The sequence below is a fragment of the Mustela lutreola genome, chromosome 13 (genome assembly GCF_030435805.1).
Source record: "Mustela lutreola isolate mMusLut2 chromosome 13, mMusLut2.pri, whole genome shotgun sequence".
Taxonomy (NCBI): Eukaryota; Metazoa; Chordata; class Mammalia; order Carnivora; family Mustelidae; genus Mustela; species Mustela lutreola.
In genome coordinates this window covers 86,702,371-86,990,728 of record NC_081302.1, presented here as the reverse complement: position 1 = coordinate 86,990,728, position 288,358 = coordinate 86,702,371, and the positions used below count along the sequence as shown (strand labels likewise).

Here is a 288,358-nt window from a genome sequence, read left to right as displayed (position 1 = left end):
GGCTTGGGCATGACGTAGACTGTGCGGAACCAGGATTCCAAACCAGTTCAGAGGGTCCCGGGGGGCTGGGGATGACTCTGGCTCTGGGGTTCTGGAGAGACCCTTGCGCCTGCGTAAAGCTGGAGAAAGACAGACTGGAGGTTGGGGGTCTCATTACCTGTCCTTTTTCTTCTCTGTGACAATGTTGAACTCGATCTAAGCTCATAATCCTGACAAACATTGAAGGCTGTAAAATCCCTCCAACCATTTATGTTCCAGAAAACATACCACAAAGAACAACCTTTCTGTTTGTGATTCAGATGAGATGCCCTGACCACTCTCTCATGACTCTCATAAGATCAGCAAATGACCCCCTTGTTTACCTGTGACAGATCCACACACTGAGTTTTCCCATTTTGTCTGAACATGCTGAAAGGCCCGACAGACCCTCCTACTCCCCGTTTGTCTCATAAATGACTGAGATTAGAAGTTCGTCCCTCTGAAACCAGTTAGACATATAAACATTTTTTGTTCAACTGACTGAAACTTCCCCCAATTGCAAAACTATTCCAACCGTAAAGGACTTCAACTATAACTTATCTATTTCTCCCTGTAGAAGTCTAAAGCAAAAACAAACAAAACAAACCAGCCTGCTGAGACACTGTAATCCTCTGATCTGGGCCACTCTCCATCGCAACACCCTTAATAAAATAATCTCTTCAATTATCCTGTACATTTTGTTTTTGACATCGGGAGGGATCCGTGACGCGAAGAAAGGGGAACTCACCTGCCTCACAGGGCCCCACTTCTTCTGGAGTCTGGGCGCTGGCTCTCACCACCCAGACCTTCTGGAGTCCGTCCTGGGCCTCGCTGAAGAAAGAGAAGGCAGGATCGACATTTGGAGGCCCCAGCCTGGACCCTGTCCGCCCACCCGTTCCAACATACACGCCTCCTCACCTGGTGTAGACGCAGACCTGAGGCTCCATGCGGGAGGCATATTGCAGAGGACCTACAGACTTGGCACCCATGGCATAGCGAGCTTTGGAGAGTGAGAACCAACCCTGGGATAAGAGGAGAGCGGTTAAACTCAGTTTACCTCCGCATGCCCGCCCATCCCTCCCTCCGCAAGATTCCACATCCCACCTCCTCCACCCGGGCGTTCAGTGCTGCCCTCTTCGCCTCCAGTTCTTCCAGGTCCCGGAGCAGCTGCAGAAGGAGCGAGTCCATCTGCGCGCGTAAGCCAGGCGCAGCCATGGGCCCACGGTACTGAGGTCTGGAACCAGACTCCTCACAGGTTGCCCAATCGTCGCTCACCATGGCCGGCATGACAACCAATAGGCTCACCTTCCACGGGCGTTCCCAGCCGTGGGCCGAGTTGCCCAGCCTTTCTAAAGGCAAACGCTTAGAGCCGCGCTGCAGTATTGACTAGCTGGGTTTTCCGAGGCGTGTGAGCCTACGAAACAGTCGGCTAGTGCTGTGGGTGGTTCCGAGTCGCTTTGGGAAGAGGCCGTATTTTACACTTGATCTTAGTCAAAAGGCCGAGAAGCGATAAGAGGCCGCTTTTTAACAGTAGGGTGAGAGCTGTGGTGTTGGAAGAGGCAAAGCTGTATGGCAGCTATTTTAAGGGAGAAGAGGCTTTAATTCCAGCAGCCGGTAGGCGAGCCTCCAGTCAGCCACTGTGCTGCTTTTACAGTTGCTGGATCATTTTGAACCGCCAATTATGATTACTCTAGCGGTTTATCATCTTAAAATTGGGCATCCTGCGCAGTGGTAAGTAATGAAGCCACGCACTAACATCTTTAGTAAGGGCGAGCCTTACCAACGTGACAACGTCTCGACGCCCGCCTATTGGTGTTCCAGTAAGCTTGCGTGTCCAGATTGACCAATCGTCTTGCAACTCCTAACCCTCCGCCATCTTAACATTTGGCACTTCCCACAGTACTAGAGCGCAACAAAGCCTCTAGCGACCTTCTTGATTGAGGGCAGAATTGTTGGTGACGTTGTGACGCTGCGCCCGGCGTTCTCCTAGACCCACGTGGAATCCGTGCTCAGAATGGTAAGAGTGGTGTTTGAGCTCCTGTTTTTTATAGTGGGGGCTCGCGCAGGGCTGAGGATGATTTATGGGCTTGGGGCTGGTGGGGCTGGTGGCCCCCCGACCCGGCTGTGCGTGGCGAGGAGGCTGAGCTAACCCGCTTTTTCCGTAGCTGCGTCGTGAGGCCCGTCTTCGCCGGGAGTACCTGTACCGCAAGGCCCGAGAGGAGTCGCAGCGAGCTGCCCAGGACCGGAAGGAGAAGGTTCGGCGCGCCCTGGAAGGTAGGCACGTCTCCGCCCCGCCTCGGGGATGGGGAGTGCTCTAAACCTGTCGTTATAGAGACCATTGGTTTGCATTTAAAATCCAACGGAATAAAAGACCAAATGGTATAAAACGCGTTTAATTAGCATCTCTTAGTATTTGTATGGCTGAGCATCCTTTCAAGTATTTACTGGCCGTTTTCCTTGGCTTTTGGGTTTTTAAATTCTTTCCGTGATGCTATAAATTTCATATCTTGTCATATATCCTGCAGTACCCAGATTTCCAGTTTGCCTGTTAATTTTGTTTACAGTGTGCTTAGTTCTTTCCAAATTTTAAATTTTTACATTGTCCTCCCGCGCCTACCCCCGTTGTTTTTCGTTTTGCTACCTTCAGTTCAAGATGACAAGAGTATCTTTTAGTTGTTACTATGATTACGTTGCATTTAAAAAGTGATAAACCGTAGAGAATTTATTTTTATTCGAGTTGTGAATTGGGATCTAACTTTGCAGTATTTTCTCCGCTTTTTGTTTGTCATAGGAATGAAGAGTGTTAACTTGTTTGAATGAAAATGTTATATTTATCCCTGTTTTCTTGGTTCTTGTGTAAATAGAACTTTCCTGTCTGGATGGTACATCAGCTTACTATCTATGATTATTATATTTTTAAGATTTTATTTATTTATTTGAGAGGGAGAGAATGAGGGAGAGCATGAGAGAAGAGAGGTCTGGGGGAGAAGCAGACCCCCTGCTGAGCCGGGAGCCCAGTGTGAGTCTTGATGTGGATCTCAATTCCAGTCGCAATCTGGGAACTCTAGGATCATGACCTGAGCCAAAGGCAGTCGCTTAACCAACTGAGCCGCCCAGGCCCCCTCTCTGATTATTTTAAATTCACTTTGATTTTCTGTGTTTTAGACATATAAAGTGCATGAGTCTATATGTTTACATTAAACGTTATGTTAAATATCTGTGATCTGTCTGCCCACATTAGAAATAAAAAATGCTCAATATATAGAAATTCAGGAATATTTTCCCCCAATTCAGATAGCCACAATACAGGATACTTTTTAAAAATAAGCCATTTCCTTACTCTTCTTTGTGCTTATGTCATACTTGTTTGTATCCTTAAATCACATGGGTTGATTTTTAGTTTTAAACGTAGTTACTAGGTTGTATGTATTCTTCCCCAGCTTTATGTTTTGTAAGATCTATTGAGTGTAGTGGGGGCTCCCATTTCCCTGTGCTTGGTGTTGACCTTATTTTTTTAGTCTGGCGCAGTTAGGAACAGCATTGCTGCTATGAACCTTCTCTTCCAGGTGCAAGAATTTCTCCAGGGCATATTGGAAAGACATGCTGGTTCCAAGGGCATGTTCATATTGAGCTCTGTACTCCAAAGTGGGCATGCCCACAGCCCAGCCCTTTTTTTTTTTTTTTAAACCAAGTCTAGCTTTAGTTCACAGAGGAAATCTGACCCAAAGCATAAAGTTTAGCACTTTCGTTGTCAGAGGGTTTCAGGGTTTTCAGGGTTTCTGGGCCACATTCATATAGAAAGAACACTCTGTATTTGTTCTTTTAAAAATCGGTGTTAATTTTTTTCTAAGTACAAAAACAATATATACTTGCAACTAAATATTTTAGAAAGCCATCAAACCATAAAACTAGAAGCCATAGAAAATGAAATCTCCTGTAACCATTGTTAACAGCTTGGCATGTAGACAAAAATAGTTTTGTCTCTCTCTTCCCCCTGCCAAAGAAGTCATGTACACATTTCTGCACAGAAAGGAGTGAAAGGGGTACTTTTTAATCAAGTCTGTACAGTTTTTGTAAGCCACAGTGTTGTATAAACTGAGGGCCCCATGCATGGGTCTTACTCAGCTACTCTGTGTTCCCCCTGCAGAGAACCGCCTGATTCCCACCGAATTACGCAGGGAGGCTCTGACCTTACAGGGTTCCTTGGAGTTTGATGACGCCGGTGGTGAAGGTAAACTTTCCTGACACTGGGCCAGCTTCTTCCTCTGCACTTGAGCCTGCTGGTTTCCTTGTCATTCCGCGGACAGCTTGAAGAAAGGCTGTGTAGCCCCTCTTTGCGAAACTTTCTCCCAGATGCCCTCCTGACTGTGCACAGATGGCACTTTAGGAGAGCTCTTTCTTAGTGCTCCCAATTTCGTTTATTTAGCACATAAGGGTTATCCCACTTACTCTGTTTTGTCTGTTAATTATCCCCCTTATCAGAATATGAACTCTTGCTGAGGCAAATCCATTTTGTTTACTGCCATGTCTCCAGCTCCCAGCACTTCATTAACACCTAAACAGACATTATGAATTTTTTTTATGAGGAAAAGGAGTCTGTTACCTTTGGCCTTAACAGAATCTGGGTTTGTACTTGGTAGTCATTAACCCCATGTGATAAATGTAGTTAAAATGAAGTAAAATCAAATTTGAACATTTAGTTCCTCAGTCATAGTTGTTTTTATAACCAGTGTGGCTGGAGGGCTACCCTCCTGCTCAGTGCAGGTGTGGAACATCTTATTTTCATCATCAAAAGTGTTGTCAGACAGTGCTGCTCTAGACAGATTGAGCTACCCTCAAGTTAGCATTTTATTTCCCAAGACAGTCACATTCCCCTCATGCTGTGACCAGGTGTGACCAACCATGTGGATGATGAATATCGATGGGCAGGGGTTGAAGATCCTAAGGTCATGATCACTACCTCCCGAGACCCCAGTTCCCGCCTCAAGATGTTTGCAAAGGTACCAGTAGTGGGAAGCGAATGGGAGGTCCTAAAGCACTAGTGGCCCTAGTCCTAATTGAAATGCGTTCACATACAAGGAGCTGAAGTTGGTGTTCCCAGGTGCTCAACGCATGAACCGTGGCCGGCATGAGGTAGGGGCACTGGTGCGAGCCTGCAAAGCCAATGGTGTCACTGACCTGCTGGTTGTCCATGAGCATCGAGGCACACCTGGTGAGACTATGGTGGGAACAGGGTGTCTGCTGGGGTGGTTGTCTGAGAGCAGATAAGGTTTCTGACAGCCCGCCTGGCCCCACCAGTGGGGCTCATTGTCAGCCACCTGCCCTTCGGCCCCACTGCTTACTTCACACTGTGCAATGTGGTCATGCGCCATGACATTCCTGACCTGGGCACCGTGTCTGAAGCCAAGCCTCACCTCATCATGCATGGCTTCTCCTCCCGACTAGGCAAGCGGGTGAGTCTGAGTCCATGGGGTGAGGGCTGGGGGCAGGGGGTTTCAGGCTGGGCATTTGCCACTTGCCTTCCCTCTGACCCAGGTCTCTGACATACTCCGTTACCTGTTCCCCGTGCCCAAGGATGACAGCCACCGTGTCATCACCTTCGCAAACAAAGATGACTATATCTCCTTCCGGTAGGTCCATGGGCTGGCCTCAGAATGGCATCCTGACCTTTGTGTTCCACTGCTGTTTGTTATTGGCTCACATCTGCTCACTGTCTTCTCTCACCCCTACCTTATCTCCCCTTGCCTCCAGGCACCACGTATATAGGAAGACCAACCACCGCAGTGTGGAACTGACAGAGGTTGGACCTCGCTTTGAACTGAAGTGTGAGTTTGGGGCTTAATTCCACTTCTTATGGTGGTGGTGTGCTGGCGATGTAGGTGACAATGTACCCATCTACACCTCCCAGTGTACATGATCCGCCTGGGCACGCTGGAACACGAGGCCACAGCAGATGTGGAGTGGCGCTGGCACCCATACACCAACACCGCACGCAAGAAGGTCTTTCTGAGTGCTGAGTGAACCCACTTGCTGGTCAGGACGTGGACCTGGACCCAGGACTTGGGGAGGGGTCAGAATAAAGTCTGTGTGCCACACCACCCCATTTGCTTCTGTGTGGTCAGGACAAGCCCACCGTTGGGCTGCATGTGAGGGACAGTTTCTACTGGGTCTTCTTACTTGGGGAGCTGACAGCTCAAGGACATTCTCAGGTCTGCTCTTGACGTTGTATCTAGGACAAGGCAGGCTCAACCTGCTGGCTTGCTCCTTAACCATAGGAAAGATTTGGGAGATTTGGTGGTGGTGTCACTTGGGAGTCAGAGGTCCTGTGAGAGCCCATCTCAGACTGGGACTGATGTGTACTTAAGGACCCTGGTTTTACACAGAACACATGTCAGGAGCCTACAGCATGCCCCCAAGTTGATGTGGAGGGGAGTATGACATTAAGAAAGAAAGCCATCATACCACTTGGGGCAGGTCTGTAAGAAAACAAGTCAGGCAGGGGGATGGAGAGTGGGGGAGACCTCTGCAGATGCCCCTAGAGCTACAGGATGGCATGAAGCAGCAGGGATCACCTGGATGATCCATGCAAAGACCCTGAGGTGGACGTACTCATAAGCGTTCCAGGAGCAACAGTGGCCTAGTGAGAGGAGTCTTGAGGGAGAACAGGCAATAGATTTCATGGGATGTCTGTGACTTCTAGCCCCACTCATGTAAATCCAGGACCTTCCAGAACCCCTCTCGCCTTGCCATAACCTCAGCTCACAAATGAAGGATATGCCACTAAAATTTTCATGCAAGTTACAGAAATTCCAAAATACATACAAAGTAGAAGTAGTATGATGTTTTTATTAGTTTTCTGGACTACCAAAACTGCCATCGACTGGGTGTCTTAAAATAGCAGAATTATTCTCTCATAATTCCAGAGGCCAGAAATCAGGTCACTCCCAACCCCTCCTCCATTATTTGCCTCTTCCAGCTTCTGGTAGCAATTGACAATCCTTAGTGTTTTTTGGCATGTAGTTGCATTGTGGTTTCAGTCTTTGTCTTCACATGGTCTTCCTCTACTGTCAAGTTTCCGCTGTGTGTCTGATAAGGACACTTGTCATTAGATTTATAGCACATCAGAAAATCAAGGATGCGGGGGCACCTGGGTGGCTCAATGGGTTAAAGCTTCTGCCTTCAGCTCAGGTCATGATCTCAGGATCCTGGGATCAAGCCCCGCATCAGGCTTTCTGCTGAGCAGGGAGCCTGCTTCCTCCTCTCTCTCTCTCTGCCTGCCTCTCTGCCTACTTGTGATCTCTGTCTTTATTTAAAAATAAAATCTTTAAAAAAGAAAATCAAGGATGACCTCTTCATTTAAAGATTCTGAACTTAATCACGTCTACAAAGACTTTTTTTCCCCCAAATAAGATCATGGGTTCCAGGAATTAAGCTGTGGACATACCTTTTGGAGCCACCATTCATCCAACTACATGTCCTCATTTCTCACCTTCAGGAGCTGTGGGCCTCTTGCCCTTCCTGTTTACTGTATCCCCCTGTACCTCTTGCAGACATCGTAGGCATGAGGCTGATGCTCCTCTGCTAACTCTGAACATCCTCCTAGGTAAGCGCCATGAGGCCTGGGGCTGCATTCACTGTTTCACCAAGCCTAGAGCAGGCCCTTAGTCACTGGCATTTTATTTTTTTAACAGCACAGAAGTCTCAGCAGGCCTTTGAGCTAGGGGCCAGCTCTTAGGGATAGGTGGAAAATAAGAGGCAAACTATTTATTATTCACTTTATTGTGGCTTCCACTGCTAAAGAGGCCTTTGAGAAGCCAGCACACTAGGGCTCACCAGTAGTGGAGGGATTTATGAAAGACAATTGGGTCCACGTTTTGCTCATCAGCTGTGTTTAGCCACTGGATGTGAGTGATATCTACTGTCAAGTGATACTGGGGGAAACGACCCTTCACACTGTGCTGGTGGAAGAACCAGTGGGTAAAGGCTTTTCAGATGGCAGTCTGGTAAGCATTTGAAAGTTCTACTTCTTGAGTCACTGGTGATGCTGCAGACAGCTTAGGGTATTTGAGCAGGGGAGTTTGGAAAGTGAGCCAATAAAATAACAGTAATTAAAACAAGAAATAGTAAGTTGTGGGAAATGTCCACTGTAGTGCCTTGTGTATTGCACAGATAATATCCTGAGGATTCACAGGGAGCCTTGGATTTGAGGCATGGTATAGGGCATAAAGGGATATTTATGCATCTTTTATTTGACTTTTTAAGGAAGAAATCAGTTCTTACATGGTTTTGAAATGTGAAGGACAAAGGAGAAGACAAGTCAGCATGGGCTTTGGTGCTTACCATTTGAGTATCTCCTCTGGCCAGAGAACAGTGGCCCAGAGAGAGTAGAGGGCCTTTGTGACCAGGTTTTCCTTTGTCATGTCTGCAACTGATTTTCATGTTCTAGTATTCTTCTCAATATTCAGAAATATTAATGTGGGGAATCTAAGTTAAGGGCATGAGGGCACAGATTGCCCTGTTTTTGCAACTTTTATATAAATATGACATTTCAAAATAAAAATTATGGGACACCTGGGTGGCTCAGTTGGTTAAGCAACTGCCTTCCGCTCAGGTCATGATCCTGGAGTCCCTGGATGGAGTTCCACATCAGCCTTCCCTGCTTAGCAGGGATCTGCTTCTCACTCTGACCTCTCGCTTCTCATGAGCTCACTCTCTATCAATCTCCTTCTCAAATAAGTAAATAAATAAATCTTTAAAAATCTAAAAACTTAGAACATTTTCTAAAGGAATGTTGGAGTTCCTTTAGAAAGTGTTCTAAGTTTTTAGACATAGTGAAGTATTTAGGGGTGGAATATCAGCCTGATACTTGCTTGAAAATGCTTCAATAGGGAGAAAAAGCTGAAGCAAAATACTAATTGTCACATTTAGATGATGCAGAGAGTTTGTTACAATATTCTTTCTACATTGATGTATGTTTTAAGTTTTTCACAGAGGATTAAAAGGAAAATAATTACAAAAGTGTATTGTTGTTTAAGCATTTTTCATATTTTTAAGTTAAAAATCTCAGTAAAAAGGTTGAGGTATGAAAATAAAAGGGGGCCTCCTTTACAATAAAGTTGGAAAGCCAGCAGGGAGCTATCTCATGCCCTACCACTCCTTAAACTCCTAAATTGCAGACCCAAACAGAAGAGAAACCTTGTAAGTCCCTGCTGTGGGTTAGCTGTTTGGTATTCCAGCAGAAGAAAGGTTTTCTACTTCTCTGGCAACAGCCCAGTCAATGAGAGACAGTTACAACTCAGCCAATGAAAAGCAACTATCCCTTGAACTCCCAGTTTACTCTAATGGACTTTTTGTTTATAACAGCCCTCCCAGCTTCTCACTTTCCTCCATAAAAGAGCATTCCTCTCTTTTGTTCTCTGTACTTGGCTATGGTTTTGCCTTACCATGCATGTCTTGGACTGTAGTTCTCTACTACTCCCAAATAAACATATTTGTTGCTGGTAAACCAACTGCTGGTTTTATTTTTAAAGTTAATAAGGAGAGACAGGCCAACCATTAGTGGTGGTGAAAGCCATTGAGAGTTAGGGCCAAGGGGTGGTGGTATGTTTTCATGTGCAGAAAAGAAGTGAAAAGCCAAGCACAATATGAGGTACATTTTGGCATTGTTCCACCAAACTGGCTGCAGTGAACATCTTGCCCACTATCCCTTATTCTTTCCTAGTGTAGACTCCTAGAAGGGGAATTTCTGATCCAAGGAGATGTGCAAGTCTAAGCCATTTGGTATTTACTACCAGAAATTTTATAGCAGGAGACCACTTTTACCAAATTGGCAAAGATGGAGAAGGTTCAGTATGGTTCATTAAGGTGTGGGGAGTTGAGTTTTGTTTAACAGATGTAAAACTTTGTGGGGAGATTTTATAATTTCTACTTTGATCCAGTAGTCAGAACTAAGGATGTGCCCAGCCTGTACACCAGGTACACAGTGCTCACATGCAAGGATCTGTACCATTGTTTGTAGCAGCAAAAGCAGGGAAACAGCCTCAATGTCCATCATAGCACTGAAGTTACATAAATTAGGGTGCATCCACAGAGTGGTGCACTGCAGCCACTGAGCACCTCAAGATAAAGTGTTGAATAAAAAGCATCATGACATCCCATAGGGGATATGCTACCAGTGTGCAGAAAGAAGGGGAAGGGCCTTGTGCTGACATATGAACTGCATTATCTCTAGGAGGATAAACATTGAGCTGGTGCCTTGCTAGAGAGAACGGTGCACTAGAGATCCAGGGAGGAGGGAGAATTTAGTGCTACTGTGGGTAGACATTTCATTTACTTATTGGCCATTTTTATGAGCTCTTTTCTGGGTTCTCTGCCCAGTTTTCTTTGGAGTGCAGGGAATGTACTTTGATTTTGTCTGATTGGCTTCAAGAGTTTGAAGATGTAAGTACTTCTCCAATACCGGTAACTTTTTTAAATTACAAAAGTAACACACCCTCATGTTTAAAAAAAAAAACAAAACAGAAATGCACAGTGAAAAAGTAGCCACCTTCCTCCTTCCTGTGCCCCCAACAATCCCACCCTACTCTCCAGAAGCTATGGACTGTTGACTTAAAAAAATATATGACCAGATGTTTTCTCTTCATGGTATTTTTTTTAACCCAAAAATGATGCTGTATACACCATTCTGAAACTTCCTGTCTTTCCCTTTAATGATCTCTTTCAGCTACCTCTAGGTTATCAAGGGTATCCAGTATGAGTGACTCCACTTCCTATTTAATGGCTGCATATTCTAGTTGTTTTCTGTTTTTACTACCAGAAACCTTGCTTCAAGAACATCATTGAACATACCTCTGTGTACACTTAAAAGAGTATATCTGATGAGTGGAATTTTGTCTTAAAAATGATCATAGAAAAAAAATGATCATAGATGGGGCACCTGGGCGGCTCAGTTGGTTTAAGCATCTGCCTTCAGCTCAGGTTATGATCCCAGGGGGCCTGGAATCAAGCCCTGCAGTGGGCTTCCTGCTCAACAGGGAGTCTGCTTCTCCCTCTCCCTCTGTCCCCACTTGTGCTCTCTCTCTCACTCTTTGTCTCAAATAAATAAAATCTTAAAATGATCATAGATACTGCTGAATATTGTCCTCCAAGAGGCTCTGCTGGCCACTGTCAATAGATCTGAGTACCTGTTTCTGTGTCCTTGTTAACACTGGGTACAATCAGACTTCATCTGGCCAAGCTCTAGGTGCAAAATGGTGTTCCCCAGCTGATTTTGTATTTCTTTAATTATGATGGAGGTTGTGCATCTTTTTAAATACTATTGGCCATTTGTATTTATGTGGTTCTCTGACCTGTTTGCTCTCTTCTATAGAAATGATTGTTCACCTCTATCCTGATTGATTTAAATATTTTAATTGTGCAAAATTTCCAACATACAAGAGCAGAAAGGACCATACAGTGAGTCCATGAGCCTACCTCAATGTTGACCATCTGGTTTCCTTCGTAGCCCCACCTACTCCATATATCCACTCACTTGTTTATTTTGAAGTAAATCCTTGACCTCATTTCATCCATTAATATTTCTGTATATATCTCCAAAAGATAAGGACTCAACAAGAATAACAATACCATTGTCATGTCTAAAGAACCAATTATTCCAAATATATATTTTATAGATTGTATAATCCAAACATTATTTCAAATATCCAGTTAATTTTGAGTTTTCCCTGATTAGTGTGTTAGTTTGAACTAGGATCCAAATGAGGTCCTTTCATTGCAAATGATTGAAAAGTAACTTGTCACTCTTTTTAAATAGCTTTATTGAGATACAATTAACATATCACACAGTTCACCCTATACCTTAAGTAAGGTATACAATTAAAAAATATATGTACAATTAAACTTTTTTATCATTTTCACAGGATTGCACAACCATCACTACAATCTAATTTTAGAATATCTTTGTACCTCCTAAAAAGAACTCCATACCCATTAGCTGTCACTCACCATTCTCCTCCAACCATCCCTCTACCCTCAGGCCCTTGCAACCACTAATCTACTCTTGTTCCATAGACTTGGCTATTCTGGACATTTCATACAAATGGAATCATACAATATGTGGTGTTTTTTGACTGCCTTTTACTTAGTGCATTTTCAAAGTTTATCCCTGTTGTAGCATGCATTATACTTCATTTCTTTTTACTGGTGAGTAATAGTCCATTGTATAGATATACTATTATACCATATTTTATTTATTTATCACTTTATGAAACTTGGGTTGTTTCTACTTTGGGGCTAATATGAATAATGCTGCAGTATTTGTGAACATCCTAAGTCTCTTTTAACCTGTAGGATTCTTTTTTTTTTTTTTCTCTTTGTAATTTATTCAATTAGGAAACTGGTTTATTTGTCTTATAGAGTTTCCACAGTCTGGATGTCTCTGATCTTGTCCCTGTCGTGTCACTTAACATTTTTCTGTGCCCTTCTGTTTCCTCTGAATTAACATTTAGATCTAAAGGCTCAATCCGGTACAGGTTTGAATTTTGATGGTGGGAATACTTGGTGGGTAGAGTGTTGTGTTCGTAAAAGAACAGGAGAATGATAATGTGTGGGTGTCTTTTTTTGTGATGGTAGCAGACATTAGTATCATTGTTTAGCTCTATTAATTCAATAAGGGTTTGGAAGCTGGTGCCTATTTTTAAGAAATTAATAGGGTTTTTTTGCATTGTAGTTTCAAATTCATTTCTGCTGTTATATAGGAAAATGATTTCTATATTTATATGTGTGATGGGTGTGTGTGTGTGTGTGTCTATTATATTTCAACTGGATACCTTATTAAATTTTCTTTTAACCCTTTATGGTCTTTCATAAGATTTTCTAACTTTCCAGCTGATTATGCCATGTGCCAGTTACACAGTGTTTTAGACAGACCCCTGCCTTTCTTTCTCCTTGCCATAGTGCATTGGCTAGGACTTGAGAACACTGAGCAGCAGCAGCATGAGATGCCCCCTGCCCTTGCTGTTGGTCTCATTACAGAAATCCTTCCAGAGATATTCATACTTACCCAGACATAGATGTGCACTTAAATTCTCTCTGGTTTTATAATTGAGTGGCAGATGCCAATGGGGAAGATCTGTACCTCTCTTTGGTTGTGATGCCAGGGGCTCTGCATTCAGCACCCATAGAAGAGCCCTTAGCTATGCAGGACTTCAGCCAGACTAAGCTTAAAAGAACATGGCTAGTTGGTCTTTTCCAAATAAGGTGCCACACACACACAGAGGTGTGTGTGGACTGGGCCAAAGTTGGGTATGAAAGCTGCAAGCCAAGGATGCATGGCCACCAGACCAGAGGCCCCAGGATGCCACTAGCATCACTGTCAGAGTTTGTTTGCCTAGAGTTTACAGCAGTCGAAGCTATTGGCACAGAGAGCCCAGGACTGAGTTCATTTACTCCAAAGGCATGGACTAGCATCTTGGGCTCACTCTAGGTGATGAAGATACCCAGGCTCTGCCCTGGAAGAAGTGGGGCTGGTTGATAGGAACATTTTAAGGATATCATTTTTTTTTTTTTATTTTTTTATTTTTTATAAACATATATTTTTTATATACATATATTTTTATCCCCAGGTCTGTGAATCACCAGGTTTACACACTTCACAGCACTCACCAAATCACATACCCTCCCCAATGTCCATAATCCCACCCCCTTCTCCCCAACCCCCTCCCCCCGGCAACCCTCAGTTTGTTTTGTGAGATTAAGAGTCACTTATGGTTTGTCTCCCTCCCAATCCCATCTTGTTTCATTTATTCTTCTACCCACTTAAGCCTCCATGTTGCATCACCACTTCCTCATATCAGGGAGATCATATGATAGTTGTCTTTCTCTGCTTGACTTATTTCGCTAAGCATGATACGCTCTAGTTCCATCCATGTTGTTGCAAATGGCAAGATTTCATTTCTTTTGATGGCTGCATAGTATTCCATTGTGTATATATACCACATCTTCTTGATCCATTCATCTGTTGATGGACATCTAGGTTCTTTCCATAGTTTGGCTATTGTGGACATTGCTGCTATAAACATTCGGGTGCATGTGTCCCTTTGGATCACTACATTTGTATCTTTAGGGTAAATACCCAATAGTGCAATTGCTGGGTCATAGGGCAGTTCTATTTTCAACATTTTGAGGAACCTCCATGCTGTTTTCCAGAGTGGCTGCACCAGCTTGCATTCCCACCAACAGTGTAGGAGGGTTCCCCTTTCTCCGCATCCTCGCCAGCATCTGTCATTTCCTGACTTGTTGATTTTAGCCATTCTGACTGGTGTGAGGTGATATCTCATTGTGGTTTTGATTTGTATTTCCCTGATGCCAAGTGATATGGAGCACTTTTTCATGTGTCTGTTGGCCATCTGGATGTCTTCTTTGCAGAAATGTCTGTTCATGTCTTCTGCCCATTTCTTGATTGGATTATTTGTTCTTTGGGTGTTGAGTTTGCTAAGTTCTTTATAGATTCTGGACACTAGTCCTTTATCTGATATGTCGTTTGCAAATATCTTCTCCCATTCTGTCAGTTGTCTTTTGATTTTGTTAACTGTTTCCTTTGCTGTGCAAAAGCTTTTGATCTTGATGAAATCCCAGTAGTTCATTTTTTCCCTTGCTTCCCTTGCCTTTTGCGTTGTTCCTAGGAAGATGTTGCTGCGGCAGAGGTCGAAGAGGTTGCTGCCCGTGTTCTCCTCAAGGATTTTGATGGATTCCTTTCGTACATTGAGGTCCTTCATCCATTTTGAGTCTATTTTTGTGTGTGGTGTAAGGAAATGGTCCAATTTCATTTTTCTGCATGTGGCTGTCCAATTTTCCCAGCACCATTTATTGAAAAGGCTGTCTTTTTTCCATTGGACATTCTTTCCTGCTTTGTCGAAGATTAGTTGACCATAGAGTTGAGGGTCTATTTCTGGGCTCTCTATTCTGTTCCATTGATCTATGTGTCTGTTTTTGTGCCAGTACCATGCTGTCTTGATGATGACAGCTTTGTAATAGAGCTTGAAGTCCGGAATTGTGATGCCACCAACGTTGGCTTTCTTTTTCAATATCCCTTTGGCTATTCGAGGTCTTTTCTGGTTCCATATAAATTTTAGAATTATTTGTTCCATTTCTTTGAAAAAGATGGATGGTACTTTGATAGGAATTGCATTAAATGTGTAGATTGCTTTAGGTAGCATAGACATTTTCACAATATTTATTCTTCCAATCCAGGAGCATGGAACATTTTTCCATTTCTTTGTGTCTTCCTCAATTTCTTTCATGAGTACTTTATAGTTTTCTGAGTATAGATTCTGTGTCTCTTTGGTTAGGTTTATTCCTAGGTATCTTATGGTTTTGGATGCAATTGTAAATGGGATTGACTCCTTAATATCTCTTTCTTCTGTCTTGCTGTTGGTGTAGAGAAATGCAACTGATTTCTGTGCATTGATTTTATATCCTGACACTTTACTGAATTCCTGTATAAGTTCTAGCAGTTTTGGAGTGGAGTCTTTTGGGTTTTCCACATATAGTATCATATCATCTGCGAAGAGTGATAATTTGACTTCTTCTTTGCCGATTTGGATGCCTTTAATTTCCTTTTGTTGTCTGATTGCTGAGGCTAGGACCTCTAGTACGATGTTGAATAGCAGTGGTGATAATGGACATCCCTGCCGTGTTCCTGACCTTAGCGGAAAAGCTTTCAGTTTTTCTCCATTGAGAATGATATTTGCGGTGGGTTTTTCATAGATGGCTTTGATGATATTGAGGTATGTGCCCTCTATCCCTACACTTTGAAGAGTTTTGATCAGGAAGGGATGTTGTACTTTGTCAAATGCTTTTTCAGCATCTATTGAGAGTATCATATGGTTCTTGTTCTTACTTTTATTGATGTGTTGTATCACATTGACTGATTTGCGGATGTTGAACCAACCTTGCAGCCCTGGAATAAATCCCACTTGGTCGTGGTGAATAATCTTTTTAATGTACTGTTGAATCCGATTGGCTAGTATTTTGTTGAGTATTTTCGCATCTGTGTTCATCAAGGATATCGGTCTATAGCTCTCTTTTTTGGTGGGATCCTTGTCTGGTTTTGGGATCAAGGTGATGCTGGCCTCATAAAATGAGTTTGGAAGTTTTCCTTCCATTTCTATTTTTTGGAACAGTTTCAGGAGAATAGGAATTAGTTCTTCTTTAAATGTTTGGTAGAATTCCCCCGGGAAGCCGTCTGGCCCTGGGCTTTTGTTTGTTTGGAGATTTTTAATGACTGTTTCAATCTCCTTACTGGTTATGGGTCTGTTCAGGCTTTCTATTTCTTCATGGTTCAGTTGTGGTAGTTTATATGTTTCTAGGAATGCATCCATTTCTTCCAGATTGTCAAATTTATTGCCGTAGAGTTGCTCATAGTATGTTCTTATAATAGTTTGTATTTCCTTGGTGTTAGTTGTGATCTCTCCTCTTTCATTCATTATTTTATTTATTTGCGTCCTTTCTCTTTTCTTTTTGATAAGTCGGGCCAGGGGTTTATCAATTTTATTAATTCTTTCAAAGAACCAGCTCCTAGTTTCGTTGATTTGTTCTATTGTTTTTTTGGTTTCTATTTCATTGATTTCTGCTCTGATCTTTATGATTTCTCTTCTCCTGCTGGGCTTAGGGTTTCTTTCTTGTTCCTTCTCCAGCTCCTTTAGGTGTAGGGTTAGGTTGTGTACCTGAGACCTTTCTTGTTTCTTGAGAAAGGCTTGTACCGCTATATATTTTCCTCTCAGGACTGCCTTTGTTGTGTCCCACAGATTTTGAACCGTTGTATTTTCATTATCATTTGTTTCCATGATTTTTTTCAATTCTTCTTTAATTTCCCGGTTGACCCATTCATTCTTTAGAAGGATACTGTTTAGTCTCCATGTATTTGGGTTCTTTCCAAACTTCCTTTTGTGGTTGAGTTCTAGCTTTAGAGCATTGTGGTCTGAAAATATGCAGGGAATGATCCCAATCTTTTGATACCGGTTGAGTCCTGATTTAGGACCGAGGATGTGATCTATTCTGGAGAATGTACCATGTGCACTAGAGAAGAATGTGTATTCTGTTGCTTTGGGATGAAATATTCTGAATATATCTGTGATGTCCATCTGGTCCAGTGTGTCATTTAAGGCCTTTATTTCCTTGCTGATCTTTTGCTTGGATGACCTGTCCATTTCAGTGAGGGGAATATTAAAGTCCCCTACTATTATTGTATTGTTGTTTATGTGTTTCTTTGATTTTGTTATTAATTGGTTTATATAGTTGGCTGCTCCCACGTTGGGGGCATAGATATTTAAAATTGTTAAATCTTCTTGTTGGACAGACCCTTTGAGTATGATATAGTGTCCTTCCTCATCTCTTATTACAGTCTTTGGCTTAAAATCTAATTGATCTGATATAAGGATTGCCACTCCTGCTTTCTTCTGATGTCCATTAGCATGGTAAATTCTTTTCCACCCCCTCACTTTAAATCTGGAGGTGTCTTCGGGCTTAAAATGTGTTTCTTGGAGGCAACATATAGATGGGTTTTGTTTTTTTATCCATTCTGATACCCTGTGTCTTTTGACAGGGGCATTTAGCCCATTCACATTCAGGGTAACTATTGAGAGATATGAATTTAGTGCCATTGTATTGCCTGTAAGGTGACTGTTACTGTATATGGTCTCTGTTCCTTTCTGATCTACCACTTGTAGGCTCTCTCTTTGCTTAGAGGACCCCTTTCAATATTTCCTGTAGAGCTGGTTTGGTATTTGCAAATTCTTTCAGTTGTTGTTTGTCCTGGAAGCTTTTAATCTCTCCTTCTATTTTCAATGATAGCCTAGCTGGATATAGTATTCTTGGCTGCATGTTTTTCTCGTTTAGTGCTCTGAAAATATCATGCCAGCTCTTTCTGGCCTGCCAGGTCTCTGTGGATAAGTCAGCTGCCAATCTAATATTTTTACCATTGTATGTTACAGACTTCTTTTCCCGGGCTGCTTTCAGGATTTTCTCTTTGTCATTGAGACTTGTAAATTTTACTATTATGTGACGGGGTGTGGGCCTATTCTTATTTATTTTGAGGGGCATTCTCTGAACCTCCTGAATTTTGATGCTTGTTCCCTTTGCCATATTGGGGAAATTCTCCCCAATAATTCTCTCCAGTATACCTTCTGCTCCCCTCTCACTTTCTTCTTCTTCTGGAATCCCAATTATTCTAATGTTGTTTCGTCTTATGGTGTCACTTATTTCTCGAATTCTCCCCTCGTGGTCCAGTAGCTGTTTGTCCCTCTTTTGATCAGCTTCTTTATTCTCTGTCATTTGGTCTTCTATATCACTAATTCTTTCTTCTGCCTCATTTATCCTAGCAGTGAGAGCCTCCATTTTTTATTGCACCTCATTAATAGCTTTTTTGATTTCAACTTGGTTAGATTTTAGTTCTTTTATTTCTCCAGAAAGGGCTTTTATATCTCTCGAGAGGGTTTCTCTAATATCTTCCATGCCTTTTTCGAGCCCGGCTAGAACCTTGAGAATTGTCATTCTGAACTCTAGATCTGACATATTACCGATGTCTGTATTGATTAGATCCCTAGCCTTCGGTACTGCCTCTTGTTCTTTTTTTTGTGGTGAATTTTTACGTCTTGTCATTTTGTCCAGATAAGAGTAAATGAAGGGGCAAGTAAAATACTAAAAGGGTGGCAACAACCCCAGGAAAATATGCTTTAGCCAAATTAGAAGAGATCCAAAATCGTGAGTGGGGAGAAAGGGGATAAAAAGAGGTTCAAAAAGGAAGAAAGAAAAAAGAAAAAAAAAAAAAAAAAAAAAAAAAAAGAAAAGAATTTTTTTTTTAAAAAAGAAAACACCTAAGAAAAATGTAAAAAAATATATATATATATTAGATAAACTAGTAAAAAATCGTTAAAAAAGAAAAAGGTAACAGTTAAAAAAAAAAAAAAAATTTTACCCGAAGGCGAGAAAAAAAAAAAAAAAAAAAAAATGAAAAAGAAAAAATTAAATTAACTGCAAGACTAAAAAAAATCACAGGAAAAAAGCCATGAGTTCCGTGCTTGGCTTTCTCCTCCTCTGGAATTCTGCTGCTCTCCTTGGTATTGAAACCGCACTCCTTGGTAGGTGAGCTTGGTCTCGGCTGGATTTCTTGTTGATCTTCTGGGGGAGGGGCCTGTTGTAGTGATTTTCAAGTGTCTTTGCCCCAGGCGGAATTACACCGCCCTTACCCGGGGCCGGGGTGAGTAATCCGCTCGGGTTTGCTTTCAGGAGCTTTTGTTCCCTGAGCGCTTTCCGTAGAGTTCCAGAGGACGGGAATACAAATGGCGGCCTCCTGGTCTCCGGCCCGGAGGAGCCGAGAGCCCAGGGCCCCACTCCTCAGTGCGCCCTCAGAGAACAGCGCCCAGTTACTCCCGTCTGCCTGACCTCCGGCCGCGCTCCGAGCTCACCGAGCCTGCGACCGGTTCAAGGTAACACGGAGCTGCGAGCTTACTGTCGGCTCTGTCTCTGTAGCCGGCTTTCCCGTTCCAATACCCGCAAGCTCTGCGACACTCAGACACCCCCGATCCTTCTGTGACCCTGCGGGACCTGAGGCCACGCTGACCCCGCGTGGGCTTCGCTCCGGTTTAGCCTCTGGAGCGATGTCCCTCCGCGGAGCAGACTTTTAAAAGACCTGATTTTGTGCGCGGTTGCTCCGCCGCTTGCCGGGAGCCGGCCCCTCCCCCCGGGGTCTATCTTCCCGTCGCTTTGGATTCACTTCTCCGCCGGTCCTACCTTTCTGAAAGTCGTTGTTTTTCTGTTTCCAGAATTGCTGTTCTTCTTCTCTTCGATCTGCCGATGGATTTTCAGGTGTTTGCAATCTTTAGATAAGCTATCTAGCTGATCTCCGGCTAGCTGAAGCAGTCTCAGCTTGCTACTTCTCCGCCATCTTGACTCCTCCCCTAAGGATATCATTTTTTAAAGATGAGGAAGAGGGCTTTTCTTCTCCCTCTGTGGAGCAGAACAACAGGGCAGTTCCCAGGGGTAAAAACCAGCCTCCACAAAGAGGTCATGTGGGTTGGCAATGGGACTGAGAAGCAGTAAGTAGGGTGGCTTTCTCCTTGCGCTGTGTTCCCCCAGCTCTAAGCTGCCTGCCTTTTTTCGCCCCCAGAAGGGGACCAGGAGGGATCCTCAATTCAGAACACTGAAATCCAGAAGCCCTGAGGAGAGTTAGAGGAGACTAACAAAAGCCCACCCAAAGGTAGTTAGCTGTAGTCACTGGTGGGCACAAGCTGCCCCTATTGGAGACAGTGTCATTTTTCGTTTGCTAAGCACCACACTTGTGGATGGACCAACAGGTCAGCCCATCAAGCCTGCAGGTTCTTAACAGGAGCAATGGGAGAATTTTTTTCCAATATCTTCTGTGCTTTTTTGGTCTATCAAAAAAAAAAAAAAGAAGCCAGAGAAGAGCTGTACAGTATTACTATCAATAGCCTCAAAGTATCTCCCAGCAAACTCCCAGGGTTAAAGTGGTATCTTTGTTTCTCCATTATAAACAATTTTTTTCTTTTGCAACATCGGTTCAGCCTGGGTTCCTTACAGCGTTAAGAAAACTTACCCAAGCACCTTCCAGCACCCAGTTCATTTGGCTCTGTTGAGTGAGCACTCCGAGCAGGCAAATAGGCAGATGGGCATGTGGCATGTGGGCACTGAGTTACTTAGTATCTCCAAGGACAGTGCCCACTGCTCCCACTTCATGGGATTGCTACCAATGGGTGAACAAAAGGGCGCCTACCAGAGGCAAATTCCATTGTAAGAACATAGCATGCAATTCTCTGGGAAAAGGGAGAGGTGGGACAGGCCAGGCTCCTGGAGGAACTCCCATGGGTCTTCCCATCCCCCACACCCAGCCTGAGCTGAGGAGATTGCAAGCCAGGAGCATTTGGATATCCAGAGAGACCTAGAGGGATAATCAGTGGAGCAGGCAAATTAAACAATGAGAGGCAGGCATGGAGTTAGGGTGACAATACAACCCAAAATACAGCCAATCCAGCTGAAAGCATGACAGGTGGGCCACAGCCTCAGTCATTCTATTCATAAGCCAAAAGATTTTGAACCACATAGAAAGATCCCCAAACAGGCAGACACACACACCCCTGGCTAGACAGACTTCTGGATGGACCAAATCCCAGGGAGACAGACAGACTCCAGAGAAACAGACAGCTAGACAGATGGACAGATTCTTGAACAAAGATAGGAATATGCCTAGCCAGACATCCAGAAAGACCTGTGGTCAGACACATGGACACCCCCTGGTGCCAGCCAATTAGAAAGTGATCCCAGCCAACCAAAAGACAAAATCCTTCAAGGACAGAGAGACCCCCCCGCCCATAGATAGATACCCCAACTAAGAGATACCCCACCTACTCAATCAATAGATAGATACCCCAACTAAGAGATACCCCACCTACCCAGCCAGAACTCAGCTTGATTACCTCCTGCCAGTAAGAAGACCCCAGCCTATGAGAAAGCCAGGTTCTCAGCAAGGTAAATGTTACCCCAAAAAGTCAGGTAGACAGATAGATACATCCCCCCACTGGACAAACTAATCACTAATTAGTGATTAATTAATCGCTGATTAGTCACTAATCAGAAGATCCCCAGCTTCTGGGTCAGCCCTCCTGCCTCCCAGTCATCACCATAGATGATATTGATGGCCCAATGACCCTTCAGTGTTGCATTTGCTCCCCTAAACCACCAGTTTCCAGTAACCTTTGACCTCCAGTGACATCCACTAACATCAGGGTCCACAAAGACCTTTCATGATCCCACAGTGACTCTTCCTCCTATGCTCTGGTATCCCCTACTCCCTAATGACTGCCATTAATATCCATGAGTACTCAGAGACTAAAGAGTGTCCACGACTCCTGCACTGAACATCCATATCTTCTTAAAGTTACCTGATACTTCTGTATCCCACCTCCCTGAGTCTCAAAAAACCCATGACCAGTCACAAAAGTTCAGTTCATTGACATACACTATAGTGCACTGAGTAGGAGCCCTCAATGACCTTCCTTCTTTTGATCCCTCAATTACTTAAACTACCACTCCAAATCCCAATAGCCCTTCAGCCATTTTCCCTGTCACTGACCCCCAGTGACTGCCATTAACATCTGATGACAGTTGCCCATGAACATCCAAAGACCTCTCTCACTGACCTCCAATGAATTCACTATAAACGTCCATTCAGTGATCATTTTTTACCATCTTTGAACTCTTAGAGATGAAACTAATAAACAGAGTCCACAGTGACCCCGCCTATAAATTAAACATCCCCACTGATCATCCACTTTGACTTCTGTCACTTAAACCTCGGTCAGCAAACCACACAGCCTCAGGCCACACACACACACACACAAAATTTTTGTGACACATGAAAATTACGTGAAATTAAAATTTCAGTGTCCACAAATAGTTTTATTGGAATATAGCACCACTCATTTCTTTACACGTGGCCTATGGCTATTTTCACACTGTCATGGTGGAGCTGAGTAGCTGGTACGGACACTGGAAACAGCAAGGCCAAAAAACCAAAGCCTTTTGAAAAAAAAAAGAGTTTGCCCATCCCTAACTCAACATTCTAATAATCCGTAATTAATTAAATCCACAACCTGAACCAATGACCTTGTTGACCCTTCATCATACACATCACCCCATTGGTTAACCTTTGACACCTCAACGACCTCAAACTGGACTCCACAGACACCCCTTCTGGTGACACCCCCTGAGATTCCTTCCATGACCCCTGGAGCCCTGCTGGGTGAGGGGTGGGCTGACCCATCTACACAGGCAGGAGCCCTAGGCTCCTCTAGGCTTTCTCCAGCCTCCCCGTGGTAACCTCGGGAACTGGATCACTATGTTGTCCTCTGGCCTTTTCCTGCCCATTTTCTGAAGGTGAGAGTGTGCAGACAGCAAAAAAGAGAAGTTTTTTGAAAGCCTTTTGACGGCCTCAATTCTGTTTCCCTGCAGGTTTATGTGGGTTGAGATTTTTAAATTCAGAAAGGATCCTGGTGCCCCCAGTTCCTCCTAGTCCGCCCCAAGAAGAGGAACCTCAGGAAACAGAGACACAGAAACATCCACTTCCCTGCGGTCTTTCTCACAGCGGGGGTGCCCGGGTGTCATTCCCCCCCCCACACACACACACATACCGCCCCGCTGCAACCTCGACAACCTCCCGTGACCTCGCTCCGGCCCCGCCGCCGTAGCGCACAGTGAAGGATGCCCCCAACCCAGGGTCCTTGAGGGAGGAGTTGCACCTCCATCTCGGCCACCATCAGAGCCCAGTCTCTCTCTCAGGGAGACGACCTGGGAGGCCAGGCGAGAATGCAAGGGCATCTACCCAACGCGGGCCCTTGGATGAAAGTTGGCCCCGGGCGCGGGTTCCGGGACCAATCAGGAGACAACGTCCAGGGGATTCTGCGGACTCAGTCAACGTGCCCGAGGCCCAAAAAAAGGGAAGCACCAGCTCTGGACTCCTCAGACCCAGAGGAAGAGGACCTAAGTCTCCGGCTGCTGCCTGGTCAGCGAGCCTGTGGGCGGTACCGGGACGAGCTCCGAATGTTATTGGCCGAGGGGCGAAACCTGCCGCCTGCTGCGCACTTCCATTGGGTCGCAAGATCGGAGACGGGGCCTCCACAGGCCGCCTCCGCCTCCAGTTTTCTCGCTACTAGCTACTCGCGCGGAGCGCCCTGCTTAAGTGGAGCTCGTCAGGCCACCACGTCATGAACCGCAACTTGGACGCTGTGCAGAGCTTCTTGGAGCAGTTGGAGGCGCGAGGCGGCCGGTAGAGGGCGGTACTGGCCGGCGAGTTCAGCGTGAGTGGGCGAGAATGGACGACCAAACCGCGCGCTCTGACTCATGATCCCGGACTGTCCGGATACCTGTACTGTGCGCCCTGCCGCGCTTTGCCCTCCGTCCCTTTTTCCCAGCGTCCAAGAGTGTCTCCTCGCCTCTAGGTCTATTTTTCTCTTCCCAGCACCTCTCTGTCGCTCTCTTCCCTGTCCCCATCCTCTGCTCACAGAGCCCCAGAGGGCGAAGTCCACGGCCGGGTTGGGCGTGCCGCCCACGCGCCCTCGGGTCCCTGTTCCCTCTCATCCAGCTCCCAGAACGGTCCCACTGCTGGGTGGAGCTGGAGAAGCCGGCTCCCCAAGGGAAGGCAGGCGCACACTTGCACTGGACACCGGTCAGCCCTGGCCTCTGTGATCATGTGGAAGAAAGGGCCAGGAGAAGAGGACCCAAGAAGCCCTACTGCGGGTGGGGAAAAGAGGGGATGGTGGTGTGGATGCCGGACTCTAATAGGAGCTGTGACCTAGGGTACTTTACCTGGGTCCTCTGGGTAAAACGCTACGGTTAATGACTGAACGGGCATGAGGAACAAGTGTGCGTTAAAAAGCGCCTTAGCAGATCTTGAGCGCTCACTTTGTAGGTCCCTTTGTAACTAGTTATAAAGATTCTAAACATTACAGTGCCGTAATACAAGCCATGTGTAAGGAATGCTAATGCAACATCGTAGGCATTGGTAGGTGTTATTTATTATAGTCTGATTTTGAATAGCTGATGATGGTAATACACTTCACGAATTATAATAATCTAACAGTAACAAAGTATCAGTGATATTTTGTTACACAAGTAATATTATACATTATAATTTATATACATTTTATAGTGTCATATATATCATACTTCATGTTTGTTATATTAAATACATATTACATTACAATTATTGTTTATAATACAATGTAACACAGATTGTGTTTGGGTGGTAGATGCAACCCTCACTGTTCTACTTCCTGGTTGGGACTTTCCGCAAGTCACTCAACCATGTCGTGCCTCAGCTTTCTTACCTACACGATGGGAACATCACAATGGAGACCTTGTAGTGATTCAATGTCGTTAGCACAGAGCGTGGCACAGAGAAGGTGCTCTGAGTTGCCATTAGTACTGTCTCACTACAATTACCCACCCAGGCACCATGTTATGTAAGAGTCTGCATTCACCTCTCACAAACCATGTGAGAGGCACGCACTTGCGCACTTGCGCACTCCCTACAAGTGCCTCTGTGCCCCAGAACTCTGACTTGGCTCCTATCTTCTCTCTTTCTTTTCCCAGGGTTGGCTAATGGTGCCTTCCACCAGGACATCCAGGCCAACTCAGCCGCATGGAAGACCATCCCTGTGTATTCCACTGAGGCTGGCCATCTGCCAGGGAACATGAGGAAGAATCACTGCAAAGATGTGCTGCCGTGGAAGTTGGGGGCTTCCTGAGGGAGTCGGTGGTGCTCTACACACATCTCCACCCCATGGCAGTCCAATCCACCCCACTATGCTCCCAGTGTACTCCCTCTCAGATCCTTGCAAGTGGCTGCATTTCTCCTGAGCAGCTCCCAATTGCACCCAGGTGGGATCCCTGCTGGGTGTGCAGGAACCCTGCTGGCTTTCATCCAGGAGTCTGTCAGGGCCAAAGCACTTTTCTCACCTCTCCCTCTGGCAGATGATCAGACAGGAGTGACCCTCTCCCTGCTCTAGGAGGAGGGACATTGCGACTACATCCAAGGCAACTTCATCCAGGTCAGGCTGGGAGTCAGGGAAGGAGCGGACACGGGGTGACAGCAAGATCCCAGTGGTGAATTTAGCCTTTACCAGGGCACAGACGGAAGCCAGGCCTACAACGCCACACAAGGACCCTTGCCTCACACCTTGTTAGACTTCTGGCACCTGGTCTGGGAGTTTGGGATCAAGGTCAGCCTTAGGGGAGAGTGAGGAGGAACTAACATTCTGAGTCCTCCCTTGGCCGTGTTTCTCCAGTTACCTAACCCAAATCACTCCCCTCTCCCCCTACCCTTCTTGTCTAGGTAATCCTGATGGCATGTCCAGAAATGGAGAATGGGCTGGTAGGTGTCCTCAGCCCTCTAGAATACATTTCTTTGTGCAGGAAGGAGGCAGGAGAAATCTTGCTAGCACCTCCCTAATCCCAGGTCCAAAAGGCCCAATTCTTGGAGTGACTCCACTATTGCTCTCTTCAATTTTTTGTTGATCTTTTCCTTTTATTCATGGTGTTCATCCCTGCAGTGTTCACAACCCGTTTACTGTTGGTCTTCCCAACCCAAGTCCACACCATAGACCATAAGGCTTATACTGATCTGTCCCTGGTACAACTCTGATCTCTGTTTTTTTAAAGTGTCTTGTAGGTGGCATATTGTAAGGACTTACTTTTTTATTTGGTCTGACAATCTCTGCCTTTAATTGGAGTATTTAGTTGTTAACATAATTATAAATAACGTTGGGTCTAAATCTACCATCCTTTTGTTTTCTATTTGTTCCATCTGTTCTTTGTCCCTTTATTCTTCTCTGTCTTTTTTCCGATTGAGAATTTTTTATTTTTTATTTATTTATTTGAGAGAGAGAAAGAGAGAATGAGCACTAGTCAGGAAGAGAGGGAGAAAAAGATTCCCCACTGAGCTGGGGCCTGACGCAGGTCTCAATCCCAGGACCCCAAGACTATGACCTGAGCCAAAGGCAGTCGCTTAACTGACTGAGCCACCCAGGTGCCACTAGATTGAGAATTTTTATAAATCCATTTCAGAGTCATTATATACTTATTAGTTATACCACTGTGTATTATGTGCATAGTGTGGCTTTAGAGTTTACCAGTTATATCTTTAACTTATCACAGTATACACTCAAATAATATTATACCATTTCATTTGAAACATAAGAACTTTATACTAGCAAATTTATTTCAAATTTCCCATTCCCTGCTTTATGTTACTGTTGCCATAGGTTTTAATTCTAAATATGAAATATACTCCACAATGCACTATTATTTTTACTTTAGATTGTCTTTTTCTTATTTTTTTAATTTTTTATTTTAATTCCAGTATAGTTCACATACAGTGTCATATTAGTTTAAGTGTATAATATAGTAATTCAGCAATTCTAAATATTACTCCATGACCATCATGATAAATGTGCTTTTTTTTTTCATTTTATTTCTATTCAGTGTTCCAGCATTCATTGTTTATGCACCACATCCAGTACTCCCTGTAATACGTGCCCTCCATAATACCCACCATGAGGCTCACCCAACCCCCAAGCCCCCTTCCCTCTAAAAGCCTCATTTTGTTTCTCAGTCCACAGTCCCTCATGGTTTGTCTCCACCTCAACTCATTTCTCTGCTCCATCTCCCAGTGTCCTCCATGTTATTCCTTATGCACCACAAGTAAGTGAAACCATATGATAATTGACTCTCTATGCTTGACTTATTTCACTCAGCATAATCTCTTCCAGTCCTGTCCATGTTGATATAAAAATTGGGTATTCATCCTTTCTGATGGAGGCATAATACTCCATTTTATATATGGACCATATCTTCTTTATCCATTGAAGGGTATCTTGGTTCTTCCCACAGTTTGGTGACTATAGCCATTGCTGCTATGAACATTGGGGTACAGATGGCCCTTCTTTTTACTACATCTGTATCTTTGGGGTAAATACCCAGTAGTGCAATTGCAGGGTCTTGGGAAGCTCTATTTTTAATTTCTTAAGGAATCTCTACATTGTTCTCCAAAGTGGTTGCACCAACTTGCATTTCCACCAACAGTGTAAGAGGGTTCCCCTTTCTCCACATCTTCTCCAACACACATTGTTTACTGTCTTGTTAATTTTGGCCATTCTAACTGGTGTAAGTTGATATCTCAAAGTAGTTTTGATTTGAATCTCCCTGATGGCTAATGATGATGAATATTTTTTCATATGTCTCTTAGCCATTTGTATGTCTTCATTGGAGAAGTGTCTATTCATGTCTTTTGCCCATTTGTTGACATGATTATCTGCTTTGTGTGTGTTGAGTTTGAGGAGTTCTTTATAGATCTTGGATATCAGCCCTTTGTCTGTAGTGTCCTTTGCGAATATCTTCTCCCATTCCGTGGGTTGCCTCTTTGTTTTGTTGATGGTTTCCATTGCTGTTCAGAAGCTTATCCTGATGAAGTCCCAAAAGTTCATTTTTACTTTTGTTTCCTTTGTTTTTGGAGACATATCTTGAAAGAAGTTGCTGTGGCCTATGTCAAAGAGATTACTGCTTATGTTCTCTTCTGGGATTTTGATAGATTCCTGCCTCACATTGAGGTCTTTTATCCATTTTGAGTTTATCTTTGTGTATGGTGTAAGAGAATGGTCGACTTTCATTCTTCTATATGTAGTTGTCCAATTTTCCCAGCACCATTTATTAAAGAGACTGTCTTTTTTCCACTGTACAATTTTTCCTCCTTTGTCAAATATTATTTGACCATAGAGTTGTGGGTCTATATCTGGGCTCTCTACTCTGCTCCACTGGTCTATGTATCTGTTTTTGTGCCAGTACTATGCTGTCTTGGTGATCACAGCTTTGTAGTAAAGCTTGAAATCAGGCAACATGATACCCCCAGTTTTGTTTTTCTTTTTCAACATTTCCTTAGCAATGCGGGGTCCCTTCTGGTTCCATACAAATTTTATGATTGTTTGTTCCAGCTCTTTGAAAAATGCTGGTGGAATTTTGATTGGGATGGCATCAAAAGTACAGATTGTTCTAGGTAGTATAGACATTTTAACAATGTTTATTCTTCCAATCCATGAGCATGGAATGGTTTTCCATGTTTTTGTGTCTTCTTCAGTTTCTTTCATAAGTGTTCTGTAGTTCCTCTAGTGCAGATCCTTTGCCTTTTTAGAATAAGTGTACTCTTAATCGCCTTCACCTATTTCACCCATTTCCCACCCCTACCTTCCCTCTGGTAACCACCTGTTTATTCTCTATAGTTAAGTCTGTTTTTTGGTTTCTCTCTTTTTTTCCCCTCATTTATTTGTTTTGTTTCTTAAGTTCCACATATGAGTGGAATCATATAGTATTTGTCTTTCCCCAACTGATTCTTTTCACTTAGTATTATACCCTCTAGATCCACCCATATTGTTGCAAATGGCAAAATTTCATTGTATATTCCGTGTGTGTGTGTGTGTGTATATATATATATATATATATATATATATATATATATATATATATCACATCTTCTTTATCCATTCATCTATTGATGGACACGTGCTTCTTCCATAATTTGGTTATTGTAAATAATGCAGCAATGAACACAGGGGTGCATATATCCTTTTTTTAAAAGATTTTATTTATTTATTTGACAGACAGAGATCACAAGTAGGCAGAGAGACAGGCAGAGGTTGGGGGGGGGGGAAGCAGGCCCCCTGCTGAGCAGAGAGCCCAATGCGGGGCTTGATCCCAGGACCCTGGGATTATGACCTGAGCCGAACACAGAGGCTTTAACCCACTGAGCCACCCAGGTGCCCCACATATATCCTTTTGAATTAGTGTTTGAGTATTCTTTGGATAAATACCAAGTAGTGCAATTACTGGATCATAAGGTAGTTCCATTTTTATTTTTTGAGGAAACACCATACTGTTTTCCAGAGTGGCTATACCAGTTTACATTATCAACAGTGCACAGTGGTTCTTTTATCTCCACATCCTTGCCAACACTTGATGTTTCTTAAATTTTTATTTTAGCGATTCTGATAGGTGTGAGGTGATATCTCATTGTGTTTTGATTTGCATTTCCCTGATGATGAGTGATGTTGAGTGAGCATCCTTTCATATATCTGTTGGCCATTTGGATATCTTCTTTGGAGAAATGTCTGCTCATGTCTTTTGTCCATTTTTTAATTGGATTATTTCCTATTTGGCTGTTGAGTTGAATCAGTTTTTTATATATTTTGTATACTAACCCTTTATCAGATATGTCATTTGCAAACATCTTCTCCCATTCAATAGGTCATTTTTTTTTTAGTTTTATTGTTTGTTTCCTTTGTATGCAAAAGCTTTTTATTTTGCCACAGCCATCAGATAAGAAAAGGAAATACCATCCAGTGGTATTTATTTTGCCACAGCACTCAGATAAAAAAAGGAAATACTATCCAAATTGATAAGCAAGAAGTAAAACTTTAACTTTTTGTGGATGGCATGATACTATATATAGAAAACCCTAAAGACTATACCAAAAAATTACTAAAGCCAATAAATGGAGTAAGGTCACAGTACACAAAATCAGTGTACAGAAATCTGTTGCATTTCTATACACTAATAATGAACCAGCAGAAAAAGAAATTAAGAAAACAATCCAATTTACAATTGTACCAAAAATAGTAAAATACCTAGAAATAAACTTAACTAAGGAAGTGAAAAACCTATACACTGAAAACTATAAAACACTGATGAAAAAAATTGAAGATGACACAAATAAATTAAAATATACTCCATGCTCATGGATTGGAAGAAGAAATATTGTTAAAAATGTCCATTCTATCCAAAGCAATCTATAGATTTAATGCAATCCCTATCAAAATAGCAACAGCACTTTTCACAGAACTAGAACAATCCTGAAATTTGGATGGAACCAGAAAAGACCCCTAAGAGCGAAAGCAATCTTGAAAAAGAAATATAAAGTTGGAGATATCACAATTCCAGATTTTAAGTTATACTACAAAACTGTAGTAATCAAAATAGTATGATACTGGCACAAAAATAGACATGTAGATTAATGGAATAGGATAGAAAGCCCGGAAATAAACCCATGATTATATGGTCAATTAATCTATTAATCTTCAGCAAAAGAGGCAAAAATATGACATGGAAAAAAGAACCTCTTCAATAAATAGTGCTGGGAAAAGTGGATATCTACGTGCAAAAAGTGAGAGAGAGAGAGAGAAAGAAAGGAAACTGGACCACTTTCTTACACCACACACAAAAATAAATTCATAATGGATTAAAGACCTAAATGTGAGACCCAATAATAAAAATCCTAGAAGAGAGTATAGGCAGTAATTTGTCTTGCATTGTTCATAGCAGTATGCTTCTCAGTATGTCTCCCGAGGCAAAGGAAACAAAAGCAAAAATAAACTATAAAATAAACTATTGGGACTAAACAGCTTTATCAAGATGCAATTTAGAGGCACCTGGTGGCTCAGTGGGTTAAGCCTCTGCCTTCAGCTCGGGTCCTGATCTCAGGGTCCTGGAATCAAGCCCCGCATGGGGTTCTCTGCTCAATGGGGAGCCTGCTTCCCCAATGCCTCTCTGCCTGCCTCTCTGCCTTCTTGTGATCTCTCTCTGTCAAATAAATAAACACAATCTTTAAGAAAAGTGTAATTTATCCATTTAAAGTGTGCAATTCAGTTGTTTTTAGTATATTTCTGAGTTATGTAACCATCGCTGCAATAAATTTTAGAACATTTTCATTATTCCACAAAGAATACTGTATCCAGTGGCAGTCACTCCCCATTTCTTCAAATAGAGTAACCCCTACTCTATTATTGGTCTCTATAGGTTTGACCACTCTGGACTTTTCATGTAAACTGAATCATATGATATGTTGTCTTTGTGACTGGGTCCTTTCACTAAGCATATTTTTAAAATTTCATGCATATTACAGTATATGTCAGTACTTGACTCCTTTTTATTGTTTAACAGTATTCCATTGAAAGGATCTACTGCATTTTATTTATTCATTTATCAGTTTATAGAATGTGAGTTACTTCCATTTTTTGGTTATTATGAATAATGCTGCTTTTGAATAATAATGCTTATGAAAATGCAAGTTTTTGCATAGAAGCATGTTTTCAGTTCTCTCAGGTACATACCTGGAAGTGGAATTGGTACATCATATGATAACTCCACTCTTAATATTTTGAGGAACTGTCAAACTGTTTTCCACAGTTACATCATTTTACCTTCCAATCAGCAATGTATGAGGATTTGAACTCACATTCTTCCCATTACTTGTCTTTTTCTTTAACGCTTATTATTATTATTATTATTTTAGCACTTATTTGTCTGTCTTTTCCCCATTGAATGGTCTTGTTATCCTTGTTGAAAGTCAATTGACTATAAATGTAAGGGTTTATTTCTGGGCTCTCAACTTTATTCCATTGATTGGTAGGTCTATCTTTGTACCAGTACTATACACTTTTTATTATTGTAACTTTATAGTAAGTTTTGATATCAAGAAAAATAAAGATGTACCTTCTCTGTCTCAGATGATCCCACCTAACTTCAGCCTCTTCAACGTGGTCCTGGAGATGAGAAAGCAGCGGCCTGCAGCTGTGCAGACAGAGGTGAGAGCCTCAGTCTCCATCCAAGAATATATCCCTCCTCCTCTTGTCTTCCATTTTTGATGATTTCTCTTCCCTACCAGGAGCAATACAGATCCTATACCACACGGTGGCTCAGATGTTCTTCTCAGCAGTCCAAAACATCAGCCCTCTTTGCCAGAATTTCAAGGAGGTACCAAGGCCCCCTTCCTACTTTCTTTGTATCTACCATCAAAGCCTCGGACGGAGACCAGGACCCAGAGAAGAAGTATTTGGCCACCATGGACTCCTTCTGGGAGCAGGGACTGACTATGATATCCACCTTTGTCCTCCTTGCTACCTTATCAGACTGTTCTTCTTAAGCTTACCCCTCTACCCCAAGAGTCCATGGTCACTTCCATGGACTTCCCAAACAGGGGTCTGGCCAGTTTCCTCCAAATCTCATACTCTTCCCCTCCTGTCTTTCCCCAGAATTGTGCCCCAGTCTACGATGAGGCCCTCTCCTTCCAGACTTCCCAGATGCTTCCCACCACACGGCGCCCACCTGGCCAGGTCCTCAGGTACCCAGCTCCATCTCTTCATTCTTCCCTTTCCAATTTCTCATGCTCAGAGGCTAACTCTTTCCTTGTTCTTGAAACACCAGCCCTTCCTTGCTGTTCAGTTTATCAAATATTCACTGGCTCTTTCTTTGAACTGAGTCCAGGAACCTGCCCCAAGATGACACTGGACCCAGGGATCCCACTGCCTCTGCCTCTAAGGTTAGCCCCTATGTTAGCCCTTTCTTTGCTTCCCAAGTCATTAATTTAGCAAATATTTCTTGATGCCACCCACTTGTTAGGCCTCATGTCAGGTGCTGGGGACAGTCAACCTTCCCTTGCAGCAAAATTTACCCCATCGTCCTCAAAACTAGCTCTCCATTTTGAGGCTATCCCTCCCTCCCACCTTTAGATGCCACTTCCTCATTCTTTTATTCAGAAGTGTACACAGAAATGACCACCCCTTACCTAGCACCAATACCCTGCCCATTTTCCTGCCAGGCTGTTCCCTTCCCTTCACTCACCTAACTTGCCAGGCGCTCGAGAGACAGAACCGAACTCCCCTCATCCAGAGACCCCATCCTCTCTCCTCTGAGACCTGCCCACCTGCTCTCTTCGACCTGACCTGCTAGCGCCTTGGGTGGGAAGGAAGCCCGCGGTTTGCAAGCTAGGCGCACTCCCCACCCCCTCCCTCCGCTCAGTCATTTCACTTCCTCCCCCGCCTTCCCCACTCGCAGAAGCCTCTCCGTGCCTGGGCCCCCGGCCCTCACCATGGCCGACACGTATGCGGTGGTGCAGAAGCGCGGGGCGCCGGCGGGCACCGGGGCCGGGGCGCGGGGGCGCGGCGCAGAGGAGGGGCCGCTCTACAGCCAGGTGACGCCGCGCGCCCGGCTGCTGCAAGCGCAGGCGGTGAACGCGCGTGGGGTGCTGCCCAGCGGCGGTGAGTCCCGAGCGGGCAGGGGCGCGAGGCGGAGGACCGGCACCCTCCTGCGCCTTCTCCAGACCCAGTCTTGCTGGGGTCGGGAAGGCCCTGGCGGCCCAGGCCTGAGTCCTGCCTGATCTGGGCCTAAGCTGACCTGTATGCTTTCCCGGTGGCCACGCTTCTGGGACTATTTCCCAACTCCCGTCGCGGCCGGAAGTGTGCCAGGCCTAGTCTTGGGCTGAAGCCTGGGTCCGTTTCTCTGGCGACGCTAGCTACTCCAGGGGGACGCGTCGGTTTCCGCTATGCCCCCTCTGGCTGCCCTCCCCGCCCTGGCCCTGTCTGCCAGCTCAGGCTCCGGGAGCATGGAGGATGCAGTTCTGCCCCGAGTGGGTTCCGGAGCTCCGTGGGCTGCCTGAGTCAATCTTTGGGGGTGGTTTTCTGCCCGCAGTTCCTGCTGATCAAAGCCCTGCTGGGCCTGACGCCTATGAGGACGTGGTGGATGGAGCTCAGAGTGGTGGGCTAGGTAAGTCAAAGCCTGGGTTTCTGGGCATCCGCAGCTTCGAATCCCAGGATTTGGGGGTTTAGGGATGGTGGCATGGGGCTCACACTCTCCGAGTCCTGTGGATGTGGCTGCAGTAAACCACCAGGGCCTGGAGGCTTGAGGATGACCTTCCACACATCTCCGTGCCTCAGCTTCTCCACAAAACCCATGGTGCCCTTCTTCCAGGCTTCAACCTACGCATTGGAAGGCCTAAGGGGCCCCGGGACCCCCCTGCTGAGTGGACCCGTGTGTGAGTGCTGGACCCTGCCTGCCTGTTGCCCCACGTGGGCACCTGGACTGCTGACGGCCATTCTTTGCTATGTGAAGTGTTGGGAATGGGAAAGCTGGTCCTGGATCAAAATAAAAGTTTCTCAGGGTGGAAATGTAGGGGGTTTGCCCCGTGATTATAGTATTCAAGATTCGAGGCTGGGGGAGGTAGTTGGGAGATAATGGCTGGTGAGATTGCAGTGAACAGATTCAAACATAAACATCAGGAATGGGCCCAACCCCAGGGGACTAGGTAGGTTCTTCCAGGTGTGAAGAAGAGGATGGACAGGTGGGTTTCTGGAGACTGCCCCATCACCATAATGGACTAGTTCATCTCAATATCTGATCCTTCCTCACTCAGACACCCAGCTGGACACAGAAATGGGTGGGACCTGGAAAACACTGATAGACACTCCCCCACCCCCCAACCACCATTCAGACAGATCCAAGCCAGATATAACAATCCAGCAGACTGATTTCAAACACGTAAAAAGATCCCCACATGGGTACACAGACAGATGAACCCCCAAACAGGACAAGTAGATAGCCATACACCTAGACTGACCTTTAGAGGGATAGTCCACAGCTGGATGGATGGACTGCCAGCCAGAGAGATAAATCAACTAACAGCCTGACAGACCACCTCTAGCAAGAGAAACCATCAAAAAGACCCATCCTAGTTAGACAGCCAGCCAGACACAGGCCAGATGGACCCCTAAGTTGACAGATTCCCAGACAGACATAAACAAATCCCCAGCTGAACAGACAGTACATTCTCTCAGCTAGACAGACCCACCCCCAAGTGGGCGGGCAGACTGACCTAGTCAAACTTCTAACTAGCCAGATGGACTCCAAGCCAGACAGAAAGAACCTTGATGATACAGACAGCCTCCCAACAAGGCAGATAGGTAAACTTCTAGACAGGTGAATAGTTCCCACCAACTCACCAACTCTAAAGACCTACATTTTAGCAGACAAATTGATGCACCACCTGCTGAGAAGACTGCAGGGTGGATCCCCAGGCAGTCAACAAGCCAGGTAAGGAGACAAACCCTCAGGTAGATAAGCATCCTAAGCCAGACAGACCACCCACCATCCAGAACATTTATCAACTTGGCATGCCTTACAAATCAGGAGATCCTTCAAATAGGCTAGATCCCTGCTCACCAGATGGACCTCAATCTCTCAGGGCCTCATTGGAATATGAACCCCTATTCAGACACATGACAGATGACCCCAGCCAGACAGTGAGGCACTATGCTCAGAGATAAATGAACCCCAAACCAACTGGCCAACTAGACACCAAGCTGGACAGACAGAACCCAAACCCGATGAACAGCTGGACCCCCATCTGGAGAGATGAATGGACCCCTGAGAAGTCAGACCCTATTTAGAAAGATCCCCAACCAGATAGACCAGAGTCAGACAGGAAGACCCCCAACCAGACTAACTCTGAGCTGTTCACATAGACTGGCCAGGCAAACCCCCAGTCCTTGAGCTGACAGCAGATGCACACAGATTGCTAATTTGGCAGAAGATCTTCAGCTGGTAAGACAGACATCTAGCCTCACAGTTGGACGGACCCTAGACCAACAGATCAGTCTGTATTTGTAGCCAGATAGGCTGATGAATCTCCCAAGTAGATAGCTGGAAAAGTGAACTCCAGACAGACTGAATGCCAGCTTGGTAAGACTCTCAGAAAGACCTCTGGCTAGACAGATACGCAGACCCCAGCCAGAAGGACCACAGCTAGACAGATCCCCTACTAGACAGGTAGACACTCCATGAGCCAAACAGATCTTCAGTTAGACAGACAGAAAAATGGGCCACCCAGCCAGAAAACAAACCATCCTCCATCAAGATGGATCTTCAAACAAGACAACCCCAAGTGGACAGTAAGACAAGAGTAATTTTATACTTGATGCTCCAAAACCCTGATCCTGCTCTATGAGCCTCTCTCCTAATGTAATCTCCTGACAGTATCTAGTTCATTCAGGTGGATTCCCTTCCATCCCTCCCTAACACAGAAAGCTGTCCTGTGTATGTGATGAACATGGACCACTGACTGAGACCAGCAAGGCCCGCATGCCTCATACAGTTACTGTGAAAATTCAGTGAAAGAGAGAATATAAAGGTTTAGTTGAGGAGCTTATGCATGATAAATGTTAGACCATAATCAGGTCTTTGCTCCTGTATTCAATATAGGTTCTGAGACAAGTCATTTGCCCTTTGTCAGTGAAAGGAAGGTGGAACTTGCCTTCCTTGACCACAATAGTGCTTGCTGGCATTGGACTTAGTCAAGTGTTGTAAGGTTTCTGCACAAGAGTCAGTTCAACCAGCCGAAACCTGGAATTTCAGAGAAACTTAGGGATTCTTTAGCTTAATGGAGAACAGGAAGCCAGTATTACCTGGCATCCAAACTCTTTGACAAAAGGTAGAGCTGACCTCAGTGTAAAGAGACACGAAGGAGGACCCAAGGCTGCTAGTAACAGAGGAGAGTTGAGGTTTCATTTAGAGTATAAAATTATCTCATAGCCAGAAATATTAAGTTCATTTGGCTCCAGAGACCAGAAAGGGAAAAGCAGTAGTATCTTTGAGGAGAGGTGGCCTATGGCAGAAGGAAGAAAGAAGCATATCTCCTTCCTCAGGGGAAGAAACTAATGTCAATTAGAGCATTGGTCTCTGGGGTCTGTCCTTAAGCCAGCACCCACTCAGCCCAATTTCCTACCAGAAGCCATAACTGTGAAGTACAGTAGGCCCATTTAGGTAAGATTTTTTAATAATTAGGTCTGAGGCTGAACTGTTTGCAATTCTTAGGTGCCCATTCCAGACTGAAGAGTTGCTCTGCTGCAAGTGAGAAGAACAGCGCCCTTGTGACTATCTAGCAACACAGAAAAACCTGTAGACTTGGCTTGCAAGGTAGAGCATTAAGGAGAATGCTGGGCTGGGCTCTTGACACATTTTATCTCATTTAATATGTAAAGCAATATTTGTAAGTTAAGTATTGCTACTGAGCCCACTTTGTAGATGCAAAGAAGACTCGGAGAAGATAGTTGTTAGAGATTCACACCCAGATTTAGGTCTCAGTGTTTAGTGTTACAGAAATATATGACTCTGAGCAAAAGAAGCCCTAAATCATTAAATGAATGTAAATAACTAGCACTGACTAGGTCCTTGGTGTAAACATGGACTGAATCATTAATTTTCAGAGCAACCCATACACAGAGGTAAGTTTGTTATCCCCACCTTACAGAAGCCAGGAATAACTGCAGTGAACACAGCATCATTTAATATTTCTTTAAAGAATCATAGTGGTTAATAGCTGGGACTCAGTCACTTACTAGTGGTTGGATCTTGAGCAAGTTTTCAGTGTCTCTCTGGTTCAGTTAGTTTCCTAGTCTATAAATAGAGGACAATAGAGTTACTTTTATCAAAGGGCCACCACATGAATGATTGATTGTTCAGAGCAAGAGTGAATCTGGATTCTTATAACACACATAGAAAAGATGTCATTTTTTCAGGGATTATTTCCAGAATAAAACAATTTACATAGTTCTAGTCTTGGTTAACAGTTACATTTTAAATCAGTGGGCAGAAAAATGTTCTCTTCAATGTATGGTATTGAGATAATTAAGTAGTCATTTAGGAAAGAAAAAAGTTCCATACGTCATACCCTACAGAAGGACAAATCCTGAATGTATTAGAGATTTAGATATAAAATAATAAACTATAGAAGCATTAGAAGAAATTATGGGAAATTTTCTATATATTCTTAGACTGCACCAGTGCTTGCTTAATATGGAAAGACAGCAGAAGCTCAGAAGAAAATAAAATTTATTACATAAGAATATTTCAACCTCACAAAAATCACCAAAGCACAGTCAGAAAATTCATGACAAACTTGAAAAAATTTACAACTGAGATCAAACAAAAGGCTAGTTTTCTGAAATATAAAAAGCTCTTAAGAATAAAGGCCAAAAACTAAAAAATGTGCAGCAAAGATGCCCTACCTTAGGTGTAATAAAAAGCATGAAAATCAGAATTTTATACTGAGATAGCCGATTTTACTTATGTTAGCAAAGATCAAAAAGTTTAGTAACACGGTGTGTCATCTAAGATATAAGGAAACAGTCTCGTATAGAGCCAGTGGGTGTTAAAATGCATACAATCTCCATGGAAAGCACTTTAACAACATCTATTTAAAAATGCATATACTCTTTGAGGCAGAAGTTTCATTTGTAGGCATTTATCTTCTGGGGATACTCACAGAACTCTAAAATGACTGTTACACTGAATTAATCACTATAATACTGTCTGTAGCAGCAGAAGACTGGAAATAAATGTTCACAGTGGGGTCCTGGTTAAACAAATGGTAAGATGGTATACTATGCAGTGTAAAAAAGGGAAGTGAAACCACATCTGTGCACTGGTGTGAACAAATTTCCAAATAACATTGTCAAATTTAAAAAAAAAGATATGTTATAAAATATGTTATAAGATATGTTCATATGTTTTATATGAACATATATAAATATGTTTTTCCTTATATACACATAAAGAGTCTTGAAAAAAGCACAAGAAATATGACAAAGAACTGAACATCTGGGGGCCCTATCCTGCAGCCCCATGCGCTTTGCTCCAGCCATCCTGCCTTCTGTTCACCTCCTCAAACCTTCCATGCTCAGGCATTTGTGTTGGTTGTCCTGTCTCCCCAGAGCCTCAAGTGACCATCTCTGACTATTGTGCACACTGAGGTCCCTGCCAGTACTGCTGGGGTGCCCTGAGGTTCCACATCCAGTACTGTCCTACCACATAAAAAGATACCAGGACTTTTACCCACAAAGAGTAGCTAGTGTTCATTAGGCTTCTTATGTGGTAGGTACTATTCAAAGTATATTAACTATATAAATTCATTTAATATTCCCAAAGAGATTAAGTAGTCTTTTTATCCCTATTTCATAGATATGAAAAACTTAGGTAGAGACGTTGAGCAATCCAAGGTTGCCCAGTTAGAAAATAGCAGAGATATATTTCAAGCCTAGGCATTCTGGTTCCCCACCCCACACCCAAAAAAAGTGTAGTCATGCCTAAAAGCCTAAAGTTGAACTTTCTCCATGCTGACCTTCTGAGTAAATAGGTCAATGTCCCCATGAGAACATGGGATCAGAAGTTCTACAGCTACCAGGAAATATTTCAAATTTGCGGTCATGTGTACAGTGGATGCTTTAAATCAACAAAAGAAATATCGACAGTGTGATACTGTAATTTGTAATAAATTCACATTTTGGCCTTCATCTACTTGTTCCTAGCTTCCAGCTCCTAAAATCTTTGGAATTTCCTAAGCGATGAGAGCATCCTTTGTAATCATATCAGGCCTTTTATCCTCTATCCCAGAAATTGTTTCAGAGCCATAAGGGTAAAATGGGTGTAATATTATTCATAATAAGGCCCTTTTTACCATGCTTGATTTTATGTTAATGAAGTGACAGCCCCACCTGTGACCTGCAGTGAGGGGGTGGTATGTGGAGATTAAATTCAATCACCATTGGTGAATGATTTAATCAACCATGATCCATAAAAGTCCCTGACTACCAGTTTGGACAGCTTCTAGGTTGTGAACCGGCATGCATCCACATTCTGGGAGGGTGACACCCCCTAAACTGTGTTTAGGACTATTCCTGACCTCACTCTATGTATATCTTCCTTTGGCTTTTCAATCATATACTTTCATATTCTTTGTAATAAATCAATCAATAATCTCTAGCAGGATCAGCTGATCAAGTTGTTATTCCTGAGTTTTAGAAAATTAATCAGACTGAAGGAGGTGATTGTGGGAACTTCCAATTTGTAGCCAGTCAGTAGCACAGATAACAACCTGGACTTGCAATTGGCATCTAAAGTGGGGTCAGTCTGTCTCCAGAGAGACATCAGAATTGAGCTGAATTTGTGGAACACTCAGTGTTCACTGAGAATTGAAGAATTGCTTGGTGGTGTTGGGAAAAAAAAAAAAAAAAAAAAACACCAGAAATAATTACTTTGAATATTTTGGTGGGCCCATTTCTCACTTTGGGTTTCTTCTAGAGGGTGTGGGAATCTCAATGATCAGAACATCCCAGCTTAGAGAAGACTCAGCCATATTTCTGTTTTCCCGAAATATGACCAATGTGTGTAAGAGAAGGGAAACCAACATGGGGGATATATTGGGGAAACCTGTATAGTGTCCATGGTACAGAGGGAGGAGGGGAGACAAAAGACAAGGAAACACTTTTTCTCAGCTGGTGTGAAAAGTACAATAAACCGTGCAGGGAAGCGTGGGTGGGTGGGTCTCAGTCCAGTAAGAAGTGAGGTAGGAGAACAATGGGTCAGGAAGGGCCTCCTAGAGGAAATGACACCTGGCTGAGCTGTATTTACTAAGTTCAGTTATTCATGGACTAAATTAACTATTAGTGAAAGTTAACTTTATGTATGCTTCTGGTCAGGTCATTGCTAGGGAACCACAGAGACCCCATAACATGTGAATTGGTGCTCTCCTATGTTGCAGTGGGAACATATATTGGGGTAGCTGTTTTGAAGAATTATTTGGCAACATCTACCTTTTAAGGAACCAGTGCACTAGGAATCTACCCTCTGGATATATTTTCAAATTTCACTTTAAAAAATGGTTGGCTAATTGAACACAATAATTAAAAAATGTTTTATGTTGACTATATGTTGAAATTATAATATTTGGCATAAATAAAATGCTTAAGTAAAATATAACAATTTAATGTATTAATGTACTTAATATATTGTATTTAATTAAAAAATTGATCTTCTCTGGAGCTGGGGAGTAGTCTGAGAATGAAGTGCTGTCACCTTCTGAGACAGTGCTATCTAATTGTTAAATGCCGCTGAACAAAACACTGCCCCAGAAGAATCATGAAAAGGCAGATGTGTTCTGTGCAATTTGGTGTCATACTGGGGAGAATTAAATGTGTACACTTAATTAACCATCTCTCCATGCCCTCCTTTTCCTCTCATATTTCAGAGAAGGTAAAATATAACTTCTGTGACTGTGCCCATGTTAGTGGGCAAAGTTGTTAATATGAAAGGGCACCAAGTAGACTGGCAAGAAGGACAAGAAAAGGAGCATTTGAAACATGGTTATATTCTGTCATTTGTTTACACTATCTGCTTTTCCATTCAGAAGCTGTGAGGCTATTTCCTGGGACACATGACTTCCCAAAAAATGTGCCCATTCTACATGTAGCATCCCCAGGGCTGACATTTGGAAAACAAGGGAGTCTCATGTGTTCCTCCCTGAATCTGCGATATGTATTTGGCAGCTTTCTCACCGAAGCAGAGCAGAGCCCACTCTATGTTTGCAATATAGAAATGCAGCCTGTGGTGCTCAGTGAGCAGTGACAGAGAACCCTGGGTGAGAAAAGTAAGCCTCTGACTACTATTTGTTCAGAGGCCTTTGTTCATTTGTTTGTGTGTTTTACAAATATGGTCTTAATCACATAAGCACACTCATTCCATCAAATCAATGTGCCTTACATACTCACCAACATATTAGCCACAGAATAAAATACTTAAGTCTCTAAGTGACTCTGATTTTCCTGCTTCTCAGATGGTTTGATGGTTGGTGGGGACCTGACCAAGAGCATTTTGAGTTGAGGGGGATTTTGACTGAACTAATATAATCAGACTTCCTGAAATTTAGAATTAACACCATGTGCTCAGCTCTCATTAACATCTGTCTTCCCACACAAGATTAATGTTGTCTTTCTTGTCCTGGGAAGACAAGTTAAATGTCTAGAGAATTTCATGTCTGAAAAGTGCTTAATTTGAGGGCCCATTACAAAGAAATTTAGATTCCCTAGGACTAAGTGTCCTAGGGAATAATGAATAATGAATACATTTCTATAGTGGCTTTACTGTTTGTTAGGAGAAAATATGCTTCACAGCCATTCCTTACAGGATTTTTTGTTTGTTTGTTTGTTTGTTTTGTTTTGTTTTTAAAGATTTTATTTATTTATTTGACAGACAGAGATCACAAGCAGATAGAGGGGCAGGCAGAGAGAGAGGAGGAAGCAGGCTCCCTGCTGAGCAGAGACCCGGATGTGGGACTCGATCCCAGGCCCCTGAGATCATGACCTGAGCCGAAGGCAGAGGCTTAATCCTCTGAGCCACCCAGGCGCCCTCCTTACAGGTTTTTGGCTCCTTTCCTCCCATGTTCACACACACACACAAACACACACCTTTTCCCAACATCAACTATTTCAGCATTTTCCCAAATCCTAAGTTTTTTGACACTTTCAGATTTTCAGTCAATGATGTTCTCTGAGTTAAGTCCTCCTGCCCCCCTCAAGGGGGTGGGCTGTGAGGAAACCAGTTTTTTCAGGCGTTTGTTCTCTGGAGGTTTTTATGTTTGTTCACTTTTTTTTTCTTTCTCGCCTTGACCGCTTTTGATGGTTTTTGTAAGTTTAGAGGAAAGCAAACTGCACCCTGACCTCCCTCTCAGAGAGAAGCCTCAGTTTGCTCTTCTGTGGGTGTTGCAGAGCTCATATAAATTCCCCCTTGGCCACTGGCAGAGCAGGTTCCGAGTCGTGGTCCCTGGGGACGCAAGATCTTCTGCTTGTACCCAAAACCATGGCAGCGGTGACTGTCTGGGCAGCTCCAGACTCCAGAGAGGTTCCAAGCAGCGATCACACACTGAGACTTTCCTGCTGGCCCCGGCTGGGAATGCCTGGTCTTTCTGGGTCTAAGAGTGCCTGGCTTGCGTGCACCTCCCTCAGGGGAGGCTGTGAGTCATGCACACATCTCAGGCTCTGAGAGTGGGATGCAGGTCCGAAAGCACCAGGCTGGGCCTTCATGCACCTCTCTCAGGGGAGAGTTTGGGGCACGTGTTTCAGACTCTGAAACAATGGCGGGGGTCTAAGAGCCCGGGCTGGGCCTTTGCACACCTCTCTCAGGGGAGGGGGAGGGGCGCACGTGTCTCAGGCTCTGTAGCAGGGCTTGGTATTCTGCCATCTGGCGTGGCTCCCAGGCCCTCACAGGAGCCAGACCCCACACAATCTCAGGTGTGCTGGCAGCTCAGGGACCAAGACCCAGTTTCTCCGCCGCACTCTCTCTGGCTCAGCTCCAGGGGAGGCTGTCCTGGGTCCCGGGACTTAAGCCCCTGTCTCTAGCTGCCCTGATTCCCAAATTGCCACCACCCCCCCCCACGATCCTTTGCTCTTTTGGAGTGCTTTCAACCAGTCTCCAAGTTAATGCTGGTCCCCAGATGCAGGGCACTCTCGTATTAGGGGTATTGCTTTCCAATCAGTCGCCTCTGGTGGCTCCCTCCCCCTTTTGTTTATTTTCTGTTATCAGTCAGATGTTCCCACTCCGCTTTACCTGCCCACTGGCGTCTTCTGCCCCTGTAGAGATCCAGACGTGTATAAATCTGATCTCAGGCTGATTTCATGGGTGACCAGAGTTCTTTGGTAGGTAATCAGCTCACTTTAGGGTACAGGTTGAAAAGGCACCTCTTCCTACTTCCCCGCCATCTTGTCTTCCCGACACTTTCAGTTTTTCAGAGAGACCCACATTAAGCAACTGAGTTCTGTATAAGGGACAGAGAAAAAAAATCACGGCCTGTTAGAACTAGAAAGCACCATATTTTTGGAAGAGAGAAAAGGGTAAGAAGGAGGCAGATAGAGGTGACATATAGGAGCCAGGCATATGTGGATGTGAATGAGGATGAAGGCAACAATGAGAAATGAAGATGCAAATGTAGACGTGTGAAAAAGATGGATGGAAAAATATGTATGACTTGCTCAGGACTGATCACCTGTTGGCAACAGGTTAAAAAGTTGAGTCCCTGACAGCTGACACTATACGAACAGAATGTATTCATTGTAGAGTATCTTTGTTCCTCGGTGCCACAAAAGTAGGAGGCATTGTAAAGTGGATCTAGGACTTCAGCAGGACTGGCTGAAAAATTATGTCTTATTCATACTCTGCAATTCCTGTGAGTTTTGAGGATGACTAGGAAAATACTCCCAGACTGTGAGAAGAAGGTAAGTCCACATTTTATGTGGCCTCTTACCAAAACCCCAGTCCGCCCGCACCTGGGTTCTAGCTGAGGAAACAAAACTGGGGCAAGGATGTTTTAAGTGTTAGAGTCACCAGCCTTATTTCTCATTCCAGAGGATATGCTCTGGTTTAAGGGACAGAATTTGCTTCAATGCCTTTGGCTATCCTAGGCCTCATTCCCATATTCACACGCACAGGGACGATGCTTCAAATGCATGAAAGGAAGAGTAAGAGGCACCAGAGGATGGTGAATGGTGGTGAGAGGCTGTCCGCCCCTTGAAACTGCAAGAGTGGAGCACTGTGCTCAGCTCCTGCCCACAGTCTAGTCTCTGGTCTTTAAGATAGGGTTGTTGACATTAAAAGACATAAGGTATCAAGCACTAGGCACACTTCAGGAGTAAGATGCTCTAGTGTCCCAGGAAGGTGTGGGAGGAGGGAGACACTGAGCAGGGACACGGGAGAGGGAGACCACACTTCAGCCCACTCCCACTGACCCCACTGGACAGATTGTAGCTGGGGCACTAGCCTGCCATCTGTATGGTCAGATCAGATTAACTTGGGTGGCCCAGTCAGGAGTTATTTGAATACCTAGACTTTAAAAACCAGCTGTGAAACTCCAGTGCTTACATGTCTAGGTCCTCTCAGAAATAAGCATGCAAAAACATAAAATACTCATTGTAGATGATGCATGGATACAGGCCCAGGGTTGTGCTACCTGAGTCACCCCGAGCCACTTGTCCCTGGAGAACCCAGCAAAACATACCTAGACTCTTGACTCAGGGAAATTGAAATAAGTTTTGTTGTCTAAGCTTTTAAGTTTGGGGATAACTTTTTTACAGAGTAGATATGAAATACAAAATGTGTTACCTGAAATGACATGCCTACTTAGAACCCCACAAAGTGGATAATCTGAGAGCTCACCCAGGGGGCTTGGTCTTTCTCCCACTAAAGTCTGGGTAGCTCTCCTCTAAGACACTCCTGACCTGGCTCCAGCTCCAGGTTCAGCCAGGTCCCTTTCAAGGCTGCATTAAGTGTTTTGGGGCCAGTAAGTTCCTGAGGTATCACTAAGGTCTCTTCTCACTGGAAAAATCTGCTCCCACTGGCATTAAAGAAAGTGTGCTTATAAAGTACACAGGCCATCTTGGTAATTATTGACTTATGAGTTTATTGTCATTATTTGGTTTTCAGAAGCCTCATCAATTTTTAGTATCTGGGAGAAAGATCTGGTTTCTGTATCTGGGAAGCTGGTAGTAACCTTGTGAAGCCTGGTCCAGTGGCTTAAGCAAGCTCTCTCTACAGCAGGGTATGCCATCTTCCTTTTACATGACTGTGAGTCACAGAAAAAATATGGGCCAGGAGTGGGTTCCTCCCCTAGTGAGTCAGTACTTAAGAAGTATTTACTAAATGAATAAATAATTTCTTTTTACATCATTGATACACTATATATATTTATGTACTTGCAGTTTTATGCCTTGCATTTCTTTTCAACATTATCTTTGAAGTATCCTGAAGCCACTGAAGTCTTTATAGACATCACTATGAGGGCAGCATCATGCTCCATCCGATGGTGGCCACTCATGGCTGAGCACCACCATCCTTGTCTGCACTTCCCTTTGCTCCTCATGGCTCATGCATATATTTGCTTTATAGAACTTTTTTTACCATCCCTGTGCTGGAGTATTTTCTCTATTAATAATAATGCTGAGATGTATATATATATATATATATATGTATGTATATATATAATATACATATACATATACATATGATTGAGCCCTTAAAGTACTCCTTAAGTTAAAAGGCAGCAATAAAAACAGCAGCCAGGACATGCAGTAGCTGGCTGGAATCACAGCTAGGCCCTTCTGTCCTCCTGTGGAACAGTAGCGATGTCACAAAACATAACTTTCAGGCAAGGCTACTTTGGGACCATGACTGAGAGGACAAGAATAAGTCCCCTCCAAGTTCGTGACTAGGCGCAGACCAAACACACACGTTGTTCAGGTTACCAAGACCAAACACATTCCTGTGCTGGCTACTCTGAGTAACCTCTGGGTCTTTTCCAGTTACAGCTTTAGCTTTAATTCTTTCCTCCTGCCTTCTGGATAAAGATGTCAGATCACAATGCCCCCAATTCTTGACAGCATCTAGAGCAAAGCCTTAGACCCTTCCTCCAACATAAGTCATCCAATGGACGTCCTAAACCTATCTTGAGTTCTTTCTAATGCTCTCTTACTGAGAGAAATAAATTTGTTTACCTACAGATATGTTCTTATGGTCTGTGGAGGAACATGACTTAGAAGACTACATGTTGTACAAAACTGCTTTCCCAAAAGGTTGTACCAATTTGCATTTCCACCAGCATTTCAAGCTGCTTTGTCTTCCCCCTAGAATTGGTGAGAACAAATGAAATGAAATGATGTGTTGCAGACCAAGAAAGGTCTTTCTCCCTCTGGATAGTTATTGCTCCACAATAGAGAACACTTTCTGAGGATTTTGCTCGTGGAGGAGGTCAGCCCTAACTACCAAGAATGGGATTAAAATGAGGTGGTGAATTTCACATCCCAGACACCAACACTTCAAATTCATTCATTCATTCTACAAATACTGAGGTGCCTTGGGGATGGATCAGAGAATAATAAAACGAAGTCTCTGCTCTTTTTTTTTTTTTTTAAGAATCTATTTATTTACTTGACAGACAGAGATCACAAGTAGGCAGAGAGGCAGGCAGAGAGAGAGAGGAGGAAACAGGCTCCCTGCTGAGCAGAGAGCCCCATGTGGGAATCAATCCCAGGACCCTGAGATCATGACCTGAATCAAAGGCAGAGGCTTAACCCACTGAGCCACCCAGGTGCCACCATCTCTGCTCTTTTTAACTGAGTTTTCATTTCAGTAAGAGGAGATAGATAATAATAAATCAAAAATACACCTAAAGAGTGTCAACATATTATTTGGTGTGATTAAGTTCTATGAAGAAAAATCAAGATAAGAAGGAGGAAGGCTCCTGGAATGAGCAGACAGAATATGCAGACAAAGTGCTTTCTCTGCCAGTGACTTGTGATGTGTTACCCTCAGGGGGAAGCCATGTGAAATCAGTGGTTGGTATGGGCAGATGGGAGGCAAGATTCTTAAAGGATAACCTCTAAATTCCTACTATAATTTTTTTTGTAAGCTTAAAAAATAGTACATAACCAAGTTTAAAATTAAACTTGACAAACTGATTATATTCATCTAAGAGAGGAAATGTACAATAATAGCTAAAAAGAATTTGAAGAATTTTGAAAACTATAGTTATTAAAATGGCAGAGATAGATGAAACAATGGACAAAAACCTTAGATCCAGAAAAAGCCCAAGTGTAGCCGGGAATATGGTAAATGTTTAAAGAGATGTCTTAATGGATGGAAGAAAAAGGAACAAAGAACTACTTATAGAACTTATTACAAATTCATAAAAAGTAATTTAGGAGCTCTCTTTTCCACCACTAACAAATATAAATTTCACAGGAATAAAAAACTGAACATTTAAAAACTATAAAAGTATATTAGAAAATACCGAGGAATATGATATACCCATGGGATAGAAAATGCCTATCTTTATATCTGTTTTATGACTATATTTGTAAGTTATGCATGTGACCAAATGAAACAAATGAAAAAGAATAGATGATTTTTTTAAAAGGTTAAAAAAATATGCAAACTGAAATTGGCTCACAATTCTAACTCTCCAATAAATTGGGAAAAAATCTCAAATCGGGCCCCTTGATTAATTCTCAGGAGTTTTCAAGAGTATTTGCCTTAAAAGGGGTCCCACTCATTGCTCATTTTGGGGATTACTATGCATACTACAGATAGTACAGGAACCCCAGAGAGAAGAACTGACTGGCAGCGTGGATCGTTCCTTTACCAACCTGTTTGTTGTTACTACAAACGTACCAGCTCAACGATAGACTGGATCATGGAGAAATTAATTCGTGCTTCATTTTGTGAAAATTCATTCCACACACATCCAGATTTAAAAACCACCATTCAGCAAGGGATGCCTTTTTTTTTTTTTTTCACCACACTCTCCAATAATGTTTTCAGTTGCATCTCTAAGTGCCAGAGAGTGTTGGTTAGGCTGATCAATTGCAAAGAAGAGAAATGGACTGCAGTTCTTACAGGCCCTGATGCTCATGCTGAGAGGCAAACGGAGATCCTTCTTGATGGCTGCACAGCCTGACTTCCTGACAACCTTGGGCACTGACCATGACCTTTCAGATACAGCCACAAATCCCAGAGGTCCCATCATTTTGACACACTTCAAAAATAGACACCTTGTCATTCCTCTTTTCTGTTTCTCCTGTTTCTTTGTTTTCTGTTCTTCCTTCTTGTATTGAACACAAAATTCCCTGAAAAGTAATTAACTTGGTCCAGCTGGTCGCAATCCTAGATGGTATGCTCAGATTTGTCAGAGTTTCAAAGCAGACTGAAAGTATTCCACTTCTAGAGCTTTGCCTGTCCAATACAGTAGCCATTAACTACGTGTGGCTATTCAAATTTGTTTATTAAAGTAGGTAAAATTAAAAATCCAGTTCTTTGTTTGCACTAGCCACATTTCAAGTGCTCAGTAAGCACTCAATAAGCATCCACTTTTCTGGCAGCCTGTGAAACACAGATCCAGTGCTGCTGGCTGGCCAGTGCTGCTCTGGAGGTCATGGGGGTAGCAGTGGGTCTCAGGGTGCAAGGCAAGCAATGTGTGCAGCCAACCTTTGTGGATTTACATCTCATCTCTACACAAAGTGAGGAGAGCTATGTGGCTAGTGTGCAGGTCAAGTTGGGTTTGGCACATAAGTCCTGTTTTCATGTAGCAAAGAGAAAAGGGTGGAGGAGCTCTGGATCCAGCAATGGCCTGCATTCTTCTGAGTTCACCCACTGCACCCTTGGGCACATTTGTAATTTTTGTGCTTCAATTTTTGTCATGCATAACTGATAAGATTTTTTATTTCCCACCCAACTCCGAGCACAGCATTGTGAAGCCAAGTGACTTATTCACTGAAAGCAGCAAAATTATAATTTTCTGACCTAAACCAACATTTTGAACTCTAGAGAACTCACTGGGAGTAAAAGAACATGTTCACTGGCAAGTTTTGATAAGTAAGAAAATACTGTGTCCCCTTCATCAATAATTTTCTGAGTGACTCCTTTCTTTTTTTAAAGATTTTATTTATTTCTTTGACAGAGATTACAAGTAGGCAGAGAGGCAGGCAGAGAGAGTGATGAGGGAAGTAGGCTCTCCGCTGAGATCATGACCTGAGCTGAAGGCAGAGGCTTAACCCACTGAGCCATCCAGGTGCTCCTGATCTTTATAATTTTATTTTTTATTTCTATTTCTTATTTATTTTTTTTTTCAATTTATTTATTTTCAGAAAAACAGTATTCATTATTTTTTCACCACACCCAGTGCTCCATGCAATCTGTGCCCTCTATAATACCCACCACCTGGTACCCCAATCTCCCAACCCCCGCCACTTCAAACCCCTCAGATTGTTTTTCAGAGTCCATAGTCTCTCATGGTTCACCTCCCTTCCAATTTCCCCCAACTCCCTTCTCCTCTCTAACTCCCCATGTCCTCCGTGCTATTTGTTATGCTCCACAAATAGGTGAAACCATATGATAATTGACTCTCTTTGCTTGACTTATTTCACTCAGCATAATCTCTTCCAGTCCCTTCCATGTTGCTACAAAAGTTGGGTATTCATCCTTTCTGATGGAGGCATAATACTCCATAGTATATATGGACCACTTCTTCCTTATCCATTCGTCCGTTGAAGGGCATCTTGGTTCTTTCCACAGTTTGGCGACCGTGGCCATTGCTGCTATAAACATTGGGGTACAAATGACCCTTCTTTTCACGACATCTGTATCTTTGGGGTAAATACCCAGGATTGCAATGGCAGGGTCATAAGGAAGTTCTATTTTTCATTTCTTGAGGAATCTCCACACTGTTCTCCAAAAAGGCTGCACTAACCTGCATTCCCACCAACAGTGGAAGAGGGTTCCCCTTTCTCCACATCCCCTCCAACACATGTTGTTTCCTGTCGTGTTAATTTTGGCCATTCCAACTGGTGTAAGGTGATGTCTCAATGTGGTTTTAATTTGAATCTCCCTGATGGCTAGTGATGATAAACATTTTTTCATGTGTCTGATAGCCATTTGTATGTCTTCATTGGAGAAGTCTCTGTTCATATCTTCTACCCATTTTTTTATATGATTGCCTGTTTTGTGTGTGTTGAGTTTGAGAAGTTCATTATAGATCCTGGATATCAACCTTTTGTCTGTACTGGCATTTGCAAATATCTTCTCCCATTCCGTGGGTTGCCTCTTTGTTTTCTTGACTGTTTCCTTTGCTGTGCAGAAGCTTTTGATTTTGATGAAGTCCCAAAAGTTTATTTTCGCTTTTGTTTCCTTTGCCTTTAGAGACATATCTTGAAAGAAGTTGCTGTGGCTGATATCGAAGAGATTACTGCCTATGATCTCCTCTAGGAGTCTGATAGATTCCTGTCTCACGTTGAGGTCTTTTATCCATTTTGAGTTTATCTTTGTGTACGGTGTAAGAGAATGGTCGAGTTTCATTCTTCTACATATAGAGCCCAATTTTCCAAGCACCATTTATTGAAGAAACTTTTTTCCACTGTATATCTTTTCCTGTTTTGTCAAAGATTATTTGACCATACAGTTGAGGGTCATATATGGGTTCTCTACTCAGTTCCACTGGTCTATGTATCTGTTTTTATGCCAGTACTATGCTGTCTTGGTGATCACAGCTTTGTAGTAAAGCTTGAAGTCAGGTAACGTGATGCCCCCCATTTTATTTTTGTTTTTCAACATTTCCTTAGTGATTCAGGGTCTCTTCTAATTTCATACAAATGTTTGGATTATTTGCTCCAGCTCTTTGAAGAATACCGGTGGAATTTTGATCGGAATGGCATTAAAAGTATAGATTGCTCTAGGCAGTACAGACATTTTAACAATGTTTATTCTTCCGATACAAGAGCATGGAATGGTCTTCCATCTTTTTGTGTCTTCTTCAATTTCTTTCATGAGTGTTCTGTAGTTCCTCGAGTACAGATCCTTTACCTCTTTTGTTAGGTTTATTCCCAGGTATCTTATGGTTCTTGGTGCTACAGTAAATCGAATAAATTCTCTAATTTCCCTTTCTGTATTTTCATTATTAGTGTATTAAAAAAGCCACTGATTTCTGTACATTGACTTTGTATCCTGCCACGTTGCTGAATTGTTGTATGAGTTATAGTAGTTTGGGGGGTGGAGTCTTTTGGTTTTTCCATATAAAGAATCATGTCATCTGCAAAGAGAGAGAGTTTGACTTCTTCATTGCCAATTTGGATACCTTTTATTTCTCTTTGTTGTATGATTGCTGTCGCTAGGACTCCTAATACTATGTTCAACAAGAGTGGTAAGAGTGGGCATCCTTGTCTTGTTCCTGATCTCAACGGGAAGGCTGCAAGCTTTTTCCCATTGAGGATGATATTTGCTGTGGGTCTTTTATAGATAGATTTGATGAAGTTCAGGTATGTTCCCTCTATCCCTATACTTTGAAGCATTTTAATCAGGAATGGATGCTAGATTTTGTCAAATGCTTTTTCTGCATCGATTGAGAGGACCATGTGGTTCCTCTCTCTTCTCTTATTAATTTGTTCTATCACATTGATTGGTTTGTGAATGTTGAACCATCCTTGTAGCCCAGGGATGAATCCCACCTGGTCATGGTGGATAATCTTTTTAATGTGCTGTTGGATCCTGTTTGCTAGGATCTTGTTGAGAATTTTAGCATCTATATTCATCAGTGATATTGGTCTGAAATTCTCCTTTTTGGTAGGATCTTTGCCTGGTTTGGGAATCCGGGTAATGCTGGCTTCATAGAAAGCATCTGGAAGTTTTCCTTATGCTTCAGTGTTTTGAAACAGCTTCAGGAGAATAGGTCTTATTTCTTCTTTGAAAGTTTTGTAGAATTCCCCAGGGAATCCACCATGTCCTGGGCTCTTGTATTTTGGGAAGTTTTTGATCACTGCTTCAATCTCGTTACTAGATATTGGTCCATTCAGGTTGTCGATTTCTTCCTGGTTCAATTTTGGGAGTTTATAGTTTTCCAGGAATGCATCCATTTCATCTAGGTTGCTTAGCTTATTGGCATATAACTATTGATAATATCTTCTGATGATTGTTTCTAATTCCTTGGTGTTTACTGTGATCTCTCCCTTTTCATTCATAATTTCATGAATTTGAGATTTCTCTCTTTTCTTTTGGATTAGTGTGGCCAATGGTTTATCAGTCTTATTGATTCTTTCAACAACCAGCTTCAAGTTTCATTGATACGTTCTACTGTATCTCCGGTTTCTACCTTATCAATCTCAGCTCTAATCTTGATTATTTCCCTTCTTACGTGTGGAGTTGGTTTGATTTGTTGTTGATTCTCCAGTTCTTTAAGGTGTAGAGACAGCTGGTGTATTCTGGATTTTTCAATTTTTTTGAGGAAGGCTTGGATGACTATGTATTTCCCCCTTAGGACCGCCTTTGCTGTATCCCATAGGTTTTGGACCGAAGTGTCTTCATTCTCATTGGTTTCCATGAATTGTTTCAGTTCTTCTTTGATCTCCTGGTGGATCCAAGCATTCTTAAGCAAGGTGGTCTTTAGCTTCCAGGTGTTTGAGTTTCTTTGGAACTTTTCCTTGTGATTGAGCTCCTTGTGATTTCCTTGTGATTGATTCCAAGCATTGGAATCTGAGAATGTGCAGGGAATAATCTCAGTCTTTTGGTATCGGTTGAGTCCTGATTTGTGACCCAGTATGTGGTCTATTCTGGAGAAGGTTCCATTTGCACTTGAGAAGAATGAGTATTCTGTTGTTTTAGGGTGGAATGTTCTGTATATATCTATGGGGTCCATCTGGTCCAATGTGTCATTCAATGCTCTTGTTTCTTTATTGATTTTGTGCTTCGATGATCTGTCTATTTCTGAGAGAGGCGTGTTAAGATCTCCAATGATTAGTGTATTCATATCAATATGACTCTTTATCTTGATTAACAGTTTTCTTATGTAATTGGCTGCTCCCATATTGGGGGCATAGATATTTACAATTGTTAGATCATCTTGGTGGATAGTCCCTTTAAGAATGATGTAGTGTCCTTCTGGATCTCTGACTACAGTCTTTAGTTTAAAATCTAATTTGTCTGATAGGAGAATCGCTACTGTGGCCTTCTTTTGAGGCCCATTGGCATGAAAGATGCTTCTCCTTCCCTTCACTTTCTGTCTGGGTGTATCTTTAGGTTCAAAATGGGTCCTTTTTAGACAACATATGGATGGGTCCTGTCGTTTTATCCAATCTGCAACCCTGTGCCGTTTTATGGGCGCATTTAGGCCATTCACATTGAGGGTGATTATTGATAGATACATTTTTATTGACATTGTGTTACCTTTGAAGTCTTTCTGTAGATTGTCTCTATATTTCTATTCAATGCTATTGTTGGGCTTTTTCCTCTTTTATAGAACCCCCCTTAATATTTCCTGCAGTGTCGGCTTGGTGCTTGCATAGTCTTTTAAGACTTGCCGGTCTTGGAAACTCTTTATCTCTCCATCCATTTTGAATGTCAGTCTTGCTGGATAAAGTATTCTTGGCTGCATGTTCTTCTCATTCAGTGCCCTGAATATATCTTGCCAGCCCTTTCTGGCTTGCCAGGTCTCTGTGGACAGGTCTGATGTTATTCTGATGGGATTTCCTCTGTACATAAGAGTCTTCTTTGTCCTAGTTGCTTTCAAGAGGTTCTGCCTACAATTATAATTCTTCATTCTTACTATTAGGTGTCTCGAGGACTTTCAGAATATGTAATCTTTCGGCCGCTAGAACATGAACGCTGGTTCCATTCACAAAAACGGAAAATTTTCATGAAGGACTTGTTCCACTATATCTTCTAGACTTCTTTCTTTCTCCTCCCCTTCAGGGATTCCAATAATTCTGACGTTGGAATGCTTCATGGCATTATTTATTTCCCTGATTCTGTTTTCGTGGCTTCTAAGCTGTTTGTTCCAGGCTTCCCCCTGATCCTTTCTCTCTATCTCTTTGTCCTCCAGATCACTAATTCTATCTTCTGCCTCAGTTACTCTAGCTTTGAGAGAATTTAGATTAGATTGGAACTCATTGAGAGCATTGTGAAGCTCATCCTTGGTAGCTTTCAGCTCTTCCCTAATATTGAAACATGACCTCTGGTCATTTTCATTTCGGCCCTAATCAATTCCGTTTGATCACCCATGGCTTTCTCCAACCTAGCTATTGCTTGGATAATTGTTAGCCTGAATTCTCTTTCCGACATATTGTCTATGTTGATAGCCATTAGCTCTGTTGCAGAAGCTCTGTATTTTTCTTCTGTTGGGCATTCCTCCTCCTAGTCATTTTGGTGAGAGATGGCTGAACGGGTGTAGCTGTATGTATCAACTGTGATGCCATTAAGGTGCACCCTGGTACGCTTCTGAGCAATCAGGGTTCCCCACCCAAATGAGAGGAAAAAGAAAAGGAAAATAAAATAGAGAGAGGGAGAGAGACAGGAACGAAAGGTGAGATAAAAGAGAAGGTTCAGCTCAAATAGGCCCCAAGGTATGATTTATGAAGTATACAAACAGACACAGACTAACAAAAAGACTGATAAAAGTATATGACAAGAGAAAAAAATATATATATATATATTTGCATATACATTCAAATAAAGGAAGAACCTCGTCAAAAAGAACCCTGAGTGTAAGATTTATATATATCAGGACAAACACAAAAACACAGAAATACTGGTGGAAGAAAAATATGGGAGAGTGGTTGTAAATTCTCAGTGTGGGTGAGGAAGGTTGTTTTGATTCTTCCTGGATGTATCTTGATATCTTTGTTAAAGGACTCAACTTTCCTAAGATAAAGGGGGATTAGGAATTGGTTTACCTATAGGGGTGGCATTGATTGGGGAAAGGGGATTACCTTGAATTTTAACTTTATATGAATATTAGAAAATAAAAATTAAAAAATGGAATAAACTAGACTAAACTAAACTAAAATTTTAAAAAAATTAAAAAAAATAGAAATTCAAAAGGAAAACACAGGTGTACGTATCAAAAAGTTCAGGTTAGAAGGTTATTATGGAATTTGATGTACTGGACATCTCACTGTTATGGTAAATAGGTTAAAAAATTATCTATTTAATAATAAAAAATTATCTATATTTTTAAAAAAGAGCCAGAATAGTGGGATCGAATTAATAATAAAAATTTTCCTATGGAGTAGCGATTGTTGTTCTCTTGTCATCTTTTTTTTTTCCCCTTTCCCTATTGGTTTTCTGGGGGAGGGGCCTGCCACGTGGGTTTTCAGTCCCTGAATTTCTCTCAGCTAAGTCCTCCTGCCCCCCTCAAGGGGGTGGGCTCTGAGGAAACTGGTTTTTTCAGTCTTTTGTTCTCTCGAGGTTTTTATATTTGTTCACTTTTGTTTTTCTCTCTCACCTTGACCGCTTTTGATGGTTTTTGTAGGTTTAGAGGAAAGCAAACTGCACCCTGACCTCCCTCTCAGACAGAAGCCTCAGTCTGCTTGCAGAGCCCAAATAAATCCCCCCTTGGCCACTGGCAGAGCAGGTTTCCAGTCACGGTCCCTGGGGACTCAGGATTTTTTGCTTGTACCCAAAACCACAGCAGTGGCAGCTTTCTGGGCAGCTTCAGACCACCAGAGAAGTTCCAAGCAGCGATCGCACACTAAGATTTTCCCGCTGGCCCGGGCTCGGAGTGCCTGCTCTTTCAGGGTCCGAGAGCACCGGGCTGGCGTTTGTGTGCACCTCTCTCAGGGGAGCGCGAGGGGCACGACTTGGACTCTGATGGCACAGCAGGGCACTTGCGTGGGGACTGCAAAAAGGCTGTGCTTCTGTTGGCTGGCGAGGCTCCCAGCCCCTCACGGGAGCAGGGCACCACACACTCTCAGGCGCGCTGGTGGTTCAGGGACCAAGACCTGGTTTCTCTGCCACATTCTCTCTGGCTCTGCACCAGGGGTGGCTGTCCTGGGTCTGGGAACTTAAGCCCCTGACCCTAAAGCCCCGATTCCCGCAATTTCTCCCCGGTGATCCTTTGCTCTTTTTGAGTGCTTTCTACCAGACTCCCAAGTTAATGCTGGTCCCCAGACGCAGGGTGCTCTCATATTGGGATATTACTTTCCAATGGGTCGCCTCTGGTGGCTCCTCCCCCTTTGTTTATCTTCCCATATCAGTCCGACTTTCCCACTCTGCTTTACCTGCCCACTGGTGTCTTCTGCTCTAGTAGAGATCTAGACGTGTATAATTCTGATCTCAGGCTGATTTCGTGGGTGATCGGAGTTCTTTGGAAGGTAATCAGCTCACTTTAGGGTACAGTGAAAGAGCGCCTCCTCCTACTTCCCCGCCATCTTGTCTCCCCCCCAAAATCCATGGAGATTTTTTTTATTAAATTTATAACATTTTAGTTATCACTGAGGGTGAGCATTTATCATATGCTTATGGCCAAGTGTATTTTTCTCTGATATAACATTCATATCCTTTGTCATTTTTCCACTGGGTTTTTCATCTGAAAAAGTTCTTTGTATATTAAGGAAAAAGGCAACCATTATTTTTTATGGGCTAAAAGGCCTCAAGCTTAGTGGCTGTGCACAGTTTAGAAGTGATAAAAGTTTATATGCTTTGACCCATTTATCCCACTTATATGAGTTTATTCTCCCCAAATAACTAAAAGTTCACTAGAAGACAAGAGCTATGTACCCAATGGTGTCCATTTTTTAAAAAATGGAATGGAAACAACAAATCCTTAAAAATTAAAATGATATGCAACATGGAAAATGCTTCTGATATAATATACTGAATGAAGTAAGGCAATTGCAAACTATCCACATAACAACAACCCTGGAAAAATATACATGCAAATGACCTCATGCAAATAGCTTCTCCCTGGTAAGAGAGAGATAATTGCAAGATGACTCTTCTAATGATAAACGTTAAACAAATCAGGAGATAAAGTGTAGAGAGCTAGAGAGGAGTAGAAGGAGCTGCACCTGTTCATTGTATGTTGTCTGTTGTACTGGCCTGTGCAAATGCTGCAAAGGACTTCCCTCCACCCAGCCCCACTTCCCAGCATCAGTCACTGGTGTACAACTTCCTGATATTTGTCATGGCTAGCTATTTTTTATTCTGTTTTTCTGTTGACTTTAATCATTCTTGTTACTTGGTTGCATCTGTTTTTTAAAGATTTATTCATTTATTTTAGAGAAAGAGAGAGAGAATGGGGTGGGGAGTGGACAAAGTGAGAGGGAAAGAGTGAATCTCTTTTTTTTTTTTTAAGATTTTATTTATTTATTTGACAGAGAGAGATCACAAGAGGCAGGCAGAGAGAGAGAGGCAGGCAGAGAGAGAGAGAGGAGGCAGGCAGAGAGAGAGAGAGGAGGAAGCAGGCTGCCTGCTGAGCAGAGAGCCCGATGCGGGACTCAATCTCAGGACCCTGAGATCATGACCTGAGCCGAAGGCAGCGGCTTAACCCACTGAGCCACCCAGGCGCCCAAGAGTGAATCTCAAGCAGACTCCATGCTCAGCACAGAGCCCCACACAGGGCTCAATCCCACTACCCTGACATGATGAACTGAGCAAAAATCAAATCAGCCACTTAACCAACTGAGTCACACATGCACTCCTTACTTGGTTGCATCTTAAATAATAGTAATATTTTGCTAGTTACATTTTCATCATGTTAAAATTAATATAAAACTATTAAAATTAAAAAAAACTTTTCATTAGTGTCTCTACAGACACTCAAGTCATCACCCTCAGAAACAGAGATACCATAGTATGGAATACAAGTGACTAAAAGAATCAGATCTTTGCTTGAAACATTTATTCTTTTTAATAAACTAAGTTTAGATGGAACTTCCAGGACACAGCCTTTTTATGGCTTTGCCTCTTATCCCTGAGCTAAGTCATCAAGACTGCCAACGGCTAGGAGCTGTGCTGATCAGGTGCTGGTCCTCGAGCTCCCACAGGGTTCACAGAAATATTCTTATAAATTCTAAAGAATTAACAGCCTGGATCAAAAGAGCAGCCCTGAGATAACTTAGCAAATTGTGTAAATGCCAAGTGACAATCATAAAATCCAAGCTTGGTTGCAGCTGCCCCAGAATACAAAGCACCTTTGCTTTATACCTAAGAAAAATTAAGAAATAATTACTGGAGGAGTTTAGATGGCAGATGGCAGAGGAGTAGAGGACCATAAGTTTGTTTGGTCCCTGGAACCCAGTTAGGTAGTTATCAGATCATTCTGAATGCCTGAGCAATCAATTGGAGTTCTGAGAAAATAAATGCAATTCCACAAGGAGAAAAGTGACCACTTTTTGGAAGGTAGGAGGTGCAGAGACTTGAATCTGGGGTGATATATCTGAAGCTATAGCACAGGAGAATGAGCTTGCTTAAGAAGGCTACTGCAGGGGCGCCTGGGTGGCTCAGTGGGTTAAAGCCTCTGCCTTCAGCTCAGGTCATGATTCCAGGGTCCCGGGATCAAGCCCCGCATTGGGCTTTCTGCTTGGCTGGGAGTCTGCTTCCCTTCCTCTCTCTCCACCTCTCTGCCTACTTGTGATCTCTGTCAAATAAATAAATAAAATCTTAAAAAAAAAAAAAAAGAAGACTACTGAGAAGTATTATAGGCAGTGGAGCACAAAAATCAGGACTTTTAGAATCCTCCTACAGTGGGGTATATCCCTGGCTTAAAGGTGTGCAGGTGGCAAAGTGGGGTGGGATCCCAGGAATGACAGAATCCCCAGGGTTGCAAGAAGAATGGATGGTGTCTGAGTAGGACAGAATTATTAGGCATGGGTGAAACATGGAAGAGAGCTGAGAACAGTAAGTCTAGGTGCAACTTACTGTTGTATGTTGCCATAAACTGTGAAGGCTGCTCCATTGTGTGACTGCTTTCCTGGGAGGGGTCCAGCAAAAGCAGAAGCCTAGGAGACCACCATCCCTCCCCTGGGAGGAACAGCAGGGGTCTGTGCCTCAGGAATGTGTAAAATCTAGAGTTTTGAAACTCAGCTCTGGGCCTAAAATAAATACACTCAGTCACAGGCCAGGTAAATGCAGAGTTCTGGGACCCAGGAGACAACAGTGACTGACTGCTTTTCTATTAGGGTTCCCTGAAGAGCAGGGCAAACTCAAGTTCTGCTCAGGAGAGCAGAGGGCCACCATATAGATCCTACCCATGAGGACTGAAAGCCTTCAGGGAGCAAAACAGCGCCACTTAGTGGAATCAGGAGCTACTGACACTGAGCCCTGCCTTTGCCAAAGGGAGGCATCTTTGCAAAAGAACAAGTACACCTGAGAATCAGGGACCCCTCTCCCAGGAGACTAATCCAAACAACTGGTTACCATCAAGTTTACTGATCACAGAGGACGGCAGAGATCAGCTACTGGAGAAAACAGTATATAGCACTCACTGTCCTTTTATTCTTTAGTCTTTCAGTATTATTTCTTCCAATTATTTTCTTATTTTCTCAATTTTTTAAAATTCTTTTCAATTTTTATTTATAAGTATGCACATTATATATATTTATTTTTGCTTTCTTTCATTGTGTGTGTGTAAATATAAGTTACATATATATGTTATATATAATATATATCATATATATGTTTTCATTTCTTTCTGATTGTGGGATCTGGTTTCTTTTAACAAGTAGACCAAAATACACCAAGGATCTAGTATTTTTTGTTTTCTTGTTGATTTTGTTTTGTTTTATTTTGTTTTACTTGTTTGTTTATTTTTGTCTTTTTTTAGCTCTTTTTTATAATTTTTTTTAATAAACATATATTTTTATCCCCAGGGGTACAGGTCTGTGAATCACCAGGTTTACACATTTCACAGCACTCACCAAAGCACATACCCTCCCCAATGTCCATAATCCCACCCCCTTCTCCCAAACCCCCTCCCCCCAGCAACCCTCAGTTTGTTTTGTGAGATTAAGAGTCACTTATGGTTTGTCTCCCTCCCAATCCCATCTTGTTTCATTTATTCTTCTTGTACCCACTTAAGCTCCCATGTTGCATCACCACTTCCTCATATCAGGGAGACCATATGATAGTTGTCTTTCTCTGCTTGACTTATTTCGCTAAGCATGATACGGTCTAGTTCCATCCATGTTGTCGCAAATGGCAAGATTTCATTTCTTTTGATGGCTGCATAGTATTCCATTGTGTATATATACCACATCTTCTTGATCCATTCATCTGTTGATGGACATCTAGGTTCTTTCCATAGTTTGGCTATTGTGGACATTGCTGCTATAAACATTCGGGTGCACGTGCCCCTTTGGATCACTACATTTGTAGCTTTAGGGTAAATACCCAATAGTACAATTGCTGGGTCATAGGGCAGTTCTATTTTCAACATTTTGAGAAACCTCCATGCTGTTTTCCAGAGTGGCTGCACCAGCTTGCATTCCCACCAACAGTGTAGGAGGGTTCCCCTTTCTCCACATCCTCGCCAGCATCTGTCATTTCCTGACTTGTTGATTTTAGCCATTCTGACTGGTGTGAGGTGATATCTCATTGTGGTTTTGATTTGTATTTCCCTGATGCCGAGTGATATGGAGCACTTTTTCATGTGTCTGTTGGCCATCTGGATGTCTTCTTTGCAGAAATGTCTGTTCATGTCCTCTGCCTATTTCTTGATTGGATTATTTGTTCTTTGGGTGTTGAGTTTGCTAAGTTCTTTATAGATTCTGGACACTAGTCCTTTATCTGATATGTCATTTGCAAATATCTTCTCCCAGTCTGTCAGTTGTCTTTTGATTTTGTTAACTGTTTCCTTTGATGTGCAAAAGCTTTTGATCTTGATGAAATCCCAATAGTTCATTTTTGCCCTTGCTTCCCTTGCCTTTGGCGTTGTTCCTAGGAAGATGTTGCTGTGGCTGAGGTCGAAGAGGTTGCTGCCTGTGTTCTCCTTAAGGATTTTGATGGATTCTTTTTGCACACTGAGGTCCTTCATCCATTTTGAGTCTATTTTTGTGCGTGGTGTAAGGAAATGGTCCAATTTCATTTTTCTGCATGTGGCTGTCCAGTTTTCCCAGCACCATTTATTGAAGAGGCTGTCTTTTTTCCATTGGACATTCTTTCCTGCTTTGTCGAAGATTAGTTGACTGTAGAGTTGAGGGTCTATTTCTGGGCTCTCTATTCTGTTCCATTGATCTATGTGTCTGTTTTTGTGCCAGTACCATGCTGTCTTGATGATGACAGCTTTGTAATAGAGCTTGAAGTCCGGAATTGTGATGCCATCAACGTTGGCTATCTTTTTCAATATTCCTTTGGCTATTCGAGGTCTTTTCTGGTTCCATATAAATTTTAGAATTATTTGTTCCATTTCTTTGAAAAAGATGGATGGTACTTTGATAGGGATTGCATTAAATGTGTAGATTGCTTTAGGTAGCATAGACATTTTCACAATATTTATTCTTCCAATCCAGGAGCATGGAACATTTTTCCATTTCTTTGTGTCTTCCTCAATTTCTTTCATGAGTACCTTATAGTTTTCTGAGTATAGATTCTGTGTCTCTTTGGTTAGGTTTATTCCTAGGTATCTTATGGTTTTGGGTGCAATTGTAAATGGGATTGACTCCTTAATTTCTCTTTCTTCTGTCTTGCTGTTGGTGTAGAGAAATGCAACTGATTTCTGTGCATTGATTTTATATCCTGACACTTTGCTGAATTCCTGTACAAGTTATATCAGTTTTGGAGTGGAGTCTTTTGGGTTTTCCACATATAGTATCATATCATCTGCGAAGAGTGATAATTTGACTTCTTCTTTGCCGACTTGGATGCCTTTAATTTCCTTTTGTTGTCTGATTGCTGAGGCTAGGACCCCTAGTACTATGTTAAATAGCAGTGGTGATAATGGACATCCCTGCCGTGTTTCTGACCTTAGTGGAAAAGCTTTCAGTTTTTCTCCATTGAGAATGATATTTGCGGTGGGTTTTTCATAGATGGTTTTGATGATATTGAGGTATGTGCCCTCTATCCCTACAGTTTGAAGAGTTTTGATCAGGAAGGGATGCTGTACTTTGTCAAATGCTTTTTCAGCATCTATTGAGAGTATCATATGGTTCTTGTTCTTTCTTTTATTGATGTGTTGTATCACATTGACTGATTTGCGGATGTTGAACCAACCTTGCAGCCCTGGAAAAAATCCCACTTGGTCGTGGTGAATAATCTTTTTAATGTACTGTTGAATCCTATTGGCTAGTATTTTGTTGAGTATTTTCGTATCTGTAATCATCAAGGATATTGGTCTATAGCTCTCTTTTTTGGTGGGATCCTTGTCTGGTTTGGGGATCAAGGTGATGCTGGCCTCATAAAATGAGTTTGGAAGTTTTCCTTCCATTTCTATTTTTTGGAACAGTTTCAGGAGAATAGGAATTAGTTCTTCTTTAAATGTTTGGTAGAGGGCGCCTGGGTGGCTCAGTGGGCTAAAGCCTCTGCCTTCGGCTCAGGTCATGGTCCCAGGATCCTGGGATCGAGTCCCACGTCGGGCTCCGTGCTCAGCAGGGAGCCTGCTTCCTCCTCCTCCTCCTCCTCCTCTCTCTCTCTCTCTCTCTCTCTCTCTCTCTGCGTGCCTCTCTGCCTACATGTGATCTCTGTCAAATAAATAAATGAAAAAAAAAAAAAATGTTTGGTAGAATTCCCCCGGGAAGCCGTCTGGCCCTGGGCTTTTGTTTGTTTGGAGATTTTTAATGACTGTTTCAATCTCCTTACTGGTTATGGGTCTGTTCAGGCTTTCTATTTCTTCCTGGTTCAGTTGTGGTAGTTTATATGTTTCTAGGAATGCATCCATTTCTTCCAGATTGTCAAATTTATTGGCGTAGAGTTGCTAATAGTATGTTCTTATAATAGTTGGTATTTCTTTGGTGTTGGTTGTGATCTCTCCTCTTTCATTCATGATTTTATTTATTTGGGTCCTTTCTCTTTTCTTTTTGATAAGTCGGGCCAGGGGTTTATCAATTTTATTAATTCTTTCAAAGAACCAGCTCCTAGTTTCGTTGATTTGTTGTATTGTTTTTTTTTTTGGTTTCTATTTCATTGATTTCTGCTCTGATCTTTATGATTTCTCTTCTCCTGCTGGGCTTAGGGTTTCTTTCTTGTTCTTTCTCCAGCTCCTTTAGGTGTAGGGTTAGGTTGTGTACCTGAGACCTTTCTTGTTTCTTGAGAAAGGCTTGTACTGCTATGTATTTTCCTCTCAGGACTGCCTTTGTTGTGTCCCACAGATTTTGAACCGTTGTATTTTCATTATCATTTGTTTCCATGATTTTTTTTCAATTCTTCTTTAATTTCCTGGTTGACCCATTCATTCTTTAGAAGGATGCTGTTTAGTCTCCATGTATTTGGGTTCTTTCCAAACTTCCTTTTGTGGTTGAGTTCTAGCTTTAGAGCATTGTGGTCTGAAAATATGCAGGGAATGATCCCAATCTTTTGATACCAGTTGAGTCCTGATTTAGGACCGAGGATGTGATCTATTCTGGAGAATGTTCCATGTGCACTAGAGAAGAATGTGTATTCTGTTGCTTTGGGATGAAATGTTCTGAATATATCTGTGATGTCCATCTGGTCCAGTGTGTCGTTTAAGGCCTTTATTTCCTTGCTGATCTTTTGCTTGGATGATCTGTCCATTTCAGTGAGGGGAGTGTTAAAGTCCCCTACTATTATTGTATTGTTGTTGATGTGTTTCTTTGATTTTGTTATTAATTGGTTTATATAGTTGGCTGCTCCCACATTGGGGGCATAGATATTTAAAATTGTTAAATCTTCTTGTTGGACAGACCCTTTGAGTCTGATATAGTGTCCTTCCTCATCTCTTAGTATAGTCTTTGGCTTAAAATCTAATTGATCTGATATAAGGATTGCCACTCCTGCTTTCTTCTGATGTCCATTAGCATGGTAAATTCTTTTCCACCCCCTCACTTTAAATCTGGAGGTGTCTTCGGGCTTAAAATGAGTTTCTTGGAGGGAACATATAGATGGGTTTTGTTTTTTTATCCATTCTGATACCCTGTGTCTTTTGACAGGGGCATTTATCCCATTAACATTCAGGGTAACTATTGAGAGATATGAATTTAGGGCCATTGTATTGCCTGTAAGGTGACTGTTACTGTATATGGTCTCTGTTCCTTTCTGATCTACCACTTGAAGGCAAGGCTCTCTCTTTGCTTAGAGGACCCCTCTCAATATTTCCTGTAGAGCTGGTTTGGTGTTTGCAAATTCTTACAGTTTTTGTTTGTCCTGGAAGCTTTTAATCTCTCCTTCTATTTTCAATGATAGCCTAGCTCTATATAGTATTCTGGGCTGCATGTTTTTCTCATTTAGTGCTCTGAAAATATCATGACAGCTCTTTCTGGCCTGCCAGGTCTCTGTGGATAAGTCAGCTGCCAATCTAATATTTTTACCATTGTATGTTACAGACCTCTTTTCCCGGGCTGCTTTCAGGATTTTCTCTTTGTCGGTGAGACTTGTAAATTTTACTATTAGGTGACGGGGTGTGGGCCTATTCTTATTGATTTTGAGGGGCGTTCTCTGAACCTCCTGAATTTTGATGCTCATTCCCTTTGCCATATTGGGGAAATTCTCCCCAATAATTCTCTCCAGTATACCTTCTGCTCCCCTCTCTCTTTCTTCTTCTTCTGGAATCCCAATTATTCTAATGTTGTTTCATCTTATGGTGTCACTTATCTCTCGAATTCTCCCCTCGTGGTCCAGTAGCTGTTTGTCCCTCTTTTGCTCAGCTTCTTTATTCTCTGTCATTTGGTCTTCTATATCACTAATTCTTTCTTCTGCCTCATTTATCCTAGCAGTGAGAGCCTCCATTTTTGATTGCACCTCACTAATAGCTTTTTTTTTTATTTCAACTTGGTTAGATTTTAGTTCTTTTATTTCTCCAGAAAGGGCTTTTATATCTCTCGAGAGGGTTTCTCTAATATCTTCCATGCCTTTTTCGAGCCCAGCTAGAACCTTGAGAATTGTCATTCTGAACTCTAGATCTGACATATTACCAATGTCTGTATTGATTAGGTCCCTAGCCTTCGGTACTGCTTCTTGTTCTTTTTTTTTTGTGTTGAATTTTTCCGTCTTGTCATTTTGTCCAGATAAGAGTATATGAAGGAGCAAGGAAAATACTAAAAGGGTGGCAACAAACCCAGGAAAATATGCTTTAACCAAATTAGAAGAGATCCCAAATCGTGAGGGGGGAGAAAGGGGATAAAAAGAGGTTCAAAAAGGAAGAAAGAAAAAAAAAGAAAAAAGAAAAAAGAATTAAAAAAAGAAAACAAATAAGAAAAATATAAAAAAGAAAAAATATATATATTAGATAAACTAGTTAAAAAACGTTAAAAAAGAAAAAGGTAAATGTTAAAAAAAAAATTTAACCAGAAGGCGAGAAAAAAAACAAAAAATGAAAAAGAAAAAAATTAAATTAACTGCAAGACTAAAAAAAATCACAGGGAGAAAGCCATGAGTTCCGTGCTTTGCTTTCTCCTCCTCTGGAATTCTGCTGCTCTCCTTGGTATTGAAACCGCACTCCTTGGTAGGTGAACTTGGTCTCGGCTGGATTTCTTGTTGATCTTCTGGGGGAGGGGCCTGGTGTAGTGATTCTCAAGTGTCTTTGCCCCAGGCGGAATTGCACCGCCCTTATCAGGGGCAGGGCTGAGTAATCCACTCGGGTTTGCTTTCAGGAGCTTTTGTTCCCTGAGCACTTTCCGTAGAGTTCCGGAGGACGGGAATACAAATGGCGGCCTCCTGGTCTCCGGCCCAGAGGAGCCGAGAGCCCAGGGCCCCACTCCTCAGTGCGCCCTCAGAGAACAGCGCCCAGTTACTCCCATCTGCCTGACCTCCGGCCGCGCTCCGAGCTCACCGAGCCTGCGACCGGTTCAAGGTAACACCGAGCTGTGAGCTTACTGTCGGCTCTGTCTCTGCAGCCGGCTTTCCCGTTCCAATACCCGCAAGCTCTGCGACACTCAGACACCCCCGATCCTTCTGTGACCCTGCGGGACCTGAGGCCACGCTGACCCCGCGTGGGCTTTGCCCCGGTTTAGCCTCTGGAGCGATGTCCCTCAGCGGAACAGACTTTTAAAAGTCCTGATTTTGTGCGCCGTTGCTCCGCCGCTTGCCGGGAGCAGGCCCCTCCCCCCGGGATCTATCTTCCCGTCGCTTTGGATTCACTTCTCCGCCGGTCCTACCTTTCTGAAAGTCGTTGTTTTTCTGTTTCCAGAATTGCTGTTCTTCTTCTCTTCGATCTGCCGATGGATTTTCAGGTGTTTGCAATCTTTAGATAAGCTATCTAGCTGATCTCCGGCTAGCTGAAGTAGTCTCAGCCTGCTACTTCTCCGCCATCTTGACTCCTCCCCCAGCCTGGAGGTTTTGATGGGAAAGCTGATTGGGTTTTCTTGTTCTCTTGGAGCCTTGCTTTTTGGTGAGCTACCCCCAACCCCCCCCCCCCACATACACATGCATGCCCCCCAGGTGTTCACACCTTGGCGGATGTGACTTGGCTTCCTTTTGCACTACGCTGACTTTTAAGCGGCAATCCTTCTCTTTAATAAAAGAAGATTACACAAGTTCCCAGGATTTTTTCACGAAGTAGAAGAAAATGGATGCACTGAGGTTCCTTTGGGAAAAGTAAACTTGGCACAGTACAGCAGACAGGGCCACACTGATCACCCAGGCAGAGATTGGGCCTTCTGGGGGGTCCTGTAACCTTCTTCTTCACATAGGATGACTTTTAGAGAACATTCCTGAAGAAGACTGGGATTGGGGCTTCTACCTGAGAACTGGGGCAGGTATGGGTACAACAGATCCAAAGGTAGCCCCAGACCAGATAGTTCATTTAAGATGAATGTGGGTTTGTGATTAAGGGCAGTAGAAAGAACCTCAGCTCAAGATCAGGTCATCAGCTTTCTTCTATGCCTGCATCTCACTGAGTGAACTTGGGCCCATTTTCTCATTTCTCTGTGCCCTTGTCCTCCAGAAAATGAGGAAGTTGAACCAGATTAGTAATTCTTAAACTGAGTTCTTTGTGCTCTTCAGTTTGTACAGGGAGCCTCAGGGGCTGCCTATGGGGCAAGCTGGAGATAAAAAGGCCCCAGGATCCCCATCACCACCACTTAGTCAACCAGAGCTGCTCCACTCTGATCCACTTTGTTTGCTGAGCATCTGTCTAAGATTGTAAAATAAACTTCTGTAGTTAACAGAGATGCTGAGTGGGGGCACCTCTCACTCCTTCACCCTTCTTATGGACTTATAAAGTACCCACCACATGTCAGGGACTGTGCTGGGCACTGGGACCACAGAGGAGGAGACCAAACAAGTCCCTGCTCTTATAGCCTTAGAGTCCACTGAAGAGAGACCAACAATCTGTGAACAACAAAATAAGATAAATACCAATGGTACTAAGTGCAAGTCAGAGAATTAAAACAGGGCAGTATGAGGGGCTCTGGAGTGGCTCAGTTGTTAAGATCCTACTCTTGATTTCAGTTCAGATCATGATCTCAGGGTCATAAGATTAAGCCCCACATCAGGCTTCATGCTGAGCATGAGATTATCTCTTGAGATTATCTCTCTCCCTCTTCCTCTGTCCCTCCCACTCATGCTCTAAATAAATAAATACTTAAAATCTTAAAAAAGAAAAAAGGACAAGAGAGTGATCAGATAGACAGGGAGGAGGTAACATTTAGGCAGAAATCTGAAATGGTCCTTAAGTATGTGAAGTACAGGAAGATGGCCTTATAACTGGGCACAGGGATAAGGGAGAGCCATACAACAGAGGTGGGAGAGGTGTCTAAGATATGGAGGGCTCTGAGTCCCTCTAAAATCTCATGGCTTTTACAATTAGCAATTATAGTCAACCTCATACCCACCAACATCACTGACTTCATAACACTTTAGACCTGAGAAGCATCCTCCAAGAGCAAAACCCCACCACCCAGCCACTGGTGTCCCAGCCCCTTGGAGAGGCCAGTTCTGGGTAAATAAAGGGTCATTATCATCCATGTCAAGATGGTCCCCTGGGGCCATGGAAACCACAAAATTTACCTGTGAAGAGGTCTGAGTTGGCATGGGCTTTGGCCCACACAGACCAGCTTCTGTCACCCAGTGGACCACCTCAAGCAAGTCACTGTTCCCACCACACACATAAAGATTCCATCTCTCTCAGAGCTCCTGAGAAAAGTAAATGAAATCTGGCCCATGTTAGGGCCATAGAGCACTAACTGGTTTATGTTGATTATGTTTAGAATTGCTACCCGTGGGCTAATCTCATAGCCTTTAAGCTAAGTCCTAAGGACATGAGCCAGGATTTTCCCTCCTCTGCCCTTTGTATGCTACCAGAAAAACTGTGAGTGCTCAATAAATGATCAGCAAATTAAAACATGAATTAAGAATAATGCTGAGCATGTGTGTGCAGGCATTGCTCTGAGGATGCCTGAAATTCCTTTAGCTCTCCCACAATCTCAGGTGGTATGTACTCCTGCCACCTCAGTTTTAAAGATGAGAGACAGAAAAAGACTAAGTTATTTGTAGGTTTCCAAGAAGGGTACCAGAGCCTGACAGACTGGCTCTTCTCAGCTGTCATCTGGAAGGACAGGAGAGCTGAACAAAGAACACATCCTGTCTGTCTTCCTCTGATGCTCTCAGAGAGGCCACATTTCCCAGGGGACTGTGGTGGGGGATGTACTGGGTCTGGTCCAAGGCATCTTCAGAGGGCCAGGTTACAGCAATGTAGGTCACATGCTCCAGCCTGGACAGGCCAAGGATCCAGCACATTCTCTGGCCCCAGGCTTTCCCTGTCACTGCTCCAGCATGCTGCACCCTGGGCTCTGGATGGCCCTGGCCCCTCTGCTAGGCACCCTCAGTGCAGGTGAGTCAATAGCAAGATCGGTGAAATAATGCCCATGACATCTGGACTCATGCTATGTGTTGGGACCTGGGCTCCTACCTATATTCTCTGTTAGACCTCTTGTCAACTCTGTATATATACGACTAACACTAACTTTTTGGATGAGGATACTGGGGTTCAGGGAGAGTAAACCACTTGGCCAAGGGCACACTGTAGGTAAGTGTCAGGCCCAAGTATGAACCCAGCCCATGGCCTTCATCATCGCTGGTTCAGTGTCTTAAAGGAAGGGTGGAAGGCATACACCACTGGCCTTCCTTCTCTGGGTTTCTCCAGCCTACACTCATGTGTGTGTGTGTGTGCATGTGTGTGTGTATCCCCTCCCTCCATCTCCATGCTTTCAATCTCTCCCTTACCCAAGTAAGGTTGCCTTCTACACACAGCCTTTCCCTCCCTAGGTTCTCAGGGATCACCCCTCTCTGGTCCCCTCATCCTATTCTGTCCCTTCTCTTGAACCCTGGAATTACATGCAGCCTGAGTAGTTTTATAAACTTGGTATTAATTTTTCCTTGTGAGATGTCTGCCTCTCTGGCCTCATGTGAAGCAAAGTACTTGTAGTTGGCAATATATATGCAATATTTATATACATATTATACAATCTTATAACATATACAAATATATATAGATATTTAATATATAAATCATATATCAAATATATATGTCATATATATTAAATGTATACATAATATTTTCATTTATTGTTCACAATTCTCTGAGGTAGGTTTCATGTCTCAGTATAACATGATAAAATCGAGGTGGACAGAAGTTGCTAACAAGTAGTGGGTGGAAGAGCTGGGGTCAGAGCCAGGTCTGTCTGTCCCCAAAGCCTGTGGCTTCCCTTCAAGAATGTGGAGCTTCCTAAGGTTTCCCACAAGAATTTGCTGAACAATCCTGAGGCAAAGCTCAGGCAGCTCTTCCTTGCTCTTCAGGGCAGCAGTTTTCAGGTGTGGGGTGTGGCCATAAGAGCACAAAGAAGGTCCACACATCAGGGCTCATGAACTGCAAGGGAGGTCCAGACAGGAGCCTTGTCATATCATCCCCTGACTCATGCCACTCGTTCCACTAAGACCTCAGGGTGGCTCTGGCCAGTCATGTAACCTGAGTTCCCATCTTTCCACATGTAAAATGAGAGGTTGACCAGATGAAATGTCAGCTCTATTATTCTATGATGCTGGTTGCAGGGCACACAAGCACCTGAAATTCTAGAAGGTGAGGGTAACAACAAAGCCATGAGTCTTCCTCACAGTGTCAGGTTTCTGGGGCCTTAGTTGGGAGGCTCTACGCCAATCTGTGGTCCAGTTACATCTGTGCTTTCCTCTTCCCATGTCTTAGGCTGGCCGTTTCTAAAAGAACGATCATCCTCAGCACCAGTCATTGTGCCCCATGTCCTCAGTGAAGACCCATTTTTTATGACAGTTTATCAATTATTGCAGGCTTTTGCTGAAGTAACATCATCACAGCAGAAGGTCCAGAGCAGAGGGGTTCTCTAGAGACAAAAAGGGAGCAGTTTCCTCACACTAAGCCTGCTGCTCCTCTCCTTCGCTCTTCACAGGGGCAGCTGCCCTCTGTCTCCATGGTGGGGTCCAGTGGCACCTCTTGTGCCTCATCGCCTGCCTGCCAGGCCAGCACTCCATGGCTGGGAGCTGCCTGCAGTGTCCCAAGGGCTTTCAGTAAGGAGTAGACAACTTTGTGCCCTAGGAAAAGATGAGGGAAAGGGCAGGAAGGGCAATGCAACAGGGCAAAGGGTTCGGGGAGGTGGGGGCTTCCTGCTCTCTGGAAGAAAGGGGTCTTGTACAGGTCTTTTCCATGGTGGCCCTGGGTGTGATGAGCTCCCAGGGCATTAGCCCAGGAGCCTGGGTGGTTGACCCCCCAGAGCCTGCCCAGGACACTATCCCTGGACTTTTGACCTCAATCTCAGCCCAACTGAAGTGTGGATGCCAGATCTGGGCTCTAGATAGTCAATGCTTCTCACCTGTCCTGTGACCTGGCAAGTCCTCGCCTGGGAATTAGAGCTGGCCATCACATCATATGCTCTTCCCATTCTCACTATTATCAGCTCCTCCTTAACTCAGATGGTAACATACCTGAATGGATCTGGATCCCAGGCCTGCATGGCCTCTCCTCAGTTACTCAGTTTCCTTTGACTTTTGCAGCTTCCTCAGTGGCATGACAACTCAGTAGCCATGCCCCACTGGAATCTGGGTTGCACCCCCAGGAGTCAAGGAAGCAAGGACTGCCAGGTGATCCTGGGGAAAGAGCATCCCCTTTTTAACGGTTTCTGCAGGAGGGGCCATAGCAGTTATCAAGAAGTTCCCAGAAGAAGTTAAATTTCTCAGGGTCTGGAGCAAGTATGCAAAAAGTAAACTGGTGATGCTCCCCATGGGGAAGCAACCAACACTCCCTGCTGACTTCTTTTTTAAATTATTTTTAAATTTTTTTTAATTTTTTTAAAAGATTTTATTTATTTATTTGGCAGAGAGATCACAAGTAGGCAGAGAGGCAGGCAGAGAGAGAGAGGAGGAAGCAGGCTCCCTGCCGAGCAGAGAGCCCGATGCAGGACCCTGGGATCATGACCTGAGCCGAAGGCAGCGGCTTAACCCACTGAGCCACCCAGGCACCCTTTTTTTTTTTTTATTAAAGATTTTTATTTATTCAATTGACAGACAGAGATCACAAGTAGGCAGGCAGAGGGGGGGGGGAGCAGGCTCCCTGCTGAGCAGAGAGCCCAATGCGGAGCTCAATCCCAGGACCCTGGGATCATGACCTGAGCTGAAGGCAGAGGCTTTAACGCACTGAGCCACCCAGGCGCCCCTCCCTGCTGACTTCTGACCCAGTGCCCGGAAACTTGACCAACCAGTTCAATGCAAAAACAAGGAGAACCTACCCTTTCTGTGGAGATCAAATGAGGTGATATCTGTGAAATGTGGGGAGGTTCAGAGTTACTATTCCCATGTGATATGCAGTTAAGATAGAAACTATGGTGCTGTGGTGCAAATGCCCACAGCCCCCACCTCATGACCCAGTCATTCACTTAGTAGGTGTCACCAGGCACCTACCGTGTGCAGCACTGAGTAGAGGATAAGGAACAGGTGGACCTCTGTCCCCTCAGAGCTTGCCATTCTTCAGAGCTGCGCCCCAGCAACAGCTACAGCTCAATGTTAGTGCTGGAGCTGCATCCACCAAATGTCAGACAAGAAGTGGGTGAAAATCTCCCCCTTAACCATGAAGCTCTATGGATCACAAGAATTAATTCCACCTCACCATGACAAATGGAGGCAGTGTTGGTGGTGATTTTCCTCACAGAGGAATTTGGAGGGGAAGAAAGGTGAGGAGATCTGCAAAGACACTTGGCAAAGTAGGCACCTGAGCCAAGATTCCCAATTCTCAGCAGCCTCCAGGTAGAGATGTTAGGAAGGACCTATCTTCCCTCTCACCTTGTGTTTCCCTGTTGTCTCTCAGTGTTACCTGTTCAGGCAGGAGGAAAGAAGTATGCAGAGTGTTAAGGCACATAAGCATCAGAAGATGGTTCAAGTACCAGCTCTCTTCCTTGTAAGTCTTCCCTGTATGATCTCTTCCTTCCTTATCTTGGCAAAGTTTTACAGTTCTTAATGTACAGGAGCTGCACATTTGTTAAACTTACTCCAAGTGATTCATGTTTTTGGATGCTATTATAAATGAAACTGTATTCTTTATTTCTATTTCCAAGTTGTTTTTTTTACTTTGCTTTTTATCATTTTTTAAAATTTTTTTTATTTTTAATTTAAATTTTACTTTGTTAATGTACAGTACATTATTTGTTTCTGCAGTCAAATTGAATGATTCATCACTTACATACAACACCCAGTGTTCATCACAAGCACCCTCTTTAATACCCATCACCCATCTAGCCCATCCCCCACCCCCTCTTTCCATCAACTTTCAGTTTGTTCTCTATCATTGAGTCACTTATGGCTTGTTTACCTCTCCCCCCCCCATTTCTCACATATGAGTGAGATGGCATTTGTCCTTCTCTGACTGACTCATTTCACTTAGCTACATCCATGTCATTGCAAATGGCAAGATTTCAAGTAATATTCGTGTGTGTGTGTGTGTGTGTGTGTGTGTGTACATATATATACATACCACATCTTCTTTATCCATTCATCAGTCAATGGATATCTGGGCTCTCTCCATAGTTTGGCTATTGTTGATAATGCTGCTATAAACATCAAGGTTCATGGACCCATTGAATCTGCATTTTTGTATCCTTTGGCTAAATACATAGTACTAGAATTGCTGGGTCATAAAGGTAGTTCTATTTTTAACTTTTTGAGGAAACTCCATACTGTTTTCCAGAGTGCCTGCACCAGTTTGCATTCCCATCAACAGTGCAAGAGGGTTCTCCTTTCTCCATATCCTCACCAACACCTGTTGTTTCCAGAGTTGTTAATTTTAGCCATTCTGACCGGTGTGAAGTAGTATCTCATCATAGTGAAATACACATAACAAAACTTAACATCTTAACCATTTTAAGTATACAACTCAGTGGTATTAAATACATTCATAATGTTGTCCATCTATCACCATCATCCATCTGCCAGCTCTTTTCATTTTGTAAAACTGAAGCTCTATACTCATAAAACAATAATCTTTATTCTCCTGTACCCCTAGCCCTTGGCAACCACCATTCTACTTTCTGCCTCTATGATTTTAATTATTGTAAGTATCAGGTAAGTAGAATCATACACTATTTGGGTATTTTTGTGACTGGTTTATTTCACTTAACATAATATTCTCAAAGTTCATCCATGGTATACCATATGTCACAATCTCCTTCTTTTTAAAGGCCGTATAATATTTTATTGTGCATATAAACCACATTTTGACTTTTCATTCATCTGTTGATGAACATTTGAGTTGCTGCCACATTTTATCTACTGTGAATAATGCTATGAACATGAGTATACCAATACATCTTTGACCCTGACTTTTTATACTGACTTTGCATCCCTCAATCTTACCTGCTTCATTTATTTGTGAGAGTAACTTTTGTGTTACTATATTTTGTGTGTAGATTTCATAGTATTTTCTTTTTATGCAATATGTCATCTGTGAAAAAAGACTTTTTAACTTCTATTTTTTCAGTCCATGTGCCTTTTTATTACTTTTTCTTGCCTTGTTAGGCTGTCTATGGATTCTAGTGCTAGCTTTCAATAGAATTGGACATCCTTGCTTTATTTAATTTTATTTTTTTTAAAGATTTTATTTATTTATTTGTCAGAGAGAGTGAGCACAGGCAGACAGAGTGGCAGGCAGAGGCAGAGGGGGAAGCAGGCTCACCAGTGAGCAAGGAGCCCAATGTGGGACTCGATCCCAGGACGCTGGGATCATGACCCGAGCCGGAGGCAGCTGCTTAACCAACTGAGCCACCCAGGTGGACATCCTTGCTTTATTTTAGATCTTAAGGGAAGTTTTCAGACTTTTACCGTTACATATGATATTAGCTCTATTTTTTTCTCTAATTTTTTTATAAATGCTTTTATTTGGGTTGAGGAAATTCTCTTCTATTTCTAGCTTGCTGAGAGTTGTTATCATAGATGGGTATATAATTTTCTCCTTTTTCTGCATTGAGGTGAGCATATTGTTTTCTTCTTTGTTCTGATAAAATGATAAGTAGCACTGTTTTTTGTATGTTAAACCAATCTTGCATTCTTTTTCTTTAATTTTTTATTTTTTATAAACATATATTTTTATCCCCAGGGGTACAGGTCTGTGAATCACCAGGTTTACACACTTCACAGCACTCACCAAAGCACATACCCTCCCCAATGTCCATAATCCCACCCCCTTCTCCCAAACCCCCTCCCCCCAGCAACCCTCAGTTTGTTTTGTGAGATGCAAAAATACTCAACAAAATACTAGCCAATAGGATTCAACAGTACATTAAAAGGATTATTCACCACGACCAAGTGGGATTTATTCCAGGGCTGCAAGGTTGGTTCAACATCTTCAAATCAGTCAATGTGATACAACACATCAATAAAAGAAAGAACAAGAACCATATGATACTCTCAATAGATGCTGAAAAAGCATTTGTCAAAGTACAGCATCCCTTCCTGATCAAAACTCTTCAAACTGTAGGGATAGAGGGCACATACCTCAATATCATCAAAACCATCTATGAAAAACCCACTGCAAATATCATTCTCAATGGAGAAAAACTGAAAGCTTTTCCACTAAGGTCAGGAACACGGCAGGGATGTCCATTATCACCACTGCTATTCAACATAGTACTAGAGGTCCTAGCCTCAGCAATCAGACAACAAAAGGAAATTAAAGGCATCCAAGTCGGCAAAGAAGAAGTCAAATTATCACTCTTCGCAGATGATATGATACTATATGTGGAAAACCCAAAAGCCTCCACTCCAAAACTGATAGAACTTATACAGGAATTCAGTAAAGTGTCAGGATATAAAATCAATGCACAGAAATCAGTTGCATTTCTCTACACCAACAGCAAGACAGAAGAAAGAGAAATTAAGGAGTCAATCCCATTTACAATTGCACCCAAAACCATAAGATACCTAGGAATAAACCTAACCAAAGAGGCACAGAATCTATACTCAGAAAACTATAAAGTACTCATGAAAGAAATTGAGGAGGATACAAAGAAATGGAAAAATGTTCCATGCTCCTGGATTGGAAGAACAAATATTGTGAAAATGTCTATGCTACCTAAAGCAATCTACACATTTAATGCAATTCCTATCAAAGTACCATCCATCTTTTTCAAAGAAATGGAACAAATAATTCTAAAATTTATATGGAACCAGAAAAGACCTCAAATAGCCAAAGGGATATTGAAAAAGAAAGCCAACGTTGGTGGCATCACAATTCCGGACTTCAAGCTCTATTACAAAGCTGTCATCATCAAGACAGCATGGTACTGGCACAAAAACAGACACATAGATCAATGGAACAGAATAGAGAGCCCAGAAATAGACCCTCAACTCTATGGTCAACTAATCTTCGACAAAGCAGGAAAGAATGTCCAATGTTAAAAAGACAGCCTCTTCAATAAATGGTGCCAGGAAAATTGGACAGCCACATGCAGAAAAATGAAATTGGACCATTTCCTTACACCACACACAAAAATAGACCCAATCTTGCATTCTTGTGATAAACTCCACGTGGTTGTGATATTTTATCCTTTCTACATATCATTGAATTTGATTTGCTAGTATTTTTGTAACAATTTTTACATCTATGTTCATGAAAGATATTAGTCTATAGTTTTCTGATTTTTTCATCTGTTTTTTAAAATTTATTTATTTATTTTTAATAAACATATAATGTATTTTTATCCCCAGGGGTACAGGTCTGTGGATCGCCAGGTTTACACATTTCACAGCACTCATAATAGCACATAACCTCCCCAATGTCCATATCCCCCCCACCCTCTCCTGGCCCCCCTCCCCCCAGCAACCCTCAGTTTGTTTTTTGAGATTGAGTCTTTTATGGTTTATCTCCCTCTCAATCCCATCTTCTTTCATTTTTTCTTTTCCTACTCCCCAACCTCCCCCACATTGCATCTCCACTTCCTCATATCAGGGAGATCATATGATAGTTGTCTTTCTCTGACTGATTTATTTCGCTAAGCATAATACCCTCTAGTTCCATCCACGTCGTCGCGAATGGCAAGATTTCATTTCTTTTGATGGCTGCATAGTATTCTATTGTGTATATATACCACCTCTTCTTTATCCATTCATCTGTTGATGGACATCTAGGTTCTTTCCATAGTTTGGCTATTGTGGACATTGCTGCTATAAACATTCGGGTGCACCTGCCCCTTCAGAGCATCACGTTTGTATCTTTAGGATATATACCCAGTAGTGCAATCACTGGGTCATAGGGTAGCTCTATTTTCAGTTTTTTTAGGAACCTCCACACTGTTTTCCAGAGTGGCTGCACCAGCTTGCATTCGCACCAACAGTGTAGGAGGGTTCCCCTCTCTCCACATCCTTGCCAGCATCTGTCATTTCTTGACTTGTTAATTCTAGCCATTCTGATGGGTGTGAGGTGGTCTCTCATTGTGGTTTTGATTTGTACTTCTCTGATACCGAGTGATGTGGAGCATTTTTTCATGTGTCTGTTAGCCATCTGGATGTCTTCTTTGCAGAAATGTCTGTTCATGTCCTCTGCCCCTTTCTTGATTGGATTATTCATTTTTTAGGTGTTGAGTTTGCTAAGCTCTTTATAGATTTTGGATACTAGCCCTTTATCTGATATGGTCATTTGCAAATATCTTCTCCCATTCTGTCAGATGTCTTTTGGTTTTGTTAATTGTTTCCTTTGCTGTGCAAAAGCTTTTGATCTTGATGAAATCCCAATAGTTCATTTTTGCCCTTGCTTCTGTTGTCTTTGACAATGTTCCTAGGAAGAAGTTGCTGTGGTTGATGTCAAAGAGGTTGCTGCCTGTGTTCTCCTCAAGGATTTTGATGGATTCCTTTCTCAAATTGAGGTCCTTTATCCATTTTGAGTCTATTTTCATGTGTGGTGTAAGAAAATGGTCCAATTTCATTTTTCTGCATGTGGCTGTCCAATTTTCCCAGCACCATTTATTGAAGAGGCTGTCTTTTTTTCCATTGGACATTCTTTCCTGCTTTGTCGAAGATTAGTTGACCATAGAGTTGAGGGTCTATTTCTGGGCTCTCTATTCTGTTCCATTGATCTATGTGTCTGTTTTTGTGCCAGTACCATGCTGTCTTGATGATGACAGCTTTGTAATAGAGCTTGAAGTCCGGAATTGTGATGCCACCAACTTTGGCTTTCTTTTTCAATATTCCTTTGGCTATTTGAGGTCTTTTCTGGCTCCATATAAATTTTAGGATGGTTTCGTCTATTTCTTTGAAAATAATGGATGGGATTTTGATAGGGATTGCATTAAATGTGTAGATTGCTTTAGGTAGCATAGACATTTTCACAATATTTGTTCTTCCAATCCAGGAGCATGGAACATTTTTCCATTTCTTTGTATCCTCCTCAATTTCTTTCATGAGTACTTTATAGTTTTCTGAGTATAGATTCTTTACTTCTTTGGTTAGGTTTATTCCTAGGTATCTTATGGTTTTGGGTGCAATTGTAAATGGGACTGACTCCTTAATTTCTCTTTCTTCTGTCTTGTTGTTGGTGAGGAGAAATGCAACTGATTTCTGTGCATTGACTTTATATCCTGACACTGTGCTGAATTCCTGTACAAGTTCTATCAGTTTTGGAGTGGAGGCTTTTGGGTTTTCCACATATAGTATCATATCATCTGCAAAGAGTGATAGTTTGATTTCTTCTTTGCCGATTTGGATGCCTTTAATTTCCTTTTGTTGTCTGATTGCTGAGGCTAGGACTTCTAGTACTATGTTGAATAGCAGTGGTGATAACGGACATCCATGCCGTGTTCCTGACCTTAGTGGAAAAGCTTTCAGTTTTTCTCCATTGAGAATGATATTTGCAGTGGGTTTTTCATAGATGGCTTTGATGATATTGAGGTATGTGCCCTCTATCCCTACATTTTGAAGAGTTTTAATCAGGAAGGGACGCTGCACTTTGTCAAATGATTTTTCAGCATCTATTGAGAGTATCATATGGTTCTTATTCTTTCTTTTATTAATGTATTGTATCACATTGTTTGATTTGAAGATGTTGAATCAACCTTGAAGCCCTGGAATAAATCCCTCTTGGTCGTGGTGAATAATCCTTTTAATGTACTGTTGGATCCTATTGGCCAGTATTTTGGTGTTCATCAAGGATATTGGTCTGTAGTTCTCTTTTTTGATGGGATCCTTGTCTGGTTTTGGGATCAAGGTGATGCTGGCCTCATAAAATGAGTCTGGCAGTTTTCTTTCCATTTCTATTTTTTGGAACAGTTTCAGGAAAATAGGAATTAATTCTTCTTTAAGTGTTTGGTAGAATTCCCCTGGGAAGCTGTCTGGCCCTGGACTTTTGTTTGTTTGGAGATTTTTGATGACTGTTTCAATCTCCTTACTGGTTACGGGTCTGTTCGGGTTTTCTATTTCCTCCTGGTTCAGTTGTGGTAGTTTATATGTTTCTAGGAATGCATCCATTTCTTCCAGATTGTCAAATTTATTGCCGTAGAGTTGCTCATAGTATGTTCTTATAATAGTTTGTATTTCCTTGGTGTTAGTTGTGATCTCTCCTCTTTCATTCATTATTTTATTTATTTGCGTCCTTTCTCTTTTCTTTTTGATAAGTCGGGCCAGGGGTTTGTCAATCTTATTAATTCTTTCAAAGAACCAGCTCCTAGTTTCATTGATTTGTTCTATTGTTTAATTTCTATTTCATTGATCTCTGCTCTGATCTTTATAATTTCTTTTCTCCTGCTGGGTTTAGGGTTTCTTTCTTGTTCTTTCTCCAGCTCCTTTAGGTGTAGGGTTAGGTTGTGTATTTGAGACCTTTCTTGTTTCTTGAGAAAGGCTTGTACCGCTATATATTTTCCTCTTAGGACTGCCTTTGTTGTGTCCCACAGAATTGGAACCATTGTGTTTTCATTATCATTTGTTTCCATGAATTTTTCCAATTCTTATTTAATTTCCTGGTTGACCCATTCATTTTTTAGAAGGATGCTGTTTAGTCTCCATGTATTTGGGTTCTTTCCAAATTTCCTCTTGTGGTTGAGTTCTAGCTTCAGAGCATTGTGGTCTGAAAATATGCAGGGAATGATCCCAATTTTTTGATACCGGTTGAGACCTGATTTATGACCAGGATGTGATCTATTCTGGACAATGTTCCATGTGTACTAGAGAAAAATGTATATTCTGTTGCTTTGGGATGGAATGTTCTGAATATAACTTTGATGTCCATCTGGTCCAGTGTGTCATTTAAGGCCTTTATTTCCTTGTTGATCTTTTGCTTAGATGATCTGTGAGGGGAGTATTACAGTCCCCTACTATTATTGTATTCTTTTATTATTGTCTATGTATTTATTTGATTTTGTTATTAATTGGTTTATATAGTTGGCTGCTCTCATGTTATGGGCATAGATATTTGAAATTGTTAGGTCTTCTTGTTGGACAGACCCTTTGAGTATGATATAGTGTCCTTCCTCATCTCTTAGTATAGTCTTTGGCTTAAAATCTAATTGATCTGATATAGGGATTGTCACCCCAGCTTTCTTCTGATGTCCATTAGCATGGTACATTGTTTTCCACCCCCTCACTTTAAATCTAGAGGAGTCTTCAGGTCTAAAATGAGTTTCTTGTAGGCAGCATATCGATGGGTTTTGTTTTTTTATCCATTCTGATACTCTGTGTCTTTTGATTGGGGCATTTAGCCCATTAACATTCAGGGTAACCATTGAGAGATATGAATTTAGTGCTATTGTATTGCTTGTAAGGTGACTGTTACTGTATATTGTCTCTGTTTCTTTCTTATCTACTACTTTTAGGGTCTCTCTTTGCTTAGAAGACCCCTTTCAATATTTCCTATAGAGCTGGTTTGGTGTTTGCAAATTCTTTCAGTTTTTGTTTGTCCTGGAAGCTTTTAATATCTCCTTCTATTTTCAATGATAGCCTAGCTGGATATAGTATTCTTGGCTGCATGTTTTTCTCATTTAGTGCTCTGAATATATCATGCCAGCTCTTTCTGGCCTGCCAGGTCTCTGTGGATAGGTCTGCTGCCAATCTAATTTTTTTACCCTTGTATGTTACAGACTTCTTTTCCTGGGCTGCTTTCAGGATTTTCTCTTTGTCACTAAGACTTGTAAATTTTACTACCAAGTGACGAGGAGTGAACCTATTTTTATTGATTTTGAGGAGTGTTCTTACCATCTCCTGGATTTTGATGTTTGTTTCCCTTTGCCATATTAGGGAAATTCTCTATAATAATTCTCTCCAATATACCTTCTGCTCCTTTCTTCTTCTTCTGGAATCCCAATTATTCTAATGTTGTGTCGTCTTATGGTGTAACTTATCTCTCGATTTCTCTCCTCGTGGTCCAGTATTTGTTGGTCTCTCTTTTGCTCAGCCTCTTTATTCTCTGTCACTTGGTCTTCTATGTCACTAATTCTTTCTTCTGCCTCATTTATCAGAGGAGTAAGAGCTTCCATTTTTTATTGTACCTCATTAATAGCTTTTTTTATTTCAACTTGGTTAGATTTTAGTTCTTTTATTTCTCCAGAAAGGGCTTTTATCTCTCCGGAGAGGGTTTCTCTTATATCTTCTCTGACTTTTTCCAGCCCAGCTAGAACCTTGCGAATTGTCATTCTAAACTCTAGATCTGACATATTACCAATGTCTGTATTGATTAGGTCCCTGGCCTTTGGTACTGCCTTTTTTTTTTTTTTTTTTTTTTTTTGTGGTGAGTTTTTCCACCTTGTCATTTTGTCCAGATAAGATTTGCTTTCTCCTCCTCTGGAATGCGCTGTTTTCCTTGGTGAGTGAAGTTGGTCTTGGCTGGGTTTCTTGTTGATCTTCTGGGGGAGGGGCCTGTTGTAGTGATTCTCAAGTGTCTTGACCCAGGCAGAATTGCACCGCCCTTACCAGGGGCCAGGCTGCTTAATCCACTCAGGTTTGCTTTGGGAGCTTTTGTTCCCTAAGTGCTTTCTCTAGAGTTCCGGAGGATGGGAATGAAGATGGCAGCCTCCCAATCTCCCGCCTGGAGGAGCTGAGAGCTCAGGGTCCCACTCCTCAGTGCACCCTCAGAGAAAAGCGCCAACCGCCCCCATCTACCTGGCCTCTGGTCATGCTTGGAGCAAAGCGCTCAATCCCTCGCACTTGGAGAAAAGCACCCGGTTTCTTCCGTCTCCGTGGCCTCCAGTTGCAGTCCAAGCTCACCCAGCCTGCGACCAGTTCAAGGTAACACTGAGCTGAGAGCTCACTCCTTGGCTTTGTCGCTGTAGCTGGCTTCCCCGCTCTAATACCTGTGTGCTCTGTGACACTCAGACATCCCTGGCCCTTCTGTGACCCCACGGGACCTGAGGTTATGCTGACCCCACGTGGGCTCCCCCCGGTTTAGCCTCTGGAGCGATGTCCCTCCATGGAGCAGACTTTTAAAAGTCCTGATTTTGTGCTCTGTTGCTCTGTGGCTTGCTGGGAGCCCCCCCCCCCAAGGTCTATCTTCCGTCACTTTGGATTCACTTCTCCTTGTGTCCTACCTTTAAGAAAGTGATCTATTTTCTGTTTCTAGAGTTGTTGCTCTTCTTCTCTTCAATTTCCTGTTGGATTTGTAGGTGTTTGCAATGGTTAGATAAACTATCTAGCTGATCTCCTGCTACCTGATGTAGTCTCAGCCTGCTACTTCTCTGCCATCTTGACTCCTCCCCTTTTATATGGTTTTGATATCAAAGTAATACTGGTCCCACAAAATTAATTAGAAAGTAGTCCCATGCCTCAATTTTATGAAAGACTTTATGTAGATTTGGTGTGAGTTATTTCATAAGAGTTATACAGAAGCCAGTAAAGCCTAGAGTTTTCTTGGTGGGAAGTCTTTAATTACAAATTCAAAAATTTAATAAATTTAAGGCTATTCAGAATTTTTGTTTCTTCTTGTGACGATTTGGTAATTTAAGTCTTCCAAGGAATTTATCTGTTTAAGTTGAAAAACTTATTGTCATAAAGTTTCTCTTATTATTCTTTTGGCATATCATCTGTGGTGATTCTCTTTCATTCCTGATATCGGTACTTTGTGTTCTTTCTTTTTTTCTGGATTGGTCTAGTTAGAGCTTTATCAATTTTATTTACCTTTCCAAATAACTAGCTTTTGTTTTTATTGATTTTCTTTATTTTTATATTTCACTGATTACTGCTATTACCATATCCTTCCTTTTACTTGCTTCCTAAGATGAAAACAGGTCATTGATTTTACACCTTTCTTGTTTTGTAATATAAGCATTTAGTATATAGGCATTCAAAACTAAAAATCTAAATCTATGCATTGCTTTAGCTATAGCTCACAAATTTTATGATGTGGGGTTTTTATTACCATTAAAGTTAAAAAGTTTTCTAATTCCCTTCTGATATTTTTTCAATAGTGGATTATTTAGAAGTGTGCTGTTTAATTTCCAAATATTTGGGACTTTTTAGATGTCTTACTGATTTCTATTTTAACTCCATTGTGGTCAAATAATATGTTTTCTAATATTTCAACCTTTTGAAAGCTATTGGAACTTTTTATAGTCATTTGTGTGACTCTGCAACATTTATTTAAATTTTCCTTAAACCTCTATTTTCTGATTTCTAAAATGGAGTTGATAATAATAATTATGACTAAATATACCTACTAGGTAAAGTCATATGTAAAAAGTTCAAATGGTACCTGCTATAGTCAGGGCCAAATTGTTCCTCACATGAAAGCTGGGAACTCTGTGACTAAAAGAGTGGATAATAGGCCATTAGGTGCCTCATCTCAGAGACAAGAGCTCTCTCGGCATGCTCTGCTGCTCATTGGTAAGGAACCTTCTCTGGCTAGGCAGCTTCTGAGTGTTCCATAAGCCCCATTACTGCCCATAGTCTTATAAGTCGGAGCAGGAAAGACAGAGAGAAACAGGCTGGGAAGGAGCCTGGGTAGAGCCATACTTCATTCCGGAACACATAAATGTCAGGTGGAAAGAGATAGAGAGGTCCTCTTGCCCAGCTACCCACCCTCCCCACTGCTGTGAATCCTGCAATCCTTCCGTCTTATGGAAAGGACTCTCGGGTTTGAAGTAAGTACTCTCTCAAGAGAGGATGCTCAGGGAATCCTATCCCACGCAGGTGTGCACAGATGATGCCATCACTGTGCAAAGATGGTTTGAAGTGACAGAAAACACGAGAGATATAGGGGCCCTGAATAAAAGAAGGTAATGTGAAATAAGGGAAATCAGAGAATGCCAAGGTCCTAACAACCAGGCCTCCTCAGGGTGGGGTCGCCAGAACAGAGGAAACCAGGAGTTGACTCCAAGGTGCCCTCTACTCCCATAAGCAGCATGCACAAGACCACAAGACATGTGGGGTTCTGAGGACCAGGAAAGGAGCATATTAAAGCATTCATCATTTTTATATTTTTGTTAATTTTAAGACTATGTAAAAAAATGTTTTTTTCAGCAGTAAAGAGTTCCTTCCTTAATTTTGTTTGAGTGGAAAATGAAGTCTGCATTGCCAGAATACTGGCCAAAGGGCAGCAGTGGAAGAGGAATGGAGGGAGAACCCCCACACCAGAAGGCAGTGAGGGAGCAGAGCTGACACTATGGTTGATGACATCTGCATGAGCAGGAGTGGCTTGTCTCCATCCCTTCTCTTCTGCAAGGATATTGTCCCCACCTCAAAGTCACCCATCCTCTCCCATCCACGATCTTTGATTTATATTGTGGGACAGAATCAGAGCTGTGGGGAAGCCCACAGTATGCACAGGAGACTTAAGCAACAGAGCTCCTCCCAGGGAGCAGAGATGGCTTTGCCCTTTAGCCTTAATCTCCTCTGAGCTTCTCTGAGCTGACCCAGGTGGCTTGGGTCACATAGTGTGAGGTCACAGTGCAAACTCACATTTGTCTCATTACTCTGTACCACCCCAAAATGCCCTGGAGTCTACATGGATCCATGCTAGACAGGTTTTGAGCAGTGAAACACCCTGGGGAAGTACTTGGCAGGACTAGAGGCAGTCAAGAACCTTGGTGAAGTGTCTGACTGCCTTGGAAGGGGACCAAAGGTTGCACTGCAGTGACAAGAAGGCTAACAGGGTGACAGTGGGAAGAGGATCAAGGCCAACATGGAGGTCCCACCAGCCCGCTACACAGCCATGTTCTGCCTCACGCACTCTTCTGAAGCACCTACACATGCTGGCCACCAGCCAATGCCCAGGCCCCTGGAGCTCACTGTTAGGAGAGAGACAGACACAGGAACCCTCTAAACTGTAATGTGGAGAGTGCTGAATCAAAGGGCTGTTGAAACTCAGAGAGAAGCACCACTGGCAGTCTGCTTGGCAATGGGTCTGGGAGCCTTATTGGAGGCGTAGACATAGGGGTCAGGCCCAGAAGGAGAAGAGGTTCAGTCAGTCAGTCAAGGAGAGCAGGGAGAAACCTTTAAGCAAAGGAAGCAGCTTTTTAGAAAAGCATAGAGCAGAGAGTTTACTGATCTGATCTTCTCCCTGGCAATGATGCTACCCCAGGGCTGTGGCTGCAGCACCCCCCAGAGGCCTGCCCTCTTTCAGCTTGCTCTACCCCTGAGGCTTCCCCTTACAGGCCACATCTGCCAAGATGGTACTGTAGCCATTCCATGCCCAGCTGGGAGCTTCAAACGCAAGAAGGAGACATCCCACTCCAACACCAGCTTCTCCTCAGAAGGTCAGTTCTGAATTCTGTCTGCTACTTGCTCAATGGAAAGAGTGATTTGCTGACTTTGCTAATTAGGTGCTCATCCAAAGGCTAAAAGACACTGACCTCATGATGCATATTACAGCTAATAGCATGTCCAGGCCCTGATGGGGGTGAACATCAGGAAAGCCACACTCAGAGGCCCCATTAGGCCCTCAGGTTTGGGTGTCTGTGCTTAGCTGGGAAAACCAGGACCTGTGCAGGAAGTTCAAAGGCAGCCCACATTGTTCAACATAAAGTGTAAAGGACCTGCGGCTCATAATCCTCTCTGAGCTTCAGAGGTCAACTAAGTGGCTTGGGTCACACAGCATGAGTTCCCAAACTCACATTTGTCTCATTACTCTGTACCACCCCAAAACGCCCTGAAGTCCACACGTATGGATGTTGTACAAGTTTTAGAAGCAAGAGAAAGAAAAAAAAAAAAAGAAGCAAGAGAAAGAAACACCAGGGACAAACTCCTCACTGCCTCCATTTTGCCCAGTTCTGAGGCTGTTAACCAGAGACAGGACTGAGTCCCTGGTAAACGGTTTGAGGAAACAGATTTCTGTGACAGAGTCTCTCAGCTACTTTTCTGTGATGCTCTTTTTTTTTTTTTTCTCTTTTTCTTTTTTTGTCTTTTTTTTTTAATTTCTTTTCAGCGTAACAGTATTCATTGTTGTTGCACCACACCCCGTGCTCCATGCAATACATTCCCTCCTTAATATCAACCACCTGGCTCTCCCAACCTCCCACTCCCCGCCCCTTCAAAACCCTCAGGTTGTTTTTCAAAGTCCCTAGTCTCTCATGATTCACGTGATGTTCTGAAGCTACCAACTCCCTGGGCCATTCCTCAGAGCCATATAGAAAGCATGATTCCCCACTCAATGTCGATACTCCCTCTGCAGGCCAGGCCAAGGCCAGCACCCATTGGAGGCCAGCATCTGGAGGACAGGGCCAAGCTGGGCACTCAGGGGAGACAGCTGGGTAGGAAGGACCCATTTCCTCCACAAGTCCCAGGAGATGGAGAGCAAGGGGCAAAAGTGTCAGCCGCACCATCCATGGTCAGACACTAACTCCCCTACCAGGAGCCCAAGTTCCTACTGGAGGGCAGAGTATGGGCAGCAGTCATCCCATGCTGGGACAGAGCCACAGACATGGCAGGGAACACATGGCAGCCTCCGAGAATAATCAATGTAGGTCTGATGTGAATCAGAGCAGCCTGAAACTTTCATTCCTCCCAGGGGTGTTGAAACTGTGATGCTATGACATTGAAAGAAGGACCCACTGAGAACTGCCATGTGCCCAGTGCTGTGCAGGGCTCTGTCACATTGTACACTGCTGTCACAGAAAGCTTGGGAAGCTATGTGCTTGTGGTTCCAGTCTGTAGAAAGGAAGATGGGAGATAGAGAAATGGGGAGGCTCCCTATCGCAGCTGTCCATGGGCTGTGCCACTGAGGCAGTGGGAGCTCCCTGGAACCGGCAGCACTGAGAGCAAGGCCACTAGTTCTGCAGGGAAAGAAAAGGAGCCCCCACTCAGCACCTCGGTAAATGGGGATGACAGCCCTGCTTCCTGCACTCCCAGGCCCATGGGATGATCAGGTCCACAAGGTCCTGGCAAGTATTCACTGCTTTTCTTTTGAAGCCAGCAGCCCAGTCCTTCAGAGAGAACTAGAGTGACAAGGGCTGTTCTGTCCCCAGTTCTCAGCCAGTGTCTGCAGTGCCCAGCAGGATACTTCTGTCCTACCGGAGCCACCCACCCCATCCCGTGCCAGCCAGGCACATTTAGCCCGAATCCAGGCCAGGATGAAGCCACAGACTGCATTCCATGCCCAGCAGGCAGGGCTTGTACCCAGGCTGGACTGACTCAGCCAGATGCGACCTGCACACCAGGGTAAGGATCTATGACTCCTATGACTTCTCAATGATAGAGTTGACTGTGTTGGGGCTCAGGGTGCTACCACCATTCAAGAGTCAGATCCTCAGGTGCAGGTGAGGCTTCGGCAAACATCCATCCCCCTAAGTGCTCTGGAAGGGCCCCTGCCTCCAAATCAGGGCTCGGTGTCACATCAGCCTAGGGCTCCTGGACACTCCCCAGGAGTACTGGGGCCTGAGCATGAGCAAGAAGCAGCTAGGTGATTCCTGCCTTTGCATGGGAAGAAAGGAGCACGGGGAGATTACTGTGCCAAAGTCAAAGGCCAGCAGGCACACATTTGATTGTCCAGGCTATTGGGCTCTGTCCAGTGGGTATTTCCTGGTTGTCATAGGTATGTGTGCCCTGTGGGCTCCTTGAGCCCCCATGCTCCCACCCACGCCTGCCCACCTGGGACATTCAGCAGCCGCAACAACCTCTCTGACCTGTTACAGTGTGAGATCTGCCCTTCAGGACTAGCTTGTCCAAGGGGTGAGTGAAAATGGGGAAAGGCAACCCTCCTACCTGTTGGACCCTGCCTTTGGGTGAAAAACCATCTCCGCTCCGAGGCAGGAAGGCCAGGAAAATAGACCCTGACTCACAGCCACTTGTTTGCCCACAAAGATCATGGTTCACCTTACCTTAGGGATGGGACTACAAAGATCATTCTCAGTTCCCACTCTGTGGCTTCAAGTAGCTTCTGGGCCCCTGCTGACCTAGATGCCCTTTTCCCCAGTGCTCGGGCCTAGCCCACACCCCTGCCACCTGCCAGGGGAGGCAGCTGGGGGGGCTGCTGTTCCTCCAGGTCTAGTTCAGGATTGTGTTTACAGGAACTGGGAGTCCATACTGGCCCCCCATCCCCTGCCCAGTTGGCCATTATTGTCCTCTGGGCACCAAAGAGCCGACCCAGTTCCAGTGTCCCCCAGGCACCTGGAGTAGCCAGACCGGATTGACAGCTGTTGAGGAGTGTGCGCCCTGTCCCCGGGGCTGGTTCTGTAGCGGTGGTGCCCAGCTGCCCTCGGGGACATGCAAAGCTGGGCATTACTGCCCGCAAGGTGAGTGGGGCCTGGGTCTTCCCTGGCAAGGGCACAGGTTAGTCCCAGGAAAGGCATGGGCCAGTCCAAGGTCAGATTTCAGGAGAACCTTCCTGAGAGGAGGACCAGGACTGCTGAGCTGCTGAGCATCCTGACTGTGGATTCACAGTGTGTCTCAGCCCAGACAAGTCTGATCCTGGGTGAGTGGTATCCCCTGCTCCCTGCCCCTTCCCTCATGGCCTCTATTGGAGAACTATCTGCAGGGAGTAGGGTGAGAAGCTTCAGTGCCTTGGTAATGCAGCTCTGACCTCCCTCTTTCCTTCTGATACCCCTTTCCTTCTCTCTAAAACAGGTACAATGTGGGGCACTCAGTTCCCTTGCCCAGCAGGCACCTACAGCTCTCAAGCAGGCAATGGCCAGGTGGAAGACTGTCTCCTCTGTCCCCCAGGGGCCTTCTGCCCCAGTGGTGCCCCCAAGCCCATGCTCTGCCCACGGTAAGGAAGGCTCAGGGGTATGGCTGCTCTTGAAGTTCCCACATGTTTATTAAGTACAGGCTGGAGCCCAGTGCTGTCCCAGGCACCCAGGGGTTTATAAAGAGACATGATGGCCCAGCCTGCCTCAGGACCTGGCAGCTTTATTGGGACAGGGCATAGGATCAGCACTGGCAAGGGCCAGGGCTCAGGGATGCAGCATGGAGAGTTGGAATGGGACCCACTCCCACTCCCCAGGGCCCTAGATACTGAAAGACAGACAACTGATTTGGATGGAGTCCGTGAGGAAGTGCCCACACCCCAGTGGAGAAGCTGCTTCATAACAGCGCACCTCAAGAGCAAAACATTCTGGAATTTAGTCCCAGCTGAAGTCTGAGTAGGTATCATTTGGCCCAGGCTCTGGGGTCTTCTGTTGATTTGACTGCTTTATGAAGATATGCCCTTAATTACTCTGGTCAAAAAGTAAAACTTAAAAGTACTTTTCTTATTTAAAAAAAGTAATATACATTCTTTTTGAAAAAAGTGAAACAGCACTAATCAAAATAAGTAGATTTCAGGTCAAATACAGATTTCAATGTAAAAAAATTATAAAATTAAGTAACAAAATATAAATGGGCATTTATAAAATCTGAGAGAATGGAAAATCTAAGCATGACATGAAAGGCTTAACTAATTGAGGAAAAGGCCACAGTATATGAAGGCAGTTATTTCAAGCTTCTGTTCTTCATCAGCATCATGGACAAAGTTAAAAGATAAAAAATAAAGCAGGGAGATATTTTCGATATGAATTTCAGGCCCAACATCCATCTACTTACTACCTTATTATATAAGGGCCATTATAAATCAGTTCAAATAAGACAGAGAAAGAGAGAGAGAGAGATCAAGAGACACACAGACCACACCAGCAGAAAAACATAAGCGAAGTAGAGGAACAGAAAACTTTTTGTTTGTGTTTAAGTTTTGAATTAAAACCAATTAGTTAACATATTGTGTAATATTAGTTTCAGGTGTACAATATAGTGGTTCAACACTTCCTTACAACACCCTGTGCTCATCACAAGTGCCGTCCTTAATCCCCATCACCCATTTAATCCATCCCCTCTCCCATCTCCCCTCTGGTACCCATCATTGTCTTCTCTTACAGTTAAGAGTATCTTTCTTGGTTTGCATCTCTGTCTTCTTTTTTCTCCTCTGCTCATGTGTTTTGTTTTTTAAATTCCACATATGGGTGAGATCATATGGTATTTGTTTTTCTCTGACTGATTTATTTTGCTTAACATAGTACTCTCTAGCTCTATTCATGTCATTGCAAATGGCAAGATTCAATTTTTCTATGGCCAAATAATACTAATATTACATCATATATATAGATATATATGGGATATACAGATATAGATATAGATATGTAAATAAATATATCACATCTTCTTTATCAATCAATGAACACTTGTACTGTTCCTTCAATTTGGCTATTACAGATAATGTTCATAACATTGGGGTGCATGTATATCTTTGAATCGTTATGTTTTTCTCCTTTGGACAAATACCTAGTAGTACAATTGCTGGGTCATTGGGCAGTTTTATTTTTAACTTTTGGAAGAACCTCCATGCTATGCCTCCTATACCAATTTGCATTCCTGCCAACAGGCAAGAGTGTTCCTTTTTCTCCACATCCTCACCAGCACCTATTGTTTCTTGTGTTGATTTTAGCCATTCTGACAGGTGTGAGGTGGTATCTCATTGTGATTTTTGATTTGTGTGTCCCTGGTGATCAGTGATGTTGAGCATCTTTTCATGTGTCTGTTGGCATCTCTATGTCTTCTTCAGAAAAATATCTATTCGTGTCTTCTGCCAATTTTTAATTGAATTATTTGGGTTTCCATGTGTTGAGTTTTATAAGTTCTTTATAGATTTTGGATACTAGCCCTTTACCAGATATGTAATTTGCAAACTTGTAATAGAAGCACAGTTAGCCCATAAGCCTGGTTTTACAATATCTCTCAATGCACTGCCCCATTTAGGCCACATTTAGGGCCACACCAACCACATCTTTGTCATGATCCAGGGGCTTACAGCCAGGCTGGGTCTTGGCCCTTAAATCCTGAGGGTAAGCCTGGGGGCAGAAGAGGTCTCCTGCCTTCCACCAATGATGACCCCAGGAAGGTTGTGGGCACCCACACTCCTCACTTTCTGCTTCTCCTCCAGGGGAACCTCGCGCCAGAGTCCAGGTGCAAGGCTGGCTGTGGCCTGTGTCCTATGCCCTATAGGTCACCACTGCCCTGAACCAGGCACTGCCACTCCACTGCCATGTAGTGCTGGCAGCTTCTCTGTAAGTGTTCCCAGGACAGACTCCATCCCTTAGAGGGCCCAGAAGTGGGAGGATCCTAAGGTCAGGGAGGTGGGAAGATGGCTGGGGAAAATGGCCAGTACAGCCTCCATCTCTGGCTCCCTTCCTCCAGGCATTGATGACCTGGAGACTGAGGCAGATGCTCAGAGAGCACCTCCATTTTACTGGCATCTTCCTGGCTCTGAACCCTTCCCATGCCCTGACCTCCTCAGGAAGAGAGGCACACACAGAGCCTGAAGTCCCAGGCAGCAGCTGTCCTAATTCAATTCTACATGTATTCTGAGTGCCTGCTATACTGCCAGACCTAGCCCAAGGGTTAGAGAGGTGGAAAGAAACCAACCTTATTGCCTATTGCCAATCCCCCTTGCAGGGTCCAGGCCACCTCTGGTGCCAGGAGTGTCCAGAAGGAAAGCTCTGCAACCAGACAAAGCTGGCTAGTCCCACAGCATGTCCACCTGGGCACTATTGCCCAGCTGGGGGCCTGCTGTCCATCCCCTGTCCCATGGTGAGAAGCTCCCCTCAGCCCTCCTGGCATCTCTTCACTTTTGTCCGCAAGGCTCTGGAACCATCAACCCTGTACCCCAGCCCTGCCTGGTTGGGATGGAGGATGCTCCTTTACTGTGGCATGGCCATATGTCAGCCCTCTGCCTCCTGCCCCACGCAGATGAGGAGCACTGGACTACCCCCTTTCTTGAGGCTGGTTTCTGATAGTGGTGCTAGACCAGAGGTCACACGGGACAAAGCAACCCAGGCTTGTTTGGGGGGTGGGGTACAACACAGGAAGAAGCAGGGAGGAGCTCCAGAGCTAGGAAACTGAGGCTCAGGTGGAGCTCCCAGCAGGGGTGGGGGCTGGGGGTACAATCTTTTTTCTCCAGCCTCCATCTTCCAATTACCCGATTCCCTACTCTAGCCATGGCTTCCTCTCCCCAAGATACACACACCTCTTCAAAGGACCTGGTGTCCTCTATTTTCTCTTTCTGCCTGCTATCAAAATTTGCTGGGAATTTCCAACATTCTTCCCTGGGTGGATGTCTTGCCATCAAACACTTTTGGCCTATCAAAAGCTAAATTCCACTCATTCTTAGGAGTCTCTCAGAGGCTCGGGTTCTTTAAGTAGGCCATCTCCTCCCCACAAGCCCTGTCTGTCCAGGGTGAGGGTAGAGGCACCCTGCTCTGCTCCCTTCCTGGCCAGAGCAGCCAGCCTGGCCAGCCTTGGAACTCCACTCTGGCCTTCAGGCTCTTGACCTCAGTAGCATCCTTCTCTCTGCCCAGGGCACTTTCCGAGAGGCCCCAGGGGCGGCCCGTGTGGAAGACTGCCAGCTGTGCCACCCTGGGACCTTCTGCGGTCGAACAGGCCTGGCCAAGCCCCAGGGGCTGTGCAGTCCTGGGCATCACTGTGGGCCTGGTTCCAACACCTCCTCTCCGGTGAGTGCAGACCCTCGTAGCCCTCACAGAGGCAAGACTGGTCTAAGCTCAGAGGCCTGGGCCAGGGTTGGGGGACACCAGCATCTTCCTTTAGGGCCCACTGCCTAGTTGGGTGACAGAGTACGCCCAGGAAGATGGGATGAAACCACTGCAGAAACAAAGTTGGAAGTGCCACAAGCATTAAATACAGCCTATAAAAATGAGAAAGGGCAAAGTTATCTAATGTCAGTTTCCAGCTTCCACCTCAAAAGGCACCAAATACAAATAAGTCATGAGCTAGGGAAAGGCACAGCAGGGCTGATAATTAAAACAAATGAAGCAAAGCCATTTCTGTACAATATGTATCTATTAGTCATCAAAAGTCAACACACCTGCCCTAAGAAGATACTGCTAAGGGATAGAGTCCACTTCTATGGGCCACACCTGGGGCCAGGCTGCTGGGCAACTATTGCAAGGCATGTAACAAGGGTCTCAAGGCAGTTCATGACCTTTGATCCTATAGCTTCCACGTGGGAAAGAACATGAAAGGAAAAAAAGTCATGTATTTAAAGATGTTAGAGATGTGTAAAACACCACACATTTTAATAGCAAAAACAAAACACAAAGGAAATACCTAGGCACAGACATGGCATAGCAGCCCCATGGGATACTAGGTAACCACTAACAATGACAAGTAGGTATACTGTTGACACACAGATGACTGAGAGATGATAGAGCGAGAAGTCAAGTTGTGTAGCAGAACTTTCGCCGCAAATAAGCAGAGAAGTAGGATTATTGAGGCTATTTAACATTAAAATTTATTTCATTTTTCTAAAAGCACTTCCTGGAGGGAGGTGTAAGTGCAGGTTGCTATGAGTAACTGAGCTGGAGAGGCTGGCTGAGCGAGGCAGTCTTCCTCAGAGAGGGGTTCAGAAGGACTAGGAGGGAGCCCAGTGGAGAGGACCCCCTTGTTCTCAACTTTAAAGCTACAACAGGACCCTCTTTCTCCAGGAGGGCCTCCCGTTTGGTGATCTCTGCCCTGCTGGCCATTTCTGCCCCCCTGGCACCAAGGATGCCAGGCAGAGGCCCTGCCCAATTGGCACTTGGAATGTAGAGAGAGGGGCACAGGACCTGAGCTGGTGTCTTCCCTGCCCACCTGGACTCTTCTGTGCTGCAGCAGGCCAGGCTGCCCCCACGGGCCCATGTGCACCAGGTGAGGGTGCCCACCTCTCCCTCAATGGTCTGGCAGGAGGAGAACCAAGCAGAGGGTAGTCAGGCCCGCTACCTGGGCTCTGGCCCTAGGGCCCTTGGCTCCTGAGGCAGAGACCTGTTAGAGAGAACCTAGGGGAAGTGTGTCCAGGTCATTGAGGCTGGCTTGGCCAAAATAGGAGGGAGGCAGGCTGGAAGCTACTGAGTGGGGCTTCCAAATGTGGTGGGAATGCGCAAGACTTTTAGATTTTCCCAGCCCCTGAGGCCTAGATGAGGCGGAAGGAGAAAGAGAAGAAGGGTCATGTCTGAGGGAGGTCAGTAATATTCCAGCGGCTAAGGAAGAGACTCCTGTCTGATTAGCCAAGAAAAGCCCAGAGATAGTCATTAAGAAGGCCTATTGCCTCGTCTGTGATATGACTTCCCCCCAAGGGCCTCCAGGTTGTGGGGCTCCATGTACAACAGAATATCCATAGGCTCACTGGGGAGTAAAGTTTAGGCCCAGACAGATGAGAGGTAGGCACTCTGCTCTGCTATCCTGCCACCTACCTCAGATGTTCATTCAAAGAGACCTAAATTAATAGCTTATCAGGGACATCCACAGTGCCTGATCCCTTCAAAGCCGTTGTTAGTAGGGCAAGACCCTCATGGATGCGAAGGCAAAAAGCTGGGTTCCAGCACCGTAAAACAGAGCAGACTGCGTGCTTTCTCTGCTTCCAGGATATTACTGCCCAGGAGGGGCATGGACGCCGAGACCTCTCAGTGGCCCATGGGGAGACCTTGGTCCTGTGGGCCACATCTGCCCTGAAGGCTCGCTGGAGGCTTCACGTCAGCCAGATGGGCAGCACAACAATAGATCAGGTATTTGCCTGGCTTGGGAACCATCTATGACATAGTCAGGCAGGGCCACAAGATGACACAATGGCTTTACTTTCCAGGCCAAGAGAGCCACCAGGAGAGGACCTGTTCCCCTGGTCCTTACTGCCCCCAGGGCATTGGCCACTTCCCCTTGCCCTGCCCCCACCTCATGCCCAGTCCATGGCAGGGCAGGCCATGTTTTGCAGGTGAGGAGACAGAAGAGGGCAGTTGGGATGTCTCCTGGGGAGACAGGTAAAAGCTGTGTTTGGGGGCCTGAGGAGCAACAGATCACTGGAAACCTCTCCCTGCTGGTCTGCAATACAGGAGGCCCTGTGAATAGTGGTCAAGGACAGGGACTTTGGGCTGTGCAGAAGCCCAGTGCACCACTCCTTGCTGTGGGTGGGAAATCACTTAACTCATGTTCTTAATGTGCCTGATAGGAATACAGAGTATAGAAATTTGTAAGACTGAGGTAAAAATTAAATAAGACAGAGCATAGGAAGGACAGTAAATGAATGTTTACCTTGACTGAGGCTAAGAAGTGACCAGAACACAGGAGAACAGATTCTATGAAGGAGACAAAGGGCTTAGCATGGACTGGGTAACTGAGGACATACACTCGGTAACACTCGTGTCTTTGGCACAGAAGTGACAGGATGGGACTGGGTATCCTGCAGGGCAGGCAGAGTAGGGACTCCATTTGACATCCCTCTTCAGAGGGTGGGAGTATTGCAGTGTCTGTGGTGCACAGTCTGTGGCTGTACTCATGTCCCTGGGGCAGCATCTGGAGACCCTCTGGGCAGGGTAAGTTAAGTGTGGAGCTAAATAAGGACAACAATAAGTCACGAGTCATGGAACCTCCAGGCTGGCGGAGCCTTAGGGAACAGGACTCCCTCCATGTCTTTCTTCCAATGATGAGGTTGGGCCTGGCTGGTGGAGTGACCCATCCAAGGCCTGCTGCTGTCTGGTGTCTCCCAAGGCTCTGTCATCATGACAGTGGCATCACCCGTGAGGGTGCTCCAGACCATGGTAGCACTCTAGCACTGCGCTGTGGGACGAGCACCAGCGCAGCACCTCTACTGCACCTGTGGATCCAGGGGTGACTCAGGGATGAGATCATGGGGTCCAGAGGCTGACAGAAACATTCCCCAGCACGCCTTTGTCCCAAAAAAGCCCATCAAAGTACACTGTTCATCCTCCCCTTGTTACATCAGTATCCTTAGGGTTGTGGAGACAACTCTCATGCAAGCTATAAGAACACAGATGTTTAAAACTGTTACTCTGCCTTTTTCCCCACTGGAGGCTACCTGTTTCGGAAGTATGACATGAAGCTGTGCAGCGCTCCATGTTTCCTGTGCTCACACCCATGTACACAGGTGCACACACACACATTTCCATAGGCAAATCCACCAGTTTACAGGCAGTTAAAAAAATGAGATCACACACTATAATTTCTTTTCTCTTCTCCTACCTGTACAAGAGCCCTCTTCTTCTTAGAGTTTATCTTCAGCATTTTATGTGCTCTGTGAGCTAACCTTAAGGGGATATAATGGTACAAATAGAAGTGACAAACTTGGCCAAGCTGGAAACAGGTTCCCAAAACAGATGTCACAGAGATCTGTATTCAATGACCTAGGCTCTCCTTCTCAAGCTAGATATGAAGCCCCCAGTTTTCTCATTCTGTCCTGTGCCCACCTTTTTCCAGGATAGACAAATGCTGGCACCCCTGTACTTTCTCCCCAACTTTGGGTCTGCCTAGAGAACTTCCGATTAATTTGGAAAGGGTCACATCTCAAGACCCCAACCCCACACCTGAGACCCCACCCACTACCCCAGCAGGGAGCCAGGACTGGACAGAACCCTGGACTTGAGCTGCCCGGGCAGTCAAGGGTGATGGCACTCTAGCTTTTAATCTCTACTGCTTTATTTCAGGAACTTCTCTCCTCAGAGGGTGGACAATGTGGGGACTGCTGAGTGAGTGGCTTTGGGCTTGGGAGGAGCTGCTTTGTGATCTCACCCACTTCTGACTTTGGGCAGGAGATGAAGTCACCCACCAGGAGAGATGCATCCATGCCATGGCAGGGGGGCCCTGTCCTCCAGGCCACTTCTGTCCACTGGGCACAGGGGTGCCCCTGCCCTGTCCTGTGGGTACCTTCTCAGATCGGTGAGTGCCACTGTCTCCATGCCCATGGGGTGAGCCCAGAGCTGTCTTCCTCCTGGTCTTCCTTCTACACTGACCATCTCACTAGCAGCATCTCTCCACCACAGAGGAGCAAAAGGCCTCACAGAGCAGGACTCCCACCTGGCCAGCAGAGGAGGGACAGAGAGGTTGCTGGCCAGAATGAGGGCAGGTAACATGGGCTGCTGGGAGCTTGAGAACATTCATGCCTAAGAAAGCAAAGCCATTAAGAATCCTGTGCACATGCCTGAGTCTCAATTGAGAGTAGAGCCCCACCTCCCCACCTTTAGGAACCTCCCAGCCCCCAAGAGAAGGTACCCAGAGCAGGGGGACAGCTGTGGAGCCAGAGGCTGAAGGGCTGTTGGATGTTCTGCCTATTGCTGCCAGACCAAAATTCTGTGGCCCAGGACAGCCTGAGTTTGAATTGGGATTAAGATGGGAAAGGATGGGGCACTTGGGGGGCTCAGCTCATTAAGCATCTGACTTCGGCTCAGGTAATGATCCCAGAATTCTGAGATCGGGGCCCTTGGGCTCCCTTTTCAGCAAGGAGTCTCCTTCTCTCTCTCCCTCTGCCCCTCCCCGCCGCTTGTACTCTTTCTATCTCACTTCTCTCTCTCTCTCTCTCAAAAATCAAAGCTTTTTTTTTTTTTTTAAAAAAAAAAAAAAAAAAAAGATGGAAAAGGACAACTATACCCAGGTTCCTATGTTGGAGAGTGGCAGGGGAAGAAAAAGAGAGACCTGTCACACTCTCCTTTAGGCATCTGTCAGACTGTGCCATGGATGCAGGAAGAATCCCAGGGAACCTGAAGAAGGAGATGCAAAGCAGCTCCAGAAATGCACGTCCCTTGCCAGGATGCTCCTCCTGGTCCCACTGATGCCCAGGTTTCTCTCTGTCTTCCCAGGATGCTTCTCTCCATGGCGTCAGAGTGCCTGTCCTGCCCCCCTGGCCATTTCTGTGGTGCATCTGGACTCACTGCTCCCTCTGGACCCTGTTCCCCTGGCTACTTCTGTCTGGAAAGAGCCTCCTCCCCAATCCCAGCAGGTACGGAGTCTCTCAGGATGGGCATGGGCCCTGCACTGGCCCAATGCTAGAGGTAGATGGGCACTCTGATTATAAGAAGTGACTGGTTGTGGGGCAGTTTAAGGGCAGAGGGGGAGGGTGTGAGCAAGCAGGGCCTGGAAACGATCCTCCGCCAGAGTGTTTCAAGGTCTGACCACTATTCCTGGACATGCTGGCTTCCTGTCCTTGTGCCCGCAGTGGCATTTCCCACAGTTAACTCACTGCCTCTGAACTGTGGTCATTGGGCTTTTGTCACATCTGTGTTTCCAAGCCCACCTCAGCCCCACCCCACCTCTTCAGTCAGAACCCCACTGACCCAAAGACAGAAACGTCATAGATTTTCAGGGATGTGAGCAGGGAAACCTGGAGGCTTCTGGAGACCAGCCAGCAGGTTCCAGAATGGTAGCCTGTGGGGCACCAAGAGGTGAGCTGAGTGTGGTCCTCAGCTCTCATGAGGGCTAGAGACAACATCTTGTGGGGAGGTGGAGTGCAGGATGAGCTCCCAGGGAAGACTCTCTCTACCCATGTTCTCAGAGGATGCTCTCTATTCCCTGGGGATATCTGAAGGGGGAGGGAGGGCAGTATGCACACCACACTGAGCTGCAGCTTTGGTGAGGGCCATTGCAACAGAGCCAGGGCCCTTAAACTCCCTCTTCTCAAGAACTTCATCTGAGGCAAAAATCCAGCTCCCAGATTGAGGGTTAGGTTCAGGGGAGTTGGATGGGCAGTAAGAGAGCAGGGACTTTGTGGGGATTATAGGAGGCATAGGGGCTGCTAGGCCAGGATAATTCACTAAAAAGAGAACCAGCCATCCTGGTTTATTACAACTACACATGAAATCAATGATTTCTAAATCCATTTTATTGGCAAATAAACAATCGCATTGTGTATCCTCAAAAGAAAAAAAAATAAAAAGATTTTTGTCCAAAAATGGACAAAGCACAGAGAGATGTTGGCCACACACAGCAATCACCATGCCAGGACACCATCCTCAGTAAAGCTGGATCATTAGTCCTGCCCACCTATGAAAGAGGGATTTTCGAGGCTCCAGTAATATAACATATGTATTAACCGCATGCTGTTCAATCTGGAAGATGCTGTACAAGTGTTATTTATCAACGTTCTTTCTTTCTAAAACCTGGAACCCCTGCCCCAAGCCCAAATCCACGTTTGGTCCCAGTAGCACTGCCCAAGTTGCCCCCAGCTCCAGTCTGCTCAGTAGTGACCAGGCCTGCATTCCTCACTCAGCTTCCTTCCTTTTCTCAGGTCATTCACATCAGGGGGGGCCCTGTCCCCGAGGCCACTTCTGCCCCAGTGGAACCAGCCACCCTCAGCCTTGTCCTCCTGGCTCCTATAGCAACCTAACCGGCCAAGCCTCCTGCTTCCCCTGCCCTGCCGGCTACTACTGCCCTGAGAACATCACCACCTACAGCGGGCACCCCTGCCCCGCCGGCTTCTACTGCCCCAGAGGTGAGTGCCTGGGCCACAGCTCGAAGAGGCAAGGCCAGTAGCAGGGGGCTGGTACAGGTGCCCAGGGATGAGATGGGGCTTGGGACTTGCTGCTTGGGAAACAACAGCAACTAAGGATCATGCAGATCTAATCACTCTGTTTCTGAGACATTCTCACGACCTCTCCCAAAGGCCCAGGGAAGGAGTGGATCCTTCATGCTGGCTGAGACCAAAGCAGCTGGTCTTGAACTGCAAATTTCATGTCTTTAGCTTTACCTTTAAAATTATGAGATTTTTACTTTCTGTTCCATAACATAATCTGTTGGCTAAAAAATAGAGGTTTAAAATTACTAATCCTACAAATTTTGGGCCACGTGCTTTTCAATAGAGTTGACCATCAAGAAGAAGAGTCCTGCATAGTCTATGGCTTTGTGGACCCTGGGCCTGGGAACACACAGCCTGGGAAGCCCAATATAAGCAGCTGGTGAGGGAGGAGCTCCTGTGACTCAGGCCAGAAGTTTGCCACAACAGGCCCTGCCAAGTTGCTCCAGGAGCAGCAAGCAGCAGGGCCTCCCTCCCCAGCCTTGGGCCACCTGGACTCCCTCCTCTGAACTTTGCTTTTTAGGCACCAAATACGCCACACAGTACCCCTGCCCTCGGGGCTACTACAACCCAGACCCACTGACCCAGAGCCTGGACAGCTGCCTGCCTTGTCCCCCAGGCCACTACTGTGGGCAAGAGAATCTGACCCAGGCCTCTGGGCCCTGTGATGCAGGTGCGTTTCCCAAAACTCCTTAAGAAGCTCCCACCTACCCCAGTGCTTCCTACTTCTGAACCTGGACCTGGGGTGACCCGGACTATCTCCTGGAACAGCTACTGGGAGGGGTAGGCCTGCAGTCTGGGTGGCTCAGCCTTTGATACCCACCCCTACCCCAGCAGCCTGGTCACCACCAACCCTCCTGCCCCACTGCCTACCTTTCTGTGTTTGTCTCCACCCCAGGCTGGTTCTGCGTGTCAGCAGCCTGGACCTCCCGCCCCTTCGACTTAGACAACTACACCAGCACCAATTGCCTGTGCCCAGCCACGGCTACAGGGGGGAAGTGCCCATCTGGATCCTTCTGCCCCGAGGGTACCCCAGAACCCATACCCTGCCTACCGGGCTCTTTCTGCGCCACCTCTGGTAAGAATCCAGGAGACCTCTCTGGCCACTGCACTGTGTCCCAGGCTTAGAGATGGTGAGAGAACTGGTGGGAACCCCAACCTTCTCCCCAGCCTTGTGAGTGCATACATGAACCCCTCTTTCCCTCTGTAATGAGAACTGATGCCTGCACCTGCCTAATGGGATGGTGGGCTTGGCATGCTCACAGGCCAGTCTGTGCTGACATAAACTTGCTGCTGTCATGGTTGAGGGAGCACAGGTGGGTCATTGCAGAATAGCATGGGAAGGGCAGGTCTCTCTTCAGAAGGAGGGGCTCGGTAGCCCCTCGCTCATGCCCTTTCACTGGTCTCCATGTCTAAGTGATTTCCTGAGCACCTACTGTGACTCAGTGCTATTGGTCACTGGGGACCCAGATGTGAACCAGACATTTCCCGCCCCAGCTTTCAACAACCCTCAGATGGTAGAACACAGTGAGCCTATGCACAGGTCTCAGCTCTGCTACTAATGGTAATGCCTCGGGCCCTCTGTGGAATGAGAGTGGCACCTGTACCATGAGGCTGGGTAGGGAAGAGAAGGAGATGGAGCACTCCACATCGGCTCAGCAACTGCTGTGACTCTCAATCCTCTGGGGCCTGACACTGCACGAGGACCCTCATCTGTCTGCATAACGAGTCTACTCAGCCCGAGCCCGGCACCCCCTCTCACCTCCAGGATTGTCCACTCCCAGCGGGCCCTGTCAGGCTGGCTACTTCTGTGCTGAAGGAGCAGTGTCCCCAGCTCCAGAGGACGGGCTGACAGGGGCCCCCTGCCCCCCAGGAACCTTCTGCCGTGAGTGTCTCCACGGGTCAGCCCCAGGTTCTCAGCCCGATGTGCCCTCCCGCCCAGAGGTCTGCTAAGAGATCACAATGACCACGTTCCTCAGTTTTCAACTGGACCCTGGGGTACCTGGGAAGAGGCCAGAGGGAAAAGGTGTGCCACGCATGGTCCAGCCAACAGCCAAGGGGTATTGCAGAGGGGCACGGTTGACATACACTTGGGGTGTTCTCTGTGGTTCGAACAGAAGTCAGTGGCCGTGTCACACCAGGATTCTCATTAGCTGTCAGTGGTATGAGTCCTGAGGAGGTGATTCCAGCTACAAGTGAAGGGCTGGGGTCCCTGTGTGTCATCGAGGGGCAAGGGAGCCGGGCTTCAGGGATGTTGGCAGAGGCACATCTTATAGTCAACACCATGGTAGGCCCTGCCTTGAGATCCTACTGTGGCGTCCCCTTAGCCAGACCATGCTGCCTCCCTGTGTCCTCAGCCGCAGCATCACATAGGCCAACACCATGTCCTGTGGGCACCTTCTCCAGCCTTCCAGAGCAGACCATGCCCTCTGCGTGCCAGGTCTGCCCACGAAGCTTCTACTGCAAGGAGGCTGGTCTCCAGGCCCCCAGCGGGCAGTGCCCAGCAGGTGAGCGGCAGTAAAGATCTTCAGGTGACAGCAAAGGGGACAAGGCCATGAGGGAGAGCTCCACAAGGGCAGTTGTCTGGATCCTGAGCTCCACGGCATGGTCCTTGAGGCAAGAGACCTGCTATGACCAACTGCCTTCATGGAGGGGATAGTTCTCCTGAGTATCCCTCACTCCTGGCCAGGTTATTACTGCGACTCGAGTGCTGGGCCCATCCAAGACTTCCACCTATATCCTTGTCCTCAAGGCTATTTCTGTCCACTGGGCACAGCCGTGGCCACACTCCACAGGTGCCCAGTGGGTACTTATGGATCTCGGAGGGGACTAAGGAGCATCACTGAATGCCAGCTGTGTCCTGCTGGGAAATTCTGTGCACTGGCAGGGCTCATGGCACCAACAGGTATGTCCTGGAGGGCAGAAAAAGAATCAGGCGGTGGGTGGGCCTGACTGGCGGGTCCCAGAGCAAGCTGAGGAGGAGATGCACTGGGGAGAAACTACATGGACCTGGATCACTGGTAAAAATGGAGGCAGAGAAGCAGAATTTGTTGGACAAAGAATCCCCTACCTTCCCAAGACTCCTTCCATCAGGAACACTGTGTTCCCCCAACCCACCCTAGAAAGTCAGGAAATGTGAGATGGGGCCTCGGTGTCTAGTTTTAAAGAGCTTTCCAGGTGATCTTATATCACCACGAATTGGGAGTCCCTTCATCAAAGTATGCATGTCTCAAAGTAGAACCATACCCCAGCTACCCATGTCAGCACTAAGTCCCCACCAACACCGTGGGCAGGGGCCCTTGTACAGGGTCTTTAGCATCTCTGCCCCCAACCCGCCACCCCCTGTTAGCTGATTTGGGTAGGGGAAAAAAGGAGGGTGTCACTTTCTTGGGTGTTGGGCAGCTTCCCTGTGAAATGGCTGGAAATGTTTTGATCCATAAGGAAAATCTGGGCCTGGCAGTTGGCAGTCTCTGAGGAGGGCAAATCTTAGACTTGCCCAGACCTCACAGTCTCTTTGACCTGGAAACTTGGTACTGACTAAACCTGGAGGAGATTCAGGATCCTGCTTGTCACAGGGTCCGGGCTGCTCAGGCTGGTTTTGGGTCAGGAATTCCTGTAGTCTGTGGCCATAGTGGAGCAGGATGTGGGGACAGCATGAACAGCCCTGTGCCTTGTGCTATGTTCTTCAGCAAGGAGTGCAGTGGGCAGGGCTGACAAGGTGTCCTTTCTTCTAGGAGACTGTGCTGCAGGACACTGGTGTAAGGGAGGAGCCACCAGCAAGGACCCCACTGATGGGACACAAGGCCTCCTCTGCCCTGCTGGGCACTACTGCCTAGAGGGTACTTCACTGCCTCTGGGGCTACTCCAACCATGACAGGGCAGAAGAAGATCAAGTCCCTTCCAGCTCTTTACTGTTGAAGGCTGGTCTCTATGGGTTTTAAGCCATTCTCTCTGCACACAAGCCATAGCCCTAAATGGAGGACAGTGTTAAGCTGTTCAGGGCCAAGCACAGGACCCTTCTCCCCACATGCCCTCCCCACTCTGTTCAACAGTCCCTTCCCCTCCCAAGAACCCTCCCCCAACCTGGAACTCAGGAAGCCTCACTTGAACTATTGACCTTCCTCCTTTGCCCTGAGGATGCTTTCAGGGCCTTGTTATTCCTCCTCCACTTGGGTACTCCCTTGCAGAATGGCAAGTGTCTTCCTTTCATTCAGTGAATTTGATTCCAGGACTCCAAGCTGAATTGTCCCTGTCCTCTGGATGCTGAGAGGGGGAAGCATTTCCACACTGGTCTGCCCAGAGGGAAAAATCCAAGGGGTGGTAGCCTAATTCAGTTCAATGTCTCCCCCTGGGGCCTCTTTCCTCTGTTGCTTTGACTTTTGCAGGAGCTCCTGTCCCCACCCAATGCCCACCTGGTACCTGGTCTGAGGAAGGGAACAGAACCCCAGAAGGATGTCAAGATTGCTCTGGAGGAAGACTCTGCTCTGGCGGCCACCTGCCAATCTGGCTGGCACCCTGCTACCCAGGGTGGGCAAACACAGCCACATGGAGTTGAGGGAACAGTGTCTACAGAGTGAGGATTTGGTTCCATTCCAGGATCCAGACCCATCCAGAGAACAAGGGGAAGAAATACAAAAGTCCGGAAGGGGCGACCCCCACTGACCTGCAGGGCCTGTGGGCCACTTGCAGACTTGTGGAGGTTAAGTCATGCCAGGATTCAGGAAGGAGCGGGCTCGGAAGTGTCCAAGGACTATGCTTAAGGACCATTTACTGCCTGTGGCTGTGTGTCCCTGGGCGACTCCCCTTGACTGAGGCCCCCTTTTGTTTGGCCCCCATTCTTCCAGCATGTCCTGCACTAGCGGAACTGTCACTACCACCCCCGTGGAGGGGCTCTCTGGGAGATCCTGTCCCTCTGGGCACTTTTGTCCTCTGGAAATGGCTGACCCCTCTCTGTGTCCTCCTGGCTCCTATGCCTCTGGCACCCACACAGCAAAATGTTACATCTGTCCCAGCGGCCACTACTGTGTTCCGGGGTTGAGCCCACAGCTGTGTCCGAGAGGTTAGTTTCCTGCCAAGAGCCTGGCTCACTAAGCAAAGGGTCCAAAGCAAAAGGGAGGAGTGGGCAGAGCAGTTAACATGACTGTTATCTTCAGGCCTGATCTAGCTATTCTGATAATAAGGCAGTAACTTCTGGATTTTCAGAGCATTTCTACTTCCTGGGCAGGAGCCCCATAGCAGAGATGCCAGGCCTCCATGCTGGACTCTAAGCCAGTGCCCAAAGCCTGCCCTCTGCCACCTTCCTCCCCACCCCCGAATCCTCAGGCTCTAATCTCTGCCCTGATCCCTGCACAGGTTTCTACTGCCCTGAAGGGACAGGGCTTAACTGGCAGCCCTGCCCCCCAGGCACCTATGGCCCCGTGCTGGGACTTAGTAGCCTGCCAGGATGTCAAGCCTGTGACGGAGGTAGGTTCTGCCCCAGCGCCAATGCTACAGAAGCCGGCGGACAGTGCTGGGAAGGTTTCTTCTGCTCCAGAGGGTCCACCCGGCCCAATCCAGAGGCCGGCACTGAAGGTACCAGGCCCTCCCTGCTGGACACTTATCCCCTGTTTCCTTTCCTAAGCCCACCAACCAGGAGGTAGGAGACAGATTCAGAGCCCTCCATCCACTCTGTCAACCAGAGAGACCAATGAGTCTATTCTGTCCAAGAGAATTGGGGTACCCAACCTGGGCCACCTGTGTTCCTGAGCTCTCATTCATGGGAGAGCAGAACACTGGTCCCCAGCATGCATAGCACTTCGGCATTTGTTTCCACTACCTACTATCCCTCCTCAGCAGGACACCCCAAGAACTCCTGTGTCCCACACAGGCCAGACTGAGGACTGACACCAAAGCAGACCTGAGAAACCTCACATTAGGGGTCACTGAAAAGTCCTCTTCAGCTGAGCCATGCTTTTGAGTCACCTGGCACGTACTGACTGATATGGGGTTGGTGGGAGGGCCAGGCCATCAGATCAGAGTGTTGAGGGTGAGGCTCAGCCCAGGTATGGTCAATTTGTTAACCCTCCCAAGTGGTTCTCACTGTATAGCTGAGGGATCATTCCAGTGGTTTTATCTTCTGGGGCTCAAGTTGTTTTTGGAATCCAGGGACTACAGGGCATGATCTAGTACAATGCTTGTTTCTGTCAAAAGGGAAACTGAGGCTCAGGAAGAGAGTGTGCTTTGCCTAAAGACACACAGTCAGTAACCAATTTGAGTGCCCAGGCCCACTGGCCCAGGCCCAGTTCAGCTCTCTGCCACTCTGCAGCTGCCCTCGGGCCCTGAGAGTTGTACCGTCCTCAGGGAGGCCCGGACACTGGTGAGGTCACTGTCTAATGCACAGCTCATCCCTCCAGCTCTTGACCTGCCAGCTACAATAGCCTCCTCTGCAATAGCCCAGATCTGGCTGGTTCCCATCTTCAGTCACCAAGCAGCCCTGGTGGCAGGCCTCTTGGAACAGGTCCCGTGTAGGTGGAGGGAGAGGAAGAAGACATAGCTAGGCATCTCCAGAAACTAGAAAAAATGTTAAAATACTGGGGCGCCTGGTTGGCTCAGTGGGTTAAAGCCTCTGCCTTCAGCTTGGGTCATGATCTCAGGGTCCTGGGATCGAGCCCCTCATCAGGCTCTCCGCTTGGTGGGGAGCCTGCTTCCTCTCTACCTCTCTGCCTGCCTCTCTGCCTACTTGTGATCCCTGTCTGTCAAATAAATAAATAAAATCTTTAAAATAAAATAAAATGCCAACCAGCATGGGAAGATCTACAAAGGCTTCTACATAAAGAGCTGGGATGGTGACAGAAACCTTGCCTCAGTCTCAAACGCTGTCTGCCTATCCCCTAGACCTTGACACTTGAGACTTCTAGAGAGGCCCTGCCTCCCTCAGGTGCCCTGCCTCCCTTCCAGATGCCACCACCCCATGTCAGGAACAGCTTCCCCAATCTCTTCCCTTCTGTAACAGCAATACAGGGCTCTGCTGGAATAGCCAGGTGCAGAGGGTACGACCTGCAGAATAGACTTGCAACCCAATTCCAGGGCCCAGAGACTGTACCAGTGATGCGGAGGGAGTTCTTCGGAATACCTTCTACTCACCATACATTTCTTGGTTCCAGAGGAGGCTGGCCCATGTCCTCAAGGACACTACTGTCCCAGGGGTTCAGCCGTGCCCCAGCCCTGTCCACCTGGCACCTTCAGCATACACACCAAGCTCAGCTCAGAGGTAGGGAGACCCCAGCCCAGGAGGAGGCTGGGTATGGGCCCTGTCTGGATCTAGCCAAGCCATACTGCCCTTGAGGTCAAACGGGGATTGGAGAACAGAGCCACCTGGCTAGCTTCTCCTTCCTGGGGGACTATAGTCACTTTCCCAGGGAGATCTTCCTTAGCCCTCCTTAGCACAGACCATAGTCTACCATAGCATGTTTTTACTGGCCTTATTTATTTTCTGTATTCCCCACTAAAATATAAGAACCACCAAGCTAGGGAGTTTTGTCTTTTGTTCCCTACTCTGTGTCAGAATAGTGCCTAGCACATAGCCACTTCCAGCACCTGCCTGTGGGCTATGCGTATGACTGTACACGCTGACTTTGGAAACAAAGGGAACAGCAACCGCCTCCCCAACCCCGTGTGGTCGGTGCATGTTAGGGGTTGCCAGGAGCACAAGGAGAGTACTCAGGGAGGGTGGGCTGGAGGAAGGTTGGAGAGGGAGGGAGGAGCCAGCCATGTAGCACCCTGGGCTCCCCTTGAGGACCTGAGTAAGATAGAGGCCAAAGCAAGGTTTGAGCAAAGGAGTGACCTGAGACATTATAATATACATATTATAATATACATATTAATATATAATTCATATATATATTCATAATATATTATACACATTAATATATAATAAAGGGCCACCAGAGGATGCACAAAATTCTATTTAAATTTCCAGATTCCAAAAGCAACTTTAATATCTGGTTCTATTCACAAGCACCTCCAAATCACAGTTTGTAGTTCACTATTCAGAGGGCCTCCTATTGTGAAAGGAATATTCCTGACTTGTCATAAGCCCCAAAATCCCCCACACTTGAATGAGCAGAAAGGGCTTCCCTGGAGGTAGATCGAAGGATAGGCTTCCCCTAGTGTGACTGGTCAAACTATGAAAGGACACGGAGGTAGAGAGGAAAAAAAGAAAGCAGGCAGAACAAGCTGCTGATGGAGTAGTTTGGAGCATTAAGCCTTTGTGGCCGCCCCCCCCCCCCGGGGCCACCCCGGGAGAATGTGCAAGGAGAGGGAAATGAGTGGCCATCAGGGGTGCTGTGGATGGAGGAAGGTGAACCAGGACAAGCTGTTCTGGGACCTGAGGCCCCTTTCAGGTCTCCTGATGCAGTCACTGCTTCCCTGCCCCAGATAGAGCTGGGGGTTGGCATCTTAACGGGGGCATCTCCTGCAGGCTGCCTGCTCCCCGTGCCCTCCTGGCCACTACTGCGGCTCAGCGGGTCTCACCAGCCCTTCTGGGCCCTGCAGCACAGGCTTCTTCTGCCGCCATGGGGCCCTCATGCCCAACGGCTCCCTAGGAGAAGAGACCAGTGGCCCTTGCCCTGCAGGTACCTCTGGGGGCTGGTCTGAGGAGGAGCCTGGGAAGGTGGGAAGGGAGCGAGCCCCAAGGCCACCACTCAGACCGGACTCCAGGGTCCCCTGGTCCTAAAGGAACTGGGTTTAGGCTGGGAGCACTCTGAGAGCCAGGAAGTGGTGTTTCCTGTGGACCTGACCTATTGGACCTGCTTCCCTTTCAGGGCACTTTTGTCCCCCAGGCACTGTTACCCCCAGGCCCTGCCCAGCCGGTACCTACAACAGGCTGGCCGCCCAGGGCCACTGTGAGTCTTGTCCTGAGGGGTGAGTGCTGAGAGGCCATCCTGGGGGTTCACGGGTCCGGCCGTGCAGGGTGTGCTTTCCTGCTATAGGACGTGCCTGGACCAGATGCTTGTGAAGACCTCTTTCAACCTGATTTTGCTGTGACTTTTAAAAAAAGTTCTCTGTAGAACTGCACCATCTTCTAGCCACACTTCTTGATCTCTTTATTGGGTATCATTCCTAATTTCAAACATGAGGCTCTTTTGCTCAAATTCAAGCCATTTAAGTACCCCATCCCCCCACCTCCACCCACCCTGGGGCCTTGAGCTGTAGCAGAGCTATGTCCCCAGCAGATTTCCTGAGGCCTACAATAAAAGGTGAACCTGGGCAGCCATCTCTGCCCTGCTCCATGCTGGTGGGGCCACCGAGCCCTGTGAACCGCCCCTCCCCACTTGTCTTTTCTGTAGTTTCTTCTGCCCGTCAAACACCTCCTCTGTGGTGGGGAATGAGTGTCCTGCAGGCCATTACTGCCCAGCCTCCACGTCCTTTGCTTCTCAGTTCCCCTGCCCCCGAGGCACCTACAGGCCACAGAGAGGGGGTGTCCAGCAGTCAGACTGCACTCTCTGTGATCCAGGTAAGGGGATAGGGACATACCTCCACCCCAGCCGTACTAGGCCCCATCCTCCCTGACCATGGAGGGCAGGTGACCACAGACAGCAATGTACATCTGCTGGCTGGGGTGGAAAGTGCCCCAATCTCTCCCCTCCCCATGATTGGGGATCCTGTCTTTCCCTCTCTCCTATAGGCTCCTACTGCCTCCTGCCTGGGCTGGTGGCCATATCTGGGCCTTGCAGGGCAGGGTTCCACTGCATTCAAGCAGCAGCTGTCCCCAACCCCACTGATGGAATCACAGGAGACCTCTGTCCTCCAGGCCACTTTTGTCCCAAAGGCAGCCCCAGACCCACTCCATGCCCTCCAGGTAAGTTACCGATGTGGTGTGGGGGGTACCAGAAGGGCAAGGGTGTGCCCTGGGCCCTTGAGAAGAGAAAGGTGTAGAGGTCCAGCCTTGGGAAGATATCTTAGGAAGGGCAGAGAAGAAACCCCCAAACTGTACTTAAAGAGCAATGTCCATCCTGCATCCACATCACTTGGGGCTTAGGGGTAGAATGATGAATGAGGTGACATAGAGCTTGGGCCCAGGCTCTTGGGGAGAGGGGGTACTTGAACATGGAGGGGGTGTATGGCAGAGGCACCTCAAGAAATGAGTGAGGCCTTGCAGCAAAGATATGGGGATGAGATGCACTTCAGCTTGTCAGGTCCCAGACCACATGTGGTGAGGCAGCCTAGGAGGCTGAGGAGCCCTTCAGCCCCTAGTCTGTGGGGTTAAGCAGGCAGAGCAGGGCCACAGCTTTTCAGTCTGAGAGGCACCCCCTTGGGTTTCCATCTGGGAGAGGGGCCCCCTGACGGTAGCTATGGAGTGTGTATCTGCAGGCTCTCTCCTGCCCATCCCTGGGGCCACATCTCAGGAGGACTGCCAGCCATGCCCAGGTGGCTGGTTCTGCTCCAGGGCTGGCCTGAGCTTCCCAGAGGCCCCATGTGAAGGAGGCTGGTTCTGCCCCAGGGCCTCTGTCTCTGGGCACAGTCCAGGTAAGAGCGGACCTCCTCGACATTTGGGTAGGGGTAGGGTACTATGGGAGTCCCAGTGGGCCAGCCTGGAAAGAAGACATGCTTGTGGGCTCTCCCTCTGTATTCAGGCTCCTGAGGCCCAACTGCAGTGTGACGGGCCCTCTTGACCTGGAACCTGCCGTGGAAGGGACTGAAAACACCAAGTGTTAGCAAAGCTCCTCATGAGCCCAAAGCACAGAAAGGGAGATGGGAGATGCATGGGATGAGTGGTGAGAAAAGGAAGAAACAAGAAGCATTTTTAAAAAATCAGTCAAAATGGAGAATCCCATGCTTGGGGGGAAAGCTGTGTAAGAAACTATAATAAGGGGACAGGAACGGTCTTCCCCCTCATGTGCTACCCGGGGTCCAGCAGAGAATGGGTAGAAGCTCGGACTCCAAAGACAAGAGTGCATTAGAAATCCATTTGGGAGAGGGGACACACTTCTGTCTTCTGGGGCCTCTGTTCTCAGCTGAGAACCAAGAACAGGTTGGTTTTGAGATGTATGTAATTTACTAGAGTTTTTAATTATACATTAGTTTTGAGATGCATGTAATTATACTAAAAGTTTAAAGCAGATTCCCTTTTTTTTTTTTTTATCAGAATGTATTGAAAGTTGGCTCTATCACTACATTACTCAGTTGCATTCTGACATTCTTTCCTGCAATAAAGAAAAGCACAGTTAAGTCACCCCTGGTTCCTAGGAATCATGCCCGGCCCTGAGAACCTTTAACAAGTGTGCTGTGCAAGGGAAGGTCAGCCACTGAATAGAAAAAAAGGAACTGGCCAGGACACAATCTTTGCAGATCCACACAAATTGTCACCAGAATACCAGTCAGAGAGATTTGGAAGGACATGAAAGAACCCCTCCTAGCAGTAGGGATCACACCTGCAGGGTCCAGGCCAGCTATGAATGCAAATGTATGAAGAGACCACAGTGCACATCAGGGCTCAAAGAAAGCTGCAAATCCAGGCAACTAAGTTTAAAAGATTATATTTCTGTGCAAGCCAAGAGAAGCTCCACTGTAGGGAGATCCAGCCTGCAGACCACTCGGCCTATGATCTCCATTCTAAGGCAGTCTTCCAACCAGCAGTCACTGACCGGTATGTCAGGCACTGTCTGTAGAGAGCCAAGAGATTCCAGTGCTCTGCTCTCACCAAGCTTACAACCTGATAGCACTTAAATGGGAAGGGGCTTCTCACCAAACAGGGAGGCTCCCTCTCATATTGCAGCTCTTAGGAGGGATACCCCTACACTGTCCTCCCTGGGAGATCTGGTCTTAGCATGGACAAAGCCCCAACCCAGAGTACAACCTATTTAGGACCACATCTCCAAAAAAATGCATCAACTATCCCCAGAAGTTTAAAAAGTCCATACATAAAAGAAAAAAAGAGTTTCAACTTTTCATCCTGAAGAGTACAGGTTTCTGATCCTGTTCCATCTCTTCCTGTGGTCTCTCTTCTAAACTAGCTCCCTGGTAACCCGCATCTCATGCCTTCATTAATCCAAGGCCAGTGGAAAACTGAGATCATGAACATGGACAGGTTTCCTAATGCTTATTAGTGCTATGTATGATGAAGAGCACAGGTTGTCTCCAGGGGACTTAGTTGACATAGCATTTCCCAAACTTACATCCCAAAGAGTATGATTTGAAGAATATTTCATAGGACTAGGACCCCTGGTAACACTGTTGGTGAGAGATGTTCTGAACTGGAAGCCTGGGGCTGCCTCAGGTAACTTGTGAGGTTCCCAGTTTCAAAACCCAATTTGTGGAGAGCACTGTCCCTCACCCCACTCAGCCCTGTCACTACAGATCTTGCTTCTTCCCACAAGAGGCCGCCAGGAGGTTCCTACGTGGACCTTCCACACAGAGCTGGATTTCAGCTGGAGTGTCCCTCGAGGTGTCGGTGGGGCTGAAGTATAAGGGACCAGACCCAAGAGAGTCACACATCAGAAGCACCATGAATCACATACCCCATCCCCTCAACCACATTCACCTAGAGGGAGTAAGAATTGTTGTGGGCTCTGGCTGGAAGGAGATGGGGGATCTCCCAAGAGGAAATCATTATCTCCGGTGGCTTTTCTAGGGACTCTCTGCCCTGTTGGGCACTCGTGCCCCCCAGGAAGTCTGGAACCCCAGCTCTGCCCCCCAGGGCAGTATCAGGATGAACCTGGACAGAGCCTCTGCAAGATATGCCCGGCTGGAAAGTGAGGAGATGTTGCTGGGTCTGGGGTTCCTTCTTTATCTGGGTGACACCTGACCTGTCCTGCCCTCTCTGAAGCTAGAGGGACTCAGCCATGTTGCAGGGACCAGTGACCACAGGCCTTCCAGGAACCCTTGCCCTTCAGAGCCCAATGTAATTAAAACCCTAATGCCAATGCAGGGGCCTTGAAGAGCTGTAGGTTTCAAGTACAAGACCCATGAGGAAAGAGGCTATTGTCCATCTTGATGTCCATTTCCTCTGACCTCAGATGGTCTAGGGGGTGGTTCGCTTCTGCCCAAATCCCTCTGTGCTCTGGGAGCTTCCTTCCCCTAGAAGACCCTCACTGTCTAGAGAACCTAGGGATACAGAAGGCCCTGGCTGTCATTGCTGACCACCTACTGGCTGTTTCCACAGGTTCTGTTCCTTCAGGATCCAGAGACCAGGTGCCAGGCCTACTTGGCCAGTGAACTGTCCTCCTGGCTACTACTGCCCTTTGGGTACCTGGAGTCCCACCCAGCACCCATGTCCCAGGGGCACCTTCCGAGAATGGCCTGGTGCACGCAGTGCTAAGGATTGTAGGCCTTGTCCTGCAGGACAGTTCTGCTCAGATTCAGGTGACACTAGCCATTTCTCTGGGACTTTGCAGGGTCCTTAACTGATCCGTTTATCCCAGAAGCATTCAGCCTGCATGCGGGTAACATCATAGTTTCCCTCCCATCACATATGACCTGAAGCTCTATATAGGAGACATTGCCTGAGGCCTGAACACGGGGATGGATAGAGAAGGCAAAGATGACCTGACACTGACCCCTGAGAATTGACAGCGGGGAAGGGGATAGAAAAAGACAACCAAGAACATGAATATCCCAGCACAAGCACACTGATTTCTGGAAGACAAGACACTCCAGTTGTCTTGGAGTTGGGGGGACATTGATCCCACAGGGGTTGAGGCTTCATGAAGCTCTTGCAGGCTTTGAAGTTGATGGCCTTGTTTAGGAAACAGGGGCTTCTGTCCAGAATGGCAGGGGACAGGACTTCAGGGAGACCCTGCCAGAGCTGAGCCTAAGAATGAGAGGCAGTACCACAGTGGAAAGAGAAGGAGGACATAGTACGGTGTGTCTTTGTCCATTGTAGCTGTCTACCACATTCATGTATAGATCACCTAGAACCAGATATGGTAGAGCAGTAAACAGTGCTGGGAAGCAGAAGAAGGGAGGTATGAATTCCCACAAATGGTCCCCCAGGAACCCCCTAGGAGCATTATTCTGTGTCACACCATAAAAAGGCTGAGGATGTGAGGCTTTGGTCCATCACCTGCAGCCAGGGCAGGAGAACCCTGCACACCTCCAACAACCACAACAGAGCCTCTACTTCTAGGTTCCTAAGTCAGTACTCTCTCACTTTGGCTCTACATGAGCCCATGGGATATGACCAGACAGGCCTTTTAACTTACTTATCCTCAGAATAAGGCTGTTTTGTTGCAGATGAAAAACCTAAGTTGAGAAAGAACTCCTGCACAGCTGCACAGGGAGAGAGCTCTGAGCATGAGGGGACATGGGGTCTGGCTACAAAGCCTAACTCTTTGAGCCTCAGGGCACACTGCACTTCCAAGCTTAGGCACAGATCCAGACATACTTCCAGGTCCCTTTTCTCCTTTTCCATCTCATTGGCAGCCAGGCCCACCATCGTGGACTCAGCATGCCTCCACCCCTTCTCCACAGGGTCCGGAAAACCCTTCCCAGATGGGCTATGCTCGCCAGGTTATTATTGTCCTCCTGGCCAGACTTCAGCCACCCCTACATCATTCCGGTGCCCCCGTGGCTTCTACTGTCCAGAGGGATCTCCACAGCCAAGGGCCTGCGAGAACGGAACATTCCAGCCCCAGGAGGCCAAGGGCTCTTGTGAGCCATGCCCTGCAGGATTCTACTGTGAAGCCTCAGGCACAGGTAGGCTCACTGGGGCTGAACACAGGGCCCCCATGTTGTTCTGGGTCCCAGGGTAAGGTGCTGGTAGTTCGAGCCCCTGCAGAAGTGATGCCTACTTGACAAGGAAGAGATCACCTCCCTTCTAAAAGGCAGGGGGCAAGAGGGCGGGGCAGGGACTAACAGTGAATTGGCTCAGTGCAAAAGGAGACCCCTGGTATCTCCCTTATGTCCTCCTTTAGATTTGGCTTTAGAAGGTACCTTAGGAATTCTTATGTCAGAAGTTTGGTTGTCATAGTATTACGATCTACATGCACCCCTTGACAACTGACAGTAGAGTGGAGGGAAGGGGACACCAAAACCAGCCAGGTACAAGGAAAGGACATGTTAGGAAGAGGCATTGCATGACGACTCATACCCTGGCATACCCTGTGCCAAGCTCAGGACAATAGGCACCAGATGCAGGACAGGACAGTCTGAGGTCTAGGACCCGAGGATCTAGGTGGCTGTGGCCTGACTCAGTTTTCTCAAGGTACATTCTGCACACTTGAGGTCATGACAGGGCCTTGGTCGTGTTTAGAGATACATGGGTGGCTACTGGCCTGGCAGAGAAGCCATAGCAAGGCAGTGGTGTCTGCAGACCAGCATGTCCAGCAGGGACGAGTGCCACCTTCTGGAGAAAGGGAGCTTTACGCTCAACAGATAGCCTCAAGGCTGGAGATCTCTGGAGCCCACAGAGGTCTCCTGGGTAGCCATTGAGGGTCTCCCTCCAAGCCAACATGCCCAGAAATTGGACAAAGAATAAAGAACATTGACTGAAGACCTGGGCCAGGTCAGCTTCAGAGCCTGGGGTTCCCGTCTCTGACCAGGATGCTCAGAAGGTAGTGATCCCACTGCAAGCTCAGGCTAACCCTGCCATTGCCCTCTAGGTCCCACGGCTGGTGGACCCAACCTGTGCCTCCAGGGCTACTTCTGTCCCCCCGGCTCCCATTCAGCCATGGCCAACCCATGCCCTCGGGGGACATTTGGGCCCAGGCAAGGGGCCAGTGCAGAGCTGGACTGTGAGTTGTGCCCAGCAGGTTGGTGGACTCTGGCTCACGGGCCCTTGGGAAGCCTCGACTAAAGGGCTGAGAAGAAAATGAAGAGAAGTAGAAGAAGGGCAATCAACCGAGTCCATGAGGGAATGTGCCTTGGTCCCCTGGACCTGTACTGTCATGGCAGCCCCTCTCAAGTCTAACAGCTAGGGCAAGGAAAACAAAGTCATGTTCAAATATGGGCCAGGGCCCCACTGACCTACAGGCCCACAGCTCCCACCATCTTTTGGATTCTCCAGTCCTCCTCATACCCTGTGGCCCAGCCCACCCCACATGTAGCTCCAGGGCTCGGGCAAGACCAGCCCCATGTTTTCTTCAGAGACCAGGGGTTGCTGGAGAGAAATTGCTGCCTGGTCAGGGCAGATCCATGTCTCTCTAGCTCATTCTGCCCCTCACTCCCTGTATTCTGCCTGGCCATCCTGCCAACACCTTGTGCTACTCTGAAAGCTGAGGAAGGGAGGAACAGGTCAGGCACAGCCCAAGAGAGACTGGGCTGGTGCCAGAGCCAGTGGGTCTGCTTCTTCTAGGGATGTTCTGCTCATCAGAAGGGCTGTCCCAGCCATCAGGGCTCTGCCACGCGGCCTACTACTGCACAGGAGGAGCAGTGTCACCCACACCCCTCAGACACAAGGTATGTAACGCTGGGCATGGCCCTCCAGACGTGTATCTGAGCCCACCTGCAACACCCCCGGGGTACTGGACCACAGAGCTGGCCAGTGTCTCCTACTAGGCTGAGGGTCGAGTGCCCTGAGGGCAGGACCATTCTCACCTCTGTGTCACCAGGGCCTAGTGTGGGACCCACCCTGTGATAGCTTATCAGTGATTCTAAGATGTGCATCTTTTTCACATTTAACATCTCTAAAATCAGCAGTGTCTTCTAATCCATGGCATCTGTAAGCCAAGGTGGCAGTGACCTTTTTTTTTTAATTAAATTTATTTATTTTCAGCATAACAGTATTCATTATTTTTGCACCACACCCAGTGCTCCATGCAATCCGTGCCCTCTCTAATACCCACCACCTGGTACCCCAACCTCCCACCACCCCGCCACTTCAAACCCCTTAGATTGTTTTTCAGAGTCCATAGTCTCTCATGGTTCACCTTTTTCTTTTAAGTCATTCGCCTTCCAGTGTGTGACTCCTGGGGGTTGATGACATGTAACGATAAGAGCGGTAACATAAACAGAGGCTTTATTCGGTGCTGGCCAACATCCTGTTCTGTGTGCATAGTGATCCGGCAGTCCTCAGTGGGAAGTCCCATGGTCATCCTACTTTAGGCATGCAGCTACAGGTAGTATGTGGGGTTCTCAAAGCCAAGTGGTGAGAAAGAAATGGTCAATATGTAGGATCATTGTACTGTAGAACAGGGTAGTGGAGAGTCAGTTGGGTAGATGGACATCCAGACCCACATTGCACAAACAGATGGCGTGATATTGGTGTGATAGTTGACTCTGATTCTCGTTTTGTTACTGACTTGCTATGTGACCTTGAACATACCTTCCCTTTGCCCTCTCTGGACCCCAACTTCTCTTTTAGAAACTGCCCCTTCTGGAAGCCCCCAGTTCCACGCTGACACTACAGAGAAAATAGGCCCGGGGATGAAGAGTAGAGGGGAGGGAAGCCACTAAGTCAACAGTATGATTTAGGAAGTAAGAGACTCCTTCCGGACCTCCTCACTCCTCCTCCTTAGTCTCTGGCTGCCACAGGCAGAAGCATGTAGTAATGGGACGATTTTTCATGTAACGTTCTTATTTGCACCCTCCAGGGGCCAGCAGGTTTAGGCAGCGGTGTGTGCAACCTGAGACTGCAGCTCTGATGGAACAGCCTTTCTTCCTTCTTTCTGACTACACAGGTGGAGGCCCCAGGATTCTCTGGGAATGACATCTGCCCACCTGGCTTCTTCTGTCCCAGAGGAACAGGCTTCCCAGTGCCATGCCTGCCTGGGTTTTACTCCTCTGCTCCAGGCCTGGCCAGTGAGGACCAGTGCCTGCCGTGTCCCCCAGGGCACTACTGCAGCCATCCTGGGCTGTCCCATGCCATGGAAGCAGAGCTCTGCGATGCAGGGTAGGGTACCCTGACCCTGCAGTCCTCAGTGCAAAGAGGGAGTATCCCTAAGTCAGGTCTGACATGACCCCCAAGTCACAGATTAATCCTAGATCCTATGGTCTCTCCTCAGCCCCTGTGAGGATCCTGGGCTAGGGTGATTGTGCCTCAGGATAGGAGCCTCTGATGTGTCATCCCTTAGATACAAGGCTGAACTAATCACAGCTTCTAGGGCCCTCCTAGTACTGACTTTCCAATATCTTAGAGTGCTGGGTTGCTGGGCCATCCCCGTGTCCCACTCAGCCCCAGGACAGCCTCCACGCCCTCTGTCACCCCTGCCAGGCCCTAGTCTTTACCCCCTTCGCCAACAGCCTCTGCGGACAGATGTCTGAGATTCCTAGCAGGTGCATTTTCCCCTTATTGTTGAAAGGGGTAGAGACTGGCCACAGCCACCAGTAAGCTCCGTTTGGGTCCTATGTGAAGGAAGGCCTGCCCCATCTGTTCAGGGCCCTGAGGACAGAGAAATTCTAGAGAAGAGAGCCATGCTTGTTCTAGGAAATGTCTAACCCTTCCCAGTACCCTTCCTGAGCCCCTACTGCATAGTTTCTTGTCACGGGGCATAGACATTTTAGAGTTGAGGACCAGAGGACCTCCTTCCATCTGAGGGATGGCCCTTGACTGTGGCCACTCTGGCCTTATCCTCAGCACAACTCTGATGACCTAAGGCTCCAAAGGCCACCCCTTTCTCCCACCTTCTACCTGTCCAGGACCCCATGGTCATACTATAGGAGGTTTAGCCACGGTTCTCCATTTCCTCAGGTACATCTGCCTGGGAGGCAGTGCTGTGCCCTCACCTTCTGATGGAACCCATGGCTACAGATGTCCCCCTGGTTTTCACTGTCCCCCAGGGGCTCACAGCGAGCAGCCCTGTGAGCCTGGCACCTTCAGCCCATTGCCTGGAGCTGACACCTGCCTGCCCTGTCCAGGGGGCACCTACTGCCAAAAGGCTGCTACTGTGAAGCCCACAACCTGCCCCAAAGGTAATGAATGCCCTCGGGCCAGTCTCTGCCCTCACTCTCAAGGGTAGAGGGATACTGGACATGACTGCAATGGACAGTGCACCTCAGGACTCAGTGCAGCTGGGACCTCTGGCCCCCAAAGCTCAGCCCTCTCTCAGAACTCAACGCTTGATAGCAAAACCTCAGCCTTCTCTGGTAGCCAGTGACCCACCTATAAAATGGGGCTAATCATACTGCAGAGGGAGGGCACAAGGTGAAGGTTGTTGTGGGAGGCTCACCTGCCTGGGGACGCTGCCACTACCTTCCTTTACATGGTCTGTGACCAGCCTCATATCTCGTTACTCTAGGTTCCCAGTAGGTGCCCAGGAGGTGAGTGTGCATATGTCACAGAGGGAGGAACACAGGTCTGAGAGGCAGGACATTCTGGTCAGTCCCACTCTGATCCTAAGGTGCCACTGTCCTTCAACAGCCACAACCTGTCTCTAAAGCACAACCAGAGGACCCATGAGAACCCCACCCCAGGGAAGCTGCCTCCCTCAGTAAACACCCCACAGAGAAGACTACAGCACATCTTGTGTGAGACTCTTCAGCAAGTTGTTGGCCAAGGCCACCCTAACAGGTGGTCTTATGGCAGCTATTCCTTGAGGTGGATACTGGGGGCTTGTGTAAAGTGCACATGACCCCACTTTCTCCATGATAAGAAACTCTCCCTCCTGACCTATGGAGCCAGGCTGCTCCTGTTACTTACTCTCACTAAGTAATGACCCCAGAAACCTCCATGCTGATGTGATGTGACATCACACAGGGGCAGACATACCACAGGGGCAGGTATACACACATGCACACAGGCACACCTTGGCTGTCTGCACACACACACACCCACCCTAAAGTTCCCACCCCATACGCCTGGATTCTAATCCTCCCCACCTTCTCCCACCACTGGGGCCAGAATCCTCTTCCACATCCTTTCACTGTGCTCTCCACATCCCCTCAAGTCTGCCCTCACTTCTTTGCTGTGAACGGTAGGAGACTGTAGGGCCCAGGGAGCCACTGTGGGGTTGGGATGCATGGTGCTCAGGGACACTGGCCTTCCCCACAGGTCACTATTGCCCAGGAGGGACATCCTCCGCTCTTCCCTGCCCTGAGGGAACCCTGAACCCACGGGAAGGTTCTCTCTCCCCTAGGGCCTGCCATCCCTGTCCTGCAGGGAGGTATTGCCCTGGGGAGGGCAACGGGCAGACTGAGGGTGAGTACCAGCGACAGTGGAGCTAGGTCCTGGCTCCACTGTGTGGCTTCCCCCAGCGTTCTCCTTGGCTGGGCCACAGCATGGGTCTGGGTCTGACAGCCTGCCTCAGTGTGGGCCCCTGCTACTTCCTCCCTTGAACCCTGCTCCTCCCTCCTTCCCCTAAAAGTCCTCAGGCTTGTGGCCAAGAATAGGTTCTCATTTTAGCTCTGAACTTAGTGCAGGTGTGACCTCGGACAGGTCACTTCATCTCTCAGACCTCAGTCTCTTCCCCTGTAAAGTGGGGATGATCACAGTACACACCTCCCACAGTTGCTGTGGAGAGTGTGGTCATTACAAACAGGAGCTTAGAACAGTGCCTGGTGTACAACAAGTGCCCACACCTGTTACCTCCTAGAGCTACCCCTCCCCCTGGATTCCGTGTGGAAGCCACCAGCTAAGGGTCAAGGACTCCCTTCTTCATGCTTTAATTTCCCTTATACTTTGGGGTTAGGTACAGCAGACAGAGACTAGGGAGGAGGCAAGATATAGCATAGGCAGCTGGTAAGGTTTCCTTTGCTGCTCTAAAATTCTAGTCTTTCTATATCCAAGGACCCTGCTCAGCTGGTTACTACTGTGAGGGGGGAGCTGCCAGCCCCACTCCCCAGAGAAAATCTGCCTTTCCCCTCAATGGACCTTGCCCACAAGGCCACTACTGCCCCCAGGGGACTCTGTACCCTGTGCCCTGCCCCATGGGGACAACAAGGAGTAGCCCAGGTGAGCATCTGCCCTGTGTTTCCCATCCCCTCCCAGCTATGGGCCCCTCCTCCTTCAAACTCCCAACTTTAACACCCTAGACACAAACTGCACAATGGGAACATCTGTTTGTCAGGGTCTTTGGGGTTCCCACTGGGGTGGACTTGAGTCTGGGGGAAGGCCTGTGCCTGAGAGTTGGTGTTAGGGCTTCTTGTCCCTGGGACACGGCCCACTCCTCCACCCCTTAACCTGTGCCCAAAGCTGGGCTCTGCCCATGAAACACCAGGCTGCGCCACTGACCAACCCGAAGAAGAGATGCCCTAAGGGAGGCTCTGGCCAGTGGTTGCTTCATTCAACACATATTGTGCCAGGCTCCATTCTAGCAAGCAGGAAACGATCTCATCCTCAGGGGTTGATATTCCCGGTTGGGGACATACAGAGTCCATGAACCATGACCTCCCTATCCAAGGTGGCACCTCTGAAGAAAGCTGTGGACCGTGCCCAGCTGGATCCTTCTGCCCTGGCCTGGGCCTAAGCTCTCCTATCAGTGCCTGTGTGGCTGGCTCCAAATGCTCCTGGGACCTCAGGACCTCCAGCCCCATGGCTTTCCTCTGCCCTCAGGTACCTCCCCAGGAGCTACAGGAGGGAACCTGGTCTCCTAGGCTTGGGGAAGCCAGGGAACCCCACCCAGGATTCAAGCTGGAGCCCTTCAACTGGGGACCTCAGGCAATTTTCTGGTACCTCCTATGAGGCACCTCAACACTCCCATCTCCAGGCCCCAGTTCTTTCTCCAGTGCCCCCACCCAGCCTCTGGTCTCCTGTACTGCAGTCACCATGGCCTGTACCAGCTGGAAGGAAGGACAATGCACTGACGTGCCTGAGCACACAACCATGCCCAGCCTGGCTCTCAGAGGGACCACTTTGTGTCCAATGCCCAGGGTCACTTCTGCCAACCAGGGTCTGCTTGGCCTGCCCCCTGCCATCAAGGGGAGTACCAGCCCTCCCTAGGCTCAGACACCTGCCTCTCGTGTCCACCTGGCTTTCACTGTCCTCATCCCGGCACCAAAATGCCCAGGCTTTGCCCAGCTCATGCCTACTGCCCAACCGGTAAGCTCTCAAGTCTCCATGCATCCCAGGCCCTCATCTTTCTCCCCAACATCCTCACCTATCTTCCTTGCTTCTTTCTTTCTTTCTTTCCTCATTTAAACTCCATGGAGAGCCTACCTCATGCCAGGCACTGTATTTGCACTAATGGTGAAGACCATCTGCATAGATTTCATCCTCCCCTCATCTCTGCCCCAAGCCCATTCCATCTGCTCTGTTCCCTTTCTTTTCTTCAGCTGTTGACTCACCCATGCACAACGTCCTGTCCCTTACTTACACTCAGCCTGGGGGTCCAGGGTGAGCACCTGGACCAGGATTATGGCAAACAGATGTCATCACCTATGCTGGTCTGGGTCAACCGTCTGGGAGCAGCTTCCTGAACAACACATAGAGAAGGGCTCCTCAGTGGTGTTGGGCCCCTGGAAGTGGAACTCAAAGTTCCACTTTGGTGCCCCAGTGATCACAAGTATGCTCTCCTCAAGTCTGAGTCAAGTCATCCTGAGCACACTGTGCATGAGCCCACCCTCACACAATACACACATCCTCACATCATACACACACCCTCACAGAACACATACACATATGCACAAGTGTACTTACAGTGCAGAGACACACAAACTCACACGTGTGCACACACAGTGTATACAGGCACACACACATGCATACACACATATCTATGCTGTCCCCAGGCAGCCTGGCAAACAAATAGGTATCCACAAAAGTTCAGTCTCTTCCATGTCTTACATTAATTTAGGCAAATCTTTCTGCCAATTTTAGGAGTTGTAACTACTTACACTTTGCAAGTGTTAGATTCACAGGTGATGCATACATTTGTTTTCCCTGTGACTAAGGTGTGAAAGGTTTATATGCCACTTTAAAATGAGTGACCTCTTAGCCCAGAATATTTACATTTCAAGTCCAAAGAACTTGGCCTGTTGTCCCCATGACTACTCATTATATTAGTCACACACACACACACACACACACACACACGGAGGACAGCTGGTCTCTGGGGAAGCACTGTTCTGCCTTCCTGTCCCCACCACCCAGACCCTAAACCACTCTTGCTGAAGTTGCTGATTCTTACTTTAACCTCCCCTAACTAAAGTCACACCTTTCAGTTTCTTACCCACCCTCCTGGTCAGAAATTTTTTTTTTTTTTTTTCAGCAGATGCAGCTGCTCCCTTCAACTTTTTTCCCTGTTGGAGGGACTTCTCTTATTTCCCATTCCAGATGTGTATACTGGGGTGTCCCTGGCACAAACAGCACAGGTCACAAGAAAATGTTGAGGTCACCAAAGCCAGAGGAAGGCCCCCAGGACAAGGGCCACTGATGCAAGGGGGTTGTGGGGCAACCCGTGTTGGAGAGGAGGGAACCATACAGGCACATCCCACCCAGCCAGGCTGGGCAACAGGGCACTGTGGAAGGATTGGCTGGGAGAAGGCAATCTCCAAGAGAGATGTGCTTAGTATGGATGGACTGGTTCCAGCTCAGTCCCAGAGAATCCAGTGTCTGGCACCAAGAAGGCAGCCAGCTGAGCCTATTGGCTAGATTAAAGCCTCTCGCCCCTAAATAGCTTCACTGCTACCTAGAAGTCCTTCCCTAGGGAGTTACCCTTCTGTAAGGGGACAATAATCCTAGGGAGAGAGACTAAAGTCATGGCCATTTCAGCTCTTCAAAAGCTCTGAGAAAGCAGGAAGGAAAAGCTCAGCACCATGGGGGCAGCAAAAGGCTGATGGGTGGGGGGCCAGGTCACTAATTGATCCAGGCATGGAGCAGGTGGGTCCACAGGGATCAATGTGACCTGAGCCCTTAGCTGCCCGTCTTCACTGCCTAACCCCCCTCTCCAGGAACATGGTCCCCTCCTCCGTGTCCTCCAGGGACCTTCACATCCCAAGATGCGTCAGGCCTCCGGGAAGAGGGTGACTGCTCCATCTGTCACCCTGGTAGCTACTGCAGGTCAGTAATAGCCCAGAGCCCCACACTGACATCGAAGTGTGCCCTCCAGGCAAAGAGGCCCAACAGGCCCTGGGCCTGCCCTGAGCTCGCCCCCTCTGTTAGTGGGACAGCAAAGGTGCAAGGGGCCAGGGCCCACTACAGGATGGCAGCCCTACCTGGCCACATAGGCCTGAACAGGGAAGGAAACCTGACAATTAGGTGAAGAGAGCTAGGACAATGGGGGCAGACCCAGGACTTGGTTTTAAATAATAAATACATTCAAACTGAGGAAGGGTCAATATAAAATAAAAACAGCTCAGCTTAGTCCCTGCCTAAAAACATGGGAAATTTCCTTAGAGGCAAAATTCTTTGTGCCTCCAGTTAATACCAGAGTTCTGCACATACACCCGGGGAAAAACAGGAACAATCCTTCCTTCTAGCTCCTCTTCTGAATCTTCTACAATGTGAATAGCTTTTGTAATTATTGGAGCTGGAAGGACTATGAATGTTACCTATAAACAGAATAATCAGAGAGCAGGGCTCAGGATGGCCAAATTCTACCTGAAATGTCTTACACCTACTTGGTATGGTGAAGACATGTATTTATACAATGGGCTCATTCTCACGGTAGCAGTAGAAGCCACTGGAAGAACGCTGTGCTTGGGATTCAGAGACTCAGGCTCTAGGGCTGCATGGGATAGGGGTTCCCCAGGCTCTCATAAGACCTTGGGGAGAAGCCCAGCCCTCAAATTAGCCCTTGCCCCAACTCCCCCAGAGTAACCAGACAAAAAGCATATTGGGGTTCTCTGGTCCAGAGAAAGCTCCCAACATTTGCTGAAAACACATACCTCCAATTTCCTGGGACTGGGAAGGGGGATCCTCAAAAGAAGAGTTGCTCTATTTCATGCAGAGGCAAACTTACTTCAAAGCAGATGATTTTCTACTTAAAAGGAGATCATGGAGGTTTCCTCAGATGCCCTTTCTGGAGGATTGTCTCCCTGTACTCAGGAAGTTCTTCCTGAGGTCTAGCCTGCTTTCTGCTGCAGAGTGGGAGATAAGACTAGTGGCCAGACTAGTCTTCTAGAGAGCCCAGGCCCAGGGATCTGGCAGGCCGCCAGCACGCCCAGGGTTAATGCAGAGAGTGGGTAGACTAGCTGCCAGTTCCCTTCCTCCTCACCTCACAGTGACTGCCGCAGGACTACCAAGTTCCTCCAGGAGAGGCTCGTCCTGCTACTGGCAGTCCTGAGTCCTGCCCTTTATCCGCTGAGCTCCACAGTCAGTGGAGTAGACATCCAGGAATCTGTCTTTTCCGGAAGGATGCGCAAGGGTGGAGCTCCCAGTGCTGTACTGGGCCCAGCACCCCTGGATCCGAGCCTCATGCCCCGTTTTATTGCTGGGTCTTGTTTCTATCCTATACATGGATAGATCCATGTGTTCTCCTGGGAGAGAGGTCAAAAGCATTTCACACTGTGGGTCACAATAAAACTATCTGAAACAAGGGCCTGGATCCCCTCTGGTGCTGAGGCACTGGGCTCAGATCAGTCCCTGCAACCTGATCTCACCCTTCTCCCCTCTCTGTGCTGTTAGAGGTGGACGGGTGTGGGGGAAATGCCCTGCTGGTTATTTCTGTCCTGCTGGGACCTCCGAACTGACGACACAAGGTCCCACGGAGTCTCAGCCCTCGTGCCCCCAGGGACAGCTGTGCGCCAAGCAGTGCCCACCAGGTAATGACCCCTGTTTCTTCCCCTTAGAGTGTGAAAGAGGCAGAGAGCAAGGCTGCTTGGCTGCCACCACAGCACTCACCTGGGCAAAGGATTTCTTGTTTGGGTCAAAAACAGACCCTGAAAATAGCTAACTCCCATACCTGACTGACTAAGTAGAACCCGTGACTCTTGTCAAATCAGTAACGTTCTGAATTTCATTAGGTTTGATCGCCATGTAGGTCATAGAATTTCCTTAAAGAAATCATCAAAAATAGTTGAGCCCCAGTGTTGTGCAACTAACATGTATCTGCATGTGCATGTGTATGTAATTACATACATCAAACGTATGTGATATGAATAGACACCTAGAGCAATTCAGAAGGTTACTAATTTTACAAACATAAAAGCAAGTGAAGCCAGGACTGGCATCCAGACCACTCAACTCCTGGGCCAACAGAACCCCCGGGCCACCCCTGGATTCATGCTGTTCCTGCTCTGCCACAGCTGAGCAATCTACCTACCTTCCACAAGACCCAGTGTGACCCCTTATGCTTCAGGCTTTTACTGCCCAGAGGGCAGTGGAGAACCCACCTTATGCCCACCTCATACTGTGGCGGCTGCCCCTGGAGCCAAGCAGCAAGACGATTGTGGGCCTTGCCCTGCTGGGCGCTGGTGCAAAGCCGGTAAGTCAACAGCACTGCAGCCAGAAGGGCGCTGGACCCGAGAAGGGCTGAGGGAGGCCCTCTGGGCAGGAGGAGAGGATGGAAAGTGAGCACAACCTTTGCTCTCCAGGAGACCCAACCACTCACCCCTGCCCTGCTGGCCACTACTGCCCTGGAGGGAATAAGACCAGTCCAGGAACCCCCCAGGCCTGCCCTGAACACACCTATCTGGCTGCAGAAGGAGGCCAGAGTCTGGCAGAGTGCCTCCCTTGCCCTCCCGGGTACCACTGCCTGTCCCCAGGTGAGAGGTTGATCCTAAGCTGGATGCTAAGAGCTTTTATGGAGGAGAGTAAGAGGTTTTCAGAGGTCGCATGGCCATGCCTGATGTTTTTCCTTCCAGGTCTCTCTTCCTTCAAAAGCCAGCCATGTCCTCCAGGCTACTGGTGTCCAGGTGATCAGGGTGCCTTTCTCTGTCCACCTGGCACCTTTCGAACAAAGCCAGGGGCATCATCCCAAGAAGACTGTGAGCTCTGTCCCCCTGGCCACTACTGCCCCCAGGCTGAGCTTCAAGATCATGCAAATATGTTTGTGATCCCCTGCAGAGCTGGAGCTGAGTGCCCTGCAGGTGAGACTGCTTTGCCTATCTGTCCCTCCCCAGCCCATGACCCTAACCCTGTGCCCGCACCCCTGAGGCTTAAGCCAGGTGCTCAGGCAGGTCTCACCAGCACAGGACACATCATGCAGGCATGGTATGGCCACCTGCTTGCCCTAGCAAGCCATATACCCAGTCCCCCAGGGTCCACTCAGTCTTGGTTGGATCTTCACCACATTGAGTCCCCCTAAGACCCAGGTGCCTTGGTCTGTTCTGTCTCTTTCAGGTTCTGTGGCTGAGGTCACATGCAGGGCTGGCTCCTACTGCGGGCCCCAGACAGGGGTCCCCCCACTTTGCCCTGGGGGCTATGCCTGCCCTGCTGGCTCTTCCACCTACACTGGCCCAGGGCAGCTGTGAGTACCTCCCCTGTCTGTGTAACTGGGGCTCCCCCTGTGTCTCAGCCTCTGGGCTCTCCAGAGAGGAGTCAACCCCCCTAAGCCCCAAAGAATGCAGGCCAAAATAGCAGGGCCCAGAGGCAAGTACTGTGTAACCTATTGCTTGGGCTTCCCAGCTAGGGTGTTCTGGTGCCTCAGTCCTGCCTCTGTCCCTAAGAAGGATGGGTGAGGAAACAAATCCCACTGAGATGCCCTTCTTAGTTTCCAAGGTCATTCCCTGTGAGGTGGCCAGATTTAGCAAATAAAAATACAAGAAAACCCAGTTAATAAAAAAAAGAAAGGAAGGAAGGAAGAAAGAAAGAAAACCCAGTTAAGTATGAATTTCGGGTAAACGATAAATAATTTTTTAGTGTAAGTATGGCCTATGTAATATGCAGTAGTACTTATTGTTTATTCATTGTTAATTGCTCGTTGCTTATCTGAAATTCAAATATGACTGGATGCAGTGTATTTCACCTGGCAACCTCAATCTTGTGTCCAGGACTGACATTCCCAGCTCTCCCAACTGTGTCCCCCAACCCGGAGATGATCAGATGTGGTCCACATACTCTGTTGCCCAGGGTGAAGTGGGTAGGGAACACAGGCTTGGACACTGTCCAGTGGCCTGGCCACCTATATGAGGCTCAGCCTCCTCCAGGAAGACACCTTGACCTACTTAGGCCTCATCAGACAGTAGACCACCTCAGTAGACCACCTCAGGCTCCTTATCTGGGACAAATTCAGGGCCACCCCTCCCCCAGCCAGCTTAAGGCCCAAGTGTGGAGAATGTGGAGGTGGGTGGGGGACCCAGCTAGTGTGCTGAGAGCAATAGCACACACAGACCCTCTCAACATGAAACTAGAGTCTGGGGGGTCTGTGTTTCTGTGCAGCTGTGTGTTTCCCTTTTACTGCCCCGTGGGCAGTGCCCATCCACGTGCATGCCCTGGGGGCTCTGAGGCCCTGAATGGAACTGGCCTTAGGGTCTCCAAGGAGACTTGCTGCCGCCTCTGTGAAGCAGGCACCTACCGCAGCCAGGCCCTGGATTCCCAAACCTGTCAGCCCTGTCCCCCTGGATTCACCTGCCACCAGGGTGAGTTTGGGAAGCCTGGGTGTGAGCAGAAGAGGGGGCCTGGGGCCTTGGAATTGGACAGAGCCCAGCGAGGAGGATGGGGGTGGCAAGTAGGGAGGACCCATAGAGCCGCTAGGAGCATGCAGGGGAACAGGCCTGTAGTTTCTCTCAGCTAGGCCAGCCACCTGATTGGGAAAACCCCAGCATTTTGGTGGGGGTGGGGGGTGGGGAGGGAGGAAACACAGGTGAAAGGAGAGTCAGAGAAATTAGATGCCACACCTGTCTTGATGTTAGGTTTAAAAGACCTAAATATTATTGACTGTGCATCATATCATACAGTGAGCATGTTGGAGCCTGTCCTGGGAAACAGGACAAACTACAGCCTGGTGTATGAGCAATGCTGGATATGCAGCTCTGTGTCTACTGAGAAAGATGGAAGTGTGTTGTGTAGTGTGCCCAAAAGACCAAGGGTATTGTTGCTTGGGGGGTGGGAGGGTAAGTACAAGAAAGCACAGAGACTCTACTAACTCACAATCTAGATTCCTCCCTGATCAGTATTTGCTTTGCTATCTCCCCTCCCACTCCCTTCCCCACTTGAATCCTACCAGCAAGTCATTTTTCCCTCAGACTCTGCCATTTCTCAGTCTGCACCTCAGCTAGAGTCCATGGCTCAGAATTTCCCCTTCTATATCCCTCCAGGAACAGAGAGTTACCACAGCCACCCCTGCCCAGTGGGGCACTACTGTCCTGCTGGGACTCACAGCCCCAGGCCCTGCCCATTGGGAACGTTTAGAAACAGCAGCCAGGCAGGAGCAGCTGGAGAGTGCTTGCCATGCCCTGCAGGCACCTTCAGTGCCCAACCTGGCCAGGCTGGCTGCCTCCCCTGTGGGAGCTCTGCTTTCTCTCCACCCGGTGAGTCTCCGTTTATGCTCTCCCCGACAAACTGGTTAATCACCCTTGTCTCCAGATATGGCCTCCAAATACACCATTTCTCCTGTCCTCTGAAGTTTTGAGGATCAAGAGTGTAAGGTTTCAGAAAACCTCACTGCCACCAGATTTAATTGTTTTATGAAAGCTGCAGTATGTGAGAGAATGGGTGACCCCATGACTCCCACAGCACAGGCATAGTGTATATGCGTGGATAAAATGAGTTTGTGCCTTGACTTCAACAAGCCAATGAGTGAATGTGAGGAAACAAGCTCAGAGATGTCCAGCAACTTGCCCCAGATGACTCGACTAATGGAGGAGCCAGAACCTTGCACTGAGGCAGCGGGAGAGGTTCTGATGCTGCAATAAGCTCTTAAAGGTGGCAGTAGCCACACCCAGTTCCCTCACATCCACCCCTGGCTCAGAACCTGTGCAGCAGGATCAGGCACGGAGACATAAACCCAGGACTCAGCTGTGGTCACTGGTTCCTTGTTGATCCCCTTCACCTCGCTTCATTTCAGAGGTGGTCTCCTCCTGGTTTTTGCTGTGTGAACCACTTGTGCGTGGTCCACAGAGCAAGCAGGAAAATAACCAGCAGCAGGCGATTTAAGTTGTTCAAATCATAGGTATGTAGCCTCAATGGGGGCTCCCTCCAGTCCTGCTCCCTGATGAGGGCTGACCCCAGATCTCCAATGATATGAGCACCCACTGTGTATGCCCTCTACTGTTGCAAGTGCCGCCTAATATCCATCCTAGTGATCCACCAACTCTCTGAAATAGTCACAGTTACTATCATCCTTGCTTTATAAACACACCAACTAAAGTGCAGAGAGTTTAAATAACTTGTCCATGGTCAGAGAATTAGTGGCAGAACCAGGATTTGAACCCAGTCTAGCTGACTTCAACATTCCTGCTCTTAACCACTATGCCATGCCACCTTCAAATGGTGTGACTTGAGGTTTCCAGGGATTCTATCATCATTTCTTGTCTCTGCTTAAGGCCTTCTATCTCTTAGGTGACCAAGCTCTGAATCCAGTGACCAACCCTCACCCCAGAACTTGGAGGTCGAGAGCTGAATGAAGCAGGTCCCAATGGTTGTGTTATCTAAATTGCGTTCCACTGGCTTGTACATAACAACCTAGTACAGCCAGTTGCTTTAGTTATTGAGAAATACATTTTAAACTGTTTTTTTTAATGATTTTATTTATTTACTTGGCAGACAGAGATCACAAGTAGGCAGAGAGGCAGGCAGAAAGATAGAGGAGGAAGCAGGCTCTCTGCGGAGCAGATAGCCCGATGCAGGGCTCAATCCCAGGACATTGGGATCATGACCTGAGCCTTCGGCTCAGAGGCTTTAACCCACTGATCTACCCAGGTGCCCCCATTTTAAACTGTTTTATCTTGGAATGATCATGAGAGAATTAAAGCTATACCTTCTATGAGTATGTGATAATTTTTGTGGTGAGATGACCCTTAGGTCACACTAATTAAATTTTTTTCAGGCTGAAATTATTGCAAGAATTCTCTGTCACATAGAAACTTGGGGATATATTAGTCTTCTTGGGCTGCATGACAAAAATACACAGACTTGATGGATTAAACAATAAAATTCTATTTTCTCTTAGTTTTGGAGACTAGAAGTCCAACATTAAGGAGTTGGCGGATTTGGCTTCTTTTGAGATCACTCTCCTTTGCTTTCAGATGACTGCCCTCTTTCTGTCCTTGTAAGGGCTTTCCTCAGTGTGCAGGCATCCCTGGTATCTCTCTCATGTGTCCAAATTTCCTCTTACTAATACACCAGTCAGACTGGATTGGGGCCAGCCTAATGGCCTCATTTTAATTTAATCACATTTTTAAAGGCCTCATCCCCAAATACAGTTGCATTCTGAGGTAGTGGGAGTTCAGACTTCAACATAAGAATTTGGGGGAATAAATATGAATCCATAACATAGGCCTTGATCACCTCTAGGTCAAATTTTGAAATAAGTCAACATTTTCTTCAGGCTTATGTTCGGATTAGCCTTCTCAACTTCTACAAGAAGTCTCACTCCAGTTAATATAGTCTCCCATTTTATTTTCTAAAAGTTTTGCTGATTTATTGCATAAGGTATGAGTTAAGGGTCAAAATTCATTTTTCCCAAACAGATATCCAGTCAGCATGGCATGTTTATTGAAAGATCACTCATGTTTGTCATTAATCAAACATCTCATTGAATCTCTATATTTATGAATCTCTATTCCGTCCATTAAATCTTTTTCCTATCCTTGTAGTAATCATTGTCCTCATCACCATAGTTTTTTTTTTTTAATATTTTATTTATTTGCCAGAGAGAGTACACACAAGCAGGCAGAGAGGCAGGCAGAGGCAGCGAGAGAAGCAGGCTCCCTGCCGAGAAAGGAGCCTGATGCAGAACTCGATTCCAGGACCCCGGGATCATAAGCTGAGCCGAAGGCAGCGGCTTAACCAACTGAGCCACCTAGGCGTCCCCTAATCACCGTAATTTTATAATAACCTTAATATCAATAGTCTATGTCTTCCAACTTTGTTCTTTTTAAGATTGTGTTAGCTCTTGTGGTCCTTGATTTCTATACAATCAGATAATATCCACAAAGATACTTGCTGGAATTTTTTTGGATTACTTAGAAACAACAAACCCTTTTGGAGAGAAATGGCATCTTTATTATATCGAGTCTTCTAGTCCTTAAACACGGCTTAACTTTCCTTTTATTTACGTCATCTTTACTCTTTCAAGATTTTTGTCTTATTTTTATTTCTGGGTAGAGCCCTTATATACATCTTGTTAGCTTTATTACTAGGTACAGGCATACCTTATTTTATTGTGTTTCTCTTTACTGAGTTTCATGGATACCACATTTTTTACAAATTGAAGGTTGTAGCAACCCTGCATAGAGAAAGATGAATGATGCCATATTTCCAACAGCATTTGCTTGCTTCATGTCTCTGGATCAAGTTTTGGTAATTCTCTCAATATTTCATACTTCTTCTTTAACACTGTATTTGTCATGATCTGTGATCAGTGATTATAACCTGCTGAAAGCTCAGATTTGATTAGCATCTTTTAGCAATGAAGTATTTTTAATTAAGGCTTATATGTTGTTTTTTTGGACATAATGCTATTAACACTTAACAGACTACAGTATAGTACAAACATAAATGTTATATGTGCTGGGAAACCAAAAAATCCATTTGAATTGCTGTATTTATGTTTTTACATTGTTTTATTGCAATCTTTGATTTACTGCAGTGGTCTAGAATCGAACCCGCAAAATCTCTAAGATACCCTCAAGTTTTAATATTTTTTGAAGTTATTGAAAATTCTGTTAGGTTTTTAAAATTTCATCTTCCAAAGTTTTGTTTTTCTAAAATTTCCTTTTTCAGCTTATCCTTGAAACATATTTTAGCAAAGCAGAGAATCTAGCTTGATAGTTGTTTACTTTTAGAATTTCAAAGATATACTTCCATGGCCTCTGCCTTTTGTTATTTTTGTTGAGAAGTGTTACATAAGTCTTATATTTGCTCTTAGGAGTTAAATATCATTTTCCCCTGGTACTTTTAAGATTTCCTCATTGTCTTCAGTTTTGAGGAATATAACTGTAGTTCTCTTCCTATAGTTTTCCTTTTTTTTTTTAATCTTCTTTGAGTTTCTTTAGCATTTCATCAAGTCTGTGAAATTATCAGCCATTATGTTTTTAAAATTTTTTCTGCTCTACACCCTTCTTTCCTCTTGACTCTTCAATTACATGTTATCTCTTTTTTACCATACACATGTCTCTTGCATTATTTTCTGCATTTTTCATTTTTTATTTTCTCTTTCTGAGATTCAATCTGGATAGCTTTTTCAGGCCTATTTTCTTCAGCTCCATACAATCTGCAATTAAACACATCTATCAATATTTGATGTTTTGCTATTGAATGCTTCGGACCTGGAATTTATATTAGTCTTTTATAATTCCCTGTTTAAATTTTCCTCTGATCTTGTCCTTTGATTTATCAAACATACTAATCGCACTTTAAAGTACATGGCATGGCTTAAAACTCCAATATTTGGATCTCATATGAGCCCATAACTAGTGTCTGGGGTTTTGGATGTTGCTGTATTCTTTCTCCTTCGATTTCTTAAAAATTCTTGCTTTTTTTGCATGTCTGGTTTTTGTTTTATTTATTTTGTTTGTTTTGTTTTGTTTTGTTTTCATTTATTTATTTTCAGCATAACAGTATCATTATTTTTTTCACCACACCCAGTGCTCCATGCAATCTGTGCCCTCTATAATACCCACCACCTGGTACCCCAACCTCCCACCCCCCTACCACTTCAAACGCCTCAGATTATTTTTCAGAGTCCATAGTCTCTCATGATTCACGTCCCCTTCCAATTTACCCCAACCCCATTCTCTCTAACTCCCCATGTCCTCCATGCTTTTTGTTATGCTCCACAAATAAGTGAAACCATATGATAATTGACTCTCTCTGCTTGACTTATTTCATTCAGCATAATCTCTTCCAGTCCCGTCCATGTTGCTACAAAAGTTGGGTATTCGTCCTTTCTGATGGAGGCATAATACTCCATAGTGTATATGGACCACATCTTCCTTATCCATTCATCCGTTGAAGGGCATCTTGGTTCTTTCCACAGTTTGGCGACCGTGGCCATTGCTGCTATAAACATTGGGGTACAGATGGCCCTTCTTTTCATGATCTGGATCTTTGGGGTAAATACCCAGGAGTGCAATGGCAGGGTCATAGGGAAGTTCTATTTTTAATTTCTTGAGGAATCTCCACACTGTTCTCCAAAGAGGCTGTACCAACTTGCATTCCCAACAACAGTGGAAGAGGGGTTCCCCTTTCTCCACATCCTCTCCAACACGTTGTTTCCTGTCTTGCAAATTTTGGCCATTCTAACTGGTGTAAGGTGATATCTCAATGTGGTTTTAATTTGAATCTCCCTGATGGCTAGTGATGATGAATATTTTTTCATGTGTCTGATAGCCATTTGTATGTCTTCATTGGAGAAGGGTCTGTCCATATCTTCTGCCCATTTTTTGATATGATTGTCTGTTTTGTGTGTGTTGAGTTTGAGGAGTTCATTATAGATCCTGGATATCAACCTTTTGTCTGTACTGGCATTTGCAAATATCTTCTCCTATTCCGTGGGTTGCCTCTTTGTTTTCTTGACTGTTTCCTTTGCTGTGCAGAAGCTTTTGATTTTGATGAAGTCCCAAAAGTTCATCTTCGCTTTTGTTTCCTTTGCCTTTGGAGACATATCTTGAAAGAAGTTGCTGTGGCTGATATCGAAGAGATTACTGCTTATGTTCTCCTCTAGGATTCTGATGGATTCCTGTCTCACATTGAGGACTTTTATCCATTTTGAGTTTATCTTTGTGTACGGTGTAAGAGAATGGTCGAGTTTCATTCTTCTACATATAGTTGCCCAGTTTTCCCAGCACCATTTATTGAAGAGACTGTCTTTTTTCCACTGTATATTTTTTCCTGTTTTGTTGAAGATTATTTGCCCATAGAGTTGAGGGTACATATCTGGGCTCTCTACTCTGTTCCACTGGTCTATGCTGTCCATGCTGACCATGCTGTCTTGGTGATCACAGCTTTGTAGTAAATCTTGAAATCAGGTAACGTGATGCCCCCAGTTTTATTTTTGTTTTTCAACATTTCCTTAGCGATTCGGGGTCTCTTCTGATTCCATACAAATTTTAGGATTATTTGCTCCAGCTCTTTGAAGAATACCAGTGGAATTTTTATCGGAATAGCATTAAAAGTATAGATTTCTCTAGGCAGTATAGACATTTTAACAATGTTTATTCTTCCGATCCAAGAGCATGGAATGGTCTTCCATCTTTTTGTGTCTTCTTCAATTTCTTTCATGAGTGTTCTGTAGTTCCTTGAGTACAGATCCTTTACCTCTTTGGTTAGGTTTATTCCCAGGTCTTATGGTTCTTGGTGCTATAGTCAATGGAATCAATTCTCTAATTTCCCTTTCTGTATTTTCATTGTTAGTGTATAAGAAAGCCACTGATTTCTGTACATTGACTTTGTATCCTGCCACTTTGCTGAATTGCTGTATGAATTCTAGTAGTTTGGGGGTGGAGTCTTTTGGGTTTTCTATATAAAGAATCATGCCATCTGTGAATAGAGAGAGTTTTACTTCTTCATTGCCAATTTGGATACCTTTTATTTCCCTTTGTTGACTGATTGCTGTTGCTAGGACTTCTAATACTATGTTGAAAAAGAGTGGTGAAAGTGGGCATCCTTGTCGTGTTCCTGATCTCAACGGGAAGGCTGCAAGCTTTTTCCCATTGAGGATGATATTTGCTGTGGGTCTTTCATAGATAGATTTGATGAAGTTCAGGTATGTTCCCTCTATCCCTATACTTTGAAGTGTTTTCATCAGGAACGGACGCTGGATTTTGTCAAATGCTTTTTCTGCATCAATTGAGAGGACTATGTGGTTCTTCTCTCTTCTCTTATTAATTTGTTCTATCACATTGATTGATTTGTGAATGTTGAACCATTCTTGTAGCCCAGGGATGAATCCCACCTGGTCATGGTGGATAATCTTTTTAATGTGCTGTTGGATCCTGTTGGCTAGGATCTTGTTGAGAATCTTAACATCCATATTCATCAGTAATATTGTCTGAAATTCTCCATTTTGGTAGGGTCTTTGCCTGGTTTGGGGATCAGGGTAATGCTGGCTTCATAGAAAGAGTCAGGAAGTTTTCCTTCTGCTTCAATTTTTTGACCCAGCTTCAAAAGAAGAGGTGTTATTTCTTCTTTGAAAGTTTGGTAGAATTCTACGGGGAATACATCAGGTCTTGGGCTCTTGTTTTTTGGGAGGTTTTTGATCACTGCTTCTATCTCGTTACTAGATATTGGTCTATTCAGGTTGTCAATTTCTTCCTGATTCAATTTTGGGAGTTTATAGTTTTCCAGGAATGCATCTATTTCATCTAGGATATATATATATAACATATAACTGTTGATAATAACTTCTGATGATTGTTTCTACTTCCTTGGTGTTCGTTGTGATCTCTCCCTTTTCATTCATAATTTTATGTATTTGAGCTTTCTCTCTTTTCTTTTGGATTAGTGTGGCCAATGGTTTATCAATCTTATTGATTCTTTCAAAAAACCAGCTTCTAGTTTCATTGATACGTTCTACTGTATCTCCGGTTTCTACCTTATCAATCTCAGCTCTAATCTTGATTATTTCCCTTCTTATGTGTGGAGTTGGTTTGATTGGTTGTTGATTCTCCAGTTCTTTAAGGTATAGAGACAGCTGCTGTGTTCTGGATTTTTCAATTTTTTTGAGGGAGGCTTGGATGACTATGTATTTCCCCCTTAGGACCGCCTTTGCTGTATCCCATAGGTTTTGGATCTAAGTGTCTTCATTCTCATTGGTTTCCATGAATTGTTTCAGTTCTTCTTTGATCTCCTGGTGGATCCAAGCATTCTTAAGCAAGGTGGTCTTTAGTTTCCAGGTGTTTGAGTTCCTTTGGAACTTTTCCTTGTGATTGAGCTCCAGTTTCAAAGCATTGTGATCTGAGAATGTGCAGGGAATAATCTCAGTCTTTTGATATCGGTTGAGTCCTGATTTGTGACCCAGTATGTGGTCTATTCTGGAGAAAGTTCCATGTGCACTTGAGAAGAATGAGTATTCTGTTGTTTTAGGGTGGAATGTTCTGTATATATCTATGAGGTCCATCTGGTCCAATGTGTCATTCAATGCTCTTGTTTCTTTTTTGATTTTCTGCTTCGATGATCTGTCTATTTCTGAGACAGGCATGTTAAGATCTCCAATGATTAGTGTATCCATATCAATATGACTCTTTATCTTGATTAACAGTTTTCTTATGTAATTGGCTGCTCCCATATTGGGGGCATAGATATTTACAATTGTTAGATCATCTTGGTGGATAGTCCCTTTAAGAATGATGTAGTGTCCTTCTGGATCTCTGACTACAGTCTTTAGTTTAAAATCTAATTTGTCTGATAGGAGAATTGCTACCCCAGCCTTTTTTTGAGGCCCATTGGCATGAAAGATGCTTCTCCATCCCTTCACTTTCAGTCTGGGTGTATCTTTAGGTTCAAAATGGGTCTCTTGTAGACAACATATGGATGGATCCTCTCATTTTATCTAGTCTGCAACCCTGTGCCCTTTTATGGGCACATTTAGGCCATTCACATTGAGGGTGATTATTGATAGATATGTTTTTATTGACATCATGTTACCTTTGAAGTCTTTCTTTCTGTAGATTGTCTCTATATTTCTGTTCAATGCTATTCTTGGGCTTTTTCCTCCTTTAAAGAAGCCCCCTTAATATTTCCTGCAGTATCGGCTTGGTGGTGGCATAGTCTTTTAAGCCTTGCCGGTCTTGGAAACTCTTTATCTCTCTATCCATTTTGAATGTCAGTCTTGCTGGATAAAGTATTCTTGGCTGCATGTTCTTCTCATTCAGTGCCCTGAATATATTTTGCCAGCCCTTTCTGGCTTGCCAGGTCTCTGTGGACAGGTCTGATGTTATTCTGATGGGCTTTCCTCTCTACGTAAGGATCTTCTTTGTCCTAGCTGCTTTCAAGAGGTTCTGGCTACAATTATAATTCTTCATTCTTACTATTAGGTGTCTCGAGGACTTTTGAGAATCTGTAATCTTGGGGGGAAACCTTTCGGCCTCTAGTACATAAACACTGGTTCCATTCATGAGATTTGGAAAATTTTCATGAAGAACTTGTTCCACTATATCTTCTAGACTTCTTTCTTTCTCCTCCCCTTCAGAGATTCCAATAATTCTGACATTGGAATGTTTTATGGCATCATTTATTTCCCTGATTCTGTTTTCGTGGATTCTAAGCTGTTTGTTCCAGGCTTCCTCCTGATCCTTTCTCTCTATCTCTTTGTCCTCCAGATCACTAATTCTATCTTCTGCCTCAGTTACTCTAGCTTTGAGAGAATTTAGATTAGATTGGAACTCATTGAGAGCATTGTGAAGCTCATCCCTGGTAGCTTTCAGCTCTTCCCTAATATTGAAAACATGATCTCTGGTCGTTTTCAGTTTGGCCCTAATCAATTCCGTTTGGTCACCCATGGCTTTCTCCAACCTAGCTATTGCTTGGATAATTGTTAGCCTGAATTCTCTTTCCAACATATTGTCTATGTTGATAGCCATTAGCTCTGTTGCAGAGCCATCCTCTGTATTTTTCTTCTGTTGGGCATTCCTCCTCCTAGTCATTTTGGTGAGAGATGGCTGAACAGGTGTAGCTGGGTGTATCAACTGTGGTGCAGTCAAGGTGAACCCTGAAATGCTCTGAGCAATCAGGGCTTCCCACCCAAATGATAGGAAAAAGAAAAGGAGAAGAAAAAAAGAGAGAGGGAAAGAGACAGGAAAGAAAGGTGAGTTAAAAGAGAAGGTTTAGCCCAAATGGGCCCCAAGTTAAGATTTATGAAGTATACAAACAGACACAGATAAACAAAAAGACTGATAATAGTATATGACAAGAGAAAAGAAATAATATATATATTTGCATATATATATATATATGCAAATAAAGGAAGAACCTCGTCAAAAAGAACCCTGAGTGTAAGATTTATATACTATCAAGACAAACACAAAAACACAGAAATCCTGGTGGAAGAAAAAGATGGGAGAGTGGTTGTAAATTCTCAGTGTGGGTGAGGAAGGTTGTTTTTATTCTTCCTGGATGTATCTTGATATCTTTGTTAAAGGACTCAACTTTCCTAAGATAAGGGGGGATTAGGAATTAGTTTACCTATAGGGGTGGTATTGATTGGGGAAAGGGGATTACCTTGAAGCTTAACTCTATATGAATATTAGAAAATAAAAAATTTAAAAAGGAATAAACTAAACAAAACTAAAATTAAAAAAAAAGAAATTTAAAAAATAGAAATGCAAAAGGAAAATACAGGTGTATGTATCAAAAAGTTCAGGTTAGAAGGTTATTATGGAATTTGATGTACTGGACATCTCACTGTGACAGTAAATAGGTTAAAAAAATTATCTATATAATAATAAAAAATTAACTATATTTTAAAAATGAGCCAGAAGAGTGGGACCGAATTAATAATAAAAACTGTCCTATGAAGTAGTGGTGGTTGTTCTCTTGTAGTCTTTTTTTTTTTTTTCCTTTCCCAGTTGGTTTTCTGGGGGAGGGGCCTGCCATGTGGGTTTTCAGTCCCTGAAGTTCTCTCAGCTAAGTCCTCCGCCCCCCTCAAGGGGGTGGGCTCTGAGGAAACTGGTTTTCTCAGGCTTTTGTTCTCTAGAGGTTTTTATATTTGTTCACTTTTGTTTTTCTCTCGCGCCTTGACCGCTTTTGATGGTTTTTGTAGGTTTAGAGGAAAGCAAACCACCCTGACCTCCCTCTCAGAGAGAAGCCTCAGTCAGGCTGCAGAGCCCAAATAAATCCCCCCTTGGCCGCTGGCAGAGCAGGTTCCCAGTCGCGGTCCCTGGGGACTCAGGATTTTTTGCTTGTACCCAAAACCATGGCAGAGGCAGCTGTCTGGGCAGCTCCAGACTGCAGGATTGCACACTGAGATTTTCCCGCTGGCCCGGGCTGGGAGTGCCTGGTCTTTCAGGTCCGAGAGGACCCAGCTGGCATTTGTGTGCACATCTCTCAGGAGAGGGCACAGGCAAGACTGGGACTCTGATGGCACAGCAGGGCACTTGCGTGGGGACTGCAAAAAGGCTGTGCTTCTGTTGGCTGGCCAGGCTCCCAGCCCCTAATGGGAGATGGGTGCCAGGCACTCTCAGGCGCGCTGGTGGTTCAGGGACTGAGACCTGGTTTCTCTGCTGCACTTTCTCTGGCTCTGCGCCAGGGGTGGCTGTCCTGGGTCTGGGGACTTAAGCCCCTGACCCTAACACCCCATTCCTGCTCCCCCCACCCCACCCCCCGCGGTGATCCTTTGCTCTTTTTGAGTGCTCCCTGAAGGACCCCAGGTCAGAACTATAGTATAGCCTATAAGTTTTAACATTCTTTTTATAACCAGCTTATGCTAACTAAGAAACTGTGGCCAGCTGACCATAGATAAGGGAGTCAGCAAGCAGCATAACAGGATAACGAATAGCAAAAATCTATGTTTAACCCAGCTGTTTCTGGCTTCTGTATAATCTTCTAATGCTTTGCTAAGAAATGAAAAATTGCTTAAACCCTCGTTCGCTGTGTAATCAAATAAAGTTATACCCTTCCCCTGTTAAGAATTTCCCCTACTACTAAGTAAAATTGATAAGGGTTGCCTCCTGTACCAAGGCCGGAGACGCAACCCGTACCAAGGCCGGAGACGTATGGTTCAGCACGTATGCTAGCTGGAGACGTGCGGTTCAGCACGTATACAGATAAAGGTTAGAAACGTGCAATTCAACACGTACCCTCTACTGTACACTACCTGAACGGTGACTAGCCAGAATGTATGGTTGGTTTTAAAGGATTGGCTACCTATGTGTAGGCCTTACTGTAATGCTTTGAAATTACTGGCTAGAAAAGTGAGGGCTCTGATGTAATGGACTGTAAAATTCTATATTAAGGGACTCCCGAAACAGATCGGGGCTCTCAGGCACTGACCCATCCCTCGCGGATTTTCATGGTCAAGTGTCCCTGGGAGTCCGAGCATGCCCGAATAAAATCCTCTTGCTTATTGCATCCAGTGGTCTGTGAGTGCGTCCTTGGGTGCGGGTCCTCTAGGGTCTTTCACTCCCCAGGCGCAGGGCACTCTCATATTGGGATATTACTTTCCAACGGGTCGCCTCTGGTGGCTCCCTCCCCCTTTTGTTTATCTTCCGATATCAGTCTGACTTTCCCACTCCACTTTACCTGCCCACTGGCGTCTTCTGCTCCAGTAGAGATCCAGACATGTATAATTCTGATCTCAGGCTGATTCCGTGGGTGATTGGAGATCTTTGGAAGGTAATCAGCTCACTTTAGGGAGCAGGTTGAACGGGCGCCTCCTACTTCCCCGCCATCTTTTCTCCCGTTTTGTTTTGTTTTGTTTTTATTAAACACTACACATTGTGAGTGAAAATTGTGGAGAAATTCTGGATGTTGTTTTCTTCCTCCACAAAAGAATTACTTTCTTTCTGTAGTAGGAATAAATCACCTCAGTTCACCAGGCATTCAGAAAATTAGTGCTAGGCTCCAGGTTTTGAGAAATGTAGTTTCCTTACAGCCAATCCATACTAGGTTGCAGCCCTTCAGTTGTCCAACCTAAAAGCTTGTGATGTTTACCAGAGACACTTATTCTTGGTGTGCCCAATTTTTGTCCTCTTACCCTTATAAGACATCCTGAAGCTATGCTTCAGCCTCCCAATGGCAATTTTGAAGAGGTAAATGCCTTTCAGGAAAATGTGGTGCCAAATGTGGGGCTCACCCCTCTTAATTTCCATTGTCTCCAAGATTTTTTTCACCATAAGTTTTCAGTTAAGTTCTTCATGCCTTCAAATAGATGTTTTTTTATATTTTCCTGGTCTTTCTAGTTATGTCATAGGAAGATCGACCTAAAGTAAGGTATTCTGCTATTGCCAAAGGTAGAAAAACTTATGCACACTTTTATAAACTGCCTCTTTCCCTTTTGGGATGAAATGGGGAGGTTTTTAGTTCATTTATTTTAGAGGTTAGTTCACAAACACTAAACCTCCAACTATTGTTGTTAGTGCGACAAAGACACTATGAAAGATATGAAGACAAGTGCAATAGGAAGAAAGAAAAGAATATATAACAAATTGGCAAAGCATCAAGTGCCACAAGAAAAAAAAAAAAAAAAAAAAGAAGTCTGGATGGTTCAATACAGGAAGAAATTGAAGGATCAGGGAGACTTATGGGAAGGTTGTAATTTTTTTTTAAGATTTTATTTATTTATTTGACAGACAGAGATTACAAGTAGGCAGAGAAGCAGGCAGAGAGAGAGGAGGAAGCAGACTCCCCGCTGAGCAGAAAGCCGGATATGGGGCTCGATCCCAGGCCCTCAGATCATGACCTGAGCTGAAGGCAGAGGCTTTCACCCACTGAGCCACCCAGGCGCCCCATAATTTTTTTTTTTTGAGGCTTGACGCATGTTTATTTAAAACAAACAATGGGGGGGGGGAGCCTGGGTGGCTTAGTGGGTTAAAGCCTCTGCCTTGCAGAGGACCCTGATCCCAGGGTCCTGGGATCAAGCCCCGCATCGGGGTCTCTGCTCCACGGAGAGCCTGTTTCCTCCTTTCTCTCTCTGTCTGCCTCTCTGCCTACTTGTGATCTCTCTCTGTCAAATAAATAAATAAAATCTTTAAATAAATAAATAAATAAAACAATGGAAAGTTTATCATGCCATTTGCAGCAACCCAAGCAATATTTTCTAGCCATTACAAAACATATTAAAACAAAATTTCTAGATTGCCTTTGACTTTTATGCCTCTTTCTGAAAAGTTAATTTCACGAATATGCTTGGTTTCTCTAATACAATAGGGGCAACTCACATCAGAAAACAGAAACAGTAAACTGTGAACTGAGTTGAGGGGAAGGTCCTGAGGTTGAAAGAGCAGATGTGCATAAATGTAGAACTGAAAATCATTGTCAGGAAAGACATCTATTTTGTCAATTTTGGAAAAGTAAAGTGAGGAAAGGAACTAATACCTTCTATTGCCCTCAGGTACTTCCAGTGGTACTCTATATGCTTGAAATAGATGATTCCATCTTATCCAGAGTCTCAAAAAAAAAAAGCCCTCTGAAGTAGATACATCATATACATTTTTGTTTGTTTGCTTCAAATTTTTATTAAATTCTACTTAGTTAACATATGGTATAATATTGGTTTCAGGAGTAGAATTTAGTGATTCCTCACTGACATACAACAAGTGCCCTTCTTAGTACCCATGACCCATTTAGGAATCTACCCACCTCCCCTCTATCAACCCTCAGTTTGCTCTCTATAGTGAAGAGTCTCTTACAGTTTGCCTCTCTTTCTTTTCTTTTCTTCCTTCCCTTGTGTTCATCTGTTTCCTTTCTTAAATTCCTCATATGAGTGAAATCATATGGTATTTATATTTCTCTGACTTATTTTGCTTAGCATAATATACTCTAGCTCCATACACATCATTGCAAATGGCAAGATTTCATTCTTTTTGATGTCTGAGTAATATTCCTTGGAAAGTTTTTATTTATTTTATTTTTTATAATTTTATACACATTTTATTTTATTTATTATGTTCAGTTAGCTGTTATATAAAAAGGTTGTATTTAAACAGGAACTTGAAGGTAAGTAAAACTTGGGTTGAGATGTTTGGGGGAAGTTATTAAACAATGATTCCTTTAATATAGATCTGTGATTATTTCTACAGTCATGTATGCCAGACCAAGAGTTCAGACCTTTGTTCAAAGTATTCTTTAGCAACATAATACTTTTTCAGAATATTTCACATTTAGAAAATTAATATGAAAAAATGTAAAAGCAGAGTGGTACAGATCGAAAAAAGATTGAGTTCTAAAATCCCCAAGGCTCCCCTGTGTAACCACAGGCTTACACAGTGCTTTGGACAATGAGATATGGAAGACTCCCAGGGTCTCAGCAGAGACCTGGTCTAGATAAGCCAAAAAATTTATTGGAGTTCATGATATTAGAGAGGGCTTCACCATCTAGAACCTGACTCATGAAAGTTCTGTGTGTCATTTCATTATTGAGTAATTACCTTTCTTCTCCATAGTAGAAATAATTATTCTTCTTGTTAATGGTCCCTAAATTCATTTGGGGAAAGAATATGACCATATTAGCAAAAGTTGTCAACTCTCAATCCATTCAACAAGCTCTGCTGAGTTCTTTTGGTTACTATGTACCATACATGTAAGTGATTATCTGCAGGAGCAGATAAGGGCTAAACTTTAAATGACTCTTTTATTCTCCCTGAGCAGATGACAGTTCCAACAGGGGCGAACAAACTGGAATTGCAGTGAATCCTAGACAACTACAAGGTCCCAATCTCTACCTCTCCCCCAGCTGGCTCTCCTAGAAGAACAATCACCTAGACTCTGTTAGTCTCCCAAATAAAATCTGAACCTTCCCCACTCATCACCTTCTTCTCTGCTGGGAATCCCTGTTCTCTTGGCTCTGCCATCCAGTCCAGACCATCCTTCAAGCTCCTTGAGAGGCCTTTAATCTCTGTAGCTCTCTCTATTTTCTAGAGATGGAGGTCTGTGCCAGTCCTTCAGAAATGGTCCCCCATGGCTTTGTGGGATGGAGAATAGGAACAACACTTTCCATTCCATAATGTGTCAAGTGCTTTCAACTACATCCATAATTCTCAGCCACAGCTACACATTAAATCCCTCAAGACACTTAAAAAGTAGGTGTTCTGGCTTCACTTCAGAGGTTTATATATAATTTACCTAGAGAGTACTTGAACATCAACATTTTTTAAAAGCTTCTCAGATGAATCTAATGCAAAGTCAGGGTTGAGAATCATTGACTCAAAAGATCTCATTCAGTCCCCACAAAGACTTCTAAGGTCAGTACTTTGGTAAATGTGAGTATCTGGTCTCCCCATCTAGATCACAAACTCCCTTTGGACAGGGACAGAGAGTTTACCCATGTCTCTGGCTCACTCTTAGGTGTGTGTGATGGGCTATGGGACTCCTCTATCCCCAGGTGCCTCCAGCTGCATGTGTCGGGGCCTGAACAGGGTCTTCCAGAAGTCAGATGGTTTCTGCATCTGCCAGGCAGGACATGAGTCCTATAGCAGAAGGGGCCTGGAAAGTGAGGAGAGCAACGGTGATGAAGATTGTCAGCCCCAGGTAACACCTTGGCCTCAAGAAAGGAAGGCTTGAAGACTGAGGAGAGATAGCATGCCAGCCACTTTTTATTGGCTGTCTGGTTAATGTTCAGTCCATTGTGCTGGGTGGATTACCTCCTAAACAAATGAGAAGACCTCAGAAGGATCGTATGGTAAGACACATTTCTCCCTACCAGAGACCAACAGATCTTCAGCGCTCAATATAAAGGATCAAGTATCCCCAAAACTAAACCTCCCAAACATCTCCCTCAGTCAGCAAACTTGTTTTCTATTACTTATGTGGGTCCCCTCTATCCTCAAGCCTAATCCCAGTCAGGAACTGACTAAGTGACCTCGCAGAGGAGACTGTTTCTCCAGAGGCCCCACTGTGTCTCTGAAATTTTCTTTGATGCAGAGAGTGCCCCAATCCTTGACCTGCAGGGGGTACCAGAGCCAGGACTCTTCTCTTACACCTCCCACAGGTGGCAGAGCGATGCTGGGTTGGAGAAGTTCGCCTGGCTGCCACCCGCAAGTGTGTGACCCCACAACTGCATGACTGCTCCTCCTTCTGTCACCCAGTGGGTGGAGAGCTCAGTGCTGAACTGAGCATGTGAGTAATGAAAAGCTGCTGAAAACAAAATGAATCCACCATCACCTGAAAGGTTCTGACTGTCCCCAGAGAACCCATCTGGAAAAGTTGGGCAGGACCCAGCCCTGATGGGAGACTGAGCCAAATACAAGATCCTTCCAGAAGCTTCCCTGTTAGCATTTCCCAAGATGAATAGGCCAACAACAGTCAGGTCAAGCAGCCCAGAGCTGAGGAGGTCCTGGCAGCAAAGCAGAGTGAGCTCAACACCCCAGGTCCCTGAGCCAACTGCTAGGAGTGCCCCTGACTAGATACCAAGCCAAGAAGGATTCCAATTTTATCTGACATTCCAGCCTTCCACCTGACTTGTGGACCAGAGTTCCCCAGCATGCAGAGCTGGGGAGCCACTGTGCTGGGAGGCCCACCAAATAGAGTATTCCGGGCTAAACAGCATTCTCTGGCTTCACTCTCGCCTCAGCAGGGAACCCAAAACAAAAATTCTAAGCCTGTAAACTAAGATTTGTCCCAGACATTGATCCCATTTTGGGAGATGCCTAGGCTGGTACAGAAACAGCGACTAGGAGAGTGCATTTTAAGGAGTCATCATGGACCTCCATTCAAATTATAGTCACTGCTTAGGAAGCATACACACCTCATATCCTTCTGAAGGGGCCTCTACTAGCATAAAGGTATCAGGGGTGTGCAGCTCCTCCATATCCATCAGAGCAGACCTACCATCTTCTTCTCTCCCACAGCTGCCAGTGCCAGGAGTATGTCTCAGCTGAAGAGCTCTGTGATGCCCAGTGTCTGGCCAGGGCCCCCCAGCTTGCCCTGGCCTGGGGTTCCAGCAGACAGCTGATCCTCAGTGTGAAGAGCGAGACAGGAGACAGTGACCAGAGTGTAAGTCCAGCTCAGAGAAGGGTTGGGATGGAAGGGCAGCCTCTACCTGCTAAGGACCCAGGCATCCTGGCTGCAGAAACCAGGCAGCAGAAGGGAAAGTCCATTTGCTAACCAATCTTTCCTACTCTGTTGCTATCTGTATGAATTTCCATTCTGTAGGCTGGAGGGAAAGGCAGAAAGGAAGTGTATTTGTTGGTACAATAATGTCAACCATCTGCTTTGAATGCCAGAAGAGAGCTGAGAAAGCATCAGCTTGGCTTTACATAAGTGTGAAATGAGGCCCAGGGACATGAAAGCATTCACCATGGTCACAAAAATGGTGTGAGCCCTGCTGGAACCGAGCCTGGGCCTCTCTTCCCAGCCTAGACCTCTGGTCAGAGAGCAGAGCCTTCTCTTGGCCACCATCATGTTGGCTATGACTGTCTTCAGGGCCTCAATGTTTCATCAGGTTTGGAGGGGCAGAGGATCAGGGCCCAGACACAGTGCAGATCTGGCTCACCCTGGATATTTGCCTACCACAAGGTTCTAGGTGGCTGTGTGTGTCTGCCATTGAAAGAAGAAGGATCACTGCTGTGGCACTGGAGAACGGATTTGGGGTGATAGGAAGATAAATGTTCTGAAGAAGTTGTTCTGTTAGTAGGAATTTGGAAGTAGAGAGAAAAGGAGAAAACAATGACCTGGTACAAGGATCAGAGATGAGTCAGGGGTGTTTTCTGGAGATAAGGAGAAGCCCAGGGCATAGGAGGCCACCCGAGCAAGTTTCACTGAGGAAGGAGACATGTCCTAATGTAGGCTGATAGTGGGCATCCTTGAACTCAGCATCACCAGGGGCTCTGCTAAAGGGCTCAGTCTGGGTTTCTGGTCATCCATCATTGCAAGCCTCTCTGCACCTCCTGTCCTCTCCAAGTGTATAATGCTGTGTTGCATGTTCTCAGGAAATAGTGAGCACTCTGGGTCCAGACCAGTTCTTCCAAGGGAACGCCAGGGTCCATCTGATCCAATGTGGCCCCCATGGCATCTTTGGCTTTGTCATCTCCAGAGTGGACATGCTTGGCTCCTTCCTCCTTGGTAAGTGGAGGAGGGTACCAAGCCCAGGCTTTCTCAGAGAGTGGGAGGAGTGAGGGGCACGGCTGCATTCTTCCACTAATAAATGGGAAGCTGGGCCCCCCACCTAAGGCCCCTGAGAAGCTTTTCAGCCCTGTGTTGGTGTTCAGGAGGTGAGAGTCTGGCAGGGACCCCAGAAGACCTTGTCCTTGGGGAGGTGAGGGTCCCAGAAGGGCTGAAACTCCTAAAAGGGAATCGAGACAGGATAGGGTCAATAGGTGAGTATGTGTACATCCCCAGATAAGCCCAGGTCCCACAGCGTTCCTTCTCCAAACTCTCCCAGGACCACCTGTATCCCAGCCCTGGCTGCAAAGGCATCATCGGACTACAGGACCGGAACACTCTGTCCCTCATGACCCCCACATCCATCCCCATATTCCAAATCCAGTGGTCTGCCTGGCAGAGGGGGATGTGATTCTTTTCCAGCTTCATATTCTTCCCCACAGTAAGTTTCCTACTTCAGTACATTGGACCCTTCCTCGGGCCTGACTCTCTCATCCCTCCCCTGCCTGGCTGTCCTGTGACTTCACATACTGACCACACCTTTGAAGTGGCAAGTCACAGGCCTGTGTTGTACCCCTGTTCTCAACCTGATTGGACACTTCACTGTGGGCCTCCATGCACTTTCTCAGAGCAGATGTTCCAGTCCAACATTGTGCAGCTCCTCCATGCAGCCCATGAGGGTCAGACTTCTGTGCCTTGGGTGGAGGCAGGGACTCACTTAGGGGAACTCTTGTTTGAGCCAGTCCTCCTGCATGTCCACTCTGTACCACATGGTCATCCATCCAGGGCCTGAAGCCCCCCAGAGGCAGACTCCTCAACCCCTCCTGGCAGCCCCCTACATCTTCAGATACCTTGGTTTATAAGGATTGTCTTCCTTGCAATGAGCAGAAGCCTGTCTCCTGTGACTCCAATCCCTGGGAACCTCAGAACAAGACAGAGTTTTCCTCCATGAGACAGCCTTTACTGATAGAAAAGGGTCTCATCCCCTTTGGGTTCAGTGCCACCTGCCATGCATTAAGCACAGTTTGAGCCCTTGGTAGACCTTAATTTCCTCCATTTCCCCTGCCAGGTACTTCCCCAGGGTGCTGCTGTGGAGTGGATGGGCAGTCCCCACACACCCAGCCCACCTACTCACACACAGATGACAGATGTACAGTGCTGTCCCACTGAGATGCCCCAGGACACTAAATGGCTGGGCTGAGACAGGGATAGTTCCGCAGCTCTAAAGACATGAGAGAGACAAGAGAGAAGCCATCCCAGGGCTGGCTTCTTTTTATCTTCTCCAACAGATTTCTTTTTTAAAGAAATGGATTTTGAGGAGAAAAAAACAAGGGCAGAGAGGTATGGAATAGAAAATAAAGGCAAATATAAACTGTTCTGCTAATTGTTTTATAACCACAACAAATTAGTACAGATAATGCTGTGTACAAACAACACAATAAAGGTTCAAAGATTAAGGTGCTCCCTCAGGCAATGCTGAAAATAGTCGTCTCTGGTATTTGGAATTTATGCTTCACTGGGTATGAGGCACAGCCATGCTTTTAACCTGATTTAAACAGAAGAATGGCCCCTTGGCCCAGGTAGAAATAGTTGAAGAGTTTGGTTTCATGGGTCAGTAACTACTGAAGTTCCTCCCCACATAGCAGTGCTAAGGCGATGAGCATCCACAGGGGAAATAAATCCTGGAAATGAACTCTAAACATTTTTGCCCTGGTTTCCAGGCCAGGTCTCCTGGAAACCCACTGGGACCTGAGAAACCTCCATTCCCTCTAAGCCTTGGTATTTACATGTGTGGAGTGAGCCCAGTTGCATTCCCCCTTCTCCACACAGCGGGGAGGTAAGATCAGAGCCCCATCTTTTGGGAAGAATGGGAGTGCTCAGAAGAACTGACACCTATGCATGGGAAAGACCTCCTGTGCTGAAGGAATGGCCTGTCTGGGCCTGTCTGTATTTCTGCCAGAATCCCCATCCACCACCTTAGCTGCTCCTCTTAGTCATCCCACACAGCATGTATCGAGTGCCTGTTGCATGCACACTGCCTGTCAGGAGTACAGAATTGAATGGGTCTCACCTCTGAGAGTGCCAGGGCTGCCAGCTGTGCTCTTGCACAAAGGGCATGGGGGCCCCTGTTCACTGTGTTTCAACAATGTGCTGGTGTGCACATTTCTCAGGCCAGGGGAAGAAATGGTCTTTCCTTGACACTAAGATTTTTTTTTTAAGATTTTATTTATTTATTTGACAGACAGAGATCACAAGTAGGCAGAGAGGCAGGCAGAAAGGAGGGGGGGTGGAGGAAGCAGGATCCCCACTGAGCAGAAAGCCTGATATGGGGCTCGATCCCAGGACCCTCAGATCATGACCTGAGCTGAAGGCAGAGGCTTTAACCAACTGAGCCACCCAGGTGCCCTGACACCAAGATTATTAAATGATTATTATTATAGACATGAAAGGATGAAACATGCCATTTCATGAAAACATGTCTTCTCAGTTTGCTCACTCTCCCACGGACAGACGCTGAGCTGTCAGGATGTGAGCTGCCCAGGCCTGGACTGAGGAGGCCCCTGGAACCCAGCCCCATCCTGCTCTTTCTCCAGATCGCTCAGCCAGCCACTATCCTGTGTACCAGGTGCAGCATCTGTTTAACAGCAACCCCCACTGGGACTTTGGGGCCTTCAGGAGACTCAGGCACTTGATACAAGAAACTCACCTCAACTTCTCAAGGTAATCTCAGCTAAGCTGTCTGGGAACTTGGAGGGGCCACGGTTCCTCATGTGTAAGACAGAGCTGGGGAGGCACTACAAGGACCAGAGGAGGATGGGAAGCCACCAACTGTGTGGGAGGTAAGACCAGAAGAGACCAATGGCAGGTGAGTCCTCCTGAGTACATGGAGTGGAAGGGTTTGGGAGTCATGAACAGCTTCCTTGGGCCACATTATTCCTGTGCGTGGGAAGGGGTCCTGCCACAGGTTAAGGTCACTCACATTTAGCCTGATATGAACAACCCAGAAAAGCTGACTATCCCCATATGCTGACCTTTCATCCCCAGGTTTGCCCACCAGTTCCTAGATCCAGGTACATATGTGTTTCGAGACAATGGGCTGCCTGAAAGCTTCATGGTGGTGTTGGTGAAGAAGAAAGGAGTGGCCTGCAGTCCCAGTCTATCCCCTGTACAGCCCTCCTCCCCATATCAGCTTACCAGGCACGGGGTCCTCAGGCGGAGGCTGCCAAACCTGGGCCCAGACTGGGCAGTGATCACAGGTACTGACCTTGGACCAGAGTAGCCAAGACCCAGAGGGGGCATGGGAGAAGCCTTTCACATCAGGACCCCGAAGTGTATGTCCAGTCCTGTCCCTTTGGGCATAGCCCCAAAGACTTCAGATGGGCACAGGGACAAACTTGTCCCTGAACTAGGGCTTCATTTGCCAGGTAAAGTAAATTGAATTTCCTTCTTGGGGCACCCTTTTCTCCCTGCCTCCCAAGCCGCTCAGTTTTGGGACCTGTCCTTATGAACAGGGAGGATGTCATGGTAAACGAGGCCACTGAGTAGAGTCATAAGCTCACAGAGACTCCTATTCTAACCTCCTCTGTGGGTTTTCCATCCATCTTCTTTCCTGCTTCTTTTTAAGCAATCTCACTGAGCTTTCCAGGCTGAGCCTCAGACAGTGGTTCTGTCATCGCCCCCTGCCCAAGAGGGCAGAGAGGGGCAGCCCAGCAGTGCCTGAGGCATAAAGCCTGCAGATGCTCTGAGTGGTCATCACATGGCCCCTGCCCCTCTCCCCTGCCCTTACAGGAGTGCTGCTAGCTATTGGCTTAGCAACCATGCTGCTGACAGGCCTTAGCCTCATACTGAGACCGCCGCTAGCCCAGGCCTGCCCTATGAGGACTTGGAGGCCCCAGTGGAGGGGACTTGGAGGGCCTCATGTGCCCACTGAGTATGTGACCCTCAGGGACAGGTAAGTCCCCTTCTACCCCTCACTCCTTTCCCAGCCTAGGGACCATGGCTGGTCTGGCCACTCCCCACCCTGGCCCTGCCCACACTCATGACCCCAGGGCTGACCCTGGAGACTCGGGAAAGAATGCCTTCCCAAGCTGACCTGTGATGTTCATAGCTGGCACTCCTGGTCCACGTGAGCCCTGTGCCACCTGCGTGTAGGTGCTTTTTTCCAGCTTTCTATCCTATGAAGATCTTAGTCCTTGGGACTCTGAGGAAGAAGCGGATTCCAAGAAGACAGCCGTTACCTGGGGCACAGGTACCACACTTGTGTGGAACAACTCTTCTTCTCTCTTCCCGCCTTCTACCCCAAACTGCGCCCCAGATACACACTCTGGATAACATCTTACATTTCTATAGCACTGATGATTTATAAGACACTTCATGCTGTCCATCTGATCATCACAATGGTAGCTAGAAGTATGTGTTTTCAGGTGTTTCCCATCTCCATTTTATAGACAAAGAGACTGAGGCTCAAGGAAATGTGAGTGGCTTCCCTCAGATCCCCAAGTGGCAATTTTTAGATAGTAGGTGATGTGGGACTTGAAGCGAGAGTTCTCTACTCCTTACTGTGCTGCTCAGGAGTTCTTAAGAAACTAAGGGCAATTCTCCAGCTCATGGCTAACTTGCTGTAGCTTACTGCAGGGGCAGAAATGAAGCCCTGCTACGGAAGCCCTTTACAGGATCACTCACCTGCCTCTGTAAGCTTCTCTTCTCACCTGGAGAATTGGACATTGCCTCCATTTTCAGGAAGACATAGAGGGACCACATGTTCCTCCTCATCCCCACTGGGCCCCGCTGTGAGGAGGAAGTGTATACAAAAGTGCATGAAGAAGCAGCTCTGCCAAGACCTTTCCTCTGCTTGGGAATAACAACTGGATTACCTCACTTCGGACATCAGACAAAGAGACAGAGGGGGGCGCCTGGGTGGCTCAGTGGTTTGGGCTGCTGCCTTCGGCTCGGGTCATGATCTCAGGGTCCTGGGATCGAGCCCCGCATCGGGCTCTCTGCTCCGCAGGAAGCCTGCTTCCCTCTTTCTCTCTCTCTCTCTCTCTCTGCCTGCCTCTCTGCCTGCTTGTGATCTCTGTCTGTCAAATAAATAAATAAATAAAATCTTTAAAAAAAAAAAAAAAAGAGAGAGACAGAGGAAGGGCCCTATAAGCTCTCACTGATGTGGGTTCACAAAGCTTCAAGTTTGCCTCCATTTTGTCCTTAAGTGCCATGTTGCAGAAACCACAGGAAGCAAGTTGAGTGCCAGGGACCTGGAGGAAGCAATGAAGTGAGTAGTACAAGGCACAGCCATGGGACCAAACCAGCACTAGAGGCTTGCTAGTTGTATGAACTTGAACACAGGCCTCCTCATACCATCCACACATCCACACAGACAAACACATATATCCACATGCATCCACACACATACACATTGCATATACACCCACACACAGACACACACACACACCATCCAAGGCAGGCCTGCCTCTGTGCTATCACTGACTATGACTTTGCATGGGCATCAGAAGCTGTTCATCTCTTTCCTGGTGATAGCTCTGGATAGTGAAGACAGCAGGCATAGAGAACTGACTGAGTCCAGGACAAATCTATCCCTCCCAACCTAGGTCACCCCTTGGGGGATGAGCAGCAAACCCAGCTGTGCAGAACATGTACAGTATGGACACCAGGAAGGGTACACAGAATCAGGGGTAAATGCCAGCACTTTAATCTTCAAAGGAAGCCTCCATTCAGGGTCAGGGCTGGGGGTTGGGAGCTCATTGCAGGGATCTCCCACAGGGGGAGATGCTGGCACAGGGCTTTTTTGGTTAAAGGACTGACCGTGTAGGGGAGGGTGAAATGCCCCTATACAATGGGGCATGTGACAGGGCACATAGAGAGAAGATCTTGATGGTGAAGGGGGTCTGAAAAGCTGCTTTCCCCCCCTTCCCACCTGAACAGCTGGTAGCTCAGGGAACAGACCCCACCTGGGCTACAGAGGAAGGAAAGGAAGGCAAAGCTGGCTGTGCAGAGGTCTGGCCCATGTTTGTTACCCAAAACAAGATCTCCTGCAACACTGTGCCAGCATGAATGGGACTACCCTTCTCCCCTCTTGCACCCATCAGGTCTGGGAAAGAGTAGTGTAGGATTGGCAGTGGACACACACTCAGCTTCATATTCACACTCCTGCAGGCCATTCTCTGAACAAGGCCTAGGCCGACATGAGCCTTCACACCACCTTCTTTCTTTCTTCTTTCTTCCTTTGAGAATCAGCTGCACCAGGAAAGGCAGTTGGAAGGGGAGCCCCTTCACTCACATGTGTCCTAACAGAGTAGAATGGGTTTGAGGGAGAAGAAGGTCAAGGGGTTTAAGACCCTCAACCAAGGGACATTCCTGCAGGGAGTGACAGAACCCCACCAGGGTCCAGCAGCCTAGTGGAGTTGCTTGATTTACTCCCTTGGGGTCTGTCTGGGTCACACTCCAGCCTGAAGCCTAGAGGAGACACCTCAGCCAGACAAGTACTTAGTGAGCCTCTACTGTCTGCCAGGTGCTGTGGGAAACCCGAGGCTGAGCAGGAGTCCACAGAGCAGTGGGGACAGTTGGGGCAAGAGCTGTTGAAGGGGAGCATAGAGTGGTTATAGGGACATGAGGACAGTGAGATGAACTCAGGCAGAGGGAAGGGGCAGCCAGTTGTGGCCTGCAGAACCCTGCAAACAGCCTCCTCAGGGGGCTGCCATCTTCTCCAGCCCAGGGAGACCCACCCTCAGCAAAGCAGGAAGGCAGTGCCCACTACCCAACTCTTATGTGTCACCAGGCACAATGGACAGAGGCTGTAAGGATCCCTGTTGGTCACACCCCCACAGAAGAGATTCTCTCCACAGCCACTGCTACCTGCCTCTAGGAAGGCTTCCCACCTCCTCCAGCTCCCATCAAACCTAGCCCCTGTCTTTCCTGCCAGTACTAACCCTCTGCCTACACATGCTTCTTCTGCTCTCCTCTTTCCTGCATACCTGCCTGCAAAAACCCCAGAGGGAAGGAGAGAAGCTGCAGAGTCAGCACCCTCGGGCCCAGATTCTGCTTCCAGCTCCTGCTCCATCCCATAGTCTCACTCCATGCCTTTCTCCTGCAGGAGAGCCACTCCCTGTGAAGACCCTAGAGGACTTCAGCATCCGTACTCTCTACGACAAGCTTGAGGACCAGAGCCTGCATGTGGCGGCCCAACTGAACAAGCACCGGAGCGATGCCCTGGCTTTCTACAGAGGCGCCAGCCAGCAGCTCCAGGGCCTCAAGGTCAAGTGCAATTCCCAGACAACCAAGCCACTGACACCCCCACCATCCCAGGGAGCAGGGGCCCCCCTCACCCACTTCTGGAAATTGCCTGGATCAAGAACACTCGTAACTGAGAGAGTGACACAGCCATGGTTTTTCCAGGACATTCTGCAGCACTTCAGCGCAACTGAGCAGCATGTTCTGGGGAGGGGCGGAAACCTAGAAATGGAGGTCACAGCTGCTACCAGGACAGCCACTGGGCTGAGCAAGGAATCTTGGGGCCGCCACACTGCAGCTTCACTCAGGGAGCCCTGGCAGCATCCTCTAGGTGAGAAACAGGTGCCCAGGGGTGGAATTATGATGTCATAATATTAACTCTAACTTTGTATAGCACCTAACTTTGTATATCTTATATTTATCATCTCACTTGGTGCTCAGAACCCCCATGTCATAACTGGAAAGCATCAACCCTGATGACAGAGAATGGTCCTGGACCTGGAGAGGGACGTGATTTGCCAGAAGGGGAGGGAGACTCGGATAAAACATAGCAGAGCGATGTTTGCCCCTATTCTCCTGCTGGCCACATCCATCATTGTGCTTTAAGAGCTGTCTTTATGTAGGAAATCAGGGTGACAAGGGCCTTAAGGCCCTTGAGAGTCTCCTTAGCTTATACTTTTAGCTTTGTTTTCTAAAGGGCAAAAGCAATACATGCTCCTTAGAAAAGTTTCATCAATACAAAAGAGTAAATAATGGAAAGCTAAAGTCCACTTGACCCCAAATCCCAGCAACCCCATAGGTCTGTAGATGAATATTTATTGGCTCTTTTTTGGACCCTGTGGAAACTCCTTCCACAACAGCCTATACTCTGAAATACTCCTGCCATCTGGTAGAGTCCAGATAACACCTTCCAGGTTATAAAGGCGGCTTCTTTTACAACCTGGGTGTTGCGGTTCACTGTAAAGAAGCATGTGGTAGACAAGGCTTATGATGGAATAGGGAATAGGGTTAGGGTGTGGAGGGACATCCCTGGGTCTTCCTGCATGGTCTGACTTACAGTCACACTCAAATATTAGAGCCCAAAACTGAGCATCATCCTGGTTGGGCCTGACAGATGACAGCTCTGGGTGTGCAGTCTCCAAGCTACCCCTGAATGGCCCCAACATCCCTGTGTTTAGGCCACTGGATAAAGCACAGCTCTAGCTGCCATGGTAGAGAAACCCGCCTCCATGTTGTAAGTGGTAAGGGTTGTCATCCCCTTTGCTCCTGGCCCCTCTCCCTCCCTGTGAGTGTCCAGTGGACACCAGTTTGGGGTGAGAAGGGGGCCACCAAGCTGTTCTTTGCAAAACTGTGTCCCCCAGGAGGCAAACTAACCCAGCAATTCATCCAACAGGCTTACCCACAGATCTCACTGGCCTAGCTGCATGCTTCTAGAGAGTATGCAAGCCTTCTCCTCCACTCTAGAGACAGCCTGGGTGTTCACTCCCATGCCAGGAGCATGGACACTGGAGGAGGCTGTGTGCTTCCTGGAACAAACACTCCTGGGCTCAGCAAAGACTTCCCAGCCCCAAAGCATGTTCTGTGGTGGCCCAACTTCAAGGCAGGAAAACCTAAGCTTGTTGCTTAAGTCATCCGTGTCTGAATCCAGACCTCGGCATAAAATCAGCTGATTTTTTTTCTTTTATTTAAATTTTTTTAGTTAACATACAGTGCCATATTGGTTTCTGGAGTAGAATTCAGTGATTCCTCACTTACATACAGTAAGTGCTCATCACAAGTGCCCTCTTTAAAACCCATCCCACTACTAACCCTTTCCCTGCTCTCCTCCCCCCATCAACCTTCTGTTTTCTAGCACTAAGGGTCACTTATGGCTTGTTTCCCTCTCTTCGTTTTTTTTTTTTTCTTTTCCTCCTTTCCATATGTTCATTTGTTCTCTTTCTTAAATTCTACAAATGAATGACATATATGGTATTTGCCTTTCTCTGACTGACTTACTTCACTTAGCATAATACACTCTCCATCCACATCATTGTAAATGGCAAGATTCCATTCTTTTTGATGGCTGAATAATATTCCTGTGTGTGTGTGTGTGTGTGTGTGTGTGTGTGTGTATACCACATCTTCTCTATTCATTCATCAATTGATTTAACATTTGGGCTCTCTCCATAATTTGGCTATTGTTGATAAAGCTACTATAAATGTCAGGGTCCATGTAACCTTTTGAATCTGTATTTTTGTATCCTTTAGCTAAATACCTAGTAGTGCAATTGCCAGATTCATTTTTAACTTTTTGAGGAACCTCCAAACTGTTCTCCAGAGTGACTGCAACAGTTCGCATTCCCACCAACAGTACAAGAGAGTTCCCCTTTCTTTGCATTCCTACCAACCCCTATTGTTTTTTGGGTATTTAATTTTAGCCATCCTGACAGGCGTAAGTTGGTATCTCATTGAAAATCAGCTGACTTTCCGTCTCTTGAAGCAGTTTACCAAACTGCAGATTGTAGCTTTCTATAAATCAGTTTAATAAGTTGCAATAAGCATTAAAAAAAAAAAAAACCTAGAAAGGAATAAAATCAAAACTACCAGAAGCCACACATTTATAAAAAGTGATATGGCTTCATACAACTCTCCTTGTAGTATTATACATACATATAGGGAGAAGCATGCAAACAATGAATTTCTTAGTGTGCACTGTGATTCTTAAGTATAGAAGCCACTGTCTACAAGGAATCTAGTAATGGGATTTGCCCCCAGAAGATCCCCTTAAGTCAGAATCCCACAGGCCTCAGTCCCACCTGGTCAGCAAGAGCCTTGGGGGAGAAGTTCAGAGAATTTGTGTTTGCCTCATCACAAGGGAAGAAATCTCAGATCCAAGAAAGAAGGGTCTCCAGTTCTGGCCTAACATAACCATTTTTAAGAGAAACCTGCAGAATTTACATTATATCCCTCAGGACAACATCAAGTCATAGTAATGAGAATAAGCTTGATGGATTACTTGTTTATTCCCACAAGTTCTGAGGGGCACATCCCTTGTTCTTCATCCCCAGGGTGTGTTGTAAGGAAGGTAGGGAGAAGACAGCCACTTTAAAGGGGAAACACATGATTCCTAAATCTGGTAGACAATTTCTGCCTGACTTAATGTTTCCTTAAATTATTCATGTTAAAGGACTTATTTAGAGGAAGAAAACTTTTTTTAGTCTCTAATTTGGGAAGGAAAAAGAATTAAAATAGCCCATAATATGGCAGCATCCCACCAGATGGCTATCTATTCTGTCTATTCAGTCCAATCAGAAAATAAGCCCTTCCCTTAACTCAGCATTTAGAACACTTGATGGAAGCTCCTTACAGGATGGCCCCCAGAGGCCTGTCTCAGCTATTGGACATCAGGCCAGGATGCTGTCTCGTCAGCATCAAGAGGGGACCAAGGAGCATCCCCAGGAAAAGATCTGGACACATGGGTCATCTGACCAAGGAAGGGAGAATGCCCCACTCCTCCTGTGCACAGCTGCCTGGGACTCTGGGGGCTACCACCCACCTTTGCACAGCTGTCTGGGGCTCTTGCAGCTCTGGGATCTCAGCTTCTCCAAGCGCTCTCCTCCACAGTCCTGAGGGCTGTTGTAAACACTAAGCAAGCACTGTCTCAATTAACCCATTCAGTTCTCACAGGAAATCTATGAGTGACATTACCATAATTTTATAGATGAAGGAACAGTGTCTTAAAGAGGCTAAAAAGTCAATTCCACCAAAGTTACATGGAGAGTGACAGAGCAGGGCTAGCCAGAAGCCCAGTCTCCACCATGCAGCCCTTAAACATCTCTGCCACCTCTGGCTGAAAGGGCATGGAAGAATGTACCTCACTCGAACCCAAGGGCCCACCACTCAGCCACCAGGCTCCAGTTCCAAGAGCCCAGACACAGTCCTTTCCACTGAGCTTCCTGGCCCTGTTGGGGACACAGGCTGGCCAGGCTGGTCTAGGGTCTCACCTCTTGTTCCTCAGTATAGATCACTCTATGGAAAGGAGTGGGTGACTGGAAGAATGTTTTTGAGGCTGAGATCCAAGCACTTATTTTTTCCATGATGATGGCCATGTGTCCTCGAAAGCCCTTGCAGAAAGGGGAAGTAGGTCAAACAGATGCCAGAAGCCTTGCCTGGCACATGTGTATACGTGTATGTATTTGTGTTCATGTGTGGTCTGTGAAACCACAGAGATGGAGCAATGTTGTTAAAAGCTTTCCTTGACCTCTCAATACAATTTCCTCTCCTTAAACTTATCCATACATATCTGGGCTGGAACACCTGGCCAAGTGATCATGAGAAGAAGGACATAAAAGGCTACCTTCCTCTGAAATTGGTCTGGGACTAAGCTGTAAAAACTTCATGTCCTAAAAATCCTCTCCATGGGCACTGACAGGAGCTGAATGAAGAAGACTAAATGAAGCCTACTCCTTGCCTAGCTAACTGAAGATAGAGGCTTCCATTATTTCTTTTTGTTTTTAATTCATTTTTTATTTTCAGCATAACAGTATTCATTATTTTTTGCACCACACCCAGTGCTCCATGTAATCCGTGCCTTCTATTATACCCACCACCTGGTACCTCGACCTCCCACCCCCCGCCCCTTCAAAATCCTCAGATTGTTTTTCAGAGTCATAGTCTCTCATGGTTCACCTCCCTTCCAATTTCCCCCAACTCCCTTCTCCTCTCTAACTCCCCATGTCCTCCGTGCTTTTTGTTATGCTCCACAAATAAGTGAAACCATATGATAATTGACTCTCTCTGCTTGACTTGTTTCACTCAGCATAATCTCTTCCAATCCCCTCCATGTTGCCACAAAAGTTGGGTATTCGTCCTTTCTGATGGAGGCACAATACTCCATAGTGTATATGGACCACATCTTCCTTATCCATTCATCCGTTGAAGGGCATCTTGGTTCTTTCCACAGTTTGGCGACCGTGGCCATTGCTGCTATAAACATTGGGGTACAGATGGCCCTTCTTTTCACGACATCTGTATCTTTGGGTTAAATACCCAGGAGTGCAATGGCAGGGTCATAGGGAAGTTCTATTTTTAATTTCTTGAGGAATCTCCACACTGTTCTCCAAAGAGGCTGCACCAACTTGCATACCCACCAACAGTGGAAAAGGGTTCCCCTTTCTCCACATCCTCTCTAACACATATTGTTTCCTGTCTTGCTGATTTTGGCCATTCTAACTGGTGTAAGGTGATATCTTAATGTAGTTTTAATTTGAATCTCCCTGATGGCTAGTGATGATGAACATTTTTTCATGTGTCTAATAGACATTTGTATGTATTTATTGGAGAAGTGTCTGTCCATATCTTCTGCCCATTTTTTGATATGATTGTCTGTTTTATGTGTGTTGAGTTTGAGGAGTTCTTTATAGATCCTGGATATCAACATTTTCTCTGTACTGGCATTTGCAAATATCTTCTCCCATTCCGTGGGTTGCCTCTTTGTTTTCTTGACTGTTTCCTTTGCTGTGCAGAAGCTTTTGATTTTGATGAAGTCCCAAAAGTTCATCTTCGCTTTTGTTTCCTTTGCCTTTGGAGACATATCTTGAAAGAAGTTGCTGTGGCTGATATCGAAGAGATTACGGTCTATGTTCTCCTCTAGGATTCTGATGGATTCCTGTCTCACGTTGAGGTCTTTTATCCATTTTGAGTTTATCTTTGTGTATGGTGTAAGAGAATGGTCGAGTTTCATTCTTCTACATATAGTTGCCCAGTTTTCCCAGCACCATTTATTGAAGAGACTGTCTTTTTTCCAAAAAATTATGTAATGAAGGTTATAAAATTAAAAAGAAGAAAGCAATTAAATAATATTTTGGCAAAATTACCCTGCAGCTTATCAGGTTCCCTCTGAGTAGGTATTTCAGCAAGTCACAGTGCAATTCTTGGAGACTGCTGGGTGTGAATCCCAGCACAGCCTTGGTCTTGGCAGCAGGTATCCTAAGTTGGCCTGGCAGCTGGGGGGAGTAGAGGGGAGGGCACAAAAGCCAAATGCAGTACTCAAAAATGCTCAAGCAGTCAGAAGTAACAGATTATGTATAGAGATAAAAGATCTTTAAACATTTCTGAGTTAAAAAAAAAAAAAAGAAGAAGAAACAGAAGGAGTTGTATAAGAAGGGAAGAGATTATGTATAAAAATTTTATTCACACATAAAAAACCATGATGTAGTCGTCAAGGTTCAATCCACATATATTTAGCACATTGGAAAGACTGCCTGAAGGAAGGAGAGAGACAGAAGTGGGTTCAGAGATGGAGGTAGAAATGGAATAAAAAGGCAAAAGTCTCACAACAAAGCTTCAAAAATGGGAAAAAGTCAAGTAAATGTAAGGTGGGTCATCTGTGGTCAGATGAGATAACTGTGTCTGAGGCTGGTCTTTGTGTCCTCCTTCCCCAGGCTGCACCACCAGTGTCTCACCCCTGGGCTTGCAGCCAGAGCTTGACAGAGTGATCGTGGCCCTGGCATCAGCACTTTCTCATGCATGTGGGCAACCAACTGGGGCCAGCAGAAAGGTGAAAACCCCCCAGAGTGATAAAGTGTTCTTGTGTTTCCAGACATCTTCACTATCACCCCAACCTTGTGGAGACTCATTTGGTGTACACTCAGGCACACATTCATGCACACTTTCATGCATGTACACACCACACACAACCACACACATGTGCACATTCAAACACCAAACTCATGCATACATACATATCTGCACACACCACACACACACACACACACACACGGACCTGACACTCTTCTGGTGGCCCTGAGCTCTATTCAGAAATCTAGGGTGCACTGCCCATGCTCATAGGTTAATCCCTGTTTTTAGCTCTTTATCTTCTCTAAGATGTGTGTCAGAGACAATCTCCCCAGTCCCCTTGATAATCTGGCCTCTTACACAGAGCTCAGAAGGGAAGCACAATTCATGGATCCTACCCTGAGAACAGCATGTCAAAGGGAAAAAAGACTCAGAGGGCCTCTGTTCAGGAGTCCCTGCCTGATACATCCCCAGTGCAACTGGGCAGAATCCATCACAGTCACATTTGTTCCCAAAGTGCCTGTGGGGGCAAGAAAAGGAAGACCATAACACATATCATGGCTACTGACCAGGCACTTGGGGCCCCCGGGAGAACTAGGCAGTCAGTGGTCTGGCCACACCAAGACACGAAATTCCAAGCTCAAATCAGTGCAGGTGCCCGTGGTGGTTCAGCAATGATGCCCCTATCCATCACAGTTCTTTTCTGGGCCCAAAACTGAAGGAAAGTTGCAAAACTGTCTGTTCTTCCAAGGCCTCTCGTCAAGTTGGTGAACAGACTCTCCCTACTTATCAACAAGACTCTCACCTGGCAAGTAACATGACCCTGAAGCCACAGCCTCTGCCCTTGGATGAAGAGCACCAAAGTACAAGGTGGGGACAGGTATCAGCATCAGGCCTTGCACACAGCTGCTATATTCTTTGGTTGTGATCCTTAGTAAAGATGACATAGGAAAGAACTTTAGGGTTCAAAACCTGTGGCCAAGAAAAAATTCTTGAGATATCTTTGGTACAAAAGGTGATTTTATTAAAGCACAGGGACAGGTCCCGTGAGCAGAAAGAGCTGCTGCAACAGGGTTGTGAAGGGTGGCTAATTATATACTTGGGAATTGGGAGAGATAAAGAAAAAGGGAGGTTTTTAAAGAACTTTCTTATGCTAAGGAAGACCTACAAGATAATGGCCCTCTGATACTGCATTAACATTAAGTTACTTGGGAGATTCTGGAAAAATATCACATATGTTTCCTCCAGGAGTAGAAGGTGGTAGGGAGGTTGTAGAGTGTGAGCTTATCCAGTCTTCAGGCAGTCTTTTGTTCCATCATCACTGAGAATTGTATTTTTCATAACCAGAACCGGATTTAAATCCTTAACCCACTCATATCTAGCTGAAGGCTATGAGATGCTCTTCCCATAGTAATTCACCCATTGTCCTGGCTACCTTGGTTTACCAAGGGATTCGCTGGTTTGAGTAACTCATCAGAACTCATGTCATTTACTGGGTTTATTCCCACCCATGGGAACAAGGCCACATTCGCTCTGGCTGACTCTGGACTTCACCAGACCTATCTCCTTCCAACTTTCCTTCCTCTGACACACGGTCTCCTCCACAACGTAGCCTCATGGTTGACTTGTTCTTTCTCCAAGTCAACCCAGAGGCTGAGATGGATCTGTTAACTTGATTTCTCTCCATGCATTTAGATGCATGGTCTATTCCTCCATTCATCCCTCTTTAATAACAATAAGTGGTAATGGTCATAGTAACTGTTTGTATGTACTGGACCTGAGGAAAACTCTTTTTTTTTTTTTTTAAGATTTTTTATTTATTTATTTGACAGACAGAGATCACAAGTAGGCAGGGAGGCAGGCAGAGAGAGAGGAAGGAAAGCAGGCTCCCTGCTGAGCAGAGAGCCCAATGCGGGCCTCCATCCCAGGACCCTGAGATCATGACCTGAGCTGAAGGCAGAGGCTTTAACCCACTGAGCCACCCAGGTGCCCCTGAGGCAAACTCTTATCTGCTCTCTAAGTTAATCCTCACAATAACCTATAAAGTAGACACTTTATAGGCACATACACATGAAAGAGCTCAGTGAAATGTAAAGGAAGGGTCCTTAGAACTGGGGCTTACACAGCATCTTAACAGAACAGTAAATTTTTTTTTTTTTAATTAATTTTTTTATTTTTTATAAACATATATTTTTTATATACATATATTTTTATCCCCAGGTCTGTGATGCTTAGCGAAATAAGTCAAGAACAGTAAATTTTAAGAGAGGTGAAAAAACAAAAGAAAAAGAAAAGAAAAGGTCTTTGAGTTTCTAGGGCATCAATCTGTGAGAAGGTAAATATGTGGGAGAACTAGTGGAGAAAAAGGGCCAGTTTTAGCAAGGTTTTTGTGTAAATTCTTCTGGTGCCATCTCTAGGCTGATAAGCATCTAGAGTTATCTCAATGATTAACTCCTGTCCTTCCTAGAGAGTGTTGCACGGCACCTTTAAAATGTATGTCCTGCTTTCAGGTAAATAGGGGAGAGCAGAGCACTTGTCTTATATCTGTTTCTTCTCAATTGCCTTCAGCTGAAAATAATCAGTATGCCAAGCTGGCATATTTGGCATATTTCTGGATGGCATATTCTGCACCCATTACTGAGAAGTCATTCACCTGCTGAGACAAGAATAGTTTTGTGGGTGCAGTTTCAGGGAATCTATGTGTGTCTGTCAGTTTCTCTGTCATGTTAATAATCTCATCCTTCTCTAATCCCAGACATCTCAGGGAAGAGTTAAAAGTGGCCAATATGTTCTTTTTCTGGTTGGGGAGATGTACTACTGGGTAGCAAAGGCCTAAAGTATATCTCTCATTCCCTTTTCCTAGATTCCAGCAGGACTTGGGACCTGGACAGCTCCCTCAGTCTGCCACCGAAGGAGGAGATAAAATGAGCCCAAGTTCTATGTTGTGGATCCTCACAGCTGGACACAGGCACAGAGCATTTCCTGAGCTGCAGGTAGGAATCTGACTCTGTGACCAATGTCCTCTTCACCTCAGGGAGTGCTATGGGTCTCTGCCTCCTCCAAGGATTCTGAGCTGTTTGGTTGTCCCATCTTTCAGCCCTCCTTGTTACCTAAATACTGTATGTGACTCTGGGGCTCAGAAATCAAACACAGAGGTGGAGAAAACATGACTGGGAGGGATATTTTGTGGGAAAAGAAATTAGGATAAAATTAGGATTGGAGAATATTGTTCAATACAATCCAATTAGGATTAGAGAATATAGGTAAAAAAAAATCCCTCATTAAGTGTTCACTGATTGTCTATATAGGGGAGGAAATCATTTTTTCTATGTCCTTCAAGGTTCTTCTAGCTAGACTAAGAATTAAGCTGACATGAGACAGATTAACAGGAGAAAATCAAATTTAATTTCATACATATGGAGAATCCATACAGACATGAGATCCTAAAATCAGACAAAAGAAGGTATATCCTGAACTAAAGTTGGGAATAGGGAATTCAAAGGAATAAATGCAATTCACAGGAAGATGAAAAAGAGAAAATGTTTGGTCAACAAATGCTTGCTGGATCATCCATAAACAATCGGACATAGAAAGGACTTTGATGCAACAGGCCTTGATCCATTCCTCCCTATCCACCACACCTAGTTCACATTACAGTGTAGTTTTCGATGGTGACCACTCTCTCCCTCTATCTAAATTATGTTTAAGTCTTTTTGGCCTTGATTGTTTTAAACTTGGCATGATCTTTATGCCAAGTTGGCTGGTCTTGGTGGGTGACAGCCCCTGGCCCCTACATCTATAACATTCATAAGGGCAAAAGGTGGGAGCCTGTGAAGGTTTAAAAGAATCCCAAAGGAAGGCAACAATAGGTATGATCATATAATAATATAAAAAAGGATTCTCTAGGTCAAAATTTGCCATCAACAGATACTTTTGTTCTGTGAGAAAAAAATATGTAAATAGCCCTAAGAGAAAGGAAATACCAACAGATAAATTTATATGAAAAATATTCAAAGAATCAGAGAAATCTTAATTAAATGTTAGTTAAACTAGATGCCCTTTTATATCTACATAAATTCTTTTTATTGTTTGTGAGGATGACAGAGATAGATGTACCACATCCGGCTAATTGAGGATAAAAAGTTAAAACCTTGCTGGAAAGCAATCTGGCACTTTGTGTCAAAAGCCTCTAAAATATTCAGTCCACTCAGTATCTCTAATCCTAAGAATCTGTCTAAGAGGAAAAAAATTTAAATACAGACAAATATGAAGAAACAAGGACATTGAAATTTATTATGTTATAAAAATAAATGGAGATGATCTAAATTTCTGATAATATAAGGGTTTACCTAAATTACGGTAGAGCTCTACTATGAGATATTAATGCCTTTATGAAAAACAAGGTTATAGAGAATTTTCAATGTTATTAAGGTAAAAGATGAAGATAGAGAATTGCACATGTGGAATGATTTCACATGTGGGTGTATATATTCTTAAAAAGACACATGGGAAAAACAGAAAGAGAGGGCCATAAAAACAGTAGTAAGAGTAGTTTGAGGGAAGAGAAAGAGAGAAAAACTGAAGTGAGAAGACCCAAAAATTTAAGAATGATTACTGAGTATCAGTTAGCTTTTGCTGCAGGACTAACAACACAAATTCTCAGCAGCAAAGAACAATCAGGATTTATTACTCCTATGTCTGGGGGTTCACCTAATTTGGTCTGGGCCTGCCCCACAGTTCCAGATCTCACAGGGTATCTGCATTTCACCTGGGCCCCAGATCCAGGCTGGGCTTGCCTGAGACACTGTTTTGGGGCAACGGTGCTTCAGGGGTCTCTCCTCCTCCTCCCAGGGCCAGCAGGCTAGCCTGGACATGTCCTTCTTACAGTATTTATTGGCAGAATAACAAAAGACCTCTTCAGGCCTGGGCTCAAAACTGGCACCAGGTGACTTCTGCCTATATTAATCCCAAAGGAAGTCAGATGGTGGAGTTCAGCTTCAAGCTATCAGAAAAAAGCTCACACACAGTGGGAGAGCACCACAGAAGAACGTGGTGAAGGCCATAAGTCTAGAGAGGGCAAAGAAGTGGGACCCTCCATGAAGACTTCCTCAGTAGGTTATCATGATATTAATGTACTCATTTATACATTTAAATGTTATATTTACTAATATTCTGCACTGAGCCAGGGTTACCTTTTATGATAAGAAAAATGTAAGTTGGGAGATTCTTTTGTTCTGGCATACTTATGTTTTTCATTTCTTTTTAATCAAAAGATACTTGAGCAGATCTGATAGTAAAAGGAATGGAAATTGGAAAGAAGCCTATGAAACATAATGTTGTATCCATAAGGCATCCTCAGAGATTACAGTTTCTGCTCATTAACTTAAAACAAGTGCCACCCCTATAAGGTATAGCAATACCTACAGATGTCACTGATACTATTCCTTCACACAACCCAGGATGGTCACAGATTGGGAAATTCTTTCTATGGAAAGAACATTTTCCCCCTTTCCTTCTTTATGAAAGTAAAATAGCAGATGCTGTGACAGTCCATGACATGATGGAGTTAACATGACATGGAAGGTTATTGGTACCCAAAATGGATGGTAATGATTTTAACTATCATCCCCACACACTAAGCCATGATTAATTTTCTCTCTGCCAAAACCACAGGGAGTCACATTAGTGTCCAAAAAGGGCAGAAAGAAAAGGTGTTATTTGTTGAGAGCCTCCTATGAGCCAGGACTGTGCTGATTGCTTCCACAGAGAACACCCATGTGAACCTCACAAAAACCCTCTGAGACAGACCCACTGACTCTTCAGCTGTGGAAGCTGAACATCAGAGAGGGAGGTAAACTTGCCCAAGAGAGTTTTAAGTCCAGTTCTATCAGAAACTTCTGCTTTTTCTTCTGTATCATGCTGCCTGATCTCATTCAGAAACACAAATAAGGAAGGCGACAGAGATCTTACCCTGATCCCCATCTTTTACAATCAGCTTTTACAGAAGAAGGGCTGAGTGTGAGGGAGCTATGTCTAAAAATAGGTCTAAAGATAGGTCAAATCCATTTCCTTTGCTCAAAGAACTGACAGGTGAGGAAGGCATCTTGGTGTCCAATGAGATGGCAAAGTGAACACAATACGGACATGTATAAAATTGCGTATGCAAAAAACTTCATCTATTAATGAATACTGCTAGACAACATTTAAAATTTCTACCTCTGTATTTCTTCACTTCTCCATTATGTTTCCTATCTATTTGCCTCAGGGTTCCATATTCCAGGTGATTTCCTCATAAGTTTCTACAAACCCACTACAGTTGGTTCCATATGTAAGCCATTGTTTTTCTCTTCATGTGTTTTCATTTCTAGATTTATTTTCTCCATAATGTTCCTGTGCTTGCCTTATGAATTCTATTCCTTCTTTTTGTCTTCCTTCACACATTTTTTAAAAAGATTTATTTATTTGTTTTAGAAAGAGTATGTATACATGTTGGGGAAGGGGGAGAAATAAAGGAGAAAGAGAATCTCAAGTAGACTCTCTGCTGAGCAAGAAGCTCTATGTGGGGCTCAATCGCATGACCATGAGATCATGAGCTTGAGCTGAAATCCATATGCAGATGCTTAACTGACTGAGCCACCCAGGCACCCCCTTCCTTCACATTTTAAACATACTTTTATGATAGCCATGCTCAGATTTTACTGTTATCTCTAGTTTCTTGAGGGTATTTTCATCAAATCTGCTCACTTTTATGCCATTGGGTTTCCTTCCGTATTTTGTGTTTTCATCCACAAGTCATCTTCAGGGGGATTATCCTCTGTACATGCCTCCCTGTGGGGCAACTATCATTGTCTCCACTTGCACACTATGAGGTTTGTTGCTTCCAGTTCTCTTGGGAGGTTAGTTTCCACATCCTTCATCTCTCTCTTTCATCTGGCCTCTTACAGTGTGCTCAACTTCATGGTTCCAATTTCTCACATCAAATCTGTTCCAGCCTCAGCCCTGAGCAACAAGCTTGCTCAGCAATGGGCCATGCGCTCAGGCCAGGAGTTTTTAATTCAACTTCATAGAAGTTATTGAGTCCAGACTTTACTCAGGCAGCCACATGCCAGTTCCCACCACAAATAGCCTCAATATGGCAGTTAACACCTCAGCCTTTAAGAAAAAATACCTCCATGCCATGTGCCTTCAGCTTTGTCCTACCACTGACTTGTCTCTGCATCTCTGGCGTCAAGAGAGTTTTCATTGAAACATGGTTCTGCATTTGTATTTATATTTTATCTGGCACTTCATGTGTGGAGCAAGAGGTGAACTATCCATGACAGCCAAGTTGGCCAGGCAATTGGATGTTGTATTAACTGAGGGAATGCCACAAATAGCTTAAATGTAACATGTTCAAAAGCGAACCCATCAGCACCTATGATCTACAAAGTTTAGGATCGTTCTTTCTGCTCCATAACCCTTAGCACACGACTTTCATCTTCATGGTCCTTGTGGTCACAAGATGGCTGCTGGAAAGGTAGGAAGGTAAAAGGGCACAGACTGACTGAGTCAGCTCTCTTTTTAATGAGGTTTTCTAAAATCCATCCATTCAACAATTTTCTTTTATATCTCATTGTCCAAGACTTATGGAAATCTCAATCTAGAAGAAAGTCTGAAATAAGCAGTTTTTTAGCTGAGCACACTACACTCCCCACAAATTGAATTCTATTAATTAGAAATTCTCTGCCATAGTAGCTGAGACTAATGCACAGGACCCTTTGTGACCTACTGTCTCTAGCCCCTCATCAGCTCCATTTCTCCAGTATCATCTCCTTCTACTTTTACAAACAAATTCTTTGCTACCACCAAACTGAAGCTGGACTACTTCCTATAGCAACCTTCCCACAGCAATCCACAGGTAGCATTAGTCACTCATAATTCCTTATTTTAGGTCTGCCATTCTTGATAGACTGTAAACCCCATGGAAGTTCACAAATGGAATTTCAGAACTAATCACTGGCTTGACAAATACTGGGTGCTCAATAAATCTTTCTTTACTTATGAGTGGATGGACAGATGGATGGAGTGATAGATGGATGAGTGTTCTCTTTCTCTCTCATATCTCTATGTTTTCATATATGCTGTTCCCTTTGCCTAGCATGCCCTTCTTCCATTGTCCACCCAGCTAATTCCTGTTTATCATGAAAATTCAACTGAGATGTGCCCCATACAAGAAAGTTCTCCCTGGTCACACCTACCTGGATTTGGTGTCCTGCTATTTGCTCTTGTGGTCCCTGTGCATCCCTCCACAGCAGCCTTTACCATGTGTCCCTTGTTTTTAGAGAAAGATTTGGCAGGTGGAAGATACTTTGGATGAGATGAACAAAGAGTTCTTCTGGCTCACTGCTCAAGCCCTGGAGCTCCAGAAGGAAAAAGACAAACCAGCACAACTGCTCCCCAGTGAAGGCAATACATTTGTGGTAAGCCCAACAGACCACTGCCTCAGCTCCTGAGGTGCCCACAGATAGCTAGGTCTCACAGTCTGCCATAGAAGGGATTGAGACCAGAACAACCAGTTCTGATCAGAAATCCCACCAGCCATAGTTTGGTTTTGCCTGTTTGTTTTGGCAAGTACTTCTAGAGACAGGGAAGCCCACTCAATCAGCTTGGATTTGCAGCTGGGGTCTCTAAGTAAACTTATGGCCTGGAAAGATTGAGGAAGAACATGAAAAGGGAACAATAAAAATAGCAGTTCAGATGCAGCCTAACCAGTAGCACATGGTTCTGGAACAGTGACTTTTTCACAAGATGCATCGGTCATCTAGATTGCTCCTCCATCCTAACTTGGGTCTTTGGAGGTATCAATACAGGGAAGGTTGGAGTGGGCAAAGACAAGAGACAGAAGGGATGATTTAGTTGTCCCTGCACTGAGCTCAATAAAACTCTATCCACTAAAGCAGGCGGCCAGCTTGTGGGCCTTAGTTTTCCATTTGGAAATTTTTAATACTCCTTTAAAATACCATTTTTCTTGACCTGAGTTTTTTTGCATACTCTTAATTTCTGCACCCAAGCCCATTCCTCCATCATCTCACCCTACTCCCTGCCTTACTAAGTGACTAAACACAGGCAATGCTCTGAGTGGTGGAGGACACCTCCTCTCACCAGGCATCCAAGAATGGGCATCTCTGTCACCAAGGAATCCCTTCTTCAGCTAAGAAGGGCCCTGGGAGTGAGGACCCAGGAGGAACAGCATTGGGGCACTGCAGTATTCCATAGATACAGAGAGTTCCATGAGAACGTTGCATATGCCTGGGCCTTAATGTTGGGAGATTTGGAAAATCTGTTCTTGGTCAAGCTGACCTCCTTCTTCAGACAAAAACAATGAGAAAGGTCACCTGTGCTCCCAAATGAATAAAGGAAAATTTATCTTGTGTACAAACAAAGGCACAGCGGGGGCTGTGTAACAGCCATGAAATGCACAGATGCCCTTCCCAGCAGGGCTGAAGGAACAGTCTCCTGAGGCCCAAAAGTTTCCCTGAACCCCCAAGGTGGGTCTTCCTTATGAAACCCAAATGCAGATGCCAACTTCCCCTTGTATTCTTTCCTCAGTGTGTTTATTGTTCCTTCCCTGAGCTTCATCTAGACTTTTCCCAAAAAGGTCACACTAAGCTGTGGGGTCTCTAGACAGCCACTCTCCAGTCAGATAGGCAGCTATGATGTCAGTTCCACTGCAGAGGGATCTAGCACAAGGATCTATCATTGACTGCATTGAGGGGCTCAGATGATTTGGTGAGGATAAAATAACAGGGATACTTCAAGATTAAAGAGACATTATATAAATATCTCTAGTATTAAGGAAGAAAAAAAAAAACAGGATGAGCTGAGGGGCTATAAAATGCAGCAAGATTTAATTATTCAATAATTATTCCAGATTATTAACCATGATAATTATGTAATGATATAATTAGTTGTTGTGCATTACTGTAGCAACATAAACTTAGGGAACACTATGTCTTTATTAGTTAATTGTGAGGTCATTGCCTGGAGGTAACGTGTTGGCATCTGCCCAAGTATTTGGAAGGGTGGTAATGCCTAGAGGTTGTTAGAGTGACAAGCATCTTGCCAATGTTACATGGTAGATTCAGGAAAGAGTGAGTTTACAATTCACAGGGGCCACATCTCCTTTTTCTATTTGTGTCCTTTTCAGGAGGTTCCCAGCATCTTCCCTTGTGAGTGGCAAGAAGAAAGACCCTACCCAGTGGAGGCAAGTGGCCCAGAAGGAGACAATCTGGGGACCTGGGCCCTGAAGAGTGAGCAGCCCCTGATGCTGGGAGTTAGAAGAGCCCACCTGGCTCAGAGGATTGAAGACCTGGAGTGGGAGCTGTCCCTGCTCCTCCAGGTGACAGATGGCAGTGTGTGTGTCGGAGGGAGCTGGCCTAGCCTGGGGAGACACTGAGTCACACAGGATATTGCGGTGGCCATCTGTAGGAGTGCCTTCTCCACAGAGAACATTACCTGGTTAATCAGCTCATTCCTGATAGGAAGGAGTGGGTGTCTAAGGGGCCACAAGCCTAAAGCATGTTCTCAGTTTTATGACATGCTTCTTTTGGGTAATACCCAAATTTCTTTCAGAGCCTAAACCTTGGCTTGTGCAGATTTCTGTCTGCCATCTTTGGGGTAAGGGAAAATAAAGTTATACAGGTTGAGAAAATTGACATGTATTCCCATCACTGAGTCTATTCCCCATTCTCTCTTCAGGGTGCTGGTCATTGGGTGCTCTAGTCCAGACCAAATGCCCTCAACAGCTTTACTGGGGAGCCTGGTTTCAGGATTGAGAAGTGTTTGGGATGGGAACCATAAGGACTTAGGTACAGCCATAGCAAAGAGCTTCCACACCCATCTTCCAGTCCTCAGGGGAACCCATAAGCCACATTCCTTGCTTGGTTTCAGTGATCTGCTGGAGCACAGAAAGGCTGGCCATGCCAAGCTGGAAAGCCCCAGCCTCCTGTGCCATACTGAAGGCCTCAGCCCCAGAGGGGACTCTGCTTCCCCAGGACAGCCTGAACTTTCTGCCTTCTGTGCCTTTGCACAAGCAGCTCTCTTCCCAGAAGGTCTCTCCTCTCTCTGTCCGCTTCTGTCAGCTAAAGCTCTTTGTACCCTCCACGACCTAGCCCAGAGGTGCCAGGCTCCCTGCAGCAATTCTCAACTTCTTTGCAATCTTTCTCTCCTTTGAGTCCTCATGTTGCTTTGTCTCTACTATTCATCATATTCCCACGTTAGCCATTTGTGCCATGGTTTATTCTTTCTTCTAGACTTTAAGTTCCTTAAAAGCAGAGTGTGTCTCACACACACACACACACACACACCACATCCCACAGCACACTCCTTTACACGTACAGGGTACCATACTTCATGAGTGTAACTGACTGTACAGACAAAGCCACTAACCCTGATGTCACATAGTCATGCTGGAATGACCAACACATGGGAAACTGAACACCACTAAGAAAGAGAGAGGCATTCAGAGGCAAAGAAGCAGAGCTCCACAGTTGGAGCCCTGGGACAAGTTCAAGGAGGGGTCAGGATCTGAACCAAGCCTTCAAGGGTATGAAACATGGATTGTGGATAAGGCGCCCAGAAAAGGGAGAGTACTTCTGGCTGGTTCGGTAGCTGGTAAAAGAGAGACATGAAAGAGAAGAGGATGCAAGGTATTAACCAAAAGGATTCAGGACAGAATCCGTTTAGGAAGAGGGTACCACAAGAAGAAATAGGGGTGGAAAGAGTGTCCTAAGTCCCAGAAATCTCTGGCTCCTGGGGCTCCCCTTCCCATTCTCAGCTAGTGCTCTTTGGCCCATAGCCATGCTGTGACTGAGGCTGCCAGGCGAGGTCATGCCACAGAACTGTGTCCAGCCATTTCTGATAACCAGTGTCGGGTTGTGGACCTAGGTCCTCCTAGCAGCTAGGTGGAGGCGTACGTGGACTCTGATAGCTTGTCAATTTAATCATACATGTCTGCACATGTATGTGTCTGTCTCACCATGGACCTGAACCTGGTAGTCTCAAGCAGATATTCACCTGGAGGGGCAGACCTCCCCTTGCTATTCATTGGGTCTGTCATGGTGGCCACCCACAGTTGTGCCTCAAACACTTCAGGAGGAGCTTTCTCACATGACTCTCCCCCCAGCCAGGAGCTATCACTACCATAGGGAGTGTAGGTCTCCAAGTCTCCTCTGCCTGTGAGATCCTATAATTTAGAGCTCCAGGCCACTAAAGAAAAACAAGCTGTTACAGGGGCCAAAGTCCCCCATCAAGTCCTCACTAGGGTATGGGATGAGAAGATGCTCTGCTGACTGTCAGCTGGTTTTTACTTCTCTGGCTGGTCTGAAATGTTCATCATCATTCTCTACAGAGATGAATGAATGCTGTCTCTTTTAGTAGCAGCAAGTCTCTAGGCTAGGACACAAGAAAGGTCACTCTCCATTTAGGCTAAAAAGGGAAAAGCACCAATGATGCTGTATTTCTACTGCTCCCTGGGCCTCCAGGCAACTCTCCATATAATCAAACTGCTTCCTAATGTGGTCTCTAGGATTGACACTGCTAACCCTGAGAGACCTAAAAATCCTATTTCTGCCACCATCAAACACTACAATACAACCCAAAGGTGTGTCTGTCTGACAATATTCATTGACAGATACATGGTTCAGAGTGGACCAAGGCCCAGAACTGAGATGTGAGCAAGAGGCCTGGGGGATTTCACTAGACATGTGTCTATGGGACGGTTCATGCCTGTGGGTCTGGAGATCAGCCAGGAAGGAGTCCAGGCTGACCCTGGGGCGATCTGACCCCATGGCCACCTCTCATGAATCCTAAATCAACCATTAGAACAGCCAGACATTCAGCAAACTCAGAAACTACCTTCATTCACAGAAGGGGATCCAAAAGGGTGAGAGGCTGGTCCAGGCTTTCATGGTGCTGGGCTCAGTGCATCTCAAACTGCACATGCAGGAAAATTGCCAGGGGTCTTAAAAAGGGTTAAAAAACAGCTTCCTATTCTAGAGGTCCAGAGTGTCTGTGTTTCTAACAAGCTCCAAGAGAGACACCTGGGCTGCTGGTCTGTGGGCCTCACTTTGAGTCCAAGTTCACAGGCCCTTGGTGAGGAAAGTCAATAGTATTTTAGCCAGGAGAATAATATTATCTGGGGGTACACAGCATTGGGAGGTCAGTGGATTCTAAATTCTGCTTGTTCCTGAATTTGAAATGCTACTAAACACCCAAATCTGCTACAAGCTATACATGTGATCCTGAAGCTCAGTGACATGGGAACTGGATACAGGGAAGCCTTCAAAGGACACTGACATCCTAAAGACCACACAACCCTCAGCAACCTGCATAGCACTCAGCCCTTGGCAGCCCTGCCCAAAGTAGCTGCTCCCACTCCCCCCTGGACAGTACTTTCTAAATGCCAAAGCCTAGTCTAAGAGCTTTAAATACATAATCTCATTTCATTTTCACAGGAATCATATTGCTTAGGTGGCATCGTTTTCAGCCCACAGATGAGGAAATGGAGGACAAAGAAACAGTGATCTTAGGAACTGCATGGCAGGTTTCATTTTCAGACCTTGCTCTATCTAACAAAACCCATGTTCTAACCATCATGTTACAGTGCTGACTACCCGATGAACATTCTGAAATCTACAGGTAGTTAGAAATGAACAGCCCAGCACATATTCACAGAGTCTCAAATGAAGGCCATCTTTGACTTGCCTGGACCAGTGGCATCTAATGCAAGCTACTCTGAGTCCTACGAGTCTTCCAGTATCAGAGAGTTCTACAAGGATTTACTTCAGTTTTTTTAAGTCTAATTTAACTATTCTAAAACTAAAATATATTCAAAGATATAATGGCCAACACACAAATCACTGGAAAACACCCAAGTCTCAACTGCCAGGTTAGTGTGTTTTAACATGGACTCCAAAACTTAATCTCCTATATTAATTTTAAAATATCCTAAAATTGCAAAGCAAGATGTTTTTAAACTTTCAGAATTTAAATAGTTGATCTGTATGAATCCAGATTTTTCTCAATAATGCATTACAAAATAACATAAGTAAGTGAGATGTTGGCTTGCATATATGTCAGCCAAAGCCATCCATGCCTCCCATTAAATGTTTGTATTTTTCAGAAGAGCCTCATTGCTTTTGTTGACCAGTTTACAATAATTTGTTCAATCTGAATTTATAGAACAACTTATACTATTAGAAGGTGGTCGCTCTTTTTTTTTTCCCCAACTTTGTTTACTGCCTAAACAAAATCTCATAAGATTTTGTTGGCAGTAAGATTCCTTTACTTAAAGAGAGCTCCTGCCTGCCTGCAGGTCCCATCTGAGCCTTGAGGCTCTGGGGCTAGGTTCTGGCAGAATGACCTGCCCTGCCCCTCAGGGGAATGCCCTGGGCGTTGGCAATCTTTGTTTAAAAGCTTTGTCTTTTCCCTGGTGGGGCAGCATCTCTGGGGAAAATACTGCAGCATTTCCGTGTTTGATGGTGCTACCAGCCCTGGCCTGGCCCTACCACAGAAAAGGGACTGCCCCCAGAACTCTGTAGGCCTGCCCCATCCCGCCCTGCGTTCCTTCTTTCTGATGTTGTTGACAATGATAATGCTTGGCACTAACCCACCAAGGACAATCCAGCCTCCCAGCTTGTTCCCACTTTCCCAAGCACTGCCAGGGCATCAGGAAGGTCAGAGAACAAACACAACAACTTGCTCTCCACCACCTTCTTAATCACTGCAAACCACTCTCTGCTCAAGAAGAAGGGGTGGCTCACCCTTGCAGCTCCTGCATTTGGCTTTACCCTCAGGGAGATGATCTGCTAGAGTAGAGAAGCTTGAAGGGCCTGTGCTGCACAAGACAATGATACTCCAACATGGACAATGCTGAGAGAAGTATCAACATTCACACACAGGTGGAGCTGGAAGCAAATGAAAACTCCCTGTCATCTGAGAACTGTAGATTCCTCCTCCGCAGGAAAGAGCTGCAGTCTGAGACAGAGCCTGGCTTATGGCCAGCTCTGACACCTCCTGGTAAAGCAACAGTGAGCAAGCTCCTTAAACTCTGTGCTTCAGGTTTCCTGTCAGTAAAACAAAGGTGATCAGCACTTGCTTGGCAGGGTGGCTGCTGGAATTAGAAATACTATGCATTAAGTTTTTGATGAGGGACTGGCATTCTATAAATGGCAAGCTGGTTTGTCTATTTTTTCACTCTGAAAAGGTTGGGAGGATCGTGCTGTAAGGGCCAAGGGTGAGTTGCCCCCAAAATGTGCCACTTTGAATGCAGGTTATTTCAAGCTGAGAACAATCAAGTCTTGAAAGATTCGGGAAGAAACTTTGATATTCCTCCCTAAATTCCTGAGAGAATTTAGGAAAATTTTTCCTCGCCAACTGTAGAAAGTGAGGGATCTTTTCCCCTGATGTGAAAGTTGGGGCCACACAGCCAGGGAGAGAGATAGGAGGAACTTGGGTGTAGGTGACAAGTTCTCCCAGGGTTTGCATAGAGGCTTCTGAGTGTCCACCACCCATTCATGTTGATGTCTCTGGGGTCTGGAAAATCCTCAGCAAGACACTGGCCTTGCCTCAAAGGCCCAGCTCCACACACATGAACTGTTCAACTTTGATGTTGTCAAGGAGGAAGAATTCCTTCTGCCTCCAAATGTTTTTCTAGCTAGCCTAAAAACCAGATGACATGAGACAGATTAACTGGGGGAAATTAAATTTCATTTCATGTATACAGGAAATCCTCAAAGACATGGAAATTCCAAAGACAATCAGACAAAATGAGGTGTATGTGTCATTCTGAACTAAAGAGAAGGTGATAGGGAATTCAAAGGAAGAAATGCAATTCACTGGAAGATGAAAAAGAGTAAATGTTTGACCAATAAATTTTTTTGAACCATCTAGAAAAAATAGGACACAAAGAGACTTTGTTCAAACAGGCCTTGTTCCATTTCTCCCTGCCCACCATATGTCATTCACATTACGTTTCCATGGTGACAGCTCTCTTCCTAGAGCAGGTCCTCTATCTAAATTCTTTTAAGCATTTATCCATTTCTCCCGGATTGTCTAATTTGTTGGCATATGATTGCTTATAATACTCTCTTATAATTGTATTTCTGTGGTGTTGGTTGTGATCCCTCCTCTTTCATTCATGATTTTATTTATTTGGGTCCTTTTGCTTCTCTTTTTGATAAGACTAGCCAGGGATTTATGAATTCTTTTAATTCTTTAAAAGAACTAGTTCCTAGTTTTGTTACTGTTGTTTTTTGTTTTTGTTTGTTTGTTTGTTTGTTTGTTTTAATTTCCAGATCATTGATTTCTCTTCTAATCTTAATTATTTCCCTTCTCCTGTTGGATTTAGGTTTTATTTGTTGTTCTTTTTCCAGATCCTCTAGATGTAAGGTTAGGTTTTGTATTTGAGACTTTTCTTGCTTCTTTAGGAAGTCCTGTATTGCTCTACAATTCTTCCCTCTTAGGACCACCTTTGTTACATGCCAAAGGTTTGGACTATTGTGTTTCATTTTCATTTGCTTCCATGTATTTTTTTTTTTTAATTCTTATTTAATTTTCTGGTGAACCCATTCATTCTTTAGTAGCATGTTCTTTAGCCTCCATGTATTTGTGTCTTTCCAAGTTTTTTCTTGTGTTTGACTTCCAAGTTTCATAGCATTATGGTCTGGAAATACACATGGTATTATTTCAGTCTTTTCTTGGCAATTGAGACCTGATTTGTGACTCCTTATGTGACCTGTTCTGGGGAATGTTCCATGTGCACTTGAAAAGAATGTGTATTCTGCTGCTTTAGGATGAAATGCTCTGACTATATCTGTTAAGTCCATTTGAGACATTCTCTTTTTAATCTTTATTTGATTTTTCTAATTTTACTTATGTGAAGAGTGCTATGATGAATGTCTTTAAAATAAATAGATTTTTTTCTTTTCAATTATTTTATTATTGTGTTTTTCTAAGGTGGTGTTAATAGGTCAAAGGGTTTGAGTGGCTTTTTGGCTTTGGTTATATTGTCAGGCTGCTTTTCAATTCAATTCAAATTCAATTGTGCTTAATTATATCTGACCCTTGAACCTACATTGGGTCCCCCACCGAGGCAGAATACAGCCAAGATGATGCTCCAAAGAGACCATGGTATGTAAATAATCCCTGCCAGCTGGGCCCTCTTTTCTGTGAACTACCTCTGCACCAGTCATCAGGCACTCAATGTGAGCTTGGTTTATTCTGTTTTTAGGCGTGTGTCTTCTCAACCTAGTTCTTTGGTGAAAAGCAGATAATAAAATTGATTAAATGTCTATAATGTGAAAAACCCTGTTTCATTTTTACAAAAAAGGAGGTCATTCTCATCCCCATATCTGAAGATGAAAACATTGAAGTTCATGGATATTTCATAACTTGCCACAGGCCCCAGAAACAACAAAGGACTGGTTGGAAATCAGTTAGTCAAGCTAATCTGAATCCATTTCAACTGTCAATTGTTCTACAAAGGTCTGAAAAGAATAATGCTCGTGCTGAAGGTAGTGACAAGGGAAGGAGAAGCAGTGGTGTTGGTGGTGTTGGACATCCTTAGAGGTTGGGAGAGTGAGATGTGTCTCTCAGTTAGGAATCACTAGCTTTAGCACTGATTTCCATACTCCTCATCTTTTGCCTTGATGTTTACTTCATCTCATGGGCCATGATAAACAGGGAAAATGTATGAAAGATGGGACATTCTGAACTGCCCTTTGGAACATCTCTAGAGGCAAGGATTTGCTAAAGTTGCTTATGGACTTCAAAAACCTATTTATTTTTATTTTTTTCAAACCAGTTAAAAGCATCAGTAGATCAGTTTCCTATAAAAGACTGTAAAACTTGACTCTTCTAGTTCTACATGAATAAGTTTTAAGACTGGAGTTGCAGTAATTGATTTAAGACACAAAGGCCATTAATAAAGTGTAAACAACTCATGTCAAAGAAAATTAGACATTGTATTCTCTCCCAACACCAACCCTGCCCTCCTACTCTTTATCAAAAGCCATGGATTTCCCTGCTTTAGTTGTTATTCAAGTTATTCTGCTATTGTTATTATTATTCAAAGCTATTCTTGAAAAGCTTAGTGTGTACAGAGAATCTGTGGAAGAAACAAAGAAATGAAGAAGTTACAGAAAAACAAGCAGCTTGGGGGAGTTGCCAAGAGATAAAAATTCCCAGGCAGACAGTGGGGCATTAACACAAAAATAGACACATAGATCAATGAAACAGAATTGTGAGTCCAGAAATAAACCCACAACTAAATGGTTAGTTAATCTATGACAAAGAAGGCAAGAGTATCCAATGGGAAAATGACAGTCTCTTCAACAAATGGTGTTGGGAAAACTGAACAGGCACATGTCAAAGAATGAAAACGGACCATTTTCTTATACCATATACAAAAATAAACTCAAAATGGATTAAGAACCTAAATGTGAGATCTGAAACCATAAAATCCTAGAAGAGACCACAGACAGTAATTTTTCCAACATCAGCCATAGCAACACTATTCAAGATCTGTCTCTTGAGGCAAAGGAAACAAAAGCAAAAAGAAATTATTGGAGTGACATCAAAATAGAAAGCTTCTGTGCAGTGAAAGAAACAGCGAAACACAAAAGACAAATACTGAATGGGAGGAATGTACCAAATGACATAGCCAATAAGGGATTAGTATTCAAAATATGTAAAGAATTTATGCAACTCAACACCCAAAAACCAAATAATCCAATTTAAAAATTGACAGAAGATGTGAACAGACATTTCTCCAAAGAAAAGATGCAGGTGAGGTGATCAACAGACCCATGAAAAGATGCTCAACATCACTAATCATCAAAGAAATGCAAATCAAAACCACAATAAGATGTGGCTAAATCAGAATGGCTAAAATCAAAAACACAAGAAACAACAAGTGTTGGAGAGGATGTAGAGAAAAAGGAACCCTCTTACACTGTTGGTGGGAATGCAAACTGGTGCCACTGTTGTGGAAAACAGTATGGAGATTCCTTAAAAAATTATAGAATTACCATATGATACAGTTATTCCACTAACAGGTGTTTACCCAAAGAACCCAAAACACTAATTCAAAAATATATATACACCCCTATGTTTACTGCAACATTATTTACAATAGCCAGAAATGGTCGTGACCCAAATATCCCTCAATAGATGAATAGATAAGGATACGCACACACACACACACACAGAAATATTACTCAACCATAAAAAAGAATGAAATCTTGCCATTTGCAATAATATGAATGAGTCTAAAAGATATAATGCTAAGTGAAGTCAGTCAGTCAGAAAAAGATAAATACAATATGATTTCATTCTTATGTGGAATTTAAGAAACAAAACAAAACAAAGAAAAAACAAGACAGACAAACGAAACAAAACAAACAAACAAACAAAAAAACAGATTCAAATACAGAGAACAAACTTGTGGTTACCAGATGAGAGGTGGGTGAGGGGATGGGTGAAATAAGTAAAGGGGATTAAGAGTATACTTATCATGATGAGCACTGAGTAATGTATAGAATTGTTGGATCACAATAATCACAATATTGTACACCTGAAAATAACATACTGTATGTTAAGTGTGCTGGAATTTTAAAATGAAATTTAAAAAAAGAAAAATCCCAGTCAGCAGTGGCCTGCCTTCAGAGACAGAGATAAAAAATTCTCAATAGATTTCTTATTTTTAATATCCAAACTCTTTTAGAACACAGAGATATGGGCTCTGTTGAGGTTAAGACCTTAAAGAGAGGAGTGAAGACAGAGGTCTGGCCCAAATGTGCCAGGCTTTCTGGCTGTAGGATAGATATGTTTGATCATCTCCGATGCAAAGCAGGCCGTGCTGAAGCAGCTCAGAGAATAGGACCTGCAGTCCTGGAAACAGAGACTACCCCACCCAGCAGCATTCCAATCACAGACTGCAAACACCAGTGTTTGAACTTAAAAAGCATCTTCTTTTGTGTTCAGAGGAACATTCACCAGGAGAAAATTTTCATCACCCTGGAGGTACCCAGGAAGGTAAATAAGTGAAGGGATTAAGTATAACCTATCCAGGGCCACACAAGGGCAGCACTGCCCCAACATGCAATTGGCTCTTGGGCTTTGTGCTTCTCCTGTTCTGGTCCTTTAAAAGATGAAGGCAAGGAAGGGAACCCCTTGGTGTCATCAAAGGCAAGAAGATGTGTGTGACAGCAACAAAAGAAAGCAGGAACTTTCTCTTCCCTTTCTTTCATACTGATAGCTCAAGAGAGATCAGCCTTCATTTTCAGGCTTGTTCTGGGCCAAGGACCAGAATGAGTACCAGCCTTCAACAGGGTTTCTACCCTTCCCTGCCCAAAGTAAGACCAGAAAAGTCAGAAGTTGTCTTTGCCCTAGTTCAGCATCCTTCAGGAGTGGAGGTTTCTTTCTTGTAGAAGGAAATAAACATACAACTCTTAGAACTCAGGGACTTGTCCCTGCCTTCCACGGAAAGTAGTTCAAAACAAGTTCTACCCCTTACAGCTGGGTAACCCTGGACAAGTTTCTTATCCTCCTCAACTTTAGCTTTCTCATCTCCTAGATGTGGACAGTGACAAGACCCACCTCAAAGGTTGGTGGTGGGGCTGGGTAGATGAACAAAGTTTTCAGAACAGCACTTGGCACATGGAAAGTGTTAACAAATGTTAACTATTACTATTTTATTTGGTCCGTAATAAGAATTCAATTAGATAAGCATTTTTACTATGATAAATAAGAAACCTGATGTTTATTGAGAATCTGATGTATCTAAGACATTTTTCTAGATATATTGGGCTTGCCCTCCATACACCATGAGGCTAACACTTGTGTAGTAAGTAGAACACTCAGCAGATTGTGGTGAATGCTCCTTTTTTAAGTACAGGAAAGGGCTGTGGAAACACAAGGGAAGGAGAGTCTAGGAGAGATTTGGAGAACCTTTGACACTTAAGCTGGGCCTCAAAGTTGGGATTCTATAGTTATAAATGGTGGAATTTTCCAGGCAGAGACAGCCTACAGGGCCTGGAGGCTGGAGAGGGAGTATGTTCAGGGAATCATGCTCCGGTGAGGGATGCAAACCCTGAGCAGATTCAGTGGGACATATGGAAGTATAATGAACAAAGCAGGACCTGCTTCCAAGGAAGTTGATTGGGGAATGGGTTTTACTTCTTACTGGGGCCTTAGGTGAATTATTTAATATCTGATCTTCTGACTATTCAGATGTAAAATGGGTGATACAATACCCTCACCTCACCAGGTGATTGCAAAGACCAAATGCTTAGCTGTGTTTAAGAAGTGGTACGTAAACTGTAAAGCATTATGCAAACACTGGTAATCTCTCTGTTGTGGGCCCTTCTAGGAGTCTGAGCAAGGCAAGGGCCAGGTGGCCTTCTGGGAATCCATTGTAACACTGGGGAGAGGAGAGAAACCAGCTAGGCAGACTCAAGCTGTGAGCGTTTCCAGCTTCTGTGGGATACGTCTATTCACTGCCATTACCCCAAACTCTGGTGCTGGTCCATGAGACAAAGCTGTGATAAGCCTATTTTTGTAATCTGAATTTCCATGCTGGCTTAGAGTCCTCAGTATCAGTACATACATATAGAAGACAGCGAAACCCTGGAAAAAACTCAGGTCAAGCACTTTGTACTCAAATGGATTTTAAGTTTGTTTTCTCCTCGTCCTTAGAATATATTTACTTTTTTTTAAATAAAAGCTTCTAACAAAGGATATTACTTTAGAAGAATAAAAGTCTTTTTTTTTTTTAACATCTCTTCTGCATATTTGATTTGATTTGCACAGGTTGGGGGGCTGGGACAGAGGAAGACTGATACTCTAGAAGTTTGTGGCTTCAATAAAGTCAATCACAGATTTAGAATTGAAACCTAGCTCTATTATATATTTTCCTTCCTGATCCCTTAGCCCGTACTTGCAAGGGTTCCAGTATTGAAATATCAATGATCTTTATAGAAAATCTACTTTATAGAAGAGTAGAATAATAGAAAAAAAGCATAGGATTTGAAGTCAGAAGACTTGAATTCAGCACCCTGGTTCTCCAGGGAATTCCCTAGTCTGCAATTTTGCTCCTCATTGCTAAGAAGCCCTATTTTTCTTCTAAAAATGAGGATGGGAATACCCAAGACACTGAGTTGTTGAAATTTTAATAAAATAAATATATGAATGCAAAATAGATAAAACGCTTGGCCAACAATGGATACTAAATAAATTTTGACAACAGTGGGTTTTCATTTTAAATAAATAACCAGCATGTCTGTATCCATTGCTAAACACTCAGGGAACACAAAGGAGAAATAACAGTCCCCTTCTCTGACTGAAATGGATTCTTGACATTCCTTCAGAAAAGTCATCAACAAGGGGAAGAATTAGCCATCATTAGCCCCAGTTCAGTCGGGAAACATCTGCTCTAAATCTGCAATTACTGCTCTCTACAGTCAGATGGCATTCACTCCTGATAAACAAAGAGGCAACCCATGGAATGGGAGAAGATATTTGCAAATGACAGTACAGACAAAAGGTTGATATCCAGGATCTATAAAGAACTCCTCAAACTCAACACACACAAAACAGGCAATCGTATCAAAAAATGGGTAGAAGATATGAACAGACACTTCTCCAATGAAGACATACAAATGGCTATCAGACACATGAAAAAATGTTTGTCATCACTAGCCATCAGGGGGATTCAAATTAAAACCACATTGAGATACCACCTTACACCAGCTAGAGTGGCCAAAATTAGCAAGACAGGAAACAACATGTGTTGGAAGGGATGTGGAGAAAGGGGAACCCTCTTACACTGTTGGTGGGAATGCAAGTTGGTGCAGCCTCTTTGGAGAACAGTGTGGAGATTCCTCAAGAAATTAAAAATAAAACTTCCCTATGACCCTGCAATTGCACTACTGGGTATTTACCCCAAAGATACAGATGTAGTGAAAAGAAGGGTCATCTGTACCCCAATGTTTATAGCAGCAATGGCTACGGTTGCCAAACTGTGGAAAGAACCAAGATGCCCTTCAAAGGACGAATGGATAAGGAAGATGTGGTCCATATACACTATGGAGTATTATGCCTCCATCAGAAAGGATGAATACCCAACTTTTGTGGCAACATGGACGGGACTGGAAGAGATTATGCTGAGTGAAATAAGTGAAGCAGAGAGAGTCAAGTATCATATGGTTTCACTTATCTGTGGAGCATAACAAATAACGTGGAGGACATGGGGGTCTGAAGAGGAGAAGGGAGTTGAGGGAAATTGGAAGGGGAGGTGAACCATGAGACACGATGGGCTCTGAAAAACAACCCGAGGGTTTTGAAGGGATAGGGGGTGGGAGGTTGGGGGACCAGGTGATGGGTATTAGAGAGGGCACGGATTGCATGGAGCACTGGGTGTGGTGCAAAAATAATGAATACTGTTATACTGAAAATAAATAAAAAGTAAATAAATAAAAAAATAAAATAAAATAAAATGCAAAGTTGTAAGGTACAACAGCAGAACATTAAGCAGTGAGAAGCAGGAGCTGTCTGTATCAGCCTTGTTCTTTCTGCTTCAGGAACATATAACCTAACAAAGGACACAGAAACAGCCATAAGATAGTGAGAGGGAAATGTGTTACACTGCAAGATTACCACTAACCAAATAGGAGTATAAATTGTGTAAGTATCTACCTATTGGAAGATTTCATACTGTGGGTGGAGCTTTGATGGGCCTTCAAGAACATTGAGTAAAGAGTCATGGCAAGATAATGAATAAACACCTCACAGTGGGCAGGATTTATTCCCTGTTGAGGAACAAAGGAACATGTGAGATAAGCTTGGACAAGGGAGTAGGGGCCATATTATAATGAGTCTAAGGCAAAAGGCAAAGGAGTGTATCGTTGGGGCAGCAACAGGAAGTCCTCTCAAGCTCTTGGCAAGTTAATGACTGCTGAAAACTACATTTTGGGAAAATAGCATGAGGCCTGAGTCAATACCCTTTAGGAAACCCCTTTAGGTTTCCAGCCTAGTTTGGAGAGGGTAGTGCATATTGGTTGATTTCCTTTCAGCCTGTACTTTCAGACTAACTTCTATATGTAAGGTCCCTGTAGAGCAGATTTTCCATGTAAGAGCAGAAGAAAAGCAACAGGGATGTGTGTGTGTATGGATGTGTTGGAGGTAAGAAAGGATGGAAGAGAATGGTGCGAAGAGGGAAAAGGTACAGAGGGGATGGTGAAGGGCACAGGAAGGAAGGGAAGGGAACATCCTCACCACCTACACTGTCAGCCCTTTGAGAGCACAATGCCATGCACACAGTAGAGAGGTGACAGAGATAGCTGGAGACAGCCACCTTGCTCCCCTTCAGAATGAAGAGCTGTTGGCCAACTAGGTATCTCATTTCCCAAGCCTCTTGTAGCTAGGTGGAAACATGGAAGTGAGTCTGGGCCACCGAGAGTGGGCTGACATGAGTAGTCCATGGCACCTTCCTAAGAAATCTTCCTTCTCTCTCTTCCTCCTTCCCCCAGTTGGTTGTTGACACACAGGGCAGGGCCATGCCGCAGAGGCTCCCTCACCCAGGTTCCAAAACTACTGTAGGGAAATCCCCTCCCTTCCATCCTAACTCTTGCCTCCCACCCTGAATTTCATATGATAAATCAACTTCAGTCATGCTAAACCATGGAAGTTTGGGGATTTATCTTGGGGATTTAGATAAATCTTCTGAACTGATATGAATTTAACCAAATTCTTTGTGCCTATAGGGTTTTATATGTATTTTTTATATGTATGTTTATATAGCTGTCCTTCTAGCTAGGTGTAATTAGAAGGAGGATTAAAGCATCAACCTTCCTGAGAGCTCAGCCTGCATATTAAAATAAAATGTGAACTTGGAGGGCTTCAGATTCTCAATCACCACCATGGAGATTGCCTAAGGTAGCCGGATTTGACGTCCTTATATAATTTCTGAACATTTTCTTAAAGTATGATCATTATCTCTAAGACTTTTTACAAGATGGCAAGTCAGAGAAATTATGTGGCATAAGAGTTTGAATTGCCAAGCATACTTTAAAGCACTTACAGGCCAAAGGTGGTCTCCATGGATACCTCTCTGTCTGGCATTATTCTAGAGAGAACAAGTCATCTAGGAATTTGAACTTTAAATTAAGCATTAAAGGGGATTATTGAGCAAGATACTTCCACACAGCAAAAAGTTTTCTGGGAAGTCATATAAAGAAACAGAAAAGATCATTTTTACCCCTTTTCACACAAAGAATCAAGGGTTCATGGCCTTGAGTTCCCCCAAATGGTTGAAACTAATGAGAAGTCAGAAATCCATCCTTGCCCTTTACAGAGAAAATCATTCAAGCTCATTCTTTTCAATCCAAACTACCTGCCCAGCCTTTCTCTCTCCAGCTCTTTATCAAAAATCAACATAGTGAGGCATTTTTTTTTTTAAAGATTTTATTTATTTATTTGACAGAGAGAAATCACAAGTAGATGGAGAGGCAGGCAGAGAGAGAGAGAGGGAAGCAGGCCCCTGCTGAGCAGAGAACCCGATGTGGGACTCGATCCCAGGACCCTGAGATCATGACCCGAGCCGAAGGCAGCGGCTTAACCCACTGAGCCACCCAGGCGCCCCATAGTGAGGCATTTAAGTGGGGTCTCATCTAAAGCAAATTATTCTTACTTGAGTTCTCTGGCACAGAAGGCACAGGAAGAAAACATTCTAGATATAAGGAGTAAAAAGACAAATCATAGAAATGATCATGTGTTTAAAAATACCAGAAATTAAAGGATATTAGTATCAGGACTAATAAATATCAGGAATTTTGGTTAGCACCCAGCACAACCCTGGTTCAAAATCAGCACTTAATGAGTATTAGTACTCTGCGTGATTTCATGAGACTTTCACATGATGGTTTGTGAGGTAAAGGGACACTGGAGATGGTCCACCAGAAATCTCCTAGAAATTGAGTCAAAAGAAACCTAGAAGCTGGAGATGGAAGATACCCTAAAGTGACTTCCCCGAGCTCACATACTTTATTAGAGGAGGTAGAGAGCCTGGATCATTGGTCTCTTGACTGGGCTTTGCTGGATGACAAGGAATCAAGAGAAAATGGACAAGGACATCTTTGGAACCATGTACTCCTACATGCTGTGTCTCCTCCTTGGGCACATCCCTTAGTTTCTCTGACCCTCAGCTTCCCATCTATGAAAATGGTATGCTAATACATATGGTGCAGAGACACTGGGAAGATGGGTGGGAACACAGAGCACCTGGCACACTTTGGTAGAGGGTGGCTGTTACCAGGAAGAGGAGGAAAACATTGAGGAGATGGTAGACAGATGCAAACATTGCACAGCTGGGGAATCTGAGCAACTGACTGATGTTCCAATCAATCAGTTTTTATTTTTAGAGCTCTATTTTTACAGCTCCAAAACAATGTCCAAATGAGTTTCCATGTAAAAGTTTCCACCTACTGTTCAAATGAAACTCTAGAACAACTTGAGAAGGAAGAATTGCTTTATCCTTCCTGAGTCTCCCTCATTTCCCCCTCCTATTGAAATGAAAATGTCAAGCTCAAGATTCTTATGCAAAGTAAGAAGAGAATCAAGTCAGGTTCCACACCCTTCGCAAGCTTCTCTGGCAAAAACAGAGTCCAGGCCTTCCCCATTACCAGCCCAAAGTGACTCAAACTTCCTCAGGGCCTCTCCACCCACTGCTTGGCGGGCCTCAAGTGAGGGCTTCCACACAGCTGCAGACGTCACCCTGTGCAGGACCTATTCTGGTCACCATGGAAAGATAGAAAAGATGGAGACAATGTCCCCATTCTCAGGTACACAAACACAGCAAAACTATTACTGCTAAAACAGAAACTCAGGCCCCGACTTCCTGTGGCCACATAGGGAGTCACTTCCTGCAGATTGTGCATACCGTTTCCTACCCTGCTATATCGGTGCCTCATTTCTCCTTCCTGGTTTCATTCATTCAGTTCAGTTCAGCCTTCCCTGAATGGCGCTACAGGTGAGTCCCAGAATGTAGGAAGGAACGCATGGGGCCTGCCTACAGAAGGCTCAAAGTCCCTATAGAAACCCCCATGTACCATTCTGTGTGGGCATTTCCACATTTGTCCTACACAATCATGACATAAGTCGTTCATACCCGCATTTTTTAAAAAGATTTATTTATTTATTTTCAGAGAGAGAGTGTGCATAGAGGTTAGGGGCAGAGGGAGAGGGAGAGTCCTAAGCAGACTCCCTGCTGAGCATGGAGCCCAACTTGGGTCTTGATCCCACAACCATGAGATTATAATCTGAGCTGAAATCAAGAGTTGTACACTTACCTGACTGAGCCACACAGACAACCCCATTCATATCCCCATTTTACAGCAAAGGAAAATGAGTGTTGGAGAAGTTGTCACACATACCCATAACCAACAAGCAGCAAAGCCAGATTTAGACCTAAGGCTCTTAACCTGAAGCCTGTGGCCTCCTCATTCTCCAACACTTACTCACCTTGGATGACTCAGATGACAAATAAAAAGGGGGAGAGCCAGAAAATTGGATTCTAAAACTAAGGTGTTAGTGCGCTAAGAAATGGTTTTACCACAGGTGTCAGTCTCAAAGGTGATAAAGGAGTAATAGCAAGAATACTTAGCATTTGTTGATTTCAGTTATGATGTGCCAGGCACTCTATCTTTTCTAAGTGCTCTGTATGTGGCATCTCATTTAATCTTTGCTATGATCAGGTATGGCAGGTACTATTGTCCCAATTTTATTTCTGGGAAAACTGAAGTTCAGAAAACAATCAGCCTATTGTCTTTATGACCTCACAGAAAGATTAGTGACAGTTGGAACTGAAACCCAGATATAGAGAATGCCAAAGGTAATGCTCTGAACTATTATAGCGTACTGCTCTTCTGTGGACAGTGCAGAAACTGAGGGGAGGGCATCACACTTCCAGAAAGTTTGCTTATGCATTGGCACCTACATCTGACTAAACTGATACAGAGAATCAGCATGTATAGGACAGGATGTGCAAAACATGATTTTAAAACACCAGCAGCTGGGCCTTCCAGCCCTGTCACTGAATGTATGAAAGAATCATACATCCTGACAGTTAATCTGAGGTGATTGGTGATGTTTCCTAATTCTGACAATATGGCTGATATAATTTGTCTAAAATCCTTAAGATTACGGAAACAGGGGTGCCTGGGTGGCTCGGTGGGTTAGGCCGCTGCCTTCGGCTCGGGTCATGATCTCAGGGTCCTGGGATCGAGTCCCGCATCGGGCTCTCTGCTCAGCGGGGAGCCTGCTTCCCTCTCTCTCTCTCTCTCTCTGCCTGCCTCTCCGTCTACTTGTGATTTCTCTCTGTCAAATAAATAAATAAAATCCTTAAAAAAAAAAAAAAAAAGATTACGGAAACAGAACAACTTTATTTTTAAGAAAATTTTTCAAGGTTTTATTTATTCATTTAACAAAAAAGGAGATTTCAAAGCAGGGAGAGCAGCAGGCAGAGTGGGAGGGAGGGAGAAGCAAGCTCTCTGCTGAGCCAGGAGCCAGATGTGGGACTCGATCCAGGACCCTAGGATCACAACCTGAGCCGAAAGCAGCTGCTTAACAAACTGAGCCACCCAGGTGTCCCCAGAACAACTTTTTAATGCAAGGCTGATCTTTAAACAGAAGGAAGTGTGGAGCAGGGTGGGGAAAGGTAATTTCCAAGTGCCATAAACTAAGAGGGAATGAAAAGTGGAGTGGTGAGTGCCTCAGCTGATGCTGTGGCTGCCCTCAGAGAAGGGTGTTCCCAGGCCCCTGGGAGCTTGAACAGAAGGCGTGACTGAATCCTCACAAGGAGACGGGTCATGGGACTGTGAACACAGTCTAAACACAATCCTTAGTTCGCATGAGGGGTGGGTTAAGAGAAACTTACCCACAGGCACAGGCTGTTGAAAGGAAGCTTATCTGCTATAGGCACTGGATGAAAAGAAAAGTTTCTGAGAATTTAGAACTCCAGGCTTTCTCTTCAAGTAGAGATGGAGTTTGGCTACTTATATTACCACAGTAACCCCAAGCCACAATATTATAATAAATTGGCTGCAAAACTGGGTCTAGAAGGACTTTTACAAAGAAGCCAGAGGAGATTCTCACGGAGGAAACAAGGCCCACTAACCACAAACTCATAAGCTAAACTGACAAAACACGCAAGGAAACAGCCAACAGTGAAGGAAAGTCAGCGAACAGAAAAAGAGCAAAATCAGAGCTGTAAGTACTTGAGATAATAGAATGGCAATGTGAAAGAGTATGTAAAAAGTATATTCACTTCTTCCCATTCAGTTTTCCCTCCCTTACCCTATGATCTTCTGCACTGTTCCTTATATTCCGCATATGAGTGAAACCATATGAGAGGGAGACAATCTATGAGAGACTCTTAACTGTAGGAAACAAACTGAGCATTTTTGGAGGGGAGATAAGTGGGAGGATGGGATAACTGGGTGCCGGGCATTAAGGAGGGCAGTCGATGTAATGAGCACTAGCTATTACATGCAACTGGTGAACCACTGAACTCTACCTCTGACACTAATGATGTACTCTGTGTTGGCTAATTGAATTTCAATTAAAAAACAGTATGTTGAACTACTTAAAATTTTAAAAGAATGAGTCAAATTTCTTTAAAAAAAAAAAAAAAACAAAATCTTATTTGAAAATCAGTGTGGGGGATGGAGGAGAAAATTATGAAGAAATACCAGGTAGAACTTTCAGAAATGAAAAATATAAAGTATTTAATTAAAAATTCAATGAACAAGTTAAATAACAGAACATAAACAACTAGAGATTTACTAGAACTGAAAAGCACATCTGAGGAAACTACTCTGAATGCTGCAGAGAGAAATAGAAAGATCAAAACTGTGCCTGTAGTGTTACATGGAGACTAGAATGAAAGAGTCCATCACACTAACAAGCATTGCAGAAGAAGGATATAGGCAAGGGGGCATATCCAAAGAGATACGGACAAAGAATGTAAATTCAAAGAAATTCAAAAAGTTTAAGTCTCAAACAGTATAAATCATTATAAACACACACATAGACACACACATATACACATACACACGGAATATTACATGACAACACGGATAGACCTATAGGGTATCCTGCTAAGGAAAATAAGTCAGACTGAGAAAGACAAATACCATATGATCTCACTCATATGTGGAATCTTAAAAAACAAACAAAAAAAAAGTGAATAAACAGGAAGAATCAGACCTATAAATACAGAGAACAGACTGATGCTTGCCGGCAGGGAGGGGCCAGGGGCATGGACAAAATGGGTGAAGGGGAGTAGGAGTTACAGGCTTCCAATTCTGGAATAAAATAAGCTACTGGGATGAAAGGTGCACCACAGGGAATACCATTAGTGATATTGTAATAGTGTTGTCTGGTGACAGATGGGACCTACACTTGCGATGAGCATAGCATAATGTACAGAATTCGTGAATCACTGTGTAGTACACCTGAAACTAATGTAACATCATGTGTCACTCTTACTCAAATTAAAAACAAAACAAACAAAAAAACAAAAAGTTTTAAAACAGTATAAATTGAAATGCAAAGGTTTTAATGGACTGGGATACATGGGTGGCTTAGTCAGTAAGCCTCTGCCTTCCGCTCAGGTCATGATCCCAGGGTCTTGGGATTGAGTCCTGCATTGGGCTCCCTGCTCAGCAGAGAGCCTGCTTCTCCAACTGCATGCTCTGCCTGCCCCTTCCCCTGCTTGTGCTCTCTTCTCTGGCAAAAAAGTAAACAAAATCTTTAAGAGATATATATATATATATATATATATATTTTTTTTTTTTTTAATGGACTAAAAAGTGAAAAAGAGGAAGCACTTTTTTTTTTTTAATTTTATGCATTTATTTCAGAAAGAGAGTGCGTGGAGGGGAGGGACAGAGGGAGAAGAGAATCCTAAGCAGACTCCCCACTGAGTGCAGAGCCAAATGCAGGCTCCATATGGGGCTCTATCCCAGGACCCTGAGATCATGACCTGAGATGAAACCAAGAGTGGGTCACTCAACCGACTGCACCATCCAGACACCCCAGAGGAAGCACATTTTAACTAAAACAGGCACACTTCAAAACTACAATCAGTTGCTTTATTGACCAGATATATTTCTGTTACCATACACTAAAGATAAATTTCCTTTTTTGTCATCAGCAGGACATACTTTAAGTGTAGTAGAACTGGCAAGGAGTACGAAATTTGAGTAGAGGGAAGCTCTGTGAAAGCAGAGCAGGATGGCAGGAGGAAGGTAGAAAAGGAAAAGTGGGGATGGTGAGGCCTTGGAGGGGAGGGGGAAGTATTAGAAGAAGAGAGCCTGAGGCATTTCTGAGCAGAAGGAGGGGCTTTCTCTGAAGGTGCTGCTGAGACTGGGTATTAGGAAAGAAGAAAGCAATGGGCAGGGGAGGATAGGTGAGGGAACAGGAGCATAGTTTAATAAAAATAAATCACACATTTTCATTGGTATTTTCCAAATATTTATTACTGGGAAAGAGGCTTTCCTCTTTGTCATACATACTGTGTTCCCATTATGATTATTTCCATTATGAATATTAACATAATAGAAATCAAAATTTATGATTATTAACACATGTCCATAGGGAAAGTACGGGTGATATTGCAGCTGACAAGTTTTAATACAACTTGATTCCCCCTCAGCTTGCACCCCTGTTTCACACTGGAGAAAGTGTAGCTGTTTTCACTCAAGCCTTGTTATCAACAAAATGAACCAGGGCAGTTTCCCACAAAAAAGGCCTGTAGGCACAACTATTTGTCATCATAATGTCATTTTTCCTGTTCAGGCCATGAACAGACAATTGTGGTTAGTACTCACATTCAAAACTATCCACAAATTCTCTCCCCCCAAGTTCTTCCCAGTTCCCCCCACCAAAAAAGTTTTCTGATTTTAGAATAACTATTTGGTTAAGAAGTGGTTTGCACTGGAAATTAATACAGAGTAATATTTTTGGAATAAAATATTTAAAAGTTATACTCAAATTTCCCCTCTTTATTCTCTCATAGGAGCATAAGCATAGATGTAACTGTCCCTCAGAACAATGTATTACTTAAAATATAACTTAAAAGAAATTGTACTAGCCATCAAGCATGCCTAGATATAGCCTTAAGAAAAATAAACAACAGGCTTCTGGGGGAGAGGACGATATAGGTCCTTGAAGCTGAGCAGCTGGGGATGCCCGGCTGGCTCAGGGCAGAATGCCACCTGTTTCATGGAAGTTGAGCAGTGGGGAACACTGCCTCTTCTTTTTTCTGTTATCTCCCCTACTCCAGAGACCCCCATGGCTAATTAGATAATCCCTTTGAATGTGCTTGCTCAACTGTAAATTTTATACTGCTTGGCCAGGCATATCCTGCTTTTCTTCTTGCTTATCTATAAGACTCATAATTAATGTATAACTCCTATTCCTTCTTGTTTATCAACAAGGCATAGGATTAATGTATAGCCTTCTTCAACTACTTTGTTGATTACTAATACCTAATAAATACAGGACTGAGGAGTTGTTCAGGGAGACAGTCTTTTCTACTGTCATCCCCTGCTCCCTTTCTCTTGCAGCTGACTTGTTTGTGCCTCATTCTTCTCCCGTGGGCCAGGTGGTCATCAGGAAGTGGCAAGTAGGGCTGGAACAGGGATCTGAAACGGAACAGGATAAGAAGCCCCAAAGTGTTTGCCTGCAAGGCCGTGCCTTTTTCTCCGGCTGGTGAGTTGTGGTACTTATCGCAGGGTATGGGTAATATAAAGAAGCACCAACAAATATTGCCCTTAAGTATGTTTATTGAGATGGCTCTTAAAGGCTGGAGGAGCAAAATTCAGTGAGGGCCAACTTTTGGAGCTTTTAAAAGTTATTAAAGAACATTGCTCCTGGTTGCCTACATTAGGGACTTCAGATTTACAGACATGGGAAAAAGTAGGTCATAAGTTAAAACTTTTACATGCTAAAGAAAAACCAATTCTGATTACTATGTGGTCCACTTGGACCCTTAGTCACTCCGTTTTGGAGCCTTTACAAACCTCTGACTCAGATAGCGATAATGAATGTTCAGGAGAAACTAAAAAAGAGGGACCTAAACATGCCATCCTGGAGGGGAAAAAAGTTTCTAAAATCATCATAAAGAAATATATAAAGAAGGAGTCTTCTCCCCCCACCCCAATAACAAAACAGAAAGGGAGAACAATTGCTACTATGCCGTGGCACCATCGCCATCAGCTCCACCATCCTATCAGAAGGCACCATTTAGCATAAAGTCCATGCTATCAGCTATTCAAAAGGGCCTCCTTGAAGCAAAGTGAGCAAGAGACCCAGATGCCTTACATTTTAATTTCCCAATTACTATTAGAGAACATGTCACTCCAGGACATGATCTTAACAACCCTAATGGTATTTGTGAGGCCATATGTGGGCCATTTCCCTTCAATTTATTGAAGGAATTAAAACAAGCAGTACAAAATGATAGAGTTAATTCTCCATTTACAATGGGAACCATTCAAGGCATTGCAGAAGGCAATCGACTTATTCCAATTGATTGGTCACTATTACCAAAAACAGTTCTATCTTCACATGAGTTTTTGCAATTTAAAACATGGTAGCAATATCATGCAGATATAGCAGCTGCTCATAACAGAGCTAATAATGTTCCTATTTCCAGGGAGCAGCTCATGGGCATTGGGCCATGGGCCTGTGTGCAAGATCAGGTACAAATGAATGATCAAGCTATTGGGTAGCTCCGGCATTGTTGTCTGAGAGCCTGGGAGAGAACAGAATCCCAAGGAGAGAATTGCTCTTCTTTTCGAAAAGTGGTACAGGGTCCAAAAGAACCCAATACTGACTTTACTGCAAGATTATAAGAAGCTGTTAAAAGATAAATAATCTCGAGGCTGCTGATACTATTCTTCAGCAGTTGGCTTATGAAAATGCCAATGCTGACTGTAAGAAACTGATTACACCCTTTAAAGGCAAGGGAACATTGACAGATTATATTAAGCTATACCAAGGAGTAGAAAGAGAAACCTGTAAAGCGGATTTGTTAGCTCAAGCAGCAGCTGCTCTGACCACAGGAAAATTAAAATGACAATGTTTCAGCTGTGGGCAGACAGCTTTTGTAGGCAAAAAGGAAAATTCCCTCCATGAAATGCAAGAAGAAATAAGTCACCAGGTCTTTGTCCTGAGTGTAAAAAGGAAAACATTGGGCAAATCAATGTCGTTCTAACTTTCACAAGGATGGATCCCCCCTTCAGGGAAACTTATTTGGAGGCAAGCCCTCAGCCCTGAAAAAACAAGGGGACCAATTCTCCCTTAATACCCAGCTTTCAGACAATTGTACCATTTTAAATTTATTACATGCTATGCCTGGTAGTGCTGGACTAGATATCCCCCTTCCCAAAAATCATCTCTTAATGCCTGCCAAGTTTCCCACTAAAATCCCAATTAATATTTTTGGCCCTTTACTGAAGGGAACCACTGGGCTACTTTAGGGGAGATCCAGCCTTACTTCAAAGGGAATACTAGCTCACACCAGCATTATTGATTCAGACTATACTAGTGAAATTTCAGTGATGATAACTACTGTGGCTCCAAACCATTTTCAAAAAAGAGATTCCATTGCCTGGTTGCTACTTTTACCCTATCTTCAGTGTCAATTTAAAAACAAACAAAGAATTGCACTTGTGCTGTTTTTGTTTAGTTTGTGAACAAAGACTTAGACAAAGTACAAAAAATAAATCCTCTTTTGCAACCTAGAACTCATGGCTCAGTATAAGTTTTGATGCAGATAAGAAGGAATAAGAAGGGTGCCTGGATGGCTCAGTGGGTTAAGCCTCTGCCTTCAGCTCAGGTCATGATCTCAGGGTTCTGGGATTGAGCCCCACATAGGGCTCTCTGCTCATCAGGGAGCCTGCTTTCCCCTCTGCCTGCCTTTCTGCCTACGTGTTATCTATCTGTCAAATAAATAAAATAAAATAAAACAAACAAAGAAACTAATGGGTTTGGAAGCACTGGAAAAACTGGGGCGTATTTGACTGAGAAAATTTATAAGATAAACTGATTTATCATGTTAAAATACAAGGAAAGGAATTTTCAGGTCTAATTGATACTGGAGCTGATGTCTCTATCATAAGTTCATTACATTGGCCTAAAAAATGGCCATATAATTCATCTTCTGTTACTATTACGGGATTAGGACAGGCTAGCAATATGCATCAGAGCTTCAATATTCTTTTCTGTGAAGAACGCGAGGGTCAAAAAGACTATATGCAGCCATATATTGTAGTCTTGCCCATTAAACTTTGGGAACGAGGTTTACTAAATCAATGGGGAGCCTCTCTGGTTATACCTTTCCCTAAGGAGGATTCCCAAATTTTTCACTGAGCGACACTGCTCCTGAACCCATTAAGTTAAATTGGAAGAGTGACAAACCTATTTGGGTGGAGCAGTGGCCCTTAACACAAAAGAAACCACTTACTTTACAAGCCCTAGTTGAGGAACAGATAAGAAAAGGGCATATTGAAGAATCTCAGAGTCTTTGGAATTTGCCCGTCTTTGCTATTAGGAAAAAATCAGGAAAGTGTAGACTTTTAACAGACCTGCTTATGGTTAATTCTGTTAATCCAACCCATGGGGTCTCTCCAACCAGGATTGCCTTTGCCTAATCTAGTTCCATGAGAATGACCAGTAATTATCATAGATTTACAAGGTTGCTTTTATACTATACCACTTGCCAAGGAAGACTGTCCCGTTTTGCTTTCACAATTCCCAGTGTAAATTTAAAAGAACCAGCCAAACGATATCAATGGAGAGTTTTACCACAGGGAATGTTAAATAGCCCCACTATCTGTCAGGAGTATGTGGCAAAAGTTACATAGCCAGTCAGAGATCAATTTCCACAAATTTATCTTATCTATTATATAGATGATATATTATGTGCAGCCTCTGATATAGTACAATTGCAGGATACATTTAAAATATTTCTATTACAATTTGAAAAATACAACTAATTGTAGCTCCAGAAAAAATACAAACCATGACATCTTCCTCATATTTGGGATTCATTAATGACAGGACCTCAATTAAACCATGGAAAGTTCAAATCTGTAGAGACAAAATTATGACTTGAATGACTTGCAAAGATTATTGGGAGACATTATTTGGATAAGACCTAAAAATTAGAATTCCCACTTATGCTTTGCAGCATCTATTTGCCTCTTTAAAGGGAGAAGGGAGATCCTAATTTAAATAGCCCTAGGACCCTATCAAAAGAGGCCTTAAAAGAATTACAATTTGTTGAAAACCAGATTCAATCAATCCAAATGGATAGAGTCCTGCCTGATATACCATTAGACCTTCCCCTTTTCATACCCCACATACACCCATGAGATTAATTATACAGGAAGAACTAATCATAAAATGGATTTTTCTTCCAAATAATATTGTTAATACTCACTACCTATATAGACCATATTGACAGCATTATTCAATTACAAAGAAAAAGAACTTGCCAAATATAGGGATATGATCCGAAGGTTATTGTTCTGCCTTTAAGTAAGACGCAAATTGAGACAGCATTCCAAAATAATTTAAATTGGCAAATCGCCCTTAGTGGCTTCACTGGAAACACTTCTCATTATCCCTCTTTACCTGTTGTTTCCTTCTTAAAAAGTACTGCTTTTGTCCTTCCTAAAATTACTTCTAAAAATCCAATAACAGATGCCCCTACTTAACTTTTCTGATGGCTCTGTCAAAGGCAAAGCCTGTTATTATGGTCCTACATCAAATATCATATCTATTACTGGTCTCTCAGCACAGAAATCAGAATTAATGGCTGTTATTACATTGTTTCAAGATGTTTCTCCTGCATTTAATCTGTTATCTGATTCTTTATATACAGTTTATGTTTTATAGCATATCGAAACTGCTGCTATTTCTACATCTAATGTCTCCCTCCACTCATTTTCATCATTTACAATCCCTCGTTCACCAACATTTTGCCCCTTTCTATGCTACACACATCTGAAGTCACACGGCCTTCCTGGGCCATTAACCAAAGGTAATGAAATAGGTGACTCTCTTGTTTTCTCAGCTTTTCAGGAAGCATCCGATTTTCACTCTCTTACACATGTAAACCAAAAAGGACTTCAACACAAATTTCCTATTACTAATGAACAAGCAAATTCCATTGTCCATTCCTGCCCTTTTTCTGTTGCCATCAGTCTGCCTACACAGCCAGCGGGCATCAATCCACAAGGCATAAAAGCCAATGAAATATGGCAGATGGATGTTACTCACATCCCTTCATTTGGGAAAAAAACCTTTTGTTCATGTCATTATAGATACACCTTCTCACTTTATATGGGCTTATTAGACATCTCCACTCTGCCTTTGCAATCATAGAAATTCCCAAAGCTGTGAAAACTGATAATGCACCCGCTTATGTTTCCAATAAGCTACAATCCTTCTTTAATTTGTGAAACATTAAACATTCCACTGGCACCCCATATAATCCTCAAGGACAAAAAATTATAGAGCAGGCTAATCAAATATTAAAATTACAACTTCATAAACATAAAGGGAAAATACAAGGTCCTCCTCAAGAAATATTAACAGAACTTATATTTACTCTTAATTTTTTGGAATCATAATGATAAAAACACTGCAGCAGTAGAAAGACATTTTAGTAAACAAAAATAAGACAACGTATATCTTCCGATCTGGTGGGAAAATATTACTTCTAATCAATGGCTCCCTGGTTACTTAGTTATCTGGGGAAAAGGATATGCGCGTGTATTACCCAAGGAGGCCATCAAGCCCATATGGGTGCCCTCTCATTTCATAAAGTTTGTGATGCACAAGAGGAAAATATTCAGATTTGAACCAGTCCCACCAATCATCAGCTTCTAGGGTCTCACACTGAAAAGTGCCAAATCACAATGTCTGGGACAGACTGAGCAAAGATTCCAACATGGTGTCAGATAAAGAAGCTGACCAAGAAAGCAGAAGTTCTGGAGAATTAGCAGCTTTCTTTCACCCCTAACAATGTGGTGATAACTATGATGGCCCTCATCACGGTAGCTGTAAGTTTTCCTGGATGTTATATACAAATAGATAACTTCACTTATTGGTCTTATATACCCAATCTTCCCCTGCTCTGTCCAGTAGAGTGGGGGAAAAGATATAATACCAATTTATTTAAATGACTTAAAATGGGCACCTAAAGGTTTGGATCCTAAGTTGCCACTATTGCCCCAAGAGGAGGGCACAAGCATTAATCTTAACTTGGGATATCAAAATTGACCAATACATATAAACAGTGATTCCAGTTGCCTTATCCCTGATGATCAAAGATAGTTGGTGGCCTCTCCTACTAATAATAATCTGACTAAAGTTCAGTTACATTTACTCTCCACTAAAGGATTCTTAGCCAATAAATATTGGGGTGCTAGCTATAGCACAGCAACACCCCCTATTCCCAAATGCAAACTCACACAGATGTGATCTGATGAGGGAATCTGCCCTTTATGAGAGGATTGTCGAGCTTCTTACCCCAGTGTCATTATTAATGATTCCTACGGAATTGTATGGCAATTGTGTAGATGGCAGTCACCAACTACACTGGGAGACCCTGCTCCTCTCATCAAAATTTATAATGGCAAGCTTTTAATCACCTCATCTTACCACAAACCTTAACTTGGGGAGATGTGCCTCTGGTCTGGCATGGATGAGGACTTTCAGCACCATCCCCTTTGGTTAATTTTCATAAAAGACAAAAGAATTTATGGAAAGTCACCACTGCTTTAAATCACCTTAGAATTTGGAATGGCTCTTATATTTATCAGTCTGATAACTATGCATTCTCCATTTCCCTAATGAGAGAACAATGGGTAAGAGTGTGTGTTAGAGATCCCTATGTTTTTGTTATTGGAAAAATGATTTTTGATCATAAAAAAAGAGAAATATACTATCTCAAATGTTAAATGTTTACGTGCATGACTGAGAATGTTTACACACACAATTCCATCACTCTCATAGCTAGAAGAATAGGAACCTGGTTACCAGTGAAACATCACCGTGTTTGGGAAAGTTCTCCAGATATGCATGTACTTTTAACAGTTTTGAAAGACTGAGTCTGTAGATCAAAAAGATTTCTTGGGCTGCTTATAGCAGCCATTTTAGGAATTATAGCCATTACTGCTATGGCTACACTGCAGGAATAATTTTATATCAGACTGTACAAACCACACAATTTGTACAAAAGTGGCACAAAAATGCTAGCAAAGCTTGGAATCAACAAACAATCATAGATCAAAATTAGATAAAAGAATCTCTGATTTAGAATCAGCCATAATATATATAGGAGGTGGTCTTCAAAATACAAAACTTAGGCTCCACCTTTTATGTGACTGAAATTTTTCTTCCTTCTGTGTTACTCCCCATGCCTATAATGAGTCAAAAATATTGTGGAGCAAGATTTGCTATCATATTACCAATCATTATGGCAATAATTTAACTTTAGATATTAAATAGCTTCAAAATGCTATTCAAGACATCACTCACTCATCATTACAATCAGTTCCAGGAATGAGTTTTGCGCAAAGGATTAATAATATTCTGTCTGATCTAAACCCTTTTACTTGGATCAAACAAACTGGTCTTGGCATTATAGGTGGAATGATTATTCCTTTTATTGCTACCATCTTTTTATGCTTAGTCCTCAGATGCACACAAAAATTCTTCTAGTGACTAAAGGATTGAGAGTTTGCAAAATCAACTTTCCTACTTCTGCACAAACAAAAAAAGGGAAATGTAACTGTCCTTCAGAACAATGTATTACTTAAAATATAACTTATAAGAAATTGTACTAGCCATCAGGCATGTTTAGATACAGCCTTAAACAAACAAACAAACAAACAAAGAAACAAAAAAATCTTGTACTGGCAATAAGCCTCTGGGGGAGAGGATGATATACATCCTTGAACCTGAGCAGCTGGGAACATCCCATCACTCAGGACAGAATGCCACCTGCTTCTTTTTTCTGTTATCTCCCCTACTCCAGAGACCACCTGTGGCTAATTAGATGATCCCTTTGAATGTGCTTGCTCAACTATAAATTTTATACTGGTTGACCAGGCATATCTTGCTTTTCTTCTTGCTTATCTGCAAGACTTATATTCAATGTATAACCACTATTCCTTCTTGTTTACCTACAAGGCATATGATTAGTGTATAGCCTTCTTCAACTCCTTTGTTGATTACTATCTAATATCTAATAAATACAGGACTGAGGGGTTGTTCAGGGTGACAGTCTTCTACTGTCAACCCCTACTCCCTTATTCTTGAAGCTGACTTGTTTGTGCCTCATTCTTATCATGTGCACCATCAGGAAGTGGCACATAGACAAATTTTAGAGCTGTTATACAATCACCCAACAAGTACAGAGATCCTGGTTTTATCCTCTTTAAAATTCCCTAGGACAGATCATCTATAAGAATGACTTTAATAACCCTTTTGATATTTTCAAATATCAAATATGCCCCCATTTTATGACAGTGGAAATACTGTATTTTAAAATCAAGAGTTCAATAAAATGAATCAAAGAAATGTTCTCATTACTCAGGCTTTGGTTTTATAAATTCTGTTCCAGTATTGACTTTTGTTCATTTAACAAAAATAATAATCATATATTTCAAAGTATATCTAGCTTTTGTCCTATCATAAAAAAGCAAGCCTTGTCCCCCAAAATGGCCTCTATAGGGTTCTTTAATCATGTTTAAATGACTGCATATAAATGTATTTCCATTTATATCACAAGGATTTAAAGAGAAAGCATTTCTTTCTGATATCAATTCACAAGTTGACCTGATCACTTTCATATGTAAAGTCACTGCTGCCATTTTGAAACACAGATTTTTCTAAGATGTATGTAATACCAATCATGACTCTTTTGCATCCCATATTAAGGGACATTTAGGTTTCTATTCTACAAAAGACTCAATAATAGCTACATTGACAAGTGCTTACTACCTCCCAAATCCCGTGCAGATGCATTCCTAGGAAGTGAGTATGTTGGCCCCATTCTACAGATGAGGAAATAAAGGTTGCAAAAGGGTTCCTGTGCAGGCGGCTCTGAGCCTCCACTGAATACTGCCTCTTCATAAAGTATGACAAACACAGTTCCAATTTCTGTATATTTCTGTATCTCAACCTTTGAGGGCTAGAAAGAAATTATGTACAGCAAAATACAAAGAATCCAGAGAAGTAATTGAGGCTCTTTCCCATCACAATTGCAGACTGTTGAATGGAGATGAGTATCATATGCATAAGATATCTTACTGTTTCTATGTAATAACCAAAGTCCCAATACACAATCCAGTGACTCTTGGCCATTTCCCTTGTACACCTGAGTTCTGTATTAGTCTAGAGGATTGAACCATTAGAGATGATGTGAAGCCTGGCAGAACTGTCTGCTGCAGAGCCTGCAGGAAGAATACGCTAAAAAAGGAGATCGCTATTACTTAAGTTAAGCCTAAGACAAGTGAGCCAGGAAGTGCTGTAGCCCCTATGGGGAAAACCCACTGTTTCTCTAAGTTCCCTCAACAAAGGATCATTACACAGCTATTAAACTGTCTTAAACTGCAGCCCAGGACGGTATTTCTACACAATATCCTCCCCTGTAGGAAGCATTGCATAGCAATCTAGGTCCACTCAGATACCAGGATAGTCTGAACCATAAATTAGCTTTCTATTCCCTGGACATTCCTTGGGTTTGAAAGTTTTTTGTTTTTTTTTTTTTAAAGTTGAGCATAGTGCAACTGACAAAAGAATATTTTCTACTGCAGATTTAATGGGCTAAGAAATGGTGAGGAAAAACCACTGTTGGTAAATAATCATTCTTAAAAACTATGCAAATGTTTCACTTGTGAACCCTTAAGTGGGGTGGAACAGGGAAGCAATGTGTGAATGTCATCTAGAGGTGAGGTGCTGAAAGAAGCCTGACAGTGGGAAGAGGGAGGAGGGACACCTGATAAATGCTTCTGTGGTTTATGCTTATGTGTGCACCTGGGGGTGGCTGCAGGCGTGCCCAACAGTAGGTTCCGGGAGGCATTTCTCTGTGGGTTGTTTGTTGATGCAGACTCTCCCTATGCTAAACTAGAGAGTTCTTAACTCTTAGGGTCACCACTTAATAGTTTGGAACTAAATAGATAAAGCATGCTACAGTCAGCCTCTTTGCAACACATGCCTTGGCTACCTAAAGGCTAGGGATGGGTGAGTAGAAGGCTGAATCCCCCAGGGCTGTTACCAGGTGGCACTACTGCTGGCCTGGTGCACTGGTCCCAGCCATGGAGTTGGTTGGCACCCCTTCTGCAATGCTACATGTTTTTAATATTAACCCTGACCCCATTGTCCTCAGAGGGGCAATGGGTGGGTCCACACTAGCATCATTCCCAACTGATATCAAGGCTCATCATTGCCTCTGATATTCAGGGAGCACCCTTCCCTGCCCGTGAGGCTTTCTTTCTGACTCTTCACAGAGTATCCCCACCTTCTTGTGCTCTTGCTCAATTCTTCTGTTCTCACCCTCCTTCATCTTATTCCTGAGAACCTTCTGCCTACACCAGATTGACAATTATCATTTCTTCCAGGATATCCATCCTGCCTTTGACAGCAAGTCCCAGACTCTTCCTCAGCTTGGCTTGCTGCACTCATGTCCTTTGCACTTCAGGTGGACAAACAGAGCAGCCTTCTTTCAACATACTCATGACAGCCACAAATGATAATAACAGTTTCAAATCCATTGAGGCTACCATTATAACATTTTGCCATTTCTTCCTACTAATGTATAATAGTACACTATGTCCAGGTATGTTCCAGGTCCTCAAACTCAATCACCGAAACTGAAGTCTTATTCTGATTTAACTTTACACCAGTCTTTGCTCTTTTTCTTACTAACCTTGTTTCTATTTCCTCAAAACACAATTTAAAGACAGCTCTTTAATAATGTATTCTAGACTTCTACAGGGAATGACCATCTCCCAGAATCTAGCCTTTCTTCCCTTTTGAATTTGGCCATTTGCTCTTCTTTGCTCCGTCCTATGGAGTCTCCTTCCCACACAAAAGCCCCACTGCTCTCCTGCCTCTCTAAGGCGGCAGTTGGCTCCCAGACTCAAAGGAGACTCTCCATGCCTTCCCTGTCTTGGGAAGTTAGTCCCTCTGACTGACCCTGCCTCAAACTATCCACCACCAAAACAGTACCACGCCTATCTATTCAGGAAAAACTGCATTGAATAAAAGGGTTTTCAGATGCTCTCCTAAGAACTGAGGAGGATACAAAAAATTCCGTCCCTCAAATAACTAACAGACTAGTTTCTCAGGCCTTAAAGGTGACAGGTTAATATTTCTGACAAACTCACACTCAAAACTAAGGACTGAATGTGTTACCCTCCCAGAGACATTTGCTTTTTAAAAGACTTAGTTTGACATACTTGACAAATGGCTTTAAAAGTTTCTAGTGTGACTCCTGAATTGTAATGCTAGTAATGTGAACAGAAGCTAACAGAAAGAAAATGAACAAGCTGACAATTCTACTTCGAGTGCAAGCTTTCTATAAAGTTGCACTATGAAGTAAAAACAATGAGTTTGAACCCCACATTGGGTGTGTTCACTTAGAAAGAAAGAAAGAAAGAAAGAAAGAAACAAGGAATGCCTACCTGGGTCAGTTGGTAGAGCATGCAGCTCTTAATCTCAGCGTCATGAATTTAAGTCCCACATAGAGCTTACTTAAGAAAAATAATAATAATTTAAAAACAAATAAAAAGAATCTTGAAGAAAAAAAAACACACAATGATAATTCTATACTTGATCTTAGCCTGAAGGCCAAGAACCAATCAGCACAATGTTAATTCTAATGAGGTTAGCCAAGAAATTACATGCAAAATATGTGAATCATCTAAGAAAACCATTTCAAATCTGGCTTTATATAGACTATCCTTAATAATGAATTGCACGCTATGTGTCGCCTTGATTTATTAACAAATAAATACATGATGATATCATTACTAATATCATTTAAAATGCAAAGTTACTTTATCTTTAATTTATTTAATTTAACTTATGTATTTATAACATATCTCATGTATTAGCACTATATGTATCTATATAGTATCTATACACCATAGTTAATTAATATACATACGTTGTGGTCCGTTGCAAAAACTTTTTACTGGTAACTGTGTGAGATCACAGGACATTAGGAGAACACAGGTTTGCACTATGGGGGGTCTATTTAATTCATAAATTCTTGAAGATGGAAATTATCAGTTTCCCTGACATAGACCTGTACTTATGCTTTGGGCCTTCAAAATTTGTACCAGAATGCTTCTGTCAGCATCAAAATAATTAAAAAGAGCTTCTGAAGGAAGCTTCTGAAGGTTCAAAGTCCAGTTCTAAACACCAGAAAACAAAACTGTGTGCTCACCTCTCCTCTTCTTGACTTACATTTAAATAACCTGCTAAGCCTACCGGGTGAGTTACCTGCATGCCTGTTTGGCTTCCTTTTCTGTTCAAACCAGGAACAAACTAAACTGGATCTGTTGGCCTGTCCCTGAGAAGAGCACGACAGCCGGTGAACTAAAACACAAGTCCATGATGTTCACTTTCACAGCACATTATTGGAACAATATGGAGAAGACTGGCATGGCCCCAGCACAAGCATGACACAAAATTTCATGAAGCATTCCATGTTAAAAAAAAAAAAAAATAGAAGTCCATGTATTGAGCAAAGTTTCTCCAAGTTTAACAGATACAGCTAAATAATTCCACTTAACAGTCTAAACAACTTGGGGTTAAACAATTATATTGTTTACAGCTGCAGTATAAGACACTAAATAAAATCACATCTACCTCAAGGGCCAGGTTTTGATGTGATAATGGTTAAGGGTAAATTGGTCACATTTGCTCTGATATTTACAGACTAACATGGATTCTTTCATGTTAACAGTACAGAACATTAGAATTGGGGTCAAATATTTAATGAAGAGCTTCAACAGATTGGAAAGCTTTATTGAAAAAAACCTGACCCTCTCCATTGGCACTCTGATAATGGGCTTCTGTTTTGGCTAAAAGATAACTTTGATTCTTGAATTTACAAAACAGAATGTTTATTCCAATGTCTACAATTTAGAATCTAACACATGTGAACATTAACAACTGATGATAATGGTATTTCAAAGACTTAGCTTATCAGAAGTTTAAGAGAAGTTAAGAAACTATTTTGCTTTTGCACCCAACCTTAGTAGCCGGGGAACGTTCCCTTGCATCAGTCCATAATTTTTCCTAATATTACATACTGAGCAATAATATAAACAGCACTAGGACTCATGGAACACACTCTTAAATTCTCCTGACAAAACTGCTCATTGCTTTTACCTGAACTGTGTAACCTGATTGTTTCCTTTTGTTTTGATTTCCAGATCCTTAATGCTATTTCTTTTGAACTCTCAATAAGTCATTTATTTGAGGCGTCCTGTACATAGGTCTCTTTATTCTTGCTGATATCTTAGATATTTTTTTCTGTTTGCAAAACTAATGTATGTTTATTGTAGAAAAGTTGGCTTAAAAGAATATAAAGAAGAAAATATAAATCTTCCACAACTTTAGCAAGGACAATCACTATTAAAATATTGTTATATTTATTTCCAATCTTTTTTTTTTTAAGATTTTATTTACTTATTTGACACACAGAGAGAGAGCACAAGCAAGGGGAATAGCAGGCAGAGGGAATGGGAGAAGCAGGCTCCCCACTGAGCAAGGAGCCCAGTGTGGGGCTCAATCTCAGGACTCTGGAATTATGACCTGAGCTGAAGGCAGATGCTCAACTGACTGAGCCAACCAAGCACACCACCAACCTTCTTTTTATATTTTTTTGTTTAAAATGTTAGAAATAAATTTTATATAAACTTATAGATTGCTTTTTCCCCTGACCATCAATATTGACTATTTCCCTCATGACAACTATTTATATCTTCAAAACATGATGTTTTTTGAGCAAAGGAAGAGAAAGGAGGTCCATAATATGAATATATCTTCACTGATTTGTTAAACATTGTCTATAATATGAATGTATAAGTCTATAATATGAATATATCTTCACTGATTTGTTAGACACTGAATTTTTTCACTTTTAACTGTTATAAATTTTAATATAATAAGAATAATTTTTGAGAGAGAGATAGAGAGACAGAGTGTGTGTACATGACCAGGTGGTGGGGGGGTAGGGGGCAAAGAGAAAGGGAGAGAGAATCTTAAGCAGACTCCATGCCCAGTGACCTTGAGCTCATGACCTTGAGCTCAGGAGCTGAGCAGAAATCAAGAATTGGATGTTTAACCAACTGAGTCAGCCAGGTGCCACTAGGTATAAATTTTTTTAGTCATTACCAAATTGGTTTCCAGAAATTTTTGCCAATCTATACTTCTACCATCAATGGGTGAGAATACCTATTTCCTCAAACCCTCACCAGTATTGAATAATACAGGTTTTTGTTTTATTTTAACTTCACCAATTTAGTATGTAAAAAAATAACATCTCAAAAAAATAGCATCTCATTTTACTTTGCATACATTAGCTAGTTAAATAATATGTTTCTCTGTTTGTTGCTATCCAATTTGAATTTCTTCTCTATTCATTGTCTTTCTCCTATATGAATCATTTCACTGATTTAAAAGAGTTATTTAGATAATAATTTTAATACTTTCTCTTTCAATATTGTACATATATTTTCATTTGTTTGATGTTAGAAATTTGTAAATTTTTATAGGCAAATCTCTTGATGTTCCCTTTTGTGTTTTCTTCCATTGCTTAGACCATCCTTCCCTACCCCAAGATTAGCTATATTTCCTGCGTTTTTCTTTCTTTTGCTTGTATACGGTATGAAAAAGTAATTTCTTACACTCAATAGTTTAAGTCCTTTTTCTTCATTTCTTTTTTCAGAAATATTTTAGCTATTCTTGGATCATTTACTCATTCATATGAATTTTAAGAACAGTTTGTGACAAGAGGGGCTCCAAGATGGCAGAGTAGGAGAACTAAATTTCATCTGGTGTCAGGAATTCAGCTAGATCACTATCAAGTCATTCTGAACACCTACAAACTCAACAGGTCATTGAAGAAAAGAACAGCAGCAACTCTATAAACAGAAAAACTACCATTTTCTGGAAAGTAAGACATATGGAGAAGTGAAACTGAAGTGAGATACAGGAAAATAGACTTTGGGGGGAGGGAGCTTCCTGGCAAGTGATAGAACACAAAATCAGAACTTTTGGGGGTTTGCGCCAGTGAGGGATATTGCTTTGGTGACTAAGCAGGGGGTAGAACCCTCACTGGAATGGTGTGGTCTCAGGACCTTCAGAGTCACAGAAAGACCAGGGTGCCTGAGTGTGGTTGAGCTCCCAGGTTTTGAAGCAGGGAAGCCAGCTGCAAAGACTGAGCCAAGGAGTGGGCTTTCAGCTCAGGGTTGCCATAAACCATGATCTGTGGCACAGTTGGGCCACTACTCTTAGCAGGGGCCCAACAAGTGGCAGATCCAGGGAGACTCCTCTTCCTCACCTGGGAGAAGCACAGGAGCACACCACAGGAATCTGCTGTGTTTGGAGATGACAGATGGGGTCATGTGCCAGAGGAAAAAACTCTCAGTCACAGGCCGAGTGAGCACGGAGTGTGGGAAGAGACAGGGACACAGGAGTGATTGACTGTTTTTCCCTAAGGGCACAGCAAGGAATGGATCCCTGAGGCTTCTCTCCTCAGCTCCTCCAGGGACCAGAGAGTGAGAGGCTGCCATTTTCATTCCTGTAGAAGGCCTTTCCGAAAAAAAAGCTACAGAGAGAAAACCCAGCATTTACTTAGCCTGGCCCCTGGGAAAGGCAGTGCAATTCTGTTTAGGCAAAGACATTTGAGAAACACTGCAATAGGCCCCTCCCAGCCAAGGCCAAGTTTACCAATCAATGAGATCAGCAAAGCTCCAGCACTAGAATACAGCACATAGAATTCATGGCTTTTTCCCTGTGATTCCTTAGTCTTTCAAAATTAATTTTTAAAATTTTCTTTTTTTTCTTTTTCTATTTTTTTAAAATTTTTTCTTTCCTTCTTCAACCAACTTCTTATCAATTCCTTTTTTAAAATATTTTTATATTCATTATTTACAGTCATATTCTATCCCTTCATTGTATTTAACCTTGAGGTTTTTGAAGATTCTTCTAACAGACCAAAATATACCTTAAACCTATGTATGACTTTGTTCTATTCACCTGCTTGATCATAGTCTATCCTTTTTTAAAAATTTTTCTTCATTTTTTTCAACCAACTTCTTATCTTATCAAATCCTTTTTTAAAATCTTTTTAAATTTTCATTTCTGCAGTCATATTCCATCCCTTCATTGTATTCACCCTTATTTCTGTATACATATAAGTTTTTCTTGTTTAAAATTTTGGGAAGCAGTTTCTTCCAAAAGACCAAAATACACCCAAAATCTAGTATGTGACTGTGTTCTATTCACCAGCCTGATCATAGACTTCTTTTTTTTTTCTTTCTTTCTTCCTTCCCTCCATTCTCTCCCCTCCCCCTAGTTTTAGGTCTCTTCTGATTTGTTTAGTGTATATTTTTGTGGGGTCATTGTTACCCTTGTAGCATTTTGTTCTCTTATTCAACTATTCTTCTCTGGACAAAATGACAAAATGGAAAAATGCACCTCAAAAAATAAAAGAACAAGAGGCAATACCAACTGCCAAGGAGCCAATCAACATGGACATTAGTAAGATGTCAGAACTAGATTTCAGAATGACAACTAAAAAGATACTAGCTGGGCTTGAAAAAAAAAAAAAGCATAGGCAATACTAGAGAATTCCTTTCTGGAGAAATAAAATCTAACCAAGTCAAAATCAAAAAGGCTATTAATGAGGTGCAATAAAAAGATGGAGTCTCTAACTGCTAGGATAAATGAGACAGAAAAGAGAACTGGTGATACAGAAATGAAATGATGGAGAATAGAGAAGCTGAGAAAAAGAGAGATAAACAATTATTGGATCATTAGGAGAGAATTTGAAAGATAAGTGATACCAGCAAGAAAAACCATATTAGAATAATTGAGATCCCAGCAAAAGAAGAAAGAGAGGAGGGCAGAAGGTATTTTGGAGCAAATTACAGTAGAGAACTTCCCTAATTTGTGGAAGGAAATAGTTATCAAAATCCAGGAAGCAGAGAGAATCCACCTCAAGACCAATTAAAAAAATAGGTTAACACCAGGACATCTATTAGTAAAACTTGCCAATCTCAGAGACAAAGAGAAAATCCTGAAAGCAGCTCAAGACAAGAGGTCTGTAACCTACAATGGTAGAAACATTAGATTGGGAGCAGACCTATTCACAGACACCTGGCAGGTCAGAAAGGATGGAAATGATATATTCAGGGTACTGAATAAGAAAAATATGCAGCCAAGAATGCTATATCCAGCTACGCTGTCATTGAAAACAGAAGGAGAGATAAAAAGCTTCCAGGACAAACAAACTAAAAGAATCTGAGGTCACTAAACCAGCCCTATAAGAAATATTAAAAGGGGTCTTCTAAGCCAAGAGAGAGTCTAAAAGTAACATAGTCCAGGAAGGAACACATGGTACACATAACAGTCACCTTACAGGCAATACAATGGTTCTAAATTCACCTCTTTCAATAGTTGCCCTGAATGTAAATAGGCTAAATGATCCAATCAAAAGACATAGAATATCAGATTGGATTTAAAAAAAAAAAAAAAAAACTTATTGAAGAGACCTATTTTAGACCCAAAGAAAAGTCGTTATTTAAAGTGAGGTGGTAAAAACAGTTTACCATGCCAATGGACATCAGAAGAAAGCTGATATAGCAATCCTTATATAAGACAAATTGGATTTTAAACTAAAGACTATAATAAGAGATGAAAAAGAACACTATATTATATTTAAAGGGTCTATCCCCTGAGAAGAACTAATATTTGTAAATGATTATGCCCCTAACAAGGGAGCAGCCAATTATAAAGCCAATTAATAATAAAAATCAAAGAACAAATTGACAATAATAAAATAATAGTAGGGGACTTTAACACACCCCTCACTGAAATGGACATATTATCTAAGCAAAAGATCAGCAAGGAAATAAAGGCCTTAAATGACACTCTGGACCAGATGAACTTCACAGATATATTCAGATCATTCCATCCCAGAAGAATAGAATACACATTCTTCTCTGATGTACATGGAACATTGTCCAGAAGAGATCACACAGTGGGTCACAAATCAGGTCTCAACTGGTACAAAAGATTGGAAACATTTTCTACATATTTTTGGAACACAGTGCTTTGGAACTCGAACTCATTCACAAAAGAAAAGTTGGAAAGAACTCAAATACATGGAGGCTAAAGAGTGTCCTACTAAAGAATGAATGGGTCAACTAGGAAATTAAAGAAGAATTTAAAAATTCCTGGAAACAGGACACCTGGGTGGCTCAGTGGGTTAAGCCACTGCCTTCGGTTCAGATCATGATCTCAGGGTCCTGGGATCGAGTCCCGCATCGGGCTCTCTGCTCAGCAGGGAGCTTGCTTCCTCCTCCCTCTCTCTCTGCCTGCCTCTCTGCCTACTTGTAATCTCTCTCTGTCAAATAAATAACTAAAAATCTTAAAATTCCTGGAAACAAATGAAAATCAACTGTTCAAAATATTTGGGATGCAGCAAGGCAGTACAAAAGTATATAGCAATACAAACCTTTCTCAAGAAACAAGAAAGACCTCAAATATACAACCTAACCTTACACCTAAAGGAGCTGGAGAAAGAATAGCCAAGAAAGCCTAACTAGCAAGAGAAGAGATATAATAAAGGTCAGAGCAGAAATCAATGAAATGGAAACCAAAAGAACAGTAGAACAGATCAATAAAACTAGGAGCTGATTCTTTGAAAGAATTAATAAGATTGATAAACCCCTGGCCAGACTTACCAAAAAGAAAAAGAAAGGACCCAAATTAATAAAATCATGAATGAAAAAGGAGAGATCAAAACCAAGACCAAGGAAATACAATTGTAAGAACATGTTTTGAGCAATTACATGCCAACCAATTAGACAATCTGGAAGCAAGGGATGCATTCCTAGAAACATATAAACTACCAAAGCTGAACCAGGAAGAAATAGAAAACCTGAACAGACCCATAACCAGCAAGGACACTGAAGCAGTAATCAAAAATCTCCCAAGAGCCCAGGGCCAGATGGCTTTCCAGGGGAATTCTACCAAACATTTAAAGAAGAATTAATACCTATTCTTCTGAAACTGTTCCAAAAAAATAGAAATGAAAGAAAAACTTCTAAACTCATTTTCTGAGGCCAGCATTCTTTGATCCCAATACCAAACAACGACCCCACCAAAAGGGAGAATTACAGACCAATAACCCTGATGAACATGGATGCAAAAATTCTCACCAAAATACTAGCTAATAGGATCCAACGGCACATTAAAAGGGATATCCACCACAACCAAATGGGATTTATTCCTGGGCTGCAAGGGTAGTTCAACATCTGCAAATCAATCAACATCATACACTACATTAATAAAAGAAAAGACAAGTACAATATGATCCTGTGAATAGATGCAGGAAAAGCATTTGACAAAATACACCATCCCTTCTTGATGAAAACTCTCCATAGTGTAAGGATAGAGGGAACAGACCTCAAAATCATAAAAGCCATGTACAAAAAGCCCACAGCGAATATCATTCTCAATGGGGAAAAACTGAGAGCTTTTCCCCTAAGGTCAGGAACCTGCCAGAGATGTTCACTCCCACCACTACTGTTCAACATAGCAGTAAAATTCCTAGCCTCAGCAATCAGACAACAAAAAGAAATAAAAGCATCCAAATAGGCAAAGAAGAAGTCAAACTCTCACTCTTTGCAGATGACAAGACACTGTAAATGGAAAACCCAGAAGACTCACCCCAAAATTGCTAGCTCTTATACAGAAATTCAGCAAAGTGGCAGGACATAAAATCAATGCACAGCAATCAGTTGCATTTCTACACACCAACAAGATAGAAGAAAGAGAGTTGATCCTATTTACAATTGCACCCAAAACCATAAGATACCTAGGAACAAATCTAACCAAAGAGATGAAGAATCTGCACTCGGGAAACTAGAGAATACTCATGAAAGAAATTGAGAGAGACACAAAGAAATGGAAAAAGGTTTCATGCTCATGGATTGGAAGAACAAATGTCTATGCTACCTAGAGCTATCTACACATTTAATGAAAATACCATCAACTTTTTTTTCAAAGAAATGGAACAGATAATTCTAAAATTTGTATGGAACCAGAAAAGACCCCAAATAGTCAATGGAATGCTGAAAGAGGAAACTAAAGTTGTAGGCATCACAATTCTGAACCTTAAGCTGTATTACAAAGCTTTAATCATCAAGACAATATGGTACTGGCACAAAAACAGACACGTAAATCAATGGAACAGAATAGAGAACCCAGAAATGGGCCCTCAAGTCTATCGTCAACTAATCTTCGACAAAGCAGGAAAGAATGTCAAACGGAAAAAAGACAGTCTTCAACAAATGGTGTTGAGGGAAAATTGGACAGCCACATGCAGAAGAATGAAACTGGACCATTTCCTTATACCTCACAAAAAATAGACTCAAAATGGATGAAAGACCTGAATGTGAGACAGGGATCCATCAAAATCCTTGAGGAGAACACAGGCAGCAAGCTCTTCGACCTCTGCCACAGCAACTTCTTCCTAAAAACACCACCAAAGGCAAGGAAAGCAAGGTCAAAAATGAACTACTGGGCCTTCATGAAGATCAAAAGCTTTTGCACAATAAGTGAAACAATCAACAAAACCAAAAGACAACTGACAGAATGGAAGAGATAACTGTAGCCATCTTATCAGATAAAGCGTTAGTATCCAAAATCTATGAAAAACTTATCAGACTCAATGCCCAAAACACAAATAATCCAGTCAAGAAATGAGCAGAAGACATAAACAGACATTTCTCAAATGAAGACATACAAATGGCCATCAGACACAGGAAAAAATGCTCCCCATCACTCAGCATCAGAGAAATACAAATCAAAACCTCAGTGAGATACCACCTCATGCCATTCAGAATGGCTAAAATTAACAAGTCAGGAAATGACAGGTGTTGGCAAGGATGCAGAGAAAGGGAAACCCTCCTACACTGTTGGTGGGAATGGAAGCTGGTGCAGCCATTCTGGAAGCAGTATGAAGGTTCCTCAAAAAGTTCAAAACAGAGCTACCCTACTTCCTAACAATTGCACTACTGGCTATTTACCCCAAAGATACAAATGTAGTGATCCAAAGGGGCATGTGCATCTTAATGTTTACAACAGCAATGTCCACAATAGCCAAACTATGGAAGGAGCCTAGATGTCCATCAGCATATGAATGGGTAAAGAAGATGTGGTATATACATATATAATGGAATATTATACAGCCAACAAAAAAGAAAATCTTGTCATTTACAATGACGCGGATGGAACTAGAGGTATTACACTAAGTGAAATAAGTCAATCAGAGAAAGACAATTATCATATTATCTCACTGATATGTGAAACTTGAGAAACCAAGCACAGGATCATGGGGAAGAGAGGAAAAATGAAATGGGACCAAATAATAGAGGGAGACAAATCATAAAAGAATCTTAATCTCAGGAAACAAACTGAAGGTTGCTGGAGGGGAGGGGGTAAGGGATGGGCTGGCTGGGTGATGGATCTTGGGGAGGGTATGTGCTATGGTGAGTGTTGTGAATTGTGTAAGACTGATGAATCATTAAAAAAAATAGTTTGTGACATCCCACCAAAGATTTTTTGGGAATTTTTATTCAAATTACATTGGCTCTAGATATCAGTTTATGTGGAATTTGCATCTCTTTAGTATTGATCTCTACATTCATGAAGCTTGGTCTATTTCTCTCTTTCTTTTTTTTCTTTTTTTAATTTTTGGATCTTCCATGTCTTTCAACATTTTTTTTTCTTTAGAGAGGGAGAGAGATGGGGGAAGGAACAGAGAGAGAGAAAGGGAATCTCTTTTTTTTTTTAACGTTTTTATTCATTTATTTGACACAGAGAGAGGGCATAAGCAGGGGGAGTGACAAGCAGAGGGAGAGGGAGAAGCAGACTCTTTGCTGAGCAAGAAGCCTGATGCAGGGCTTAATCCCAGGACTCAGGGACCATGACCTGAGCTAAAGGCAGGTATTTAGTTGACTAGCCACTCAGACACCCATGAGGGAACATGAGAATCTTAAGCAGGCTCCATGCCCAATTTGTAGCCTGACTCAGGGTTCGATCTCACAACCCCAAGATCATGACCTGATCTAAAATCAAGAGTCTGACACCCAACTACCCAACTGACTGAGCCACCCAGGTGCCCCCCATGTCTTTAATTATTTATAATTGATTCTAAAAATTTCTTGCACATTTTTGTTCATTTTAATTTGAAGTATCCTGTTGTTTGTTTCTATCATCTTTTTACTACATTTTCTAATTGGTTATTGCATTATAATGTCACTAATTTTTTAAAACCAATTTTATTAAAGTGTAACTTACATAAAATAAAATGCACACACTTTAAGTGTACAGTTAGATGAGTTTTGAGAAACCCATACCGTCAGTAACCAACACCTCAGTCATGATACAGAATGCTTCCATTACCCAATATAGTTCCCATTTTCTACCCCCAAACCCAAGCACCATGAACTCACTGATGAGCTTTGTAGCACTATAGATCAGAATTATGTTTCCTAAAATTTTATACAAATGGAATAATAACAGCATGTATTCTTTTGTATCTGGCTTCCTTTTCTCAGCATCATGTTTTTAAAAACCATCCAGATTGTGTGTATCAGTAATTAATTTCTTTACATTGCTTACACTGTATAGATGTACCATAGATTTTATATTCATTCACTTCCCAGACATTTGGTTTGTTTTCATTTGGGGTTATTTTAGATAAAACTGCCATGAACATTCAAGTACAAGTCTTTTGTGAACATTCATTTTCATTTCTCTTGACTAAATAATGCCAACCTGTTTTCCAAAACAGTAGTGCTATTTTTATAACTCCATCTGTAATGCATTCAGTTGCCCCACATCTCTGCTAACAGTTGATGTTCTGAATCTTTAGTAATTTAGTAATCTGAATCTTTCAGCAAACTCATCTATTGCATTTAAGTTTTTAAAATTATTGAATTTTAATATCTATTATTCTTTAATGTCTCTAGGATCATACAGATATTCTATTTTATTTTTCTTTCTTAGTGAGTCTAGCTAGATTTATTCACTTTTTTTTTAAAGTTTTATGTTGTAATTTTTGTAGTGCTTAACTGTTTTGTAGCTCATTGATTTCTATTCCTGTCTTATTGCATACCTACTTTGTGTTTAACTTATTCTTCTAGTACCTTAAGTTGGCAGCTTTGTTGATTTTAGACCTTTTCTTCTTATGTAAGCATTAAAAGCTACAGTGCTACTTTCATGTTGCATCTCACAAATGATACGTTGTATTTGTAGTTTCATTTTTATTGAGTTCAAAATATTTTCCAATTTCCTAATGTGGCTTCTTTTACCTATGGGTTATTTAAAAATATTCTTGCTAGGGGTGCCTAATTGGTTCAGTCAGTAGAGTATCTGACTCTTGATCCCAGGGTTGTAAGTTCAAGCCTCAAAGTGGGGATGGAGCCTATGAAAGAAAGAAAGAAAGAAAGGAAGGAAGGAAGGAAGGAAGAAAGGAAGGAAGAAGAAATATTTTTGCTTAACTTCAAAATATTTGAGAATTTTCCAAATACCTTTCTGTTAGTGAATTTATAAATGATTTATCCAATAAGTTGTGTTCACTTATCAGTATTTTATAGCTCATAACCAGATTTTCTTGGCTTTTCCCTATCGGCAATTATTTCTATAACAGTACAAATTTTACACTGGCTAAAACATCCAGTGTAATATTAAATTGTGAGGTGATAACAGGGATATTGCTTGTCTCATTTTAATGAAACTCTCTTAGCATTTCACCTTTCAATATGATATTTGCTATGGATTTTGAGGCAATACACTTTAACAAATTAAAGAGTATTTATATGAGCAAAAATCAGACACTTGAGTGCATTTTCTACATGATTTTTTTCTCTTTTAATTTTGTCAAAGTGATGAATTACATTGAAGTTTTTCTAACGTTGCATCATCTTTGCAATCCTGGGATAAAACTTATTATTTTTTTAATACAATTTTGGGGGTGCATGGGTGGTTCAGTGGGTTAATGCTTTGCCTTCAGGTTGGGTCACAATCTCAGGGTCCTGGGCTCCAGCCCCACTCAGCAGGGAGCTGCTCAGCAGGGAGACTGCATCCCCCTCTCTCTGCCTGCCTCTCTGCCTACTTGTGGTCTCTCTCTGTCAAATAAGTAAATAAAACCTTTAAAATAATTTAAAAAATAAAAATACAATACAATATAATTTTGGGTTCGTTTTTGCCTGCTTTGTTGTATTTTGACAGTGATTTTAATATATCTGAAATTTGTTTGGCAATATAATGTGAGGTGAGAACCAAAATATAGTTTATTCTATAGGTAAATTTTCCTCTATCATTTGTTGAATAATATGTGTATTTCCTATTGGTGAGTAAGCTAAATAATTTTTGGTCTTTCTTTTTGAATATTTTAATTGTTCTGTGGTTTTAATTAATGTATTTTAATGTTATTGGCCATTTCAGATTTTTCTTGAAAGTAACCAGGGTATAAAATTGTTTTGCTTTGTTTTACTCCAGTAAAGGATGTCTCATTCAAGAAAATGTAAAAATATCACTCTCAAAAGGTGTCTCTGTCTTGGCCAGAAATACTTTTACTAAGTGGAAAATAATTTTAGATAAAAGGGACCCCTGCTTATCTCTACAAGAGGATTATACTACCCTCTATTACCATGAATGCAGTTCAATTGATGGAAAAGCAAGCAAGTCCACCTAGATGATAACCAAGGTGTTTGAGCTGGGCCTGGGGAAAGAAGTGGCTTGGGTGACAGAAATAATCTGGTTAGACTTCATTCTCTTCAAAAACTCTCCAAGGACAAGGCCTTGGACAGCAGGGAGGATTGTGGCCAGTCCCAAGCCCTTTGCCTAGAGGTAGCCACTGTTACCAGATTCAGATACATCTGTGTGTGTTTATGTATATGTGCATTCAGGAATTTGGAGTTTACAGATATGGATGTGTGCTGCTTTATACAATTGGTATTACATATCCTTGATGTTTTTACTCAACGGTGCCTTGAATTTCCCTGATAAATAATGATGGTGAACATTTTTTCATATGACTGTTAGCCATTTGTATGTTTTCTATGGAGAAGTGTCTGTTCATGTCTTCTGCCCATTTTTTGATGTGATTATCTGTTTTTTGGGTGTTGAGTTTGAGGAGTTCTCTATAAATCTTGGATATCAGCCCTTTGTTTGTAGTGTCATTTGCAAATATCTTCTCCCATTCTGTGGGTGGCCTCTTTGTTTTGTTGACTGTTCCATTGCTGTGCAGAAGCTTTTGATCTTGATGAAGTCCCAAAAATTCATTTTTGCTTTTGTTTCCTTTGCCTTTGGAGACATATCTTGAAAGAAGTTACGGTGGCTGATATCGAAGAGGTTACAGCTATGTTATCCTCTAGGCTTCTGATGGATTCCTGCCTCACATTGAGGTCTTTATCCATTTTGAGTTTATCTTTGTGTATGTATGGTGTAAGAGAATGGTCGAGTTTCATTCTTCTACATATAGCTGTCCAATTTTCCCAGCACCATTTATTGAAGAGACTGCCTTTTTTCTACTGTATATTTTCTCCTGCTTTGTTAAAGATTATTTGCCCATAGAGTTGAGGGTCCATATCTGGGCTCTCTACTCTGTTCCACTATATCTCTGTTTTTGTGCCAGTACCATGCTGTCTTGGTGATCACAGCTTTGTAATAAAGCTTGAAGTCAGGCAACGCGATGCCCCCAGCTTTGTTTTTCTTTTTCAACATTTTGTTAGCAATTTGGGGTCTTTTCTGGTTCCATACAAATTTTAGAATTGTTTGTTCCAGCACTTTGAAAAACACCAGTGGAATTTTGATCAATATGGCATTGAAAGTGTAGACTTCTCTGGGCAATAAAGACATTTTAACAATGTTTATTCTTCCAATTCATGAGCATGGAATGCTTTTACATCATCATTAACCATCAGGGAAATTTAAATAAAAACCACATTGAGATACCACCTTATACCAGTTAGAATGGCAAAAATTAACAGCATAGTAAACAACAAGTGTTGGAGAGGATATGGAGAAAGGGGAACCCTCCTTCACTGTTGGTGGGAATGCAAGTTGGTGAAGCCGCTTGGGAAAACAGTGTGAAGATTCCTTAATAAATTAAAAATAGAGCTACCCTATGACCCTGCAATTGCACTACTGGCTATTTATGCCAATGATACAGATGCAGTGAAAAGAAGGGCCATACGTACCCCAGTGTTCATAGCAGCAATGGCTAGAATTGCCAAACTGTGGAAAGACGAATGGGTAAAGAAGATATGGTTCATATATACAATGAAATATTATGCCTCCATCAGAAAGGATGAATACCCAACTTTTGATCAACATGGATGGGTCCGGAGGAGATTATGCTGAGTGAAATAAGTCAAGCAGAGAAAGCCCATTATCATAAGGTTTCACTTACTTGTGGAGCATAAGGAATAATATGGAAGATATTAGGAGAAGGAAAGGGAAGTTGAATTGGGGGAAACTGGAGGGGGAGTTGAGCCATGAGAGATTGTGGACTCTGAGAAACAAACTGAAGGTTTTGGAAGGGAGGGTGGTGGGGTGATGGGTGAGCCTGGTGGTGGGTATTAAGGAGGGCACATAATGTATGGAGCAAAAGGTGTGGTGCATGTGGTGCATAAACATTGAATCTTGGAACACTGAAAAAATAAATAGAATTTAAAAAAAAAATAAGGGAAAAAAAAGCAGTGCCTTGGAGATCTTTCCATGTGAGGAATTGCAAAATGGTATGCCATAGATTGGTGGCCTCATAACTTATGTATCTATTCTCTCATTGGTAAGCATCAAGATGGTTGGCAATTTTTCACCATTACATTGTAACACTCTTTCAAGATAAAATTTAAAGACATTCAATGGCATTTGAGGTTCTCTACAATGTGTCCTCCATCTACCTCTGAAGTCCCACCTCTGACTTATGTACCCTCCCCAAATAGTACACTCTAGTCAAACTAGACTAACAGTCACAAAGATACAGATGTAGTGAAAAGAAGGGCCATCTGTACCCCAATGTTTATGGCAGCAATGGCCACGGTTGCCAAACTGTGGAAAGAACCAAGATGCCCTTCAACGGATGAATGGATAAGGAAGATGTGGTCCATATACACTATGGAGTATTATGCCTCCATCAGAAAGGACGAATACTCAACTTTTGTAGCAACATGGACGGGACTGGAAGAGATTATGCTGAGTGAAATAAGTCAAGCAGAGAGAGTCAATTATCATATGGTTTCACTTATTTGTGGAGCATAACAAAAAGCATGGAGGACATGGGGAGTTAGAAGGGGGTTGGGGTAAATTAGAAGGGGAGGTGAATCATGGGAGACTATGGACTCTGAAAAACAATCTGAGGGGTTTGAAGTGGCGGGGGTTAGGTCAGGGTACCAGGTGGTGGGTATTATAGAGGGCACGGATTGCATGGAGCACTGGGTGTGGTGAAAAAATAATGATACTGTTATGCTGAAAATAAATAAATGAAAAAAAAGAATAAAGAAAAAAAAAGGAAATGCAAAAAAAAACTAGACTAACAGGATTTTCTGGCCTTTTTTTTTTTTTTTAAGATTTATTTATTTATTTGAGAGGTGGGTGCAGGGTGGGGGAACAGGAGCAGAGGGAGAGAGAGAAACTCAAGTAGACACCACACTGGGCACAAAGCCCAATTTGGGGCTCAATCTCATGACCCACGAGATCACGACCTGAAGCAAAACCAGGTCAGATTGCCTGCCCAGCTGTGCCACCTAGGTGGCCCAAGATTTTATGACCTTAAAATCTTTGAGCACACCTGTCCTTCCACCCAGAAGGCCCTCTCCTCCCATCTTTTTAAATTTGACCTATGCTAGAAGGCCATCTCATATGCCCATTCTTCTGTGACGACTTTACTCTTCCCTGGTCTTTCAGCCTATCATAATCTCTCTTTTTCCAAATATTTATTTTATTCTGTACTACATTCAATATTTGTATATTCTTTGGAATTATATTTCATGAGACTAATAATCCTGATGTTTCTAGCCAGAAGCTAAGTACTTAAAGTCAGAGAAATGCTCTTGCCCTTTAACTGAACTTTGTGGCTCTGTTTTCTTTCCTTTCCAGAAATTCTTCCCTCTAAATCTGAACATAGTTGTCCATGTTATTCCTCTTTTCACAAATGGGTGGTGGTGATGACATCATCCTTAACAGCTCCCTCATGATTGGCATCACCAGTTTCCTCATTAAGTAGTCAGAACAAGGAGTGTCTTATGAGGTGATTCCTGACTGAGGCCTACAAACTCCTCCCTTTTCCATTTCTCCACTCCCAATAACTATTGCCTGTGAGCCTGTATTAGTCAGGACAAGCTAGGGAATAAGTAAATCCCCAAATCTTAGTCGTGTAATACAACAGAGGATTTTCTCATCACATAACACTTGGCCATGGGTCAGAGTGGTCTCCTTCACTCCTACTTTAGCACTTCTGCCATCCTGCTGTCCTCACCTCACCACTGAGGTGAAAGAGTGTGTGCAGAAGACAACTAGCCTAGCCAGAAGTGACCTACAACTCCTTCACTCATAGCCCAACAGGGCCCAACACAACTGGAAGACTAGGCAGTGTAGGGGCCCACAAAGAATATTTGAAGAGTCTCTGTTGTAATAAACTTAGGACTTTAAGAAATGGACGCAGCAAGTCACCATAAAACGCAAAAACAGAAACCTGAAAAACTCTTCAGAGGAAAGGATTCCACATAAGCCTGGATGGAGTCTCTGACTAAAAATATCCACCAAAAATATCTGAAAATCTTGACTAGGTTCCTCTGCATAAAATTCTATCAACAATAGAGGCATTTGACTAAACAAATTTTCTTTGTGAAAACTGCAGGTACTCAGAAATCTAAGTGATCGTACTCTCTCTCTTTCTTTCTCTATCTGAATTAATTCAAATAAGAGTTTCCCCACAATCCATAGTGAGGTCACTGAGAGAAAAGGCACTTTGTTGGGGGAATATAAGGAGATGATTTTGGAGCAGGGATTACTTCAGAAAGTGGGCATGCCTGGGGAAGATGCCAGCTACCATGAAGAGCTTAAGGTAATGGGAGAGAAGAAGAACAGCAAAATGGAAGGATAGAGGAAGGCCCTATTTCCACATTTTTACTTTATTCACCTCTGGATAGGGAGCAGATACTCTTCCTATTTCTCTTTCTTATCACTTCTTCAGTCCTACCCTACCCTCCTTTTCCTAGAGTGCAGATTTCAGGCTGTTTTCATAGTGAGATGTAATCCCTTTGAGAAGCATAGCAGAGTTCATAATTAAGTAGATTGGCCTTATATTTTCAACTACTTTGTGGGCTATATAGGATTTTATCATCTCACCTGGGGATCAAAACAGCCATTTTAAACATTTGTATAGAAAAAAAAATTATAATATTCTAAGTTCCAAACACCTGGATTACATCTTTTTAAATAAATGTACTATTTTCTTGTGATTATAAAAATAATAAATGTAATAATAGACTTTGAAAAATATAGAAAAATATAAAGAAGATAATCTAAATAATCCATAGTTTCATATTAGAAACACAACCCATTCTTTAACTGGGGCAGGATACAGTGCCAACTACCAGCCAAAATTTTTGCTTTTGCCTCCCTGGATACAAGGCTGGAACCCATTTCCTCTATTGCTGTCAGATATGGCTATGTAACCAAATCCTAGCCAATGAATGTAAATAGAAGCTACATTTCTGGGCAAGGCCTATAAAAAGCTCCCACCTCTGTACTTCAATACTTCCTTCCTTTCCAGGTGGCTGGAATGAAAATTGTCTCCAAGGCAACCTTGGAAGCCATGCATTCAAGATAGAAGTATCCCTATCAGCCTGTGTCCTGCAACAGTTTTACAGAGGAGCGACCTATGGCAATCTGTACATCTACCCAGTAATGCTAAGGGAAAAAAAAATGCAATCTTCTCTTGTATTAGTCTTCATACTTTTCGGTCTACGCCTTCCTACATTTAACCTGTCCTATTAATAAAGCTAAGGATTGCCTAGATTTCCCCAGTAGTCTGTAAACTATCTACCATGGGCCTCTCATAAAGCATAGGCCCTCAACAAATATTTCTTGTTTGATTATAGATCAATCAGTTGACAGAACATATACATTTCGAATGAAATGATTCTTACAGAATCCCTTCCTTTCTACAGCTGCAAAATTTTCACTACTGGAGTTGAGGACTTGCTATCCAAGAGCCCCATGGCCAGCCTCACTGGGATACTTTTGGTGGGCCATTGAATTTCGCATTTTCTCATTTCCTCCACTGGGATACAAGACCATAAATATCTCAAACCACAGTGAGGTCTAACAAAGAAAGAGTTTAATATCGATTTTACAAGTCCAGAGTGTCCAGAGGAATGTCCTATCAAATATCTAAATTCTAACTAGTGGTGTGCCTGGATGGCTCAGTGGGTTAAAACCTCTGTCTTTGGCTCAGGTCATGATCCTGGGGTCCTGAGATCGAGCTCCGCATCAGGCTCTCTGCTCAGCAGGGAGCCTACTTCCCTCTCTCTCTCTGCCTACTTGTGATTTCTGTCTGTCAAATAAATAAATAAATAAAATCTTAATAAAATAAAATAAAATAAAATAAAATAAAATAAAATAAATTCTAACTAGTATCTTTTGGCAGAAGTTTCAGCACAATAAGCATGCATTAATAAATCAATCTAAATACAATTCTCCATGCCTAAAGTACATGTTGGTTCCAAGCATGTAGACAGATGACTTTTAGAACATCCACAATAAGCAAATGTCCCCCCAAGTAAAGAAAAAGAATAAGGGGAAAGTGAAATTAGATGACTGAAAATTATAAAATTAGAGCAAGAAAATAAAAGAAAAAAATGCTTAAACTGAAAAGATTTAGAAACAGACAAATGTATATTAAAGAAAAATGAAAAGATGAGACAAAAAGGTGAAAAGAAACCTGGGAATCTGGGTAAGAGTCCTGAGATTTTTCAGCTTCTCTGTTGCCACTGGCTTGGTGACCTGGATGGAGTCTGATTCAGATTAGCAGGGAGTGACCTTCCCACAGTTGCTAGATTTAATGGGTGTCCCAAGACCTTCCATCCACTTTCCCCTTAATAAACATATCTCAGTGTGGAATTATGCTAATTACTCTGGAATTGCCTCTTCAAACCAGTTTAACAACTTGCTTGTGCCAGAGTGATGTAGTGTTGAGATTAATGGAAACCAGAAATGGTGCCAGATTATCACTCCTGTATGTTACACCTCTGTCACTGAACAGACATAAAGAGCATCTTTCAAGGGGATTTGTTGCCCAAAACCCACCCTTCTTCCCTGCAAGTCAGACCCTGACAAAGGCCACTGCTGGTCAAGGTGGGACATTAATGACTATGTCAATGAAAACTGCTTGGCTGATGGTATCGAGCTGGTCTTAGCAGTCACCATCAAACACCATCTTCTTGAAACACTAGAAGGACATATGTCAGTATCTAAGTAAAGAGATAGCAATCTTGAGAAAGAAGACCAAATTTGAAAGTATCATAATCCCAGATTTCAAGATATACTACAAAGCTATAGTAAACAAAACAGTATGGTACTGAGGTAAAAATAGACACATATACCAATAGAACATGACAGAGAGCTCAGAAATAAACCCACAATTATATTGTCAATTAACCTATGACAAAGGAGGAAAGATTATACAATAGCAAAAAGACAGTCTTTTCAATAAATGGTGCTGGGAAACCTTGACAGCACAAGCAAAAGAATAAAACTAGACTACTTTCTTACACCAACACAAAAATAAACTCAAAATGAATTAAAGAACTAAATGTGAAACCTAAATAAAATGCCCTAGAAGAAAACATAGGCAGTGATTTCTTGGATGTTGTCCTTAGCAACATATTTATAAGCATGTCTATTCAGGCAATGGAAACAACACAAAAATAAACTATTGGGACTACATCAAAATTAAAAGCTTTTGCACAGCAAAGAAAATCACTAGCAAAACCAAAATGCAACCTACTGAATGATGAAAGGTATTTGCAAACAGCATATCCAATAAGGGGTTAAGTCTCCAAAATAAATAAGGAACATGCACAACTCAACACCAAAAACACAAACAATCCAAGTAAAAAATGGGCATAGGGTCTTAATAGATATTTTTCCAAAGAAGATATATAGATGACCAACAGACACATGAAAATATGCTCAATATTCTTCATTATCAGGGAAATGCAATCAAAACTACAGTGAGATATGACCTCACACCAGTCAGAGTGGCTAGTATCAAAAAGATAACAAGACAAGATAACAGGTGTTGGGGAGGATGTAGAAAAGACAACCCTCGTGCTCTATTGGTGAGAATATAAATTTGTACATTGATAGAAATGCAAATTGGTATGGAGATTCCTCAAAAAATTAAAAATATGACTCAGTAATTCCATAAGATATGATCCAAATCCATAAGATATGATCCAAAAATTCCACTATTGGGTGTTTACCCAAAGAAAATAGAAACACTAGATTTAGGGGTACCTGGGTGGCTCAGTCAGTTAATTGTCTACCTTTGGCTCTGGTGTGATCCCAGAGTTGTGGAATCAAGCATGGGACTCCCTGCTCAGCAGAAAGTCTGCTTGTCCCCCTGCCTCTTTCTGTGCCTCCAGCTCATGTTCGATCTCTCTGTCTCAAACAAATAAAGAAAATCTTTTTTAAAAAACCCACTAGATTTATATTAAAAAATACATTCACCATTTTGCTTATTGCAGCCTTATTTACAATAGTAAAGATATGGAAGAAACTATATATATATATATATATATATATATATATATGGTATGGAATATTAGTCATTATACCATATGATTGCACTTATATGTGAAACCTAAAAAAACAAAACAAATAACAAACAAAAAACCAAACAGACTCTTAAATACAGAGAACAGACTCATGATTGCCAGATGGAAGGTGGGTGGGTAGATGAGTGAAACAGATAAAGGGTAAGATTAAGATTATAAACTTCCAGTTATAAAATAAATAAGTCACTGAAATGAAAAGAGTAGCATAGGGAATATAATAACAATACTGTGGTAATGTTGCATGTGACAGTGACTACACTTATCATGGTGAGCATTGAGTAATATATAGTATGTATTACTGAATCAATATGTTGTATACCTAAAACTAATATAACATTATATGTTAATTATACTTCAGTATTTTATTTTATTTTTATTTTTTTTTAAAGATTTATTTATTTATTTATTTGACAGAGAGAAATCACAAGTAGACAGAGAGGCAGCCAGAGAGAGAGAGAAGCAGGCTCCCTGCTGAGCAGAGAGCCCGATGCGGGACTCAATCCCAGGACCCTGAGATCATGACCTGAGCCGAAGGCAGTGGCTTAATCCACTGAGCCACCCAGGCGCCCCATATACTTCAGTATTTTAAAAAGGCAAAAAAAACCCTGATATTCACAAACCAGGATATCTAATCACAATTTCTTAAAATTAGAAATCAATAATAAATATAGTTTTAAAAAAACACATATATCTAGAAATATAAAAGTATACTTTAATTATCATTTGCCCAACAGAAAAGTATCATGAAAGTTTTGAAATATTTCTAACTTAACAGAAAAACTGAATTTTAAAAACTTGTGGAAAACCCTTAATGCAGGATGTAAAGGGAACTTGCACCTTATACGCATTTAGGTAAAAACATGAAAGATTTAAAAATAAGCACAATAAACTATGAAAGGACAAGAGAACAAAGGCAAAGGAAGTAGTAGGAAGAAAGTAATATAGTAAGGGTAAAAAGTAATGAAATAAATAATTTAAAAACCATAGACAATCAACCCAAGAAAAGGTGGTTCTTCATGAGGACTAAAAAGAGATAAACTCCTTGTGAGCTTGATAAGAAGAAAAACAAGTTACAAATAAGCAACTTTAGAATGAAAAGTATGACATACCTACATATTCAGTAAAGTTTTTAAAGTCATAGGAGAATACTACAAATTTTATATCAATAAATCTGGAAACCTCAGTGAAATACAATAATTCTTAGTCAGGTATAACTCACTAAAATTGACCAATGAATGAATAGAAAGAATGGGAAAAAATAGAAAGAAATCAACTCAGTAGTTAAAAATTTTCTACCTAATAATGATATCAAGGAATAAATGAATAAATGAGGAAAATAGATAAATCTCCCATACAGACGCCTTTCAAATAATTTATGTAGCTACTCCATGCTCAGGAAAATGAAGCATAACTCCTCACTCCTTAAGTGCAGACTGCATGTAGTAATTTTCTTTCAAATAGTACAAAATTCAAATAGTACAAAATAGTATAGATTGCTGGGGGTATGAGTGGGGAGAGTAGCCTTATCTAATAAGCACTACCTAAGCCAGGTGATAAAGGTCAATATCATCAGTGAAAAATCATACTGAATGTATGTACCTTTGGGTTGATATGATGAGAACAACAATTCATGTTTATGGTCATCTTCCCCAAAATCCATAACCCCAATATAATAATAGGAAAAACATCAAAGGAAACCCTTATGCGCTGTTGGTGGATATGCAAACTGGTGCAACCTCTGTGGAAAACAGTATGGAGGGTTCTCAAAAAATTAAAAATAGAACTACCCTATGATCCAGCAAATCCTCTTCTGGGTATTTATCAAAACATATGAAAACACTAATTCAAAAAGGTATCACAGCTCCATATTCATAGCAGCATTATTTACAATAGTCAAGAAATGGAAACAGCCTAAATGTCCATTGATGGATGAATGAATAAAGAAAATGTGGTACACATACAATGGAAATTATTTGAAATTATTTGACCATAAAAAAGAATAAAATCCTGCCATTTATGACAACATGGATGGACCTTGAGGTCATTATCCTAAGTGAAATAAGTCAGAGAAAGACAAATACCATATGACCTTCACTTATGTGTAGAATCAAAAAACAAAAACAAAAACAAAACAAAAAAAAACCCAAACTCATAGATACAAAGAACAGATTGGTAGTTGCCAGAGGCAGGTGTTGGGAGGTAGGTAAAATGAATGAAAGAGGCCAAAATGTATAAAATTCCAATTAAAAAATAAGTCCTGAGGATATACTGTACAGCATGGTGACTGTAGTTATTAAGACTGTATTATATATTTAAAAATTGCTGAGAGAGTAGTTCTTAAAAGTGTGCATCATAAGAAAATTTTTTTTTAGCTATGAGTAGTGATGAATGTTAACTACTCATTATGGTGATCATTTCAAAATATATGCATATAAAAACCACTATGTTGGGATGCCTGGGTGGCTCAGTTGGTTAAGCAGCTGCCTTTGGCTCAGGTCATGATACCGGCGTCCTGGGATCGAGTCCCGCATCGGGCTCCTTGCTCCGCAGGGAGCCTGCTTCTCCCTCTGACTCTGCCTTCCACTTTGTCTGCCTGTGCTCGCTCTCACTCTCTCTCTCTTACAAATAAATAAATAAAATCTTTAAAAAAAAAAAAACCACTATGTTGTACACCAGAAACTAATATAATGCTATATACCAATTATATCTCAATTTTTTAAATAAATAAATCAGTAAATATTTTTTAAAAGGAAAAAAAAAATCAGATGAATTCCAACTGAGGGACATTCTACAAAATACCTAACCAAAAGTGCCTCTAAACTGCCAAGGTCATTAAAAACAAGAATATTCTGAGAAAGTGTCACAGCCAAGAGGACTCGAAATAAACTGGGTAGTTTAGTGTAATGTGGTTTCCCGGGAAGGAACCCTGAAATGGTGAAAAGTAAGAAAATTCAAATATAGTATGGACTTTAGTGAACTATAATGTATCAATATTGGTTCATTAATTCTAGTAAACATACCACACTAAAGTAGATATTAATAATAGATCAAAGTGAATGTCGGTGGGGAAGTTGGGGGAAGAGGTAGAGGGAGAAAAATCCTCAAGCGGACTCCCTACTGAGCAGGGATCCCCGCATGGGGCTCAATCTCCAGATCCCCAAGATCATGACCTGATCCAAAACCAAGTCAGTCCTTAACCAGCTGAGCCATCCAGGCATCTCTTACCTGCGCATTTTTTCCTTAAGCCTAAAGCTTCTAAAAAAAATTGTCTACTAACAAAAAAGCAGAAAAATAATTAAAATTCAACAATTGTTCATTATTTGTTAACTTCTGCTTACAGATATATTATTAAATAAATAATTTTTAAAAAGTTCTTGGCAAATGTGGAATGAACAATAATTTCGTTAATCTGATAAAGGACATCTACTAAAAACATCAAACTTTACTATACAACATTAGAAGTAGTCCATTTAAAGTCAGAGGCGAGACAAAGGTACCTACTCTCATCAATCTTTTCAACATTACTCTGGAGGCTAACTCAGTGCAGTAAGAAAAGAAGCAAAAGATGTTAGAATTGGAAGTAAGTGAGAGGAAAAATCATTATTTGCAAATGATAAATTTTATCAAATATATAGAATCCACAGAGCAGCTCTTAGAGCCCCCACTCTGTAACCTGCCTCTGAATAAGGAGAGAGTCTGGGAAGTGGCCTCAAAGGAAATGGAGGCTGTTGGTCAGATTCTTCTCTCCCGTTTATACATTTCTCAAACCATTTCCCTCTACTGTTCCCAACAGGATCCTCTGTGCAGTTGTCGACTGTGAGACAAGAGGAGAATTTAACAGATTTGTTCCACAGCTCCCCTGAAGCTAGCTTAGCCAAGCTGGAGGCAAGTCAAATTTCACAGTGTATAGCACCAAGTAAGCCTTGTACTCCCCAGATACTTCCCCACCAAGCCCCTAATGCATAACATTTCATAGTTAGGGCTTCCTGTCTCCCACATCAAACCAATAGCAGTTTTATCCCTCTGGGAGATAGAAAACTCCAGGGACAGAGGGTCTCTCCCCAAACACCTTGAACTATGTAAGTCCTCCGTACCACACAGACCCAATACTCAGGGCAGCTGGGGTAACCTCCATTACTACCAATGCTAACTTTATACCACCTTACAAATGGATTTTGAAATAGAAATTAAACTTAGTTATAGAAAAACAAAGTTTTATTTCTCATACTCTCAAATTTGTGAACTGAATCTCAATCCCTCTACATGAACATTATAGAAGCTCAAAAATTTTTAGAGGTCATGACTCAGTTTAAAGCACATGTGCTACAGCTTGGGTGATCTTGATAAATGACAGAAACTATCTTCCCCAGCAAGCTGTTAAGGTAATGATTCCTGAGAACAAAGATGGAGGGAAGGCAGCATGGAGCCTTTCATGTTTACATTATATAGTGCTACATTATTTTTATAACTAAAAAAGAAATTCTAATCAATTATATCTCAATTTTAAGAAAAGAAAAAATGAAATGTGTTTATACTATACCTAGTACATAGTAAGCACTCAATAAATGATAGCTACCAGTAAGAAGATCAATGTAAAACAATTCTTGGAAGCTCACTGTCTACAATCCATGAAATTATGTTCTTTCCCATGAGGATTTGTCCTTATTACTGTTGTTTATTCTGCCCAATTGTTATCTATTTTTTAAAGACTTTTATTTATTTATTTGAGAGAGAGAGTGAACACAAGCAGGTACAGGGTCAGAGGGAAAGGGAGAAACAGACTCGCTGCTGAGCAGGGAGGCCAATGAGAGGCTTGATTCCAGGACCCTGGAATCATAACCTGAGCCAAAGGCAGATGCTTAACCAACTGAACAACCCAGGAGTCCCACTGCTCAATCTTTAAATAGAATATTTTGACTCACTGATCAAGCATTTAACCAAATGAATTAGAAACAATAAACTCATAAGGAAACTACATAAGGAAACTACAAAGTTTATTCCAAGTAAATATATTTGGGGAGTGTTCTCTCTCTACTTAAGCACAGAGATTTTTCTAGTTTGGGAGGAGCTATCCTCTGCCCTCAAGGATGAATTTTGTACCTCATTACATACAAACTCATTTTTCCTGGAAAGAATTTTTTAAGACTTCCTTGTGTATCTCCCTGTCTCTTGAGTAAATGAAATTTTTCAGGCTTTCAAGAAAAAAATGCTACATATTGTCCATGAGAAAGTATTCTACACTCCTCCCTCCCCTTGTCCTTGGGTCTGCTGGCTGCCATCTTCAATCCAGTGAAGTACTTAAACTCTGGGTACCAAAATTCCTGTGTGCCCATGAGATGGGAAAGGAGTTCACTCAGCTCTAATGGTTGGGTCACCTTAGAAGCCCTTTTTGCCACCTCTTCTTGAAATGCTGCCTGTCAAGTCCCCAAGATCCCTCAGGGAGACTATTTGTGTCTGCCTTCAGCACTTTGAAAGTGAGCAGCTGAAAAATGGATCCATATGCTGGGAAGTTCTAGAAAAGCCTGTGCTATTCTTAGAGTGTGAAGAAGGGAGAGGGCTAGCCAGATAGTTTCTCACATTTCAAAGAAAGTTTTCCTGCTTCTATCAATTCTCATAAACTTTACAGAGAACATTCAATAAATTCTCCCTTCCCTTTTGCCCAGAGTCAAAAAAATGAAGAGGCTACATAGCAGAAATAACTCCAGGTTGCAGTCCTAGATCTGGTCCTTGTGTTGTCACTCAGTTGACTGTGATATTAGGAAAGCCACTTACCCCAAGGAAAACTGTCAATGGACATTCATCTGTCAATGGACATCTGGTTCTTTTCATAGCTTGGCTATTGTGGACAATGTTGCTAATAAACATCTGAAGAGATGCAGGTGCCCCTTCAGATTGCTACCTTTGTATCTTTTGGGTAAATACCTGGTACTGCGATTGCTGGGTCATAGGGTAGTTCTGTATTCAACTTTTTGAGGAACCTCCATACTGCTTCCAGAATGGCTGCACCAGCTTCCATTCCCACCAACAGTGTAAGAGGGTTTCCCTTTCTCTGCATCCTTGCCAACACCTGTCATTTCCTGACTTGTTAATTTTAGCCATTCTGAATGGCATGAGGTGGTATCTCACTGAGGTTTTAATTTGTATTTCTCTGATGCTGAGTGATGGGGAGCATTTTTTCCTGTGTCTGATGGCCATTTGTATGTCTTCATTTGAGAAATGTCTGTTTATGTCTTCTGCTCATTTCTTGACTGGATTATTTGTGTTTTGGGCATTGAGTCTGATAAGTTTTTCATAGATTTTGGATACTAACGCTTTATCTGATAAGATGGCTACAGTTATCTCTTCCATTCTGTCAGTTGTCTTTTGGTTTTGTTGATTGTTTCACTTATTGTGCAAAAGCTTTTGATCTTCATGAAGGCCCAGTAGTTCATTTTTGACCTTGCTTTCCTTGCCTTTGGTGGTGTTTTTAGGAAGAAGTTGCTGTGGCAGAGGTCGAAGAGCTTGCTGCCTGTGTTCTCCTCAAGGATTTTGATGGATCCCTGTCTCACATTCAGGTCTTTCATCCATTTTGAGTCTATTTTTTGTGAGGTATAAGGAAATGGTCCAGTTTCATTCTTCTGCATGTGGCTGTCCAATTTTCCCTCAACACCATTTGTTGAAGACTGTCTTTTTTCCGTTTGACATTCTTTCCTGCTTTGTCGAAGATTAGTTGACGATAGACTTGAGGGCCCATTTCTGGGTTCTCTATTCTGTTCCATTGATTTACGTGTCTGTTTTTGTGCCAGTACCATATTGTCTTGATGATTAAAGCTTTGTAATACAGCTTAAGGTTCAGAATTGTGATGCCTACAACTTTAGTTTCCTCTTTCAGCATTCCATTGACTATTTGGGGTCTTTTCTGGTTCCATACAAATTTTAGAATTATCTGTTCCATTTCTTTGAAAAAAAAGTTGATGGTATTTTCATTAAATGTGTAGATAGCTCTAGGTAGCATAGACATTTGTTCTTCCAATCCATGAGCATGAAACCTTTTTCCATTTCTTTGTGTCTCTCTCAATTTCTTTCATGAGTATTCTCTAGTTTCCCGAGTGCAGATTCTTCGTCTCTTTGGTTAGATTTGTTCCTAGGTATCTTATGGTTTTGGGTGCAATTGTAAATAGGATCAACTCTCTTTCTTCTATCTTGTTGGTGTGTAGAAATGCAACTGATTGCTGTGCATTGATTTTATGTCCTGCCACTTTGCTGAATTTCTGTATAAGAGCTAGCAATTTTGGGGTGAGTCTTCTGGGTTTTCCATTTACAGTGTCTTGTCATCTGCAAAGAGTGAGAGTTTGACTTCTTCTTTGCCTATTTGGATGCTTTTATTTCTTTTTGTTGTCTGATTGCTGAGGCTAGGAATTTTACTGCTATGTTGAACAGTAGTGGTGGGAGTGAACATCTCTGGCAGGTTCCTGACCTTAGGGGAAAAGCTCTCAGTTTTTCCCCATTGAGAATGATATTCGCTGTGGGCTTTTTGTACATGGCTTTTATGATTTTGAGGTCTGTTCCCTCTATCCTTACACTATGGAGAGTTTTCATCAAGAAGGGATGGTGTATTTTGTCAAATGCTTTTCCTGCATCTATTCACAGGATCATATTGTACTTGTCTTTTCTTTTATTAATGTAGTGTATGATGTTGATTGATTTGCAGATGTTGAACTACCCTTGCAGCCCAGGAATAAATCCCATTTGGTTGTGGTGGATATCCCTTTTAATGTGCCGTTGGATCCTATTAGCTAGTATTTTGGTGAGAATTTTTGCATCCATGTTCATCAGGGTTATTGGTCTGTAATTCTCCCTTTTGGTGGGGTCGTTGTTTGGTATTGGGATCAAAGAATGCTGGCCTCAGAAAATGAGTTTAGAAGTTTTTCTTTCATTTCTATTTTTTTGGAACAGTTTCAGAAGAATAGGTATTAATTCTTCTTTAAATGTTTGGTAGAATTCCCCTGGAAAGCCATCTGGCCCTGGGCTCTTGGGAGATTTTTGATTACTGCTTCAGTGTCCTTGCTGGTTATGGGTCTGTTCAGGTTTTCTATTTCTTCCTGGTTCAGCTTTGGTAGTTTATATGTTTCTAGGAATGCATCCCTTGCTTCCAGATTGTCTAATTGGTTGGCATGTAATTGCTCAAAACATGTTCTTACAATTGTATTTCCTTGGTCTTGGTTTTGATCTCTCCTTTTTCATTCATGATTTTATTAATTTGGGTCCTTTCTTTTTCTTTTTGGTAAGTCTGGCCAGGGGTTTATCAATCTTATTAATTCTTTCAAAGAATCAGCTCCTAGTTTTATTGATCTGTTCTACTGTTCTTTTGGTTTCCATTTCATTGATTTCTGCTCTGATCTTTATTATTTCTCTTCTCCTGCTAGGTCTGGGCTTTATTTTCTCTATTTCTTTCTCCAGGTTGTGTATTTGAGACTTTTCTTATTTCTTGAGGAAAGCTGTATTGCTACATACTTCTCTCTTAGGACCACCTTTGCTGCATCCCAAAGGTTTTGAACAGCTGTGTTTCATTTTCAATTATTTCCATATTTTTTTTAATTCTTCTTTAATTTTCTTATTAACCCATTCATTGTTTAGCAGGATGTTCCTTACCGTCCATATGTTTTTGTTCCCTCCAAATTTTGTATTGTGATTGAGTTCAACTTTTAAAGCTTTTTTGTCTCAGAATATGCAGGGAATAATCCCAATCTTTTTTTCAGTTGAGACCTGATTTGCAATGCAGTATGTGATCTATTCTGGACAATGTTCCATGTACATTAGAGAAGAATGTGTATTCTGTTGCTTTAGGATGAAATGCTCTGAATATACCTGTGACATCCATCAGGTCCAGTGTGTCATTCAAAACCCTTGTTTCCTTTTTGATCTTCTGCCTAGATGATCTGTCCATTGCAGTGCGTGCAATATTAAAGTCCCCTACTATCATTGTAGTACTGTCCTTTTCTTTTTTAGTTTTATTATTAATTGGCTTATATAATTGGCTGCTCCCAAGTTAGGAGTGTAAATATTTGCAATTGTTAGTTTTTCTCATGGGATAGACCCTTTAAATATGATATAGTGTCCTTTTTCATCTCATTACAGTCTTTAGTTTAAAATCCAATTCATCTAATATAAGGATTGCTATACCAGCTTTCCTTTGATGTTCATTAGTGTGATAAATGATTCTCTCCCACCTCACTTAAATTTGTGTCTAAAACCAGTCCCAGGGAGCCTGGGTGGGTCAATGGGTTAAGCCTCTGCCTTCGGCTCAGGTCATGATCTCATGGCCCTTCATGGAGCCCTGCATCAGACTCTGCTCAGCAGGGAGCCTGCTTCTCCCTCTCTCCCTGCCTGCCTATCTGCTTACTTGTGATCTCTCTCTCTGTCAAATAAATAAAAGAAATCTTTTTTAAAAAATAAAATGAAGTTAGGGGCACCTGGGTGGCTCAGCAGGTTAAAGCCTCTGCTTTCAGCTCAGGTCATGATTTCAGGGTCCTGGGATTGAGCCCCACATCGGACTCTCTGCTCTTCAGGGGGCCTGCTTCACCCCCCAGCCTGCCCCCGTCTCTCTGCCTACATGTGATCTCTGTCTGTCAAATAAATAAAATCTTTAAAAATAAATAAATAAAATGAAGTGAGACTCTTGTAGAAAATATATCAATGGGTATTGTTTGTTATCTAATCTGATACATATGTCTTTTGATTAGAGCATTTACATTCAGAATAATTATTGAAAGAAATAAATTTAGTACCATTGTATTACCTGTAAAGTCAGTGTTTCTGTATATTGACTCTGTTCCCTTCTGATCGATGTTACTTTTGGGCTCTCTCTTTGCTTAAAGGATCCCCTTTAAATTTTTTTGCAGATCTCGTTTAGTGATCACAGATTCTTTCAGTTTCTGTTTCTCCTGAAAACTCTTTATCACACCTATTTTTTTAAGTTTTATTTATTTGACAGAGAGAGAGAGAGATCAGAAGTAGATGGAGAGACAGGCAAATAGAGAGAGGAGGAGGCAGGCTCCCCACAGAGCTGAGAGCCTGATGCGGGGCTCGATCCCAGGATCCCGAGATCATGACCTGAGCCAAAGGCAGAGGCTTTAACCCACTGAGCCACCCAGGCACCCCTATTGCACCTATTCTGAATGACAGCTTACTGGATAAAGTATTCTGGGCTGCATATTTTTCTCATTTAGCATCCTGAATATATCATACCTGTCCTTTCTGGTCTGCCATGTCTTTGTGCATAGAGCTGCTGCCAGTCTTGTTTCTACTCTTGTAGGGTAAGGACCATTTGTCCCAAGCTGCTTTCAGGATGTTTTCTTTGTTTCTGAAATTTGCAAATTTCATTATTCTATGTTAAGGTGTTGACCTATTTTTATATTTTTTAAGGGGGTTTGTCTGTGCGTCCTGGACTTGAAAGCCTGTTTCTTCCCCAGATTAGGCAAGTTCTCAGCTATAATTTGCTCAAATAAACCTTCCCCCCTTCTCTCTTTCCTTTTCCTCCTGGACCCCAATTATTCTGACATTGTTTTGCGTTATGGTATCACTGATTTCTCAAATCCTCCCCCTCCTAGTCCAGTAGTTGTTTATCTCTCTTTTTCTCAGTTTCTTTAATTTCCATCATTTTGTCTTCTATATCACTGCCTCTCACTTCTGTCTTGTTTATCTTAGCAGTTAGAGCCTCCATTTTTTATTCATCTCAGTAATAATCTTTTTGATACTCACCTGATTAGATTTTAGTTCTTTCATTTATCTAGTAAGGGATTCTCTAGTGTCTTCTGTGCCTTTTTCAAACCTAGCTAGTATGTTTATTTCACCTTGCATAACACCTTCTAGATTTATCCATGTTGTCACAAATGCCAAGATCTCATCCTTTTTCTATGCCACATAATATCCCGGTGTGTGTGTGTGTGTGTGTGTGTGTGTGTGTGTGTGTGTGTGTATAATCTTATCCATTCACCAGTCAATGGACATTTGGGTTGCTTCCATATCTTGGCTTTTGTAAATAATGCTGCAATAAACATAGGGATGCCAATATCTTTTTAAATTAGTGTTGTCATTTTCTTAGAGCAAATATTCAGCAGTGGAATTATTGGATCTTAAGGTAGTTTTAATTTTTTTAGTAACCTCCACACTGTTTCCATAGGACCAGCGCCAGTTTGCATTCCCATCAACAATCCACAAAGTTTCCTTTTTCTCCACATCCTAGGCAGCACTTGTTATTTCTTGACTTTTTTATTTTAGCCATTGTGACAAGTGTGAGGTGATATCTCATTGTGGTTTTGATTTACATTTCCTTTGAGTGACGTTGAGCATCTTTTCATGTCCTGTTGGCCATCTATATGTCCTCTTTGGAAAAACATCTATTCAGTTTCTCTGTTCATTTTTTTTTAATATAATTTTTTATTTTTTATAAACATATATTTTTATCCCCAGGGGTACAGGTCTGTGAATCACCAGGTTTACACACTTCACAGCACTCACCAAAGCACATACCCTCCCCAATGTCCATAATACCACCCCCTTCTCCCAAACCCATTTCCCCCAGCAACCCTCAGTTTGTTTTGTGAGATTAAGAGTCACTTATGGTTTGTCTCCCTCCCAATCCCATCTTCTTTCATTTATTCTTCTCGTACCCACTTAAGCCCCCATGTTGCAACACCACTTCCTCATATCAGGGAGATCATATGATAGTTGTCTTTCTCCGCCTGACTTATTTCGCTAAGCATGATACGCTCTAGTTCCATCCATGTTGTCGCAAATGGCAAGATTTCATTTCTTTTGATGGCTGCATAGTATTCCATTGTGTATATATACTACATCTTCTTGATCCATTCATCTGTTGATGGACATCTAGGTTATTTCCATAGTTTGGATATTGTGGACATTGCTGCTATAAACATTCGAGTACACGTGCCCCTTTGGATCACTACGTTTGTATCTTTAGGGTAAATACCCAATAGTGCAATTGCTGGGTCATAGGGCAGTTCTATTTTCAACATTTTGAGGAACCTCCATGCTGTTTTCCAGAGAGGTTGCACCAGCTTGCATTTCCACCAACAGTGTAGGAGGGTTCCCCTTTCTCCGCATCCTTGCCAGCATCTGTCATTTCCTGACTTGTTGATTTTAGCCATTCTGACTGGTGTGAGGTGATATCGCATTGTGGTTTTGATTTGTATTTCCCTGATGCCGAGTGATATGGAGCACTTTTTCATGTGTCTGTTGGCCATCTGGATGTCTTCTTTGCAGAAATGTCTGTTCATGTCCTCTGCCCATTTCTTGATTGGATTATTTGTTCTTTGGGTGTTGAGTTTGCTAAGTTCTTTATAGATTCTGGACACTAGTCCTTTATCTGATATGTCGTTTGCAAATATCTTCTCCCATTCTGTCAGTTGTCTTTTGATTTTGTTAACTGTTTCCTTTGCTGTGCAAAAGCTTTTGATCTTGATGAAATCCCAATAGTTCATTTTTGCCCTTGCTTCCCTTGCCTTTTGCGTTGTTCCTAGGAAGATGTTGCTGCGGCTGAGGTCGAAGAGGTTGCTGCCTGTGTTCTCCTCAAGGATTTTGATGGATTCCTTTCGCACATTGAGGTCCTTCATCCATTTTGAGTCTATTTTCGTGTGTGGTGTAAGGAAATGGTCCAATTTCATTTTTCTGCATGTGGCTGTCCAATTTTCCCAGCACCATTTATTGAAGAGGCTGTCTTTTTTCCATTGGACATTCTTTCCTGCTTTGTCGAAGATTAGTTGACCATAGAGTTGAGAGTCTATTTCTGGGCTCTCTATTCTGTTCCATTGATCTATGGGTCTGTTTTTGTGCCAGTACCATGCTGTCTTGATGATGACAGCTTTGTAATAGAGCTTGAAGTCCGGGATTGTGATGCCACCAACGTTGGCTTTCTTTTTCAATATCCCTTTAGCTATTCGAGGTCTTTTCTGGTTCCATATAAATTTTAGAATTATTTGTTCCATTTCTTTGAAAAAGATGGATGGTACTTTGATAGGAATTTCATTAAATGTGTAGATTGCTTTAGGTAGCATAGACATTTTCACAATATTTATTCTTCCAATCCAGGAACATTTTTCCATTTCTTTGTGTCTTCCTCAATTTCTTTCATGAGTACTTTATAGTTTTCTGAGTATAGATTCTGTGTCTCTTTGGTTAGGTTTATTCCTAGGTATCTTATGGGTTTGGGTGCAATTGTAAATGGGATTGACTCCTTAATTTCCCTTTCTTCTGTCTTGCTGTTGGTGTAGAGAAATGCAACTGATTTCTGTGCATTGATTTTATATCCTGACACTTTACTGAATTCCTGTATAAGTTCTAGCAGTTTTGGAGTGGAGTCTTTTGGGTTTTCCACATATAGTATCATATCATCTGCAAAGAGTGATAATTTGACTTCTTCTTTGCCGATTTGGATGCCTTTAATTTCCTTTTGTTGTCTGATTGCTGAGACTAGGACCTCTAGTACTATGTTGAATAGCAGTGGTGATAATGGACATCCCTGCCGTGTTCCTGACCTTAGCGGAAAAGCTTTCAGTTTTTCTCCATTGAGAATGATATTTGCGGTGGGTTTTTCATAGATGGTTTTGATGATATTGAGGTATGTGCCCTCTATCCCTACACTTTGAAGAGTTTTGATCAGGAAGGGATGCTGTACTTTGTCAAATGCTTTTTCAGCATCTATTGAGAGTATCATATTGTTCTTGTTCTTACTGTTATTGATGTGTTGTATCACATTGACTGATTTGCGGATGTTGAACCAACCTTGCAGCCCTGGAATAAATCCCACTTGGTCGTGGTGAATAATCTTTTTAATGTACTGTTGAATCCTATTGGCTAGTATTTTGTTGAGTATTTTCGCATCTGTGTTCATCAAGGATATTGGTCTATAGCTCTCTTTTTTAGTGGGATCCTTGTCTGGTTTGGGGATCAAGGTGATGCTGGCCTCATAAAATGACTTTGGAAGTTTTCCTTCCATTTCTATTTTTTGGAACAGTTTCAGGAGAATAGGAATTAGTTCTTCTTTAAATGTTTGGTAGAATTCCCCTGGGAAGCCGTCTGGCCCTGGGCTTTTGTTTGTTTGGAGATTTTTAATGACTGTTTCAATCTCCTTAATAGTTATGGGTCTGTTCAGGCTTTCTATTTCTTCCTGGTTCAGTTGTGGTAGTTTATATGTTTCTAGGAATGCATCCATTTCTTCCAGATTGTCAAATTTATTGCCGTAGAGTTGCTCATAGTATGTTCTTATAATAGTTTGTATTTCTTTGGTGTTGGCTGTGATCTCTCCTCTTTCATTCATGATTTTATTTATTTGGGTCCTTTCTCTTTTCTTTTTGATAAGTCTGGCCAGGGGTTTATCAATTTTATTAATTCTTTCAAAGAACCAGTTCCTACTTTCGTTGATTTGTTCTATTGTTTTTTTGGTTTCTATTTCATTGATTTCTGCTCTGATCTTTATGATTTCTCTTCTCTTGCTAGGCTTAGGGTTTCTTTCTTGTTCTTTCTCCAGCTCCTTTAGGTGTAGGGTTAGATTGTGTACCTGAGACCTTTCTTGTTTCTTGAGAAAGGCTTGTACCACTATATATTTTCCTCTCAGGACTGCCTTTGTTGTGTCCCACAGATTTTGAACCGTTGTATTTTCATTATCATTTGTTTCCATGATTTTTTTCAATTCTTCTTTAATTTCCCGGTTGACCCATTCATTCTTTAGAAGGATGCTGTTTAGTCTCCATGTATTTGGGTTCTTTTCAAACTTCCTTTTGTGGTTGAGTTCTAGCTTTAGAGCACTGTGGTCTGAAAATATGCAGGGAATGATCCCAATCTTTTGATACCGGTTGAGTCCTGATTTAGGACCAAGGATGTGATCTATTCTGGAGAATGTTCCATGTGCACTAGAGAAGAATGTGTATTCTGTTGCTTTGGGATGAAATGTTCTGAATATATCTGTGATGTCCATCTGGTCCAGTGTGTCATTTAAGGCCTTTATTTCCTTGCTGATCTTTTGCTTGGATGATCTGTCCATTTCAGTGAGGGGAGTGTTAAAGTCCCCTACTATTATTGTATTATTGTTGATGTGTTTCTTGGATTTTGTTATTAATTGGTTTATATAGTTGGCTGCTCCCACGTTGGGGGCATAGATATTTAAAATTGTTAAATCTTCTTCTTGGACAGAACCTTTGAGTATGATATAGTGTCCTTCCTCATCTCTTATTATAGTCTTTGGCTTAAAATCTAATTGATCTGATATAAGGATTGCCACTCCTGCTTTCTTCTGATGTCCATTAGCATGGTAAATTCTTTTCCACCCCCTCACTTTAAATCTGGAGGTGTCTTCGGGCTTAAAATGAGTTTCTTGGAGGCAACATATAGATGGATTTTGTTTTTTTAATCCATTCTGATACCCTGTGTCTTTTGACAGGGGCATTTAGCCCATAACATTCAGGGTAACTATTGAGAGATATGAATTTAGTGCCATTGTTTTGCCTGTAAGGTGACTGTTACTGTATATGGTCTCTGTTCCTTTCTGATATACCATTTGTAGGCTCTCTCTTTGCTTAGAGGACCCCTTTAAAGATTTCCTGTAGAGCTGGTTTGGTGTTTGCAAATTCTTTCAGTTGTTGTTTGTCCTGGAAGCTTTTAATCTCTCCTTCTATTTTCAATGATAGCCTAGCTGGATATAGTATTCTTGGCTGCATGTTTTTCTCGTTTAGTGCTCTGAAAATATCATGCCAGCTCTTTCTGGCCTGCCAGGTCTCTGTGGATAAGTCAGCTGCCAATCTAATATTTTTACCATTGTATGTTACAGACTTCTTTTCCCGGGCTGCTTTCAGGATTTTCTCTTTGTCACTGAGACTTGTAAATTTTACTATTAGGTGACAGGGTGTCGGCCTATTCTTATTGATTTTGAGGGGCGTTCTCTGAACCTCCTGAATTTTGATGCTCATTCCCTTTGCCATATTGGGGAAATTCTCCCCAATAATTCTCTCCAGTATACCTTCTGCTACCCTCTCTCTTTCTTCTTCTTCTGGAATCCCAATTATTCTAATGTTGTTTTGTCTTATGGTGTCACTTATCTCTCGAATTCTCCCCTCGTGGTCCAGTAGCTGTTTGTCCCTCTTTTGCTCAGCTTCTTTATTCTCTGTCATTTGGTCTTCTATATCACTAATTCTTTCTTATGCCTCATTTATCCTAGCCGTGAGAGCCTCCATTTTTTATTGCACCTCATTAATAGCTTTTTTTATTTCAACTTGGTTAGATTTTAGTTCTTTTATTTCTCCAGAAAGGGCTTTTATATCTCTCGAGAGGGTTTCTCTAATATCTTCCATGCCTTTTTCGAGCCCGGCTAGAACCTTGAGAATTGTCATTCTGAACTCTAGGTCTGACATATTACCAATGTCTGTATTGATTAGGTCCCTAGCCTTCGGTACTGCCTCTTGTTCTTTTTTTTGTGTTGAATTTTTACGTCTTGTCATTTTGTCCAGATAAGAGTATATGAAGGGGCAAGTAAAATACTAAAAGGGTGGCAACAACCCCAGGAAAGTATGCTTTAACCAAATTAGAAGAGATCCCAAATCGTGACGGGGGAGAAAGGGGATAAAAAGAGGTTCAAAAAGGAAGAAAGAAAAAAAAAATAGAGAAAAAAGAGAAAAAAAAAAAGAAAGTAAAGAATTAAAAAAAAAAAAGAAAACACCTAAGAAAAATATAAAAAAGAAAAAATATATATATTAGATAAACTAGTAAAAAATCATTAAAAAAGAAAAAGGTAACAGTTAAAAAAAAATTTTTACCCGAAGGCGAGAAAAAAAAAACAAAAAATGAAAAAGAAAAAAATTAACCGCAAGACTAAAAAAAATCACAGGGAAAAAGTCATGAGTTCTGTGCTTTGCTTTCTCCTCCTCTAGAATTCTGCTGCTCTCCTTGGTATTGAAACCGCACTCTTTGGTAGGTGAACTTGGTCTCAGCTGGATTTCTTGTTGATATTCTGGGGGAGGGGCCTGTTGTAGTGATTCTCAAGTGTCTTTGCCCCAGGTGGAATTGCACCGCCCTTACCTGGGGCCGGGGTTAGCTCCTGGGTTTGCTTTCAGGAGCTTTTGTTCCCTGAGCGCTTTCCGTAGAGTTCCGGAGGACGGGAATACAAATGGCGGCCTCCTGGTCTCCGGCCCGGAGGAGCCAGAGAGCCCAGGGCCGCACTCCTCAGTGTGCGCTCAGAGAACCGCGCCCAGTTACTCCGGTCTGCCTGACCTCCGGCCGCGCTCCGAGCTCACCAAGCCTGCGACCGGTTCAAGGTCACCCCGAGCTGCGAGCTTACTGTCGGCTCTGTCTCTGTAGCCGGCTTTCCCGTTCCAATACCCGCAAGCTCTGCGACACTCAGACACCCCCGATCCTTCTGTGACCCTGCGGGACCTGAGGCCACACTGACCCCGTGTGGGCTTTGCCCCGGGTAGCCTCTGGAGCGATGTCCCTCAGCGGAACAGACTTTTAAAAGTCCTGATTTTGTGCGCGGTTGCTCCGCCGCTTGCCGGGAGCCGGCCCCTCCCCCCGGGGTCTATCTTCCCGTCGCTTTGGAGTCACTTCTCCGCCAGTCCTACCTTTCAGAAAGTGGTTGTTTTTCTGTTTCCAGAATTGCTATTCTTCTTCTCTTCGATCTCCGATGGATTTTCAGGTGTTTGCAATCTTTAGATAAGCTATCTAGCTGATCTCTGGCTAGCTGAAGTAGTCTCAGCCTGCTACTTCTCCGCCATCTTGACTCCTTCCTCTCTGTTCATTTTTAAAGTAAACTTGCTTTTTTAGAAATGTGAGCAGTTGTATGAAAAAGTTGTATGAAAAAAGCAGTTGTATGAAAAATATTAATGAATATTAAATTGTAAACTTCTAACCTCATTCAAATTCTCTCATATTTTCTAATGTATACACATTTAATTCCACTTGGTTGTAACCAGCATATATGTAACTTTTTCTGGTATTTTCACCTAACTTTATTTCATTTAGGCATGTCCTGGTATTGACATTTTCTACATATTCGTCATGTTTTCCAATTAATTTATAGCATTCATTCATGTTAAAAAGCTATAGTTGTAAGTCATAACCCTCCCCCTTTTTTAGGAGGGAGGAAACTACTATCAATTTCACTTAACATCTATTTACATAAACTGTAATACCTATGCATTCTTTTTTTTTTTTTTCATTTTATTTTATTTCTTTTCAGTGTTCCAGAATTCATTGTTTATGCACCACACCCAGTGCTCCACACAATATGTGCCCTGCATAATACCCACCATCAGGCTTACCCAACCCCCCACCCCCCTCCCCTCCAAAACCCTCAGTTTGTTTCTCAGCATCCACAGTCTCTCATGGTTTGTCTCCCCCTCCAATTTCCCCCAACTCACTCCTCCTCTCCATCTTCCAATGTCCTCCATGTTATTTCTTATGCTCCATAAGTAAGTGAAACCATATGATACTTGACTTTCTCTGCTTGACTTATTTCACTCAGCATAATCTCTTCCAGTCCCGTCCACGTTGATACAAAAGTTGGGTATTCATCCTTTCTGATGGAGGCATAATACTCCATTGTATATATGGACCATATCTTCTTTATCCATTTGTCTGTTGAAGGGCATCTAGGTTCTTTCCACAGTTTGGTGACTGTGGCCATTGCTGTAAGTCATAGCCCCATTTTAGCCATTTGCAAAATTCCAAGTGTTTGCCATTTGAAAAGCACTACTTGAACACATTTATGCAAATAATTTTTAAATGTTTGAATAAAAAGATTCCTACTATTTCTTTTGTGGATGCTGCAATTACACACTTCCTGCTCATCACCTGGCACAGGTGAAAGAGTATCACCTCTACTTCTATGTATGTATGTAGTACTAAGTCTCCCAAAGAACTCCTCTGTCAAGCTGGATCTAAGAAGGGATTTGCAGGCTTGGAAGTTGGAAGAAAGGAAGCATTTTACATTATGAGAATTTAGATTCTGCATATGGTAATGGTGTATTTACTACTGTTAGCTGTACTTGGACTAATAATCATTACCTTGTGACTTAGCTTGGATTTATAAAATCAATGATCTTCCAGAGCAAGTTTTCTGTCCCAGCAAATGCCTCTCTGTTGGTTCACCACCCTCTCAGGGGTTTTCCAGGTATAATCTGAAATAAGACACTTATATATGGAGGGCAGAGAGAGACCCAAGAAAGAGGAGGCCATTCCAGGTTAGTAGTTGGTAGTTTGAACAAACAAAGGGAACTTCCATATGAGGCTTTGTCTTGGGTGGCAGCAAGATGAGTAGATCCCCACCTTTGTCTGCCAAATCTTAGAAAGCTAATAAAGAGTCCCTAACTAGGTTTAGTCATGTATACCATGCAGATGTTCTCAATATCACACCACAATCTCAAGACTAGGTCCTTGGAGTGGCCTCTAGGAGTGGGAGAGGAAAGTGAAACCCATATTCCAAGGAGAGGGTTGGTGAGGAGCCTCTGAATGTCCAGGTCAATCTCACAGGTCAACTAGCAGTTATGTCTTTTTGATTACTTTCCCCATAATTCCACTCCTCATGACTGACTATAATTTCATACACATCCCTCCTTCCACAGCAGGCCCTGAGCAATTAGCAAGGGGTTTCACTAGCATGGAGGTGGCCCCTTTGGTGGCTATCTGGCAGTACTGGAGGCAAATGCTGCACCAACACAGGCACATGTAAGAAAAATCACAGATTAAGATAATAATTCCAAAATCACTAATAACTTTCTGTAAGAGTCCACCAAATCACTGATTCATCTAGTCCCCTAAGCTAGGAGTCAAATCACTCAGGGAGTTTACTATGTCTTCATGAAATTTAATAAACACGATACATTAGTATACTCATCAAAGTATGAACACAAAACATTCTGTTTGGATAATGACATAGGTGCCTCCTTATAAGGCAGTAATAAGGTCTAAAGCCATCCTATTTTGGATGTTTCTGATGTTTCTCATCAGAAACATTTCAGTGTTCAGTAAAAACAGGCTTTGTTGGCTATCGTTTAAATCTTGCTGGGTGAATTTTGTAAGGATTTCTTTTTGTGCTGTAACATCCTCCAGGCCAATGAAGGGAACAAAGATAGTGGCCAAATGATCAAACCAGTGGAAACAGAATGCCCCTACCTGGCCTTGAGGAGAGGGAGGTTGGGAGGTTTAGAAATTTAACCTGGTGGTATATACTATGCATGTTGGCAAGAGGAGGCAGCATTGTTAGGCATGAGGAGATAGACTAGGAGAGGGATGTGCTAGACCAAGACCCCCATCCTCTTCCCTTTTGATGGTGTATGTTACATTCCAGGTATAGTGCCTTTTAATGGGTCCAGCTTGGATAATAGGATCCTGGTGGATCCTGGTGGAAATTGAGTAGCTCTCCCTCACCAAGGAATACAAAGTAACTATCCCAGCAGGAGGTCCCACTGCAATTTCTGGCAGATAATTCCTTTCTCAGGCGTGATAGGGCTTGGTGTTCTCAACAGGATAGCGTTTATCCACAATGAGAGTTGGGACAATGGCTGGTTCCCACAACTTCTTCATGGTACTGGGTGTTTCATCAGGGGTCCCCAACCTAGCACATGGAGCAATAGGCCCTACTGGATGGTCATTCAAAATTATTAAAACCTGGGACAATACTTTAGTCCATCAGCCAAGGTGGTTTTACTTGTTAACAATTTAATTTGCTGTTCTGATATTCTATTTCTTCTTTCTACCAACCCTGCTGCTTATAGGTTATAGGGAAGATGGAACCTCTATTCAGTGTTATGTTCCTTTTCCCACCCTTGCATGTCATGACTTTTGAACTGTAACCCCTAATGACCATCTAGTCAAGGAGGATATCTATATGTGGTACTTAGCTTCTCTAATCTTCAATGATGGCAGCCTGGTTTGCATAGCAACAGTGGAAAGTTTGGGGTTAAGCCAGACGTAGTGTCCACACAAACCAAGGCATATTTAGGACCTCGCTCAGAGGGAAGGAACCAACATAATCAATTGGCCAATTCTTCATTGGTTGGGAACTTCAGTGAATGGCCTCAGATTCCTTTGACATCTTCTTTGACATTGTTTAAAATACATAGGACATGCTGTTATAAGTAGAATTTAAGAGACAAAACAGATGAACATAGGGGAAGGGAAGGAAAAATAAGAAAAAACAGAGAGGAAGGCAACCCATAAGAGACTCTAAGAAACAAACTGAGGGTTGCTAGAGGTTGGTGGGTGGAAAAATGGGGTAACTTGGTAATGGACATTAAGGAGGGCACTTGATGTAATGAGCACTGGGTGTTATATGCAACTGATGAATCTACCCCTGAAACTAATAGTACAGTATACTTTTAACTAAATTGAATTTAAAATTTTTTAAGAGGCCTAACTGGTTTCAGTCGTGTATAGTGCAGGTACTCTCAGCACTACATTCCATCTCAATGTTCTATCCTTGGAACAGCTTCTGGGATCAGGAAAGGCAAATGAACCCACAGTCCAAAGATAGGGGAGGGGATGAGGAGTCTCTGAGTGCCCAGGTTCATCTCATAGGTAAACCAGCAGCCACTTCTTTTGAATGACCTTCCCTACCATCCTCTGAGGGAGGTTATTGGGGTCTTACTACCTTTTGAATGCTAATAGCATTGCAACTCTCCAAGGATGAGAAGATCTTATTATAAAGCATTTTTTAATGTATTTGTCCTTATGACCATGTTGCAGAACTAAGACACCATGGCACACATTTGGGGAACTACAAAGAAGAAAAATAGAATCCTTAAGAAATCACCTTCCTGTGTTTCTCTTTCTCATACATTAATAATCATAACTGGACAATCTGATTCTCTGTGGCTATGAGCAAAGAAGCCAAGAAAACAAGAGTATTTAGGCAACTATTTGGATTTTCCAGTTCCCAGACCTCTAGGTGATCCTGTGAGCTGCAGACCTGATGTCTAAAGCTGTTCAAATCCACCAGAAAGTTGCTATGTGCCTTATTTCCTTTTATTTTGTAGAAATAGTTTACATGCTGCATTTTTTTAAGTGCTGCATTTTAAAACAGACCTTATAACCACCATGATATTTAGCAGAAATAGCTTTATTACTCTGAATTCCTCAGAAAACTAAGAATTCAAATCACTTCATCACAGCCTCTCAAATATTTCACAACCAAAGCCTCTACTCCATGATTCTTTTACCTGAAGGTGATTGTTCATTGTCTGCCTCCCCACAGCTACCCAGATACCCAAGGTTAGCAAAATGGCCTTGGAACAAATCACCTTACAACTCTGGTTGTAATAGTACTTATGAAAATGAAGCAGTTGATGGAAATATCCAATCATGAGAACATCATAGATTTTTTTATACACACCCCCAACCTAAAAGGTGGTTGATCATACAAGTTTCCTTTATGTTGTAGACAAATGACAGAAAACTGCCTTTGAGGGGTGCCTGGGTGGCTCAGTGGGTTAAAGCCTCTGCCTTCAACTCAAGTCATGGTCTCAGGGTACTGGGATCGAGCCCCGCATCGGGCTCTCTGCTTGGCAGGGAGCCTGCTTCCCCCCTCTCTCTCATGCCTGCCTCTTTGCCTACTTGTGATCTCTGTCTGTCAAATAAATAAAATCTTCTAAAAAAAAAAAAGAAAAAGAAAAACTGGCTTTGGCATCTGATTTCTTTTCTATGCTAGAAGTTGTCTGTGTGGTTTGCTGGGGTGTTAAGCTTAGAGCTTGCACTAGCTTGTATTAGCTCAGGATTCGCCAGAGATAAGAGAACCCATAGGATGTTTAAATATAGAGAGATTTAAAGAATTAGTTCACAAAGTTGTCAGGGTTGGCAAGTCCAAAATCTACAAAGCAGGCCAGCAGGCTGAAGACTTGATACTATAGCTTGAGTCCAAAGAGGTGGAGGCAGAATTCCCTTGTCCTTGGGAGCATCAGTCTGTTTGCTTTTAAGTCCCTCAACTGATTGGGTGAGGCTCATCTGCATTATGGAAGATAATCTGTTTTACTCAAAATCTATTGATTTAACTGTTAATCCCATCAAAGAAAATGCTTTCACAGCAACATCTAGACTGGCGTTTGACCAAAAACTGGCTAACATGGCCTATCCAAGTTGACACATAGAGTCAACCATCACAGACCTTTAGTCAGAATATTCTAAGAGCTGAAAGGTTGCATCAGAAGTAAGATGGAGTGATTGAACTGAGACCAGCTTTTTTTTTGCTTCCGTGTGGCATGTCTTTCATTGCTTGCTGAAGTGGAGCTGAGGAATGCCCTTGGCAGAAGGTCTGGTTCACAATCCATATCAGGCCCAGCTCCTTGAGAAAACAGAGGCTCCAGGACACAGCCCAGGATCTGACTACTCTAAACTCAACCCCAGATAGTCTTTCCTGGCCACATAGGGAGGGAAAGAAGTAGAAGAAAGGTGCCTCTAAGATGTCACCTAGGTGCTGATAAGCTTCCATAGGCATTCTGAGAAGAGGTAGTCGGTATTAGAGATTCAAAGAGCCTATAATCTCCTAGACTAGCAGGATTTCCAGTCACTTGCTCACCACAGAAGCAATGCTATTCTTACTGCAGATGAGCCTTCTCTTACACACTCTTGATGGCATCAAGACCGAGTAACTCCTCACAGAGGAGTGGAGAACAATTGACAAAGCCTAGCATTTGCTAAACTGAACTAGAAAAATTTCCTCAAGAGATCACAGGTACTTGGGTCCTAGACTGTGTCTCTTGAAGTTAGAAACTGGCATTATGATGTAAACTGTGTTCTGTCAGCCCTCATTCCTCTCTGCTAATTTAGAACCCTGGAACCTATAGGCTTGGAATACTGAGAGAAGTTAAGTCACCCTCCTCCCCTACCTCTGCTCTAGCCCTGTCACACTCCACTGCTAACTCCCCATCCACCAAGGCACCAAGGATCATCACCACTTCCTGCAAGTTCCTGCTGAACCTCAGTTTTTATGAAGCCTGGCCACTGTGAATACACAGAACTTACAGGTGTCAAACCCCAGAGTTTCAGAGGTGTGGGGAACAGACATCTCAGCTTTTGCTCTAGTCCTCTCTCCTCCTTTGGCCAGAGGTACATTCATGAGCTAGATCGTGAGACAAATTAGAATGACAAAACATTGTACTGTCCTACCAGTGACTAAGGTTTTTGTACTGGACCAACCTTTGCATACCTTGCTCTTTCTTCTGGGTAAGGAGATGCCTCCACCCAACCTCCTTCCTTTTGGCCTGCCCCACCAGTTAACCAGACATGCCCAGGCAGGTCCTACTGTTGGACACAATTTAGGCTCAATCTAAAAAGCCCTGTCACACTCCCAATGTGTTCATCAGTTACATTTAAAAATATAGAAATAATTAGAAATGTTGTTACCTTGAGGTCATTGCAATTCAATACATTGTTTGTAGAATGAGTCTACATCCCTGTTCCTGAAAAGCTCTACTTGGATGTCAATATTCATACACTACTGGAAGCTAGCACATGGCTGGGACACTCAACTTGCTGTTGGTGAATGTACACTTATAGTATAACTGGCCTGCGCTTACTCACCCACACTCCCACATCCCCTTCTTTCTGGAAACAAGAGTGACCCTTTGTTAAGGGGTAGCTATGAGACATTTGCCCTTTAGTCTACAGATCTGAGCCACAATAGCAAGCCACCCATTTTTTTTTTATTTTTTATTTATTTATCAGAGAGGGGGGTGGGGAGAGTGAGCACAGGCAGGCAGAATGGCAGGCAGAGGCAGAGGAAGAAGCAGGCTCCCTGCTGAGCAAGGAGCCCGATGTGGGATTCGATCCCAGGACGCTGGGATCATGACCTGAGCCGAAGGCAGCTGCTTAACCAACTGAGCCACCCAGGCGTCCCGCAAGCCACCCATTTTAATTAAATGCAATAAAACTGCCATGTAAGTACTTATAAAGGTAAGGTTCTTAGACCTTAAAGTGTTTGAGTCAGAATGGATCTTAATGAACATCTAATCCAGGGCCCTTGACCTTGATTGCATGGTAGATACGCCTGAGGACACAGCTCACAGTAGACCACTGAAGTCACTCTCTGGAGGTCCAGGCATGGATATGTGCAGTAAGGCCAGTGATCTGGTCCAATAGTTCTCAAGCCCACTTGTTCATTAAGTCTTGAGAAATTGAACATGATGTTTCCAAATCCTATCCAGCCCTAGGAGTAGGGAAACATTCATCATTTGTTTTTTCTTATAATCCTTTTTCCTTTTTTTTTTTTTTTTTTTTTAATGTCAGGGTCGCGCCCCTAAGATGGCGCCGGCTATATAGCCCAAGCAGCACGGACAGCCTGAAAAACATCCGCCCTGGCCACACGTGACCTCGTGCTCATCACGTGATCACATCTGTGATTGGCTGTTATGCCCTATATAAGGCAAGGGAACTTCCCCCGCAGAGAGAGGAGAAAGATCCACCAGGGAATAAATAAGAGTTTGTGCATCGACCTGTGTGTGTGTTGGTGTTGCGTCATCTCTGCAGGCAGGGAGAGCACGACATTTTAAGATTTTGTTTATTTATTTATTTGACAAAGAGAGCACAAGGGGCAGGGGAGCAGTAGGCAAAGGGAGAGGGAAAAGCAGTCTTCCCACCAAGCAGGGAGCCTGATGTGGGGTTCCATCCCAGGACCCTGGGATCATAACCTGAGCCAAAGGCAGATGTTTAACCAACTAAGCCACCCAGGCACCCCTGTTTTTTCATATAATCTTGTAGTTTGCTGTCTCTTTGCACTAGCTATCATTGGAGTTTTTTATTATTATTGTTACTTCTTTTCTTTTACTAGTAGTTTTTTTTTCCTGGTTTGTTTGGGGTTTGTCTTTTACCCAAGTAGTCCTTTTATTAGTCAGAAATTTGGCACATGATTTCACTTATTTGTGGAGCATAACAAATATCATGGAGGACAAGGGGTGTTAGAGAGGAGAAGGAGTTGGGGTAAATTGGAAGGGGAGGTGAATCATGAGAGACTATGGACTCTGAAAAACAATCTGAGGGGTTTGAAGTGGAGTGGGGTGTGGGAGGTTGGGGTACCAGGTGGTGGGTATTATAGAGGGCACAGATTGCATGGAGCACTGGGTGTGGTGAAAAAATAATGAATACTGTTTTTCTGAAAATAAATAAATTAAATGAAAGAAAGAAAGAAAGAAAGAAAGAAAGAAAGAAAGAAAGAAAGAAAGAAAAGAAAGAAAGAAATTAATTTGGCACACAGTTGCAAAGCCTGCGGGGATTCTAGAAATTCTTGGTGCCTGAGTGATGCCAGGTGGCCCTGAGAGTGATGATCTCACCCAGGTATCCTGAGCCCAGTGTGTCGGTTTGAAATGTGCTCCCTCTGCTGGTCCCCTTTAAAAGTAAAAATTAGTTTTGAGATCGCATTGAATTCCTGTAGTGCTCTTCTCAGCAGCAAGAATGTATATTCATGGTGTGTAAAAAAGCATGATACATAACTACAATCTTAATTACATTAAAATGCTTACTTTTGTAGATACACACATGGGACCTAGAAGTCAAACTGTAAACTGCTTGTGATTATGGATGACTTTGTTCTTTGGTTCTTGTGTTTTTCAATTTCCTTTTATGCACATGTTAACTTTTATATTTTTTAAAACCTAAAAAAAAAAAAAAAAGAATGTGACTTCTGCATCGTTGTAAGAATTTTCTGGCTGAAAAGATACCTGATTTTAAAAAGAAAAAAGAAACTTACTGCCACACTCATTGAAATTGCCTTAAAGCAAATCTGGTTCAGGTGGGCTCTTGGGAGGGACTGGCAAAAAGAGAAAATCTGAATCTGTTATTATCTTCATGTTTGCCCTCGTGATAAGATCAGTAGAGCCTAGGCCAATGTCTCAAAATGTGCCAGCTGACAAGCAATAAAGGACTGATCCCCAGTGCATCTATAAGGAATAGGATTGCCAGAGTTGTAAATAACAATAGCCAGTTAAATTTGCATTTCAGCTAAACGAAAGCAAGTATGTCCCATGCAATATTTAAGACATGCAGAAAATGATTCATCACTTACCTGAAATGCAACTCTAATGGGAGCCCTGTGTTTTATCTGGCAACTCTAAGCAGGAGGGAAAAGTGAGATGAGGAGAAACATCAGTCCAGAGTCAAAGAACTCTCTTATATGGATACTGCCCAAATGTAGTAGTGGCTGAAGCTGGGGACAGTTGAACCATTAGACCAGACCTACCAAGACCCCTTTTAAATAATTTTCTCTCCCTAGAGCTGGAGACAGTTAGGCCCTGCACTATTGCATCTGTCAATTAACTAAATGCAGTTTGTCCTGTTTTTCTGACTCTGCCTGTTTCTCAGCCTATCATCATGTTGGTCTCATGTTAATTAACACATATTGCATTTCAGCAGCGAGTAGATTTATTTCCTAAGTGGATACTTTGGCAGCCACAGTAAGATGGCCTATAAATGTACTAAGTATTTTCTCTTGCCTTTCTTGCTTCTGGTCTCCTCCAGTACCCAGATGTACTTTACAGAGCAGATCTGACCCTTTGTTGTCTCCCTTGAGTGATAGCAGACAAACTTCAGAACCTCCACTACCAACTCACCTCTTAGCAGAACTTCCCAGTAGAATTTGCAGGCAATCATCTGCCAGTTTTCTCCTAATTGTCCCTTGAAAGCAGTTTCTTATTCCTTTACTCACTTTATGTCCCATCATTTATGTGCAAGATACCTAAAGTCTCAAGCCCTGCTTTGGACTCTTCATTGGGTTGTGGCATGGTCCACTCCTATGCACCTTTCTGGGTCAGCAAGAGCTAAGTTGGCCTTGCTGTGAATGAGACCAGAGATTCAGGCTGTGTTTCCCAACCCCCCCTGCTTTGCTTCTTCAGTGAATTTTTGTTATTTTGATATGCTGATCCCAGAACAGATATGAGCATAGAGCCAGACATGCTGACTTAAGACATTGGGTTATCACAGAATTATATAAAGTACATCAGAGAGAAAGAGAGACAATCAAGTAAGAAAGTGATTTTTAAAGGACATGGACTCCACAAATAGTTTTATGTTCATTTTCATGTACCCCAACACCAAATCTGTCATCTCACAAGGGACATATCAGACCTGAAAGCTGGGTGAGAGGAACATAGCTGTGTTGACTTGCCTGAAAAAACGGTCAAACTGTACTTTTTCTTTCTTCTTTTTTTTTTCGTTTTCTGTTTTTTACAAACTTAGATCATCATAAAGAATGAAGCAGCTCATCATTATTACTAAATTGAAGCTGATCTTTGTGGATAAGACAGACTATGTCTCCTATGATGTTCTTTAATTCCATAGCTCCTCTTCCCCAGCTCTTAGAACAGCTCAGTTCATCCTGGAAACACGGGATAAATACAAATTTATTGGGGGATGAAGAGGGGAGAGTCCTATCAGCTTCCCTAATGTAGATTGTGTGATGACCATTTGCTCTCTCCCTGATATCATTCCAAAGACTCTTGATAGAACAAATAAATTCTGCCTAAAATAACAGCTGTTTAGAGACTAGACATGTTTAGGGTGTCAGGGAGCTAAAGCACACTTGCCAAAAGCAGCAAGACACCTTGTTTAGAACCTGCTCACTGACAGGAACCTAGAATAAAGGGTTCAAGACTCATGCCGGGACAGTTGCAAACCCAGGAACTTCAGAGTCAGAAGGGCTCCCAGTTTTTGCTCTAGAACTGCTCATCTTTCCGAAAATGTTGTTTCCATTAGATTGCTCTCATCCTCAAGGGCTCCCTAAGGCATATTGATGAAATCCAACCCCTACAGAGTCCATCTTTGACAGCTGGACCTTCTGCTACTCCCTGAAAGAACCTGTCTGCTCCAGCTACCAGGCTCCTCTCTCTCCCTGGAATGCTGCCATTTTCATTCCCATCCCTTTGGTCATTGCAGGAGCCATTGCCTTCCTCTTTCCTCCTCTCCTCGTTCATTGCCCTACACCTCCCTAGTTGTCTCAGGTTACACAGCCTTCAAAATCCACTTATACTTGTCCCTCTTAAAGAATCACCCATCGCTCACTATCTAGAGCTCATGTCTTCCTTGGCTCCTCTGGAATTCCAGTGTTTGCCCACTGATTCAGTGCTGGACCAGGTATAGTTTTTTGTTTTTTGCTTTTTGTTTTAAGATCTTATTTATTTATTTGCCAGGGAAAGAGAGGGCACAAGCGGGGAGTGGCAGGGAGACTGAAAAGCAGGCTCCCCACTGAGCAGGGAGCCCGATGGGGGACTCGATCCCAGCACCCTGAGATTGTGACCTGAGCTGAAGGCAGACACTTAACTGACTGAGCTACCCAGGTGTCCCCTCAGGTATAGCATTGGACATGTCTTTATATTAATTTTCTAATCCAGAGTGATATATCTTACCTCCTCAACCAAATCGAAAGCTTTCAGGGGAGGGAACCTACTATGGCCCTACACATTTTTCACAGGCCTCCAGTAAATATTTCAGAATAAATAAATTTTGGAGTATCTGCTTTTGTCTCTCTAACTCTGAAGAATTTGGAAGCTGGTGACCAAGAGAGTATCACCTCACTCATGAGAAGAGGCAAATTTTTGCAAACTTAACTGAGCATATTTATATGAATAATATCTTTCATGTTATATGTGTTATATGTCATATATATTACACATATATATGGTATAACTTCCATGATAAAGGTGAAGATTATTCAAATGAGGAAAATCTGTTTCACCCTAAGATTCAAAAAACAAATTTAAGAACTTCAGAATGCAGTTAATTTTTTTTCAATCACCTATTAAAAGGAAAATAGTAATTTTTTGAGAAAGGATCTTAGTACCCAAAATAAGTCACAGAGAATAAGCATTGTAGTAACCTAACATTTTGGAGAGCTATATTCACAAGGGAAGAAAACATCCCTGTGGCATGGCCACACCTAAGCCCCATGCAGGCCTTTTATCTACTTCTGGAATCACCCCTATCCACTCTGGTCATGGTCTTTAACAGCTTCAGGCAGGACCATTATCATGGTATTGGTGCTTCTTTCTTTTTTTTTTTTTTTAAGATTTTATTTATTTATTTGACAGAGAGAAATCACAAGTAGGCAGAGAGGCAGGCAGAGAGAGAGAGAGAGAGGAGGAAGCAGGCTCCCTGCTGAGCAGAGAGCCCCATGCGGGACTCGATCCTAGGACCCTGAGATCATGACCTGAGCCACCACTGAGCCACCCAGGCGCCCTGGTGCTTATTTCTGAAAGCAGGTTTCCCTTCTGCAGGTTGTTCATATGACCATCTCTGGGTTTCTTGTACATGAAAAAATGAGGAAACAGCTTAGCGATGTGCTTGGCTGAAGTTTTGTTTTGTTTTTGTTTTTGCATCTTGACTCCAATCCAGGCGCCCTTGTCAGTGGAGAAATGCAGCCTAGTCATAGCCTGGTATGATGAGGGAACACAGGTGTGTAGGGACTGCCTGTGTGCGTGGGACAGGAATCCAGGAGGAAGAAGACAGTGGGCAGCAGTGGCACCAGCTGATCCAGATGTAAGGCAGGAAGTGAACCTTCCTCTTCCCGTTAGCACCTGGATCCCCTTCTCTGGAGTACTAAATCTTCACGCTCACACTCTTGAGTCAGCTGGTGGATGTCCCTTTATCCAGGACTCTACAGCAGGAGGGGGCACTTCAGGGCAGCAAGTATGATCCATAACTCCACCACTCTTTCTATCTCTCTCCCTCATTTCACAGAAAGTAGAAAGGGATGGGGAAAATCTGAAAAATTAATTCTAAGAAATAAAACTCTTGCCATCTCCTGCATCTTTTCTTTAAACTTTCAAAACACTTAGAGCCTATACCATTTAGTGCTAAATTCTTTTCTCGCTTGGGTGATTTACTATTGTCTATTCATTAAATCTGCCTTTCCAACTCAAGTGTAGCTTTCTTGAGGGCAGAGAATGACACAATTTTAATACCATTTCCCCCCACCACCCTCTATGTCTAGTACAGTTTCACATACATTGTGTGCATTTAATTGATTAAAATGAGCTAGGAGTAGTTACATATATTATGACAACCTATCACAAATATATAATATTTACCAATGAGAACAGTCTTAGAAGAGATTCTTGGCATGGATAGGCTCTTTTTGAAAGAGAGGAGAACTCTGCTTTAAGCAGAAGCTGCTACTAGAGCATTTGGGCTGAGACAGTGTCTCAAGTCATACCCTGGTCTTTACAGCCAGTTCAAGAGAGTCATAGAACTGGAAGAAATTCAGGGTACATTGGCCAGAACAGGACAGGTGATAGTTTCTGGGGCCAAAAAGAGGTGAGTAAGTCTGTGTTTCCAAGCGGAAATTCAGTCCATAGTTCTACCATGTGAGGACTATTCCAGGTACCTGCCTCACAGATACCTAGAGGACATTCTCCTCAAGAAATATTGGGATGTCTGGACTCTCGGGCAAGATGACCAGCAATAGCAAAGCAGTAACTGGAGTTAGGGTGGGTGTAGAGTGGCCCCATTTGTCCTCTGTGGTAGAAATCACAGTCCAGGATACCTGATGGCATCAGAAGATGCCCACAGCAGTAGTGGCCAAAGCTGGCCCCTGGCAGGAATCAGGAACTCTGCAGGACCACAGAGGTGCTAGAGTATCTGATGGTGTCACTTTTGTCCAATTTGGTAGTAACTAACACTTTTCCAAACTTGACACCAACAAGAATAAACAGCAATCTTCTCTAGGAGGAGTTGTTAGGATCTACTGATTTTAAAATCTGCTGTCACCTCTCCATTAGCCCATTCCTCTCCCTACATCACTCTCTCCTATTCCCCTAATTAAGTGTGAATCTGAGTTTGCTTTTGAAGCTTGAACTCGACATGAGTTCTGGGGCATTTCTCTAAGCCATCCCGCTTCTCTATTCTCTCTCTGTCGTAAAAAGTTGAGCAGGAGCTGGAAGAGGGGAAGGTGAGCAAGCAGTCACTTGTACCTGCAAAATCCCTTCTCCTGGATTTCCAGCAAACAGTGGGAACATCAGTTGCATACAAATTTTCTTTCTCCTTAGTCCTGTCTTACAATTTTTCCTTTGAAGAGCATTCTCCAGGAGAGAAGAAAAGGGGGAGAACACAACACAGACTTAGCCAGGGGTCAGTTGTTGCTTGAGTTTGAACTAGAATTTAACTTGCCATCCAACTCCAAAGAACCTGTGATCTGTATCTGCAAAAGAGATGTCACCCGGAATTTTCCTGTCCCTTATTTAATTAAGGAGTAACACATTGGTGTTGCCCAACCCCACTGTGTGTGTGTGTGTGGTGGGGGAGGTGGGGCGTGGGGTGGGGCAGGGTGGGAGGGTAGGATCGTCTAACTTCAAATTCTCTCATTTTGGAAAGAAAAGAAGAAAGGAAGGGTGAAAGAACGAAGGCAAGAAGAAAGAGGAAAAGGCGTTTATAGCCTTGGCAGGAGGAGATGTCCATCCCGTTTAGGGGATGAGCGGGTTTACCCGACCCCAGCCTATAGCTTCAGTTCTGCCCAGGAGGCAGCTCATTTCTGAGTCCTCTGACTGCACAGTTTCTCCCATCTCTCCTCTCCACTCTCTCCCTCCACAGCTGTTTCAGAACTCCAATTTTCATCCAGATCCCGCAAGGTAGTTCAGCAACTCCTCAGAGCTCTCTCAGTAATTCCCAAATTCACTCTGACACCACACTGGCCTGTGGAAATTCATCCTCCTGTGGAAATCCACCTAATAAGGTGGCCTTTTATAGGCACGACACCTTAGAGAGCAGCTGCTGCTGGAAGCAGCAATTCTTCTGCTCTGCTTAAGTATTTTTAAGAATTCCTTTATTAGCAAGCAAATTTTAAAAGCAAAGCGGGTGAGGGGCGCCTGGGTGGTTCAGTGGGTTAAAGCCTGCCTTCGGCTCAGGTCGTGATCCCAGGGTTCTCGGATGGAGCCCCGCTTCAGGCTCTCTGCTCAGCGGGGAGCCTGCTTCCCCCACTCCCCCCCCCACCTCTTTCTGCCTGCCTCTCTGCCTACTTGTTGTGATCTCTGTCAAATAAATAAAATCAAGAAAGAAAGGAAGGAAGGAAGAAAAGAAAGAAAGAACGAGAAAGAAAGGAAAAGAAAGAAAGAAAGAAAGAAAGAAAGAAAGAAAGAAAGAAAGAAAGAAAGAAAGAAAGAAAGCGGGTGAGGGTCCCACCAAAGCTGGGATGAGGGCGTGCGATCGTCGGAGGCTCCATCAGAGGGTAGGCTGCGGCCGTTCGACGGCGCTGCCTCGGGTACCCCACATCCCTGGCCGAAGTCCGCGTCGCTCCCGGCTCCCTGGATGGAGCACAGCCGCGAGGTTCCGCGCCCAGGACCGCGCCTGCAGGACTCCCTCCTCCCCGGGCGTCCTGAGGCCGGGCAACCTGCTCGCAGGTAGGTACGTGGGCGGGGCAGGCGGCATTTAAGGCGGACACCGCCTCCCCCCGGCAGCGGCTGGCGTTTGACCGCAGGAGGTGAGCGTGGGGCTCTCGCCACCGCAGCTCGCCACCGCCGCCCGACGGGACGCTTGCCCTGCGCGCGCCGCCACCGCCAGAGCCCGGACACCAAGCTCGCCTGCCGGCGGCGCCACCGCCTTCGCCATGACCAAGGTGCGTGCAGGCCCCTGGCGCCGGCCCGAGACCCGTATAGAGGGGATGGAAGACGAGGGGAAAGAGGAAGGACTGGCCACCTTTTTTCTGCGCTCCTAACCTCTGCACGGCTCCTTTCCCTTCCCGGAGCTGACTGGGGGGAAGACCCAAATCCATACGCTCTGGGAAGGAACCCCAAGGGCCCTTGGACGTCTCCGATGTGGCGGGTGTCGCCAGGCTGGGGGTTACCAGCCTGCGCTGTGGTCTGTAAAGCCTGCCCTGCCCGGGACTGAGATTCATTGGGCAACGCCCCACCCAAGAAGCGGGACACACGCCGGTGTGCACTGTTGGGAGCAAAGTACTAGCGCGACCCTGGGGCTGGAGGGGTCTTGTCTCGAGTAGGAGGAAGTAACATCCCACCTTCCCCAACTCCAGGATGGGGTCACCCTGAGGAGATGCCGGCAGGGCTTTGCCATCTATCCTTTATACTGGAGAAGAAAGGAGAGAAAGGGCCTGGGAGTTTGAAGGTGGGGGAGAGAGAAACTCTCCACATCCTGCGCCTTACTCTCTCTTAGGTCCCTGACCCACAAAGAGAAGTGCTCGACACTTCTTCAGAAAACCCATCTTGGACCAATATTGAATTTCTGCTTTCTTTTCAGAAAACACTAGAAATTTACTCTGTGGAGCTCAGTGGAACCAAAGACATCCAACAAACAGACAAGGGGAATGGCAAGGAGAAGTACAGAGGCTTGAAGAACTGCTTCGAACCCAGAAAGAATCACTATAAGGAGGAGCTTAGGAAAGAAGTGGATCTGGTCAGTTGATATGGTTCTTAAGCCATATGGGTCCACTGAGTTCTGCCCTTTCCCCTTGAGAACTTGCCCCTATAGCCTACTTCTTAACAAAAGAAGGATCAGTCTCAAGGATTTGAAAATCCGCCTGAGATTTGTTTCCTTGTTTAAAATAAATGGTGTGATAATATCTGCCCTGGGGGTCAGGGCTTCTGCAGGATTCCTGCATTTTGGTTGTAGGCACTCCCAGCTAGAACTCTTGATGGAAGAGCCTTTGATTCCAGTCCCCACAGGCACAGCCCAGACCTCTCTCCTTCCTGGCTGCTTCATTGAGATAGCTGTACCCAACTGCCAGTTTTTAAGCTGATAGGGTAAAACTACTGGAGCTGGAACCATGAAGGAGGAAAACAAAGCCACTAACCTTGCTAGGTTTTTGGCTATGTATGCCCCGTGAAATAGAATAATTTCACTGGTAAAAGTATATTGGGCTTGGATTCAGAGAACCTTGGGCTCAGTAAAGTTCCACTTAAGTGATTGGTAACTGGGAGCAAACTTGGTAAAGCTCCATTTTCTTTATGTAAAGTGGGAAATAAACAATTTGCATGGGTGAGGGGGAAAAATGAGAAAAGAGTAAGAATATTTTGTAATTTATGCAATTCATAATTAAACTATTTATAATTAGTGATTTTGTAATTTATGGAAGCACAATGTCATTCCTGTGAAGGAAGAACTTTGGAATTGTTAAAGTTGTCCACCATGGGCAAGATCTGCCTCAGAATTGAAATGTGACAGGTTATGTGTCAGGAATGTCAAGGGGGAAACTTCTACAGCAAGCCTGAAGTTTTACTAGATCATCCCTTCAGTTCATTGCAGACTTTAAAACTGTTATTGTTGGCGCAGACAGTAGTGGTGTGAGTTCATGTGGGCTAGAAAGCCCATTGTTAAATTTTCAGGAATTTGGCAAGTTGGTTGACATTGGGTTAGCATCTTACAACTTGGTTATAGTGAAAAATCAGTAAGTACAAGTCAGAGTTTTTTATTTATTTTTCCTGGAGAGCTTGTGAAAAATTTAGCAACACACCACTAGGTATTTGCCTATGCCTGTTTTGACAGACATTTAAGAACACACAGCCCTGAAATTGCACTGACCTGAATTCAGATCCCAGTTTGATTGACATTCACTTCCTATTTCAAAAAATAGGAATTAAAAAAAAAACAGTGCCTACCTGTTGGAGTAGTTAAAAAGGTTAAGTGAAATAAAGCAGGAGAAAGACTTAGCACAGCACCAGATAATAGTCATTCTTATTTCCTATGTATCTCTAGCATTCAGGATTGAAGACATATGTAGTCTTCCATAAAATTGCTACTTATAACATGAATATATATCCATTATATCATATGCCTGTTTATTATGAAGAGAATCTCCCTTCTCTGAGCATTTTGGAAAGATGTATAGTATAGAAAGATAATTTTTGTAGTGTTAACTAGTGTTCCCCTGCTTCCCGGCTGAGAGGAAAATCTTTCCTTCTTATTTCCCAAAATTCTCACAAGAATCCTATAATTTAATTTGTGACTGTGTACTGGGATGCCCTCTGGCACGTTAGATCCTTGACAAGAACGAAAGTATCCCTGGCTGCTGAATCAACCGACGGGTAATCAACCGACGGGTAACCTGATAGAAGTCTTGAGACGCAGGATGATGCCCTGAGCTATTCTAGTACTGGCCAGCAGAGTGCGCCACAGGCACCCACCATGCCTCCAGCCCCTCCCTCTCCCGGATGCTCTCGTCCCCAAAGCCAAGGCTAAAGAAGGAAAGATATTCTGCCTTATTCTGCCTCACTGTACAGGCCCCTTAAACTATGAAATACATCCATGCAACCAGTGGCTCTAATCACCTGTTACTTGGATCTGCACAGAATTTAGCACACTGCACAAAACTGTGTCTTAATCCTTTGAATCCCCAGCAACATCTTTCAATCAATATTGGTACAATGACTAAATGAGTAAAGCAGAATCTGGCAGAGGAGAGGACAAAATAATTTTTTAATTGGAAAATCTCATCTCTTAACAGGTAACCTTTTTTTTCATATACTTAAGAGATAGTTCTAGTATCCATCACAGTATAAATCTTTGTTTCAGATGATCAAAACCTAAAGAATCCTGAGTGCTAGGTTGTCTAGGTGGGCTAAAGAAGGCTTCCTTGCCCCCTAGGTTTTCTGAGACAGGAAAAGGCTTCCAATCCTGTAGTCCAGTGGCTCTCAAGGGACAGGATAGGAGGAATTTGCCCCCCCATGAGACATTTAGTGGGGTCTGGAAACATTTCTGGTTACTACTACTCTAGGGAGGGTGTGCTAGTAGGTGACATATAGTAGATGGAAGTCCCCATCACCCACCCAGATAGTTATTGGCCCAAATGTAAGTAATGCCAAAGTTGAAAAACTCTGCTTTAGTTTAATGATTCTATAACAAAATTAGCAAGTGTGGGTCATACTGGTGTTTATTTGGCAGTTTTAAATCTGTAGGGCTTCTCTACCAAATAAACTCTCTGAGTCTCAAGTACTTGATTAAGAAAAGGCTTGCTGCTTCTACCAGAGACTACCTGCCCAATGAGGGCTCCATGGGTAAGGAGTTGTTGGATGGGTCTGGTCTGGTTTGGTATTGCTCGTCACCCTCAACTAATCCCAGAACTCGGGTACTGAACTAAGTATCCAGATTACCAGCACCCGGACAGCAGACGGGTATGCTAGGACTTGCATGTGCTGAAGATCAGATTGAAATGACATACTTTGTTCATAAAAACTAAAGACAGCTAATATGTGGTAAAGGACAAACTAAGTCTGAACTTAAGGGATGGCCAGAAAATCCCCTGGCCGGTGAATCAGAAGGCAAGCCTCCCCTGTAGCAAGACTCTCTTTTCTCTCAGTGCAATAACCACCTGGCACAGAGGGTTTTCTCTCCCTCACTTCCTGGCTCCTCCTATCATCAGTGCTTCTCAGTTTTCATGGGCTGGTCAAAGCTTAGGGTTTGAGTATTTTGGAATTATTAATGCACTCTCTTCTTCCTTTCATGGACTTCAGGATGACCACAAACTCAGCATTAAGGAACTGGAAAAGAAATATGATACAAACATCATTACAGTAAGTTATCAAGGGATTAGGGGTTGGGAAGAAAAGCCCTGGGACTATGCAAAGGACTGTACTTTAAAGCCATGTGCATAAGGTGTATGGAAAAGTAGACGGCATCTTGAGGTTGAAGCAGCAACTTTAAGAATACCAGTCACGCACATGCCCAGTATGTAAAAGAAGGCTGGTTAACTTTAAGAGCTGGTGTGCCTGAACCAAAGCCTGGAGTCAAGCCCCTCTGCTGAGCTGGACTCCTGGCTATAAACATTTCTTTTGATTATAACTGCAGGAAAGCTGTGGTGTCCTTAGAAAGGCTCGGACACTTCCTTATGGCCATGGTCAGAGGTTGCTTTTAATCCTCATGTCCAGGAAGTATAAGGTCTTATCAAAGAATGGGGAAAACCAGTGTTAAAAAGCAACCATCCAGAGTGACAGGCTTACAACACTGCTTGTTCGCCTCTTCCTCTGAGAAGGAACGATGATGACTCCAGGACAGACTGGTATGCTCTCAGGTGTCTGGCAAATTCCCCCACCACAGAAGAACTGCTTCCTTGTGTGAATTCAAACTCAAATTAAATGTCAAAAGCTTTGGTGTCTTGACATCAGGAGATTTGGATACATCTGTTCAAGTCAACAAAAAGCCCCACTATGTGCAACACACAAGACAAGCAGTGAGAGGGCCAAAGAGGGATAGGTGATCCCCGGTCTTAAGGACTGAGCAGTTCAGCAGGGGAGGCAGGTATATAAGAGAGTATCATAACATCCAGTCTGTTCGACTTAGATGGTAAAGAGAGAGGAGGTCTAAATGGTGTGCTGAGTGAGTGACAGATTCTTCTGACAGGAAAAACCAGAATGGGCTCCCTGGATGGTGCAGTGTTAAATCAGGACACAGGAGGAAGAATTGGGTTTAAGTTAGCAGACTACCCAGGAGACCAAGGAGAACAGACTATATTTGGAGAGCAATCTGGAGTTTCTGGAAGCTAATGTGTTTGGAAAGGGGAGAGAAAGGGGTGGAAAATGAGACCGTGGAGAGGCAGTTTGTGTGAAACCTTTAAGCACTTCCATATTAAACTAAGGAATAAGGGCTTTATTAGTTACACACAAATTCTAAACAAGGAAGTGATTTAAATAAGATTGGCTTTCAAAAGGGAATTCTGGTACAAGATATATACAGATATAGATAGGTAGGTGGATGAACTTTTTTTTTTTTTAAGTGGGAAATGGAAGGGTCTAAAAGAATGAGACAATAACCCAGGAATATAAAATGAGGAACTGAAACGAGGTAGCAGCAGTGAGATGGGAAGGAAAGGGGACAGATTCCAGAGACTTTTCAGAGAAATAGCAGGTAGGACTTTGTTTCACTGGGGATTTGAACAAATCCCTGATCCCAGGTACCACGGTAGAGAAGCAGAAGGAGGAGGCAATTTGGTCAGGTGGTTAAGGGGGCCATGGCAAGACATGGGGCTGAGAGAGTAGAGAAAAAGTAGGAAGGAGACAGTGATGACAGAGATGAATTTTATTCTGACTACAAGTTAGTGACTTCAAATCCAGTTATTCAGCAAATATTTGAGCCTCTGAACAATCAGGACACCATATAAAGGATACAAAAATTAACAAGGATAGCGTCTTTTTTTTTTTTAAGATTTTATTATTTGTCAGAGAGAGAGAGAGAGCACAAACAGGGACCGGCAGGCAGGGGAGAAGCAGGCTCCTCACTGAGCAAGGAGCCCAATGCCAGACTCTGTCCCAGGATCCTGGGATCATGACCTGAGCCAAAGGCAGCCGCTTACCCAACTGAGCCACCCAAGAATCCCAGAGTCTTTTTTTTTTTTTTTAATTAAAGATTTATTTTAACTTATTTTAGAGAGAGAGCACATGTGAGTAAGGGGAGGGGCAGAGGGAAAGGATCTCAGGCGGACTGCACACTGGGCATGGAACCCAACACAGAGGTTGATCTCATGACCCTGATATCATGACCTGAGCTGAAATCAAGAGTACAAAGCTTAACCAACTGAGCCACCCAGGCACCGCGTGGATAGTCTTTAAGCTGTCCTTTAAGTAGCTTACAACATGATTAGGAAGAAAAAGTAATGACAAGACTTTCTCCTTAAAGGAGAATTTGTGGGGTGTGGGGAACCTTATGAGTCACAATACAGGATTTCAAGAGGGGTGGAGGGCCCTCTGTATATCTGTGGAAGGCATGCTTACCAGGGAGGGCTTCTGGCAAGAAGTGACTACACATGTGGGCTTGAGTTTGGTAGAATTTAGCTTGGTAGAACTTAGAACTTGGGGTGGACATACAGAAAAGCAGAAAGACACCAGACTTAAGGATGAAAACTTAGCCAGTGCAATATGTAGAAATTCTAGAAAAGAGAATATTTTGTGGATAGTTCCCATATTGGCCTTAACTTTAGTGATTAGCTAAATCCTCCTTAGCCAAGTTACTCTTGTCTCTGGATAAATCTCCAAGTAGCTGAAAGACCTTAGCAAAGTGTAATAAAGTGGCTCTGGAACCCATTTACTAGCTGGGTGATTTAACTTCCAAGTGCCTCAAATTCCACATCTATAAAATGAGGATAATAATTGCACCTTATTCAGTGGGTTTTTGTGAAGGGTAAATAAGCAAATATACAGAGTACATTGCCAGGCTGATATTAAGCATTAATATTAAATATTCTTTTTAAAACAGTGAGAGTTCGGGGAGGTAAGACATCATCCACTTTTCACAGGCCCTTCTTGGGCATGGTAACTCCTACCCACAACCTGCAGAAGAATGACATCTGTCTGAGGGAAGAGAAATGTCTAATTCCTATTTGTTTTTGTCTGGCTTTCTCAGGGTCTCTCCAGCACCCAAGCTGCTGAGCTCTTGGCTCGGAATGGACCCAATGCCCTCACTCCTCCCAAGGAAACACCAGAGATCATCAAGTTCCTTAAGCAGATGGTCGGGGGGTTCTCCATCCTTCTGTGGATAGGAGCCATCCTGTGCTGGATTGCTTATGGGATCCAGTATTCCATGAATACATTCTCATCCCTGGACAATGTAAGCGGAGGTCTCCTTCCAGGTTTTTCTGAACTAGTAATGGGAAAACGACCCTAGAGTAGGCCATTAGTGGGCAGACCAGTGGGCTGCAGTCAGGAGTCCACACTGATCCATCACTGGGAAAATCAAATCATTTTGCCAGCTGTAAAATACAAATTATAGCTGACTTTCTGATGTCTCAGAGCTTGAATGTTAAAGAGAGAGAGACACACACATACACACTATAAGTTCCTAAGGGGGGAAAAAAAGATCTACATCCATGTGAAATATTTTGGGTCTCTCCTCAAAGCTAATTGTATCCCTTAAAACATGGGGAGCATCTATGCCTGCTGATAACAGCACCAAAACCCAGACACTGAACTGGCCAGCATCATGCTAAGAGAAAGAAGCCAGATGCAAAAGGCCACACACTATATGACTCCATTGATAGGAAATGTCCAGAACAGGCACATCCTAGAGACAGCAGATCATAGGTGGCAAGGGCTGGGTGTTGCAGTGGGGAATGACTGCCACTGGGATGATGGATATGTCCTAAAATTGGATTGTGGTGATTGTTGCAAAATTGAGTAAAGTCATCAAAAATCATTGAATTATACACTTAAAATAGGTAAATTTTGTGACCTGTAAATGACACCAGGATACCACTGCCGTGTCTCTCACCTTTGCAAGGAGAGCTGTAGCCCAGGACCTGGCTCATTCCTGAAGGCTGTTTTTCTGATTGATGCTTCTTCTCCTTACCCAGGTATACTTGGGCTGCGTGCTTGCCTTGGTCGTTATTTTAACAGGGATCTTCGCTTACTATCAAGAGGCAAAAAGCACGAACATCATGGCCACCTTCAATAAGATGATCCCACAGGTGAGTGGCAGCCATCCCTCTCTGGTCTCCATGTGATTTCAGATGAGGAAGCATCAGATAAGGAGCAGAGTGGGGCCTCTGAGGCAGAGGGTCAGCACTCCATCCTTTGCTGTCTGAGAAGTCTTAGGCAGTCCTTCTGAAGCCCCATTTTCACACAGACTTTTGAGATCATCAGGGAAGTAAGATACAGGAAAACGCTTAGTCAAGAGCGAAATAAGACAAACATCAGTTGGGGCGCCTGGGTGGCTCAGTGGGTTAAGCCGCTGCCTTCGGCTCAGGTTATGATCTCAGGGTCCTGGGATCGAGTCCTGCATTGGGCTCTCTGCTCAGCAGGGAGCTTGCTTCCCTCTATCTCTCTCTCTGCCTGCCTCTCCATCTACTTGTGATCTCTCTCTGTCAAATAAATAAATAAAATCTTAAAAAAAAGACAAACATCAGTCATCACACAACATCTTCTATTACTGTTCTTGAGCTTTGGTGAACTGTTCAAACAAAAGGAATTCAGGAGCTTCTAAGACCAAGTTGTAGAAGTTCAGGAGTGTTCCCCAGTAGCCAAGGAGGTCAACCTACCATTTTTCATCTGTGACCATTTCTGCACCCATTTTGGAGTCTCTCTGCATGTTTCCCCAAACTGCTTTTGGTAAGGGAGGCCCCCTGCTCCTGTCTTCCCACAGGACCCCATGTTAGGAGTCCTCTAGGGAGATCACACACCACTGTTAGCACAGTGGGAAAACCACACTGCCCCTGGCTCACAGAGCTGCCAGCTAGAGAAGGTTCTGGATGGACTCGTCCATGCTAAGAAGTGGGAGATCTGCCTTCTACCCCGTTCAAGTCTTCCTGACACGAGCAAGAGTATTAAACCCTTTGGCTCAGCCATTACAGTCCTTCCCAGACATCCTAGCCAAGATCATTCATCCTTAATTGTCCCTCTCTGTCGTGCTTGGGCTGGTAGTTTGTTATATCTGCCCACAGCAGCGTTTTCTGTTTCCAAGAATATCTCTGAGAGTTCCTCCTCAAGAAAAGATAGTTCTTAGTGTCTTCAGGCCCCAAGCAAAAGTTTTTTGTTGTATTTTTGCCATTCTGACAGCTGTGCCTTCCAGTGCCTCCATTCTGGAGAAGTGGAGAGATGTGGATGGAGGAGAGTTGGCATCATTCTAGGATCTGAAGCATCTGTCTCTCTTTTCTTTTGCAGCAAGCTCTTGTCATTCGAGACTCAGAGAAGACAACAATCCCGGCAGAGGAGCTAGTGGTGGGGGACATAGTGGAGATTAGAGGAGGAGACCGGATCCCTGCAGACATCAGGTTGTTGTCTGTTCAGGGCTGTAAGGTAAGCACCAGAGGGCACCCCAAAGATCACACTCATAACTAGTAGCTATTCTGTTGTCTTCCTAGATCTCAGTGTTACTGGGGCAGGGAACAAGATGCCCAGTCTTGAACTTTTTTCAAAATTTCTTCTAGGTAGATAACTCATCTCTCACTGGAGAATCTGAACCCCAGCCCCGTTCCTCTGAGTTTACCCACAATAGTCCCCTGGAAACAAAGAACATTGGTTTCTATTCTACAACCTGTCTGGAAGGTAAGTCTGGCTGGTTCCCATGACTGCATGTACCACCCATATCACCTCTCCCCTATAGGCTTTATGCTCTTGTCTCTTTAGCATATCTTGCATGGAACTGAAGAGCCCAGAGAACTTTGTAACGTGTGCTAATTGATCATGTAAACCAGCAAAGAGAGGACTGTAAGCAGGCTGTGGTTCCCTCATAGCTGAGGATCCCCAGAATAAAATGTCTATTTCACCTGTAGGCACAGCAACTGGCATGGTCATCAACACGGGTGACCGCACCATCATTGGTCAGATCGCCTCACTGGCTTCAGGAGTTGGAAATGAGAAGACACCCATTGCCATTGAGATCCAGCACTTTGTTCATATTGTGGCAGGAGTGGCCGTCTCCATTGGCATCCTTTTCTTCATCATCGCAGTGTCCCTGAAGTATCAGGTCCTGGACTCCATCATCTTCCTCATTGGCATCATTGTGGCCAATGTGCCCGAGGGTCTCCTGGCCACTGTCACTGTGAGTCCGTGCTGCTAGGTGGCCTTTCCCCTTACCCTATTAACACACAGCATTCTGCTGTGCTGGGTGTGTGCCCACCATACACTGCGAGTCTCCTCCATCTTCAGGGTGACACTCTTGTAAAGGGGACACCATGGGACATTCTGAATAGATTGTTTCTTAAACAAATGGAACTGTGATATTTTTAACATTTTTAACACTATCCTAGAAAACTTTCTATTTTCGTTTTTAGGGGCACTATCTGCAAATTGCATATTATCTTCCTTCTTAAAAACTAGATAAGATTAAAAAAAAGATCTAGATAAGACAGATGCAAACCACCACTTACAGATTCTCAGGAAGTCTGACACCTTCCCTACAGTTTCACATTTCTTAAAAAGAAAAAGACTCTTTGGCAATTTCTACAACTGAGGAACTTAGGCACATTGTTAAACTCCTACATTTAATAAAAGGAATATGGCATATACGTAGGGATTTATGTGGTTTATCAGCTACTTGGTCAGCTTTGCCACATCTATAACAATACCTCCATCCTGAAACCAGCTTCAGTTCGAAATGATGATTTTTCTCAAAACTTCTTCCTCTCTCTCTCTCTCTCTCTCCTGTCTAGGTGACTCTGTCACTGACAGCTAAACGGATGGCCAAGAAGAACTGCCTGGTGAAGAACCTGGAAGCAGTGGAGACCCTCGGCTCCACCTCTATCATTTGCTCAGACAAGACTGGGACTCTGACCCAGAACAGGATGACCGTGGCCCATCTGTGGTTCGACAATCAGATATTCATAGCTGACACCAGTGAAGACCATTCAAGTAAGTCTTCTGGAACACTCAGTGTGGCTTGAAGCTGTGGACTCGAGTAGAGGGGGCTGAGCAGAACATGGCATCATTGGTGTGCAGACTCAGAGAATTGGTTGAATAGTATAGATATTAGGTCCAGCACCCACAGCATCCACTGTTCTATTTTCCAGACCAAGTCTTTGATCAAAGCTCTGGAACCTGGGCCTCCTTATCAAAGATAATAACATTGTGTAACAGAGCTGAGTTCAGTCCCGGACAAGAAAGTGTCCCCATCATGAAGGTAAAGCTTCAGTATCACTCAGTCTTAAATCACAGCCTGTTTGAAGTCATTTTCTCTGTTTTGATTTGGCTCTTGATTTAAATCTCTCCCACTGAGTAAAGTTTGTACGAGTAATAGCAAGTCTGACTCACAAGACCTGCAGAAAATTTTCATTACCCTTATTTGCTTTGAGAAATCAGAGATGTATGAAAGTCCTCAGAACATTGATTTAGTTCTATTGAAAATTCTCATTCCTGAAAAGGAATGTACCTTTAAGTTACTTTCCTTTACAAACTAAGTAGATATAATCAAAGTTTCTTTATTACATAAATGCCATTCACTGACGTTTAAAATATAATTGGCAGGAAATAGAAGGATTGACCTTAGAACATCCTCCTGGCACTCCTAGATGCAGCGCTAAGGGGCCCTGGAATGTTAGAATATACAAAAACAAACTTCTTTTCTTTCTCCCCCTTCTTCCTCCCCTTCTTCTCTCCTCTCCCCCTCTCCTTTCCTTCTCAGTCTGTCACTGAGTCTATCTTCTCTGGGATTTTCTATTTGCCATCTGTTTCCTTCACTGACTCTTCCTTTTTCTTAGACTATTTGTTTGCTTGGTTTTCTTTCTCTGTCAGACAGCTCATCAGTTCTCCTCCTGGCCCATGATTTCTCTGTCCATAGCTTTCAAATCCTTATCTCCAATTCTGATTTTTCACCCAAACTCCATGGATCTCCAGTTAACTGTGTGTTTCCACTTGAAAGTTTTGCCATGCTAGGCTTTCAACAAATTATACATGCCACCTTCCACCTGTACCCAGCCCGGCTCTAAATCATTATCTTGTCCCTTTTCTATTTTTCTGTGGCATAACGATTTTAACTTCCTATCCAGTCTAAAACTTTTGGAAGTTATCTTTAACTTTCTTCATTACTAATATCTAGTGAATCACCAGGTCCTATTATTGTTGCTTCAAATAAATACATAATTTTACTTTTCTGTTATTGCCAGTACCTCACATCTAATTAATTATAACAACCTCTTGATTGGCCTTCATGATTGCGGTTTATCCCTCCCCCCGGTCTTTCTTGCATACCAGGAATTTTCCTTAAGTACTTCTTTAGATGGACCGCTTCACTTAACTTTGCTCAAAAACTTTCCATGCATCTGTTTTCTGCAGCTCAAGCTTTGGACCTTGTCTGCCTTTCAAGGCCCTCTCTATCTCTGCATCCCCCATTTCCACCTGGACGTCCAGGACTTACAGTGGAATTCTTCCAATTCATGCCTTCATTCATGGCATTCTGATTTCCAGAAGGCTTTCTTCTTTTCCTTTCTGTCAGTTATCCACCCATCTTTCAAGACTAGTTCGTAGCAGGTTCCTTCATGCAGCCCTCCAGGTCTCACAGAGCTCAGACTATTTTGAATTACCCTAATGCCAGTAAGCACCATCATCCAGTTTAACACCTCCACCATGGTTCAGTCAGTGGCTCATTGTGGTGCTGTCATTTGTTAGATACTGAGCTTAGGCCATCTGCTGGCTCATTTAAAATAATCACAAAAGAACCAGATTATGTTAAAACAAAAAACAAACAAACAAACAAAAAAACATTATGTGCTACAAATATTTGTTATCTCTTGATTCTCAGAGAGTTGTGGTTGGAGATGCCTCCGAAACTGCTCTTTTGAAGTTCTCAGAGGTCATTTTAGGTGATGTGATGGAGATTAGAAAAAGAAACCACAAAGTAGCTGAAATCCCTTTTAACTCAACCAACAAATTTCAGGTGAGTTTTTCCTCACAACTGAATCTTTATTACCACAAGAATGGCATTTCTACCTGTAAGTGTTCTCTGGTTAGTATGTATTTTGAATGATATTTGACTTCAAAAGTAGCCTTCAGGGATACAGGTCCTGGGCATCTGGTATACCCAGAATAGGTTTCCCTTGCTGGCTTCTTCCCCTATGCCAGAAATAGGTAGAGAAAAAAGAAAAGTGAAGATCTTCTCAGGGCCTGGATGTTCCTGTGAGTGATCAATCTACATTACATCCATCCCCCACTCCCACACATATGCCACCTCCACCACCACAAGGTACCATTTGCACAGATGAGGGGCAAAAGCCACATCCTAAAGGATAAATGAAAACTGGGGGAATGGGGAGAACTAACATTTAATGCTCCCTTAGTCTGTATCTGGCAAGTTGCATACATTCTCTCATTTAATCCTCACGATAAGCCTGAGGTGGGAGTAATTAATCTCAATTTCTAGGTGAGGAAACAGGCCTTTAGAAAATGTTGATGTGACCAGAGTTCCCAAGCATCTAAGTGGCATAACCAGCTTTCACATGTCTTTTCAACTCCCAAGGCTATGCTTTGTCTACTACAACACAGAAGCTGAGCAGTGTAGCTTGGGCCTTGTGAGTAAACCTTGCCCTTTGTGAAGACCAATGAATAGTCTCTCAGATGACTGTTACCAGACATGCTTTTTCTAGTTCTGCCCCATATGCAGTTGACAGGGACCTCCTTTCTACCCATTGCTCAGGAAGAAAATGGCTATCATTGCCTATCTGTATTCACTCATTCCAGACCAGCCAATGGTCAGCTAGCTACATCCTCCTCAGAGTGGGACAATGACAGTTTGTAGCCTGGTTTACTGCTGCAGGTGGGACTTCCCTTAGACCAAAGCTGAGAGCAGGCCCTTGTGACTTGGTCTTTGCATAACAGGAAAGTATATAAATAAGATAAACATGTTTGTTTAAAAGTTTCTGGTGTTTACCCTCACATTTTGTTTGGACGGCATTTAGGATTGGGAAATAACTGTTGCAAACATCTTTGTGGATAACCAGCCAAAGAAGAATTGTAGTTAGCCAAATAGACAACTAAAAAATGTATGAAGTAAAATATTAAAGCCAGTAAATCAGATTTCTTGTTCAAAACAGAAAGGAAAATAGAATGAGTAATGATCCTTATATAACAATAGTAATGATAGTTATTATATGCTAATTTCTTCATGTATTCAATCTCTCAGTTCTCTCAACTCCATAAGATTGGGAATGAGGAAACTGAGGTACAGAACATTATCCCACAGCTAATAAGGGCCAGAGCCATAATTGAATGGTCTTCTAATCAGGGATAAGACTCGGAATCATGCTGGGGCTCCATCTACTCTAGTAAAGAATTTCCTCATCATGTGAGAAATGAGGAAAAAGCAGGTTCCAAGAGGCCTCATGTCCTAAATGTTGAAGAGGAAAGTAAGCTACCCAGAGTTAGGACTACTCTGATAGTCTGATAGATAGGAGGACCTCTATGGTTTCCTGCAGAAGAGGCCAAAGAGCCATTTTGGAGGCTGTTAGTGCCATTTTATATCTACACATAAGCAACACTCAAAAAAAGAGTCTCCTATGTTGTGACCTTGGAAGGTCTCTGGGGTATCATTCAACTAAAGGAAACAAAGGAGAAAGTCTGTGTCTTACTGATTTTAGAACAGCAATTCTCCAAACTGAGACCAGCTCATAAAAACACTTCTAATAGTTTGTGGCAAACTGGAAAATAAGGATGGTGTTTTATGAAGTTTTATATAAGGATGAATGTATTTAATTTAAAAGATTATCCTTTATATGCTACTTGATTAATATGGGGACTCTGGAGCCTGCTAGTCTGAATTCAAATCCCAGCTCAGCCACTTATTAGGGCCAGTTAACCCCTTGGTGCCTCAGTTTCCTTCCTTGTAAAAGGTAATAGTAATAGTACTCACAGCCTTAGGGTAGTTTCAAGAATTAAATGAGTCAATGTGTGAAGCACTTAGAAGAGTACACACTATAGGGGTGCCTGGGTGACTCAGTGGGTTAAGCCTCTGCCTTCAGCTCAGGTCATGATCTCAGGGTCCTGGGATCGAGCCCTGCATCGGGCTCTCTGCTCAGCAGGGAGCCTGCTTCCTCCTCTCTCTCTGCCTGCCTCTCTCCCTACTTGTGATCTCTCTGTCAAATAAATAAAATCTTTAAAAAAAAAAAAAAGAGAGAGAGAAGAGTACACACTATAAAAGTGTTTATTGTTTTATTTTTTAAATGTTAAAATATCCTATCTTTGAGGAAATAATAGTAATAATAGATGGGAAGTTTGGGTTTGGTTTGGTTAGATAGTTGAGGTTTTTTTAATATGTTTACTTGGCTATTAAAAAATATATATACATTTGCCCTCTACTTTTTTATATTTTATTGTGCTCCACTTTGGTATGCAAAAGGCTAAGAACTAGAATTTAGAATCAACTGATAGACCCACAATGGTAGATTTTTTTTTTTAAGTAACATACTGATTGTCTTTCAAACACTCCAACTTCCTGAAATTCCTTTCAAAAGTTTAGAAGAGCACCTGGTATATAACAACAGCGTCCATAAGACTAAGCCATTTTATATAAAGTTTTGGGGGTTTTTTGTTTTGTTTTGTTTTGTTTTGTTTCAGATTTTTTTTTCCAATTACTTTATTAGGATGAATCTAGAAGTAGAATCAGTAGGTGAGAGGATTTTTGATATAAAATTGTGTTACTTAATTGTCCTGAAAGCCTATATGTAAGGGTGTCTACTTCCTCCACCCCTATCATTTTCTTTCACTACCAGGCAGTAAAACTGGATTGATTTGGAGACAAAGGGGCATAGGAACTCCTGCTGCCCTCATGCCTGCCTGAACTCAAAATAGCTTGCTACCCATGATAGGGAGGTAGAGACACGAAGCAAGACAAAGTGGCTCATGGTCCCTTAACTCCCATGGGCACCCCAGATATCTGGTTCAATACACAAGACTTCACAGCACAACAGCCACATCTAGCCTCCGTAAAGCAACTAGTTTCTGTTTGAAAGATGAGATCTACTTACTTTGGATTCAAGTTCAGGGTGCCTAAACTGGACCAAGATTAGATTTCCACATACTACTTGACCACAAAATAAAAAGGATAGAACATGCCTGTAGTGAACACTCCTTTTCATGTCAAGGATAAGTAGTCCATGAGAGAAAGGTATATCTTTAATCTTTGTTAATTAAGAAATTGTCCATTTAAGGCCCTCATGAGTAAGGATGGTGTCATCATCCAATGGCAGGGAATATGTTAACATGCTCAGTTCCTTCCCTCCCAGCTCTCCATACACAAAACCGATGACCCCAATGACCAGCGCTTCCTCCTGGTGATGAAAGGGGCTCCTGAGAGGATCTTAGAGAAGTGCAGCACCATCATGGTCAATGGCCAGAAGCAGCCTCTGGACAAGAACACAGCCGAGGCCTTCCACACAGCGTACATGGAGTTGGGAGGCCTGGGGGAGCGTGTGCTGGGTGAGCTCTTGGTGACAGAACCCTTACCTGTTACCTGTTGGGTGTGAGGCTTTATGCCAAGTCAGGGCATAAGTGGAGACAGCCTTATTATCTAGCTGTAAGTAGCTATGGCATCCGCATGAATCATAGAAGAATATGAAAAATATATAGAAGTACTGAGGAGGGTGGGATTGCTTCCAGATTAAAAAATATCTGGGAAGATTTTGTGGAAGGAGTTATATTTTAAACTGGGCCTTGCACAATAATTCTTGAAGGGAGGTGAGGGAAAGTATTTGAAGTAGAGGGAACAACATAGGCCAAAACACAGAGTTAGAAATGGATGGGATGTGTGCCCACATTGTGAGTGAGCCAGTCTGTGTGGAGTGTGGCAGGTAGATGAGATGACATAGTTCCTAGGAAATGGGCAGGAAACATAGATTGGAGGGCATGATATGGAGTGCCTTATGTGGGTGAGGAACTAGGGTTTCATTCCACAGTCAGAGAGCCACAAAAGGCTTTGTGGTGAGTGACCAAACAGATTTACAGAGTTTAATTCTTGGCAGTAGCAGGGAGAGGAGAGGCATGGGTCTCAGGAGGAAGTGGCAGCCCTCATTGAGGTAAAAGAGGGTAGGAATTTGATCCAAGGCACTCATAATGTGATGGAGGGGTCAGACACAAGACTTCATGGAGGCAGAACAGGTAAGACTTAGCAACTAGTTAGAGGAGAAAAATAAGTTAAAAATAATGTTGAAGTTTCTCACTTGCCTATTAGGGAGAAAATACTGCCAGTAATAGAGACAGGGGTTGTCGGAGGTGGAGGAGAAACCATAAAAATACAGCCACTGGTAGATGCCTAATTGTGGTAACTTAAGTGGTATGTTCTGTCATGAGAATCTGGGTTGACAGAATGGCACCTGTGAACTACAGAATATGCATTCAGGGTAACAGAAGTTCACAGTTGATGATACGGCTCATTAAACATCATAAAAGTTCTTGCCAATAGAGATGGAATCTGTGGAATGTGTATTTCTAAAGGATATTTGGGCTTGTAAAGCAAATGAAATAATTAAATGAGGTGATAATGCTTTAAGCATGTCTTAAATAGCCCACAGCACCAGGTAGTGTTTTCAATGCAGGACTGATACCCATCTGACAAGAATCGCTCTAGGAACCTTGTGTTTGCCCCCTCAGACTCTGCGCTTTACTGAAATGTGTAAGGCAGTGGGGCATGCTGAGAATAAATTTGATATAAAAGCTGATGAGAAAGCCACATGATCTTAGGGGTCCCACCAGACACAGGAATCCCTTCTACCTTAACCTATGAAAAGCAGATGTCTTCTGAGTAACAAAAGGTTCTCCATTCCTAATGGCCTTTCTCTCACACTTTCCTTGATTAAAGACCAAGCTTCATACCCTTCCCTTGGTGTCCCAGATTCTTTCCCCAGTTTATGTAGTAGCACATGCTGTTTTCTCTGCCTCAGATGGCCTTCCCATCCCTAACCCTCCCTTCTCCCTGAAAAACTTTTAACTCTTTTCTCAAGAGTCAACTCCCATGTGACCTCCTTGGGGAAGTCTTTCCTGATTCCCCAGGTGGCTCTACCCTATAACACTCACTATGCTTTTTTATGCTTTACCTCTTTATGTCTCTGTCCGTACAGTAAACTGAGACATCTTCCGAGGCTAAGGCTACCCCCTCTTAGTTTCTATATCCTTAGTACATACCAGAAAATCCAGTGGGCACATAGTAAATTACCTTTTGAATGAACTATATCCTTCCTAGGGGTGCCTGGGTGGCTCAGTGGGTTAAAGCCTCTGCTTTCGGCCCAGGTCATGATCCTGGGGTACTAGGATGAAGCTCCACATCGCTCTCTGCTCAGCAGGGAGCCTGCTTCCCTTCCTCTCTCTCTGCCTGCCTCTCTGCCTGCTTGTGATCTCTGTCTGTCAAGTAAATAAATAAAATCTTAAAAAAAAAAAAACGTCCTTCCTAATTACAGTTTGCATGTTGAAATTGAAAGAATGAAACAACTCTAGTATACTCTCAAGTATTAGTAAAATAGTAAAGGAGTGTGTGAAAATGTTCCTCCTTTTATTTCTTACCAAATTTCATTGACTCCCAAATTCATGTGCATTCCAGGTTTCTGTCATCTCTACCTGCCAGCAGACGAGTTTCCAGAAACTTACACATTTGATGTAGATACCATGAATTTTCCCACGTCTAACCTCTGTTTTGTGGGGCTGTTATCAATGATTGATCCCCCTCGGTCCACTGTACCTGATGCAGTCACCAAATGTCGAAGTGCAGGGATCAAGGTGGGAGTTATTATCCTGACTTAGGAAGTCCTCCCTTTATGTTATCTAAGGATGTTTGTCATAGGAGATAGTATTTAAATTTCCGATAAATATCATAATACCCTTCTTTTTATCTCTACTTTCACTATACTAAAATTCTAGTAATTGTCCAATAAAGGCAAAATATTGTGTCTGTATGGAACAAACCACGATAGTAGCACGTGAGAACACCATGAATTGACTTTATCTTGCCTTAGACTATGATAGACAATAAAAGGTTTTATTACTTAATCTTAAGGTTTGGCCTCCAAAACCCATTTGCCTTCATATTACCAAAGCCAAAATAATTAATTCAATTACCATGTTAATAGCAAGACTGTCGAATCAACATGAAGCTGTCTCAAGTACACGTCCACTAGCCCTTTCACAAGTAAGGTAACATGCAAAGGAAAGGGCCTCCTCTAATGTCAGAAAAGGAAATGAAAGGAGCTCAGAAGCAAGGACAGAGCCAATGAGATCAGTGTGTTCTTCAGAGACAGTTTTGTCTTTGATCTAAAGATCAAGAACTGCCCATAAGGGCAAACCACGATAATCACTAATATTCTACCAGGTCATGGTAGAGTAGGTGATACTGTCTGGCCAGCCAAGTTTCTCATTGTCCACATGCCTTTCTCGTTGTTTGTGTTCTAGGTTATTATGGTTACAGGTGATCATCCAATCACAGCAAAAGCTATTGCCAAGAGTGTGGGTATCATTTCAGCCAACAGTGAAACAGTGGAAGACATTGCAAAACGCCTCCACATTGCTGTGGAACAAGTTAACAAGCGGTAAGCACAGAACCAGTGTAGCAGAAACTAAAGTTCTTATTCAATTCCTTATCCTTGTTGGCTCTAAAGAGCTGTGCTATTTGGAGCAAATCCTCTATTTGCCCCACACTCTTTCAGGGTAATGCCTGGCTGGTACCATGGTACCACTGGTATCATGAAAATTACCTGTGATATATTCCTTATATGAAATTTTAAAACCTAAAAACCCAATGGAGCAGATCTGAAAACTTCAGTGCCACATTCAGAGTGAGAAAAACTGAAACAAAATGTACATGAAATTACTTGCCATTGATCCAGTTGTATAACCAGGAACATGAAGAACCCTCTGTGTTTGGTGCCCTTCGTGCTTATTTTAAGTATTTGTTCGGTTGCTTCATAATGTGTAGCTATATGAACATACAGTTGTCTTTTTTATTCGGTAGTAAATAGAATGAAAGCTTCCTGAGGAAAGACTCAGTTTTTCCTTCTGTCTCCTAACTCTTGTAGTCATGTCTGTCCTTTAGTCCATTTGTCCATCCATTCATTCATGTGTTAACTTCTTTCAAGAATTGTTTTTTTCTTCTTGTTGTTGTTTTAAAGATTTCATTTATTTATTTATTTGAGAGAGAGGGAGATCATGCATAAGCAGAGGGACAAGAAGAAGCAGCCTCCCTCCTAAGCAGGAAGCCCAAGGTGGGGCTCAATCCCAGGAATCTGGGCTCATGACCTGAGCTAAAGGCAGACACTTAACCAACTAAGCCACCTCAGTGCCCCTCAGCAATTAATTTTTGAGTGCCCACAATATACCAGGCACTGTCTTGGACACTGGAACTGTAGTAGCAAACAGACCAGACACTATCTCTACCCTTGGGGAGCTTTCCATCTAGGCAGAGGGACAGAAAAACAAAAGCTACTTCTGATGTGATAAGTACAGTGAAGGACACACAGAGGACAAGGGTTCAAGCAGTGGGAGGAGTCCAGAGTCACCTGGACTGTTGACAATTTAAACGATTAAAGATTCCAAAGTCTCAGTGTAAAAATAAATGTCATTGGCTTTATTATAATTTCATGAATGTGGGGGGAAAAGGGAGAAACCAATGAACCTCTTCTGGTTTACCCAAGCATTTATACTCTTCAGAATACAGATCTGTCAGTTAATAAATTATTACCAGGGCAACAAATTACCAATTAAGACAACCACACAGAATTCTAGCTTCTGGGCACAACAATACCTGAAAGTCTGAGAGTATTCCAGCACTCCTTTGTGTAAACAACATTCATCGACAAAAGATTTTTGGAGCTTTTCTTAACTTATTTTTTTTAATTATCTAAATTGAATTAGCCAACATATAGTACATCATTAGTTTTTGATGTAATGTTCAATGATTTATTAGTGCTCATCACATCACGTGCCCTCCTTAATGCCAAAAATAATAGGATTATACATAGCCATGTAACTCATCTCACTGAATGGGAGATGGGATAGATAACATGGACCTAAAAAAGCTCCAAACATGGGACGCCTGGGTGGCTCAGTTGGTTAAGCTGCTGCCTTCAGCTCAGATCATGATCCCAGGGTCCTGGGATTGAGTCCCGCATCAGGCTCCTTGCTCAGCAGGGAGCCTGTTTCTCTCTCTGCCTCTGCCTGCTGCTCTGCCTGCTTGTGTTCTCCCTCTCTCCATCTCTCTGACAAATAAATAAAATCTTAAAAAAAAAAAAAAGCTCTAAACTAAAGAAAAAGGAGTGCAGTGTTTTGTGAATAGAGTGTATAAGCTAAGATTTGAAAACAAAAATGTGGAGTGTTAGCCAAGGGAAGGTGAGGTGAGAGACATGCATGACTGGAAAAGGGGAAAGACCTGTGAAGGCCTGAGGGCAGTGGAGAGTGTGGGGCACTCAGGGCTGGGAGTCCCACGGGCTGTAGGGGAGAGCCAAAGGGTGAGGTTCAACAGCAACAGCTGCAGCTGGGCTTGCAGAACACCTTGGGGACTCTGGGGTCTGCTCTAAGCACAGTGGAAAGCCTCTGAAATGGTTTAGCAGGGAACATCACCGTCAGATCTGCATAATCAGTAGTTTCTAGAACCTTACTTTCATCAGCAGCAGACAGCAGTTTTCCCCAAAAAGGACCTCAATAATTGTTCTGCCTACACAGCTCATTGTGCTGTAGACACTATAAATCGGAAATAAGCAACAACAAAGAATGCTTACCATGTGTTTTGACATAAGCTGAAGTCTAGGACCCAAAACATACAAACAGGAAGGTTTCTTTTACCCTCTTTTTACTCCTTAAGTCAAACATTGCCCCACAGATGCTCCCACCCATTTCTACAAGCAAAAGGCTACTTGGCCTATTCTGATTGTATATCAGAAAATGACCTTCCTGTTTCACCTTAGTTTACTATCTTGAAATGGGGACCAAAGTGTTCCCAGAACTCATAACCCCTATCTTCCCACTAAAGTATTAGTATTAGTACTAAAGTATTAGTGTCAAGGACATTGGGTTCCAGGTGAAGTCAAAGAGGCTTCAGCCTACTTCCTGCCCAGAGCAATGGTTCAGCCTAAGATCCAAGCTTTGGCCTCACTCAGTTCCTTCTGGCCCTTCTAGGGACGCTAAAGCTGCAGTGGTGACTGGCATGGAGCTGAAGGACATGAGCCCAGAACAGCTGGATGAGCTCTTAACCAACTACTCAGAGATCGTCTTTGCCCGGACATCCCCCCAGCAGAAGCTGATCATTGTGGAGGGCTGTCAAAGGCAGGTGGGTGGTCAGCAGCACCCAGAGAACATTTCAGGTCTGTCACTGCCCTGTAGGGAAATGCAGGGCTGAGATTTGGATCCCAGATCAGGGCTATGACGCTTCTTAAACCTCTCGAGAGATAATTCTTTGCCTATCTTTATAACCTTACATTTCTACACTCTCGGGGCTGCCCCTCCACCCTTCTTTGAGAGCTTCCTGCATACAGGGCTTTCTGACAATGAAATATTTTTTTCTGTGGTAGGTGTGCATATAGAAAGATTTGAAAATGTAAGATACAGAAGAAAAAATTTAAAGACAATATATAAAAGATCTACTTTAGTCTGCCACATACAATGGTTTTAATTATGGAACACATCTTGTTAGGAGTTTGTTGTTCCTGCTTCTGGGATTTCCCGGCTTTATCTTTTCCCAATAACAGGCCAATCATCTCAGTTCCAGTTGGCCCTACATCTGGAGGGAGGAAAGGGAGACTATGTTGATCTTCCTTCTCTATGACCCCTTAGATCTGCTGATTCCCATTTTCTCATGTGTCCCCATAGAATGCAGTTGTTGCTGTGACAGGAGATGGCGTTAATGACTCTCCAGCTCTAAAGAAGGCAGATATTGGGATTGCCATGGGGATAGCAGGTTCTGATGCAGCCAAAAATGCAGCTGACATGATCTTGTTGGATGACAACTTTGCATCCATAGTCACAGGGGTGGAGGAAGGTGAGTGAGGTCTCAAATGGTCTTACGAAGACAGGGGTCACCTGGGGGGATCGAAAGCAAGTCCTATGAAAGCAACATCTTTGCCTAGGTCGCCTGATCTTTGACAACCTAAAGAAGACTATCGCTTACACCCTGACCAAGAACATTGCTGAACTGTGTCCCTTTCTGATCTACATCATTGTTGGGCTTCCCCTACCCATTGGCACCATTACTATCTTGTTCATCGACTTGGGCACAGACATAGTAAGTAGCACTAAAGGGAACAGATTCTGATAACTGACCCAGGAGATGTAAACTTTGGGGCCATTACCTTCAAGGGTGAGGAGATGGACTAAATTAGTGCTCCTCAAACTTCGATGTGATGGGGCCAGAAGTTCTGCATTTCTAACATGCTTTTAAGTGATGCCAATTCTGCTGGTCCACCAGCTACACTTCAAAGCAAAGGACTAGAGAGATCTCTCAAATGTTTGGAAGTTAAAACCACTTCACTTCCAATAAGAGCTTTTCAAGACGTGAGTTCTTAAGCCTCCCACCAGCATATGCCATTGGTCAGTTTCAGCTAACATGCCTCCCTTTCCCTTTGAGAAGATAGAGCTATCACTTCATAGCCCCTGTAACACCAGGGGCCCAATGGCCTATGTGATAACCCACAACTGCCCCTTGTCAAGTCAAAGAATCTGTGATCTGGAAGCCCGTCACCTACATGCAGTTAGAAGTAGAAGGTATTGACATGTGATCAGGCCTCATTTTGACCTACAATAATATCACCCAAACCCTTACTTCTTCTGGTATGTATCCATTTAAGAAAGTATCAGGACAGTTACCCACATGGTTCCAGTTTATGTAAGCAAAGGGGGAAGAAGGCATCAGTGAGCGAGCTGAATTCACAGTGAGGATGCTCCAAATGGCCACCTCCTACTCTCTTATTTGATATAATACCCAGGCAATCAACACATTGCAGAGAGACAAAAGATATCTTTGCCTTAGAGGGGAACTGGGATCCTCCTGGTTTACAGTCAGATCATTTTCCAGGCTCTTTCAATTCACTTCTTTTTCTCCACTGCAGTGCTTCTCACAGTGTGATTCAGGCATCACCTGGGGAATTGTTAGAAACAGATTCTATGGCTCCAGCTCAGACCTTGGGAGAGACCCCAGGTGGGAGGTGGGACCCAGTGATCTGACCTTTAACAAGCCTTCCAGGTGGGAGGACCTCTGAGAGAACCAGTGTGTTTCAGTGGCATGCCTAAGGAAAAATCTGTCTAGAGGGGGAAACAACATGTTTTATAGTTAGCATCTTTAGAACTGCCAGCACATGGTGACAATTAAAAAAAAAAAAAAAAAGATTGATTTTTAAAGCAAACTCTTTTTTAAATTCTCTAAAAACAATGAATCCCCATTGCCTACACTCTGGATAAACCAGTTACATAACCCTACCACCACCACAATCTACCCACCTCCCACCCTGAGGCCCATGGTTATGCCACTGCCATTATCGCTCTGTTGGTATAGCACAGTGTTTCAGGGCTAGGCCTTACAGACTGTCTCCCCTCTAGATCCCCTCCATTGCCTTGGCTTATGAGAAAGCTGAAAGTGACATTATGAACAGGAAGCCTCGCCACAAGAAGAAGGACAGACTGGTGAATCAGCAACTTGCCATATACTCTTACCTGCACATTGGTACGATGAAGCCATTGCTAGCCTATCAGATAAAGGACCACCCCGAGAATTCATTCCAGTCACAGTCAGAAACTGTTTTTCCTTGGAGGCAGGGTTGGGATGGGATGGGAGGAACCGAAAGGAAACTGAGCACAGGTGCAATTCTGAAGTCATGTATAGAACATCTGTCCTTACCTCTTGTGCTTTCAGGCCTCATGCAAGCTGTGGGAGCTTTTGTTGCCTATTTCACTGTGTATGCACAGGAGGGCTTTAAACCCAGCATTCTCATTAACATCCGGGTGGAATGGGAAGATAGCAATGTGAATGACTTGGAAGACAGCTACGGACAACAGTGGGTAAGGGAAGGAGGCTCTGCCTTCAAAGTCCTGCTATTCCCCTCCTCTCACTGCCTTGCCAAGACTGATGCACAGATTTCATTTCCCTGGACAGCCTTGATGAGACAGAGAAGGTGGAAGTTTTCTCAGTTAATAGGGCTTATGGGCCGCTTTGTTATATTGGTTTGGCCTTTGCCAGAACTCAGCCTCCTCTCTTGAATTAGATGCCTTGAGCTCACTTTCTTACATTGGCTTTGCAGTTGATATGGATGAGTGACAGGTCCAACAATATCCACAGTGGGGCCAAATCAATTAAGTTAGCATCTTCACTACTCAACCAAATAAAGAAAAAAAAAAGTTTCTTTCCAAACACAAGGAGGTGATCCTCTGTCAATCTTGGTGAGTAGGGAAGAGAGTAAAGCTTCACAGAACTACATTGAAATATTCCTGAAGTTTTCCCTCTGGGGTTTCACAGTCTCCTTTTTGTCCATTGACAGACATGGTACCAAAGGAAATACTTAGAATGGATGGGCTATACGGCTTTCTTTGTTGGCATCATGGTCCAACAAATAGCAGATCTAATCATCAGGAAAACCAGGAGGAACTCCATCTTCCAGCAGGGTCTCTTCAGGTACTGCCCACATCCAACCTGGTAGTTCAGCCTTGGGAATTCGATGCAGTAATGATGAGGGTTGGGCCTTTAATTCATGAGGCCTTGACTCCCTTGATTGTGTGGTCCTATGGCCATGTGAATTCAAAATCTGTTTGTCTTTTATGTTTCTTGTAGAAATAAAGTCATCTGGGTGGGGATTGCCTCACAGATTATCATTGCATTAACCCTCTCCTATGGGCTTGGAAGTGTCACGGCCCTAAATTTCACGATGCTCCGGTGAGTTCCTTTAAATAGTAGACAGGAAAGAGCCATCCCTGTCTGAGCTGTCACAGCCTAAGTAAATATTAGGATTCCAGTGGGTTTTTTTCCCCCTCAGGCTTTCAAATGAGATAAAACCAAATTGGCTCTATTTTAGTCAGAGATTTTGACCTGTGAGTTTTCCCAGAAGAGGCAGTGGGTCTTCTAACACCATCCCATCTCTACCTTCATCCAGTAGGCCACTTCGAAGGCATATATTGCTTCTACCAAACACAGTCCAGTTTAAATAAGAAGCTTGCCAGTTTTATGTTGTATAACCCAATGGATGTGTTGTTCTTTCCAATAGGGCAGAAAAATGAACAAGAAGCCCTCTGCCCACTGGCAGGGTACTTGGCCCTTTCTTTGGATACATTCAGACTTACCTTCCTCCCTTCTGCTTCCAGGCCTCAGTATTGGTTTGTGGCTGTGCCATTTGCCATTCTGATTTGGGTGTATGATGAGGTGCGAAAACTTTTCATCAGACTCTACCCTGGAAGTAAGTAGTAATAGGATTTTTGAGACTCTGCGTATCTACTTCAACAGACTCCTAATTTCTCATTAACCTTTTTCTACCTCTACAGGCTGGTGGGATAAGAACATGTATTATTAAGACCACCCTATTTCCCAAGCCTCCCAGTGTTCTTCATCTTCTGGCTGCATCTGGAAGACCCCTGCAACAGCAACTTATCAAAATGCAGAAAGAGAAGGCAAAAAATAGTATGAAAGATACTTACTAAGGTTTTGTACTTTCAGAGATTCAGCTGTTTATATATGATTTGCCTCTCTATACCCATCTTCCTGTTCAAAAATAGGTGAACTTCAAGGGAAGAATGACATGTTGATATGTATATAAAGTTCACTCACGTTAAGTAGTCTTGGGTAATCCAGTCACCTGTTCAGATATTCCTGCTAGATAAGATTGCTCAAACCTCCATTCCATACCTAACTAAAAGTCCAGTGACCTCCCTAGATACTCTGAATGGGACTTCATCAAGATCAAAAGCTTTTGCACAGCAAAGGAAATAGTTAACAAATCCCAGAGAGTTTTTAATTTCATAGTCCCCATGCTTAAAAAATGGTTACTTAGCTAAAGGTTTGCAAAAGGTGGAAGTGATGGCAGATTTACATCACAGCAATATGGGCAACCTCAGTTTTGACTTTCAGACATCCTTCTTAACTGTTCCCAGTCACCCACTGCATCCCTATTTATCCCGTACCATCTCACCAGTCCTTTGGGGCCCTCCCTCCTCCCAGCTGGACTCCTCCCTCCACGTCGCCCTCAACTCCAAAACTGAGCTCCATGTCCATTTTGCACAGCCCAGCTCCAGATGTTCTCCCAACCCAAAGAGGTTTTCATTTACCGTGATTCAGCCTCAATAGGGATGCACTGGGGTTTAAAATAGTAGTATTTATTTCATGTAAAATGGTTGCAAAGTACTCTCTGGCACTAATTTTATACCAGTTAAGTTTCATGCTTTAACTTCACTTTATTCATGTGTGACGCATACATCTATGTTGACAGCCCCCAGGAGGCCTCATTTTTAAGTAAAAGGTGTTTTATAAAACCCAGTCTAATTGTTGTATTTTAATAAATTTGAGTTTCTCTAGAATGCAGAGCATAGGGCACACAAAAAAGAGATGTGAATTCAATTAATTTTTTTTTTTTTTTTTTTTTTTGCCTCATCATTTTGTTTTTCTATGGAAGGTCTAAAAATACAGGATTTACCTTCTGAGCTCCTCTCAACCAACATCCCTGCTCTGTATCCTGAGTCTGATGTGCCTACATTTTTAAGTTGGGATTTCAGGGGGAGGATACACCTTTCATCAGCAGCACTAGGGAAAGCAGTTTTCATAGCACTTGACAAAACCTGAAAATTGCAATTTTGTTAAACTTTCCCACTCCCTGGCCTACCCAATCACTTCTCCTCCATTACTCATTTAGATAAGGACATTCTGCTGCTGATGTCTCTAGGCTGGTGTCTCTAACACAGGAAGAGGGAGACACAGAGCCACAGTTCTGTGGCATTTTCTCAGGGGTCATGCTGAGAAGCATGAAAGAGGTCAGGGGCCATCGTTGTAACTTTTTGTTAATAGATTACAATGTACAGTGTGTATTGTATGTGTATATACAAGTGAACCATGTTGGTGTCCTCAAGGTCTTTCATCTCTATTTTCAGCCACAATTAACACTGGGCTAATCTCACATCAGTAATAGCAGTGAACTGGAAACACTTTTCAGGCAGCAACATTATGGGCTTCTCATTCCAGTCTTGACAAAGCAGCTAATGCTTTCTAAACTTCAACTAAGAATAATTTGTCCTCACTCTGTTTCTTGCCAGACTGTCTGAGTGCTCCTGGCTGTGACGGTTGGCAGCTCTCAGTCCTGCCAGAGCCAGCCAGGGAAGGCTTTTATAAATATAACACAAACCTTGATTTGTAACACTTGATTTGGGATTTAACTTGAGGTTGAAAGGAGTAACATTTGAACTAGAAGTCTCTTCACAGAAGGAGTCCTGTCTGGAAAAACTCTCATATTACACATACCTACTCTTACAAAAAGTTGATGCTCAAATATTACAAACATAACTAATTTAAGGAATCCCA

General features: G+C 43.5%; 5 protein-coding genes, 1 long non-coding RNA gene and 2 other non-coding genes across 11 annotated transcripts in view; 6 read left to right on the top strand and 2 right to left on the bottom strand.

Moving 5' to 3' along the window:
• The window catches only part of CCDC115 (coiled-coil domain containing 115), a 3,890-nt gene extending 2,582 nt beyond the window's left edge, over positions 1–1,308 (bottom strand). The window contains exons 1-4 of the mRNA XM_059143728.1: positions 1,123–1,308; positions 937–1,040; positions 767–849; positions 1–119 (exon numbers count right to left, since the gene is read on the bottom strand). The exon at positions 1–119 is cut by the window's left edge and continues 13 nt beyond it. Coding sequence (XP_058999711.1) covers positions 1–119; positions 767–849; positions 937–1,040; positions 1,123–1,305 — 489 coding nt within the window. The 5' untranslated portion in view covers positions 1,306–1,308. The remainder of the gene's footprint in view (positions 120–766; positions 850–936; positions 1,041–1,122) is intronic.
• A 43-nt stretch (positions 1,309–1,351) lies between these two features.
• IMP4 (IMP U3 small nucleolar ribonucleoprotein 4) lies at positions 1,352–6,116 on the top strand. 2 transcript variants are annotated; one of them, XM_059143725.1, is made up of 9 exons: positions 1,352–2,035; positions 2,184–2,292; positions 4,166–4,249; positions 4,909–5,018; positions 5,098–5,230; positions 5,317–5,471; positions 5,593–5,648; positions 5,770–5,843; positions 5,927–6,116. In XM_059143725.1, exons 1-9 carry the CDS (start codon positions 2,033–2,035, stop codon positions 6,037–6,039), a joined length of 837 nt encoding a protein of 278 aa, XP_058999708.1. In that variant the 5' UTR covers positions 1,352–2,032; the 3' UTR covers positions 6,040–6,116. The 2 variants fall into 2 exon arrangements, with proteins under 2 accessions (XP_058999708.1, XP_058999707.1); XM_059143724.1 differs by having other exon boundaries at positions 1,354–2,035; positions 5,554–5,648.
• A 19,828-nt stretch (positions 6,117–25,944) lies between these two features.
• Positions 25,945–34,578, top strand: PTPN18 (protein tyrosine phosphatase non-receptor type 18). 2 transcript variants are annotated; one of them, XM_059143726.1, is made up of 7 exons: positions 25,945–25,960; positions 32,139–32,216; positions 32,297–32,385; positions 32,664–32,950; positions 33,466–33,668; positions 34,099–34,173; positions 34,378–34,578. In XM_059143726.1, exons 3-7 carry the CDS (start codon positions 32,332–32,334, stop codon positions 34,443–34,445), a joined length of 687 nt encoding a protein of 228 aa, XP_058999709.1. In that variant the 5' UTR covers positions 25,945–25,960; positions 32,139–32,216; positions 32,297–32,331; the 3' UTR covers positions 34,446–34,578. The 2 variants fall into 2 exon arrangements, with proteins under 2 accessions (XP_058999709.1, XP_058999710.1); XM_059143727.1 differs by lacking the exon at positions 25,945–25,960 and having other exon boundaries at positions 32,124–32,216; positions 32,664–32,752; positions 32,896–32,950.
• On the bottom strand, positions 26,832–33,529 carry LOC131813465 (uncharacterized). 2 transcript variants are annotated; one of them, XR_009346827.1, is made up of 3 exons: positions 33,253–33,529; positions 32,125–32,202; positions 26,832–28,763 (listed from the first exon to the last, which is right to left on the bottom strand). It is a non-coding gene; the product is annotated as an uncharacterized LOC131813465 (long non-coding RNA). The 2 variants fall into 2 exon arrangements; XR_009346826.1 differs by lacking the exon at positions 26,832–28,763 and adding an exon at positions 29,113–29,754.
• A 31,641-nt stretch (positions 34,579–66,219) lies between the features above and the next one.
• LOC131814124 (SCO-spondin-like) lies at positions 66,220–171,943 on the top strand. Its single transcript, XM_059144822.1, has 66 exons — positions 66,220–66,496; positions 85,719–85,820; positions 87,528–87,720; positions 88,094–88,230; positions 88,569–88,793; positions 89,125–89,266; positions 91,469–91,592; positions 91,981–92,115; positions 92,883–93,035; positions 94,026–94,227; positions 94,941–95,081; positions 97,116–97,242; positions 98,160–98,299; positions 99,584–99,787; positions 100,392–100,541; positions 100,767–100,946; positions 101,637–101,753; positions 102,226–102,375; positions 102,558–102,773; positions 103,603–103,707; positions 104,254–104,395; positions 104,713–104,927; positions 105,221–105,439; positions 107,011–107,117; positions 108,327–108,480; positions 108,670–108,769; positions 109,195–109,361; positions 109,533–109,706; positions 110,219–110,374; positions 112,479–112,599; positions 113,010–113,209; positions 114,317–114,541; positions 115,447–115,596; positions 116,139–116,242; positions 117,463–117,674; positions 118,473–118,693; positions 119,772–119,918; positions 120,507–120,671; positions 121,120–121,271; positions 121,589–121,757; positions 123,605–123,713; positions 125,280–125,416; positions 125,953–126,078; positions 126,188–126,358; positions 126,458–126,682; positions 126,936–127,062; positions 127,974–128,173; positions 128,492–128,647; positions 128,852–129,064; positions 144,733–144,878; positions 145,339–145,466; positions 146,198–146,342; positions 147,278–147,410; positions 147,730–147,891; positions 150,044–150,075; positions 150,171–150,289; positions 150,495–150,706; positions 151,239–151,401; positions 151,616–151,698; positions 154,558–154,718; positions 154,860–155,025; positions 161,117–161,232; positions 162,001–162,119; positions 164,113–164,242; positions 169,571–169,708; positions 171,436–171,943. The coding sequence occupies exons 6-66, from the start codon at positions 89,130–89,132 to the stop codon at positions 171,682–171,684; spliced, it is 9,447 nt and encodes a 3,148-aa protein (XP_059000805.1). The 5' UTR covers positions 66,220–66,496; positions 85,719–85,820; positions 87,528–87,720; positions 88,094–88,230; positions 88,569–88,793; positions 89,125–89,129; the 3' UTR covers positions 171,685–171,943.
• Positions 171,944–196,014: 24,071 nt separating this feature from the next.
• On the top strand, positions 196,015–196,140 carry LOC131814228 (small nucleolar RNA SNORA40). The gene has a single exon (XR_009347219.1). It is a non-coding gene; the product is annotated as a small nucleolar RNA SNORA40 (small nucleolar RNA).
• A 9,846-nt stretch (positions 196,141–205,986) lies between these two features.
• On the top strand, positions 205,987–206,088 carry LOC131814209 (U6 spliceosomal RNA). Its single transcript, XR_009347202.1, has one exon. It is a non-coding gene; the product is annotated as a U6 spliceosomal RNA (small nuclear RNA).
• Positions 206,089–259,952: 53,864 nt separating this feature from the next.
• ATP12A (ATPase H+/K+ transporting non-gastric alpha2 subunit) lies at positions 259,953–287,323 on the top strand. The gene is made up of 23 exons (XM_059144546.1): positions 259,953–260,096; positions 260,735–260,890; positions 263,944–264,003; positions 266,825–267,028; positions 267,771–267,884; positions 269,077–269,211; positions 269,343–269,460; positions 269,688–269,956; positions 270,567–270,765; positions 270,924–271,033; positions 272,651–272,785; positions 276,126–276,318; positions 278,432–278,607; positions 279,277–279,413; positions 281,995–282,145; positions 282,685–282,853; positions 282,942–283,096; positions 284,407–284,530; positions 284,720–284,865; positions 285,342–285,475; positions 285,632–285,733; positions 286,159–286,250; positions 286,336–287,323. Exons 1-23 carry the CDS (start codon positions 260,088–260,090, stop codon positions 286,362–286,364), a joined length of 3,117 nt encoding a protein of 1,038 aa, XP_059000529.1. The 5' UTR covers positions 259,953–260,087; the 3' UTR covers positions 286,365–287,323.
• Positions 287,324–288,358: the final 1,035 nt, after the last annotated feature.

Coding starts and splice junctions, on each gene's coding strand:
- IMP4 (XM_059143724.1), top strand. Junction 2,293..4,165: donor GGTTCGGCGCGCCCTGGAAG/GTAGGCACGTCT, acceptor TTCCCCCTGCAG/AGAACCGCCTGATTCCCACC. Junction 4,250..4,908: donor TGATGACGCCGGTGGTGAAG/GTAAACTTTCCT, acceptor TGCTGTGACCAG/GTGTGACCAACCATGTGGAT.
- PTPN18 (XM_059143726.1), top strand. CDS start 32,332: ATGTTCTTCTCAGCAGTCCAAAACATCAGCCCTCTTTGCCAGAATTTC. Junction 32,386..32,663: donor TTTGCCAGAATTTCAAGGAG/GTACCAAGGCCC, acceptor GTCTTTCCCCAG/AATTGTGCCCCAGTCTACGA. Junction 32,951..33,465: donor CCACTGCCTCTGCCTCTAAG/GTTAGCCCCTAT, acceptor CCCCACTCGCAG/AAGCCTCTCCGTGCCTGGGC.
- LOC131814124 (XM_059144822.1), top strand. CDS start 89,130: ATGTGGGGCACTCAGTTCCCTTGCCCAGCAGGCACCTACAGCTCTCAA. Junction 103,708..104,253: donor TGGGCACTACTGCCTAGAGG/GTACTTCACTGC, acceptor TGACTTTTGCAG/GAGCTCCTGTCCCCACCCAA. Junction 128,648..128,851: donor GTTGCTTGGGGGGTGGGAGG/GTAAGTACAAGA, acceptor ATATCCCTCCAG/GAACAGAGAGTTACCACAGC.
- ATP12A (XM_059144546.1), top strand. Junction 271,034..272,650: donor AAAGTGTCCCCATCATGAAG/GTAAAGCTTCAG, acceptor CTTGATTCTCAG/AGAGTTGTGGTTGGAGATGC. Junction 282,146..282,684: donor TGGAGGGCTGTCAAAGGCAG/GTGGGTGGTCAG, acceptor GTGTCCCCATAG/AATGCAGTTGTTGCTGTGAC.